Below are 288,358 nucleotides of genomic sequence, written 5' to 3'. Positions count from 1 at the left end.
GTAAGCTAGGGATTAATACTGCTTTTGTAAAAGGGTATTAAGGTTGAAAGGCAACTGTGTTCATCTTTATTTTCTGTTTCTTTTTTAACAACCTACTTCCCTATTATAAGAACATGGTTTCCACTGCACAATATCTATTTTTTGCACTGCATGAAAGATGTCTTGGTGCATATTAGAATGAACCTTGCACAGTGCCAGTAGCTTATAGAAGGCAGAAGTGCCTGTGAGCAGGTCAGTCTGGAGGTCCCACGCTCCCACCTGGAACTACTGTGCATATTTACATACCACTTTTCAACCAAAGTTTTCAAAGCGTTTTTACACAGAAAAACAAACAAAAAGAGGGTTCTTCTGTGTCCCAAAGGATTCAGAGTAAAAAATCTCATGGTATGGACAACAGAATAATAGTACGGCATGAGATGGGCAGATCAGATGAGAAGTTCCAGAGTGTTCAGAGACAAGCTGCCATATTTACCCAAATCTAAGATGAGTTTTCCTCCCAACCAGTTCTGTTAAATATTTGGTGGGGGTATATTTGATTCAGATTCCTCTTTCTTTTGGTAATTACAGGTATAACCTGTATTTAGCCTCTGTCTTTTAAAGCATCACCTTGCGTTCAGAGTCATCTTCTATTCAAGTAAATATGATAACTCACTAGGATTTGGAAGATCAGGTGCCCCAAAAGAGCAACAAATCCCAGATTTACCAACTTCAGGTATAACTGGGTCTTGCTGCTCCTTTGGGGCACCTGATCTTCCAAACCTCTGAGAGTTCACTTGTCTTATTTCCTTCTCCGACCTGCTTTTATCAAGAACCTAGTGAGATCTGATGGATAGGGAGTTGGCCATAGGGTCAAGTTCCGGTTCTGTCCTAAACTCAGTGCGTGGAATTAGATGACAGACCCCACCACTTATTAAGATCATCTGAAGAAGTCTGTCTACAGTTGCCACCAGCTGAGCTGACGGTTACTCAGAACAGTAGCCATTCTTGAGCTTTGGAATGCAAAGCTCTAGAATGCCAAGTTGAGGAGATTGACTATTTTGTCCACCTCCAGAAGAACCCTGAAGACAGAGGTGTGTATCCAGGCATTTGATTGCATTTAATTGTTCAGTGTTAATTTGGTTTTAAAGTTGTTAATTTAAAAAACTTTTAAACTTTAATTTTACTGTGATTGTTTGTTATCTTCTGTACCACCTACAGACTAAATATTTAGGTGGTATAGAAATGTCTTACTAATAATAAATAAAAGTAAGGGAAATTGCAGCAGTGTCTCCTAAGCTTTACCGTGCAATGTGAGGAGATACGTTATCTCTAGTGTCTGGATGCACAGAGGTGGAGCTATGGTGTCCCAGAGTGTTCAAGGAGCACAGAGCGATGGGGTCCACCGGAGTGCCATTGCCAGGCACACACACACACCCATGGTGCTGCTGTGCTCCTTCCACCTGCATGCTATCATACATCTGCTGCCCGCTGCCACACTCCTGCTGTCAATGCCACTCCGCCATGTTCCTGCCACTCAGGCTCTGACACAGAGCTGGCTGGAAATGGAAGGCACATGTGGAAAATGACGGTGGGCAGCATGAGTGAGGTACTGCTAAGGATGGGGATGGAGAGTGTAGCGCATGGGACACCACCAAGGATCAACCTCAAACTGAACCAGGCCCAGTTTGGCTTGAGGTCAAGCCTTCAAGCCAAGCTGGTTTCGAGCTAGCTCGCACAGAACCCATGAGTTCGGAAGGAATTCAAATGTGAAATTGCTGATCTCCTAGCAAAAATGTCCCTTCAATCAAGCTCTGTACCAGAGAACTGGAAAGCAGCCAATGTAACTCCAATTGTCAAAAGGGATCCAGGGGGGATCTGGGGAATTACAAGCCTAATTCTGTTCTAAATAGCAGTCACAGCTAGAGGTTTCTCCATTGTGGGAAGCAATTATATCTCCATCTCTATCTCCCCCCACCCCTTACAGGTTTGAAAACTATGATCAGGAAGAAGTTAGAGAAGAAGCATGTGTGCCTAGAGTGTGTGGGGATATGCTGTAATAAATCCCAACTTGTGGTACATCAGAGAATCCACAGAGGAGAGAAGCCTTATGAGTGCCCTGACTGTAGCAGAGGATTCTGCCAGAACTCTAACCTTATCTCACATTGGAGAATCCATGCAGTGAAGAACCCTACAGTTGCTTTGAGAATGGGAAAAGAAACACCAAGAGGCACTTCACATGATTGGTGTGAAGCGCCTGAGAGGGTTCTGTGGGGAGAGCGGGCTTAGTACACTCTCTCTGCAGATGAGCAGCCGCTCGTAGCTGGGTGGCCAGATCGGCCAGATCGGCTGCCCACATGACTGCCAGCTCTGTCACACATCCTGGAGAGACCTCCGAACCTGGGAGGCTGCTTGTGGTGGCATACAGTCAGGAAACCTGGGTTAGCGGAGTGCTTGCTCTGCTAACCTAGGCTAAGGGAAGGGCTACTTTGGCGGGCTAGCTGCCAAGGAACCACTGGGCTTGCCCGCCCTTCAAGCTGCCCTAGCCAAATTGTTCTGGCTGGGGGCAAGCGGGAACTTTAAAAAGAGGAAGGCAAGCTTCCTCTTGTTGCCAGCCTGAGCCCAGCCTGCCATGGCTACTGCATGCCAGCCTTGGAATGGATTTATCGGCTGCATTGCTTTTTGCTCCAGGAGATTTTACTTCACCCCCTTGAGAGAATCACTGCCTGCCTGTGCCTGCTGTGTCTGTCTCTGCCAGCCACCAGTCCCAGCCCCTGTGGCCACTGGCCAGTGGCCACCAGGCCAGCCACCCCCTTTCCCCACCAGATTTTCAGGGCTTTTGCCTCAGCCCCAACAAACCTGAAGCCTAAGAAGAAGATTGAAGAAGAGTAGACTCAGAGACCAGACCACAGACAACTGGACACACCTAGACTGAGTGAGTGTACCCCATTTACACACACACACAAACACACACACACACCTCCCTCTGGAATTCTGTATTCTTGGGGTTTTTTCCTGTTTGGGGGGAAGTTTGGGGTTGCAAGTGAATTTAAAAAGTTGTGTATTTTGTTTAGTTTAGAAGAGGTTTAAACAGGGGTTCTGTGTGGGATGGATCCTCATACTAGTAGGTGGTTACGTGTAGGGTAGCCTTGTGGTTTTAAAAAAAAAAACAATTTTGTCTTTTTTTCCCATTCCAAAGATTGGGGGGGGGCACTTTTTAAAAAAAAACAACAGAAGCCTGCCCTCTGCCCCATAACTGATATTCTCTGCTCAGCAGCCTATTGTATGATCTTCCCTAGTCACTATTGTATTAGTTAATTGTATCTATTCTGGGAACTTGTTATATTGTTTGTATCTGCTTGTGTCTCTGTTCCCTTACTGCTCCCTTTCTGTTCCCTTGTATCTGTTTTCTAGTTACAATGTATATATATTATGCAATACAAATGCCTTGGAAATGCCTTGTTGTGCTGTATTTTGGGGACCTCATGGATGGGCATCCTAGTTCGTTCTCTCTCTCTCTCTCTCTCTCTCTCTCTCTCCCCCCCCCTTTGCAATGAAGATTGGGTCATATTGTGATTACTAGCATCATCATCATTTTTATTCAAATTAGATTGCTTGCATAGGTTGTGTGGTGCTACAGGCTCCAATTTGTTGCAGAAATGTCAAAAAATGTGCCATTATTCCCTATGGGGAAAATCTTAAATTTCAAAAATTCACAAAAAAATCAACCCTTTGCCCAATTCCTCTGAAATTTGGGTGGTAGCTTCCACCCATTGGGCACTACCAGCCATTGGGCACTACCAGCCAAAACTACTAGTTTTGCCCCAGGGGAATTTTTTTTAAATCCAAAATGTTTTGGATTCATATTTTACAATTTCGAACAAAGAACAAAATTGTGGTGTTTTGGATTGGCTAATTTTGAATAAAGAAGAAAATGAGGGTGTTTCGGATTCAGGCCAAAAACAAAACTGGGGGGGAAATGCAACCCTATTCCGTACCACTGGAACTGACAGTTCCATCAACCTGCCTATAAATTCCATACATCTCAGAATCTAACTCCTGGGCTAATCAGGTTTTCTGCTAATCAGGTCTCCACCCGCAATGAATTCCCTTCCCAACAATTGCAATAGGAAGACCCCATCCAACCCAACCCTTATACCTGCTTGACTGTTCCACATGATACTGAGCTCCAGAAAGACAGTCCTTCTTGACAGTTTCTTTTAATTTAAGGAACACATTTCCTCAAGATGTGATCATGGTAACGGGCTTGGACAGCCTTTTAAAAAGAGATTAGACAAGGTAATGGAGGATATATCTGTCAACAGTGATGAGTGTTGGTAACTAAATAGAACCTCCAGATTCAGAGGCAGTGTACCTCTGAATGTCAGTTGCCGAGGAACAACAATGGAAGAGGACCAGTGTTCCCTCTAAGGCATGCACATGTGCACACACTCACACATTTTTTTATGTCTACTCAGTTAATTTTAGATCCTGCTCAGGTTTAACCAGGAAGATCCCACTCTAAATGCATTTGCGCTCACACTGCCTTGATACTGCCACCCAGAATAAAACTCATTCCGCACACAGATGAAAAAAAATAGAAAGAACACTGAAGAAGACTATTGCCTTCATGCCAGGCTGTGCAGTTTCTGAAAGCATCTGGATTACCACAGAAAAAGGTTGTTGAATGAGAGGGACCTTTGCTCTAATCCAGGGTGGCTCATCTTATGACCAATGGGGATGCAGTGATTATGGGACCACATGTGTGAGTCTATTGGAAGAAGAATTTGAAATCTGTGAGTATGGTTGAACAGTGCAAAAAGGATTACTTTAAGACATGCACAGTTGCTGCAATAACGTTTTAACCAAACAAGAAACTTCTCCATTGATTCCAGCTGAGGGAAACTGATGACAACAGTTGAGAATCTACATAATTGCATCAGGCTTGCCATTTTAAGCACCTCAAGGACCTCAAAAACTGTTAGGCCCTGTTCTGAAAAAGAACTTTACTTCCTCAATTTGTATAAAGCTCTTTGTTGTTTTGTCTTGCTGGTCACCAACTGTAATAAAGATTGTCTTGACTTGATTTGAAGAAAGAACCATGGAAGATGAAGATGGATATATGACCATAGACCCAGCAACAAGAGTGCCTTCAAAGCAGATGAAAGGTAAGGATGTAAAACTTTGCATGGCAGAGTAGTTGAGTAACTTAAAAGAAGGAACAGGGGTTTAAATAAATAAATAGAATTATAGTTAGGATCTAGGACTTAGAGGTGTGCACAAATTGTTTTTTGCTATTTGATTTGAGGTCAAATCGAATCACCCAGATTTGATTCGACCTTGGATCTTGCTCCCTCGAATCAGCCTAGATTTGATTCAAATTAGATTTGATTAGATTCAAATTCAAATTGATTCATGGAAAATTTTAAGGACCAGGAGTACACCAGAGTGAGTAGGGTAGTAGTTCCCAATGGGTGGCAACTACCATCAAACTCCAAAGGAATCAAGCAAAGGGGTGGGGTTTTCTTTTAGGAATTTTTAATTTGGAGTGGGGGTTTTAATTTTATTTTTGCCAAAAGGAATAATGGGGATTTAAAGTACCCCAATTAATCCCCATGGGTAGCACCAAGATGATCCAAAGTGGGCTTGGGGTGTAGGGCACATTGGGTGCCATCCCACAAGCCAGTGAGATACTCAGGGTTTTGTTTAGTTTTAAAGGAATTTTTGAAGTGTTTAGACCCTTTGGTGTGTTATCACTTTTTTTTAGCATAACGAATCCCTATGAAGATTGATTAAACACCAAAGAGTCTAAAAACTCAAAAATTCCTTTTAAAAAATAAACTCAGTACCCCCACTGGCTTCTGGGTTGTGAGGGGATTAGTGGCACCCCTGTGCCAACAACTTTGCTTCTTTTGGTCCAGTGGAATTTGGTCATGATGAACTATATCTTAACTTGGGAAAATTTCTTTTACTTTAAATGTTGCAGCCAGGGCAGGAAAAGTTTTCACCAGTGAGACTTCCTATAATTCAGTCCCCTAGTCTCTCTTCAGTGCAACTCTTTACTTTTAATGAACTGTGTATAGGAATGCTGTTGGATCTATAGGTTTTAGAAAGAAAAAATGTTGATTCTGGCAAATCAATGCACAACCTTAACACTGATATTTAATGAATAGTTTTATTTTTATAAAAAAAAAAAAAATTAAACAGTTATGAAAATTTCAGAGTTCAGTTTCTTTTAATTGTCCCTAAATCTTTTTTTTTTAATCAAGATGTTGGTTTTTAATCTTTTTGAAAGCTTCATTTGGTGTTGAATTTTGCATTATTTTGTTCCAGTCCTACTCAACTGGAAAAAATGGTTGGGAAATGCTTTGGATTATAAAGAAGGCTGAAATCTATAGAAGGACTGGGTCCAGCCAGACACATGTAGTGGGTGAGCTCCAGCATCTCAGTTGCCTCTTGCCACTCAGAAGTGTGAAGGCTCATCCTTCAGGAGCCTTGAGGAAGACATCAGATGCCTGATCATAGCACATGTTAGCCCTGAGCCTGGGGTCGGGGATCCTCTTGAGTACAATAGGATGCCTCCTCAAGGCTCCTTCAGCATATCGTACAGATAAACAACATTCAGCTTGGGTATGGAACAATAATAGGGCAGATGGGTTCAAAGAACTGGGACACCCAGCTCCTGAGAGCCGCCTAACTGATGGCCAAAGTCGTGGAAGGGCCATACAAGCCCTTCAGCGCTCATTCCAGCAGGCGTTTGCCTGCTGGGTGTGTGTTTTGATGGTTCTCTCTCCAAATGTTGCCTGGAATGGTCCTTCCAGGGCTCTAGCCATGCCCCTTACATATGATGTCATGTGCAAGGGGGCATGATCAGAGCTCCAGAGAGCCCACAAAATCCCTCCAGGTCTAATTCCCAGCCAGCGTTTGTTGGCTGGGTGCATGAATTTCCCTGTCTCTCCCTCAAGCGCGGGAGAGAAAGGGAAGTTCATCCACCAAGCCAGCAAACATTGGGTGGGAATGAGCTCTAGAGAGCTTGCACGGGGCCTCAGGAGCTCTGGCCATGTCCCTTGTGTCTGACATCATGCTCAAGAGGCATCCCTTGCATATGCACTCTGTGCACTCAGCAGAGCTGCCAGGGATGGCAGTAAATCTGGGGCCCGTTCCCCTCACTCCACCACTGATTCAACTGAAGGTGGTATCAGGATGATGTGGTAGCAGCAGTTTGAAATGTCAGGCTGTGCTCAAAAGATTGTCGCCCCAACTGTGTTGCACAACCATGATTGAGGGGGATAAGATGCTTTCTAAGAACACTTATTCACAACATTGAGTCATAGAATACTAGAGTTGGAAGGGATCTAAATAATCTTATTTATTATTTATTTAAAATATTTATATCCTGCTCCTCTGGTACACTAATGCTCGGGGAGGCTCACAACATTAATAAAATAGATCCAATATAAAATAAAATAATATAATATTAATAATCTATATATTTGATTATCCAAGATGTGCCGCTTGGGAATGCGTGGGGATGTGTGAAAGAACTCTCGCGAGAGTGGCAGCATCACTCTCGAGAGGCTTTGGGCGGGCAGTGGAGCCTGGGCACAGAGGAGGCGGCCGGCCGGTGGGCAAAGGTCCCTTTGGATTTAGAAGGTTTTGTTGATGTTTGAGCCTCTGGAACACAAACAGGGAGTCAGTGCAGTTTAGACTGCCACTTATGGTTAAGTGTCCAGACACCTTTCACTACTTCAGATATTAACACAATTTTATGTATTTAAGAGCTCGCCTTCTTTGTCATTTACCCTGCTGCCTATTAAGATCATCTGGGGAGATCCAGTTATGGTTGCCACTGGCTCGTCTGGAGGTTACTCGAGGCTGGGCCTTCTCTGTGGCTGCCCCAGGCCTTTGGAATGCACTCCCTGTCAAAATAAGAGCTTCTCCATCTTTGATTGCTTTTTAAATGATTCTCAAGTCACACCTGTTTTCCCAGGCTTTTAATAAAAATCAATTTTAAATTGTTTCATCACTTTATCCTGTGAAATTATTTTTATTGTTTCACCCTGTGAATTGTGTTTAATTGTTTTTATTCTGTGAAACTTTTTTTAAAATATATATTGTAATTTAGTGTATATACACTACCTAGAGATGTATATATCAGGTAGGTAGATAGATAGATAGATAGATAGATAGATAGATAGATAGATAGATAGATGGATGTAGGAGTCTTCCACACTGATGTCAGCTGAAAGCATGGAAATCTACTTCCCTAATCCCACTAGCTGGATTAGGTTGGGACATGTGTATTGAACAGAGTACTGAACAGATTTGGGGCCTATATAGGGTCGTAGATGCATTTTGCAGTGAAATCAACAACATTGGCACACATCTGGCTGAGAGCTACTGCTGAATTTCACTGTCACATTCCACAGATCCTCCTCCGAATCTCCTCTGGTGGAAAATAAGTCTGGGCATTTTGGTGGCAGCAGTTGTTTTGACACTAGTTGTGATCTTTTTCAGTCTATCAAGTAAGTCCTTCACTCTGCTCTTTCTTGTTGGCAAGAGCTTCCCCCCATACAACTGTGGGTTTTTTATACAATTAATGCAGTTCACTTGCCAAACAGGACCCAAGCCTTTCCCCCATTGCTTCTGCTGCACGACTACTGTATTTTTCCAGGATAAGTCTATCATTGCTGTTAACTATGACAACTGAATAGAGCCACCATGTTCAGAGGCAACATACTGCTGAATATTCGACTTTGGGGAATATTCAGTAGAGTGGGACTGTAATCTTCATGCCCTCTTTGTTACCTTCCCAGGAGCATTTGGCTGGCTTCTGTTTGAGACAGTGTCTGACTATCAGTGTGCTTGTGAAAGAAAATGCTAACTGAGCAAAGAGGTACCTTTTAAAAGTGGTGATTCTCTTTATTTAGAAGGGGGAGAGCAACTGGCCCTATGCATCCCCAGCACAGCTCCCTCCAGTGGCTGTTGCTGGGGTCTATCATGTTTCCTTTTTAGATTGTGAGCCCCTTGAGGATAGGGAGCCATCTATCTATATATTTCTCTAAGGCGTACCCATTGCTAATCCCATGTGTGGCAGCTCTCGCGAGAGTTCTCAAACGAGCTGCTGGTAGTGGGAGTTGAAAGTCACTGGTGACTGAAGTAGCAATAGTGGCTGAATTATATTTTGCAGAACAAAATAATGCCAATGTTGACATTGGCATGTGATTGCAGTTTCCTAAACTACCCACCACCACTTCACCAAGTGATATTGCTACAAAGTTTCACTATTGTAGTGCTGATTTCCTCCATAGTCTATAAACATCGCTAGTCCCATTCATGTGACTATTGCAGCAATGGTGCAGTGGGTAAATGACTTGATTAGCAAGTCAGAGGTTGCCAGCTCAAATCCCCACTGGTATGTTTCCCAGACTATGGGAAACACCTATATTGGGCAGCAGTGATATAGGAAGATGCTGAAAGGCATCATCTCATACTGCATGGGAGAAAGCAATGGTAAACCGCATGCCAGACATGGTGGGGTGGGAGTTGGGAAACAAGACCTTTCAAAGAATTTGAAGGATGTTGCTGCAGCTTCTCTGGATGATGCGGTTATGCATTGTGGAATGTGGGAGGAACATCGAAGACATTTAGAGGCCGTTTGCGGGGGAATACAGGTTTCAGGGCGTGATTTAACTCAATCCAGATAGGTTTTCTTGGGCAAGAGCTGTAGTTTGTTAACTTGGATATGTTCTGGGAAGAGGCTAAAGAAAATTCAGACTGGAAACATTAAGGATATACTACAATGCCTAAGACTAGAAATGACAAACAACGTATCATTTTGCTTGGGTGCAGTAAGCGGAAATTGATGTTCCATCCCTCATATTTCTAAAACAGCGGAACCCCTCCTAAAACTGATTAAGAAGGATATTGAAGTAGTATGAACAGAATGTGAAAAAGCTTTTAAGGTGTATAAAAATTATACCCATGTCAGCATTCGATTTATAAAGTGAATCTATCATCTATCTATCTATCTATCTATCTATCTATCTATCTATCTATCTATCTATCTATCATATTTTTATATCACCTGATATGTAAATCTCTATGAATGCATCTGGGGTGATTCTTGGGACAGTCCTATTGCACCATGAGGTCATTCACACAACCACTTCAAGTGGGACTGCGGAGGGCAGGAGGGAAGACAGGATCGTTCCTACCATCCCCCACACAACATTTGGTTCCCTGGAAGCCATGCCACTCGGTGCCCACATGATCAATGCTGCAGCAAGTGGCCTGGCTATCTGGAGGCTGGGGGAATGAAGCCCAGTCTCCAGAAAATTCAACTGGAATTATAGAAATATCTCAGCCAGGTCACTCCTCCTGCCGGCCTCTATGGTTGTAATGGCTGCTAGCAGCCCAAGCGGAAAACAAACGGGGTGCACGTGAAGGAAACGAAACAACCAAAAAATGATGTGCATGCTGGTAATGATGAGAAAAGGAAACTGGAAAAAAAAGCTAAAATACCATAGGTTAAACTGCAGCCTGAGACCCTATATGGTCAATGTGTGGAAAAAATTGAAGGCCCAAAAGACCAACAAATGGCCACACACCAGGACTCGAACGGGAGCCACTACTCCCCCAGCACCCCAGCACCTGCCAAGAAAAACAGTGTATCAGTACCAGTACACACACCCCATTCAGTGCACATAGCGCCTGACTACTGTGGATTTCCATCGCCCTATCCTCTGGACAACATCCTCTCGCAATCCCATGTGAGTAGCAGTGGTGGCAGCCCCGATCCGAAATGAATGCAAGGTAAGTCCCTCCACCGGGACCCTGGCTGCAATCAAGGCCTTCCGAATGACGGCCAGAAATTGATATTGGATAAGTGGGCCCCGGTCCTCATGCACAAACAGACCCCTGGGAAGGGCCCTAAATCCAGGTAATGCCGTAAGGCAGTCACCGGACAAAGTGAAGAGTTGCTGGCAGCCGCCAGGCAGACGACCTGTCCCTTACCCTTTGGGTCAGTTTTAGAACGGCGTAAAAGCAAACGCGCCTCTCCGTCCAAAAAGGACAGATCTGAAAACCGCAGGCAACCATCCCTAGGGGAACCCTTGCTTTTTGGCAATAACTCGCCAGGCCGGAAGGCGCCAAAAAAGGCAACCAGTATTGCTGCTCACAAAAGCAGGACTTCCCAGGGTGCCCTGCAGTAGCCTGGCAACTGCCCAAGCAGGACAGCTATCAAATCCAAGGTTAATGGGCGTCTAGTGTCAACACCAGCCGGACTCTCTCTAGACCAACCCTCCAACATACGTCTAACCCAGGGGTCACCAGAGTAATCCTCAACCCCCCTAGCTTGGGCCTCAAATGCAAAAGCAGACAAATAACCACCTAAGGTAGACACAGCACGCCCAGCCCTATGGAGGAGCATCAGGAACTGCTGTAAGTGACTAACCGGTACCGGCCAAACCTCTGCCAGGCTTTCCGCCCTCTGAAAAAGGGAAAAGGCCTCATTCTTGGACGTATAACTCACCCTGGTGCTGGGCGCCAGTGAAGCCGCTATGGCAAGCTGGGCTTCTACCTGCCAAGATGCCACAGAAAGGCAGGCATAGGCTCCGGGTGCAGTGCTGATTCGGGTGCTAACTCCCTGAACCTGTTCACCTGAAAATGAGACAGGGCGTCAGCAATATCGTTCCGAATCCCAGGAACGTGGCGAGACTGAAACAAGATGTTGGCCCAAAGGCATTGCAGCACGAAGACCCTAACGAGCCCCATAACCCTCCGGGAGTGAGAAGTCTGAGTATTAATAACTTGAACCACAGCCTGGTTATCGCACCAAAACCGGACTGACGAGTTAGAAAACTCGTTGGCCCAGAGATGCACTGCTACCACTATGGGAAACAATTCCAGGAATGTCAAGTCCCTGGTTATCCCCAGCTGTGCCCAATCTACTGGCCAACGGGCAGCGCACCAGCGGCCCCTAAAATAGACCCTGAAGCCGATCCCCCCAGCAGCATCTGAGTGGACCTGTAAGTCAGCCTCGAGGATCTGCTCGCTCCTCCAAAAAGAAACACCATTGAAGTCCAACAAAAAGGACTCCCACACCGCCATATCAGCCCTTACTCCCTCGGTAATCCTAACCCTGTGATGAGGGGCCCGAAGCCCAGCCATCAGGTCACAGAGACGCCGCAAAAAGGCCTGCCCCGGGGCCACCACTCTGCATGCAAAGTTAAGGTGCCCTGCTACTACCTGAAGCTCCCTTAATGTAGCCTTATGGGCACGCCCCAAAGCCCAAGGTTCAAGAGGACCCCCAGGACCCCAAGGTCCAAGAGGACCCCCAGCTTCGCTTGTGGCAGCCTTGAGCAACCCACCACCGTGTCCAACTCAATCCCTAAAAATGAAAGCCGCGTGACTGGCCCTTCTGTCTTTTCTTTGGCCAGAGGAACGCCCAGTTCTTCTGCCAGCCCCATAAAGGAGCGTAGCAAATGCAAGCATTCCCCTGAATTACTCCTGCCTACAAAAAGAAAATCATCTAAAAAATGAGCGGTAAATACCAAGCCAGCCCTACGTCTCACTGCCCACTCCAGAAACATGCTGAAAGCTTCAAAGGCTGCACAGGAGATGGAACAGCCCATTGGCAGGGCTCGATCAAAGTAGAATTTCCCTGCAAAAGCAAAACCCAGGAGGTCAAAGTCCTCAGAGTGCACAGGAAGCAAGCGGAAGGCTGACTCGATATCACACTTGGCCAATAGCGCACCTATTCCCCGGCCCCTCACAATCTGAACTGCATCGTCAAAGGACGTATAATGCACAGAACAAAGAACTTCCGGAATTCCGTCATTGACAGATGACCCTCTGGGGTGTGAAAGATGGTGAATCAATCGAAATTCACCTGGGGCTTTCTTGGGGACCACCCCTAAGGGAGATACCTGTAGACAGGGAAGGGGGGGCTGTCAAAGGGGCCCAAGACCCTACTGGCTGAAACCTCCTTGTTAATTTTCTTCAACACCACCGCCTCTTTACCCACTATGGACTTAAGATTACGGGACATCCTAGGCTCCCTACGGGATAGAGAGGGAATCCTAAACCCCTTTTGGAAACCGGAAAACAAATAGGCGGTGGCAGACCTATTAGGGTAGGTCCTCAGTAAGTGCCCAATCACCTCAAGCCTGATGGGGCTGGGACCCTTTACCCACAGGGGGTGGAGGGGGGCCTTCTTTCTTGTTGCTAGCAGGCCTAAGCTTTGAGCCGGGACTCCCGACCACGGCCCTGGGACATGTGGAGCTCGGGTGCTTGGCACCGCAAAGCCTACATGCATGCCTGAATCGGCACGACACCCTCGAACACCAACCACCGTTGTTATATTCCCAGCAGACCATGTGGGGTTGAACCCACTGTTGGTCTGCCACTGAGACTGGTGAGATCCTGTCCGGCCTGGAGAGCAAATGCCCACTATCCGACCGATCCCCTTCCACGGGGCGAGCCGAAGACATAATCACCAGCCAGAGCTCCTGTAGGGGAGTATCCCACGGTAAGGTGGGGTCCAAGGCAGCCTGCATGCGGAAACTTTCATCGTAGCAGATCCAGGAGGAGCCCGCAAAGTCAGAAACTGCCCTGTGAATGATGTCCATGTATTTTAAAAGCGCTGGGCCCCTAGCCGGTTGTGCCTGCACTATTACTCCCATGTAAATAGTGAAGCCTGAAAACCAATTGTTCCATGTCTTCTCGACTGGTTTGTGCTTAGTTGCCTCATGTTCCTTACACGATTCACCCTCCTTATGCTTGAACTCTGGCTCCTGAAATAAAAGACTAAATATGTCAACATATTCACCTTTTAAAATCTTTTCCTGGGTAGCCAGGAGTAAATGGTCGCCCAAAGGCAGCCCCATGTCACCATAGGGGACATGTTGTAGAGAGGGTAAGATTCCCATAGAGTAAAAACCTGCCTGACCCCCCAAACTAGTGGGTGCCGGTGGCATTGCACCCGCCGGCCCCACCAAGGAACCAAGAGCGGGCCTATTGCCCAGCCAGACCTGCTCAGCTGCTCCTTGAAGAACTGCTGTGACCCCTGGAAAGCCCATTGGATGACCCAACCCCATGGTTGTGTGTAAGGGGACGAAAACAGGGCTGGTCCCCAGACACCCGTGGCAGGCCACTGGCTGGTGCCGCCGGGAGGTGTTGGTGCTGCAGGCTCACCCGGCGCCATCGGGACAGTTGGGTCCAAAGAAGGCTGATCTACTGGCAATGGAGGCAGAGGAACAGCAGGCGAAGGCAGCACTGGAACCGAATCAATTGGCACTGGAGGGAGAGGAACCGCAGGTGAAGGCCGCGCTGGAACAAGACCACTAGGCATAGGCATTCCTGAATCCAAAGGCTCTGTGGGAGGAACTGGGCCCACAGGGCCCCCACTTTTCTCAAGCGCTTCCAGCCTGTTGGAAAGAGACTTCAGTAACTGAGTTCTGGCAGTAACGCGCGTGTGATGAGGAACCTTGGTGGGCACAACCACCCCAGAAGGGCCAGCACCCTTGTCAGAAGGGACAGCCTTTGCCTTCTCGAGAGCTTCCATCCTATTAATCAGGCCTCTGATGAGAACCATCTCTTCATCATCATCCTCAGAGGAAGAAGGCGGAGGTGCAGGCCGCTTGGGCCATCTAATCGGCCGCCCCCCTTTTTCCTTTGCCTTTCTGGGCATTTTAAACCACTCCTGCCCTTAAAGATAAGGTTAAACTAGAATAGGCTGTAGAAATAAGAAAAATTCCTACTCCTGCCCCCGTGAGCAGTGACAACCGTCAGGGCCCTATCCAACGGAAGAGAGACCTGCTGGCCAGCAAATGGTAGCCCTAAAGGACCAGCAACAGAGTAATGACCGCAATCCCTCTTGGAAAGCCAAACCACCCAGCTATGGCCAACACCCCGAAAGCCAGATCCCAACCCCGAGTGGAAACAACCACCCAGCTGTGGCACCACCCAAACAGGCACCCGCCCCAGCAGAGGACGCTTATCCCGCCCAGCTATGGCCACCACCCCCCCAGGCCCACAACCACAGGGAGAGGGCCCAAACAAACCAGAGGGCTAAAGCCCTCATAAAGGCCAACCGTGCCTGTTGCATGGCCCGCCGGCCGGACGCCAAAGTCCTTGTGCTCCGGGGAAGCCACCAATGCTCCCTCCGCCGCTCGCCCAATGCTCCTTCTGCTACCCATGACGGGCCGAAAGGCCCCGCCAAATAGGCTGCTCACCCACTGTCGGGCGTCCCCGCCCAACAAACCGAAGCCCGATCTTGGAAGGAGCTTGCGTATGAGCTCCTTCCTCAGCGAACGCTTGGCCCAGACTGAGGAGGCTGGGGCAGGGATCGGCCAACCACAGCCGAAACCCCGCCCCCGTACACAGAGAGCCAATAGGCTCACTTCTTGGGCCTCGTGCAGAGCAGGGCTGGGACAAACTCCCTCCCCTCTGCACGAGGCCAAGGGGAGGGGGATTCACTAGAATAGGTTTAGGTTGTACTGTCGAGTCGGTGTCAACTCCTGGTGACCACAGAGCCATGTGGTTTTCTTGGTAAAATACAGGAGGGGTTTACCATTGCCTTCTCCCATACAGTATGAGATGATGCCTTTCAGTACCTTCCTATATCGCTGCTGCCTGATATAGGAGTTCCCATATTTTGGGAAACACACCAGCGGGGATTTGAACCAACAGCCTCCTGCTCTCTAGATAGGTTGCTTCTCCACTGTGCCATTAGGTGGCTAGAATAGGTTTAGGCAACCATATTTTCATTTTGGCACAGTAAAAAATGAGGGCTAAATTGAAATGTCCCTTCATCTCCACCACATTTTGTTGCTCCATTTATGAATGGTGAAATAGGAGAGGTTGCAGTGATTTTGGGGAAAGCAGAGTCAGTGGCAAACTCACCACCATCAGCAAACTGCTCTTCACCAAAGCTGCTATTTTTATCATTGGTGGATGTTATATTTATTTAATACATTTATATACTGCCCCAAACCGAAATCTCGGGTCAGTTCACAATCATAAAACAATACAAATAAATAAAAACATTAAAATCAATTGAAACTCCAAAAAGCTGCCTAAAACCAAAACAATTTACAATATTTAAAATTACAAAAGCTAAAAGGCCTGGTTAAAAAAATGAGTCTTCAAAGATCTTTTAAAAACTGCTAGAGATGGAGAGAGTCTTATGTCAGCGGAAATCATATTCTAAAGTCTTGCAGCGACAACTGAGAAGGCCCATCCCTGAGTGGCCACCAAACTACTTGAAGGTAGCCACAAATGGACCTCCCCTGATGAACGTAGTGAACGATGGGGATCGGGCAGAAGAAGACGCTCTCTTAAATACTGTGGGCCTAAGCTGTTTAGTGCTTTATAGGTTATAACCAGCACTTTGTATTTTGCCCGGAAACCTATTGGCAGCCATTGTAACTCCTGTAATATAGGAGTAATATGGTATCTTCGAGATGACCCGGAGACCAAACTGGCTGACGCGTTCTGTACTAATTGTAGTTTCCGGACTACGTACAAAGGCAGCCCCACATAGAGCGCATTGCAGTAATCAAGTCTGGAGGTTACCAGCAAATGTACTACTGTTCTGAGGTCATGAATCTCAAGAAATGGACGCAGCTGATGTATGAACTGAAGTTGATAAAAAGCACTTCTGGGCACTGCCTCAACCTGAGAAACCAGGGAGAGGTGTGAATCCAGAAGCACTCCCAAACTGCATACCTGTTCCTTCTGAGGAAGTGTGATCCCATCTAGAACAGGCAAGTCAAAATTGTTTCCCGAGTAACGACCCCTCACAACAAGCACTTCCGTCTTGTCTGGATTCAGTCTCAGTTTGTTATCCCTCATCCAGCCCATTACCACCTTCAGGCAGGCATTCAGGGAGGATATGCCTTCTCCTGATGAAGTTGACATGGAGAAATAGATTTGGGTGTCATCAGCATACTGAAAGCACCCAGCTCCAAATCCCCTGATCTCTCCCAGCGGTTTCATGTAGATGTTAAAAAGCATTGGAGACAATATGGAGCCCTGAGAGACCCCATATAAAAGCTCAAGTTTTGAACAGCAACAGTTTCCAAGTGACACCATCTGGAATCTGCCTGAGAGATAGGAGCAGAACCACCGCAAAGCAGTGCCTACTAAACCCAACTCCCTCAGACGTTCCAAAAGGATACTATGGTCGATAGTATCGAAAGCTGCCGAGAGATCCAAAAGGACCAACAAAGTCACACTTCCTCTGTCAAGTCCTAATTGGAGATCATCCATCAGGCCGACCAAGGCAGTCTCCACCCCGTAGCCCGCCTGAAAACCAGTTTGAAATGGGTCTAGATAGTCAGTTTCTTCCAAGACCACCAGGAGCTGGGAGGCCACCGCCTTCTCAATCAACTTACCCAACCATGGGAGGTTGGAGACAGGCCTGTAGTTATTAAACTCTGAGGGATCCAAGATAGGCTTCTTAAGAATAGGTCTAATAATTGCCTCCATTAAACAAGGGGGCATCCTGCCCTCCCTCAGAGAGGCATTAATAATTGCCACCAGGCCCTCCACAACAACCTCCCTGCCAGATAGTGTAAGCCACGTTGGGCAAGGAACAAGCAGACAGGTGGTAGGACGCACTGTTCCAAGCAGCTTGTCCACATCCTCAGGAGTCACAAATTGAAACTGATCCAGTTTAACCACACAAGAGGAGTTGCTGGATACCTCTGCATCTGATACTGCACTAACTGTGGAGTCGAGGTCTAAATCCGCTCGAATACGAGAGATTTTGTCCATGAAAAACTCATTTGAAGCGACATAGTGGGCAACTGATGGATCCAAATTTTGATTCAAGGGAGCAGGGGGTCCTACTAGTCCACTCACAACCCTAAAAAGCTCCTCTGGACGTGAGTTTGCAGAAGCAACATGGGCAGAAAAGAAGCGCTTCTTTGCTGCGCATATAGCCAGAGCATAGATCTTTAAGTGTGCTCTATGTCGCAATCTGTCGGATTCGAATTGAATTCCTCCGCTTGCATTCCTCCTTTTCCTCCACTTGCTTTCCAGTTGTCTACCTTGCTGCTTCGGCTCCCGCAGATCTTCCGTATACCAAGGAGCCATTTTTGAAGCAGGTCGGAGAGGACGCTTAGGAGTGATCAGCACATCTACTGCCCTGGTAAGTTGACTATTCCAATTTCCCACCAGGGCATCAACCGGATCGTTGGCTGAGCCAACATTGAATACAACCAAGGCTTCTTGGAATCATATTGGATCCAATAACCTTCTTGGATGGGCCATTGTAATAGGCCCCTCACCCCTGCATAGATGGGACGTAACTGTAATTCCAGCCTTAACCAGATGGTGGTCCGTCCATGACAATGGGGAAATCATAGGAGTCCCCACCCATGGAACACCACCTTGATCAGAATGGAAGACCATATCAAGCATGTGACCAGCAGTACGTGTCGGCCTGGAGACCACTTGGGATAGGCCCATAGTTGTCATGGCCGCTATGAACTCCTGAGCTGCTCCAGACAACCCAGTCCCGAAGTGGACGTTGAAGTCCTCCAGCACCGCAAGCCTGGGGCACTCCAACACCAAATCCGAGACCAGGTCCACAAGCTCAGTTAGGGACTCTGTTGGGCAGCAGGGTGATCGGTACACCAACAGAAGTCCCAATCTATCTCTGGTCCCTAAGCGTAAGTACACACACTCTATATGATCAGACATTCCAACAGGGATTCTGGTAAAGGAGATATTATCCTTAAAGACCACAGCCACTCCACATCCCCGCCCACATTCCCTCACCTGCCCCTCAACAGAGTATCCTGGAGGAAGAAGCTGGGCCAAAACTGGGCCACCAGCCTCCCACAACTAAGTCTCTGTAATACACACCAGGTCAGCCCCTTCATCCATGATCAAATCATGGATTACTTCAGATTTATTTTGGACTGACCTGGCGTTAAAGAGGATCAAGGCAGGCTCTGCAGGTAGTTGGCACTGCTCCCCAAGGTCAAAGAGCTGACAGGGCAGCCAGAAAGGGAAACAGCTATTAAGTTTCTGATTTCCCTTCCCCATTGTCATGAACGGCCTGCTGACTTGCCAACATAACTTCTTCTATTCCCCATCACCACTGGAATAGTGGCCCCGAGACCAGTGGACATGCCCCTACGTCTCCCCATCTCCAGACAGACTCAACATGATGAAAATAATCCTAACCAGGCCAGACTCACTCCCCCCCACCGAGCCCAAGGATGCTGAGCTGGGCGGGGGGTGGCCCTCGCCCTCGTTGCTCACCAAAGGGGCAGCCCCCTTCGGTGTCGCCCCTTCGGTGGCAGCCTGCCACCACTGGCAGCCTTCTTAAATAGCCCAAGGGTGGGCAGGTGGAGCCAAAACTGCTCAGTCATGCAGCCCAAGGGCCCCAGTCCTGCCAACACTCATACAGCCAGCAGAGGTGGCAGGCAGAAATCCCTTAGGCAGTTGGTGGCAACAATAGCAGCAGAGGAGCAGCAACCAGTAGTCAGACACAGTCTCCTGTTATATGATGATATAGCATTGCTCACAGGGACATTCTAGGGGTGGTGGGGGAAGTAGTGTCCATTAGGAGGTGGCTGCTGGAAGGAGCATTGCCACCATCACCACAAAACAGACTGCAGCAGGGATGTGCACAAAATGATTTGTGCATATCCCGGAGGTGGTGATGGATATCTTTAAAAGGAGGCAGGCAGGTCCTACCTGCTCTCTGGTGAGTCACCACCACCCCACCCCATCATGGTGCTGGCACACTAATGGCATGCCAACGCCATTTGTATGGTCAGCAACATGAACCAAATTGGGTACAATATGAACCAAACTGGGTACAGTTGTAGGGACACCTCAATGGCATAGTTTGTGATGATGCCATCTACCCTGATCCAAGATGGCAGACGCATGAACATTTGAGGTGCAAGTGGGCTAACTTGTGGATTGTCTTACCAATTTGAACCAAATGAGGTACAGTTGTAGTAAGCGACACAAAGAGACACCTCAACGGCAAAGTCTGTGATGATGTCATCTACTCTAATTCAAGTAGGGGTATGCAATTCAGATTTTCAGTGCTGATTCTGATCCGAATCTTTGGTAGCAAATGAGAGTGGATGCATGGTTTGTATGGAAAATCTCATTTGCTACCAAAGAATTTACACTCAGAACACCTCAGAAACAACAGAACACTGTACCCCGTGGGTTAGAAACCCATGGGGGTGGTTGGGGGTGATTGGCACCCTATGTTCACTACACCACCACTCCATTATATGGATTATATTAATGGAAACCTCAGTTATACCTTATGAGGAAAAACCTTAAAGATGCATAAACTTCAACAAATCACCAAAAATCAGCCCTCTGCCCAAATCCTTTGAAAAAATTCTGGTAGCTTCCTTGCCCCCCTTGGGCACTACCACCAACCCCACACTGCTCTAGGCCACCCCTTTCCCACCTGATGTGAAGTGATACACCTTCATAATACCTTATGGGGGGAAACCTCAAAGATGCATAAATTTCAACAATTCACCAAAAATCAGCCCTTTGCCCAATCCCTCTGCAATCTGGGTGGTAGCCTCCACCCATTAGGCACTACCACACCACACCAATCATTTGGCCCTGGGACCCTGAAATTCAAGTAGACGTCAGATCGGACCTTTTTGCATTGAAATCAATGGGAGGCAAAAAGGCGGGAAATTCAAATAGACGTCAGAACTCAGAGAGAAAGGAGAAAGAAGAAGCACTTTATTGGCCACAAAATGGAGGGCTGAAACTACAAATAATTCGGAGCCGAAACGGGGGTGATTTGTTTCAGGACCAAAACATTTCAGGAGGGCAAAAGGGTGATTCATTCCGAGAACGAATCACCCGAAACGGGCAGTTTCAGGTACAGATCGTTCTGTACCCGAAGCATTTTGCGCATCCCTAAATTCAAGCTGATGAACATTTGAGGTGCAAGAGATCTAACTTGTGGACCTTGATTTGAACCAAATTTAGTCCAGTTGTAGAGATACTGAAAGGAAAGTAGGCAGATTAGTTCTTACTAGAACTTGATCCTATATTGAAACCTTACCCACAAAGACCCTTAGATTTTTATGTACTTTTAAACTAGGAGATAGAGTAGCCTTATGTAACAGAAAAAGCAATTTAACATTAGGATGTATGTACTGTAATTACTCTGACTCAACTGTATATCTTTTTATGTATGTTTCTGTACATTTGTAAGATCTGTGTAACAGTCTGTTGACTAAACACATAAGAATAAACTTGAACTTAAACTATCTTAGGTACCATCTATAAGAACACAAGAGCTGCCCAGCTAAGAGACCAAACATCTATCAAGGGGCTATGTGGGGAATGGGGTCATAGTTCAGTGTTAGTGCATCTGCCCCAGGTTCGATTCCTGATATCTCCAGGAAGGGTTGAGAAATACCCTCTGAAACCATGGAGAGCCATGGCCAGTCAATGTAGACAATACTGAGCTAGATGGACCAATAGTCTGACTTGATCTCTGACTTTCTATGTTGCATACATTCATTAGTCATATTCACATATTATTGTCAACACACGCATAATTTGTGTACAATGTGGTCATCTATGTGTGCAATCTGCAATAAATTGAAGCATTTTAATCAACACAATTATTCGTAACTCTAATCTCATTAATATTCCCAGTCAATCTGTGAGGCAAGTCATTCTCATTACCATTTTCCAGGAGCTGGAATGAGGCTAAAAGTTCGGGATTTCCCCACAGCAATGCAACAATTTCATGGCTGAACTAAACCAGTTCCCCCAGGTCAGTTTCAACAGTTGTACGATCATCTCTGTCAGAGTGGCTTCCTTTATTTCAAAACATATCTGACTGTGAAATTAGCCTATTCATTATGGGAAGGAAAGAAATGAGGTTGAAAGGGTTCTACAATCCATCCCATTGTCCATATGGCCCCTTGAAGCATGAAGCCAAACTGGCCACATGGTATATGTCAAAAAGAAAGGCAGTGCCTTGCATCTCAAAGGAAAATACATGACTCATAGCAAAATGTACTTATTTCAAAGAAGGCAACGAATTCAGACCACCTGTGTCCATATGAATCTACACAGGGCCTCCAATCCTCACAGGCCCTGTTCTCTATCTTGACACTTATTCTGGTTTGGTTGGCAGTGACCAGAGAAAATATCTTTTCCCATCTAGAATGGCCCCCTCCACACACACAAACACAAGTCTATAAAGATTTTCCAGGTGCCATCACTTGCAAGCTTCAAGAGATCTGTCAAAACTTCCTATTTCATGAGACTTTTGATGAATTGCTTTAAACTGGTCCCCTCTAGTAAGCTGTCTGGTATTTTGTTCCTCTGAAATTTTTATCTGCTACTGCTTTTTAGCCAACTTTCCTTAAGGAAAGCAGTTAGCTTTACTCCATAAGCAGCTCCCCCTGCTAATGGAGTAAAAAGGAACCTTTTAAAGTGGAGAGTCTCTTCTATTTATCATGGGGAGAGCAAGTGGCCCTATCCGACCCCAGGCAGCTTCCTTCAGTGGCTGATGCTGCTGTTACCTTGCATTTCTTTTTAGATTGTGAGCCCTTTGGGGACAGGAGAGCATCTTATTATTTATTTTTCTTTATAAGCCAGTGTGAAACCTTCTGCTGAACAGTTATATATAAATGTGTGTAGTCATAGAGAACAGCAAGTGAGTGGGAGACTGTGCATGCCCCTCTTCACCAACATTCAAAGAGCAGCTAGCTGGCTGCCCTACCTCAAGCCAAGAGGTGATGTTGCTGGCCTGGCTGGGGAGAGCAGGCTTGGAGACCTATGGAGGAAGAGGACAGAGGACTGAGTGTGTGGTAAACCTAACCAGGTGATGAATTCACAGTTAAGAAGCAGAGGCCTTGAGAACTCTGCACCTAGACAGCAGACTCAGCAGTCATCAGCTACACCGTGGTGAGCTATATTTAGTCTTAAATTATCCATTTTTAAATCAAAATGTGCACATATAATACCAATAAACATATGCAGATTTTATACAAAGTGAAGACATTTTGGAGACTTCTTTTTTGTGAAAAGCGCCCTCTATTTCCACTTTTTGGTGATGGATATTGACTGGCAACCCAAGAGAGAGGTTTTGGTATATGTTATTCGGTGGAGGGGGGGGGGAGTTGTTTGTTTATTGGTTGGTTTTATAAGCCACCTTGCGAGGTCTTCAGATTGCAAGGTAGGGTAGAAATCCTTTGAATGAATGAATGAATGAATGAATGAATGAATGAAGTTCATAAAAGGGGGGATTATCTAGACCCTTTTCAAGCTGGCGTCTGCCCTGGGTTCAGTACTGAAACTGCCTTGGTCACCCTGGTGGATGACCTACCCCAGGGACTAGATGGGGTTGGGGCTGAAAAGTTCAATAAGGCCATTCAGCCCTAGCCCACTGCCCATGATGTCATCAGACGCATGGTGGGGCCTACGGAGCTCAGCAGTTGCCACATCCATTCCAGTGCAGACTGAACCCTCCCTGCACCTTTGGTTGACTGCATGGTTAGCAGGGAAGGAAGACTTAATGGAAGATGTGGAAAGTGGCTTGACAAATACAGAAAAAAATGCTGTCCAGGCTCAGTCAGAGGAATGAAAAGCAGAATATAAAAAGATATGGAAGAATTGTCTTGTTGACTCAGACTAAGTTTTAGTACAGTTTGTTAAGGCCTACTGATGGATCCATTTTCCATGAATTTATTTAATACCTTCAAAGCAATCTAAACCAGGGATAGGCAGAAGGTAGACTGGAATAGAAAAGAATTCCTCTGCTTGGCAACATTTACAAAAGAATTCATGGTTCTGGATCCTGACTGCTCCCTAGCAGATCAGATTGTATCTGATCCAGTCATGGCTACAGATTCTATGTGTTCTGTACATTCCTGGAAAAAATAAATATTTGAATGCATACTTTGAAATGTATTATCACACTAGCTGTTTCAGTAGGAAATAAAAAAAAACTACTTGAAAATACAGTTTCCTCCTCTCCCCCGCCCCCCGTGATGGGGGGAGGGGAATTTGGTTGTTTGGAATGGGAGAAAGTGAAATGGAAATCAAAGGAAATAAGACAGAGAGTTGACAGAATGGAAACAGATAGGTTTGTCCATCCCTATGGGATCTACTGGTAGATTTCCGAGTGATTTACAGTAGATCACTAAGAGTTTCTGGTTCCCAGGAATTTAACAATAAACAAGTTTCAAAACTGGAAAAAAAAATTGGCTAACATCCTGTCTAAAACTGGCCATATTTGCACATAACAGCAAACCGCAGGTAGAGGAACCCAATGTTAATATTTGTAACTGTGAATCAGATTGCAGACATTCATCCAACTGTAGCCCAGCAACCACCAGTTTGAGAGTAGGGGAGCCCCTACCTCTTCCTGATCTGCCGAGTCCACATCCGGACAAGTTCCATAGTATTTGCATTGCCAGACTGTGGGCAAAGTGTCAGAACACCTGCATAGTGTCTGCCACAGTCTTCAAGGGAGTGTGCTGAGTGCATTCCTTCCTTTTTGGAATAGACTGCCCACCACCAGGAAGGAAAGGGCATTTAAATTCCTTTAAATGACATGCCATGCAAGCCATTCCTCTGACAGTGATTGCACTGCCACCCTCGTAAGAGCCCCAAAACAAAACTGTCTCTCACAAGCACAATTTCAGGGGGTGGGGGGCCTTTGGGGGCACTATGTTCCTGTTTCTCAGGAAAGGGAAGGGAACACAATGACTTCCTAGGAGGAGATATGTCTATGAGGGAGAACAAAGGATCCTGCAGTCTGTCCCGCTGTGACCAGAGATGCTCTTGCGAGGGCTGACCCTGGCAAAGCAATCCATGGAGACCAAACCACACTTCTGCCCCCTTGACAGCTTGCTCAATTTGCTCAGAAACAGCATCCATTAGTATCACATATATTGAATCACTCCTTTCACTGGGGCAATGCTGATCCTGTTGCCTGACCCCTCATGAGTAAGCCTAGGGAACTGCACACATTCCCCCAAGGGGGAGGGGATGAGCCCGCCTTCCCCAACATAGCGATCATGGAATAAAGGGACAGGTTCATGTGTGGATCGTTAACTGGTTGAAGGACAGGAAACAGAGGGTAGGAATAAATGGAAGTTTTCACAATGGAGGGAGGTAGGAAGTGGGGTCGCCTAGGAATCGGTACTGGGACCAGTGCTCTTTAACTTGTCCATAAACGATCTAGAAGTTGGGGTGAGCAGCGAAGTGGCCAAATTTGCAGATGACACTAAACTATTGAGGGTAGTGAAATCCACAAAAGATTGTGAGGAACTCCAAAAAGATCTCTCTGAACTGGGGGAGTGGGCGACAAAATGGCAAATGTGGTCCAATGTAAGCAAGTGTAAAGTGATGCACATTGGGGCAAAAAACACCAACTTCACATATACACTGATGAGATCTGAGCTGTCAGTGACTGACCAGGAGAGGGATCTTGTGGTCGTGGTGGACAGCTCATTGAAAGTGTCAACAATGTGTGGCAGCTGTGGAAAAGGCCAATTCCATGCTAGGAAGGCAATTGAAAATAAAACTGCTGATATTATAATGCCCTGATACAAAACTATGGTGCGACCACATCTGGAGTACTGCGTACAGCTTTGGTCACCATATCTTAAGAAGGATATTGTAGTACTGGGAAAGGTGCAGAAGAGAGCAACCATAATGATCAGGGGCCTGGAGCACCTTCCCTATGAGGCTAGGCTACAGCATCTGGGGCTCTTTACCTTGCACCTTGACCCTATGTGTCCCTACAGCTGTAGCAAATTAGGTTCAAATTGGTTAGACTGTCCACAAGTTAGCTCACTTGCACTTCAAAGGTTTATGCTTCCGCCATCTTGAATCAGGGTGGACAACATCATCACAAACTACACCACTGAGGTGTCCCTGTGTGTCACTCACTAGAACTGTATGTGATTTGGTTCAAATTAGTTAGACAGTCCACAAGTTAGCCCACTTGCACCTCAAACATTCACGCATCCACCAACTTGGATTGGGAACAGATTACATCATCACAAACGATGCCATTGATGTGTCCCTACATCTGTAGTAAATTTGGTTCAAATCGGTTAAGCGGTTCACAAGTTAGCCCACTTGTGCCTCAAAAGTTTACATGTCCGCCATCTTGAATTGGTGTGGATGACATTATTACAAGCTATGCCACTGAGGTGTCCGTGTGTGTCACTCACTGCAATTGTACCCAATTTGGTTCAAATAGGTTAGGCAGTCCACAAATTAGCCCGCTTGCACCTCAGATGTTCATGTGGCCGCCATCTTGAATTGGAGTGGATGACATCATCACACACCACACCATTTTGGCATCCCCATGTGTCTTTACAGCTGTAGCAAATTTGGTTCAAATTGGTTAGGTGGTTCACAAGTTAGCCCACCTGCCCCTCTAAAGTTTACGCATCTGCCATCGTGGATTGGGGTGGATAACATCATTGCAAACTACGCCGTTGATGTGTCCCTACAACTGTACCCAATTTGTTTCATATTGGTCCAGGCATTGCGAAGTTGATGGGGGGGACACACGGACGGACACACGTACACACACACAGAACGCCGGGTTATCTTATAAGCGTACTGGAAAGTAGGCTAAAAGCAGATAATATGCAGATGATATCTGTTTCCACTGCTGTTATAAGTATAGATCGGGGTTTTTAAATAACAAAACAAGTTGTTCTAGTAAGAACTAATCTGCCTATTTTCCTTTCACTTTCCCTACAACTAGACTAAATTTGTTGCAAATCAGTTAGGCAGTTCACAAGTAAGCACACTTCAACTTCAAATGTTCATGCATCCACCATCTTGAATTGGGGTGGATGACAACTTCACAAACTATGTGTTTGAGATGTCCCTATGCATACCTATAACTGTACCCAATTTGGTCCAAATCGGTTCCCATGTGCACCTCAAACCTTCATATCTCTGTCATCTATCTTGAATTAGGATGGATGGCATCATTACAACCTACTCCCTTGAACCACCCCTCACCTGTAGCAAATTTGGTTAAAATTGGTGAGGCAGTTCACAAATTAGCCCAATTGCACCTCAAATGTTCACATGCCCGCCATCTTGAATTGGGGTGGATGACACCATCTCAGACTAGGGGTGTGCATGGAACCGGCTGTCCCGGTTCAGTTCGAGTCCAGACCGGACTCGAACCTGACCGGGCCAATTCGGTCCGGCACCCCTCGAACCCCTTCCAGTTCGGTCCAGCCCGGCGGGGGGGGGGGGGGGTTCGCGAATTTATTTATCTATTTTTTTAATTTAAAAACTTTTTTTTAACCTTCTCCCCTATGGGGGGTGTTCCCTTGGGGCGGCGGCGGGGGTGGTGGTGCGCGGAGGTTCCACTTCATTGTCAGTGCCAGTGGCCCATTCAGGCTTTCAAACTTCGGCGCGGCAACCATTTTGGGCACCACCGCGCCTGCGCAATTCGCCTCTCTGACTCTAGTCTGAGAGGCATGGCATGAAACAGTAGTACTACAGTACTTATCCAAATAGCGCCGCTGCTCTGTGGAAGACGGAGTTTAGAGAACCAGTCCTTAGTAGTAAACTCGCTCCTTACCGGGCCTTGTCCCGGTAGGAGCTTGCAGCCTTGAGGTGGGGGGGGGGGAAGGAGCACTTGACTTGAATGAAAGTGACAGGTCCGATTACTCTGCATCTGGTTGGGGAAGCAAGATGTCAAACGGCAGAGAGGGGATCCCCAGACCACTCCCTCCCCCCTTTCCCGCAGATTTTGCAAACCAACAAATTCTCCTTTTTAGATGGCACAGGAAGGTTGTCCCTTTTTAGTCCGAGAATCTTCTGGGGCTGATCAGCTTGCTAAGTTGCTATCATCTCTTTCTCATCCCCCACTCTCAAGCCCGTAATGACCTCCTTCTGCCTTGGTCAGTGTGATGCCCGTCGCCGCCTCCATTGCCCATCGCTGCCTTGTTCTTCCCATCCTTTCTCCGTTGCTCTGCTCTACCCCCTCCCAGCCCCCATGCCTATCACAACAGCCCCAGTTCATTCTCCATCCTTTCGCCCATTCTCCTCTGCTTTCTCCCACCCCCCACCCCCGTCGCCTGCCTCCTTCTGCCTTGGTCAGCCTAACGCCCGTCACCGCCTCTTACTTCCCATCTCATCCCCCACTATCAAGCCCGCAAGACCTCTGAGATCAGTGGAGTCTTCCTCCTGGTCAACATTGCTAAGTTGTTTCCTTGGGGCACACGGTTTTGAGAAAAGTGGTTTAAGGATCGCAGGCTCCCCCCCCCCTCCATCTGACACCTATTGAAATATAGTTCAGTGAAATGAAAGAGCCTGCCTGCCTTAAAATAAAATAAAAACAAGCAAACAACTAGGGCTGTTCACCACACTGAACTGATATTAGGATCCTTACTGGAACATTTTTCTCTGGACATAGTTCTGGGGGAAAATTCCTCCAATATTGGTAGGGATGTGCACGGAAAGGAATGTGTGTTCCATTCCAAGCTTGGAATGGATTGCAAATCCCTGGAACATTCCATTGGAATGTTTCGAATGTTTGGAGCATTCTGAGCACCATTTTGGAGGCATGTTTTTCCTTTACTGACTGGTTTTTGCACTGCCTTCTGATTGGCTTGCTATCTCATTTCTTCTTGGTTGGCTTGTTATTATACAAATCAACTTTGTATAACAAGCCAACCAAGAAGCATGGAGATCAGAGGCCAGAACCATGCTGCCACTGTGCAGGCTGGCCAGTTTAAAGAGCGATCTGGCTGGTGATTCCGCTGTACTGGGGGGCGGTGAGCGGTGGCAAGCAGGTAAGAACTTTGAACAACTTTTCTCACCATTCCCCTGCCCCTTTACTTGTAAAGGGGAATCCTCAGCGGATTCTTCTTTACAAGTATTGCTACCCAAGCTGCTGAACTGGTTCGACTGAACAGACCAGATGGGCAGGTCAGTTCAACTGAACCAGTTCAGTGGAGCACAGTTCTGTTCAAATTCAATTCAAATTTGATCTGCACCACATTTTTTTGGTTCATGCACACCCCTAACTGTAAGTGGAGCTGTGACAGTCTGGGCCATGACATGACAGCACTGCACCATGGTCCCACTGAAAACCAGACCCCTGAAGCAACAGCAACTAAACAGTCATATTTGGAAAAAAAGTATCCTAAATGGACTCCTAGACTGGGTTGGTTCTGGTTCATATGCTTTGAAAACATGAAGAGATTCTTATGAGCACCAACTCCTCTGAGCTTATGGGCATAGGAACATAAGAACATATACGGAGTCAGACTATAGGTCCATCTCACTCTGTATTGTCTACACAGACTGGCAGCGGCTTCTCCAAGGTTGCAGGCAGGAATCTCTCTCAGCTCTATCTTGGAGATGCCAGAGAGGGAACTTGAAACCTTCTGTTCTTCACCAAGTGACTCCATCCCCTGAGGGGAATATCTTACAGTGCTCACACTTCTAGTCTCCCTTTCAGATGAAACCAGGGTGGACTGTGCTTAGCTAAGGGGACAAGTCATGCTTGCTACCACAAGACCAGCTCCCTTCTCCTTGGCCTCTCAGTCATTTGAGCTATTCTGATCATGGGTCATGGGAATCTTGTCCATTCGTTTACTGTTCCCCAGATAGCTGGCTTATTACGTTTATTTTAAAATGTATTATACCATCTCTGAGAGGATGGAGGCCTTTCATGATGTGGTTTCTTTCACCAAGTGGCTGAGGTTCAAGCCTTCTGGCAAGCAGGCTGGTGATGGGTATAACCGAGGTACATTTGCACTGAACACAGAGGTTGTCCTTGTAGCTTTCTGCTCTTGACTAGTTGCCACTATTCCACTTGTATGTATTCATGTAGTCATTAACATCTCAGAATATTCTGTAGCACTAAGATCAAGAAGATTGTCTGAAGAAGTGCTCTCTCTCTCTTTTACTAAAAAAGAGAATCTCTACTCTTTTACGCCTGGATTCGTCACTGTCGCTGGAGGCCCAGGTGGCAGCGGTTGCCAGGAGTGCCTATTTTCAACTTAGGCTTGTCTGCCAGCTACAGCCCTTTTGGGATAGAGATAGCCTGGCCACATTGATCCATGCTCTGGTAACTTCCAGACTGGACTATTGTAATGCGCTCTATGTGGAGCTGCCCCTGAAGATGGTTCGGAGGCTTCAACTAATGTGGAATGCAGCAGCAAGACTTCTGAAGGGCACTTCTAGCCGAATGCACATCATGCCAGTCTTAAAGGAACTGCACTGGTTGCCAATTTGCCACTGAGCCCGATCCAAGGTTTTAACACTGACTTATAAAGCCCTGAACAACCTGGGCCCCAAATACCTGAAGGAATACCTTCTCCCATATAGACCTGTCCGTCAGTTAAGATCTGTAGGAGAGCCCCTCCTGGTAGTCCCACCATTGTCCGCAGTTAAAGGGGTAGGGGCATGTGAGAGGGCTTTCTCTGTGGTGGCCCCGAGGCTGTGGAATGCCTTCCCCTCTGAGGTGCGCCAAGCTCCGACATTGTGTACATTCAGGAGAATGGTGAAGAATGACCTCTTTACCCTGGCCTTTGACAAGAGATGTAGTGGTTCTTCCCCTCTCAGGCACTGTGTTTTTGATTTTATGATGCTGAATTTTAATTATGTTTTATATTGGTTTTATTGTAACCTGCTCTGATACCTTTGGGTATAGGGCAGGCTAGAAATGTAAATAAATAAATAAATAAATAAATAAATAAATAAACTTCCTTTGTTTGGATTGATCATCTTTGAATGTTTGGAGTGGTGGTGTTGGTTTTTAAAGAAAAAATGGATTTTCCTACTTAATGTTTTCCTACTTAAAGTCCCACACTCCTTAAGGTTTTAGAAACATCTACAATGCACATACAAATTTGCAGATGGGGCTGTAGCTCAGTGGAAGAACATTTGCTTTGCATGCAGAAGGTCCCAGTTTCAGTCCCTAGCATTTCCAGGTTAGGACTGGGAAAGACCCCTGTTTGAAACCCCAGAGAGCCACTGCCAGAGTAGATAATATTCAGCTAAATGGACCAATGGTCTGACTCGGTATAAGTTGACTCGCTGTTGTCTACCAAGTCAGACCATTCCTCCATCTAGATCAGTTTTGTCCACTCTGACTGGCAGAAGCTCTCTAAGGCCTTCAAAGCCATGTATTAGTAATTTCAGTGCAGAGCTGTAGTTGCTGGTAGTGACAGCTTGGAATGGGAAAACAGTGGGCTTGGGCCAGCATAGCATAGTGGTTAGAGTGTTGGATTAGGACCGGGAAGACTCAAGTTTGAATCCCTATTCAACTATGAAACTCACTGGGTTACTCTGGGCCAGTCATGTATCTCTCAGCTTAACCTACCTCTCAGCCTAACCTACCTGTTGTGAGGATAAAAATAAGCATGTATTGTATACCACTCTGAGCTCCTCGGAGAAAGAGCAGGATATAAATGTAATAAACAAACAAACAAACAAACAATGGACAGTCAGTCTGTCCACTGTAGCAGTCCTTAGTAGTTCTACAGACTTTCCGAAGTGACATGGCTATTATGTGCAAAATGATCTAAACAGGATGTGCCATCAATTTTCATACAGTCGCATGGTGGCATGTGTGATGAATTTGTAATGTTTATAAGTCAGGCTCCCACAATTAACTAAAAGTTATGTCAACATCATTAGATTTCAATATTCCTTTTCTCCCCTTGACTTAGGTATATATGCTGTATATATGTTCCTTTACCAAAAGAACCAGAGCCCTAATGTTGCTCATTCTTAAAGACATAAGGAGCTGCTTTATACTGAATCAAAGCAATGGTCCATCTAGTACAGTGATTCTCAAACTTGGGTCCTCAGGTGTTATTGGACTTCAACTCCCATAATCCTCAAGCAAAGGCCACTGAGGCTGGGGATTATGGGAGTTGAAGTCCAATAACACCTGAGGACCCAAGTTTGAGAATCACTGATCTAGTAGGAACAGTGATTAGCGTCTTCACCAGACCTGCACAGATTGCAGCCCCACAGGCTTGTATGGCAGCTTGCCAGATGCCTGGCAACCTCCACATTTTTTAATCCCAGGCAGAGACTGAAAGCAGGTGGATCAAACCCTTAGTTGCTTGGCAGCCATAGATGGCTGGTGGGCTGCTTCAAGCTTAGCAAGCCTGATCTGTACTGACTGACAATTGCCCTCTCTGGTCTAAGTCAGAAACTTTTCTCAGCAGCACTGCTACCGGAAGTCCCTTTAAACTACAGATTTCAGGGTCTGGATCTTCCAACTGGAACCCATGGAGCTTTCCCCTGTATAATTTATAAGAGCACTAGAACTGCTCTGTTGAAGAGGACCAAAGGTCTTTCAAGTTTAACATTTTGTTTCCGTCACTATCCAGCCAGATGCCTCTGAAATACTCTCAAGCAGGGCAGTAAGCTAACAGCCTTACTATGACTTCTGGGGGAAAAAACTGCCCTACTGACTCTGGATCTGGAGGTTCCATATAGCCATCATGACTAATAACCACTGATTTTTCTTATCTTCCCCCTCCCCGCCCCCGAAGCCATCTAGCCTAGTGGCCATCACCAAATAGATAATGCAGCTGATGGTTTCTGTCACATATCAAAGGAAAGATAGAGGGTAGCAAATAGAGTTGCCATCATTTTTGTTTTTCCCCATGCAGTTTTTTTTAAACCCATCTATACCTTTTAAAACAGAGCTGTCTGCATACAGCAATGAAACAGCTAAAGCTTTCCCCACCACTGGAACTGAAAGGCTGCATCCATCAACCTGGCTATAAATTCCATACATCTCAGAATCTAACTCCCAGGCTAATCAGGTTTTCTGCTAATCAGGTCTCCACTTGCCATGAATTCCCTTCCCAGCAGTTGCAGTGGGAAGTCCACACCCATCCCTACTCTTAGACCTGCTTGACTGGTCCAGATGTGGCCCCATTAGGCAGAGGTGTGCTGAGAGTGCACTTGCCTTTCCTCCAGAAAGACAGTCCTTCCTGACACTTCCTTTTAATTTCAGGAATTCATTTCCTCAAAATGTGATCATGGTAACTGGCTTGGACATCCTTTAAAAAAGAGATTAGACAAGGTAATGGAGAATATATCTGTCAACAATCATAAGTGTTGGTAACTAAATAGAACCTCCATATTCAGAGGCAGTGTTGCTGCTAAGGAACAACAGTGGAAGAGGACTATTGCCTTCACGCCAGGCTCTGCAGTTTCTGGAAGCATCTGTATGGCCACAGAAAAGAGGTTGTCGAATGAAAGGGACCTTTTCTCTGATCCAAGGTGACTCTTCTTGTGACCAATGCAGATACAGTGATTATGGGACCACATGTGTGAGTCTATTGGAAGCAGAATTTGAAATCTGTGAGTAGGGTTGCTTGAAACAGTGCTAAAAGGAAGATTTGCACAGTTGCTGTAATAAGGTTTTAACCAATAAAGAGACTTTCCCATTGATTCAAGCTAAGGAAAACTGACTACACCAGTTGGGAATCCATTTCCCAGTTGGGACTCTACATAATTGCATCAGGCTTGTGGTATTAAGAACTTCAAGGAGCTGCTAGTTCCTCTTCTAAAGAACAACTTTAGCTGCTCATACTTGCAAGTAAACTTGAAGAAAGAACCATGGAAGATGAAGATGGATATATGAGCATTGACCCAGCGAAAAGAATGCCTTCCAAGCAGATGAACGGTAAGAAATGTAAAATTTTGTATGGCAGAGTAGCTGAATAACTTACAAGAAGGAACAGCGGTATGTATGTATATATGTATTGATGAATAATAGGATTTAGGAGTCTCTTTACTTTACTTCTTTACTTTGTAATGAATCTTGTCCATGGGACTTTAAGCAGAAATATAGATATAAATCAGAAAGTGCTATGCATTTTGTATGGCTGTTTGCAATGTGTGTGTGTGTGTGTGTGTGTGTATGCGTGCGCACTTTAATTTTAATGAACTGTGTGTAGGAATGCTGTTGAATCCATAGGTTTTAGAAAGAAAAGATGTTGATTCTGGCAAGTCAATACACAACCATAACACTGACTTTTAATGACCAGTTTTAATTTTAAAAAAATAAATTTAAACAATTATTAAAATTTCAGAGTTAGGTTTTGTTTAACTGCCCCTCAATCATTTTTGAAAAAATCAAGATGGTGCTTTTGAACCTTTCTGAAAGTTTCATTTAGTGTTGAAAATCTGCAATATTTTGTTCCACCCCTATTCCAGCCTCATATTTCTCTCTCTCTCTCTCTCTCTCTCTCTCTCTCTCTCTCTCTCTCTCTCACACACACACACACACACACACACACTTTTCAAGGGAACTTGTATCCATTAATCTCTGCTGAGATTCATGCTCTTTCTTTTGCCTGACTTACATAATCCTGAGAAAAGACCTCAGCTACCCTCCTTATGATTAGGGATATGCACAAATCGATTTTTTAGATTCATTTTGTACCCAAATCAAATCACCCCTGATTTGTTTTGGGTTCGAATCTGGCCAGCTAGCACAGGGACAATTTGTTTTGTCCACAAATCTCTTGAAACAGCTAGATTGGGGAACAAATTGTTTTGTACCCAAATCGATTCACACAGACAGCAGGTGCAGGCAGTTATTCTCTCATAGGGATGTGCACAGAACCACAGAAGCGTGGTCCGGCACTGGGGGGAGTGTCTCTTTAAGGGGGGTAGTACTTAACCCCCCCCCGCTGCCGCTCTTCCCCCTCCGGCGCTGGTGCTTTTAAGAATCTTCTTGGGGCAGCAGAGTTCCTCCCTGCCGCCCCTGCCCCCGTCGTTGTCCTTCTAAGCCTTAAACGAGGAAAAGCTGGTGGCGCGCATGCTCCCCCCACCCCTTGTCCCTTCTTTGACCTTTCCCTAGCCAATGTGGGGTCAGTCACCTCTGGCAACACAAGATTTGAATGTGGTTCAATCTGGAACCGGAAGGGAATCGCCAGCCAATCGTTGCACACTGTAAGTCACCAGAGTGACGCTTAGGAGGGTGGGATTTTTTTAAAAAAAATTCCTGCCACAAAATGGAGACAGCAAGAGAGGTCACCACAAAATAGAGGTCTGAATCTAGGTGATTTGTTTTGGACCCAAATCTGGCCAGCTAGCACAGGGGTGATTTGTTTTGTCCACAAATATCCCAAAACAGGTAGATTTGGGTACAAATCGTTTTGTACCCGAATCGATTCGCACATTCGACTTATGATATTTCCCATTATCTGTGCTTTATTTGTGGTTGTGCAGTTTTACTGTTCATAATTAATTCTTTTTTGGCCTGTTTCCTCTACTATTTGGTCTGTAGGTTACCCTCCCCAAGACAAATTTGCTGTGGAGTAACAGCAGGAGAGAGGGCATGCCCTCAACTCCTGCCTGTGGCTTCCAGTGGCATCTGGTGGGCCACTGTGTGAAACAGGATGCTGGACTAGATGGGCCTTGGGCCCGATCCAGAAGGCCTGTTCTTATGTTCTTAAATCTCTGTCTACAGATATCCCTGTATTGTGTGTTGTTAGATTTTCTCTACCTGCTCCTGGAATCTTACGTAGGCTTGACATCTCCCCTACATTAGCACTGTAGCATGGCCATGGCCATTGGAGTAAACTGTAATCCTTTGCCCACTTGAAATATCCTATGCCCACCCCATTGAAATAAGTGCGAGTTGCAAGCAAGCAGAGTTAGGATCACACTGCACAAATATTAGAAGTGTGGGATTTTGATTACATGTTTCCTACTTGATAGCAGTGTAGCAACTGAAATGAGGGAAGACACCTAATTTACACCTCATAACTTTGTTCCTAATCATAGCACATGATCTGTTTTTTAATCTGTTAGACCATTTCCTCGTAACCTAGGTATTTGCAGGGATGGGGTGTCAGACTTTATGATGGTCTTAGACCAGAACCAATGCACCTAAAACAGTTGTGTACTTTTATACACAGACATACTAGTTACATTGCAATGCATTCATTTGGCCCATTAGCCAACAGAATGCTATGGGCTTGTATTGCAGAGCAACAGAATTTTTCAGCTAGGCATATGATTGATGGATCCTTGTCTATTAACAAATATTTTCCATAAAATTCATCCAACCATCCCGGAATTTATTTAAAAACAGGTTTGATTAGCCTTTGCCTGAGGTCCATATAAGAGACATGCCAGAAAAGCACATAGGCAACTGATTCTATCTCTTCTGAATTACAGGGGCAATATCTCTGCTCAGTCAGAGTTTTGCTATACCTAACAGCTAACAATTCAGAAGTGAGGGCATTCATCCAAACCCTCGAGAAAGCCCATCTATATGTGGGAAAGGTAAGAAGGGTTAAGCAATCTGCTGGATGAGTTCTCAACGCTCCACTAAGCAGTCAAAATGCCTCGGATATCCCCGTTGGATCATTCTGAAACTCAGTATCCCAAATCCTTTGTTTGATTACTTCTTTGGCCCTATCCAGTCCTAGAGAGAGGATTGCATCAGGCAAGAGATCATAGCTGTGGAGTTTCTTTAAGCAGTTCTCCCACCAGCTAGAACAGTGGCTGTCAGATAATAGTAAGAGTAGATGTCTGGTAGGCATTAAATTGATTCTTACCCAGGTTATTAGTTTTAAGTACTAGGCTCTGGCCTTGATATTAATAACATAATGGTTTGGGCCCGGGATACCTGAGGGACCGCCTGCTCCCAAGGGTTGCTGCCCGCTTGACGAGGTAATCTGAGGGGGCTCTGCTCCGGGTGCCGACAATGAGGGAGGCTCAGTTGTCGTGCACGCGGGACAGGGCCTTCTCTGTTGCTGCCCCCAGACTCTGGAATGCTTTCCTGGTGGCTATTCACTCCTTGGTCTCCATCAGAGCTTTTAGAAAGTGTAAAATCTTGGCTTTTTGCCCAGGCTTTTATTTTATTGTCTCTGCTGCTGCTCTTTGTACTCTGTATTACTTTTTTGTTTTATTTTTAAAATTTTAATCAGATTTGTTTTATATGTTTAGCTTAATATTTTAATTCTGTCTTTTTTACAATCTTGTTTTTAAATTTTGCTGTAAACCGCCTTGGGATTGTTTTGCTGAAAGGCAGTATATAAATTTAATAATAAACAAACAAACAAACAAACAAACAAGCGTTTCCAATCTCAAAGTAACATTGGAAATACCTTTGGGAGCAAAAAACGGAGCTCTTAAGAACTTGGCATGGGCCTGCTCCAAGGATGTATAATAACATTTAACATTTATAAAAATAACAAACAACATTTGGGCAATCAATTTTTCCTTAAATAAATTAATGGCGCTGGAATAAACATCTCTCCTTGACATCTGTGGAGCTTGAGAATAGCTGACGCGCTTCTCCACATCTGAGCTGCTGTATATTTAATTTGAGCAGTCTTCCTCCCAGATTCTTGAAAGCATTTGACCGGTTCTATGTCATAATTGTCAATGTTCCATTTATATTTTCCCCCATTGGGAAATCTATATATTTAATTCTCTTAAATGTACCTGTCGCTAATCCCATGTGTGGCAGCTCTCGCGAGAGTTCGCAAGCAGCTGCCAGACTAACAATGGGGATGAGGGAGAAAATAGGGATGCCAGGATCAGGCGGCGGCGGGCTGGCCCAGCCCACGGGAACAGCAGGCGGCGGCGGGCTACCTGCCCGCCAGGAGCAGGCAATGGTGGTGGGCCGGCCCAGCCACCAGGCAATTGGTGGGCAATCTCTCAATGGGCAGGCGGGACATGGTGGACTGGCTCTCTGGCCAGCCCGCCAGCCACAAAGTGCCAGGAGGGGGGGAGAAGAAGTGGGCCAGTTGGCCCACCAGCCAAAAGCCACAGGTGGAGGGGGAGAAGCGGGCCAGCCAGGCAGTGGAGGTGCAGATGCTCTGTGCCCAGCCCAGCTAGTATAAATTATTATCTTCCTGTTATCTTCTACCAGGCCACATTTCAGTCTCCATACCATTTGTTTTCATTAATGCAAATCCATACAAAATATAATGATACATTTCATCTATCACTATAGGGTGTGTGTGTGTGTGTGTGTGTGTGTGTGCGTGTGCGTGTGCGTGTGCGTGTGTGTGTGTGTGTGTGTGTGTGTGTGTGTGTGTGTCCACTTTATATGTTGAAGGAACATGGGAAGCTGCCTTTTACCAAGTCAGGCTATTGGTCCATCTAGCTCAGTATTGTCTACACTGACTGGCAGCAACTCTCCAGGGTTTCAGGAAGGAGACTGAACCTGAGACCTCCTGGATGCAAAGCAGATGCTCTATCACTGTGCTATGGCCCCATCCCCTAAGGGAAATATATTACAGCAGACAACGCTCACACATAGTCACCCATCCACATACAAATCAGGATGGAACCTGCTTAGCAAAGGGAACAACTGATGCTAGCTACTACAAGACCTGCTCTCATACTGTGCTGGCACTTTCTTAGTCAAAATGTGAGCCACTGAATTCAAACATGTTGGTTGGTTGGTTGGTTGGTTGGTTGGTTGATTAAGTGCCATCAAGTTGGTGTCGACTCTTAGCGGCCACAAAGATAGATTCTTTCCAGGACACTCTGTCTTCATCTTGGCCTTTAAGGTCTCTCAGTGGTGCATTCATTGTTGTCGTAATCAAGTCCATCCACTTTGCTGCTGGTCGTCCTTTTCTTCTCTTTCCTTCAACTTTCCCCAGCATTATGGGCTTCTCATGGGAGCTGGGTTTCCGCATACATTGAAATAAATCAATAAAGTGTGTGTTTTCAGAAGAGAAAATCAACAGCAGCTATTGGCAGAAAAAATAACAACCCAAAACCAAGTATGCTTGTTAGGTCATAAATCACTAGAGGCCTCCACCCTTGGAGAGAGAGAGAGAAACAACCTTCCTAAAATGCTTTCTAAAAGGGGGCAGAGACACAATTGAAGCCTACAATTAGTGGGTGGATATCCTGATTAATGAAGCAATAGGAGGGACTGAAGGGATCTGATCATTCTCTAAGATCAGAAATGCATTGCGGACCCTCAGTGATGTGTTTCCAGTCCTACTGCTTGTGAGCAACGCTCAGAAGTATTACCCCCCCCCCTTGTGCAACAGCGCATATGCAGGAGAGCTGGGAGGCTGATGTGTCAGCCAGTCCAGCATTCATCGTGTCAGCCAATACAGTGATCATCTGCCCTTTGTTCATGTGCACAAATGTTCTGGCCCATGGTCCGGTAGAGCTGTCTCTACCATTGGCTCAGTCTGATGTTCCAAGTAACTCTTGCATTAAATTTTCATGCAGGCCTCCTATCACAAATTAGGTATGCCCACCTGTTGCCCATTGCAGGTACATTTTGATTTAGAAGGTTCTGTTGATATTTGAGCCTCTGGGACACAAACAGGGAGCCAGTGCCGTTTAGACTGCTACTTATGATTAAGTGTTCAGGTACCTTTCACTGCTTCGGATATTGACAAATTTTATGTAACAATCTTCCATACTGATGTCAGCTGAAAGCATGGAAGTCTGTTTCCCTATGTAGATCTCACTGGTTGGATTAGGTTGGGACATTTGTATTGAACAGAGTACTTAAGACTTTGGACCTATCTAGGGCCGTAGATACATTTTCCAGTGAAACCAACTTCTGTGCACCTTCAGCTGAGGAGCTCCTGAATTTGTTTGTCACGTTCCACAGATCCTCCCAAACCACCTCCAAATCTCCTCTGCTGGAAAATCAGTCTGGGCATTTCGCTGGCAGGAGTTGTTGGTTTGACACTGGTTGTGATCTTTCTCAGTCTTCCAAGTAAGTCCTTCACTCTTTCCTTTCTATTTGGCAAGAGCTTCCCCCTGGTTAAGTGTGGTTGCTAGGAAAATGGATCACTTCCCATTAACCAGAGAGCATGCATTTTGTGTTTTTAGCGTGTTCCATTTCTACTTGTTTTCCTTTGCATCATGTCTCTCAAGTTTTCCAGAGCTCCTCTAAAAGGATGGAGATGGTTTTGCAACATCCTGTCCTTTCCCCAGCATATTTATGTGGCTCAAAAGACAGCGGTGTCCTGCAAAATATCGGCGTCCTGAGTAAGCAGGATCGTTTAGCCTCGGCTAAACGCCGGGTTGAAAAGTCGGTCTAGTGGGGGTGGAAGTACCAGGATTGGGAGTGATCCCCAGCGCTCCACATGAGCAGCCCAACCCAGGCTGGGGTGCCCAAGCTTGAGTTGGGCTGCTTGTGTGAATAGCCTTATTGGGTAGAGTGGTGAGGCAACTAAGTGTGGGAAATACAGACAGACATGAGTGTTTGATCAAAATAGTGAAAATGTTACTAAAAACAAAAATATTCCAATTCAATCAACAGGCTTTTGGTAAAAACCTAAATATGAAAAATAGTAACGTGTCACAACCTTGGTCTCTCCATGGCCATTCTCTTGTTTTACTTCTCCCTCTCACCTCCCCCAGGCAGGGCCTCAGAGTTGTTGAGGGGAGGGGGTTTCTTTCACCTGGATCCTCCTCCTCCAGGCTCCTTGGGGTTACTGTGGCAGTCTCTCCCCGGAGGCCCCCACCACTCGCCCTCCAACTGCCCCTCATCACTGGCTGAGCCTGCCTTAAATCTCTCCTTACAACTGATGCATCCCCCGCCCCCACTGATTGGACCTCCGCCCTGCCATATCAGGCTGCTCTCACCCATATCCCCCTCAGCTGTGCCTCTGTCTGCTACTGCCTACTCACTCCCTCACTCCCGCCCTTCCTCCGGTCCCTCTAGCTCGGCTCCTTCGTCTTGCAGCGTCTCAGCTGGCCACTTGCCAGGCTGCTCCGCCTGGCCGCCTGCCCCACTCTGGCCTTGGCTGCCGAGGGTACTGCACCATCCTGTGCCATAAACAGAGTTCTCACCTGAAGCTCTTGCAGTCAGCTCTTTCTCTGCTTGCTTTGCACTCTTTTGATTCTCTCTCTCTCTCTCTCTCTCTCTCTCTCTCTCTGCCCAGCCCTGGTAGAGTCAAGTGCAGTCTGTACTCTCAGCTGCTCCGAGTGATGCAGCTCTTGCTGAGTGATTTCAAAGCTCTTAGATCTAAGCTCTCAGCTTCTTTAGTGGTGTAGTGGTTAGAGTGCTGGTCTAGGACCGGGGAGACCCGCGTTCAAATCCACATTCAGCCATAAAAAAACTAGCTGGGTGACTCTGGGCCAGTCACTTTTCTCTCAGCCTAACCTACTTCACAGGGTTGTTGTGAAAGAGAAACTCAAGTATGTAGTACACCGCTCTGGGCTCCTTGGAGGAACAGCGGGCTATAAATGTAAAAAATATATATATATATATATTTTTTAAAGTCTTAAAGCGGCTGCCCATGCTGGGATAGGGCAACTGAGCTGCGCTGGCTAGGTAATAGGAAAATGGGAGGGGCGGCAGTGCAGGGGAAGTGCAGGTGGCCAACAGTCCCCAGGCATTGGTGGCCCATGTGCGGCCACGCCACCTGTCCTATCTGTAGCTATATGCCTGCATGGATAGGCAGCAATCCTAATCGGTGGTCAATCTGTTTTCTAAGCTTCTCAGGTCTCTACTGGTGAAAGAATTGCAAAAAACCAGATCCAGAGTTGTGTGAGAAAATGTACTCCTTGCTGGTCAGCTACAGACAGTAATACAGGTAACCTCAGTTTATCATTGAACAGCAGACTTGCCTCTCTCTAACGTTATGATTTCAAATGCATCCAAAACGTGGGAGGAAAGCTAAACTCCAAGTGGTGGTGGAATAAGTCAGGAGGTCAGAAAGTTAAGAAGAAACCTAGGATTTTCAAGTTTTCTACAGGCCTGGCTCCTAGACTATGAACTTTTGATCATTCTCTAAGATCAGAAATGCATAGACTATGAACTATAAAAGCTATGAAGTTTTGACCTTGCCAGCTTTTCTCTAACACAGGGACTTTGCAAGCATTTTATAATCACAATCTATTTACAATAATGATAAGGTTTTAAGAATACCAATGAAATAATAATACAATTCATTTACAAGGGCTTATATACAAAAACCCAAGAGGTCTAGGCCTCATTCCTGCACAGTGACTAACCAAGAAAAAGAATTGGGGGTCATAATGGAGTGCACCAGTTGGGGAAAAGGCAAATTCCATTCTAGGGATCATTAAGGGGAAAGGGGGCAAATGTAAAACCAGTCATGCTCTACATAACTTTGCCAGTACTTACTTTCCATAGGGTTTAATGGGGCAGGAAAACCTTAATAATTTTTCAGCCGCTGCTCAAAACTTAACCAAACCATTAAAAGGCCTAGACAAGCCTGAACAGAGTTAGGGTTGCCATATTCAAGCTTCCCAAATCCAGGTGGCCTAATTTGCATATTATGCACATGCATGTTATTTGCATATTATGTAGCCGGGCCATGAGTAAGATGTTGTGTCATGTTGTATATTTGAATAAATATGTGGATTTTAGCACTAGCATCCTCGTGTTAATTGAATATGCTGTAAAGTGTAAAAAGTGTTTTGCTTTATGTGTGTTTTCATAAAAGAAACATCCATTCCAGAATTCATAAAAGCAAACTATATAAGGCGTCTACAATGAGAAAAAAACAGCAGTGTTTTTTAATCCTTGCATTGTTTTGTTACATAAACTGAATATGCTGTAAAGTGTAAATAGCATTTTGCTTTATGTATGTTTTCAATTAAAAAAAACAAAAAACATCCAGTGAAGAACATACTTCCTACACATTCAGTTTTCAAGGGATCATAAAAGCAAACTATATAAGTGGTCACAATGAGAAAAACCAGCAATTTAAAAATATTGTTGCATTTGTTTGAATTTGTTATGATGTGCTTAGATATTAAAATGACGCTCATACAAGTAGGGTTTAGGCTTTCTATAGCCCACTTAAGTGCTGAACATTCTCCCCTTTTCATTATATATTTTGTCTGTCCAGAAAATTAGTTGCTTGACAAATACAGGAACCTGATGCTGAAGAACACCCATAGAGATCATTCTTACGACTTGTATATTATGCAAATTATGTGGCAACTAATTTGCATTTATTTATTTGACATATTTGTATATTTTCTCCTCTTTCTCTGCCCTCCCATGTGATTGGATCCAGAGTAAAATCTGGGCAATTTGAGTAGTGCATTTGAAATCCATGTAAAACCGAGTGGGATTTAGCAGATGGGTTGAGCCAAAATCCAGGGGCTACCCTAAATTCCGGGGGACATGGCAACCCTAAGCAGAGTACACATGTCGTCTTCATCAAATTTGATGCAAGTGGATAAAGTTTGGGCAAAAGGAGACCAATTTTCAAATTTAAGCATTTTTTAGCCTACTTTCTTGTAGGCTTATGAGATCACCCGGCATTAAGTGTGTGTGTCCGTGTGTTCGTCCCCCTGCCTATCAACTTCTCAATGCCTGGACCAATATGGACCAAACTGGATACAGCTGTAGGGACACATAGGGACACCTCAGTGGCATAATTTGTGATGATGTCATTCACCACGATTCAAGATGGCGGATGCATGAATGTTTGCGGTGCAAGTGGGCTAACTTGTGGACTGCCTATCATGGAACAAATTTATTCCAGTTGTAGGGATAGTGAAAGGAAAGAAGACAGATTAGTTCAGCGATGATCCTGGTGCTTCTCACGAGCAACCGAACCCCAGTAGGACTACACAAACCCAGGTAGGGCTGCTTATATGAACAGCCTCCTTGTCTAGTAGATCATACACACCAAGCTTGAAGATATTAGCTCAACAAAAGTAATACCTATAAGCAATAGAATTTTGAGGCATATAATGGTAGAACCTTTTTTGTGTGTGTGCTTGCCTTAACTAAATAGCACTCCCATGCTCCTTTTGAATTGTTTCTTAAGTTCTTAACAAAAGCTAGCTGTTGTTGCAATAGATTCTGATCTTCTCTCTGTCTCTTTTCCATACAGCAAATCTGACTCTGGATCCCAGAACAAATTATCCCCAGCTCTACCTCTCTGACAATTTGAAAAATGTGAGGTGGAAAGGCATGAAGCAACATTTGAGTAGTGATTCTCTGAGATACGATGTCATGGCCAGTGTTCTGAGCCGTGAGGGCTTCACCTCGGGGAGAATTTGCTGGGAAGTAGAAGTGGTGAAGGGGGGAACGTGGTGGGGTGTGGGAATTGTCAGAGGGTCTGCTAACAGAAATGGGCAAATTGTCCTTGAACCCAGTGGGGGGTATTGGGGCATCCAGCTTATCCATGGACAGTACCAAGCAATAACTGGACCCAGGACTAATCTGACCTTATGTCACCAGCCCACTAGAATACGGGTTTCTCTGGACTATTCAGAGGGGCAGATAGCATTTTTTGATGGTGACACTGGGGCTGAGCTATTCCGTTTTCCAAAAGCACACTTTTCTGGAGAAAGGCTCCATGCTTGGTTGTTGATCGATGGGTGGAATGGTGAACTGACACTCCATCCCTGAGACAAGGCATACATCCTCCCCCTCTAGGATTTCAAATCTGTCTCTATGGGCAGAGGCCCCTGGTAAGAGCCCAGCCCGTATACTGCAATATTCTTCATGTGCCTGCCTCTCGACCACAGGGACATAGATACAGTTGATAATCTAAGAAGGACTACCTTATTATCTTGTGTAGCTGGCCATGAGTAAGATGTTGTGTCATATTGTATACTTAAATAAATATGTGGATTTTAGCACTAGCATCCTCATGTTAATTGAATATGCTGTAAAGTGTAAATAGCATTTTGCTTTATGTATGTTTTCAATAAACAAAAAACAAAAAATATCCAGTCCAGAACGTACTTCCTACACATACAGTTTTCAAGGGATCATAAAAGCAAACTATATAAGTGGTCACAATGAGAAAAACCAGCAATTTAAAAATATTGTTGCATTCTTTTGAATTCATTATGATGTGCTTAGATATTGAAATGATGCTCATACAAGTAGGGTTTAGGCTTTCTATAGCCCACTTAAGTGCTGAACATTCTCCCCTTTTCATTATATATTTTGTCTGTCCAGAAAATTAGTTGCTTGACAAATACAGGAACCTGATGCTGAAGAACACCCATAGAAGTCATTCTTGCGACCAGCTCTACCCAGCCTCAGGGATTTCCATAATTCTAGTGGAATTCCTGGAGACTGGGCTTCATTCCTCCAGCCTCCAGATAACCATGCCACTCGCTGCAGCATTGATCATGTGGGTGCCAAGTGGCACGGCTTCCAGGGAACCAAATTTTGTATGACGGAAGATAGGAATGACCTTGCCTTCCTTCCCGCCCTCCCCAGCCCTACTCAAAGCAGAATTATGATGTAATAGGAATGTCCCAAGACTCATCCCAGATCAGATACATTCACTCTTAGAATTGAATGCTGACATCAGTATAATTTTTATACACCTTAAAAGCTTTTTCACATTCTGTTCATACTACCTCGGTATCATTCTTAGTCAGTTTTATGAGAGGTTCTGCTCATTTTGAAAAACAAGAGATGGAAAATCAATCTCAGCCTACCACACCCAAGAAAGTTTATACGTTTATTTGTTGTTTCAAGTCTTAGGCATTGTTGTATGGCCTTTATGTTTCCAGTCTGAATTTTATTAAGCCTCTTCCCAAAAAGTATCCAAGACAACAAATTGCAGCTCTTGCCCAAGAACACTTACCTGGATTGAGAGATAAACCAGTTTTCTGGATCTTCCCCAAAACTGTCTCTAAATGTCTTAGATGTTCCTCCCACATTCCACAATGCATAACCACATCATCCAAAGAAGCTGCAGCAACATCTTTCAAATCTTTTGAAAAGCCTTGCCTCCACCCCACCCCCCGCACCCCCAAGTCTGGCATTTTAATTTCATAATTAACATCTCTTCATGGCACCTTGCTCACCACTTCCATTGACTACTTGGTAAACATTTTCAGAACCACTTTTGGCTCAAATTTGAGGGGGCAGGAGAAGTTCAGTCCCCTAAAACAGGGCTTGTCTTGGAGGGGTTGACCCCTGTGGGGGTTACTTCCCCCACCCCCCAAAAAGCTCCTCTGCATAATGCTACATCACATAATTTCTAGGGCTTTCTGGGAAAGGGAAATTGTGGCAACAAGTTGTGTGTGGTAAGCACTTCTGTTGCCACTGCCCCTTTGAGACAAGAAGAGACTACAAATCTGTGACTACCGCCAACACCCCAGTAATCTTTTGGAATTGTTTGTCATGTTGTACCAAGCCCATAGAAATTCCCCAGCCCCCCTAACTGCTGATTCCCAGTGAATGTGGTAGCAAAATCAGTGGGACATTTCACCACTGTCCCAGTGTCAATAAAGACTTAGTCAAAGAGGAAATGTGCAACCCTTTGCAAACAATAGACAGACTGGAGCCTGGTAGCTTATATGGATTCAAGGAGTTGGAACTGTATTGTCGTGAATAAAAGGCAGGTTCAATGTGAGTTATGAATACCCCAAGAAAAGCAGTGATATGAGTTAGGGAAGAGAGAGAGGTTTAAGGAGCCCAAGAGTGGTTAGTGATTAATTAATTCATGGATTTAAAAATCAAGCCCCTTTAAGAATTAAGTTAGTTAGAGACTGCACATTTTATTCCCTTTGTGGTATGCAAAGTCAGTAATTTCTGTAGTACTGAAATCTGTAACATTCACTGGGACAGGTTTAGACACAATAAAAAATGAGGGCTGAACTGAAATGTCTCCCCACCCGCACCGCATTTTGTGGTTCCATTCATGGATGGTGAAATGGGAGACGTTTCAGTGATTTTGGGAGAGCAGAGTAACTAGCAAACTCACCACTATCAGCAAACTGCTCTTCACTAAAGTTGCTATTTTTATCATTGGCCGATGCTATATGATGATATAGCTTTGCTCACAGGGACATTCTGGGGGGAAATGTAGTGTCCACTAAGTGGTGGCTGCTGGCAGGACCACTGCCACCATCACCACAAAACAGACTGCAGTGTTCTTCAGTTTGCCCTATTGACTGGGTGTCTGATAGGAACTCCTTTGATGAAACATTGATGCCATTATGGGTCTGGATAAATTGAAAACTTAATTCAAGTATATTTTTGGTGAAATTCTTACCATGATTTAAGTGATAAGAAAACTTCCTTTTCCTGTATTGAAACCTTACCCAGGAAGACCCTTAGATATTTATATACTTTTTAATTAGCAGATAGTAGGTCTTATGTAACAGAAAAAGCACATTCTGCTGTTAATTTTTGTAGTGTATAACTCAACTATATCATTTTATGTATGTAGTGTTGTTTGGTTGGTTTCTGTAAACTTGTAAGATCTGTGTAACAGTCTGTTGACTACACGCAAAAGAATAAACTTGAACTATCTTGGATACTATCTATAAGAACAGAAGAGCTGACCAGCTAAGAGACCAAACATCTATCAAGGGGCTATATGGACAATGAGCCATAGTTCAGTGGTACTGTATCTGCAGAAGCACCCAGGTTCAATCCCTGGTATCTCCAGGAAGGGTTGGGAAAAACCATCTGAAACCAGCGAGAGCCATGGCCAGTCAGTATAGACCAAAGATTCTCAATGTTGCATCCCCAGATGTTATTGGACTTCAACTCCCATAATCCCCAGCCCCACTGCCCTTTGGTTGGGGATTATGGGAGTTGAAGTCCAACAAGCTCTGTGGACCCAACATTAAGAATCCTTGGTATAGATAATACTGAGCCAGATGGACCAGTGGTCTGACTGAGTTGATATAAAGCGGTTTTCTATGTTGCATACATTCATTAGTTATATTCAAACATTATTGTTAACATACACATAATTTTATTTATTCATTCGATTTCTATACCGCCCTTCCAAAAATGGTTCAGGGCAGTACACAGAGAGAAATAATAAATAAATAAGGATGGATCCTTGCCCCCAAAGGATCCTCACAATCTAAAAAAAAATTGTGTATAATGTACACATATACAAAACTACATGTATGGGCAGATATTTCCACATTATATTCAGCACACGTACATTTACTATCTGTACGCCTGCCTTTGAAGAGGCCTGTACCCAGGTTCACTTGTAAAGTGAATGCATGTACAGTCATTCACACAAATATTATACACACACACACACACACACACACACAGATGTCTGTATGCACATGCACCATAATAAGGCTGTTTACACAACCAGAGATTCCTGGGTAGGAGAGGGTTAAGCCAGATACCTGGTCATCTGGGAAACTGGGAGCACTCCCAACCCAGCTGCACCAAACTTGGGTAGCCCAAATTTGTTACCTAGATTAAAAGTGAGGTGGGGGACAATCAAGACCTTTCTATCTTCTTTTTTGGTCATCTGTATGCACAATCTGCAATAAATGCTGCTCAGGCTGCCAGTGGCCATATATATCTTAGAATTCTGAGCTTGCAGGGCCAGGCAGAGCTGAGCTGCTGCAGTTTTAAATGGCTGCCTCTCTGCTGCTCACTTGATGCATTGGGGGATGGTGGAGGACTCAGCTCGAGTTTTTTTCTCTTGTGGAGCATGCAGAAGCCCAGTTGTCTGGGGGCTGGATACGTTAACCCAAACAGGGGTTTGAATTGTCTGGGAAGCATGAGGCAGGCTGTGGTGCTCTTTGGACTGGACATCTGGGCAGAGGTCCAGTCCCCTGCAGGCCTGGGGGGGTGCTCCAAATGCTGAGCTGCCCTTTAATTTAGGTTGCAGGATTGTCCATGCAAAATGTGGTATCTCTCTGCAGGTCTGTGGGAAGTATCTTATTCAGAATCTCTTTTGAAAGCAATAATAATAAAAGGTTTCCAGATTTTCCTGAGCACGTTCTGGTGTTTAAAAAAAGAAGTGCATTGCAGCTTATCTAGCGGCAGCAATAGAGGTGGGGGGGGGGGGATAAGGACTTTACATCCATAAAAGGACTTTATGTCTTGCATGAAGTGTTTTCTCTTCTGCATCTTGAATCTATTGACCACCAATTTCATAGAAGGACCCCAAATTCTAATATTATGACAGAGGGAAAGAAATTTGTTTCTGTCTACTGTCTCCACACCATACATCCATATACTAATAGTGAAAGGTGGTGGTTGAGTGCCTGTCAAGACTGGAAGCAAAACAGGGTCATCCCAAAATAAGGTATGGGTTTCTACATACTCAACAGGCTCCCTAGGCAGTATTAAATAAGCTTCTAAGTTGAAAAGACATATACATAAACTGGGGGGGGGGGGGGGAGAACCAGCCTAACAAGGACTGAGCATGCTCAGTGGCTCCCAAGACCCTTAGAATGTTTCCAATGTGTCAGTTGGGGGAAAAATTCTAGCAGAACAGTGGGAGCAGGGGAGGCAAGGGGGCAGAACTGGCCTGGTTGAGCCTCTAACCATTGATAGCATCTTGGAAGTGGGCATCAGGGTTGGGGAGATGCAACATGTTGGTTCTAGTCCCCACATTTGTAATTCTATAAGCCTCTATCATGTCCCCCTAGTTGTCTTTTTCACCTTAAAAATGTATGTTATGTGTATGCTCAACAGCATTTTAATCAACATAGTTATTTGTAATTCTAATCTCATTAATATTCCCAGTCAATCAGTGAGGCAAATCATTCACATTACCATTTTCCCGGAGCTAGAATGAGACTAAGAGATGGGATTTCCCCACGGCTATGCAACAATTTCATGGGTGAACTAAACCAGTTCTCCCAGGTCGGTTTCAACAGTTGTATGATCACCTCAGTCAGAGTGGCTTCCTTTATTTCAAAACATATCTGACTGTGAAATTAGGCTCAGGCTTCTCCCTAATTCATCATAGGAAGAAAAGAAATAAAGAAAATAAATGAAGTTGAAAGGGTTCTACAGTCCATCTCATTGTCCATTGGGCATATGACCCCTTCGAGCATGAAACCAAACTGGACACATGATATATGTCAAAAAGAAAGACAGTGCCTTGCATCTCAAAGGAAAATAGATGACTCATAGCAAAATGTACTTATTTCAAAGTAGGCAATGAATTCAGACCACCTATGTCCATATGAACCTATAGAGAGAGCCTGAGGTCCTCACAGGCCCTGTTCTCTAGCTTGCCACTGATTCTGGTCTGGTTGGCAGTGACTAGAGAAAAGATCTTTTCTCTTCTCAAATACCCTCCCCACACAAGTCCATCTATAAAAATTCATCAGGTGCCAGATGAAAGAGAGAGAGTGTGGGAAGCCATCCAAATTTTGGTGGCATCAAACTCCATGTCCCCTGACAGTCTCTCCCTGCTTTTTTATGTTGAACAGAATGGGGGCAAGGGTACAGATGGAAGTAAAGTTCGTGGAGCAACTCCTTAATTTTTTTTGGAGGGAGGAGAAAGGTACTTTGGTGGGGGGGATATATGGGTTGTTAGGTTTGGTGGGAGGAGTTCAATGCAATGCTTAGGGCAGGCCTGCTCAACTTAGGCCCCCCAGCTGTTTTTGGACTACAAATCCCATAAGCCCCAGCCACAGGGGTCAATAGCCAGGGATTATGGGAGTTGTAGGCCAACATCTGCAGGAGGGCCGAAGCTGAGCAGGCCTGGCTTAGGGGGATCTGCACCCTTGAATGGGGGACAGGGTAGGACCCTGTGGGACTCTATAGGCTAATGACCAAATGGCCAAACAGTCATCCCCTAGCATCACCCTTTGAAACTAACCCCCCCAAAGGCAAGATTGGAACCAGCCCACATTTGCTTCGCAGTCCCAACCCATTCTGGAAAGATTTCTGCATGGTTGATGTTGTTGAAAATGGCTTTGAGGTCTAGCAGAATCAACAGAAATGCCCTTCCAATAATTCTGCTCCTGGCATAGATCATATACCAACACAGTTTCAGTCCCAAAGCTAGACTGGAAACCAAGCTGAAATGCATCCAGATAACTGGTGTCATCAAGATCACCTGGATATATAGGCAACCTTTTGAGATCAGCACTGTGCTGCCTTTCCACACAAAGGGCTCCTGGTTAGTTCCATGTTCCCCTTCACCAAGCTTGCCAATGAGACAGAGAACTCAGTGTGACAGATTTTTACAGTAGTCCTGGCTGCTCTCTCTGCTCCCTTTCCACCCATATCAGCCCATTCCTCATACCCAAGGCACCAGCAACAGCTTATCTATTACTGATAATGGTCTTCCTTGTGCAGCAACAACCACTGCAACCCCCTTCTTCTGGACCACTTCTGGGATATATAGCATTTTAGTTCTACCCCATGTTCTCAATCAACTCTTCACTAGTCCCCCATAAGTCATGCCTTACATGCACTTGCATAGGCACTGCTCCTGATGGCCCTTTGAATCTATTTCAACTTTGGTTATAGAACACCACACTAGGGATGTGCAAACCAGTTAGAATTCAAACCGGTTTGGTTCGAAGATTCAAACTAGGACCAAACAGGACCAAACATTGGCAATGCCGGTCTGAGTTTGAACCGAACGAGCCAGGTTTGTTTCGATCCTGTTCAAACCAGTTTGAAGGTTCTAGAGGCCATTTTAGATGTTGTCCTCCATTTTGTGTGACGTGTTCCTTCGTGTCATTAGCTGAGCTCTTGCTTCCCTTATTGGCCAGATGATTCTGGCTCTCTGGTAGGCTCAAACCAAGGAGAAGGGGGCATCCACGGTTTCACAAAGGAGAGAGACAAACCCAACCCATGAACAGAATGATGACCACTCGAAATAAACAAAGTAATGTAACATTGGACTAAATACTAAACATAATGTGGAATTTAATCAGATAATATGCTAAACACTAGTAATTAAGCCCGTTCCATTAACGGGCGTGAGAAGAGTTGTGTGCTCCTTGGGGCCGGTTGCAAGAACAGTCTACTCTCTCTTTCCCCCCCTCATGCCCCACTCCCTATTGCCCCCTCCCTGCTGCCCCACTCTCTCTTGCCCTCCTCCCCTCCCTCCTCCCCCACTCCCCCCGCCCCACTCTCTCTTGCCTTCCCTCTCCTTCCGTTCCTCTCCTCCCTGCCCCGCACCCCCACCCGCACTGAGCAACTTCCGGGCTGACCTCACCGCTGCCACAGCTAGGTCCTCCTTACCTGGCGGTGAAGGGCCGAAAAGGGCCCCACCACTGCCGTTCCTCCTCCCAGGCGGCAAACTGCAAAGCCCCACCGCCCGTTTCCCTCCTGCCCGAGGCTCTCCCACTCGATTCCCCACCCCCTTGCCCTCTTGCCGGCGCCTTCTCTCTCCTCGCCTGGGCGTCCTGCCACTATGCTCTGGGGCTGCTGCGGCGACGGCGGGGATACTCAGCCTTCCTTCGGTGAGAGGCAGTGGCTGCAGCTGCGGCGGCTGCAGCAGCCGCGGCCCGTCCCCACTCCCAGCCCCCCCCGGAGAATGTGTCTGCCACCAGACTCCTCCCCTTGCTCATTGGTGGCTGTGGGAGGGGCCGGGGGACGCCGGCAGCTGCTGTGGCGGCTCTTCCTCCTGGGTCCCCGGCTGCTCGAACGCCCCCGGCATCAGAGCAGCTGGCGGAGGAAACCCCAGCGGCAACTCCCCCTCCTGGCCCTGTCAGCCCTCGCCACTCACCCCGCCTCTGTACAGCAGACCCCCACCTCCCACCGCGCGTGGGATCACAGCCAATCGGCAAGAAGTTTGGAAGCACTCTATGGACCAATCAACACCTGACAGCACACTCTGTTGTGTCTGCTGGTTGAGACCGATGATTATAAATGCACATAGTTCTATTCAAGGCCTCAGGAGCAGAGAAAAATAAAACAATACATGCTGTTGTGTCTGCTGGATGAAAACTTGAAGAGACTTGGAAAGGCACTACAGTTGCCCCGGGATAGATAGCCATTTCACTGGATGCTTCCTCAGAAGCACATTCCATCAGTCTCCATTACCATATTAACAATAATTTCAACCAAAGAAGCAAAATAAGCAATATTTCTATGGATAAAGCAAATACCTGGTCAGTGTCAAAAATGACTATGAGAATACTCACTTATGCAGGCTAAAAACATAGTAACACCCAATGATGTTCTTCCAAACAAGTTGAAGCCTAAAAACACTGCTAGCTCTCCAAAGAGCTCCACAGCTTATAAACAGAAAGACTAATTGGCAAAAAGGCCTCTGCAGCTGTACCCAAAGATAATAGCAACCATTTAAACAAGCCAGATAACCAATCATTAATTTAAAGAGGCTGCCAAAGACACTCCTTAACAGTGCCGTGAGGCCTATAAAAACTACACCAGAGAAGCACCTGCTAATGACACCACAGCCTTTTCCCCTACCAGCCTTTTTATTTATTTTCTATGTTTCTACTTTTAATTTGTTTTTTGGTGGGTGAAATAGCTGGAAAGCTTTTCATTCAGCCCAACCCCCACACCAGCTGTGCCTGCCCACCCATGCTGTGCCAGCCTCCCACTGGTCTGCGATTCATTCTTTTTTCCCCTGACCAGTGTGCGAGGCAGAAGATCTCCAGGGCAACAAGGGGGTAAGTGATTAATTTTTGTTTTTCTCCTTTCATGTTCCTTAAATAGGGTCTCCTTTTGTGTTTGGGTGTGGGGAGGGATATTTTCTGTGTGTTTTTTCTTTACAAGTTTTTCACAGATTTTTTCTTATTTTTACAGGTTCCCCCATTGTGTAGTTTATTCATTGCATTGTTTTTAATAGTATTGTATTGTTGTGGGTGGAGTGGGTGGGTAGGCTTGTTTTAAAGGGAGTTTTCTTTTAAATAACAAAAGGTTTTTCCCCAATAGATCGTTTAAAAAAAATTCCCCTTTTATAGGCTTTTTAAAAAAGGGTTTTTTTCCCCAAATAGGTTTTTTAATCTCTCCTCCATTTTTTTTTATTTTTTTTTTGGTTTACATTTTTCTTTTCTTTTTTTACTAAAGCCCCAGGGTCTTCAGGAATGTCTGAGCACCATGTTGCAAGCAGCGTGGCAGGCAGAGTTGTTAGGGGTCCAGAAGCTGATGCAGGAGGCCGGGGTTGGGGGGCAGAGAAGACACCATTCTGGGGCCCCATCAGCTAATTCATTGGCCCAGCTGAGGAGGTGGTGTGAAGGCTCTCCTATCCGGGGAGCCTGCTGCCACTGAACCATTGACCAGTGGCGAGTCCATCAGGTGGTGCACCACCAGGGCTGGTACCCGGTGCAGAGTCTGGCAGTACGGGGGGCTCTCCTGTCAGGGAAGCTCCTTCTGTGGTAGGTGCAGAGGGCAGGGACTTGAGGGCTGGCAGTACAGCCAGATTTTCCCTCCCTCTTTTGCCCCTTCCAACGCTCCTCTCACCACTCAGTGGGGGCCCCTCTGATGATGCCCATGGCAGAGTGCAGTTCTGGGTCCTCTCAGTCTGGCTCTGAGGGGGAAGGGTCTGCTGCTGAGGTGGAGGGGTGGTCCCTTCTCCAGTGAAGCCTGGCTCTTCTTCTTCCACGCAGGGTGGAAGGGGGTGGGTGATGGCAGTGGGAAAGCACCAGCAGCCCCCCTATGTCCGCGGTCACCCAAGAGGTCCAAGACTGAGCCCAGGGCATCTGAGGCCATCAGAGCAGTGATGTTTGGTGGCATTTTGAGGGCCCTCAAGATGCCCTAACCACTTCTCACTGTGTCCAATGCAGGGCACTGGTCAGTCGGAGCAAGGATGCAAAGCATCTGGGGATGTCCTCTATGTGGTGACACATGCAACAGCATCACCTGGATTTCCTTGACTCTGCTGGCAGCGCTAGTGCGCCTCGTGTGCCTGCAACTAGCACTGACAAGGGCAGTGCACCAGCTTCCATGAAGCAGTGCATGCTGCCAGTCGAGAGATGGATGCAGTTGTCAGGCAAGAAGTGGCCTGGTCACGTGAACCCACATCTCTTCACCTGCCTGATAGGGGAGATGATGGTCACTGACAATCAACCTTTTCAGGTGGTCGAGAACTTTGGCTTCCACCGGATACTCCAGCTGCTAGAGCCCAACTACACCTTCTCCTCAAGGACCACTTCAGCTAGAATGTGGTTATCTCCCTGTACAGGCAGTGCAGGGAGCTCATGTCAGCCATGCTGCGTGCAGCACTGGTTGGCACCAGTGTGCATTTCACCACTGATCTGTGGAACAGTGACTCTACTGCTGAGGTCTGAAGAGAGAGGGGACCTCCGGTGCTGCCTCTGGCTCCAGTGTGTGTCTCACCACATTTCAGCACAGATGGGCCATCTTGCACGTGGAGACCTTGGATGTCAAGCACACCAAGGAGGAGGTGGCAGCTGTACTCGGCCGCCAAATCAAGGAGTGGATTGGCGGGTTTTCACATTTCTCCCAGGGCTTCATTGTCACAGACAATGGGTCCAACGTCACTGCAACAGTAGAGTCAGTGTTGGAGTGTGTGAACATCCGCTGCATGGTACACATGCTCTACCTGACTCTCAGGGACGCCCTTGGTCTCAAGGAGGTGAAGGTGTCCAGGGAACATGGCCACCCCATGGTAGGTGCTGTTGCTGCCGCGGCTGCACTTGTAGAGAAGTCTTGCAAGATTGCAGCCCACTATCACCAGAGTGAGAAGTCCAGGTGCCTGCTTCGCAAGCAGCAGCGTGTCCATGGGCTTCCACAACATCTCATCCCCACATATGTAGATATCCAGTGGAACTCCACCTTCCTTTTGTTCCAGCTCCTGCTGGAGCAGGAGGTGGCCCTCGACGACATGGCAAGGAACGGGTCCTTGGGCATGTGCGACCTATTCAATGCGGAGCGGAAGTGCATGTCCTATATGGTGTCATCACTCCAGCCCTTCCTGTTTGCCACAAAGAGATTGTGTGGTGACACCACTCCTCTGATCCAGGCCCTGCCTGTGGCTCTCCTCTGATGGGTGAACTCCAGACTTCACTGACCATGCCAGAGGGGCTGCTCTGGCTGGAAGGCTGAGGGCCGGGGTTGTCGACAGCCTGGTCGATGAGTTGGATGTCCTGGCTTGTCACTGTGACCTGACCATCAAGGGCAATGTCATTTGCACAAATTAATTGCCCAAGTGGAGGGACCTCCTGGTCAATAGAGTTAGGGAAGAGGAGGTCACTAGGACCTGCAGAGACCAGGAGGGTGGTAATGGTGCACCCCCCCCCACCAAGCGTGCACAACCCACACCCAGTAGCAGCAGTGTGGGCAACCCTTCAGCTCCCACCCCTTCTTCTTCCAAATCCAGCAGCATGGCACCCCAGCACCCCAGGCAGCAGTGCCAATGCAGCAGGCAGCTCCTCCCGCTAAATCAGCCCAGTGGTTTAAGCGGGTATGCCTTGGTGCCTTGCCCGGTTTGCAGGAGGCTCAGCCTACCAGGCCCACCAATGCTGTGCAATGCATTGCCCAGTACTTGGAGGAGCCTGTGAAGGAAGACCCCGAGATGGACCGTGTGCAGTTTGGGGCAACCCACCACCAAGTCTAGCCGGACCTGGTCATGGTTGCTGTGTGGCTCCTCTCCTGCCTGCCAACCCATGTCCAGAGTGCTTTTCACGTGCTGGTGATGTGGTAACACGCACTTGATCCTGGTTGGACCCTGGTGTGGTCAAGCAGCTGGTTTTCCTCAAGGTTAACCTCCCCCTGCTGGGCTACCCCGAGCTGGAGGTTAAGCTGGGCGAATGATTGGCCCATGGTGCCAGTCACCTGCCAGGCAGCAGCTTTCGCTCATCCCTACCCTCCCCCCTTCCTCCTTCAGCCCTGCCAAGTCGCAGCATGACTGCTAGTAATGTGACTTGCCAACTGGATACACAACCCCATTGGTGAAACCGAATGCTGAACTAGCCCCTGGTTCCACCTGACCACAACAGTCAGGGGGCAGGGGGCACACACAGAGAGACACTAGGTGGTTTGTGCCAGTGTGGCATTGTGTAGATGTGTAAATAAGTTGATGTGTTAATATATAGATTTGTAAAAATGTACATTTCTGTAAATAAGTGACTTGGGGGGAGGCAGTGGGCGTCGGGTGGGCCAGGGACTGTAAAAATGTGGATTGGTTAGTATGTAAATTTTTAAGTGTGTTGTGTTGCTTGTGGGGAGGGCAGCGGGACTACAAAAATGTGTATTTGTAAATATTTCCATGTGTGCATATGTGTTTGTGAGTTTGTGCGTACATAGAGGTTTCGCGCGCGCGCGTGTGTGTGTGTGTGTTGTCAGTAGTAGTAGTAGAGGTTTTTTCTTTCCTTTCTGTAGATAGTGTGTTAGGTCCGGTTTGTGTATAGATAGTTGTTGATGGTGTAAATATTACTGTATAGCTGCTGTATAGGTGGATTTGTATATATACTTATGTAAAGTGTACTGTATATATGTATTTGTGAATTGTTTTTATTAAGTGTGCCCCCCCTTCCCTCTTGTTTGGTTCTGCTGACACGCACACACACCAGATACACATGCACCAGCCATGATGAGTAAGTGGTCTCCCACCACACCACATCATGTGTGGCTTTCACTGATCCACCTCTGAGCTGGACTTTCCTATCTCTTTAATTTTTTCAGAGCCTACACCCTCTTTCTCCTCTTCTAGCTAGCAGCACACACACACACCTAACACAAACACACATGCACGCCGTTGGTGTCACCATGTGCCTGGGGCACTGTGTGGCCTCCAGCAATGATGTGGTGGACCAGACACAGTCTGAGGAGTTCCTTTCCCCACAGGCAAAATGCATGCATTATACACGAAGAGAAGAGCAGAAGAACCAGGTGCGTGTTACTTTAAGTTCTCCCTCAGTGTGTTAGTGTGTGTTTGCCTTGCCCATCTTTCTTTGCAGTTTGCGTGCCAGGTTGGTTTTACTGCCGTGCACCATCTAGTTAGGTCTTTGGTTTGTGGCTGTCGTTGTGTAGTCTGTGCTGTTGTTTGGTTTGGTCCCCTTGGCTTTGCAGTTGTGTGGGCACAGCAGCAGGTCTGTTTCTGTGGTGGCTTTTTGAGTTCCAGTTGGTTGTCTTCTTAGTTGAGTCACTGTGTGTTGGTAAGGTGACCTGCTAGGGGCACAAAACTGGGGTGGGTGTTGGGCACCCAGGGGTGCCAAGCACCCACTGAACCCCGAAGCAATTGGACACTTCTGTGATTTTAGATTTTTCCAATTTTTGTATTCCTCCCATAGGGAATAATGGGGATTTGAGGCAGCCCAGCCGGCCCATTCTCCTCTCTGGGGGGTGCCAGGGCACCCCAAAGTGGGTCTGGGGGTACGGCAGGTCTGGTCTCAACTCCCCCCCAGGCAGCCTCGAGTTTGTAGGATTTATTGTTTTTTTAAAAAATTCTTTAAAAGATTTTCCCCCCTTTCATTGCAATGTATAGGAGTATCTCCCTATTCATAAGTAGAACTGTGTGTGACCTTAATTGCTGTGAACTAGGGATGTGCGAAATGTTTCGGATACAAAATGTTTTGTACCCCAAAACAGCCTTCAAATCAAGGGGAAAGGGATGACCCAGAGCAGAGTGTGGTGGGTGGTAGTGCCCAATGGGGGCAAGGAAACTTCCAGAATTATTTCAAATGAATTGGGCAAAGGGCTGATCTTTTGTGGTTTGTTGAAGTTTACGTGTCTTTAAGATGTGTAAACTTTTAAAAAGTTCACCAAAAAAATCATCCCTTTGCCTAATTCCTTTGAAATTTGGGTGGTAGCTTCCACCCATTGGACACTACCACCACCACCCACTCTTTTTGCCCTGGGACCCTTTTTAAAAATCCAAATCGATTCAGATTCGGAAAATTTGGGTACAAAACAAAACGGGGATGTTTCGATTCGGATACAAATCGAAACAAGAAAATTCCAAAATGCACACCCCTACTGTGAACTCTTGGAGGTCACGCACACTTCCTTAACACATAAAACTCTCGGTCATCAGCCAGCCTGAAGGTCCTGCATCTCTTAGAGACATCATTTCAGGAGGCACAGTGAGTTGCAGAGGGAAGGGAGTGGGTGGGCAAAAAATATCCCTCCCCTGTGGCATGTGTGAAATATTTTTCCACAGATGTAACATTCGTCTGAATATCAGTCTATGATTCTATATATCTAGCTGTCAGAAGATGGGCTGCTTAACACAATCAAAGGTAATATCCAAAATCTGGGATTCCTGGCAAGCTCATGCTCCCATGGAGCTTGTCAGGTTGGAAGCAAAATCACTTCCTGCTCTCAGGTTGGCTGCACAACAACCAACATGGCCATCTAATGGCTCAGCAGGGAAATGCTTGGCTATTAAGCAAGAGGTTGCTGGTTCGAATCCCCGCTGGTATAACTATATCAGGGAGCAGCAATATAGGAAGATGCTGAAAGGCATCATCTCATACTACAGTGGAGATGGCAATGGTAAACCCTCCTGTATTCTACCAAAGGGCTCTGTGGTTGCCAGGAGTAGAACTGATTCGATGGCACACTTTATATTTGGAGAGAAGAGCTGGTCTTGCGGTAGCAAGCATGACTTGTCCCCTTAGCTAAGCAGGGTCCACCCTGGTTGCATATGAATGGGAGACTACAAGTGTGAGCACTGTAAGATATTCCCCCTCAGGGAATGGAGCTGCTCTGGGAAGAGCAGAAGGTTCCAAGTAGGGATGTGCGAAACGTTTCGGGTACAGAACGATCTGTACCCGAAACAGCCAATTTCGGGTGATTCGGATCCGAACCGAATCACCCCCGACTATTTCTGAAAAATTTCGGATCCAAAACGAATCACCCCTGTTTCAGATCCGAAATATTCGGATGTTTTGGACCTCCATTTTGTGGCCTTCTTACCCCCCCTCCATTTTGAGCAATGAAGTCTATTTGAATTTCCCGCCTTTTTGCCTCCCATTGACTTCAATGCAAAAAAGTCTGATGTGACGTCTGCTCGAATTTTGGGTCCCAGGGGAAAAATAGTGGTGTGGGGTGGTAGAGCCTAATGGGTGGAGGCTACCACCCCAATTGCAGAGGGATTGGGCAGAGGGATGATTTTTGGTGGATTGTTGAGGTTTACGCGTCTTTAAGGTTTTCCCCCATTAGGTATAATGGAGGGTGTATCACTTCACGTCAGGGGGAAAGGGGTGGCCTAGAGCGGTGTGAGGTTGGTGGTAGTGCCGGGTAGGGGCAAGGAAGCTACCTGAATTTTTTCAAAGGATTTGTGCAGAGGGCTGATTTTTGGTGAATTGTTGAAATTTACGCGTCTTTAAGGTTTTTCCTCATAAGGTGGTATAATGGAGCTTTCAGCAGCCCCATAAGTGCACTTATGCTTTCAGCACCCCAGAGCGAGTGGTGGTGTAGTGCACATAGGGTGCCAACCACCCCCATGGGTTGCTAACCCAAGGGGTACTTGGTTCTGTTGTTTCTGAGGTATTCTGAGTGTGGATTCTATGATAGCAAATTAGAGTGGATTCATGGTGTGTCATTGAAAATCTCATTTGCTATCATAGAATCTACACTCAGAATACCTCAGAAACAAGAGAAACCTGTACCCCATGGGTTAGAAACCCATGGGGGTGGTTGGCACCCTATGTGCACTACACCACCACTCGCTCTGGGCCACCCCAGCACCCCCCAAGTACACTTATGGGGCTGCTGAAAGTTCCATTATACCACCTTATGAGGAAAAACCTTAAAGATGCGTAAACTTCAACAATTCACCAAAAATCAGCCCTCTGCCCAAATCCTTTGAAAAAATTCAGGTAGCTTCCTTGCCCCTACCCGGCACTACCACCAACCCCACACCACTCTAGGCCACCCCTTTCCCCCTGACGTGAAGCAATACACCCTCCATTATACCTAATGGGGGGAAACCTTAAAGACGCGTAAACTTCAACAATTCACCAAAAATCAGCCCTCTTCCCAATCCCTCTGCAATTGGGGTGGTAGCCTCCAACCATTGGACACTACCACCCCACCCCACTCTTTTGGCCCCAAGACCCGTTTTTTAAAATCTGAATCTATTCGGATTAATTCAGATCCGAATCGAATCAGGGGTGATTCGGATGGGCAATATTCAGATACAAAACAGAACAGGGGCGTTTCGGTTCGGATCCAAATCAAAACACCAAAAATCCGAGTTGCACACCCCTAGTTCCAAGTTCCCTTCCTGGCATCTCCAAGATAGGGCTGAGAGAAATTCCTGCCTGCATCCTTGGAGAAGCTGCTGCCAGTCTGTGAAGACAATACTGATCTGCATGGACCTATGGTCTGACTCAGTATATGGCAGCTTCCTATGTCCTATGTTGCTAACACTTAACTGGCATCAACAGTCCAAGTTCAAATCCTAGATTACTGATGTCTTTTAAGTGCTGGGTAGGCATGCTGTCAATCCGAGATCAGGAGGTTTATTAGTCACCACATATTGTGCAGAAAATTCCACAAGTTGATTATCTGTTATGTGAAAAAGTACCTCCATTTTTTGGTACTAAGTTTCCTGGCAATCAATTTTGTGGGATGACACTGATTCTAGTATTTTGTGAGAGGATGAAGAATTTCTCTGTGTCCACTTTCTCCGCACCATGCATGATTTTATAGACCTCTATCATGTCTCCCCGCTGTCATCTATCTTCTAAACTAAATAGCCCCAGGTGTTGTAGCCTTGCCCCATAAGAAAGGTGTTCTAGGCCCCTGATAATCTTGGTTGCCCTCTTCTGTACCTTTACTAGTTCTACAATGTCCTTTTTTAGATGTGGTGACCAGAATTGTACACAATACTCAAGGTGTGGCCGCACAATTGTTTTGTATAAGGGCATTATAATATATGTTTTATTTTCAATCCCCTTCCTAATGATCCCTAGCATGGAATTGGCCTTTTTCACAGCTGCTACACATTGAGTCGATACTTTCAACGAACTATCCACCATCACCCCTGGTCAGTCACTGACAGCTCAGATCCCATCAGCGTATACTTGAAGTTGGGGTTTTTCATCCCAATGTGCATCACTTTACACTTGCCAACACTGAACCACTCACCCAATTTGGAGAGATCCTTTTGGAGTTCCTCACAATCCATTTTCGATTTCACTACCCTAAAGAGTTTGGTATCATCTGCAAATTTGGCCACCTTGCTGTGTACTCCTACTTCTAGATCATTTATGAATAAATTAAAAAGCACCGGCCCCAGAACAGATCTCTGGGGGACCTCACTTCTTATTTCCCTTCATTGTGAAAACTCTCCCCTCTGTTTCCTACCTCATACCTACCCTCTGTTTCCTGTCCTTCAACCAGTTAGCAATCCATACATGTACTTGTCCCCTTATCCCATGACTGTTAAGTTTTCTCAGGAGTCTTTGATGAGGAACTTTGTCAAAAGCTTTTTGGAAGTCCAGGTATACTATGTCAACTACAGGTGAAACTCGGAAAATTAGAATATTGTGCAAAAGACTTTTGCACGATATTCTAATTTTCCAAGTTTCACCTGTAGATCACCTTGATCCACACACTTGTTGACATTCTCATAGAACTCCAAAAGGTTGGTTAGGCAAAATTTACCTTTGCAGAAGCTGTGCTGGTTCTCTCCCAGCAGGGCCTGTTCTTCTATGTGCTTTACAATTTTATCCTTGAGGATACTTTCCACCAATTTACCTGGAATGGACATTAAGCTAATTGGCCTTTAATTTCCCAGATTGTCTCTGGATCCCTTTTTGAAAATCAGTGTTACATTTGCTTCTTTCAATGTCCTCTGGTACAGAGCCTGATTGCAGGGATAAGTTATATATTTTAGCAAGGAAGTCGGCAATTTAACATTTGAGTTCTTTGAGGACTCTAGGATGTATGCCATCTGGCCCTGGAGATTTGCTAGTTTTCCGTTTTTCCAGACAGTTTAGAACATCATCTATTGTCACTTCTATCTGACTCAGTTCTTTAGCCTTCATCCCCCAAAAGCCTGGTTCAAGAACAGGTATATGCTCAGTATCCTCTGCCGCGAAGACAGATACAAAGAACTCATTTAGCTTCTCTACAAGCTCCATATCCTCCTTAATAATCCCTTTAACTCCCTCATTGTTTAACGGTCCAACCACCTCCCTGGCAGGTTTCCTGCATCTGATGTATTTAAATAAGTTTTTGTTATTCCCCTTGATGCTTCTAGCTAAATGTTCTGCAAACTCTTTTTGCCTCCCTTATTCATTATTATTTCACCTTGCATTTCTTTTGCCATAGTTTGTGTTCCTTTCTGTTCTCTTCATTTGGGCAGGTCTTCCAATTTCAGAGGGAAGTCTTCTTCCCTTTTATGGCTTCCTTGACTTTACCTGTTATCCATGCTGGCATCCTCCTGAACTTAGTGGTACCTTTCCTCCTTTTGGATATACAATCTAACTGGGCTTCTAGTATTGTGGTTTTGAGTAAACTCCATGCATTCTGGTACAAAGTGACTTAGCTTTCTTTTCACCATTTTGGAGAAGTTTCTTCTTCTGAAATTCCAAGTGTCTGTGTTAGACTTGATGCTCTCCAGTATCAGCTGGTCTAAAACACACTATTAAATTTGCAGCCCTTTCCTCTGGCAACAAAAAGAAATTATTGCAGTGGGGAGACTTGTGATAAAGAGCAATATTTTACCTTTGGAGAATCACCTGCATTGTTTGGATGGTGGGATGGGAAGCTGATGCAGTAGCAACATATACTCTCCCCTTCCTCCCCTACTCAACATGCATTCCAGGCAAGCCCCCATCCTGTTCCTCATTGCCCATCTAGCCTGAGAGCAATAAGATACCGGAAACATTACCTTCACCCTGAACTACTTTAGGCATACCTGGGCAGAGCCAAGCTTCTGATTGATCCAAGCTGCAGAGAAGTAATCTAGATGATGGGCGGAGTCAAGGAGGAGTTTGGGAGTGATGTCATCATGCTCCCTTGTTTACAACGCATTAACCATTGCCAAACTCATAGTCTGGAAAACCCTGCTGTGGGCAACTGACTTCAGGAGTTTTGTAACTGGTTTTGTGAAGTGGTTTAAATAATTGCATCAGCCTTGCTGTTTCAAGAACTTGAACGATCAGTTCCTCTTCCAAAGACTGTCTTGTAACTTCCATTTGAAAAGATCACTGAAAGATGGAGGATGCAGAGGGATATATGACCATAGAGCCAGCAAGAAGGGGAGGATTGTACTCAGATGCAGTGTCATCTCCCAAAGGTATAGAACTTTAATTTTTGTAAATAAGTTTGCAGTAACCTATAGGGAGATAGACTGGGGATAGACACATTCCTGGAGTATAGGTTGATGAATGGCAACTAGTCTCTCTTGATAGCTGTATGCTACCTCCAGTTTCAGACCATCTTGTTTATTATTTATTTATTTTTCCATGTTTCTTTGCAAACTTTTGTTGAAAAGCAGTATATAAGTAGAAGTAGTAGTAGTAATGGGAGCAAAATGCCTCTGGGTCCCAGTTGCAGGGGAGCAGCAGCAGGGTGGTTTCCAGACAACAATCTTTACACCACAAAAAGTGGTGTAAACTGCAACATTTTATGGTGCCGATTTAAAACCGCAGTTGAAATCTGTTGCCTTCTACAACGGGCAAATAGTACAGCTACTTTTTTTTTTTTTTTTTTTTGGCAATGCAGAAGCAATGTTATAGAGCTGTAATGCAGCAATAAAACATGAAGGACGGCATCAGAAATGTGAACAGCACCTTGCTGACAGTGCAGGGGCTGCGATGTCAAGACACAGGCAGTACAGAAGGACACTTAAGGGATACATCATGACACTGTGGTAGTGTGTAATCTGGAAAGCACCCTGGAGAGAGGGCATTCCAAGAGGCATCAGCTTGGCCACTGTGCCAGATTTGGCTTATTTTAAGTCAAACTTTGGGTTACGGCCCATTTGACTCACGAGTATACCCCTCAGGTTCTGGTGTGGCTGGTGGGAAGCAGGATGCTGGACTAAGTGTACATTTGATCTGATCCAGGAGGGCTGTTCTAATTTCTTTTGTTAAAAAAATAAGAATCATAAAATACTGTAGACTGATTTGATTAATCTAGTCTGTAGGGCTCCTTTTTCTGTTAAATAAATCAGAAAGGGGTGTGTGTGTGTGTGTGTGTGTGCACGTGCTGTGGATGTGGGTGGAGATACTAGCATCAATGCTGCTGAAGTGAACCATGATTAAGTTCCATCCATTGAATTTTATGGAACTAATTTTATTGCAACCAACTTGTTTAATTGGTTTCAACGAGACTGAGCTGTGATGAACTTAAAAGTTCTGAATCTGGAAGATTAACTTTAACTAACCACAGTACTTACTTGTAACCCTTAATATTTTTCTAGAGTTAGGGTGTGTGTGTGTGTGTGTGTGTGTGTGTGTGTTTGTGTGTTCTTTTAAGGGACCCTCAAACTCAAATTTTATGATCAAGATTTTGATTGTGAGCCTTGCTGAAAGTTCATATCATGATGACTCGTGCAACATTGCGTTTTAGTCTGGGGTGGGTGGGCAGGTAATCATATTTCAAGGACTGCACGCAGAAAAAGACTGGGAAATTCTTGATATCAAAAAGATTGTAATTTTGTAGACAAGCCAACAGGTGCTCCCATATCAGAGCTTGCTCCTGACTCGGGAGGCACCTGGACGTAGTGAAAGGGTTGCCAGCCCTCTAAGACTGACCTGGAGACTCCAGGAACCGGCATCAGTCTCCAAGCAAGAATTCAGTCTCTCAAGCAAGAAGTCCTGGAGATTTGAATGGCTAGATATATTGTGAAAAATAATTGGGGGTGGGGGAGGTTTACTGGAAAGCATTGCCAGAAATAGCTTCGGTCAGAGTTGGCAACCCTATACAGTGAAGACCCTGGTGGCAGATACAGTACTGTTGTTCATGAGGAAGTGCTCAGCCACCTTTCAATATTTTACATATCTCACACCTGAACAAAAGCAGCCAATGCGTGTCACCTCTAGAGATGTGAAACCTTGCCATTGGTGAGGTGAACAGGATAAATCAGGGGGAAATGCTGACAGCAGAGGAGGGGGAGTGTTCTGCTCCCAAATTCTGGTTTTTCCCCCAAGCCTTCACATCTCTCTTGCCTCATATCAGACACTCATGGGGAGGTGTATGGTTTCCTAATCCCTACTTTCTTCCCACTCAAGAGGCTTGTGTGAGTCAGTGAAGGAAACAGAACAAGCAGTTTCTAGCAGGTACAAACAGAGAGAGGATTTTAAGAGCCTGGAAGAGACAAGATATTTTTGGTGGAATGGAAGTGGCTGGATGGGAACTGCAGCATCTAAAGATGCAAGGACCACTCTCTGGGAAACTGATACAATCTGTTGCTGGCTTCTGCTATCTTCCCTAGATCCATGTAAGACTCAGCTTGTAAATTTATGTAAGATTGTATTTTCACAAACAGAATGATCACAGTTATATAGTTATCCATGCACACCCACAGAGGGTGTCACGAGGACCCTCAATTTCCCAGTTAAATACTGGTTACCTGCAGCAATTTAACTGGGATTGCCCTGAAATTCTGGGTTTTCATGGCATACTCCACGGGAGTGCATGGGGCTCACCATTAGTGGTTAATTCTTTAGCCATGACCATTCTGATCATGAGAATACAGCTTAAATAAACCAAATAGTTCAAAGACACCAAGTACCATAGAGAGATTATAGGCATGTGTTCGCATAGGCAGCCTGCTCCCCAACAGTGGTGGCATGCTTGTTTCCTGCCTTGGTCATTTCTGGGGTCTACTCACTCACCCATTCTCCTCCCTGGGGTGCCTGCTGCTCACTTTGCCACTGCAAGCACTCAGAAGACCCCCTCCACTGTGGCAGTGGCAGGCTCCCTGATGACCCAGCAGCCCATGGGGATATTGCCATGCCTATGCCACTCAGCTGGCCTCTGTGCATGCGTGGTGGCCATTTGAGTGGTCAGCACGGCTCTTGGCTGTCGTGCCGATTGCTCAAATGGCTACCACACGTGCAGAGGACAGCTGAGCAGTGGGGGTAGGGCAGCCTCCCTGTAGGCCACTGGGTCAGGGAGCCCACAGCCACTGTGGAGGGGTCAACCATGTGCTTGTGGCGGTGAGGTGAGCAGCAGCCAGCAGCTGTGTGGAGGACAAGGTGCAAGCAAGGTGGCCCCACTAGTGATGGAGGAGGCCCCAGAGGTAGCTCATCATGGGTTCTTGGAACCTGTGAGCACTATTATAGTTCCACTCCTGGGCAATTTCCAGATTAACCCTTACCACAATGTCACTATGGATCTCCTAAGTGTGCTTCCATACATCCTGTTTTGTGACACCGTATTCCCTGAGCTGACAGCAAGATGCCGTCCACATTTCTGATGCCTTATTTCAGATTTCATCTTTGTGATTTAGTGCTATAACATTGCAGAAAAATAGCTGTATTTTCCCATTGTAGGAGTTTAAGGTTCTGGGGATTGTTTTCAATACGATCCTGCCAAACCGAAGCATTTTGCTGCTGTTCTAGGGTGTAATCTGGAAAGTGTCCTGAAGTTTGCAGTGATTTTCCTTCCAGGGGAAGGAGCATCCAAAGTATGCTGCTAACCCCAGAACATCCCACTGCTTGGAGAAGTGAGACAACCAAGACAACATAACATTATGAATACACTCTATTGAATTAGCTGTCTCCAGTTCAAGGAAGGTAGGATGCCTCTAAATACTGACTTCAGAGGAGTAGTAACTCCTGGGAAACTAAAGGAATGGCTTCATCTCTTGCTTGTGGGCTTCCCAGAGTCATCTTACTGGTCACTGTGGGAAACAGGATGCTGGACTGGATACACCTTGGACTAATCCACCAAGACTCCTATCCAAAGACTCGTTAGAGCATGTCCTGACTCAAACTGGGGCTTGTGCCATGCTCTCCACTGACTTGGGGAAAGGAGGCAACCGGCAACAGAAGGCTCCCACATTTTCCTCTTGTGGTCTTGTGTGGCTTTGTGGGTAGAGGTCTTCCAGTAGACCTCTGGCTGTCTGAACCATGATTTGCAGCCAGGACTTGCAGAACTTGTAGTTGAGCCCTGCAACCTCTAGCTGCAAAAGAAAATGACTCATACCAAACAGAAACCTCCTGCCCAATGGTACAGCAGGACTTTACCATCCTTTTCAATTCTGCAGATCTTCCCACAAATCTTCGCTGGTGGAAAATTGGTCTTGGCATTTCACTGCTGGGGGTCGTTGTCCTATCCTTGGTTGTGATTCTTCTCAGTCTTACAGGTAAGCAATTTCTGATCCTTCTACTTTGTAAGGGCTTTTCCCCATAGAGGTTCTCTTGTGCAGTAAATTATTGTTCATTTGTTGAGCAGAAAGCCAAATATTTTTCCTTGCATCTGCTACAGGACTGTTGTTCTGTCCTGCAGGCTATTACCGCCAGTGTGGTATAGTGGCTAGCATGTCAGACTAGAAGCACTGAGACCTAATACCCAATTAGCCATGAAGCTCACTGGGTGACCCTGGCCCTGTCATTCTTTCTCAGGCTAGCTGATTGCACAGGGTGGTTGTGAGACTAAAAGTGGGGACAAAGAACCATGTGTGTCTGAGCTCCATGAAGGAAGGGTAGGATATAAATGTCATAAACATTTATAAATATTTATATTCAGGGACAACATGAAGGGGCCACATAACACCGATTATAAAAGTATTTCACTGGCTGCCAATATGTTTCTGAATGAAATACAAAGTACTTATTATTAACTATAAAGCCCTTAAAGGCTTAGGTCCAGGGTACTTAAGAAAGCACCTTCTCTGCCATGAATCCTGTCGCCTATTACGATCATCTGGAGAGGTCCGGTTATGGTTGCCGCCAACTTGTTTGGTGGCAACTTGGGACCGGGCCTTCTCTGTGGCTGCCCCATCACTTTGGAACTCACTCCCTGCTGAAATAAGAGCATCTCCTTCTCTCTTTGCTTTTTGGAGGACCTATTTTCCCAGGTCTTCAATGTATAACATTTTTATTTTATTTTAATGTGTTTTTATCTGTTATGGTTTTTATCTTTTTATGTATTTTAAATGCTTTATATGTTGTTGTATTATATTTTAATTCTGTAAACCACCTAGAGATTTCAATATTAGGTGGTATATACATTCAATAAATAAACAAACAAACAAACAAATATTCAACCATAGTTTGTTGCGGGGGAAATTCAGTTCTTCCCATTACTTAAGTAGCATGCATATTGTTATCAATATCATGATGCCCTTATTTGCTGCAAGTTTTCTAACCTCTTATGTCTCCCAAGCTTACCAGGGCTCTTCTGAAAGGATGGGGGATGTATCTCCTCATCCTGTACTTTTCCCAGCACATTTATGTGGCTCAAAAGACAGCAACATGCTGGAACATCTCGATAAACTCCCCAAATCCAATTCATGTATCGCAAGCGATGGTGTCTCATGTTTAAGTAAGTACAGTTCTTTGGCATGCACACTGGGGAGGATATCTTGGACCATGGAGAATGTTTCTTTAGGCTGCTTTGATCATCCCTAACTGATGAGATGAGCCGGCACATTCAGAGTACCACTGAATGGTGGCAAATTGTCAATTATTTCATTTTACTGTTGTACTTCTTACCCAAACTGCAGGAAGCTTTTCACACAGGGCTTTTGAAGCCCTTTAACTCGCATCTCCTCTGGAATGGAGGGGGTGAGTTCACATATCGGCTAGATTTACCCCAAAATCCCTGTGAGTTATCAGGGAGCAGTTCACACACAATTCGGATTTTTCATTGTGCATTAGAGTGTAACTCGATTTATATCCAGGGTAAAAAAAATCCACTATTTGTGGCAGTTTGGAGGGACAACTTCAAGTTCTCAGTAAAGCCTCCCTGTAAACTTGCAGTAAAACCTGCCATGCATAAAAGCCCCAGGTGGCATTTGAGTTTCCTACCCACAGCACCAAAATGTAATGAATTGTTTCTGTTCACTGGTGCCTGTGGTAGCAAGCATGACTTGTCGTCTTTGCTAAGCAGGATCCACCCTGGTTGCATATGAATGGGAGACATGTGTGAGCAGTGAGCACTGTAAGATCCTTAGAGGATGGAGCTGCTCTGGGAAAAGCATCTGCATGCAGAAGGTTCCAAGTTTCCTCCCTGACATCTCCAGACAGGGCTGAGAGAGACTACTGCCTGCAACCTTGGTAAATCCACAGCCAGTCTGTATAGATAATACTGAGCTAGATGGACCAATGGTCTGACTTGGTATACAGCAGTTTCCTATTTTCCTATGTCCCTATGTATTCTGAGATAACATGGATGTCTTCAAGAATCACCTCTCCAAGACCATATGGAACAAAATAAGTGCCTTGGTGGATCAAATAAAAGCCAAACAAGTCTAGCATTCTGTTTCCAACATAAGCTAGTCAGAGGCCACTATGATCTCACCAGCAGGGCAGAAAGATGATGAAACTCTTGCATCCTTATCTCTCAACACAATGGCAGCATTCAGATATCCCAGATTAAGGATGCAATCCGATCCACATTTAACTGGGACTCAAGCACCAGTGTTCCCTCTAAGTCAGGCACATGTGCGTGTACCAGGGGTGTGCACAAACAGTTTGCTGCTGAACCAGTTTACAGGTTTGATCGAGGACTGAACCAGGGGCACTTTGGTTCACAATCGAACTGAACGAGGCCCAGTTTGGGCACACCAGTTCGGCAGTGAACCGGCAGCCATGAGAGGTGGCAAGAGAAGTAGTAAGATGCTTATCCTGCTGGTGTGGCTGCTGGTGCTCACCCTCCCTAGCGCAGTCCCAAGTGCATGCACTGCCTTGTTTAGGAAGCCACCTGCATGGCAGCAGAGAATTTCTGACCTTCATGCATCCGTGGAGGCCATTGGTGTGGAGCTGCACATGCATGGATGCCATTTGCGTGGCCATGCAAATGTTGTCCACACATGCACAGACACCATGCAAATGGCCTCTGCACTGGGGCTGGAACTGCTCCGCCACCTCACAGGCGACTTCCTAACCAAAGCAGCACACACACTTGGGGCCACGCTAGGGAGGGGGAGCAGCAGAAAGTGGCTGCACTGGCAGCCCCTCTGGCCGAGTCAGCATCTTACTATTTCTCTTGCCGCCCCTGCTTGACTGCCCCTTAACATTACCAGGGTCCACCACACCTGTGTTTGTAAAGGGGAATCCTCACCAGATTCCCCTTTACAAGTATTAGCTCCCAAACCGCCAAACCGGTTTGGATAAACAGACTGGAACAGCCCGTGAGTTTGACTCAACCTCTTCAGCAGCATGCAGTTTGGCTCAAATTTGATTCAAATTCGAGTCAAACTGTGATGTTCGGTTCGTGCACATTCCTAGTGTGCACACACAAGTGTTTTTATATCTGCTCAGTTGGTTTTGGATCCTGCTCAGGTTTAATCAGGAAGGCCCCATTCTGAATGCACGTGTGCACACAATGCCTTGATAATGCTGCCCAGAACAAAATTCATTCCACTTACAGATTGAGGCAGGAGGGAATTAGATGGAACATTGCTCAGCACCACTGAACACAGGGTTCTTCCAGTCAGCAATAAACTTGCGTGGCCTATGAAGTTGCAAGTGTGAGCTTTCTTATCCTCCACATACTAGCACTGGCTTCTGGTTTCATTCCCAGTGGGACCTTATCCTCTGGCCACACAGAGAGCAAGGACCTTGTGCCATTTTTACAATGCTACTTGCTGGTCAGTTCTTGCTTTCTGAGAAAAACTGATTACTACTTTCCTGATGTATGTGGTGAGGAGGGCTGGTTCATCTTGGAAAGCAAAACCTGGACAGCAGGCAGAGCTACCAAAATCACACAAGAACCCTGCCTCATATTTGGCCAGAGGATAAGATTCCGCTGGCAAGGAAGATGGAAGCCAGAGCTAGTGTGTGGAGGGTGAGTACACTTGTGCTTGCAATTTGCGGCTAAGCCTGCAGTTGGTTGCCATCTGAAAGAGCCCATAGATGAGCCATTTCTGAGGAAATGCGTATTACACTAGTATTTCATACTCCCATCTGGCAAGGATCTGTCTAATCCTTTTAAAAAGTAGAGATGTCATTGACTATCTGTACTTCCTTGGCTCAGAATACTAACCTCAACAATTCATAATGCTTACTTACCTGAAATATGAGACTAGCATTGGAACACCCAAGCTCTTCTCTGGCTTGGATTTTAACCCAAATTGGAAAAGAGCTCCACTCTACTCTTAACTTTCTCCCTTCTGTTACTCCTCCCCAGCACCCACTTATTTGGCTGCTGGGGTATCACAGGGACAGTGTGTGGGGGCATAGCTCAGTGACATCTTTGCATGCAGAACATTCCAGGTTCAATCTCTGGCTTCTCCAGGTAGGACTGAGAAAGATTCCTCTAGAAGTGCTAGAGAGCCACTGCCAATCAGATCAGAAAATACTGAACTAAATAGACCAATGGTTTGACTCCAGTATACTAGGGATGTGCGAAACGTTTCGGATACAAAACGTTTTGTACCCAAAACAGCCTGTTTCAGGTGTTTTGTAGACAAAACAAAACACCCATTTTCCAGATCCAAAAGTTTTGTATACAAAACAAAATGTCCCTGTTTCGGCTACAAAACGTTTTGTTGTTTCGAACCTCCATTTTGTGGTGATCTCTGAGTCGGTCTCCATTTGGTGTTTGACATCTCTTTGAATTTCCCACCCTTCCAGCCTTCTGATCGGTGACCTAAATCATGGGCTGACCTGCTGACAATTCCCTCCTTGTTCTGCATTGGCTCTTTTGCTTCTTGCCACTCTTTACTGACCCCACATTGGCCAGGGGAAAGATTGCTAACCCATGAGGTGCTGGGTTCTGTTGATTCTGTGGTGTTCTGAGTGTAGATTTTCTGGTAGCATATGAGAGTGGATTCTTGTTTTTCACTGAAAATCTTATATGCTACCAGAGAATCTACAATGAACATCTCAGAAACAACAAAACCCAGTACCCCACGGGCTTATGGGTATGGGGGTGGTTGGCACCCTATGTGCACTACACAACCCCTCACTCTGGGCAACCCCAGTGCCCCCCAAGTGGAATTATGGGGCTTCTGAAACCTAAACCTCCATTATTCCCTATGGGAGAAATCTTAGACACGGAAACTTCATCAAATCACAAAAGATCAGCCCTTTGCCCAATTTCTTTGAAATAATTCTGGAAGTTTCCTTGCCCCCATTGGGCACTACCACCCACCGCACTCTGCTCTGGGTCATCCCTTTCCCCTTGATTTGAAGTGATACATTTGCTGGAAATGATACATTTGCTCCATTATTCCCTATGGGAAAATTCTTAAAGATGTGTAAACTTAAAAAATTCACCAAAAAATCAGCCCTTTGCCTAATTCCTTTGAAATTTGGCTGCTAGCTTCCACCCATTGGACACTACCACCACCACCCACTCTTTTTGCCCTGAGACCCTTTTTAAAAATCCAGATAGATTCGGATTCAGAAAATTTGGCTACAAAACAAAACAGGGCTGATTCGGATTCAGAAAACTTGGGTACAAAACAAAACAGGGGTGTTTCGATTCAGATACAAATTGAAACAAGAAAATTCCAAAATGCACACGCCTACAGTATACGGTAGTTTCCTGTGTAGATGTTGGATGCCATTGTGCTTTTGTTGATATAATCAGGGACATGATTGCGTCTGGTCTCGGAATAGACTGACTTATCCGTGTGTGTGTGTGTGTGTGTGTGTGTGTGTAATAGCTCTGTTGGCTGAGCCCAATTATTCAGTTGGTGGGAAAGGGGTGGATTACCCATCACCCCCCAGAACTTTGTGCAAAATACTTAATATATGTCAGTACTTAATATGATAGCTTTCAGCATGTCTTCATATTTAGGGCTTTGGGGTGGATAACTTTCTTTCAAGGATAATTTTTAAAATTAACATTTGGAAGTTCAGATGTTGAGAGTTTACCCTATTTTGAATTGATACATAGTGTAACACAATCTTGTTCTTTTTTTTTTCTTTCACACATAGATGATCCTTCCAAAATCTGCATAAGAATGCCCAAGAGCCCCATCCCTGCAGTAGTTAACCAAACAATCATTATTCCTGTTGACATTGAAGTCCAAACGTCTGACTGGGACTTTGTTGAGGTCCTGTGGCACCACACCAGAGGCACATCAAATGACTTAATTTTGAAACTTGACCTGAGGAAATGCAGTCTGAGCAGTAAGCCGCAGAGGTGGTGGGAACGTCACTGCAATGTTTTCTTAGAGGTCACGCTGACACATCGGTGGAGAGTCTCGGTCATGATGAACGCTTGGCTGGTCATCTGGAGTGCACGGATGGAGGATGCTGGGAGATACCAAGTCTTAGTGACCTCCAACAACATCAAGAGTGCATGTAGTTCTACTCAAGTTGCAGTCACCAAAGGTAAGAGTGGGTGGATCGGGAGCTGTGTGGAAGGTTTGTACAATTACAGTCAGGTACGCATTCTGTGGAAGCAAGTGGTAAAGAATTTTCTGGACTGTACCACTTCAGGCTGAAGAGTGAAGGTTGGATGTTTGAATGCTCCATCTGGGTGTGGGAGGGAATTCTTTCTGGACAGCCAACGAGCTCTTCAGTGAGACTGAAACTGTGCCCCATCCTCCTGGATTTACTATTTTTCTATATACAAAGAGACTGACATATTGCACAACTTTATGTTCACATTGTACCATTGCCTTTGTGCAATTGCAAAAATTGCATAACCAGAGTTGTGCAATGATGTGGCCACTGGGAATAATGGCTGTATCATCACACAACTCTGGTCACACATTTTTTGCAATTGCACAAATTGCATTCTTGTGCAACTGCATAAGTGCAGTATTACAAGGTAGATATGAAGTACCAGACAGAGCTTACAGAGGGGGCATTCCAATGGGCAAAATCTCACCTGCAGGCTGATGTGGGGCAGTCCTGAATGCATAAACTGACCGTTATAGATGGGGGGGGGGTGATCATAGTGCCAGAAACTTAGTAGAGAACACAAGCACAACAGTACATGTGAAATATTGGATAGATCTGTTTTAACCAGGCCTACTCAGTTCAAGTGATATACTGCACCACGACGGAGTATACAATCTAAGGCACTCAGGGCGTGTAGCCTTGAAGCAGGATTTGGGAGATGTAACCATGTGCATAACAAGACTAACTTGCTCTTTGATGTGTTATGGGGAGATCAGTTCAAATTCCCCCTGCAGGGGAAATGGCCCTTCGTGGGCCCCTCTCCTACTTGAGTGGTTCTTACCCTGGTGGGTTCCTGGTGGTTCTTACCTTAGCAGGCAGGATGGGAAAGAGGAGGCAATGGCAAGGTAAGAACCACCAGGAAGAGTATCTGGGCTGAATCATCCCTTGGCTGAGTCATCCCATTGCTGCTTCCTCCAGGCACCCTCCATCTGTAAATGGGAGATTTCCCCCACGAGGACCCTGTATCATCACAGAGGACTGTGAGGGAAAATCCCATTTTCAAATGGATGAGGATGAGGAAGCAACAATGGAGTGACTTCATCCCTGCATGGAAACTATAGGCACAGAGGTGGTCCCAGAGAATGGCAGGGGGCCTTCTGAGGGTCCTGGGCTCCCAGCAGCTGCACCATGATGCTGACCCCTGACACTGGTCCTAGTTACTCTGTCCTGCTCTGTCCCTGTGTCCCCATCTTCTCAGTGATGCAGTCTGTTCCCCTCTCTCTCTTTCATACATAATAGGAGCAGGTACAGAAAGCAGAAATTTATCTTCAGCACTGAAGACTGTTGGGACCACATAATTTCTCTAAGGTGGCTGGCAGGAGAGGTGAGTGCCTATTGCTGGGGAAGCTTGGGAATTTTATATCTTGTCTGTTTCCTCACCTTTTATATACCACACGTATAATGTATTTGGAATATTCCAATCCTCAAACTAAGACTAAAAAAACAAAAAACAACCCACAGTTGAAACTCAAGCTATTTAGTCTACAATGCCATTTAAGTTTAAGCCATTTCAGGTTTCTTTTCATTAACACAGCACTGGATTGGGGTTTTCTTGGTGTTTTTTTTAACTTAACCACATTGTGCACCAGGCTTTACAGTGAAATCACCTGAAGACTGGAAAAGGGTAGTTTATATAACAGCAAGCCAGAACAAGCAAAATCTCCTTTGGTATTCTCCTAGCAGAAGCTACTGCACCCAAAGAGGCAAACTTTTGTCCCATTTAATTAATCATTTATTTACTTAACATATTTGTATACTACCCAAAATGCAAGTCTCTGGGCAGTTTACAACAAAACAATAAAAACAACAAGGAAATGGGTAAAACCTTACAACAATTTTTAAAAAAAATTAAAACAATGATACAACTATTAAAAAACCATCAAACTATTAAAGCAGTATCTAATTAAAAGCCTGAGTGAACAAATGTGTCTTGACTACCTTTTTAAAAGTTGTAAGAGATGGGGAGGCTCTTATTTCAGCAGGGAGTGTGTTCCAAAGCCTCGGGGCAGCAATGGAGAAGGTCGTCCGTCCCCAAGTAGCCACTAGACAAACCGGTGGCAACTGCAGACAAACATCTCCTGATGATCTCAATGGGCAGTGTGGTTCATAGCGAAGAAGAAGTTCTCTTAAATACCCAGGTCCAAGCTGCTTAGGGCTTTATAGGTTATAACCAATTTGTTTGTTATAATGGCTTTCCTTTTCAAGAGTGGAAACTAGCAGCTGTAGATGGCACTTCCAAGAAAGCTCTAGAGGAGCCCATTGTCTCTGTACACTCACATCCGTCACTTCTTTGGAGCATGGCCTTCAGCTGAGACCACCTAAAAGCCTCATCCGTACAATGGGTGTAGTTCTTTTATTTGCATGGAAATGGCTTCTTTAGGCTGTAGCTAGTTTCTTCCCTGCATCTATTGGCTGGAGTCACCCTGTACTGGAAATCAAATTGAACTATTCTAAGGCATTGAACCTATGACAGATTTCACAGCCAATACTGACATTAGACAGCCCCCCACCCTGTCTATCAAGTGCCAGCTCTGCATATCCTGTGAGAACCCCTTCATATGAGCTGGGTCCTCTGGACTTGATCCCATTCATTTTGGGTTGTGGTGGGAAACACTGCTTATCTGGATCCACTCTAAAAGCTGGGAAAGTAATACTGTCTAGCACAAGGGGTCCCAATCCTGGCTCCCCAGATGTTTGACTAGTCCCACCAACCCCATCTGTAATGGCAGTCATTGTGGCCAGAGATTATGGGAGTTACAGCAGCAACATCTGGGAACCAAGGTTGGGAATCCCTGACATAGCAAAAAACTCATAACACTTTTCATGCATGTCATACTGTTAGGAGACCTGGTCTTGTCATAGCAAGCATGAATTCTCCCCTTTGCTAAGCAGGGTCTACCCTGGTTGCATTTGAATGGGAGACTACATGTGAGCACTGTAAGACATTCCCCTTAGGAGATTGAGCCACTCTGGGAAGAGCACCTGCATGCTGCAGGTTTCCAGTTCCCTTCCTGGCATCTCCAAGATAGGGCTGAGAGAGACTCCAGCCTGCAACCTTGGAGAAGCCGCTGCCAGTCTGTGTAGACAATACTGGGCAAGATGGACCAATGCTTTGACTTGATGGAAGGCAGCTTCCTATGTACTCTTTCCTGGAAGGAAGGCTAAACTTCAAAACGCAAACATATATACAGAAACGTCCGTGTGCATCCTATATAATAAAAGGCTTCAGCGTGATCCCATGCACCCGTGTCTTTTTCGGCAGTTCTGAGCGTGCGCAGAGCGCACGCTCAGAACTGCTGAAAAAGTTGTGGCCGCCCAGACATGGGCGGCCATGTTGTCCAAGATTAGGGGAGGGAAGAAACGGCAGCGGCGGAAGAGCCCTGCCTTTAAAATTAATGTCGGGGGGGCGGGAGGGAAGAAACGGCAGCAGAGGAAGAGCCCTGCCTTTAAAGTTAATGTCGGAGGACGGAAGGATGAGAAGAGGGGAACGGGGAGGGAAGACACAGCAGCGGCGGAAGAGCCTTTAAAATTAATGTCGGAGCCGCCCGGGAGGGAAGAAACGGCAGCGGTGGAAAAGCCCTGCCTTTAAAAGTTAATGTCTAAGACCCAAGTATGCACTAATCACAATCCCCGCCCGCCCGCCCGCCCAAACACCCGTTAGCCAACACACACAAAAAGAAAACAAGTGCAAACACACTACACTCCCCCCCCCCGCCAAAACAAAAACAAAAAAACCAGGAAAAAGTCCCCTCCCCCCACCAGTCAAGGGTGGGGAGGAAAGAAACGTTAATTACGTATGCGTAAAAAACAAAAAAACCTAGTGCCCATTATTATAACGGGCTGAAAAATACTAGTTTCTATATAAAATAGCAGCACCAAGAGCTTTTTCAGATGGTGACTTTACCAGGATTTTACTTTGGGAAGGTGGATTTGTGTTCACATATGGGCCAGATTTACCTGGAAGTCCGTGCGATATTTCAGAGAGAACTTCACACACGATTTGGGTTTTTCCCTCCATATTGGAACCCAGCCCTATTTATGCCCAGGGTAAAAAAAATCCTCTTTTTGTGTCAGAGTATCCGTTATGCCCCAAACTTGTAGTAAAGCCTCACGGTAAACCCACAGTAAAGCCTGCTGTCTGAAAAGCCTCCAAATGGCCATGGCATGGTATTAATACTCTACACCTATTGAATACTTTCATTCTTACAGGATATTCTGTGCTTTCCTCCCTGCCAAGCCGCAAAGAGAGCTCAGATGGACACCAGAACCAGGTGAGAATCTGTCACAAGTCAAGGCTGAAGTAACAATATGAAGGCATGAATTCTTCTCTCCTCACTGGTAGCATCTTGCTCACAGTATGTGGCCACAGCTGAATATCTTTGTGATGCAAAGATGGAAGCAATAAGAGCTATTATGGCACTGGCAACCTGTGAGCATGAAGACTGGAGCTCAAGATCCACCTCAACCATATGATACTTCTGTGGCTAGGTCTGCATCCCTCCATTCCAATTTCTTACTAAAATAGGAGCAATAGGAACCAGTCCCATGGTGTCACTAAGTTATGAGGAAAAAGCACAACTAACACTGTAAAGCACTTTGGCTATTAATTGAAGAAAGACCAAAACTAAAGACAGAATGGCTTATTTTTCTGAAGGAGCCCCTTGAAAATACAATCTCTATATATAATTCTCCTGAACATACCCATTGCTAATCCCATGAGTGGCAGCTCTCGCGAGAGTTTGCAAGCAGCTGCCTGGGGGATAGCGACAGGGATGGGGAGACAATGGCGGTGGCAGCCGGTTGGCTGGAGGAGGTGGTGATGGGCCGGCCTAGCCGGCGGGAGCAGGAAGCAGCAACGGGCAGCCTGGCTACTGGGAGGAGGAGGTGGATAAACCTGGCCTGGCCACTGGGAGGAGGAGGCCACTACCGGGAGTGGGCGGGCGAAGGTGGGAGGAGGGAGGAGGGAGAAGCAGGTGGGGGGGAAGCGGCCAGTCAGCCAGAAAGCCGGGCATGCCAGCAGGAGGCGGAGAAACAGTGACAGTGGGTGAGCTGGTTGGAGGTGCAGATGCTCTGTGCCCGGCCCAGCTAGTTGATTCTAATGCACATCTTAAGATACTGTTTTGTGACCCCCCTTTGCTATCTCTAGGGGGTTTCATGTCTGTAATAGTCTGGATCTGGTTGAGCAAGCATTATGAGGTCACTTCAGCACCTTCAAATTCCAAACACTGCTACTCCCCCAAAGCCTTGCAGCTGCTTTATTAGATCATTCAAAATTGGTTTGGGAACTCATCTTGGAAGTAGTGTGTGGTTCAAGGTCCTTTTCTGCTTGGAATATCACTGCATGGTGTGTACCTACATAAGAACCCTGCTGGATCAGGCCCAAGGCATATCTAGTCCAGCATCCTCTTTCACACAGTGGCCCCCCAGATGCCTCCAGAAACCCACATACGGGCTGAGGGCTTGCCCCCTCTCCTACAGTTGTCTCCCTGCAACTGGTATTTAGTGGCATATTGCCTCAGGCTGGAAGTGGCCTGTAGCCACCAGACTAATAGCCATTGATAGACCTGTCCTTCATGGATTTGTTTAAGCCCCTTTTAAAACCATCCAAGCTAGTGGCCATCACCACATCCCATGGCAGATAATTACATATATTAATTATGCACTGAGTAAAAAAGTACTTCCTTTTGTCAGTCCAAAATTTCTTGACCATCATTTTCATGGGATTACCACTGGTTCCAGTGTTGTGAGAAAGGAAGAAAAATGTCTCTCTCTCCACTCTCTCTACTCCATGCATAATTTTATATACCTCTATCATGTCTCCCCTGTAGTCATCTCGATTCCAAACTAAAAAGCCCCAGATGCTGTAGCCTTGACTCATAAGGAAGGCGTTCCAGGCCCCGATAATCTTGGTTGCCCTCTTCTTCACCTTTTCCAGTTCTACAGTGTCCTTCTTAAGATACAATGATCAGAACTGTACACTGTACTCCAAATGTGGTTGCGTCATAGATTTGTGTAAGGGCATAATAATATTAGTATTCTTATTTTCATTCCCCTTCCTAATGATCCCTAGCATGGAATTGGCCTTTTCCATAGCTGTGGTGCACTGAGCTGACACTTTCAATGAGCTGTCCACCATGACCCAACAATCCCTCTCCTGCTCAGTCACTGACTGCTCAGACCTCATCAGTGTATATGTGAAGTTGGGGTTTTTTGCCCCAATGTGCATCATTTAACACTTGCTTACATTGAACCTCATTGGCCATTTTGTTGCCCACTCACCCAGTTTGGAGAGATCCTTTTGGAGCTCCTCCCAATCTGTTGTGGATTTCACTACCCTAAATAGTTTAGTGTCATCTTCAAATTTGGCAACTTTGATGCTTACTCCAACTTCTAGATCATTTATGAATAGGTTAAAGAGCAATGATCCCCAGTACACATCCCTGAGGGACCCCACTTCTTATTTCCCTCCATTGTGAAAACTGTCCATTTATTCCTACCTTCTGTTTCCTGCCCTTCAACCAGTTACCAATCCAACATGAACTTGTCCCCTTAACCCAACCAGGCTGTAGTTTCCGGATCCCCACACATCCCTTTTCAAAAATCAGAGTTACATTAGTTACTTTCCAGTCATCTGGTACAGAGCCTGATTGAAGAAATTACATATTTTTAGTAGAAGATCAGCAATTTCACATTTGATTTCCTTCAGAACCTTTGGGTTGATGACATCCGGTAATTTGTTAATTTTTAATTTTTCAAGACAGTTTAGAACATCCTCTCTCATAACCTCAAACTGGCCCAGTTCTTCAGCCTCCAAGCCTGTGAAGCTCATAGGAACATAGGAAACTGCCATATACTGAGTCAGACCATTGGTCTATCTAGCTCAGTATTGTCTTCACAGACTGGCAGCGGCTTCTCCAAGGTTGCAGGCAGGAATCTTTCTCAGCCCTATCTTGGAGAAGCCAGGGAAGGAACTTGAAACCTTCTGTTCTTCCCAGAGCTGCTTCATCCCTTGAGGGGAATATCTTGCAGTGCTCACACATCAAGTCTCCCGTTCATATGTAACTAGGGCAGACCCTGCTTAGCTATGGGGACAAGTCATGCTTGCTACCACAAGACCAGCTCTGCTCTCCAGCTCAGTTGTGGAGCGGATATATGGTCAGTATCCTCCGCTGTGAAGCAAAGAACTCATTCCACTTCTCTGCATCCTCCATATCCTCCTTAATAATCCCTTTCACACCCTCATTGTCTAAGGGTCCAACAGACTCCCTGGCAGGTTTTCTGCTTCTGATATATTTAAAGAAGTTTTTGTTATTCCTCTTGATACTTCTAGCTATATGTTATATGCTCCCCCAACTCTCTTTTTGCACCCATTTATTGTCTCCTTGCTTTTCATTTGCCATAGTTTATGCTCCTTTCTTTTCTCTTCATTTGGATAGGGCTACCATTTCTGCAGGAGGTCTTCCCTTTTATAGCTTCCCTGACTCTCCTTGTTAGCCATGCTTGTGTCCTGCTGAATTTGGTGATACCATAAGCTTCTGTTCCTCCTTATCCCCATCACTGACCAGGCCATGACTAGAGATGTGAAGGCCTGGGGGGAAACTGGCTGAAAGCTTTTAACAACCAGGTGTTTTTTTCTGGGGAGAAATGGTTTTTATCCAGGCCTTCACATCTCTAGCCATGACTAAGCCATACAGGGAAATCCACCTTGCAAACAGGCATCATGCCCCATGGAAACTATACATGAACATTTATTAAAGGAATTTCTCCCATTTAAACATTTTTCATATTAGCCTTATTCAGAGTGCATGTCGTACATTCATATAGGTATCTGCACCCATGAACATGTTTGTCTGTGAATGACTCTACGTGCATTCATTTTATAAGCCAGTCTTAGTATAGGCCCATCCAAATGTAAGGGACAGATAGGAAACGTACCACCGTATGAGCACTGAACATAACGTGTACATTTCTGTTTGTGTGTACAGATCTGTATGTGGGTGTACTGTATACACATTGTCCATGCATTGAATCTAGTGAGTGAATAGGGCTTACATGTGAATAACTGTACACCCATACAGATCTATATGTGCATATACTGTACATATAGAGCTGTACAGATTATATGTTGCATTGAACAACATTCAGATAGGGCAACTGTTTTTGTATATAAGGGAGATGCCACTGACATTTGCTTTAGACTCAGTAAGTATTAGGTCAGGATAGGTCACTGTGGCATACTGCTTATTAATATCGAGATGAGAGTTCGGGAGTTGTGGCCCTGGGTAGAAGAAATGAAATTTCTTGGTACCAGAAATTCCTGGTACAGTTAATCTAAAAGTTGGAAGCATTATGACTGTATCTATTAGTGATAAACTGGCGGGGGTGGGGGCTAAAAGGAGCTGTCACCATACTTTCCCTTGGGACCCTTGCATGCATTCCTTTGCACATGAATTGCTGTTTCAAAATGCCAAGTTGTGAAATGTGGAAGTTACAAAGGTCACAATCCCAAAGCATTGTTCCTATTTCTATTGAAAGAAGTCTTTGTGGGGCGGAGTGGTGGTGGAGATTTCTCATCAGTGTTGCCCACTAATACTTTGGTATACCATAGTGACTAAGCATGCGGCATCACCATGCTTAGTGTTTTCTTGTCCTTGTTCCATTTCATTCGTTGCTGCTTGCAGGGGCTGTGATCAGCAGGGAAGCAGAGTGCAGTAAGGTCACATGATATTTCTATTTTAAGAAAGCATTAGCAGCAGCTGTGGATTAGTCATCTGACCATCTGTTTAAGAGAATGTGTCATTTGGCCTAGGTAATATAACATAGCAATCAGTGGCATAGTGAGGCTCCCAGCAGCCCGGGGACAAAGTGGTTTTGGAGAACCAAAGCCATGCCCCCTACTTCCAAGCCATGCCCCGCTGTGCTTCCCCCAGGCGGTGGCTGGCGGGTGGGCTGGCGGGCAGGCTGGCTTCTCGGCAGGCAGGCTGGCTTCTCCCTGGCCGGCACGTGGGCCTCCCCATTTTCTGACTGGCACACTGGCTTCTCTTGTGCCTGCGCAGTTTGAGTAGGGAGAGCATCGCGTGCCATGACATCACAGCACACAACTCTCTCCCTACTCAAACTGCGCAGGTATGAGAGAAGCCAGCGAACTGGCCAGAGAATGGGGAGGCCTGCGCACCAGCCAGGGAGGTGGGAGAAGCCCGCCCACCACCGCCACCACAGGTAACTAGATGGGAAATGGTGGTGGTGCCCTTGTGGGCCCCTTGACCCTCTAGACCCGGGGACATTTGCACCCCTTCATCCAATGGACACTATGACCATGACAGCAATGAATCCCTTTATGGTCATTTAATGAGAGTGCTCAGTTTGTTAAATTTTTGGGCAAATTAATCAGTTTGCTCTTTATCAGGGATGTGCAGAAATCAAATTTTGCAAATTGATTCAAATCTGCCCAATTTGAATGAGAATCGAATTGGTTTGAAACAGGGTCGATTCGATTTGAATTTGAATCTATTCGATTCTGAATCAATTTGACCCTATTTTGGCACCTTTTTTAACTATTCAGAGTGCCTGGATGGTTTTGAAAAGGTGCCAATACAGTTGTAGATTCAATTTGAATTTGAATCAAATCATCCTTTTAATGATGATTTTGGGGTGATTCAATTCAGATTCGAATAGCTTGAATCACCTAGATTTGAGATGATTGATTCAAATTCGAATCAATTTTCACATCGCTTATTTTTATGTTTTGTTTTGTTTTTATTTTCTTAATAAGGATGTATTGTGGCATTTCTGCCTTGATTTGATATGTTGTTGACATGTCCCTTACATTATGAAGTGAAAAAATATTACAACATATGAAGTCTGTGTATATATTCAAACAATAAAATGACTTTATAAAAATGTTCAATTGCATGTGCTTAACTCTCCCGTTGAACTGTCAAACTTAGCTGAATTGTTTTTCAAGTTTCTTTCCAGTCTCTGTAGGCTTATACATGAGTTCCTGAAAAATAACATGAGGAAAACACATGTAATTGTTTTTCATCCTGGAGAGTTACTTTGCTGCAGGACACAGTCTCAAACTAAACCTTCCAAATAGACAGAGGCTGGCATGATTAGGAAAATTACTCAAAGCAGTCCCAATGAAATTAAAAGGACAAATTAGGCATGTGCATAATTTTTCCTCATGTCAGCCAGAGTTGCTCGTATGTACATGGCATGATGTGTTTTTCTTTCATGAAGCTGTCTCTCCCTCCCATTCTCTCTCAGGGGAGCTGCCCTGCCCACAGATATGGATGTAGCTGCATATTAAGTTTCCTTTTCCAGAAAGCTAATTTCTTTGTAAGGGTTGTTGTCTAGCTCAGGGATTCTCAATATTGAGTCCCTCGCTCTTATTGGACTTCAGCTCCCATAATCCCCAGCCCCAGTGGCCTTTGGTTGGGGATTATGGGAGTTGAAGTCCAATAACATCTGGGGACCCAACGTTGAGAATCCCTGGTCTAGCTCTTTCCTACTCATAGCAATGGGACTTGGAACATTAATACGAAGTGCTCTTTAGCTGCACAGAGCTAGCAGTAAAGCTTAGACATGTCAGGGCTAATTCCTTGTAATGCTTCAGGGAGCCACTATTCAGCTGCTTACTCTAACAAGCACAGCTGCTCATTCTCCATAAGGGAGTATTCCCTGCTTCTCCCTTGCAGTGGCTTGCTAGTAATTATTAGACAGCTGCCAGAGGGCAAATGCTTAGAATTCTACACATGACCCTGCAAAATATCCCCATCTATGTTGTTCTCCATAATGCTCCCTAAGAAATCTCATACCTCCCATGGAATTAGAACAGGGGGAGGGCAGACGTCCTTGCTAGGAAATTGCCATCCTGGTGAAGAAGTCTTACTTTATAAAATTGTTTTGAATCCTGTAGACAATTTTGACTTGTACCATCAAGAGTACAATGCTGTCTCAAACGGCCTCCCTCAATTTTGCCACCCAGTCACTGTTGGATTTTTTGGGAGGCATAACTGGGGCTGTGAAATGTGTCGCCAGTGGCAACACTCCGCCTAGCAGCCATAGGTTTAGGGCGGCCATTTTATCTCCCAAAGGCAGCTGCTTTGTAAAGTCATTCTCAGGAGCTTCTGGGAGAGAAAATATGGTAGTTTGCAAACTGTAGACACTGTGAAAAATACTACTGCCATGAAAAAGGCAGCAATGGTGAAAAAAGGATAGGGGCATTTATGCACCCCACTTTCGCTGCAAAAGCAAAGGGGAACCTTTTCAAGTGGCAATTCTCTTACATTTCAGAAGGGGAGAGTAACTGGCCATTTCCAACCCCAGAACAACATCCCTACAGTGACCACTGATGATGTCTACCTTATATTTCTTTTTAGATTGTGAGCCCTTTGGGGACAGAGAACCACATACATACATGCATACATACATCTATGTAAACTGCTTTGAGAACTTTGGTTTCTCAAAATTCCACAAGTTGATTATGCATTGTGTGAAAAAGTACCTCGGTTTCTTGGTACTAAATTTCCTGGCAATCAATTTCATGGGATGACCCCTTGTTCTAGTGTTTTGTGAGAGGGAGAAGAATTTCTCTCTCTCCACTTTCTCCACACCATGCATGATTTTATAGACCTCTATCATGTCTCCCCGCATTCGTCTTTTTTATAAACTAAAAAGCCCCAGGTGTTGTAGCCTTGCCTCATAAGAAAGGTGCTCTAGTCCCCTGATCATCTTGGTTGCCCTCTTCTGCACCTTTTCCAGTTTTACAATGTCCTTTTTTTAGATGTGGTGACCAGAATTGTGGGATCCCACTTCTTACTTCCCTCCACTGTGAAAACTCTCCATTTATCCCTAACCTCTGTTTCCTGTCCTTCAACCAGTTAGCAATCCACACATATACCTTTCCCCTTATCTCATGACTGCTAAGTTTCCTCAGGAGTTTTTGATGAGTAACTTTGTCGAAAGCTTTTTGGAAGTCCATGTATACTATGTCAACTGGATCACCTTGATCCACACACTTGTTGACACTCTCAAAGAACTCCCAAAGGTTTTTGAGGCAAGATTTACCTTTGTAGAAGCCATGCTGGTTCTATCCCAGCAGGGTCTGTTGTTCTATGTGCTTTACAATTTTATCCTTGAGAATCTACTCAGAACATCTCAGAAACAAAACCCAGTGCCCCATGGGCTTGTGGTTTTGGGAGTGGTAGGCATCCTATGAGCGCTACACCAACACTTGCTCTGGGCCCCCCTGATGCCCCCCTGGGGGAGTTATAACTAAGGCTTCTGAAATCCCCATTATTCCCTATGGGAAAAAGCTTAAAGACATGCCAACTTCAAAAATCATTTAAAAATCACCCCTTTTCCCAATTTCTTTGCCCACGACCACCCAACCCACTTTGGCTACAAAATGGAGGTCCAAATCTCTGAATTTTTTGGGTCCAAATCTGGAGTGATTTGTTTTGTACGTGCATCTGGGTAACTGAGGACAGGGGTGATTTGTTTGGTCTACAAATCGGCCAGATTCAGGTACAAATTGTTCTGTACCTGAATCATTTTGCACATCGCTAACCACGGGTCTCTTTGGTTGCCAAGACTTGACAATGACTTGATGGCCCACCTTTACCTTTATCTTTACCAGACAGAAACTGCGGCTAGCGTGCTGCCTTCAGCATGCTGGCACTATTGTCAGTGATCATGAAGCCTCAACAAAGGTTTGACTGATTGGACAGTCATTCCTCCACCTGGTGCCCAATTACCACCAGCAGCTCATCTACTGTGTAGTCTGTGTCCAGCGGCTCCACATGCAGCACAGCCCACCTGGGCTTCGCTGCATGGGAGGGACTGTTCACACCACCACCAGCAGATTATGTCTCTCCTTCCTGCCCCCATCAGTGTGATGTGAGGGACAGGAAAGCAGCCAGCATCCACTACAGCTGGTCCACACATCTGTAGTGAAGTGCAGACTGGTGTCAGACCCTGCTGACTCGAGCAGCTGCAACACTACCTCCCTGCATGCCAGGTAGAGGGAGGCCACCACCTGCCTACTGAAGGCGGGGTATGAGGGGATCTGGTAGTCGGGGGCAAGCAGCTGGAGCTGGCTGACTAGCAGAAGTCAGCATTTCCACCATCTGGAATGGCTGGTTGTTTAGAGCCATCACATCTCTAATGGCCCAGGAAACAAGGAGTGCCTCCAGGTGATGAGAGTGCTTGCCTACTGACATTGTAGAACTGGAAAAGGTGCAGAAGAGGGCAACCAAGATGATTGGGGCCTAGAGCACCTTTCTTATGAGGCAAGGCTACAACACCTGGGGCTTTTTAGTTTAGAAAAAAGACGACTGCGGGGGGACCTGATAGAGGTCTATAAAATCATGCATGGTGTGTAGAAAGTGGATAGAGAGAAATTCTTCTCCCTCTCCCATAACACTAGAACCAGGGGTCGTCCCATGAAATTGATTGCCAGGAAATTTAGGGCCAAGCAATGGAAGTATTTTTTCACACAACACATAATCAACTTGTGGAATTCCCTGCCACAAGATGTGGTGACAGCCAACAACCTGGATGGCTTTAAGAGGAGAACCTTTGGAGAACTTCATGGAGGAGAGGTCTATCAATGGCTACTAGTCGGAGGATTACAGGCCACCTCCAGCCTCAAAGGCAGGATGCCTCTGAGTACCAGTTGCAGGGGAGTAACAGCAGGAGAGAGGGCATGCCCTCAACTCCTGCCTGTGGCTTCCAGCGGCATCTTGTGGGCCACTGTGCGAAACAGGATGCTGGACTAGATGGGCTTTGGGCCTGATCCAGCAGGGCTATTCTTATGTAGATTATCTGGTAGGAAACGAGAGTAGATTCAATGTTTGTCACATCCCAAAATAAATCGGGGCGATTTGATTCAGGTACAAATTGAAATGAAAAAATCATTTCGTACACATCCCTACCTGTGGTTGTCTTTGGTAGAATACCAAAGGAGGGCTTTACCATTGCCTCCTCCCACGCAGTATGAGATGATGCCCTTCAGCATCTTCCTTTATCACTGCTGCTCAATATAGGTGTTTCCCATAGACTGGGAAACGTAACAGCAGGGATTAGAAATGGCAACCTCTGGCTTGCTAGGCAAGTAACTTCCCTGCTGCGCCATTAGGTGGCCATACACTGTATTTATCTATTTATTTACTTATTGTTCAATTTATTGAACAATCAAGAAATGTCAAGGCGGTTTACAAAAGTTAAAATACAATAAAATTCCATAAAAGTTATTTTAAACCTTAAAATCGATTAAACATTAAAACCATGAAACTCCAAAAACATTGAAAAAGAAACAGAAGCAAGAAAGCTGAGAAACCTGGCAGCCTCTAAGAGGTAAATACTTGAATATATAAAAAGGACTTGAGTTTTTTAAAAGCAGCCACAGCTTTTGCAGAGCGAGCACTCACTGGGAGAGCATTCCAGAGTCTGAGGGCAACAACAGAGAAGGCCCTGTCCCATATGCATGGCAATCATGCCTCTCTCAACATTGGCAAATAGAACAAAGGCCTCCCTGATGATCTTGTTGGGTGGGCAGGAACCCTTGGAAGCAGGCCGTCCTTCAGATATGCAGGCCCAAACTGTTAAGGGCTTTAAATGTAATAACCAGCACCTTGAATTTGATCTGGAAACAAATTGGCAGCCAGTGCAGCTCTTTCAGAATAGGTGTAATATGCTCTGAGTTCCAGAGAGAACCCTCACAGCTGCATTCTGCAGCAACTGAAGTTTCAGAATATTCTTCAAGGGCAGCCCCACAAAGAGCGCATTGCTGTAATCCATCTGCACCTGCTTGTGATGGATGCGTTTGGCATCAAGGAGTCTAAGGCGAGGGAATGTAGATGCCTCCCCTCTGGAGGGCCTGCTGCCGCCATGGCTGCTCTTGTGGAGAAGTGCCACAAGATGGCAACCTATCTGAATCGCAGTGAGAAGGGTAGGTGGATGTTCAGAGAGAGGCAGTGTGAGCTCAGCCTACCTGGACACATCATCCCTAGAGATGTTGAGATGCAGTGGAGCTCCACCTGTCTCTTGCTCCAGCACCTGCAGGAACAAGAGGTGGTCATCCACATCCTAGCGAGGAACTGTAGCTTGGGAGTGTTCAACCTGTCCAGCGTGGACTGGAAGCTCATTTCTGAGCTGGTCTTGACACTCGAGCCATTCCTTCTTGTGATCAGCAGCTTGTGTGCCAAGGCAACAGCACTGAGGCAGGCTTTGCCCTCTGCTCTTCTCCTGGAGAAGACAATGGGTGAACTCCAGTTCTAATACAAACTTGTAAGAAAAACCCTCTCCATCCCAACAGTACACCTTCTTGTGAGGAAATTAGTCAGTTCCAAAGTATTAACAACTTTACAATGCTGTAACAAAATGGATCTGTTTTTGTTTTTGTTCCTGAAGATACTAAACTCCTTATAGCTCTAATCTGGTCTGTGTGGGGGGGTTTCTCTCTACACACACACACACACACACACACACACACACACGGGTAGCAAGGTTGGAGTGGGCCCAGAGACAAGATTTTAAAATGGGCCCCCACTCACTGAAGCTCAGCTCATGAAGTAAAGAAATCTTAAATGAGGCTGAATAGTGGTAACAAAAAGCATAGTAAAATATCTATCTATCTATCTATCACCTATGTGCCACAATGGAACATCATCCTAAATTATTCTTTAAAAGGTTTTGCAAATTGTGAACAATGCAAGTCATTTAATGGTACTACAGAAAGACCTGCTGTTCTGGTAGCTCCAGGTCTTAACACCCACATCAGTTTTGGAGGATGAATACCACTGAAGGAAGCCAGGGCAGGTGCGTGGCTGGGGGATTCAGTCATGTGACCTGCCTCTGGGGGGCCTCCCAAGGCAGTAGGCCCCAAGACAACTGACTCCCCTTACCCTATTATAGTTATGCCCCTGCACACACACACACACCCATTAAATATATATGCTGCTTTTTTAGCAACAAAGTTCTTAAAATGGCTTAAATAGCAAAATATGATAAAATGGTTCTTTCTCGACATGTTTCCCCTTATAATCATTATTATTTTGTTTTGCTTTGTGCTTGTAACAGTAGCTAATATATAAATAACTTACATATTGTCTTTGTAATAAGCTTGTAAGTTGTAATGGACTAAAATACCCCAACATTTTGAAAGTAGCTTCACAAATTGCTAAAATGAACATCAAGCCGCCACCTCCACCAAAAGTCTATTTTTATACACTTGTTTCAAAATAAGGCTTTGCAAATCAGATCACAAGAAACTTGTTGTAAAAACTCTCTTGCCAATGAAATACTTGGTTGTCTTTAAATTCTAAGAAATTGGGGTAACCATATATAACAGTCTGCTGTCCTGTTTGAAATCAAATTGGGGCTTTTCCTTCTGGAGTGTATAGACATACAGTATAGTTTATGCTCTTAAACAAATGCAAACTAGGCTGCTTGCTACTGTGATAGGTGTAAAAGAAACTGTTTGAGTTTGCTTCTGAGTTTACATGTTGCGGACTGGAGTTCATGTGGCTAAAAGTCAATATAAATATGTATATATTATAGAGACATATATTTTATTATGACACATATCCTGTTCTTCCTCCAAAGAGTTCAGGGTAGTGTACATGATTTTGCTCCCCACTTTTATCCTCACAACAATCTTGTGAGGTAGGTTTGGAGGAGAGAGAGAAAGAGTCTCACCTAACGTCCTGCAGCAGGTTTCATGACTGGTTGGGGAATGCCAAGTCCCCCAGTTCTAGTCTTAACACTCTAATCACCACACCACACTGGTTCTAAACAGTGTGTGGGTATTGATCGCAGGAGAAACCTGATGCAGGAGATAAAGGAGATTAATTTTTAGCAGTAAAGAAAACTAGTGGAGAAGAGAATGTCGGATACCTTTAGAGAGCATGAAAGGGTTTAATTATCAAAATGTGGGGAGGCTGTGGGCCCCAGGCAGGCTCTGTTGGCCCAAGCCTTAGATCTTTTAAGTACCTAGCAACACCTCTGCAAGGGAGAGAGGAAGAGGAAAGAGGGGCAAGATCGTGCGTGCACAATCTGGTATCGGCAGGTATGTAGTTCAGAATTTCTTCTAAAAAATTTTTTTTAAAAAATTCAATCTTCCTCTGAGTGTGTTTTGGTGTAAAGAGTAGTGCATTCATCAGCTAATTTAAATGTCAGGGCAAGGGGTGGGGGAGAAAGGGAATGAGAGAAGTGGGGGAAGAGGAAGACAGAAAGTGGTGCGAGGTGACAGCAGGTGGCGTAAGACTATGTGCAGTTCCCCAGGGGTTCATCAGAATCCAATCCGGCCCTCCACAAGATTTGAGTTTGACACCCCTGGCATAGTGCATTTGCAAGAGAGAGAAAATCCAAGCCCCAATATTTTTATATGGTGGGTATTCCTGTTGCACCCCCTGTAATTTCATCCTGGATTTGTCTCTGTTATTGCTCATTACTCATTCAATAGGCATTGCAAGGTGCACGACTCTTAAAATGTGGCTGAACTAGAAGTTGCTCTCTAGTGGTCTGCTCTGTCTGCAATCTGCACTGCAAGGTGCACTCAGTCAAAAAAAATGTGGCTGAAGCTGAAGAGGTTGTTCTAATTGAGCTCAGCTTGTGGCTATGCTTGCAGTGCAAAGGGTGCTGCTGCTGTCTGAGTCATAAGTGTGTCTGTGTGACAGTTTGGGAGAGAGCAACTTGTGCCAATGATGTAGCACGATGAGCGCCTGGCACTGCGAGTGGCAGAGTCTGGAACAGTGATTCTTTTTCTTTTAACTGTGTTTTGAGGGCTGTGTGGTATACTGTGCTGGGAGAGTCCCTTTTTGTATTGTATTTCATCAGGTTGGCTTGGGCCCAGAAACAAGGTTTTAAATTGCCCCCCCCCACCGCCCATCACCACCTTCCTCTCCTCCTGGCCCAGTGTGGACTCTGCTAACTATCCCAACTAGTTAAAAGGTGTAAATAACAGCACAGCAGAACCAACTACAGGTACGCACACACATACACACCCTCATGTCCAAGACAAACTCCTTCATCACAGCCTTTTTTGTTTGTCTGTTTGTAAATGCCACCAATACTATCTTTACAGCAGGGAGTTCCACAGGTTAAAGACAATATGAAGAATTGAGGCAGCGTTTGGGAGAGCTGTTGCAATCACTAGCCCTAATTATAACTATATGGGCAAGGTCCAGGGACTAAGCCCTATCGACATTAGTGATGAATTAATTCCAACTGATTAATGTATTAATTAGCCACGATTCACGTGCCTCATACACTTCCATGAGGCTTAGACTGGATGCCGCCCTCTCTCTTCCTATGCCTTCCAAGCATCTCCTTCTCCTAACCAGGCTTGAGTGATCCCATTGCCAAGCGGCAGCCTGCACAGGCGGAGGGGGGCGGATTTAAGCGCCGGGCCATCATGCCCAGCCTGGCCAGCCAAGGAGAAGCAGCATGTGGCAGCTGCCTGCAGGCGGGCAGGGAGTTGGGGAGAAAAGCGGGCCGCCAGCGCCATGCGCAGCTGAGCAGCAACTTGCGGGCACGCAGGTAGAAAAGTGGGCCTCCATGCGGGCGGGGAGGGGGGAGAGAAGCGGGCCATGATCATGCAGCTCGGGCTGCTGCCCAATGCAGTGTGCCCAGCCATGCAGGCGGGGACGGGGAGAGCAGCGGCTGCTGCAGTGAACGCTCAGCTAACCTCTTCCGAGTCCTGCTGCTGTAACCCCATGTTGCCTGTCTCCACAGTCATGTGATTTTCTGGCTCATGTGGGGCACTGCAGCCGATGGATGGGGGAGGAGGAAGAGCTGGAGCCCACGTGACAAGGCAAGAGTGTGGAGAGGGAGAAAGGAGGGAGGGAGAACTACGGCACGCTTCTGTCCCGATTTCGACAAGGATTTTGTTAAAAAATAAAATAAAATAAATGATACACGAAGAAGCTGGGGCGGCGGGCACTGGGGGGAGACACATGACATGTCTCGGGGGGGCCCAGAGGTGGGGGGCCTGAGACAACGGCCTCCCCTTGCCTAATTATAGTTACGCCCCTGTATTTCATTTTGTATTGTATTTATTGTATAGGGAATAATGGGGACACAAACCAGCCCATTATTCCCCATGGGTAGCACCTAGGGAGACCAAAGCGGGTTGGATGGCAAACTATAACCTGCAAAGCAATTGGATAACTTTTAATGATCTTTTTTTAAAAAAAAATTCTGGGTCAGTAGGTCAACCTTAATTTAGGGATGACCTACTGACCCAGGGGAAAAAAATGAAAATGAAAATCATTAAAAATTGATTGCCCAGGTGTTTTGTGGATTGGGTGGTAGGCAGCACCCATCATGCCCTACCACCCAACTCACTTTGGTCTCCCTAGGCGCTACCCATGGGGAATAATGGGCTGGCTCGAGTCCGCATTATTCTCTATGATCGAACCGGTTCGAACCAGTTCAGACTTTGACTCAAAAGAACAGTGGTTGACTCAACAGAACAGATTTCTCGAAGCCATGGTCTGGCTAGACTTCACACCGAACCGCAGAAAATATGGCGTCTTGACTCAGTTCCACGCACACCCCTACTACTGGCCTAGCCAGTGACAGCAGAAGCAATAGGAGACAATCTTAATAGATGGGCAGGCTCATCTAGAAGCAGGCAGTCCTTTAGATGTCTGGCTTCCACATTGTATAGGGCTTTTTAAGTCAAAACCAGCATTTTGAATTGTGCTCAGAAATGGACAGGAAGCCAGTGAAGCTATTTTAAATCTGATTGGAATGACACCTTTTTCTTACCACTTCCATACTCTGCCTTTCAGTGGCAGCTATTCTTTTTTATTGTTGTTTTAAATGCATTTTTTTGAGAGCTTTTGGAAAGTGACTCATGATAAAACAGCAAAACGCTAGTGAAAGCAAACAAAATCAGACTTCAAAAATGTAGGATAAAACCAGCAATAAAAATAACCTCCCAACAAAAACAAAGCCAACAACATCTACCAGAATCGACTTCAGTACATGAACAGTTAAATATTTATGTGGCGTCTTGACTCAGTGCCTAAAGGGACATTGAGTGGAGAATAGGCAAGACTCCAGTGGGAGGAGATTCCAAAGTGTCAGGGGCACCACTAAAAAGGCCATGCTCCCTTTGTGTGGTGTGCAGATATCAGCAGGTGATAATGTTTATCTCCATGTCCTGAAAAGCTTAACTTTGATTCCAGAATTCCAAACTACTGTTAAGGAAACCGTTGCAAATCAGGACTTCCACCACCACCACCACCACCTGTCTAGTTAGCAAACAAACTCTCAACACTGAACAGGGCTTTGGTGTTGTTTTTTAAGTATTCTTTTCAAACAACAACTTTGCAAACAATATAGCATATGGCAAAAATCAAACATACTTCTGGGCATGCCTGAAGCAGGGGCGTATCTAGGGTAGGGCAGGCAGGGCACGTGCCCCGGGCACCACTTGAAGGGGGGTGCCATTTTGTAAAATTAAAAAATGGCTGCCAAAAACAAAATGGCCACCGTGCAGGCTGAAATGGTCTCTGTGAGGCCCTAGGTCATGCCAAGCATTGCAGAGGCCATTTGAGCATGCGCGGTGGCCATTTTGTTTTCAGTGGCCTTTTAAAAAAAAAAAGATTATTTTTTAAAATGGCCACCGCACATGCTCAAATGGTACCTGTGAGGCCCTAGAGGCCAGTGGTGGGAGGGGGAACCTTTGCAACCGCCCCCCACAGCCTTTAGGAAGCCCCACCAAAGGGACTACAGGTAAAATATTTTAAAAATTAATATACTATTAGACACTGTACACATATTCAGATTGGCACTATTTACAGAGAATCAGGGCTTGTGAATACTGAGCTGAAGCTTCTGAGCTAGGATTGTATTCATTTGCCCTTACTTTGCTTCTTGTGATAAGTGAGTTAAATGTGATTTCTTGCTAATATGGCTATTAATGGTGAGTTTGTCTTTGAATCAGTGTGAAATCCTTAATATTAAGGCCCAGTGGGAGTTTCTTGCTCTCTTTCTCTCATTTTAACTGTCTTTCTGAAATACTAGAATATATTCCAAGCAGTGACACAGTTTACTCTGCATATCCATTAATTATTTACAGAGTATCTGGGAAAAGTCAAATTCTCCACTGATTTTTAAAACTTATGTAATGGTGATGCTACAATGCATAGCAGAGAATTAGACAGACACTTCTGTTTAGTTTTCCAAGTAGACCTCCACATAATATTTGGGTATTTCATGAGCCCCAGCATACTGAAATTTGTAGTTTTCCAGCATTTTTTGGTCTGGCTAAGTCCACTGCTAAATAGTTTTTGAAATATTAAAAGATTAACGAGCCTGACTTGTATTTTTCAGCTGATATTATGGTAAAGTTAACTGAAAGATGGGTGTCAGATGCTTGGACAGGGGGGCACAATTTCAGTGCTTGCCCTAGGCGCTATTTTCCCTAGATACGCCTCTGGCCTGAAGTATGTATCTGGATTATGACCATATTATTATTTCTATAATGCCTTAATGTCCATAGTAATTTACAGATTATAGTAAGACAGGCCCTGACCTAAGGATCTTACCATCAAAAATTCAATAATGGGAAGACCAGAGTGTAAGGAAAAAGATGGAGGCTGGCCTAGTAGGAAAAATTTATTTGTTTGTTTGTTTAATACCGCCTAATATATACATCTCTGTGGTACACACAATCCAAGTTACAATATAAAATAAGAAAATAAAACAATTGCACATAATTAACACAATTAAAACAATTTCACAGACTAAGACAACCAAACAGTTTAAAATCAGCTTTAACTAAAAGCCTGAGAAAACAGTTGTATCTTAAGAGTCTCCCTAAAAGCAAACAGAGATGGAGAAGCTCTTATTTTAACAGCGAGTGCATTCCAAAGCCCTGGGGCAACCACAAAGAAGGCCCAAACCCAAGTCACCACAAGACGAGCCCTGGGAACCAGAGGTGCACCTAGGTAATTTTGGAGCCTGGACCTAAAGGCCTTTGAGTCGCACCCCGCCCACCCCCGCAGTAAGTTAAGCATCATACACACACTGTGACACACACAGTATTTTTAACACGTGGGTTCTTGAGGCCACAAACAGCAACTGAACTCATAAGAATGTAAGAATATAAAACAGGTATATTTCTGCAAATATGCATTGCCAGAAACATTTCAACACACAACTTAGCATATTCCCATCCCACATGTTTCTTTCCCTACTCCCCACTCTGTCTCTAAAGCACCTGGCACAGGTCACAATCACACATAGCCGCCTGGCACAGTGCAGGCCAGTGGCAACCACAACACCCAGGACAGACTAAGGAGGATTTGGGGGCCCCCAGGGGGTGTGGAGGCTCTGGACTTCGGCCCTGAAGTCCAGTGGATAAGAGCACCACTGCTGGGAACTGTAAGCAGACTGCCCCAGATGAACTTAATAGGCAGCAGGGTTCATGAAAAAGGAGGCACTCTCTTAAGTAGCCTGGACCTATGCCATATATTTGTTTGTTTGTTTGTTTAATAAATTTGTATACCACCCACTACTGAAGTCTCTAGGCAGTTTATAGCATAAAACAAACCAAGAATTTAACAGTTAAAACATATAAAAATCAGATTAAAACATCCATTAATACACACCAACTAAATAAAAAGCTTGGCTGAAGAGAGGTGTCTTCATTCATTCATTCATATTTATATTTTCAGTTTATATATTGCCCTTCCAAAAATGGCTCAGGGTGATTTACATAAAAATAAAATTAGATTTTCAATTTATATATTGCCTTTCTAGAAATGGCTCGGGGCGATTTACATAAAAACAAAAACAATTAAAATCAATTAACAGTGAAAAACAAAAACTATAAAAACAACGTATTAGCTGGTATATTGGCGATGCAATATGCATGAAAAGATGACTCACAACCTCTCCTTAAGGACCTTCATTTATTGTGTAATAAAGAAAAGCAGATACAAAGAAACAAATGTTTTGCCGTCAAATACATCAGCTTCACTGTTTTTCCAACTTTCTGTAGATCACAATTTTATATTGTTCTAGCTTCCACTCTAATTATACACAACCAGGTAGCAATTTCTTAATCAACAAATAAGGCAGAGGGAAAGACGAAAGTGTTGGGGGGAGGAAAGTAAAATGCGAGCCAAGGACATGCAGCGGTGTTATCTTCATTCCGTTACACACCCTTTAATAACTCCCCACACTATTAGCATGTTATTTTATGCACTACTTTCAGTTTACAACTCCCCTCCTCTACTTCACATACTGGGCAATCTGTCCTTTCACATTTCCTATCATATAGCCTTGGTGTAGGCCTGAACCAGACCGAAGCCATGTTACCTTTGATATATTCTGTCTGTGTAAGGGGGGCCTAGGGGATTCCATATAAGGAGTTGCTTTTCTGTACCGAGGAGGGCCAGGAGAGACTAGATAAGGGGTGATGAGGTATTCACCTAAAAGAGTACATGCGCAGAAGTTAGCTGGAAATTTACTGAAAGTCCAGACAAAGGAAAGGGGCAGTATCTCCTAGGTTATAAATATGTCATGCTTGTAAATGAACGGGGTCTTGGACTTGAGCGAGAGCTATCCATGACCGTTGCTACTATAGAGCAAATAAAGCCTTTTACATCCTTCTCGGCTGGTGAAGTGTTTGGCTACTGACCCAGAAAAGAACCTCCCTTTGTTGGGGTACAACAGCCTCATTCTCACAAGTTGTTGTTTCAGTGTCTGAGCTGAATGAGCTACTACATTAGCTTTGATGTCATATTTGTGTAAGGTTCTCTGACATTATCTAATAAAGTTATCAGATATAAATGGAATGCTCAAGACAGGAATACCAGAATCCCTCTCTTAATCTACAAATTAATCAACTCCCCAAGAGTGTGGGGAGTTTTATATAGGAGAAACAGGAAGAGAGTTAGTCATTAGATTCAAAGAACCCTCGGCAGACACACAAAGGTGCACCTAGGTAATTTTAGAGCCTGGACCTAAAGGCCTTTGGAGGCCTCCTTCCCCTGCAGTTTAAGCATTATCATGGTTAGCTGGGCGACCACACCACCTGGGACAGACTAAAGAGGATTTGGGGGCCTCCAGGAGCTGTGGAGGCCCTGGACTTCTGCCCCAAAGTCCAGGGGTAAGAGCACCACTGCAGGTACTAAATATATTAATAGAGGCAGGCCGTGGTCAGTGCACATGGCAAAAGAACATGATGGAATAACAATGCCTATTAAAGTGAATGTGTTGGAGGTATAACAATGCCTGGTGGGAAGAAAAATCAGGGAGGCAATACAAATAGATAAATTAAAACCCAGTGAAAATGCAAAGGAAGAGTTAAGAGAGATGGTTACGTAAGTTCTTAAAGGGTGTGTAATAGAATGAAGATAACACAGCTGCATGTCCTTGGCTCACATTTTACTTTCCTCTCCCCCGCCCTTCCCTTCATCTTCCCCTGTGCCTTATTTGTTGATTAAGAAATTGTTAACTGGTTGTGTATAATTAGAGTGGAAGCTGGAACAATATAAAATTGTGATCCACAGAAAGAGCTGGGAAAACAAAGAAGCTGACTTCTTTGATGTTGAAATGTTTGTTTTTATCTGCTTTTCTTTTCTTTTTTACTCAATAAACGAAGGTGCTTAAGGAGAAATTATAAAAACAACATAAAACCACTTAACAATTAAATCATTTTAAACAGTTAAAAATCTTGGAGGACCAGGCCAAACATTTACAACAATTAAAAACCCTGGAAGGCCAGCCAAACAGATAGGTTTGAGGGCTCTACTGAAAACCAATAATGAATTCAAATTACGGATTTCTGCCAGAAGTGCATTCCACAGCCAAGGAGCATCTACAGCAGGCATCTCCAAACTGCGGCCCTCCAGATGTTGCTGAACTACAACTCCCAGCATCCCTAGACACAATTTTTTGTGGCTGGGTATGCTGGAAGTTGTAGTTCAGCAACATCTGGAGGGCTGCAGTTTGGGGATGCCTGATCTACAGAGAAGACCCGCCTCTGAGTCACCACCAGACATGCTGGTGATAACTGAAGATGGACCTCCTCAGGTGACCTTAACATGTGGTGGGGATCATGCAGAAGAAGGCACTCTCTAAGTTGTTTCCAAAAAACCAACAGGGATGGAGCAGCTCTAATCTCAGCAGGAAGTGCATTCCACAGTCCCAGGGCAACTACAGAGAAGGCATGCCTTTGAGTCACCACCAGAGAAGCTGACGACACCCTTAGACCTGAATATCTTAATAGGCGGCAGGGTTCATAACGAAGAAGGCGTTCTCTTAAATACCCTGAGCCCAAGCCATTAAGAGCTATATAGATAATAACCAGCGCCTTATATTTTGCCCAGAAGCCTATTGGTAGCTCGTGTAGATCTTTTAGAACCAGAGTAATAGGGATGTGCGGTTCGGTTCGGATCCGGACCGGTTCGTCCGAACCAGTCCGGATCCGGCGGCTCGATCCTGGACCGAATCGGGCCGTTCCGGGGACCGAGCCGGACCGAATTCGAGCCGGTTCGGTACCGAACTGGCTCGGGTTTCCCGAACCGGTTCGGGAACGAAATTGAGTCTCTGGAGTGTCTCTTTAAAGTTCCAAGTGTGTCCTCCATTTTGTGTCTCCTTCCCGAAACTTTTGCTCCTCCTTGCATCCATTTTGTGATGCTATTTCCAGGCATTGTATTGGCTGCGCTATTGATCCTTGATTGGCCAGAATGAGTCCTTTGGTCTGGTAGGCTGCTTGGCTGTTGCACTGTTGAGAGCTGGCACCCTGTTGGCCATGGGGGGAGTGCAAAGGTGGGGGCTCCCAAAGGAGGGAATTTCAAACCTATATAAACCCAAGCCTCTTCTCTGGAAACTTCTCTTGGCTGCAGTTGTGGGATCATCTCTGAGACCTGCTTGCCCTTTGCTGGCTGCTCTGGTGTCTCTGTGAGTCCTGACTGTGTCCTGTGTCTCTCTGTGTGTGCTCTGTCTAATCCTTTGTCCACCTGCCCTTTGTGACTCTCTGTGTGTCTCCTCTCTCTGTCTGTCTCTTGTCTGTATACTGTGTGTTACTTCACTTTACTTTCTTCTTAATTTCCCCCAATTTTCCCTGTTCCTTGTCTGTCTGCTTTTCTCCCCCCCTCCCCCCCTTTCCCTTCTCATCCTTTGGGCCTACCCTCCCCCTCCCCCACTCCCACCCACTGCATCCTCATTGCTTTAAATCTTCTTCCATTAATTATTGCTCTTTGTCCTGCCTTGTTTTTGTCCAACTTTTTGATTTTCACATTGCATTCCATTGGTTTCATTTATATATTGCTTGCTGGTTTTGCTTAAATTGTACCATTTTGTTTGTTTCTGCTGACTGCTGCTGCCCTGCGAGTTGGTTCCCTGAATCCCTCCCCCCCCACCCCCAGAGGATTCTGTTGTTGTTTCTTGTTGTCCCATATAATCAGTTTTGGTTCCTTGCTCCAAACTTGCCCCTCCAAGTCCAACCACACCCCACCCCAACCCCACCCCATCCAGCCTTCTCCCAAGTTTGCTGCTGCCAAACAGAGTCCAGTTTTCTTTGCTTGGTTCCACTTATTCATTTGCTATTATTAATTTGCAGCAATTGTGGTTTCATTGTCTCTGTTCACTTAGTGGCCCCCCTCAGAGTCTGTGTTTGGTTCCCCCTCCCCACACCCCCACCCCCAAGTTTTTTCTGCTGGTTATAGTCTTTCTTTTAATTTTTTTTTTAAACTTCTGGCTTGTGTTCTCTTGATATATATTGCTTTATATATTTTGCTACCCTCCTCCTCCTCCTCCCCCCCTGCCTGCCCCCCCACTCTCCCTCCTCCCAGACCCTAGCCCAGGCCCAGCTCCTCCCCCAACCACCCCATCCAGCCTAATCGCTGCTGCTGCCCGAGTTGTTCCAGTTTCTCCTTTGCTGTTTGTTGTTGCCCCCTCCCCATCCCCCCAACACCCCTCTGCCACACACTAGCCCCCAACCACACACACCCTCTCTGCTCCCCCCACCCCACCTCTTTTCCTCCTTGCCCCTGACTCTCTCCACTTACCCCAGGCCCCCTGCCACACACTAGCCCCAACCACACACACCCTCTCTGCTCCCCCCACCCCACCTCTTTTTCTCCTTGCCCCCGACTCTCTCCACTTACCCCAGGCCCCCTGCCACACACTAGCCCCAACCACACACACCCTCTCTGCTCCCCCCACCCCACCTCTTTTTCTCCTTGCCCCCGACTCTCTCCACTTACCCCAGGCCCCCTGCCACACACTAGCCCCAACCACACACACCCTCTCTGCTCCCCCCACCCCACCTCTTTTCCTCCTTGCCCCTGACTCTCTCCACTTACCCCAGGCCCCCTACCACACACTAGCCCCAACCACACACACCCTCTCTGCTCCCCCCACCCCACCTCTTTTCCTCCTTGCCCCCGACTCTCTCCACTTACCCCAGGCCCCCTGCCACACACTAGCCCCCAACCACACACACCCTCTCTGCTCCCCCCACCTCTTTGGACCGCTGCTACTGCTGTGTCCTCCCCCCACACCTGAATCCCCCCTCCCTGCTGCGCTGCGCTTCTCCTCTCTCCTCTTTCTCTCTATCATCTCTCTTTCTCCTCTCTCTCTCTTTCTTTTCTCTCTCTCTCCTCTCTTTCTCTTTGTCCCTGCCCCCCCTCTCTTTTCTCTCTCTCTTAGTCTTTTCTCTCTCTGCTCCCCTTCACTTTCCACCTCCTCTCCCACAGCTGCAGCCGCACACAGTAGCCTACCCACCTGGCGGCTGCCATCGGTTTTTTTTTCTTTTTATAGTTTTTGGTTGATTTTGTCTCTGCTTGGGGGTGAGTTGAGCGACACAAATAGTGTTGTCTCCTCACTTCTGCCCCTCCATCGTTGTTGAACTACCCCGGTTGCCTGTGTGCCTCGTGCGGCCGCCCTGCTGTGTCTCAGCCCAGGGTGGCTGGCTGGCGGCGGCGAATCCGTGACCAGCAGTGAGCGGCAGGAGAAGGACCGGAAGAAGAGGGGTTAGTGCGTGTGCGATTGTGCACCTTTTGTTGCCCCTTTCTCTCCCTAGCTGGCGGTTTTAAATAGGGACACCCCTATTCTGAAATGCATTTGGGTGTGGGGAGGAGGGAGGGAACCTTGGAGAGGAGATGTACTGTTGTAAAACTTGTGTCTTCATGCCCATGCCCAGTAAAGAAATTGCTGCTGTGTGTTGCGTTGCATTGCATGCGTCTTGCAGGTGGTTTTTGAACAGGTGCCTTCCAGAGTGCTTCCTTGCCTCTGGGGCAGTCTGAGTGGGGTCCAGGGTTCTGATGCGATGCTGCCACTACATGCTGGGCCCATGCCATGCCAGAGTGCTTCCTTGCCTCTGGGGCAGTCTGAGTGGGGTCCTGGCTGGGCTCTGATGCTGCCACTACATGCTGGGCCAATACACACGTATGATGATGATCATGATGTTCAATCCATGAGGCTGCCATCAAGTGTTTGCTGCTGCTTGCTTGCCATGGCATTGGGCGGGCAGAGTCACAGAGTGGGTGGGTTCAACCTCTGTGTTGGTGTGACTGGGTTCTGGTTTTGGTTGTGTGCAATTCAGAGTCACTAAATAGGCTGCATTGAGTTTGATGCTCTCCCCACAGGAGCATTACTTGAGAACCACCCCCCAGAACCCACACTTTGTGTTCCAGTTCACTAAATAAGGGTTTCCTCCTTTGATCTGCAGGTTCCCAAGCGTTGACTGCATCCCTCCCCCACCCCCGGTAGGTGCTGTGCCCTCCCCCCATCCACTCCCCCCCCAAAAAAGCTAAAAACTTGCCACCCACACCACAACTACTCCACCCAACTGCCCGTGCCACCCTCCCACACCGGGGTTCCACCCTTTAACCCCCTATTTTTCTTAAAAAAAACCCTCCCAGACCCATCTCCCCAATTGGCTTGGTGGTTGACTCCCAAATTCAAAAAGGACACCCTCCCCCTCACTTCGATTGGCTTCCCCCCCATATCAAAAAGTCTTCCTTTCCCCCCAATTGGCTTCCTTTTTTGAAAACAAACTTCCCCCCCGCCGCCTCCAAATCAGCTGCCTTTTTTTTGGCCCCTAAGCCCCTCCAAATTATTTTTCTGACCCTCTCTGGCCTTCCTCCTAAAGTCTCCCTCCTTCTGACCTAGCAGCATGTCTGAGCGCCGTGTGGCGGGCAGGGCTCGCTCAAGGCTGGCAGGCAGAGGTGGGAGAGGCCAGGTGTGGGGTGCGCCTGCGGCACGGGGAGGGAGAGGACGCGGGGAGCCTGAGGACACCCCAGTTCTCCCCATTGGAGAATTCTTTGCTCCGGCCCCATCTTTGGTGCGCAGGATTCAGTTCCCCACGCCTGCTGTCGCCAATCGCGGCAGAGGCAGAGGCACCGTTAGGGCTGTGGCGGGTCCCTCCTCGCCGGCGGCACCAGGTGCTGCTGAGCTACCGCCAGTTGTTGAGGTGGAGGAGACTGTGGAGTTGGAAGAGCAGGTAGAGGGCGGTGAGGACCGTGCGGCTGGCAGCGATGCAGCCAGGTTCTCCCTCCCTCTGGGGCCCCTTCCCCCTATCCTTTCGCCGCTCAGTGGGGCCCCCCCTCGTGAAGCCCGACACTCTGGTGGGGAGCGGTCTGGCGAGGTGGTGGAGGAGAGGCCTGCCTCTCCGATGCCAGTTGAGCCGGGCCCTTCCTCCGCTGTGGAGGGCGGAAGGGGCGGGTTGGGTGGCAGCAGTGGGCAGGCAGCGGCGGCCGCCCCCCCCCAGGACTGCAGCCACCCTGCGAGAAACGGCCTAGGACGGCGCCCAGGGCGCAGGAGGCCAAGGGCAGTGGTGTATGGGTGCATTTTGAGGTCCCTCAAGATGACCCATTCCACGCCCGCTGTGTCCACTGCAGGATGCTTGTCAGCCGTGGAAGGGACCCTGCGCACCTGGGTACGACGCCTATGTGGAGACACCTAGAGCGTCACCACCCAGGTCTCAGGGGACAGGCTGGCAGCGCTAGTGCGCCTTGTGCATCTGCCACTAGGGCGGGCAGCGGCAGTGTGCCAGCCAGCAGGCAGGCTACACTGCCCGTCCAGCGGTGGACGCAGTCCTCGGGCAGCCAGCGTATTGTTCGCGTGGACCATCATCACCTCACCCGCCTCATAGGGGAGATGATTTCCACCGATGACCAGCCGTTTCAGGTGGTCGAGAACAACGGCTTCCGCCGTATTCTCCAATACCTGGCTCCCGAATACGTCATCCCCTCAAGGACGACGTTCAGCCGGAACGTGGTCCCCTCCCTGTACCGCCGGTGCAGGGAGCTCGTGTCGGCCGAGCTGCGTGCAGCTCCGGCCGGGACAAGCGTGCATTTCACGACTGACCTCTGGACCAGTGTCAGTGGGATGCACGCTTCTTTCCTGGCCCTCACTGCCCACTGGTGGGGACCGGAGAGTGAGGGGACCTCCGCGGGCGATGCTTCCGGGTCCGGCGCGGCTCCCGCTGCACTACGGCACAGGTGGGCCGTCCTGCACGTGGAGACGATGGACACGAGGCACACCGCGGAGGAGGTGGCGGCCGTACTCGACCGCCAGATAGAGGAGTGGATTGGCGGGTGTCCACACCTCTCCCGCGGCTTCATTGTCACCGACAATAGAGCCAACGTTACCGCCGCTGTCGAGACAGTCATGGACTGTGTGAACATATGGTGTATGGCACACACGCTCCATCTGACCGTCAGGGACGCCCTTGGCCTTAAGGAGCTGAAGGCGTCCCAGGAGAAGGGGGCCCGCCCCATCGCAGCTGCTGTTGCTGCCACGGCCACGCTTGTGGATAAGTCCCGCAAGCTGGCCGCCCACTTCCACCGCAGCGAGAAGTCCAGGAGACTGCTTCGCCAGAAGCAGGATGACCTTGGCCTTCCTCGCCATCTCATCCCTACGGATGTGGAGACGCGGTGGAACTCCACCTTCCTCCTGTTCCAGCGCCTGTTGGAGCAGGAGAGAGCCCTTGTCGCCCTGGCGAGGGACGAGTCCTTGGATGTCTGCGACTTCTTGAACGCAGAGTGGAAGCAGATGTCCGAGGCGGTGTCGGCACTCGAGCCCTTCCAGCTTGCCACGAAGGGCTTGTGTGGCGACACCACTCCCTTGAGCCAGGCGCTGCCCACAGCTGTTGGTCTCGAGAAGCTGATGGGTGGACTCCATATCTCTCTGACCACGCCAGAGGGTCGTGCTCTGGCTGGGAGGCTGAGGTCTGGGGTTGACAAGCGGCTCGTTGATGTGCTGGGAGACAGGGAGGAGTATGTCCTCGCTTGTCTCTGTCACCCAGCCCTCAAGGGCAATGCCGTGAGTGCCGACGACTTGCCCAGGTGGAAGGGCATCCTGGTCGAGAAGGTTAGGGAGGAGGAGGCCGCTAGGGCCCGCAGAGACCAGGGTGTTGGTGGTGGTGCGGGGGCAGCCCTCGCGGCCCAACCCGCACCCAGCAGCAGCATGGGCGGCCAGCCGGCGTCAGCTTCCCCTTCCCCTCCCTCTTCCCAGTCCAGCAGCGCGGCATCCCAGGCGGCGCCATCGCAGCAGCCATTTGCTACCAACTCGAGATCCGCCCAGTGGTTTCAGCGGTTCTGCTATGGCGCCATGCCTGGTATGCGGGAGGCTCGACCTGCCAGGCCCCCCTCCAGTGCTGAGCAATGCGTTGCGCAGTACTTGGAGGAGCCTGTGGAGGGAGACGGCGTGGACTGCGCACAGTTCTGGGCGAGCCGCCGCCAAGTCTGGCCGGACCTGGCGGTGGTGGCTGTGCGCCTCCTCTCCTGCCCCCCAACCAGTGTCCAGAGCGAGCGGGTGTTTTCACGTGCCGGGGACGTGGTGACACCCTCTCGCTCCCGCTTGGACCCTGGTCTGGTGGAGCAGCTGGTCTTCCTTAAGGTGAACCTCCCCCTGTTGGGCTACCCCAAGCTGCAGTTTGAGACGGGCGAGTGATTACCGTGGGTTGCCCCATGGTTGGTCACCTGCCTGGCTCGACCTCTGCTTATCCCTACCCTCCCCCCTTCCACCTCTAGCTGAGCTGACGTGACAGATGCTGAGCCGTGCCAGCCAGTCGCAGCGTGTAGTGTGCCCACACAGAGATGCAGTTGTAGTAGTAGTTGTAGTGCTGCGACTGGCCAGATGTTTACAATGCCCACGCCCACCTAAAAAGAAACGCAATGCTGACCAGCACAGGCCCTTTATCTATCCACCTGTCAGCATTTGGGGACCTGGCGTGGGCACGGCACACCCCCCCAAAGTAGCACAGCCCACGGAGTACTAGACTTAGCGGCAGCGGCGGGTATACGTTCAAAAATGCAGTGTAGATATGTAAATACTAGTAAATAAACATGTAAATAATTTTTTCTTTAAAAACCCCATGTCAAAATCAAGCCTCAAAATTATGCAAAAGAAAGAAAAAAAGGTGACAAAGGGAGAACAAAATGATGAATGCCAAATGAATTGATTTTATTGAAAATGTCACCAGAAATCACGTGTGGGGGGCTTGGTTTACATGGAGAAAATGATTGGTTGATTTTTTGAAATGAAACGAATGAATTATTATCATCTTATGTTCATCTTGATTGTGGTCACTGTTGATGTTGGCTGATGGCAAAAAACCCAAAACCATCAGAATAGCAATGAACTGGCTGCCAACACAACATATTGATTGATAACTGTGCAGGGGGGGAATCGGGTCTGTGTGTGTGTGTGTGGTGCAGGCTCAGTCTGTCTCTTCCTGTTGTGTGTCTGTCTGTCTGTCTGTCTGTCTGTGTGAATGGATGCCTAGCACTGTCTCTGTGTGTGGATGCTTTCTGGTGTGTGTCTGTCTACATGTTTTTTTTCCTCCCCCCCATGCCTCCCTCCATCCTTCCCCTCTCATCCTCTCCCCTTCCTCTTCACCACCTTCCATCCTCCCTCCCTTCCAGCCCACCACCGCCTCACCTGCCCCCAACCCCGGTCTGGCAGATGATGAGAGTCTGGTCTCTCCCACCGAAGCACACACGTGAGCACGTGTGTGCACAAATATGTGGCTGACCAACTCTGAGCCGGACCCTCCCCCCTTCAATCCCCTCTACATCCCTCTCCCCCTCCCCTTTCCTCCCCCCTGCCTCCCTGCCTCCCTCCCTGCCTCCCTCCCCCCTCCTAGCTAGCAGCGCACACATACACACACAAAACACCTGTGGTGGCAAACACCACCAGCACACATGCACTCACACTGGTGCCACCACCACCTCTGCCTTGGGCCTCTGTGTCCTTGAGCAGCTATGTGGTGGTGGACCAGAGAAGCATTTCTTTCCAGCAAGGCAAAAGGCATGCACTCACTGCACACACACACACACACACACACGAAGAGGTGAAGACGAGAAGAGGCAACTTCTAGGACCAGCAGCAGCAGGTGAGTGTCGTGTAATTGTGTTGCTTCCCAAGGCCACTGCCCATGCTCAATGCTCAGTCTGCTGAAACTGAAGAACTAGCTACAATCACCCTTCCTCACACGCAGCTCAGCTCAGCTCAGCTCAGCTGCACAGCACACTGACTAACTAGACACTACAGCTGGTGGTAGAAAAAACAGAAGTCTAGATTCTAGAAGATGTCCTGGTGGATTCTAAACTTTCAAATCTGTGCTAGGATTGCCTTGCCTCCTCCTCCTCCTCCTGCCTGTAATTGTGCCCTCTCCCCTTGCAGTTGCGCCGTCGTGATGGGTTGGTGATGTGCGTGCGCCGTCTACTTGTTAGCTCTCTCCTCCTCATGTTGGCTGGGCTTGCCAGGCACTGGCTGGCAGCAGCTGTTGGCTGTGTGCTAGGCTCAGGCTGTGGCGCACGTGACTGGACTGGGAATGTTATTGTAGCGGCAACACTGGTTGTGGTGGTAGCAGTAGTAGCTGTTGTTGTTTCTGGGCTGGTGGCTGCTGGCCTGTGCTGACTCTGCGCACTTGGTCTGGTCTGGTCTGGTCATTGGGATGCAGATGTAGGGTGTGTGTGCATCATCCATGGGGAGCATCAGAGCAGAGCAGGTTGGCTGGCTTCTGTCTGTCGGGCCTAGTCAGTGGCAGGCACTGAGTGAGGCGGTGGTTTCTTTGGGCATCACGTCACCCATCATGCAGAGCGGCAGGTCTGCTGCTCTGCTGCTCCGCCTCCTGCTTCTTCTCTGTGTGTGCTGCTCTTGTGCTTAGTGTGCTGCTCCGCTGCTGCTGCTGTGCTGGCAGGCAGCACAGCAGTGGCCTTTTTGTTAGATCAGAGAGTGGGTGTTGTCTCTCTGAGTGTCCTCCTCTTACTTGCTTGGATAGGAGTGGTGGTAGTAGGTAGGCATTAAGATGGACTGACTAGGTGTTACGTGTTAGGGCGCCCAGAGAGAGGGGCCAAAAAGATGGGGTGGCAATTGTTGGGTTGCTCCTAGTATTATTGGTGAATTTCTGAAGAAATTTTTTTTCCCATTGGCTAGAATGGGGGTTCGGGGCTGCCCCAGACCCGCCTCTGTGGGGTGGCAGCACCGCCAAAGTGGGTCCGGGGCCATGGCAAAAATGCCCTCAGTCCCTCCCAGCAATCCCCGTAGAGATAGGAGTGATGGTTCTGTTGTTTTTCTGAGGTGTTCTGAGTGAGTGTGGATTCTGTGATAGCAAATGAGAGTGGATTCATGGTGTCTCATTGGAAATCTCATTAGCTATCATAGAATCTACACTCAGAACACCTCAGAAAAACAACAGAACCATCACTCCTATCTCTACGGGGATTGCAGGGAGGGACTGAGGGCATTTTTGCCATGGCCCCGGACCCACTTTGGGGGTGCTGCCACCCCACAGAGGCGGGTCTGGGGCAGCCCCAAACCCCCATTCTAGGCAATGGAAAAAAATTTTCTTCAAAAATTCACCAATAATACTAGGAGCAACCAATTGCCTTGGGATTTTTGGGGTGGAGGACACCCATGGGTGGCTACCACCCACCCCAGCTTTTTTGCCCCTAAGGGCTCCACATTGCGAGTTATGGGCAAGAATTAATTTTTTTAAAAAAATTGTAAAAAATCAGAGGAAGGTCCAATCGACTTGAAATTTGGGTGGCAGGTAGAACACAATGTCCCCTTCAAAACCAGCCACTTTTTGTGATCCGAACCGGACCGGGGGGGTGGTCCGGCAAAACCAGAACCGAACCTCCCCGGTCCGGTCCGGACCCGGTCCGGACCCGAACCGAACCGGGAGAACCGGTTTTATGCACATCCCTACAGAGTAATATGGTCTCTATGGGCCGTCCCGGAGACCAGTCAGGCAACAGCATTCTGCACCAATTGCAGCTTCTGGACTACGTATAGAGGCAGCTCCACATAGAGTGCATTGCATTAGTCAAGCCTGGAGGTTACCAGCATGTGCACCACAGTCTTAAGGTCACTTAAGCCAAAGCTGGTAGAAAATACTCCAGGCCATGGCCTGCACCTGAGGTATCAGAGAGAAGTTGGGGTCCAGAAGTACTCCCAAACTGCGAACCTTTTCCTTCTGGGGGAGTATAACCACAAATAGAACAGACAGATCTATCCCATTTCCCAAATTGTGTCCCATTTCCCAAAATTTCCATTTTGTTTGGATTCAGTATCCGTTTGTTATCCATCATCCAGCCCATTACTGCCTCAAGGCCAGCATTTAGGGTAGTTATGACATGGAGAAGTAGATTTGGGTGTCATCAACATACTGATAACACCCTGCAGTGCACCAAATCCCCTGATGATCTCTCCCAGCAGTTTCATGTTGATGTTAAAAACCACTGGAGACAAAATGGAGCCCTGAGAGACACCATACAAAAGCTCTCGCTTTGTAGAGCAGCAGTCTCCATGTAACAACTTCTGAAATCTGCCCGAGAGCTATGAGAGGAACCACTGCAAAGCAGTGCCTCTTACACCCAGTTCCCACAGACGATCCAGAAGGATACCATTGCCGATGGTATTGAAAGCTGCCAAGAGATCCAAAAGGACCAACAGAGTCACACTTCCTCTGTCAATTCCCCTTTGGAGATCATCCATCCGGCCGACCAAAGCAGTCTACGCCCCATAACCTGCCCGAAAGCCAGTTTGAAATGAGTCTAGATAATCTGTTTCATCCAAGACTGCCTGGAGTTGAGAGGCCACCACCCTCTCAATCACCTTGGCCAACCACGGGAGAATGGAGTCAGGCTTATAATTGCCTAACTCTGAGGGTTCAAATGTAGGCTTCTTTAAAAGGGGTCTAATAATTGCCTCCTTAAGACAAGGAGGCATCCTACCTTTCCTCAGAGATGGGCTTTATAGGTAATAACCAACACTTTATATTTCACTAGGAAACATATCAGCAGCCAGTGTCATACGGTCCCTTCGGGTTGGCTCAGAGCTCAACCTGGCTGCTGCATTCTGTACCAATTGCAGTTTCAGGATGACATACAAATGTAGAACACACTGCAGTAGTCAAGTCTGGATGTTATCAGCATATGCACCACTGTTTTAAGGTCATTTACCTCCAGAAATGGGCGCAACTGACATATGAGCTGAAGCTGATTTAAAAAAAACAAAAAATAAAAAGCTCCTGGCCACTGCCTCAGCCTGAGAAACCAGAGAGAGTTTTAGATCCAGGAGCACTCCCAAGCTACGTACCTGATCATTCAGGGGAGTGTAACCCCATCCAGAACAGGCTGATCTAAACCATCTCTTGGGTCTTGATCCCCCACAATCAATACACAACAACAACAACAACAACAACAACAACGTTTGTTATCCCTCATCCAGCCCATGACTGCCTCCTGGCAGGCATTTAAGGGAATTATGCCATTTCCTGATGAGGTTGATAGGGGAAAATAGATTTGGGTGTCAGCAGCATATTGATAACATCCTGCACCAAACCTCCCGATGACCTCTCCCAGCAGTGTGATTCCAAGTCTGCACCAGCGCATCAAGAATATCATCATCAGAGCCAACACAAAACACTTCCAAGGCTTCTTGGAATCCTACTGGATCCAATAACCTTCTCAGGCGGACCAATCTAATGGGTCCTTCATCCTTGAAGAGGTGGGCTGTGGTTGCAAGTTCTACCTTAACAAGATGGTGGTCCATCCATGACAAAGGGGAAATAGCAGGAGTCCCCACTCACAGAACACCACCCTGATCAGAGTAAAAAGGCCCAACTAAGTGTGTGACCAGCTACGTGCATTGGTCCAGTGACTACTTGAGATAGACCCATAGTCGTCATGGTCACTATGAACTCCTGACAACCTGGTCCCGTAATGAACTACCACCAACAGTCTGGGCAACTCCAAAGCCAACCCTGCAATCAGGTCCATCAGCTCAGTTGGGGACTCCATTGAACAATGGAGTTATCTGTACACCAACAATAGTCCCAGTCTATCCTTGGTCCCCAGGTTTTGGTACAGACACTCGACATGAGCCAATTACCTGATAGAGATCCTGGTAAGGGAGACAGTGTTCTTGTAGACCACAGCCACACCACTTCCTCACTCACATCCTCTCACCTGCTCCACCACAGATTATCCTGCTTGGAGAAGCTGAGACCAGACTGGATCAGTGTAGCCTCTAACTGGGATTCTCAGATATTATTCACTACAACTCCCAGCATCCCCAGCTACAATGGCCTTTAGCTGGGGATTATGGGAGTTGTAATCTGGGAGTCCCTGTTAGAGGGAACACTGGACTGGACCACTAGCCTACCTCGACCAGGTCTCCGTAATGCATAGCAGGTCAGCTCCTTCATCCAAAAGCAAATCATGGATTATCTCCAGTTTGTTTTAGACTGACCTGGCATTACAAATTAGCATGTTGAAGCTCTGTTGGAGATTGGCACTGTTCCCCATGTTCAAAGAGCTGGTAGGCCAGCTAGAAGGGGAAACAGCTATTAAGTTTCTGATTCCTGCCGACCTACCAATGCAATTTCCTCGACTCTCCACCACCACTGGAATGGCCATCCCAGCATCACACACTCCCATCTCTGAACAACCCAAGACACATACCTGTACCAGTCACAACCAATAATAAGGCAACAAAACACCACTGTCAGGAGGTCTTGCCCCAGCCCTCAGTACCATCACTGAACTCCACCAAAGGCCAGCCCCTTTCTAACACACTCCACAATTAAACACACTCCCCAATGCCTTGAATGGTGAAAGGTTCCGGGGCAATGCTACTTGGAATTGCTTCCTTTAGAGCAGAGATCACTGAAGGCTTATGATGACTTTGTTTTATTTACAAATTTGCAAGCTAATCATCAGATGGAAGCAGGCAGCATATATACTCCTCTAAGGGAGCAGGTCTGCTACCCACATATTGGATCTCCACAGGGAGACAATATACCCCACAAGGTTCTTCAGCTCTCTGCTCTCTGTCTCCCCAGCATAAGAACAGAAGAAAATCTCTGTTGTAGCAGGCCAAAGGCCCATCTGTTCCAGCATCCTACTTCACACAGTGGCTGACCAGATACATCTGGGAAGCCCACAAGAGGCAGGGGAGAGGGCAACCAGCCCCTCTCATTGGTATCCGCTAGCACCTGTTGTTTAGGGCCATGCCCCACCACTGATCCTGATGGAAATATACAGCTATCAAGGCTAATTGCCATTGACAACCCAATCTAATTCCTACTTAAAATCATCTAGATTGTGGCCATCACCACATCTAGCATCAGTAAATTCCATAGTTTAATTACACATTGTGTAAAGAACATACTGAATCTCCTAGCATTTAGCTTCAGTGGATGACCCCAGGCTCTAATGTTATGAGAAAGGGAGAAAAACTTCTCTCTATCCATTGGATGCACACCATGCACAGTTTTGTACACTTCTATCATGGACAATCTTACTTGCCCAAACATTGTAACATCACTTCAGCCCTCTGATCATTTTGATTGCCCTTTTCTGCACCTTTTTAAGGTCCCTTTTAAGGTGTGGTGACCAGAACTGTGCACAGTATTCAGCTCTGGACAATCACAGTAATTACAAGGCTGTAACTTGTAAGTACCAGGGCAGGGCAGGAGCAGCATCAAGCAGGCCAAAGTCTTACCAGTACAATGAATATTTATATACCAACTTAACCCGCACAGAGCATATGCACGCTAGTACTTGTTTGCTCCCCTCACCCCCTGCCACAGCACCCCTCACCTCAGAGATCTCTCCAACCTCACCTGAGCTGCACTCCTGCTCCTCCAACTGGTTGCTTCCATACCCCTCACCCCTCTTGGTCACTCCTCCATCCCTTTACTCCATCCCCCTCACCCCTCTTGGTCGCAGTTACAAAGTTGCTGGTGCCTATTGGCCAAGCTGCAGCCCCCTATCTCCAGAGACCTCCCCACCCTCACCCAAGCCCTGCTCCTGCTCCTCCCCACAGGAGCAGGAGCAGCAGCAGTTGACTGGACCCTTCCTCACTGCCACCACCGCCATCGCTGCTTGTTCCCCTCAAGCCACTGACAGGCCCGGGCCTGTCTCTTGCCTGCCTGCCTCCCTCCATCAACGGCCCCGGTAGGCCCAAACAGCAGCAGTGGTCTCCTCAGGCCACTGACAGGTTTGGACCCATCCCTTCTTTCTTTCTTCCCCTCCCTTCTTTTTCTCTCTTTCTCTCTCCACCACTCGCTCTTCCCCTCTTTCTTCTCCTCCCTTCTTTATCTCTCTCTCTCTCCCTTCCTGAGTTAACAGATCTTTTTCATCTTTTTTCCACATCTAATTCACACAATGGCATCCTCCTTCTCCTGAAGTGGCTCTTTCCTCCCTCCCTTTCCTCCCTCCTTGATATGAAATATCAAGAACCAACATCTCTGGTTCTTAAGCAGGAAGGAGAGGTCTTGCAAAAACCTTTTACTTTTATTTTAAAACAAAATAAAAACAAAAGGCAGAGAATAGAACAAGCAATACCCACTGTAACCTCCTCAGTCAGGGTCCCCTGTTATTGTTGGAGTACATCTCCCATCACCCCAGCCTTCAGCCATTGTGGCTGGGGATGATGGTAGTCCAATAACATCTGGGGACCCAAGGTCGCAAACACTAACCTAAATAAACTAACCAAGAATAAACTAAAATCCATAATTTTGTAGTAATGTGTTAGGACAAACCAGCTTCCTCCCCTGTCCCACTTGACCTTGCTTCTGCCTTGACTACTGTACCTGCATGACTACTGTTTTGACCTTGCCTGCAAGTATTAAGGAAAGAGCTGTTTTCACCACACAGACAGAGCCTCTTTCTAACCCACCAGGATAAAAGAGGCTGAGAAGGAAGGGGGTGCTCCCCCTTAAGTCTACCCCATCACCACCACCCTGGTCCCCTTGGGCCTCTTACTATTTCCCTGCCTGCAAATGGGACTCCCACTTCCTCTCCTCCTCATTTTCCTAAGCCCAACTACTGGACTCTCTCTCCACCCAGCTCTCTCTCTTCCCCAGCACCATGGCTTCAGCAGGAGAGTAAAAAAGAAAAGAAAACAAACACATGGAGAAAAGGCAGCTGAAAAACCAAGTGTTTATACAGCCCACAATGGCTCTGGATGAAATAAAGTGAATTAATCCACCTATCCAGGATTTGCAACAAACCCTCTCATTTAGAAATGCTCCAGGTTTAGGATGCATTCCAGGCCACTGGAACAAAGAAGCAATAATTTATTTATTTGTATTTATTTTATTTATCAAATTTGTACACCACCCCAAACTTACGTCTCTGGGCAGTTAACAATAGCATAAAACCAGTTAAAAACATATACAAAAAACTTAAAACAATTTAAAAATTTTAAAATAAACCAGAGATTAAAAAACCCCAAAATTTAAGAAGCTGAAAAAGCTTGGGCGAAAAGATGGGTTTTCAGGTGTTTTTTGAAAATTGCCAGAGATGGGGAGGATCGTATCTCAGCAGGGAGCGCATTCCACAATCTCGGGGCAGCGACCGAGAAGGCCTGTGACTTCCTAATCTCTCTCTCTCTCTCTCTCTCTCTCTCTGGCGTACCCATTGCTAATCCCATGCGTGGCAGCTCTCGCAAGATTTTGTGAGCAAGGGGACGGGGAGAGGAAGGCGTGCGGTCAGAGAGAGAAAGCAGTGGCCAGGCAGGTCAGCCACCAGGTGGTGAGAGGAGGCGGTGGCCTGACCGGCCGTTCCGAACTGGAGCTGAAGGGAGGTGGGGAGAATGGCTGAAGGGATAGGAGGGAGACAGGGAGAACTAGGGGCACAGATGCTCTGTGCCAGATCAGCTAGTTTTTTTATTAATTGTGATTGTGAACTACTCAGAGACATTTTTGTATAGGACGGTATAGAAATGTACTAAATAAAATAAAATAAAATAAATTTTAAAAATCTATTAATTACTTGATTCTGTGACTACAAACTCGGACATCTGGAATGTATCGATTCTGAAAAAGCTGACATAGAAAAATAACTTCTGTTTTTCTTTGTGAAGGCTGAAAAGTACGAGAATAAAAGACTTTTCAGCCTTCAGAAAGAAAAACAAAAGATCTTTACAAGAAGCATCCTGTAACAGTTGAGGTTGCTTCTGTCACATCTCATTCTTCGCCTTTGTCCCCAGGCCCTTTCACAAGTCAACACCAACCAGTATCCCTGAGCGCCACTTGACAAGCTACTTGTGAAGCTCAGCCAAGTTGCAAATGTGGTTTCCAGTGCAGCTCTTGCAAAGACCCACGTACAGTGGGTATTGGAAAGAATCACCCCCTTTGATAGACCTTAAATTCTGGTTCCCTTACATTCTGAAATGAAAACACAAAGAAAATTCCCTTCACCAGCTGTACTTATCCAATGCAACCTATAACATCCAACTGAAAAACATCACAATTACAGTCCAGAAAAAGTGTCAGAAACAAAAAACAAGAATTACTGTGATTGAAAAAGGATCACCCCCCCAATGTCAATATTTTGTTGAACCACCTTTTGCTTTAATAACAGCCTTGAGTCTGTTGGGATACTTCTCTATCAACCTTGCACATCTAGACGGAACAATATTTGCCCACTCCTCCATACAGAACTGTTCAAGTTTGGTCACATTGGATGGTAGGTGTTGGTGGACTGCTATCCTCCCTGGATCCGGTCGGCCCTCCAAACTGGATGGAAGAGCAAGGAGGAAACTGGTAAGAGAGGTTACCAAGAGGCCAATGGCCACTCTGAAGGAGTTAAAGGACTTCATGGCAAAGAGTGGTTGTTCTGTGCATGTGACAACAATTTCATGAGCACTCCACAGATGTGGCTTGTTCGGGAGGGTCGCAAGGAGAAAGCCACTTCTCAAGAAAGGCCACATTAAAGCTTGTTTGAGCTTTGCCAGAAGGCACCTTGAAGATTCTGATGCCAAATGGAAAAAGGTCTTATGCTCAGATGAGACAAAGATTGAACTATTTGGCCTCAACACCAAACAGTACACCTGGCATAAATCCAACGCAGCTCACCATCCACAACACACCATACCTACAGTGAAGCATGGAGGTGGCAGCATCCTGTTGTGCGGGTGTTTCTCTGCCTCAGGGACTGGGGCTCTCGTTAGGGTAGAAGGAAAAATGGATGGGCCAAAATACTGTCAGATTCTGGAAGAAAACCTGCTACCCTCTGCCAGACAGTTGAGGATGGGCAGAAGATTCACCTTTCAACATGACAACAATCCGAAGCACACAGCAAAATTGACCACACAGTGGCTGAAGGAGAAAAAAGTGAACGTCCTCATGTGGCCCAGTCAGAGCCCAGACCTAAATCCCATTGAAAATCTGTGGAGAGATTTGAAGATAGCAGTCCACCAACACCTACCATCCAATGTGACCGAACTTGAACAGTTCTGTATGGAGGAGTGGGCAAATATTGCTCCGTCTAGATGTGCAAGGTTGATAGAGAAGTATCCCAACAGACTCAAGGCTGTTATTAAAGCAAAAGGTGGTTCAACAAAATATTGACATTGGGGGAGTGATCCTTTTTCAATCTCAGTAATTCTTGTTTTTTATTTCTGACACTTTTTCTGGACTGTAATTGTGATGTTTTTCAGTTGGATGTTATAGGTTGCATTGGATAAGAACAGCTGGTGAAGGGAATTTTCTTTGCGTTTTCATTTCAGGATGTAAGGGAACCAGAATTTAAGGTCTATCAAAGGGGTTGATTCTTTCCAGTACCCACTGTATATACTTTTCAGGATCCATACAAATGAGAAATCAGGAAAACAGCAAGTTGAAAAAAAGTAGATGCCATTCTGCGTATGTGGCCTTGCTTATGTGGAGGACCTTTTCTTTCAAGATGTTGAGAGCAATGCTTGAATTGGTGTGGAGGGTGGGGGGAGGTAGGGAACCCTTTTATTTTATTTTATTTTTAATTTATTTCCATTTATGTATTTTATATATTTTTATTTATTTAATGTCTGTTTATCCTGCCATTTAAAATATTTTTTCACAAGGCAGCTTGCAAATAAAAGCATGAATAATACAATAAAAAGTTTAAACATGGTCAACATACAATAAAAGCACAACTACAACCACAACAATAAGAGCCAATGCAGGACAAAATCAGCTAATAAATTAATAAACACTTAGAATAAATGTGTCTTCAGATTCTTTTTCAAAACAGACAAGGAGGCATTTATTATTATTATTATTATTATTATTATTATTATTATTAAGGAGCTTCCAAACTAGTTAGTCATAACTAAGCACCACTGAAATCAATTAGTAATGATAACAAAACATAATTAAAAATACAAGCTACCTGTAGCCAAAAATTGGTGGGACCATACAACTGAAAAAGTGGTAGAAAATGAAGATGCAAAAATTTTATGGGACTTCCGACTACAAACAGACATACATCTGCCACACAATACACCAGACATAACTGTAGTCGAGAAGAAAGAAAAACAAGTCACAATAATCGACATAGCAATACCAGAGGATAGCAGAATAGAAGAAAAAGAAATAGAAAAAATCACCAAATACAAAGATCTACAAATTGAAATTGAAAGGCTGTGGCAGAAGAAGACCAAAATAATCCCAGTGGTAATTGGCGCCCTGGGTGCAGTTCCAAAAGACCTTGAAGAGCACCTCAACACCATAGGGGCCACAGAAATCACCATCAGCCAATTACAAAAAGCAGCTTTACTGGGAACAGCCTATATTCTGCGACGATATCTAAAACAACAGCAACAACATTGATAATAAAATTCAGCCATCCCAGGTCCTTGGGAAGGACTCGGTGTCTGGATAAAACAAATCAGTCAATAACACTTGTCTGACTGTGTAAACATAATAATAATAAAATAATTAAGGAGCTTCCAAACTAGTTAGTCATAACTAAGCACCACTGAAATCAATGAGACCAGTTAGTAATGATTAACTTGTCCCATTGATTTAAATGGGACTTTGTCCTGACCAACTTTGTCTGCATTTGCCCATTAGCATTATTATTATTACTATTACTAATATTTTATACTGCTTTTCAACATGGGAAAAGTTCTCAAAGAGATCTACATGGCAAAAAGAAAGAGAAGGTGATCCTCTAAAAAGGAACACATGGTAGACGCGAGTGACCGAGAGTGGAAATGATGCTGGGATGAATAGGGACAATTACTCTTCCTCTGCAGGGGCATAACAAAGGGAGAGGGAGCCTGTGTTCACATACGGGTGGCTTCCCCACTCACAGCAATGTTCCCTGTGCGGCACATGCACTCACGTGCAAGCACACCCCCATTCACCAGGCTCTGCCCATTCTCCTTCCATCAGCTGGGCTCCCAATAGAAGACAGCACATACACAGCCCATCAGGAGCACATGAGCACTCTCCTTCAATTGGTTGGAAACCTAGCCAATGGAAGGGGGATGAGTGGGGGGCAAGTGGCTGAAGGATGCAGCTAGTGGCACGTGCCCCCACTCACCCGGCTCTGCCTATCCTCCTTCCATCAGCTGGGCTCCTGGCTGATGGAAGGAGGGCATGCATGCAGCCCATTGGAAGCATGTGCACATCCTCCTTCCCTTGACCAGAAGCCCGGCTGATGGAAGGAGGATGTGCAGAGCTGGGTGAGCCATCGAAAGTGGTGGATGGTGGTGGCAGCTACAGGTAGCCAGAGGTCTGGAGCCCTGGCCAGGGGAAGTGGGGAGCTCAGCGGATCCCCCTGAAGATTTGGTGGCTCCCAGACTCAGAACCCATTGTGTCCTGAGTCTGGAAGCTTCAAGGGAGCTTAGAGGGCAGAGGGAGCCCTCTGACTAAGCTGCTGTTCAGCACACAGCCACTGCCAGCGCCTCCAACATTACTGCTTCCCTCAGGCATGATCACAAAAGGGGAGCACAAACAGCTCCCAAACTAGGGTAGAACACTTGTCGTGTCCAAATTGTGATTGTCTGAACTGCCTTCATGTCACTGGTTCTCAACAGCCAAATATAATTTAATAATGGGCCAGAGAGCAGAGCCTCTGACGTAGACCTTAAAGCTTGGTTAGACTTGCACAGGCAGTGGCAGTCCTCCGGCTAACTTTAATGAAATCCTCAAGCTCCACCACTGATGTTTCCCAACTTTAGTCACATCACTCACTCTTCCCCAGTAGCGAAGGGGGCTGGGCCTGCTCAAGTACCAGCAGAGAGGCCAGGAGGCCAAATGCTCATTCCTTCCCTTCTTCTCTTCTCAGCTTCAGTGGTCAAAGTTGATTAGACACAAAGTCTAAGGCCTGGTACAATTGCTTCCACTGCCTCCCCTCCCAAAGGGACCTGCCTATGTACAGGTCCCATGTGGCTATGCTAATACTATGGCCATAATCTAGAAAGCATGTTTCATTTTTGTTCTGGAGTGCCATGCCTAATGAAAAAAGCATGAAACGTGCTATTTGGGAACTTGCAAGAACATCCTCTCCACCCCTTAAAATGAATTCTACACTGGTGTTTAAACTGCTGGCTGTGATCCAAATGTACATCAAGGAAAGGAAAGCTACAGTTTATCTTGATCTTTTCTTTCTATCTCAATAGCATCCCCCCTCCCCCACCCATTTGTATTGCCATCTGCAAAACACACCAACTGACTTGCTGGATTTTGCAGCTATATTCTCCTCTATCTATAATTGGTTTTCCCTTCTTTGATCACACTTAACTGTAACCACAACTGTGCTCAGGGCATGAGAAATGTCATTTCAGCAACATTTGCACAAAGCTGAAGTGATAAATCTCAAAGATATGGTGATCAGCAAAGTTTCCATATGTCAGATGTGGGCGTAGAGAAAGTTTCTCACTTATATGTAGTCCCCCTCCTCCATGTGGCTTTGCCTTTGCCATGGATGCAGCTGTTGTCTATGCAGACATAAAATTGCTGGAAGGTTCTTCATCCAGAAGAAATTTGGATGCAGTGCAGCAATCAGGTGAGTTAGTTTATTTCTGGGCAATCTCTCATAATGTGAGTATATGGGAGGACTGACTGAGGGGGGAGGGGTGCTCAGTTGACATATGCTGCCTATTTCAGCTCCACTGAGATCAAGAGATAAAAAAGCAATGAGAGTCAATGCAAAGTCCACTTAATTATTGTTGTTCTTACTGGGCAATATCCACACTAGTTAATCATGTCTAAGCACCATTGAAATCAGTGAGACAAATAAGTCATGACTAACTTAAGTCCCATTAATTTCCATGGGACTTAGTAATGACTAACTTAGTCTGGATGTTGCCATCCATTTTTAGCCCGCTTTTCTCCTCAGCAGAAGGACTAAAGAGAATCATAATTAAAAAAATTAAAATGGGCAATAAAAATACAATCAAGCGCCTTACATATCTTACTGTGTTTTGGAAATAAGATCTACTGGATACGTTTTCTGTGGGAAGTTTGCAAGGTAACAAGAACACATGCATTTCTCCACCTTTTTCTTTTAGTGTTATACCAGAAGTGTGGTAAGAGGGCTTACTGTTTCAGAAGAGAAGAGTGATGGGAAGCCAAATCTGGCTTTACTAAATGTTAATTTAATAATTCAAACTGATGAGAGGGGTTTTTTTATTTTTATGTATGTATTTTTTTTAAAAAAAATAATTAGATCTGTTTTTATATTTTAGGATATTTTAATTGTGTAATTTTTATAGTCTTGTTTTAACTTTTTCTATGTGAACTGCCTTGTGATTATTTTAATGAAAGGCAATATATAAATTTAACAATAAAAAATAAAATAAATAAATGAGAGTGAAGATACTTTCAGTTCTCATTCATTTCTCATTCTAAAACACATGGAAATTACAAGTTAAAATGTCCATCTCCAACTTCCGTGCTATATAAGCTGTAAAAATTACTTTGTATGGTTTTGTATATTAAACTGATTTTAGAAATGAGGCTCCATGTACCCACACTTTGCTTGATCTTTCAGCCGGACATTGGGCTACAGAGTGCTACATCCAGACAAAAATTCAACAAATGCAGCTTCCCCAGTCACTTGCTAAAGATGCCCCTGATGAATTCTACATGATGCATCTCTATAAGGCATAATGCTTCCCCAAAAGGCCACCTATATAGTAAATGTCTAGAAATAAATTAACAGTTCCTGATGCTTTGTCATGCACCCAAATACAGATATATTCAAACGTGTTCATAATTGTACATATGTTCCTGTGAACTTCCTGCTGAGGGAAAATAGATGTGAACAGAACCACAAAAAGTTCTCTGTCTTCCTCTGTTTTTTTCTGTAACAATTTAAGGTTCTGAGTATTACCTAAAAAAATCTTCCATAGCCTGGACCAAAGTATCTTTGGCAATGTTTTCACCTATACAAATTCACCCCCATTCCTTAAAATTCATGGGGGAAGCTTGACTCTGAGTCCTGTCCAGTCAGCTTAGGATGTTAGGCTGATCAGGATGGAGGCTATAGCTTAGCTTTGGCACCTACCCTCTGAGACTCTATTCCAGAAGGAATCCCCCTCAGTCCGTCTCTGCCTGCCATTAGAAGGCATCTGAAAATGTTTATCTTTAGGCCAGCATGAGAGCTGAGAGCTGGGTTGTACTCCTCTGCTGAATAGTTCTGCTGAACTTCTTTTTGATGCTGTGTTTGTATTGAAGTTGATTTTGTGTATTTTGTTGAATATAGTCTCAGGAAAGGCAGCTTCCTTACTCTTACCTGATGCTAATTGCATTCTAGAAGTCCCATGAGGAAGTTGGATTGTTCCAGCCTTTAGATTAGTATCTGGAAAGTAAAGTGAAGGCCCTAAATACAGAAGTACTTTTATTCATTTTCACATGTATTTCTCCACATTCTTCTGTCGAACCAGGCAGCATGGGGTTCCCAAACAATCTCCCATCCAGGTACTAACCAGACCCAGGCCTACTTAGCTAAAATAAATTCTTGATGTGACATGTGCCCTCAGGACATCATGGCTACTCCTTCTGGGAAACACCCAGTGCTGCCCAGGAGGTTGCATGGGAACCATCAATGTCTCCTATGCAAGACCTCCCAGAGATTACTGGGACCTTTGAACAAGCAAAACCATGTGCCTTTTCTGACACTTTTATGTAGACTAGGAAAGCATCAAAGGACTGTTCAGCCCAACTTCTGGTGGCAACATCTATCCATGCAGATCCATGCAGCAAAACATGCTGTGAACCGTTCTGCATTTACTGGTCAAATTATTTTAAATCTTCCCCCAGTGGGGAATTTGATCTCTACCCCTTTATTTGGTGAAGAGGAAGTATCCACAGTGTTCCATAGATCAGTGGTGGGCAATATTTATGGCAAGTATTTTCAAGCCGTTTACATACAAGAAATACAAGATAGTGTCCTATGCAGCTTCTACCCTTTGCCTCGTGGTTTTGCTTCATTTTCTTGAGTTAGTGAGAAGGCAGCTATGCAGGATGAGTGAGGCAAGCAGGAATATAGGTCTGAATCTACCACAGAAAGGCGCAGGAACCTCCTACTCCCCACGTAGCTCTCATTGCTCTCTATAACACGGTACATGTGGTGCAGAACAATCACTTCTGACTTTGATTATCTCTCCCACACAGTTGTTCCATAGCAAGGCTCCCAATCTGGCTGGGGCCTTATAAATCTGAGTACCTATCAGAAAGTTTAACCCAGGCCTGTCTTTCTTGAAACATCATACCCAGTCTTTTCATCTGTGTTTTTGCAGATCACCAACCATGCCCACGCTGGCACTGGATTGCACTGTGGGTTGGATGGGCTGGAAACATCGTCTTGGTGGTGGCAGTGATCGTGATGGGAGTTTGGGGTGAGTGTCTTAATGGGAGATATGTGCATGAGACTGTAAATAAATCACATATTCCATCAAGGGGAGAGGAGAACCATTAATGAATATTTATTTATTTATTATTTCTCTGTGTAAACCTCCCTGAGCCATTTTTGGAAGGGCGGTATAGAAATTGAATGAACGAATGAATGAATGAGAATGAATGAGAACCCAGAAATGAAAAGGACTTTTTATGGAACCAGTTAGGAGTCAAGCCATGTATTATAGAAAGTTGTTTGTAAATTTCCCTCAGTTTTTCATTAAATGGAAGCTAACTGCAGGAGGCTGCAATTTTTACATAAAAACCTAAAAACAGCCCTGCTGGATCAGGCCCAAAGCCCATCTTTTGTGTGTGTGTGTGTGTTTGCATTTTAAAATTTTATTGGCTTTTACAATAGCTTTACAATCCAGCTACATTCATTTATTTGATTAAATAAATATTGACTTCCCGCTTACCTATCTGCGCGGTTCACGTTAACTATACATATAAAGCATTGCTATAATAATTCAAAACATGCATACCCCACACTACTACTCGATTTTACCCAACCCATACTGCTGTTATTACTGTTTCAAACCCTGCTGAAAAATCCATATTAGAAAAATAGTTCTTTAAGTAAAGTGAAAATGGTTCCCAATCTTCTTTGAGACATTCCAAATTTTCATCCCTTATAAGTGCTGTAAGTTTTGCCATCTCAGCATATTCCAAAATGTTTATCAACCAGTCTTCTTTTGAGGGCATTTTATTGTCTTTCCATTTCTACGCATATACTATTCTAGCCACCGTGGTTGCATACATTAAAAATGTTAAATTTCTTCTGGAGAACGCTCCTTGAGTTATTCCCAGCAGGAAGGATTCTGGCCTCTTAGGAAATGTCATCATTTAAAAATTTTAGGCCCATCTAGTCCAGCATCCTGTTTCACACAGTGGCCCACCAGATGCCGCTGGGAAGCCCACAAGCAGGAGTTGAGGGCATGCCCTCTCTCTTACTGTTACTCCCCTGCAACTGCTATTGAGAGGCATTGTGCCTCTGAGGCTGGAGGTGGCCTATAGCCCTCAGACTAGTAGCTGTTGATAGACCTCTCCTCCATGAATCCAAAGCCCACTTATCCAAAGCCCACTTATCCAAAGCCCACTTAAAGCCATCCAGGTTGTTGGCTGTCACCACATCTTGTGTCAGAGAATTCCACAAGTTGATTATGCATTGTGTGAAAAGGTACTTCCATTTCTTGGCCCTAAACTTCTTGGCAATCAATTTCATGGGATGACCCCTGGATCTAGTGTTCTGTGAGAGTGAGAAAAAATTCTATCAACTTTCTCTACACCATGCATGATTTTATAGACCTCTATCATGTCTCCCCACAGTCATCTTTTTTCTCAACCAAAAAGCCCCAGCCTTGTCTCATAAGAAAGGTGCTCTAAGCCCCTGATCATCTTGGTTGCCCTCTTCTGCACCTTTTCCAGTTCTACAATGTCCTTCTTTAGGTATGGTGACCAGAATTGTACGCAGTGCTCCAAGTGTGGCTGCACCATATAGTTTTATATAAGGGCATTATAATATTAGCAGTTTTATTTTCAAGCCCCTTCCTAATGATCCCTAGCATGGAATTGGCCTTTTTCACAGCTGTCACACATTGAGTTGATGCTTTCAACGAGCTGTCCACCACGACCCCAAGATCCCTCTCCTGGTCAGTCACGGACAGCTCAGATCCCATCAGTGTATATGTGAAGCTGGGGTTTTTTGCTCCAATATGCATCACTTTACTGTTAACACTGAACCACATTTGCCATCTTGTTGCCCATTCCCCCAGTTTTGAGAGCTCCTTTTGGAGCTCCTCACAATATGCTTTGGATTTTATTACCCTAAATAGTTTGGTGTCATCTGCAAATTTGGCCACCTCACTGCTTACCCCAACTTCTAGATCAGTGATTCTCAAACTTGGGTCCTCAGGTGTTATTGGACTTCAACTCCCATAATCCCCAACCAAAGGCCACTGAGGCTGGGGATTATGGGAGTTGAAGTCCAATAACACCTGAGGACCCAAGTTTGAGAATCCCTGTTCTAGATCATTTATTATCTGTGGGAAGAGGTGCTCTTACCCCCAGTCCGTGGCCTACAAGGTCCGTGGCTCTAAAGGCCCGGGGGGGGGGCTCCTGCTGCCACTCCACTCTGCTGGTGCTATGCAGTACTGAACCACGGAGTGGAAAACTTCAATAATTCTGGGCACGCCTTGTGCACGGCTGAGGTGTGGGGTGTATGGTGGTGAGCCGAGCAGGCCTCCCTCATCCCCATGGTGGTGGCATTGGCGGGCAGAGCAGGAGCAACCGCTGGGCCCGACCGTTCAGCGCAGCAGCCCTTGAGAACTGAGAGGAAGCTCCACCGGGTCACGAACGGTCAAGCCCAGCGCCCGCCCCCGCTTTGCCCACCGATGCCACCACAGGAGTGGGGGAGACCTGCTCAGCTCACCCACACACCCCAGCTGCACACACGGCACAGCTGGAATTCTTGAAGTTTCTGGTGCCATGGTTCAGCCCCGCGGGGCAGCGGCAGCATCGGATGGTGGAAGGACCCCCCATCCTTTCAGCGCCACAGTAATATGCAGGTTTGACTTTTTTTTAAAAAAGTTGACTTTTTAATTCTTACTCGCTGGGGGTACAGGCCCTGAAGCCCTTCAGGTTCGGGCACCAAAATTACCTAGGTGCGCCCCTGTCTGTGGGGTAGGAGGGGCAGCTCAACCTTTTTTCCTAACACAAGGGTTAGTCTTTTCTGTACATTTTCTACAGAACATAGGTGGGAGTGCCAGCCCCACAACCAGAGAACAAAATTATTTGGGCCAGTTTTGAAGACAGCTTACTGACCCACACAATGAGAAAGGGGATGTGTCGTGAATGTGCTCATTGTGACTTCTTCTGTGGATGTCTTGTTCTCCTGGCACTTTGCTTTATTGCATGGGAAGGAGCCAATTATCAGAATGGCTGTTCTACACACAAATACTTGTTTAAACAAGTATTTGAGTATGTGCAGACCTGCTGTTTGGATGAACAGCCCCTGCATGTGATAAAGGGACATGCCAGGAGGACATTTGGATGTCCACAGAAGAGTCGTGATGGGCATGCTGTCAGCACATATAGGAGAGTTTGTCTCCTGTTTTGTTAAATAATTCCTTTTAGCCTTGCTGCCCAAGGCTTAGCTGTCAGGTCCTTGTCCAGTTATTGCCCACAGTTCAAAAGATGAAAGACAAACTCAAGAAATAAGGTTTAAACTTTAAACTTTAGAAGTTTATTTAGTAGCTCACCACTCCAAGATCTGCCAATCAGAATTTAAGGAACAACAACAAGGCTGAAATAGTACATGAGCCGGCAGGGGGTAAAATGCTCATTGTGATTTTTAATCAATCTACTCCCCTAGACATGAAAAATAGGTGATATCACTGCAGTACTTCCAGCTTTCAGTGTGTTGTCACGCTTTTATTTATTTATTTTAGTTTTGCAGTGGCCAAATTTGAAAAGATGTTTTAAAAGTTCTAAAATTTTCTATTTTTAATACATACGATATAATAAATACAAGAATTATTTATATTCTGCTTTTCAACAAAAAAATTCCAAAACAGTTTACATAGACATAAATAAATAAATAATATGGCTCCCTGTCCCCAAATGGTTCACAATCTTAAAAAAAAAAAAGAAACAGCCGCTGGATGGATGCTGTGCTGGAGATGGATAGGACCAGTTGCTCTTCCCTTGATAAATAAAAAGAACCACCACTCTTAAAAGGTGCCTCTTTGGTCAGTTAGCAGGGCCACATACATGACTATAAATTTTTATTGATGTTGTCAGAGAACATTTGGAAATGAACATTAGTAGGAATGTTCTCCAAAGATTACTCCATGGAGATTGTACAACAATTTGTTCATTGTCATCCTAACCCTTACCTTAACCCTATCTTTGCTCTGTGAAAAAGTGATTGCAATTTTATCCTAATCATTTGGGAGTAGGGATAAACAAGGGGTGATAACACACACAAAGCTGTAAGTGCAATAATGCTATCACCTATTTTCCACTTCTAAAGTGGGTAGACATTGCAAAAAATCACTGTGGGCATTCATCCCATGAGACAGTACTGATAGCCAAAATTTGTCTTCTGACTTATGTAATTATTTAACAAAATGGGAGACAAATTCCTAAAGCCTCCACTTTCTCATCAAATGGACCAATAAGTTATCATCCAAATAGGGCCATAGATTGTAGATATATGCCAAAACCAAACAGGGTATTTTGTTTGTTAATTTATCAGTATATGCAATCATGGTTTTAAATTGTTCCAAGTTTTTTATTTTTGCCTTAATTTGTTTTCTGTTGTTGTTAACTGCCCAGAGATGGAAGTTTGTAGACCACCCCAAACCTCCATCTCTGGGCAGTTTACAAAAAATAAAACAAATTAAGACAAAAATAAAAAAACCTTGATACACTTTAAACCCACAATCACGTTAAAAAGCTTGGGTGAAAAAAATAAGTATTTAAGGACTCTTTAAAAGTTGTCAGAGTTGGGGAGGCTCTTATTTCTTCAGGGAGCACATTCTGGAGTCTCTGGGCAGCAACAGAGAAAGCCTGCTTATAATCCTGATTGTTGAAACCAGAGGTAGTCTAGTTCAAAGAAATGGGCTTTAGTTTTCTTATAGCTTATGCTTAAGATATTTTATGACAGGAAATGTTATAAATTATTATGCTAATAATGGAAACTGTAGCAATCTATGTGTCCACCACCTGGGAATGAAATAAGGGGATCATGCTGTCAGTGCTGGATAGCTTTCTCTCACTGACCAAAACTGAAAAGTCGTAATTTTTAAATTCAGGCCTCTCTTTTTTATTCATCATTTTTGAAAATATTGAAAAGAGAAAGCATGAGTATGGATTTATTTGTTTTTGCTACCTGCAGCAATACAGTTAGCCAACAGTCTAGTACTAGAACATTTAACTATCAACTTGTTATTTGACCATAGCAGTCTTATCAAAATGAAGAAATAGCAGTCGGTGTTACAATTTATCCCCAAACTTGAATCTAATTATGGATTCAGAGGCAACTTTAAAGATAATGGAATATGTGAGCAGCTTTATTTAAAAAGTTAAATATTAATTAAATGAGCAAACCCAAAATATTTATGTATTTATTTATTCAATTTCTATACCGCCCTTCCAAAAATGGCTCAGGGGGGTTTACATTAAAACAAAACAATTAAAATCAATTAACAGTTAAAAACAGAGACTATAACACACCATAAAACAATTAATGAGGGAAATTGACCTTCTCTATTGTGGCATCAAATACTTGGAACTCCCTACCTCAGAAGTATACCCCTATAGCTTTTCTCTCACATCCTGAAGACATCTTTTTAAAAATTCAGTAAACCTTTTACCCATCGACTGTGTTTTCTTTCTCCCCCAGAAATATGGCTTTTTATTTGGTTGTTGATTGTTATTTTAAGCTGTCCCTTTGGGTTTTTTTCCTTCCCAGTTTATGTTGTGCCTTTGTAGGGAGCAGCACTGGAAGACCTCTCCCTGGCAGTTGACACTATTTAGGTTCTCCACCCACCCATGGAAACCCTCTCCAAATAATAATGTCTCTTGTTTGTCCCTCCTTGAACTCTCAAAGTTTGTCAAAATGGCTTCTAAAAACCATTCAGATCCTAACATGGTCAAAACTGAGTCTCAAAATATGGCAGGAGTTCATGCCATGAAGAATTTCTTAGGCCCCCTAGAGGCTTTACCGCTGCGTGGCGGGGGAGGGTGGATTAGGGTTGCCAGGTCCAGGTGGTGAAAATAGTCCAAATCTGTCACCAAAAGAGTGAAAATAGTTGGTGCTGTTCAGTGTTCCCTGTAACAGGGATTTCCAGATGTTCTTGACTACGGCTCCCAGAATAGCCAGCTGCAATGGCCGTTGGCCATGGATTCTGGGAACTGTAGTCAACAACATATGGGAATGCCTGTTACAGGGAACACTGGTGCTGTTCACCAAAAAAAAAAATCTCTAAAAAGTCTCCACTTTGCATTCAAAAATTGCATAAGATCTACATATGCTAACTGGTATAATATATGCATGCTTTGCTAAAAACAGGATGATTTGAGAATAAATGCAACTCACACACCCCTTTTCCACACAGTTCAAATACCGGCCTTCCTCTGACTGGATCTCAGAATACTATAGAACAAATGGTGCATTTTCTTTTCATTTTCAAGGGGGAGGGAAACCACCACAGAACCCTTTTCACACCCTTTTCAGAACAACAGGCCCTGCTGGGAGTGAACCAGCATGGCTTCCACAAAGATAAATCTTGCCTGACCAACCTTTTGGAGTTCTTTGAGAGTGTCAACAAGTATGTGGATAAAGGTGATCCAGTTGACATAGTCTACCTGGACTTCCAAAAAGCTTTTGACAAAGTTCCTCATCAAAGACTCCTGAGGAAACTTAGCAGTCATGGGGTAAGGGGACAAGTCCATGTGTGGATTGCTAACTGGCTGAAAGACAGGAAACAGAGGGTAGGTATAAATGGAGAGTTTTCACAATAAAGGAAAGTAAGAAGTGGGGTCCCCAAGGGATCTGTACTGGGACCAGTGCTTTTTAAATTATTCATAAATTATCTAGAAGAAGGGGTAAGCAGCAAGGTGGCCCAATTTGCAGATGATACCAAACTCTTCCGGGTGGTGAAATCCAAAACGGATTGTGAGCAGCTCCAAAAGGATCTCTCCAAACTGGGGGAGTGGGCGACAAAGTGGCAAATGTGGTTTAGTGTTAGCAAGTGTAAGGTGATGAACATTGGGATGAAAAACCCCAACTTCAAGTATATGCTGATGGGATCTGAGCTGTTGGTGACTGACCAGGAGAGGGATCTTGGGGTCGTGGTGGCCAGCTCATTGAAAGTGTCGACTCAATGTGCGGCAGCTGTGAAAAAGGCCAATTCCATGCTAGGGATCATTAGGAAGGGGATTGAAAATAAAATGGCGAATATTCTAATGCCCTTATACAAAACTATGGTGTGACCACACTTACACAGCTTGCTGGCTGTGCACTGGAGCTGTAGAGCAGCAGAGACACAGGACACAGTCAGAGGTCTCTCCTTGGGGCCACTTACAGTGAGTCGCTGAAAAAACGAGGAGGCAGGCTACTGCAAAAAACACTTGGCTGGGGAATTGGAATGGGAATTGCCAGTACAGCATCAGTATTTTTTAATTTAACATATTTTCATACCACCAAAAGCATACGTCTCTGGATAGTTTACAACAAAGTAAAGACAGAAAAAGTAAAACATTAGTTTAAACAAAAGAACAAAAAAAGTTAAAATGTTACAACGATTAAAAAAAATTCAAAACAGTATTAAAACCATTAAAACAATATTTAATTAAAAGCCTGGATGAACAGGTGCATCTTTAAAGACTTTTTAAAAGCTGTCAGAGATGGGGAGGCTCTTATTTCACTAGGGAGCACATCCCAAAGCCTCAGGGCAGCAATGGAGAAGGCCCATCCCCGAGTAGCCACTAGACATGCCGGTGGCAGCTGCAGATAGACCTCTCCTAATTAGCTCAGTGGGCAGTGGAGTTCATGATGAAGAAGATGTTCTCTTAAATACCCAGGGCCTAAGCTGTTTAGAGCTTTATAGGTTATAACCAGCTCCTTTTATTCTGCCCAGAAACTTATCGGCAGCCAATGTTGCTCTTTTAATACGGGAGCTATATGGTCTCTCTGAAATGACCCAGAAACTAACCTGGCTGCCACATGTTGTATCCAAGATGCACAAGAGATAGAGTCTACAAAGTCCTTTATTGTAAACAGTCTCTTAAGATAATACAGCCATCAGAAGCTGAGCAAGCAGTCAGTCAAGTCAAAGCAAGGCTGCTCTCTCATTGCTCTCTGCTCTCTTTTATACATTAGATACACTGATCCCTTTCAGCTGGTTCTCATACTCAACCCCTTAAAGAAACAGCAATTTAAAATCACATCACCACACTGCATTCTGGACCAGCTGTAGTTTCCGGACTACATACAAGGGCAGCCCCACATAGAGCGCATTGCAGTAATCCAGTCTGGAGGTTACCAGCAGATGTACCACTGTCCTTAGGTTATTTATCTCAAGAAACGGATGCAGCTGGCATATCAACCGTAGCTGATAGAAGGCACTTCTTGCCACCGCCTCAACCTGGGAGACCAGGGAGAGGCTTGGATCCAGAAGCACCCCCAGACTGCATACCTGTTCCTCCCGAGGAAGTGTAACCCCATCCAGAACAGTCAGATCAAACCCATCTCCCGGGTTTTGACCCTGCATAATGAGTACCTCCGTCTTATCTATACAAATGAGTTCCTCTTGCCATGACACAGCAAATGTTACACATGAGTAAACCCATTGTTTCCAGTGGGCCTACCCATGGGCAATAGCCACCGAGTAATTTGAGCCACTCAGCACTTGCAGCAGGATCGCTGGAACTCCCGAAACCCCCTCCAGCACAGAAATAGTTGCAGGGGGCTTAAAATAGTTGCAAATCTGGGGTAAAAGTCCACATCTGGGAACCCTAGGGGGCATGCTCAGGGTCTGCCAAGCAGCTGTATGAATTATTAAAGCTGTCCTTGCTGTCCCCTATATGGTGTGTGATGTTTCATGGTTTTCAATGTGTAACATACGAATTCTACTTCTGCATCTTTCTTATATGGGGCTGACCTGTTTTTTTCCTTCCAAGTTGTGAAAAAAAATCCACATAATTTTGATTCACATCGATACAACCTCACTGGATCTGAAGGGGGGAAAGCTCAAGAGGATTTCAGGTCTGTGCTCCGGGAACAAATGTGTGAGGCTGGATTAACAGGTAACTTCATCTGTCTCTAGCCCTCCTGGGTGCTTTCCAGATTAGACTCTACAATGGGGTCATGGCATATCTGCTAAGTGTGCTTCTGTACTTCCTGTGTTGTGACACTGCAATCCCTAGCCTGTCAGCAGGGTGCCATTCACATTTCAGACGCCTTGTTTCAGATTTAATTGCTGTGATATAGTGCCATAACGTTGTATGTGTGTTGCAAAAAGGTTGCTGTATTTTCCCGTAGTAGGGTTTTTTAATTCTGGAGATAATTGTGAATACAATCCTGCCAAGCCGAAGCATTTTACCGCAGTTGTAGCGGGTAATCTGGAAAGCACCCTGAACAAACTTATTCCTGTTTCCTTTGCTTATGTCCCTTAAGGATTTCTGCTGCCCTTTTGTGACATCTAGTGCCCAGATTCAGGATCTGCAAGCCTGAAAGCAGTTTTCAATTGAACTGTTGTTTTCTATTATTCCTACCAATCTCCCCCTTTGTCTGTTTAAATGCACAACCAAGACATTTTTATTCCAGCATGCTTTTAATTTAGATTTGTAATCAGTCACTTGAATTCTGTTTCATGGATGCAATCAGAGACCCTGCATCATAGGTCTTTTGCAGATCCCCTAATTGTGCAAACAGAGCCTACACATCTACAGTTTATTCACAGACTGGTTCAGAAGCTAGGCCAAATGCACATAGGGGTGATCCTAAGAGACAACCTAATCTTTATTGTGGCCAGAGGCCAGCAAGAAGGAACACAGTTAATAATAGTAGATGATACATCCAAATCAAAGGAGGATACATCAGAACTAAACAAAACTAATCATATTGGTTTCAGAGACCCCTGCAATCTAGAGGCTAAAAAGCAAATTTTAGCAACATTATAAGTGGCTTGATACCTTTGGTCTGCTAAAAGCAATGTTACATTAAAAAAACATCAGGGTGGCCCAGATATTCCGGTAAAAAGGGCAAAATCAAATTATGTCGTATATCGGAATAAAATCTACAGTATAAAGTGCATGTGTTATTGATTTAACTTCTTCCATGCCACAAGGACACAGACATACAGTAGGAATTTTACTATACCTGCTCTCAAGAAGTGTCGAGGGAAGAGTATTAAATCTTGCGCTTGAGAAAGCCCAATGATATTTTGGGTATGTCATAGTATAAAGGTAGGGTTCCAGAGCTCTTCCATCAATCTCAGTTAGAGTCCTGCAAAAGGTAGGAATGTGACTCAAATTAAATTGCTGTTCTAGATCTAAAAAAACTCTGTACAATAAATTTGTTGGCCTTCTCCCTGTTTAACGTACATAGATTATCCGGAAATAGGCCACACAGGTAAGTAGTTTATGGAAAATGCATTTCCACCAATTAGAAAGGAAATTATCACTCAGAGTAAGAGGGGCCAGCCCCAATGGCATTACTGTTCAACCCAAGCCAGTAATTAACTGGTGTTGTCCATAATCTGGTCTCTACTTTCACTGGCTGCAGCTGTTGCATGTCCCAACACAGCCAATCTTCACAATATTGAAACACAAGAGACACAGAGGCTATTCACATGGTGGGAGAAAATTGGGCTAGCCTTTTCTCCCATCGTGAGAACCACTGGGCTTGGCTTCAAGCCCGGTGGTTCTTCAGCGGGTCACCCGCTTAAGCAGCCTGGTGCTTAAACCGGTTTTGCAGAGTGAGTGCTCCGCAAACCCAGTTTTTCTAATCATGTGTTGCTGTGGCGCAGATCCACACCGTGGCAACTCACGAGTAGACCCCCAACCAGGAGTCTGAAAAGTCTCTCCAGCATGCCCTGCGCACTTGCTCTCCCAGCAAACCCTCTCCAGGCGGCTCCTACTGATTGTGGGAACCGCCTCATAATCTCATTCAGGCCTGCAGAATGCAATAGGAATCCACATTAAAATAATTGCTTTCTTTCTTAGAGAATAGAAGGTGCAACCTGTGCCCTGTGACGTGGCTGCTGCATCAGGATACATGTTACTGGTTTTCTGAATTAATTCAACCCTGGAAGAAGAGCAAGGATGACTGTATGGAGAAGAAATCTCGACTAGCAGTAATCTATAGTCAGGAACAGATGGTAAAAGCATCATTTTCTATCAAAATGATTTGCAGCAACATCACTCAGAAACTGCATGGAAGGCAGTTGGGCTAAAACTGTGACTGTTAACAGCAATAAGATTAATAGCAGTGGCCAACATGCCATGCGGTATACTGCAGGAGGTTTTGCAGGCATCTAAAACAACACCAGCACCATTGCAAAGCTGTGCTCTTGTGCTAATAAATAAAACTGTGCAATCATGCTTGTGCAACATTACAACCCCTGGAAATAATGACTGTAGCACTGCACAGATACAACTGTGTAGTTTTACATATTAGTGGAAGAGTGCTCCTGTGCAACAGTGCCTGCGTTGTTTTATACACCTGCACCAGTGTGGGTGGTACAGAAACACCCACAGTACACTTTGTGGCATGTCAGCCAACAGTAAGAGAGTACCTGAAATTTCTAGATACCATTGTGGGGGGAAAGTGAGAGAATAAAAGAGAGAGAATTGTCCTCAGGCTTTGATTGATTGATTGATTAAGTGCCATCAAGTCGGTGTCGTCTCTTAGCGACCACATAGATAAATTCTCTCCAGGATGATCTGTCTTCAACTTGGCCTTTAACGTCTCTCAGTTGTGCATTCATTGCTGTCGTAATCAAGTCCATCCACCATGCTGCTGGTTGTCCTCTTCTTCTCTTGCTTTCAACATTTCCCAGCATTATGGACTTCTCAAGGCAAGGGAGCTGGGTCTTCGCATAATGTGTCCAAAGTATGATAGTTTCAGCCTGATCATTTGTGCCTCGAGTGAAAATTCTGGATTGATTTTTTCTATGATCCATTTGTTTGTTTTCATGGCTGGCCATGGTATCCTCAAAAGTCTTCTCCAGCACCAAAATTCAAAAGCGTAAATACTTTTTCTATCCTGCTTCTTCAAAGTCCAGCTTCCGTATCCATAGAGTGTCATGGGGGAAAACATTGTCCAAACTATTCTAATCTTTGTAGGTATAGACACCTACAAAGGCTTACAACCTGAAAAAGCCATGGGACATTAGAAAGAAAGGAAAAAGATAGCTGTAAAATTATCATTATAAAAATAATTTTACATTGTGATTTGAAGAGCATTGATGTGTATCTAGGAAAGTACCATACTGATATCCATATGTTCCTCCATCTTCATGTCATACCTTGCTGATCTACATAAAAGGTAATAGTGGTGGAGGATGGTGATGATATATTCTGGGTGTACAGGAACCCCAATAAGTGTACACTCAAACAACCACGATTTCCCCTTGTTTCAAAAGCTTTATTTTACTTCCAAGGTATGCAGATCACTTACACTGGGAGGCTGGGCTTGCAAGAAGTTTATTGTTCAGAATGGAGATCAGAGTACCAGGAAATAAATTACTAAGGTTAAAAGTGTGGAAGGATGGTTGTTAGGTGAAAAGATATATGGCTCTTATCTAACTAAGGAAATGTGCTCCAGAGAGCATCTGCCATGACAGGGACAGAGAGAGACCAGTGGTGGTCCGGGTTCAGCACGCTGCTGTGGCCCTAGCCCCACCCCCTGCATCAGAAGCGTCTGATGTCAGATGCAGGGTTTGTGGTTAAGCCATGCCCCCTGCATCTGACATCAGACACAAGGGACATAGCTCAGCTCACAAACAGAGCTGTGCAGCCCTGTTTGCAAGCGAAATAACAGCCCTGCATCTGATGTCAGACACAGGGGCATGGCTGAGGTGCGTCCCACAGACCCTGAGGGGCAGCAGCTTGGGTTCTTCGAACCCGTTCACGTAATGGTGGCTCTGCCCCTACGCCCTGAAGCAGTAAGCCCAGGAATCCAAACTAAGAGTGAGCAGAACTCCTTTCACATGATTGGTTGGCTGAAGTACAAGGCACACATCCAATCAATCTATGATGACACGCGGATTGTTATTTTAGACTTGACTAGAAGATTTCTATATAGCAGCACTAATTCATAGGAATTTTGGGAATTGTACTTCTATGCATTGTGCAAAACCTCCCTGCAAAACATATGTGCACCTTGCTGCATAAGTGCAAACATCTTTGTGCTAGCACAACACTAGCTTCAGGCTTAGCACAACTAGCTAGCCCAACAGCTTTGAATAAGCACAGCATTAGTCAGGATGTTGACCACAATATTCACAGTGCTCCTGACTATATGCAGATGCTGGCAGAGTGAGAACTCCTGTGGTGGTTAAAGAGCAGATCTTGAGGCAATTCTCATGATCGCCAAAAAGCAGGCTAAGGGAGCCTGGCCCACTTTCTGGCTACCGTGAGAACCAAGGTAGCTCTAAAGCGAGTCACCCGCTTAAGTACCCCTCCCCTAAGCCCAGGAAAGTGGAGCAAGCACTTCCCTAACCCGGGCTTTACGCTCATGTGTTGCCGCGGCGCGCTCCGCACAGCGGCAACTCACAAGTAGACCTCCAACCGGGAGGCTTAAAAGCAGCCTCCCAGCTCGGAGGTTTCTCCAACATGCCCTGCGCGCTCACACGGGGCATGCTGGAGCTTCCAGAGGCCACACGGCCCCCGATCTCCCCCAACCCCTGCTGGCTCCGTAACAAAGCCGGCAGTCGTGTGGGCGACCACTTCGGCCGCCCGGAGCAGAATGGCTGGTCGTCTGCGGGGAGAGCTGGCTAAGCCCACTCTCCCTGCTAACTCTCTGGAGGTGGATTTTGTTGATCATGAGACCCGCCTCCTTGTGTCTTGGATGAATGCTAATGTTTAGAGTGGCCTAATTGTCATCTATGAAAATAGAAGACAGTGGTGTGGCATTTAATAATGCATCCTTCTCTCCTTTCTAGGAACATAAGAACATAGAAAGCTGCCATATACTGAGTCAGACCATTGGTCTATCTAGCTCAATATTGTCTTCACAGACTGGCAGCAGCTTCTCCAAGGTTGCAGGCAGGAATCTCTCTCAGCCCTCTCTTGGAGAAGCCTCGGAGGGATCTTGGAGCCTAAATGCTCTTCCCAGAGCAGCTCCATCCACCCCCTGAGGGGAATATCTTGCAGTGCTCACACATCAAGTCTCCCATTCATATGCAACGAGGGCGGACCCTGCTTAGCTAAGGGGACAAGGCATGCTTGCTACCACAAGACCAGCTCGCCTCTCGAATTCTTTGTGTAGTCTCTTCTTTTCTATTCTGCTCTTTGTGTAGTCTGTCTGCCAACTACGAGTACCTCAATTTCCATTTCCTCTGAACTGAAGCTCACAGACGTTGCCTCAACCAGTCCTGCAAACTGGTTGAATGAAGTCCATGAAAACTTATGCTGCAAGAAATATGTTAATCTTTAGGTGCTTTGTTATTTGGGGCAGTAAAGAAGCCAAAGAAAAAACTTCCTGACTTCCCTTTTGTAGGAATTCCTCCAGCAAAAGATACAGAAAGAGACATGGATTGGGTTTCTTGCTGATGTACGAGTGAAGAAGTGGGTCTGGATAAATGGTTCCCTGTTAAATCAAACCCTGTGAGTACTGTATTCAAACTCATATGGAGGGAGAGTTATGTAAAGCTCTGCTTGCAGCAGGACCCCCCCCCCCCGCAACATGATTTTGCAAACAACAATTTTGCTTTATCTTGACTAACAAGCAGAAGGTTGCTGGTTCGAATCCCTGCAGGTACTATACCGGGCAGCAGCGATATAGGAAGATGCTCAACGGCATCATCTCATACTGCACGGGAGGAGGCAATGGTAAACCCCTCCTGTACAGGTGAAACTCGGAAAATTAGAATATCGTGCAAAAGTCCATTAATTTCAGTAATGCAAATTAAAAGGTGAAACTGATATATGAGACAGACGCATTACATGCAAAGCGAGATAAGTCAAGCCTTAATTTGTTATAATTGTGATGATCATGGCGTACAGCTCATGAAAATCCCAAATCCACAATCCCAGAAAATTAGAATATTACATGGAACCAAGAAGACAAGGATTGTAGAATAGAACAATATCGGACCTCTGAAAAGTATAAGCATGCATATGTATTCAGTACTTGGTTTGGGCCCCTTTTGCAGCAATTACTGCCTCAATGCGGTGTGGCATGGATGCTATCAGCCTGTGGCGCTGATGAGGTGTTATGGAAGCCCAGGATGCTTCATTAGCAGCCTTCAGCTCTTCTGCATTGTTTGGTCTCATGTCGCTCATCCTTCTCTTGGCAATGCCCCATAGATTCTCTATTGGGTCAGGTCAGGCGAGTTTGCTGGCCAGTCAAGCACAGTACACTGTATACTTTTCAGAGGTCCGATATTGTTCTATTCTACAATCCTTGTCTTTTTGGTTCCATGTAATATTCTAATTTTCTGGGATTGTGGATTTGGGGTTTTCATGAGCTGTACGCCATGATCATCACAATTATAACAAATTAAGGCTTGACTTATCTCGCTTTGCATGTAATGCGTCTGTCTCATATATCAGTTTCACCTTTTAATTTGCATTACTGAAATTAATGGACTTTTGCACGATATTCTAATTTTCCGAGTTTCACCTGTATTCTACCAAAGACAACCACAGGACTTTGTGGGCGCCAGGAGTCAAAATCAACTTGACAGCAAACTTTACCTTTAGTTTAGCTAGTATACTGTTCTAGTATAATCTTTTCACTCACCTATGGATTAAATTGGTGTAGCCCAGAAACAAGTTTCCCACCTTGTCTGCTCTTTCCTATCTCCTAGTCCGCATTCAGCATTGTGTTTGGAAATGCTCCCAGTAAAGGGAAGATTGATAGCAGTTGTCCATTTCTTAAATGAGTAGTAAGAGAGAGGGGTCCTAGTGGACATGACTCATAGACATAGCCATAACAACTACGTAACAGGCAGGAGTCAGCTTGGTGACTCCTTCCCCATCTTTGCATCTCTATGTGGGAAGCAAGAGTGAAGCCACCATTGCGGGCTAGGGTTCAAAGAAACCAGCCCACCAATTAAAAGAGCTGCCAGTGCCAGGGACATACTGCTAATGAGGCAAAGGAAGACAAATGTCTCCTGGCCCACAGCCTCTGAGCCCCCCCACCACCACCACCCAAGACCAGTCTTTGCCCTCTCAGTTCTGCCATGCAGCATGCCTGAAAGGGAGAGCAAAGGCAGCTGCCTGCCTGCCATATCTCTCCCTGCTTCCCCGCCCATGCAGCATGCTTGCGAGAGAGAGCTGCTGGGAGCCCAAGGCGATGGAAGGAGGGAGAGAAGCAAACAGCCCCTCAGCGAAGCTTCCTCTGCCCCGGCAGGCTGAGGTAGCTGAGAATAATTGTTTAGATCGCTGCTGAGCTCTGTCCTGCTGTTGGGGGATGGGGACGTTTCTATCTGCCTTCTATTGCCCAGGCTGGACCTGGAGGTGGAAGAGGGCAGTAGACTGCAAAGGAGACAGGAAAAGTAAGCCCCCACCCCAGCCCATCTTTCTTTCTTTCTTTCTTTCTTTTTGCCAATTGTGGAGCTTGGACTTCAGTTTGCAAACTGCCTCTCTTCAAAGGGGAAAGGGGAAGAGTTGGGGGGGGTGCATGGAGAATGGAGCACCACCTTTGTGGAGATCAGGTCTGTCTTGTGTGTTTCATTTTTTGTACATGTCTTCTCTCTGTGCTTTCAAAACTCCTGAACTCTGCACAAGGAAGACAACTAAAAGTAAGCCCCCGCTTCCTGTTTTTGTTTTTTGCAAATTGTGGAGTTTGGACTTTAGTTTGCAAACTGTTTCTCTTCAAAGAGGGAAGGGGAAGCGTTTCATGGGGGGGGGCGTGGAGAATGGAGCACCCTCGTGGAGATCGGGTATGTCTTGTGTATTTTTCACTTTTTGTACCAGAGTCTGCTCTCTGTGCTCGCAAAACTCCTGAACTCTGCAAATGTCCTGAAGAAGCAGAAGCAGCAGGAGGGAAGTTGGGGGGGGGGGTGCCTTCCTTCCAAACACTCCATTCAGCTATGACTAGGGAAAGAGTGGAAGCCAGGAGAGAGAGGCATGAGGGAGCAGTGAATCAGCTCCTGCTTTTCTGAATGGTGGGTCTCTTTCCCACCCAGGCCCCAAGTTGCATTAAAAAACAACAAAAATTCCAAGGTCTCCCCCATCCTCCCTCAAAAAAACCTCATTACCTTGTTTTTTTTTACATCTTTATATGCTTGGAAATTCCATTGTTTAAATATTGGATCCTTTAGAGACAGAGAGGGGAGTGGATAAAGAATTAGGCAGGATGTGGGAATATGTTAAGTTATGTGTTGAAATGTTTCTGCTAATGCATATTTACATGAATATACTTGTTTTATATTATTACATTCTTGTGAGTTCAGTTGCTGTTTGTGCCCTCAAGAACCCACGTGTGCCATGTTGTGTGTGTGTATGGAGGGGGGAAAGATGCCTGACTTCCCAGTCAGTGTACACAGGATTGCAGTTTTATTATAAAAGTATATCAGCACAAAGTCTCAGGTGATGTGGTTGTGTTTTGAAATAAGGGTCAAGGCTTTCAAACTGATTCACTTGGTGACAACCCTAGATTGGAAAAACTCTGAAAGAACCACATCCAAGTACTGGTTTGCAGGATTGTTTGCATGTTTTAATTGTAAAAACCCCTGAGCAATTTTGGAAGGGCAGTATAAAAAGTGACTTAATAAATAATAAATAAAAATGTTAAATTAATTTGCCTTGCTCTTTAAGACATGTTATTTTACCATGGAAAACCTCTACTGTGAAAAGCCAATATATTTAAAAACAGCATGTAATTTCTACAAGTTGCCTTTCCCATATTTTGCAATTTTTTTTTGTTGGGTTTGAGAACAACCCCTCATCATTTGGTCCACATATCTTGGAGTGCATTCAGATGACAGTTCATGTTGTCTGTTAATCTGCTGCACTATATTACATGAGTCCTTAATGTTCTTCTGCAGCAAAGACATGGGACCAGGAGAAGGATTCTTGTGTCTATGTGTTTTTATGCTTGTATTTTATAGTTTTTAAATTAGATTTGTTTTATATGTTTAGCTTAATATTTTAATTGTATGTTTTTAACTTTTGTAAACCGCCTAGGGGTTGTTTTTAATGAAAGGCGGTATAAAAATTCAACAATAAATAAATAAATAAATATAAAAGGAGAGGAAGGCAGCAAGCAGGAGTGTATCTAGGGAAAATAGCACCTAGGGCAAGCACTGAAATTGTGCCCCTGTCCAAACATCTGACACCCATCTTTCAGATAACCTCCTTACCATAATATTGGCTCAAAAATACAAGTACAGACAATTTCAGGAGAAACAGGTTGTAAGCAACACACACATGCATACACACATACAGCCACACATGTGGCACATATGTGCCATTCGCCTTCCCAAGGAAACGCACATCCATGTGCTGGGCATGCCTCCATAAAACTAAGCAGTGAAAGCTCTCTTTAGCAAATGCTCTGCCACCTCAGCACACCTGACTCCAATAGGCTTGGATCCAACAGCCTGATTAGGAAGGAGGTGGAAGAATTGGATGGAGGACACCAGCCCACCTTCATAGCATTTGAATCAGAAAAATGGTGTGTGTGTGTGTGTGTGTGAGTGAGAGAGAGAGAGAGAATTTATAACTAGTGTCATGCCTCAGACTTCAGACTCAGAGGAGTCTGGGCAGGAATGGGAAGAGTTGCCTGCTGGTGAGGGCTCAGAGGCACAGCAACAGGAGCTGAAGATTTGCAACAGCTGCCAGACATGAATTCTGATGGGGAGGAGCCTGGGATTTCACCTGTCTTGAAAAGACAGCTCAAGAGGGAGGCTCAGTGGAAGTCACGCAGGCGTAGGAGATTGCTAGAGAGGAAGCCGAAGTGCTGACTCAGGGGAGCCTGATTGGCTGCTGGTTCTCTTGAGCCCTGTATATTTGGTACTCTCTCAATCACTCAGGGCTATTTGCAACATCTCGCTGGCTGCAGATAGTGTGCTAATTGAATTCCTAAACTTTGTCCAAGTTCCAGTTTGCCTTGTTTATGTTTTCCTGCTTGTTCTGTTAATTCCTTGCTTCTGTCATCCTTCGCTATTTTGATTCCTTGATCTGTGTTTTCTTTTCACTTACTACTCATTTATTGTTAGAGGGGGTATCTAGATCAGTTCAGGGGGACTTAATTCATTTACTATTTTCTTTGTGAGCCTTTTATTTTTCACTTGTGCAGTTCCGCTGCCGCTTTCTGTTATCTCACCGGGGAGTGCTAAAGGGGGTTGTAAATCCTGTTGGGTTAGCTGAGTTAACAGATTTACGACAACTAGACATAACATTTACTGTCCAGTCTGCCTGTTGCCTGCCTCTGTATTGAACAAGGGAGGGGGCGTATCTAGGGTAAGGCAGGTAGGGCACGTGCCCCGGGCGCCACTCAAAGGGGGTGCCATTTTTAAAAATTTAAAAAAAAATTAAAATGGCCACCGAAAACAAAATAGCCACTGTGCATGCTCAAATGGCCTCTGTGAGGCCCCAGGCCATGCCAGGCCTTGTAGAGGCCATTTGAGCATGTGCAGTGGCCATTTTATTTTTAGTGGCCATTTTTTGAAAATATATTATTTTTAAAAATGGCCACCACACATTCTCAATGGTCCCTGTGAGGCCCTAGAGGCCAGTAATAGTGTATTATAGTTATTATTACATAAGTAACTTATGTAATACTGATGTAATAGTACAATGCATAGTAGAGAATTAGACAGACACTTCTGTTTAGTTTTCCAAGTACACCTCCACATAGTATTTGGGTATTTCATGAGCCCCAGCATACTGAAATTTGTAGTTTTCCAGCATTTTTTGGTCTGGCTATGTCCACTGCTAAATAGTTTTTGAAATATTGAAAGATTAATGTGCTTGACTTGTATTTTTGAGCTGATATTATGGTAAAGTTATCTGAAAGATGGGTGCCAGATGTTTGGACAGGGGGTGCAATTTCAGTGCTTGCCCTAGGTGCTATTTGCTCTAGATACGCCTCTGCAAGGGAGGTGTAACTTATTCAAGGCACTATATTTGTGTGCCTTCTTGGTTCATTTATGGCAGAGCTCACTTTTGAAAGGGTTGTAATGCTATGAAGGTGGGCTGGTGTACTCCATCCAATACACACTATCACAGGCCATATGCTCTTACTACTTTAGTATGTCACAGTGACAGATAGGAAATGGAATATATGTGCAATAGAATTGGGTTTTTTGTTTTGTTTTTACCTTTAGACCCTGGAACTCGAGGGGATGGGGCAGGGGCAACCTTTTACCACACCTTTGCAGTGTGGCTTAGACAGAAAATTGTTAGATTATTGTTATAAATTCTTTCTCTCGCACACACACACACACCATTTTTCTGATTCGAATATCACACTGTTTTGCTGTTCTGTGGCTAGTTGCAACTTCCACCTTCTTCCTGATCAGGCTGCTGGATCCAAGCCTATTGTAAGCTGCTGGATAATTTCAGATTGTTTGGGGCCCCTAGGATTTCTCATTGCAACTATCTCCCTTTAAGGCAGGGATTCTCAACGTGTGGGTCCCCAGATGTAATTGGACTTCAACTCCCATAATTCCCAACCAAAGGCCACTGGGGCTGGGGATTATGGGAGTTGAAGTCCAATAACATCTGGGGACCCACACGTTAAGAAACTCTGCTTTAAGGCAAAGGCTGTTTGGACAGGAAAAAACCCATCCCTTAATTTCTTGGAGGCAGCAACCTGTAGGTGTGCTGAGGTGGCAGAGCATTTGCTAAAGAGAGCTTTCACTCCTTAGCTCTGTGGAGGCATGCCCAGCGCATGGATGTGCTGCGTTTCCTTGGGAAGGCGACTGGCACATATGTGCCACATGTGTGGCTGTATGTGTGTGTGCTTACAACCTGTTTCTCCTGAAAGTGTCTGAACTTGTATTTTTGAGCTGATATTATGGTAAGGTTATCTGAAAGATGGGTGTCAGATGTTTGGACAGGGGCACAATTTCAGTGCTTGCCCTAGGCGCTATTTTCCTTAGATACGCCCCTGGACAGTTCACACGATCCTTAAGGAGGAAGGACAAGCATCCTACCCACTTTTAGAGCTGTGTACCCTCCCAGCTTTTTGCCATGTGCTGGTGAAAACCTAGGTAGGAGGAGAGAGGAGTAATTGTCGGTGAGACAGGAGCCAGGCAAGACGGCCATCCAACCCAGCTCCCATCTCACAGTCACAGATGATCACTCCTCCCTCCTTCTACCTAGGTTTTTGCCAGTACACAACCAAAAATCAGGAGCACATACAGCCTCCAAAGTTGGGTAAGAAGCTTGTCCTACCCCATTAATGATTATGTGCCTGTTTTTCTATGCAATTCTTAAAGCTACAGCATCCTGCCCTACTGTCGACCCCCAAACACCCCATTTATCAGGACATTTTCACATACTGACGTTGGTTTATTCTTCACTCTACAGACTTCCAAGAATGCATCAACAACACAGCAGCAGCTGTGGTGCCTTAACAAAATCAGGACTCTCATCTGATATGTGTTCCACAGATCTTCACTGGATCTGTCAGAAAGCATCTACAATCATTTGAGCACCTTTGTGTATGTCCACAGGATCTAAAACTATACAAAAATGTTGTTCAGTTTTGGTATGACAGTGGCCACCAACAGCAAATGAAGGGTGCTTTCACTTCCTTTCCATCTGTGTTAGCCACTACTGGAACTTACGGACAAGCATTCCATACTATGAATACTATACGATACGATGAATATTTATATACCACTTTTCAACAAAATTTCCCAAAGTGGTTTACATAGATATAAATAAATAAATGGCTCCCTGTCCCGAAAGGGACAATCTAAAAAAAATCTTTAAAAGAAACATAAGCGAGACACCAGCAACAGCCACTGGAGGGATGCTGTGCTGGGGTTGGATAGGGCCAGTTGCTCTCCCCCTGCTAAATAAAGAGAATCGCCACTTTAAAAGGTGCCTCTTTTGTTCAGTTGTTCATTTCATTACATGATAAAAGCCCTATTCAGGCATTACATTGTATGTGCATACAAGTGTCTGAGCACATGCATATGTTTTTGTGTGAATGACTGTACCTGTTTTCCTTTTAAATCTGGACCTGCGTACAGGCCCTCCCAAATGCATTGCACAGAAAGGAAGTGTACTACTGTATATGTGCTGAACACAATGTGTGAATATGGCTGTTGTGCTTATATACAGGTATCTGCCCACATATACATGTTTTTGTGTGAATGACTGTACATACTTTCATTTTAAAATGTGAACCTAGGTACAGGCCCCCTCAAATGCACTGTACTGAAAAGAAATGCATGCCTTCTCCCTTGCTGTTCCTCCCCTGCAACTGGTATCCACTGCTAACTGAGCAAATAGGCACCTTTTAAAAGTGGTGATTCTCTTTACTTAGCAAGGGGAGAGCAACTGGCCCTATCCATCCTCAGCACAGCATTACTCCAGTGGCTGTTGCTGGTGTCTATCTTACATTTCATTTATGGGCTGTGAGCCCTTTGGGGACAGGGAATCATTTATTTTATTTTATTTATATCTCTGTGGACCACTTCGGGAACTTTTGTTGAAAAGCGGTATATAAATATCTGTCGTATTTGTATTTAGAGGCATCTTGCCTCTGAGGCTGGAGGTGGTTTATAGCCCTCAGACTAGTAGCCATTGATAGATCTGTCCTCCATGAATTGAGCATGAGTTGAGCATGTGTGAATACCTGCATGTGTATACAAATCTGTACATGTGTACACTCTACACAGATTGTCTGTGTGTTGAACATATAATGTGTGAATAGGGCTAAAGTGATGGATAAACCGCACCTGCTAAATATTCCACTCAGCATCCCTAAAGGGATAGATGACTTGTCTTCTTTGAATCAAGCTGCCATGTCCCCTGAAATTCCAGGTTTCACCCAAATTTTAAGCATCTCACACAGCTTGCTTAGCCCACCCAGATTCTCCCAGATTTCAGATTCCTTTTTTTTTAAAGCTAAGATCAAGCCCTTTTAGAAACGGAGTCATGGAGCAAAATGTGCCGTCACTATTCTGCACAGAAATTATTTTCCAGCCAATTTACATAATATGCATATTAGGCACCCGGATCTGGAAAGCCAGAATATGGCAACTCTATGTCTGAACAATAATTTCCTGTGCAAACTACCCTGCAGTTATCTTTTTGACTCAGAAACAGGAATAATCATTTTAACTTATTTTCACACTGACTCATAACTTGGGCTAATTGCCATCACATTCCATTTCAAAGGAAATCCTCTCTCAGAAAGGGAACAGCTGGACACCTTCCCAGGGGGCTTTTTCAAACCCTCATGCAGCAACATACTATCAGAGAAACAAGCAGTTCAGGTAAGAACTAATCTGCTGCTTTCTGTGTGGCCTCCATCTTGGATTGGGGTGCATGATGTCATCGCAAAATATGCCGTTCAGGTGTCCCTATGTGGCACAACCTCTGTACAAAATATGGTGCAAATCGGTGTAGGCATTGCAAAGTTCTTGGGGGAGGATACACACACACACACACACACACACACACACACAGGGTCAGCAAGGCAATCTCATAAGGGTACTTTCCATGCAGAAAGTAGACTAAAAATAAAAAGGAGGTGGTTTCCAAATGGCAGCAGACTTTGTTAGGCCAGAATTCTGTCTGAGCATGAATTCAGGGCAAAAGCAGAGTAGCACATAAGAGGAAAATTACCTGGGGGTGGGGGACCACATACACACAGTATAAATCCATGACCAGAAAAAACATAAAATAGCATTTTAAATGCTGGCAGCTCAAAATGATGAATACTAACATTCAGGGTAAAACACCTGGCAGTCTAACTAGGATATGCAGAAAAGTTGGTCTTCCCCTTTAAAGCTCTGTCTTGCTACAGACAGTACTTGTCCACATAAAATTAAGACAGACAGCACTCTAATGGAGTGGGCCTTTATTTAAAACTGTTGTAGGGAAGGAATTTCAATGACCCCACTTATAGCAAAACAAGTGTGTGTGAGAAGTAGGGATATGCACGAACCGGTTCGGAGGCCATGTTGGAGGCCTCCGAACCGGTTCGGAACCGGACCGGTCCGGCACTGAGGGGGGGTCTACCTTTAAGGGCGGGGGGGTAGAACTTACCCCTCCCGCCGCTCTTCCCCCTCCGGCGCTGCAGTTTAAATCGAAGTTTTTGGGGCGGCAGCGTTCCTCCCTGCCGCTCCTGCCCCCGTTGTTGCAGGAAGTCTCAGTAACAGGAGCACGCATGCGCGTGCCATGGCACGTGCGCGCCGCCTATGTCACACGCACAGTGTGTGTGATGTAGGTGGCGCGCGCGCGCACAGCAGCGATGGGTATGCGCGCACCGCGACGTGCACATGCGTGCTCCTGTTACTGAGACTTCCTGGCAACGACGGGGGCAGAGGCGGCAGGGAGGAACGCTGCCGCCCCAAAAACTTCGATTTAAACTGCAGCGCCGGAGGGGGAAAAGCGGTGGGAGGGGTAAGTTCTACCCCCCCACACCCTTAAAGGTAGACCCCCCCCCTCAGTGCTGGACCGTGCCGCGCAGTTCCGTGCACATCCCTAGTGAGAAGAACCAAGCCTATTATACGAGTGTCTCAAGACAGACATTTAAGGTCCAAAAGCTTTTAAAGGTTTATTAAGGAAGTTACATGCTTGGATAGAAAGCCTGTGTCCCTGAGCCTTATGTCTTCATAGTGCGAGAGCAGAACAAGGAAGGAGGAAAGGGTAAAAATGCAGCAAGCATATAAAAAGAGGAGAGAGAAATCTGAAAATATCATTTTCCCAATATCAAGCCTGGAGGTGGCTTATAGTTAGCCCTCAAGCCATTGATAGACCTGTCCTCCCTGAACTTATCTAATACCTTCTTAAAGCCATCCAGGCTATCACATGATTAACAGGACATGCTGAAAGTGTCCTCCTGGTGCTTTCCTTTATCATGGGGAGAGATGCTGTAATTCATCTGAACTGTTGCTCTACACATGACTCACATTAGTAGGGTTTCCAGCTGTCCATTATGCAGGATGTCCCTCATTTCAGGGATGAAATGTTGGTCCCTATAGGGACAGCATTTGTCCCTCACTTATTCAATAGCATATAATTCAATTACATATACGTCAATGATACTCAAGCTCTTGATTACCATTGCATACACCTCCCAGTGCCCCCCTCCAGCCAGCCCCCACAAACTTGTGTCCCTCATTCTGGCAATGAAATGTTGGCAACCCTACACATTAGCCTCCGTAGAAAGAAGAATCTTCACAATTACCAACACAGAGGGGGACTTACTCTTGAGTAAAGATGCCTAAGACTTCACTGCAAGCCTGCTGTGGTATCTGAATAATGTCCCTACAAGGCAGGGCTGCAGAACTTTGGTCCTCTTGCAGATGTTGGACTACTGCTCCCAACATACCTGAACATTGGCCATTGTGGCTGGAGCTTATGGGAGATGTAGTCCAAAAACAGCAGAAGGGGTGAAGCTGTCTAGCCCTGCCTTAAGGTGGCAATGATGAAACTGCCTCATTTCCCTTTTGCTACTCTAGTCGGCTTCAGACATTATGCTACACAAGGGTACAGATGTTTGTACACTCGTACATGTGTTTGTGTCAGTGGTGTAGCTACAGGATAGGGTGCCTGTGTTCACTCCTCCCTGCCGGCAGTACCTTGGAGTGAGGTAGATAACTTCTCTCTCAGCCTAACCTACTTCACAGGGTTGTTGTGAAAGAGAAACTCAAGTATTTAGTACAGCGCTCTGGGCTCCTTGGAGGAAGAGCAGAATATAAATGCTATTATTATTATTATTATTATTATTATTATTATTATTATTATTATTATAGAATTGCACCAAATAATTGCACCAAATAAAGAAGAAACAGTGCAATTCTGGGGGAAATTATGGGACAATCCAATAGATTATAATTAAAAAGCAGGCTGGATGAAAGAGGTCAAAAAATGTAACCAACAAATGCAAGATCTAATAATAACACCAGAATTAATAAGTGAAAGAGCAAAGAAAATTAAAAATTGGACTGCGCCAGGTGACGATGAACTGCATGGCTTTTGGCTTAAACACCTAACAAGCCTTCATAAACAACTATCAAAACAGTTCAATCACATTATGAAAGGCGGTGATATTGAACAATGGCTAACAACTGGGAAAACTCATCTCATCATGAAAGACCCAGCAAAAGGTGCAGTTCCAAGTAATTATAGACCGATAACTTGCCTGCCAACCATGTTCAAATTATTAACTGGAATAATAGCAGATGAAGTGATGCAACACTTATTAACTAACAAACAGCTTCCAGTTGAACAGAAAGGAAATTGCCCGAACACCAGAGGCACCAAAGACCAACTGCTGATTGACAAAATGATTTTAGAAAATTGCAAGAGAAGAAAAACCAATCTAAGTGTTGCATGGATTGACTACAAGAAAGCCTTTGATTCATTGCCTCACACATGGATACTCAAAAGTTTAGAAACAACTGGTGTCAGCAAAAACATTAAGATATTTATTTAAAAAAGCAATGAGCATGTGGAGTACACAGTTAACAATCAATGGCGAGGCACTTGGACAGGTTAGCATTAGAAGAGGCATTTTCCAAGGGGACTCACTATCCCCTCTGTTGTTTGTAATCGCCATGACCCCACTTTCACAAATACTAAACAAAACAGGCCTTGGATACCAAACATCTAAAACATCAAGTAAAATCAACCATCTGCTGTACATGGACGATCTGAAGTTGTATGGAAAGTCCCAGTCAGAAATCGAATCACTGCTAAACACTGTCTGTATATTCAGTAGCGATATAGCAATGGAGTTGGGACTAGACAAGTGTGCTGTATTAATAATGAACAGAGGGGAAATAAGAAAAACAGAAGGAATAGAACTGCCCAATGGAAGCAAGATCAAGAACCTGGAAGAGAAAGAACATTACAAATACTTGGGCATTCTCCAGGCTGATAACATTGCACACACTGAAGTTAAAAGAAAAATTGGAAGTGAATACATCAGGAGAGTTAGAAAAATCCTCAAGTCCAAACTCAATGGCGGGAACACCATACAAGCCATAAACACCTGGGCTATACCTGTTATCAGATACACTGCAGGAATAATATACTGGACCCAGGCAGAGCTAGAGACGCTAGATCATAAGACCAGGAAAATCATGACCATCAATCATGCTCTGCACCCCCGCAGTGATGTAGATATGCTCTACCTCCCTCGCAGCTCAGGTGGAAGAGGAATGCTGCATGTCCATCAAACAGTAGAGGAGGAGAAAAGAGGCCTTGAAGAATACATAAAGGGCAGTGAAGAGGATGCACTTAAAATGGTCAATAACAAAAAACTATTAAACACCAATGAAACAAAGCAGGCCTACAAGAAAGAACAAGTCAAGAACTGAGCAGAAAAATGGAGAAATAAGCCCCTGCATGGTCAATATTTACACAATATAAGTGGAAAATCAGACATCAGCAAGACCTGGCAATGGCTTAAGAATGGCAACTTGAAGAAAGAAACAGAGGGTTTAATACTGGCTGCACAAGAACAGGCACTAAGAACAAATGCAATAAGAGCAAAAGTAGAAAAATCCACAACAAACAGCAAGTGCCGCCTTTGTAAAGAAGCAGATGAAACAGTGGACCACCTGATCAGCTGTTGTAAGAAGATTGCACAGACTGACTACAAACAAAGGCATGACAAGGTAGCAGGGATGATACACTGGAACATCTGCAAAAAATACAAGCTACCTGTAGCCAAGAATTGGGACCATACAATTGAAAAAGTTGTAGAAAATGAAGATGCAAAAATTTTATGGGACTTCCGACTACAAACAGACAAACATCTGCCACACAATACACCAGACATAACTGTAGTCGAGAAGAAAGAAAAACAAGTCAAAATAATTGACATAGCAATACCAGGGGATAGCAGAATAGAAGAAAAAGAAATAGAAAAAATCACCAAATACAAAGATCTACAAATGGAAATGGAAAGGCTGTGGCAGAAAAAGACCAAAATCATCCCAGTGGTAATTGGCGTCCTGGGTGCAGTTCCAAAAGACCTTGAAGAGCACCTCAACACCATAGGGGCCACAGAAATCACCATCAGCCAATTACAAAAAGCAGCTTTACTGGGAACACCCTATATTCTGTGACGATATCTATAACAATTGACAATAAAATTCAGCCATCCCAGGTCCTTGGGAAGGACTCGATGTCTGGATAAAACAAACCAGTCAATAACACCTGTCTGACTGTGTAAACAAGAAATAATAAAGGCAACAGGGAGGAGTGGAGCTGGGAGGCCCTCAGGGGATGGAGGGGCCAGGTTCTTTGAACCCATCTGCTTAATTATAGCTACGCCCCTGGTTTGTGTGAATGACAGTGTTCTGTAAAAGTGAACCTGGAAACAGGCCCTTCAAATGCGTGGTACAGATAGCAAGTGTACTTCTGTACCTGTGTTCAATATAATAGGCAACTGACTGTACCTGTGTAACAGATCTGTACCTGTGTAAGTAGTGGCTGGTGGGCATTGGAGAAAGGGGGGCAGGAGAGAACCTGGTCACCGAGGCAGAAGCCTATCGCTCGTCTCCCCACCCCCGCCCGCCCAGCACTTTCCTCCATACCAGCGGGATTTACCCAAGCCTGCCAGCATTGAGGAAACAGAGAGAGAGAGAGAGGCAAAAAAAAGCAGGGACAAAAGTTGAAAACAGAAATGTTTTGTGGGGTGGGGGAAGAAGGCAGAAAGCAAAAAAGCCAGGGGAAAAAGCAGGGATAGGCAGAAAGGAAGGACAAAAGGCAGAAAGAGGGGCAGAAGGGAGAAAGCAGGGATTGCGTCCCCCTTCCCACCAAACAAACAAGCTGTGTACACTCATTGTACGAGCACTGAACATAACGTGTGACTGGGCCTTAGGTGGGCATGTTTTTTGTCTAGTCTGCCTCTTTGTCTCGGTATCTGCAAGCTAGTTACGTGTTGCTGAGTCTAGTTCCAATAAAAGAAAGCTGTTTCATCACCCATCTTTTCTGTGCTGATGCTGACCTGGACAGCAGAGCCTAAGGGGCATGCAAAAGCCGAGTGAGTAGACAACCCTGGGACCTACTGGGAAGACGTGCATCTGCAATGCCTCTCCCAACGCGCTTTTGCTTGTGAGTTGTGTTCCTATGGCTGTTGATTTCAGAGCAGATTTGTCGTCTCGGTTTTTGGTTTTATGGTTGAGATGGTTTTTGTTGTAAACCACTTTGAAAGCATGAAAGAGTATACAACTCTTGTAAATACATGATTAAACAAAGAAAAATGAATACATGATTAAACAAAGAAAAATGAAATGCCAAAGTAATGTAAAAACAAATGTGCTGTTTGTTCTTTAGGTTAAGAATACATTAGAAAGAAATTCTTGTTCTAAACAATCTATGTTTTAAATGTTCAAAATAAACTTCTGCAACATTCCTGGAATGGCAGCCTGCTTGTACCTTTGTTGTGCATAACTTTGTTACATCCAGAAAAGGATCAGTAATTAGTGTAGTTGTTTAAGGAGGAGAGCTAGTCTTGTGGTAGCAAGCAGACTTGTCCCCTTAGCTAAGCAGGGTCTGCCCTGGTTGCATATGAATGGGAGACAGAAATGTGAGCACTGCAAGATATTCCCCTCAGGGGATGGAGCTGCTCTGGGAAGAGCAGAAGGTTCCAAGTTCCCTCCCTGGCATCTCCAAGATAGGGCTGAGAGAGATTCCTGCCTGCAACCTTGGAGAACCCACTGCCAGTCTGTGAAGACAATACTGAGCTAGATAGACCAATGCTTATACTCAGTATACTTATACTCAGTATAAGGCAGCTCCCTATGTTCCTATGTTAAGGACTAGAGAGTTATGCTCCTTATAGCTGGTTCTAGTTAGTGGCTTTGCAGCTAAATTTGGCTTCTGATAGGTGTTAAAGATGTCCCCATCTACAACACACTGACGCATGAATGAATTCAGCTAGGATATCTCTGTCCAAAAGCTGTTGCAGCTGCCACATCAACCTTTGTTGGTGAAAGGTGCCATGGAAGCCACTTGGGTCTCCAGTGATTGTACTGGATTTATCAGCATTCTGATTTGTGAACTTGATTTTGGGAGAGTACAAGACCATCTAGAACAGAGTGGTCAGACAACCCACACACTAACAGGACACCCATCTTGTTTTGACAAGAACCCAGGCTTGACTGGAATAGAACCTCAGTCCCAAGGCTGAGGCACATGATACAACCATATTGCTGAAGCAAGCTAAGCTGATCCAGGTCTGGTCTGCTGAGTTCCACTTTTGAGTTCCATGAAATATCACACACACACACACACACACACACTTATACACTTGTTTGCAAAAAAAGAGAGAGAGAGAGAGAGAGAGAGATCCAGGAGCATTCCCAGAGAGCGGGCTTAAATGCAGGAGAGGAGCAAATCTCTTCTCCAAAAAAGAAAAGAAAAGTGGCTCTTTTTTTACCCCAAACATAAATTGGACTAAGCGCCAATGCTCAATGAAAAGCCCGAATTGTGTCTGGAGTGCTCTCTGATAGCTCTCAGTGACTTCAGTGTAAATCTGGACTATATGTAAATACACACCTGCCCTTCCATGGGGAAGGACAGTAAAATCGCTGTCTAGGAATGCTCCAGGGGTCAGGATGATGAGGCACCACACTTATCCATAAACAGATCCACTTGGGTAAATTCCCCACCTGACATTTCAGATTACACAAGTGCAGGGAAAGTGGGGTGGGGGGGCTATTTAACTATTCTATCCATTTAAGCCTCTTCCTTTCCATATATGAGAAGAAACAATTGGGCCATCCAGTGGAACTTTCTACCTGGTTGGAAAAGAAGCGCAGAATTTACCCTAGGAAAAATGCTCTTGAAAAGGCAATGAAGAATTATAAAGATATTGGGGGCAGCTCAGGGAGGGGGATGGACACAGAATTCTGAGAGGGATCCACGTCTGGACTGGTTGTAGGGGAAGTCATATCTTTTTTCCAAGAGGAATTGATTTTCCCTGCAAAGATCCTTGAGATTTTTGGACAGAATCCTGAGGACCAATAACCCAAACGGAGTAGCTGCAGATAAAAGAAGAAACTGGCACTGCACTGCACTGCATGTGGAAAAACTCATTTATGCCCTCGGTCCCTCCCCACGCAACGTCAGCATTCAGAGAGGAGGGGGAGAGGAGGAGGAGGAACTTTTTTCTATTGCGTCGTTGCCGGGAGCCGTGGATGAGTGTTAACTTCTGCACGTCAGCGCCGCGGTATGTGACAGTTAAACTTTTGTAGAGGGGTTTATTTGCTCTTTAGTGATTGGGTGGCCAGGCAGGATACCAGATAAGTTTTAATTACGTGCTTATTTTGCTAGGGATTCTGCACGTGAGGCAAGCCCGGCCCACTGGTTTGCATTCTTCTAATGGTGGGGTAGAAACAGGAAAGAGACTTGGAGAAGTAAGGGGAAGGGAGAAATAGAAATCATATGATCTTTGTGTATTATCGCAATGAATGCATCACTGAGAGTCCTTAAAGGCCAAGTTGAAGACATCATCCTGGAGAGAATCTGTGTGGTCGCTAAGAGTTGACAGCACTTAATCATCAATCAATCAATTATCGCAGCAGTACCCCAGTAAAATTGTGGTTGGGGATGGTGGGAGTTGTACAGTATTTAAAGATACAGGGCAAAAGCCAATAAAAACAAAATGTTAGGAAACCTGTGAGACAACTTAAAAAATAATTTAAAGATTTATGTACAGCAGGGCTGCTCAACTTAGGCCCTCCTGCAGGTGTTGGCCTACAACTCCCATAATCCACTGTGGCTGGGGATTATGGGAGTTGTAGTCCAAAAACTGGGGGGGAGGGCAAAAGTGAGCAGGCCTGATGTACAACCTTTCAATCATGTAACTATCCAGGGTGGCTCACATAATCGAGCATTTAATACAATTAAAACCAAGCTATAGCATAACAAAACCAATCCAAAACGCAGCAGGCTTAAACAAATCAGATGCCAGCAGGCATAGATTGGGAATTAAAGAATACTAACAGTTTTGCAAATAGCAGTTTTCACCTATTGACTAAAAGAAAGTATAGACAGTACCAGGTGAATATGATCATGGAGCGTGTTCCATAAACATAGGGCCACCACCTAGAAGGCCCTGTCCATTGCAGCCAACCACCTTCTTAAATTAGGAGCACCTGAAGCAAAACTGCTATAGATTATCTCAGGGAAAGGTTACAGTCGTGCAAGAGAAAAAGTCCTTCAGCTATCCTGTTCTATGAGCATTGAGTGAATTCTGGAACAAAGATCCAACTAGCATAGAGACTTGCTCTCTAAAAAGGACAGGAGACTTGAGGGGTAATTATTGCAAAGTGCCAAAATGAGATAGAATAAAACAGGGATCTATATATTTAATTCTCCTAGGTGTGCCTTTCGAACGTGCGTCCCGGCAGCCCAGCTGATTGGCTGGGCTGCGGGGGTGCCTGATTGGTCCTGGCGCACCCAGGAGAATTAACTGGCTGGGCAGACAAGGCAGCGGTGGTGGCCATGCAAGGCGGCGGCTGGTGGGCCCAGCTCGGCTGCGGATGTTAAGGCGACACTCGACCCGCCGGCGGCGGGGGCACTCAGCCCACTGGCACAGGCCGCAGCGGGGGCACTCGGCCCGCTGGCGGTGGCAGCGGGGGCACTCGGCCCGCTGGCAGCGGCGGTGGCCGCAGCAGGGGGGGGGATGGAGAGAGAGAGAGGTAGCCGGCCCCAAAGAGAGCACAGATGCTCTGTGCGGGGTCGGCTTGTTAATAATTAATCCTAGGAAAAGGGGAACTCCCATGCAATGAATATCTGCTTGAGTAAGCCCAGTAGAGGTAGGAGAGCTATGCATTTGAAAATGTACTCCAATCTTTGCTGTTCGCTTGAGCGAAAACTAAGTGCACTTGAATGAAAAACGAAAGAAAGGCGTAGTTAGAAGTAGAGCTCTGTGTGAGGAAACATGATAAGGAATTGGAGAGCCTGTGTGAGGAAACATGATAAGGAATTGGAGAGCCCAGATATGCAGTCAAAAAACAAGAAGGTGGGCTGTCATGTAAATACCTGCTCTTCATGAAAACATCTGGAAACATTTTTTTGAACCCTTGGGCTGGGGACAGGGGTGGGGGATTACACAGTGATGGACCAATCAGCACACACTTATATGTTACCTCGGGGCACTGTTGGGCATGGATCTGGCATGGGGTGTCCTTAGGGTAGGGCAACTGCCCCGGGCCCTGCTCTTTAAAACAACAACAACAAAATAACCCAGATATTCTGAGGATTCCATGCAAGACAATGGTAAAAGACATATGTTTTGCCAAGTATTTGCAGCCCTGAAAGACCCCTAGTTCTAAAGGCAGTTTCACTGATGTGAACAAATAAAGACCTTTTTATTTGTTCAGGCTTTTACCTCTTAGAAGGGTAAAACGTTTTTCAGCTTTCTTTTTTCTGTTTATCTTTTTATAGGGTGTGTGTGTGTGTGTGTGTGTGTGTGTGTGTGTGTGTGTGTGTGTTTTATGATTTTTACTGTATAACTGATTTTAAGGGTTTATGAAATTTTATTATATTTTAACTTTTGGAAACCACCTTGGCATGCCCTTTGAAATAAAAATAAAATAAATGAAGGGGATAGCCAAAACAATCAGGAGAAGCCACTTGGGGAATCGGTCAGTTTGAGCTCATGATATGAGGGTGAGGCTTCTTGAATATTATTTCCATTCAGCTGACCAATCATGAGACATTTTTTGACTATCTAGTTCATATTGTGCTTTTTTAAAAAAAAAACTTGCCTTGGGTGAATAGTGAAAGTGGTTTTTTTAAGACGGATCTTGATTTATTGTTAGCTACATGTCAAATGTTACTGTGCAGATAAATGATTATCTATTTCTGTGTTGCTATCTGCCTCACTAAAGCTTTCTCCCTGTCACATGCAGATTCATCACTATCAAGAATCTTGTGCTGGGAGGTCCCAAATGGTTAGGAATCATTGCAGAACAGCCAGAGCATAAATACAAGTAGCCTATCTCTGAAGTTATTCAGTTAGGACAGGGATAGGCAACGTGTGATTCTCCAGGTGTTGCTGAACTCCGACTCTTAACATCAGCAGTCAGGAAATGTTGGCTCATTTCACCAGGAGCTTCTCAGACAGCAGGCTTTACCACGGGTTTACTGCAAGGCTTTATTGCAAGTTCAGGGCATATCGGATACTTCAACACAACAAGTGGATTTTTTTTTACCCCAGACATAAATTGGGTTGGGCTCCAATATTTGTTTGTTTGTTTGTTTGTTTGTTTGTTTGTTTGTTTGTTTGTTTGTTTGACTTCTATACCACCCTTCCAAAATTTACATAGAGAAATAATAAATAAATAAGATGGCTCCCTGTCCCCAGAGGGCTCACAATCTAAAAAGAAACGTAAGATAGACACCAGCAACAGTCACTGGAGGTACTGTGCTGGGGTGGATAGGGCCAATTACTCTCCCCCTGCTAAATAAAGAGAATCACCACTTTTAAAAGGTGCCTCTTTGCTTAGTTAGCAGGGGAATATGCAGGGGGAAACCCGGATCGTGTATGGAATGCCCTCTGATATGTCGCACAGACTTCAGGGTAAAGTTTGTTATCTGGCTGATATGTGAATGCACACCCTCCATTCTGGTGGAAATGCAAGCTAAAAGCCCCATCTGGGAATGCTACATATATGTTGTCAGGAAGAAGCAACACCAGCATGCCACATTGTATAAACACAAGCAAAATGTCCGAATAGGGCTCCTTGTTGCTAGTTTGACAGGATTCACATGACAGGCTCTAATATCACAGGTGCAGATTCTTCACCCCCACCCCATCACAGTATTTTCTGCAGGGGAGAAACTTCCATCTCTTAAGCATGTGCCAAGATGCAATACCACAGATGCAGCTTCGCCCACATCCACCCCTAAAAGAGCATCTTCCATCAGTCACCTCAACTCTCCCTCACTTCAGCTTGACATTTGCCCTTCCCTTCTCCTTTTACTCAGCATCCACCTGCACACAGCATCCAGTGAGAGCAGGGACCGCCTGTAACTGATCAGAGGTGTCACACTGTTCATCTTGCTCAAGTTCTACATTTGCCACTCTTTAAGGTTCAGAATCCAGCCCACCCCACCCCCCAAGTCTACAAAAAAGAATCTGTGATTGAGTGAAGCAGTTCCTCATGGAGGTGCCAGAAGGAACTAAGGGATCCCTAATTTTCTGTGCGTGCTGCCTCCTTGGACACTTCCCAACCTCTCACCTGTTACACCCCAGAAGCACAGTAAATTTGATATGTGTGTGCAAGTGTCACACGGCATGAACTTGAAGCTGGTAATCTAGGAGTGGGTTTAGTTAGTTACTTCAGGAAGATTGAGTGGGCGGGGGGGGGAGGTGGACCTGGAAGTGACTCCTGCTACAGACAATCTGATGCCTGTACTCCCCATTAATTTGATATTTTAGCTCTTGTTCCATACTCAATAACACTGGCTTTATTTGTTTGTTTAAAATATTTATATCCTGGCCCTCTGGTACAATACTGTTGGAGATGGAGTTCCAGTGCATCGACGTTTTGCACTGTAGCAGAAATACTACACTCTAGGTTCTTTCTAGGTAAAGGCCAACACCCTTTCCGTCAGATTCAAAGCATTTTATTATGTAATGAGAATCACGGCCGGGACTTCACCTAATACACACAGGTGATGGGTGAAGCACCCCACAAAATGGTGGTGATATCTTATAAAGATAAGAATGAGTATATAAGATATCACCACCATTTTGTGGGGTGCTTCACAAAATATCAGGTTATACATAGTTAATATCTGGTTAGACATGGTTAATATCTGGTTATACATAGGCTCTTGTAAACTGAGCATCCTCCCCCACTAGAAGGACCAATCATGGTTTTTCTAGACAAGATACATTATGGCCCCAACTACACATGTCCAATCTTCAGAGTACTGTAATCCCATTTTTCACTGTTCCCCCAAGCCCCTCTTTATCACACATTCCAAAACTCATCAGTTCATCCTAAACATTAACTTTGGTTCACTTTCTCATCAGGGATTTTAGGCCTGGTAGCCCAGATTTCTGCTACAGCACCAACTATCCCAATGACCACTAGGAGCACTGGGAGTAGAGGCAGTTAGTGAGTGTCTCCCTTACCTGTCCCTGCTTTGCCTCTACTCTGTGACCCCTGCCTTGACTCCTTAGGTACTTCCTGTAGTGAGTCAGTCCTCTTCCTTTCCTTCCTAGAGAGAAGATGGAAACTCCTCTTTCCCTCCCTCCCTATTCATTATGTAGCTGATAGATAGGATAGATCTTTTCTGTCCCAAATGTATTTCACTAATAAACCTATTTAGTTGAGACTCTGCAGTGATTTCCATGTGTGCTACTGAAATAGCTTCAACTAAACTCTGCACTCCGTAACTGGAGTGGCCGCTTCCTTGGTGCTTTGCTAAATAATCACAAACCCCAACAAATACAGCTCAAAATGGCTCACAACAATAGAAGTAATATTAAAATCCAAACAATAAAACAGAGTGTAGAATAAAATAGATTAAAACAAATCCAATTAAAAATAAATACCAAAACCCATCAGACTATAGTTAAAAGACTTTTAAAGCCTCTCAAAACACGTGGGTTTAAAGATCTTAAAAATAAAAATAAAAACCCTAAGGGAGAGAGCATGGGAATTTCTGATCACACAGTCAATTCCCATCCATTAAATGTTCTGAAAATGTAGGGGGAGAGTACCCATTTACCACTCCTTCTCGGGAGGATCTGAACCCAGAAAAAAGGTGGAGAAGTTTTTGCAAGACCTCTCCTTCCTGCTCAGAGATGTTGGTTCTTGATATTTCAAATTTTCTGGAATGTGAGGAGAGGGCGGGGGTCTGCAAAAAGAGGGGTTGTGAGGGAGGAAAGAGCCCCTTCATGAAAAGGAGGCTGCCGTTGTGTGAATTAGATGGGTGGGGGGGGGAGATGAACAAGATCTGTTAACTCAGGAAGGGAGAGAGAGAAAGAGAGCGAGAGAGAGAAGAAGGGAGGGGAAGAGAGACAGAGTGTGGAAGAACAATATGGAGGAGAGAGAAAGAGAGAAAAAGAAGGGAGGGCGAGGGATGGGCCCGAGCCTGTCAGTGACCTGAGGGGAACAAACAGCCATGGCGGTGCCTATTGGCAGCAAGGAAGGGCCCAGTCTCTTGATAGAAGGTAGTGTCCTATAGACAGTGGATTCGTTTTGGGAGTGGGGCCATAGCTCAGAGGTATAGCATCTGCTTGGCATGCAGAAGGTCCCAGGCTCAATCCCTAGCCTCTCTAGGTGGAACTGGAAAGGACTCCTGCTTGAAGCCTTGGAGAGCTGCGGCCAGTTACCGTAGACAGTACTGAGCTCTAAGTATAAGGCTGCTTCCTGTGTTCCTTGGCCAAAACACACCAGACATAACAAAGATGTACTGGTGATTAATGCCTGCAGAAAACAGAAGAGAGCATTTCTTTCCTTTTAGAGATCATGAAAAGGTTTAATAATCAAAATGCAGGGGCAAGGAGAGGGTGCTGTGGGTGTGAGGTAGGGCCTGTGGGCTCAGACCACAGATCTTTTAAGTATCTAGCAACACCCCTGGTCTGTTGCATGAACAAACTTTCTGTCTCTGTGTGTGTGTGTGTGTGTGTGTGTAGAAACAGTTGTTCACATAATCAGTTGAAGGTGTGTGGCGTGGTAGAATCTGCTGCTGCAATCTACTCTACACTCACACAACATTCTGAGTGTGGACGGAGTAGGAGTTTGTTTTCATCTGGCTCCCCCCCCCCCATCCTTCCTCCCCACTTCCTGGATTGGGAGGGGGACCTTGGCTGCAATTTCTGTAAACTTCCCCCTTGGGCTGGCTGCTATCTGTTTGCTGTATCATCTACAGCTGGGCTGGTTCTGCCTGATAAGAACAGCCCTGCTGGATCAGGCCCAAGGCCTATCTAGACCAGCATCCTGTTTCACAATAGTGGCCCACCAGATGTCACTGGGCAGCCCACAGGCAAGAGGCGGGGGCATGCCATCTCTCCTGCTGTTGCTCCCCTGCAACTGGTATTGAGCGGCACCTTGCCTGTGAGGCTGGAGGTGGCCTATAGTCTTAGGACTACTAGCCATTGATAGACTTGTCTTCCATTCTAGGATTGGTGAGAGCTATGCCTGTTGGGATTTTAAGCTCTTGGCCCTTATAAAGGGAGGCAGCACCAGGGGCCAGTTCAGAAGGTGACTGGAAGAGATGCTGTGGGGTAAGAGTTTGTTTTAATCTGGCTTCCCATGTGACCTGGATCTGCCTAATAGGGCATGAGAGAGCCACACCTGTTGGGCTTTTGAGTTCTTTTGATGGGTGGGCTGCCTGCAGGCAGTCACTGACTCCAGCCACCAAACAGAGCTGGTCTGGCAACAGTCTTCAGGGGTGGGACTTATGGCTGGGGCCACCCTCTTGTTTGGGACTCCTAAAAGGAAGACTCCACTACACGATTATTGTTGCCTAGTAATTGGCTGGACCTGATACAAGTATGTGTCTTTGATTGTACAGAAATGGGGTAGTGGGGGTCACTCTGGGGAAGCTATTCCAGTAGTGGTGGGGAATCACTGATATGGCCCTGGTAGGTCAGTGGGCCATTACACTATTCAGAAATTTAATTGCTGGTTTCCCCTTTGAGCAACGCATCAAGGGGGAATCTAAATATTATTATTGTTGTTTACACAGTCAGGCAGGTGTTATTGACTGATTTGTTTTATTGAGACATCGAGTCCTTCCCAAGGACCTGGGATGGCAGAATTTTATTGTCAATGTTGTTGCTGTTATTGTTATAGATATTGTCGCAGAATATAGGCTGTTCCTAGTAAAGCTGCTTTTTGTAATTGGCTGATAGTGATTTCTGTGGCCCCTATGGTGTTGAGGTGCTCTTCAAGACGTTTTGGAATTGCACCTAGGGTGCCAGTTACTACTGGGATTATTTTGGTCCTCTTTTGCCACAGTCTTTCAATTTCAATTTGTAGATCTTTGTATTTTGTTATTTTTTTTCTATTTCTTTTTGTTCTATTCTGCTATCCCCTGGTATTACTATGTCGATTATTTTAACTTGTTTTTCTTTCTTCTTGACTACAGTTCTAGCTGGTGTATTGTGTGGCAGATGTTTGTCTGTTTATGTTGTAGTTGGAAGTCCCATAATATTTTTGCATCTTCATTTTCTACCACTTTTTCAGTTTTATGGTGCCACCAATTTTTGGCTACAGAGGGATTGTATTTTTTGCAGATGTTCCAGTGTATCATCCCTGCTACCTTGTCATGCCTTTGTTTGTAGTCAGTCTGTGCGATCTTTTTACAACAGCTGATTAGGTGGTCCACTGTTTAATCTGCTTCTTTACAAAGGCAGCACTGTGCGAAACAGGATGCTGGACTAGATGGGCCTTGAGCCTGATCCAGCAGGGCTGTTCTTATGTTCTTATGCTGTTTGTTGTTGATTTTTCTACTTTTGCTCTTATTGTATTTGTTCTTAGTGTCTGTTCTTGTGCAGCCAGTATTAAACCCTCTGTTTCTTTCTTCAAGTTGCCATTCTTAAGCTATTAACAGGTCTTGGTGATGTTTGATTTTCCAGTTATATTGTGCAAATATTGACCATGCAGTGGCTTATTTCTCCATTTTTCTGCTCAGTTCTTGACTTGTTCTTTCTTGTAGGCTTGCTTTGTTTGATTAGTGTTTAATAGTTTCTTGTTATTGACCATTTTAAGTGCATCTTCTTCACTGTCCTTGATATATTCTTCAAGGCCTCTTTTCTCCTCCTCTACTGTTTGATGGACTTGCAGCATTCCTCTTCCACCTGAGCTGCAAGGGAGGTATAGCCTATCTACATCACGGCGGGAGTGCAGAGCATGATTGATGGTTGTTATTTTCCTGGTCTTATGATCTAGCATCTCTAGCTCTGCCTGGGTCCAGTCTGTTATCCCTGCAGATAATAACAGGTATAATCAGATGATAACAGGTATAGCCCAGGTGTTTATTGAGTTTGGACTTTAGGATTTTTCTATTATTATTATTATTATTATTATTATTATTATTATTATTATTACATTTATATCCCACGCTTCCTCCAAGGAGCCCAGAGCGGTGTACTACATACTTGAGTTTCTCCTCATAACAACCCTGTGAAGTAGGTTAGGCTGAGAGAGAAATATTGTATACTTATAGCTTTATATATAAAATTATCTTAAACATACCTGTCACTAATCCCATGCATGACAGCTCTTGTGAGAGCTGGGAGGAGAGCCTGACCCGGCCGCCAAGAGGAGGTAGCGGTGTGCCGGCCCAGCCACCGGGAGCAGGAGGCAGCAGCAGTTGCCAGGAGGTGACAGACCGACAGGAGGAGGTGGCAGGCCAGCTTTCTGGCCGGTCCACCAGCCAGAAAGTGCCATGGGGGGCCAGCTGGCCCGCTTCTTCTCTCCCCCTTCTTGCCTGCCCCCCCACAAGAAGGGGGAGAGAAGAAGCGGGCCAGCCGGCCTGCCAGACAGAAAGTGCAGGTGGGGGAGGAGAAGCAGGCATGGGGAGAATTAGGCCAGAAAGCCAGGCATGCCAGCGGGGGGAGGAGAAAAAGGCAGCGGCAGTGGGTGGGTGCTCTGCGGGTGGGTGCTCTGCGGGTGGGTGCTCTGTGGGTGGGCTGGCCGGAGGCGCAGATGCTCTGCGCCCAGCCCAGCTAATTGTAATATAATAGTCATAAAACCATGTATTTGAAAAACGGTCTAACTGTATTAAATAAATCTAAATCCATTGGAAAATATATATCTATATATGAAAATATATATCTATAAATTTGTAAAATTTTATTTTTTTATTTTTTATTTTTACACTTATATCCTGCTTTTTCCTCCGAGTTGCTCAGAGTGGTGTACGTGGTAATATTTATCCTCACAACAACCCTGTGAGGTAGGTTAGAAAAAGGTAAATCATTGAAATAGTCTCTGAGTATCCAACTAGAAGAATAAAATCCAGTAGTTCATTTGAAAAATGTTGGGTTGCCTATAAGATGGGAGAAGTGTGTAGATTAGTGTTCTAGTAATGGCTTCTCCACTACTAGTTTAACCTTCATATTGGGTGGAGACTACTAGAAGCAAGAATTTTTATCAAGTATCTAGATGGTTTCCAGGAGAATTTATATTTTGAGAGAGTCATAGATTACTATATTACCACTGAACAAGACTCGACATAATTGAAATGTGTCTGGCAAAAGCATAAGACAGATCAACCGATGTTGGCAAAGTTTTGATAGAATATTTCATCGTTCAATTAAAACTGGAGAAAGTGGATAGAGAGAAATTCTTCTCCCTCTCACATAACTCTAGAACCAGGGGTCATCCCATGAAATTGATTGCCGGGACATTTAGGACCAGTATACTGAAGTATTTTTCACACAATGCATAATCAACTTGTGGAATTCTCTGCCACAAGATGTGGTGACAGCCAACAACCTGGAGGGCTTTAAGAGGGGTTTGGATAACTTCATGGAGAAGAGGTCTATCAACGGCTACTAATCGGAGGGCTATAGGCCACCTCCAACCTCAAAGGTAGGATGCCTCTGAGTACCAGTTGCAGGGGAGTAACAGTAGGATAGAGGGCAGGCCCTCAACTCCTGCCTGTAGGCTTCCAGCAGCATCTGATGGGCCACTGTGTGAAACAGGATGCTGGCCTAGATGGGCCTTGGGCCTGATCCAGCTGGGCTGTTCTTATGTTCTTAAGACCAGATCTCCTTTCATGACCAGCCTAGCATGTGCAACATCCCACTCTCTCCACATATAATTAATTGAAGAGTCCATTGACTCTCCTACATTTTACCCTTCTGTCAGGAAGGGCTCTCACTGACTCTCGCATACCTCCAGAGGGGATGTGGGACAGTAGAAGTAAGTAATATCTTCCTATGAGCCTCTGCCATGACATGGGAGAATGTGGTACTTGCAAGATTCTTAGTGTTGCTTTCAGATAAGACAGCTGATAGTAACAGAGGAACTTCCTCTGAGCCATCAGGCGATGGTTAACAACCAGAAAAGTACCATCCAGCCAACAACCTGCCTTTTTGTAACGCTATAGCCCACCACTGCCAAGTGTGGGCTATCGTCAGCAGCTGTTGTATGCTGCAGCAGACTCTCTTCTGTGTGGGCTGGAAGATATTTCTGTACACATTTATTCTGGCATGCTTGTCATGTTTTATGGGCATCCTACTTAAATGCAAATCAAGTGGCCTAATATGAAAGGAAATAGGCATTCTGGAAGTTCAGATCTTCTGCCTACTCATTTGCAAGTAAAGGTCTTCCCTGCCTACGTTCACCGGCTCCTGCTGGTACAAAAGTCTTTTGGGGAGATTTCTCAGTTTCAGCCTCATCAGCACCATTTTCTGCCACCACATAAAAGAAGCCTGTTCACCCAGTTGTGGGTGGGATATCACACCTTCAGTGCTACAGCCTCAGCTGTAGTGGAGGAGGGATCAGAGTGTTCACTCTAGAGAGACATTTTTTTAAAAAATCAGTGCTCACTGTAGAAATTTGTTTTTCTTTCCAAAAGACATTAAAATATAATATAAAATATTAAAAATATGTAATATTGATATATATTTACTAGGCACAGTCTCAGAAGCACACCAGTGGAGATTCCAACTAACAGCCTCTTGCTCCCTAGGCAAGCTGCTTCACCGCTGCACCAGAGTAGACAATACTAGATTTGATGGACCAGAGCAGCTTCATATGACCAGTTGTGCCCTCTCCTGGACAAAGGAGTGCCTTTGAAGACTGCTCGGAAACTTCAGATGGTGCTAACCTGCCTAGACATTAGGATCACCTTCAGAGGTCTTTCTTTGGATTCCTCTATCTTTGGAAATGAGGTGAGTGGTGACTGGCATTAGAGACTTTTCAGTTCTGCAGTCTGTGCACCCTGAGTGTGACATTTCCTTCCAAGAGAGAAACACATGGTGCTGAGTGTGATGTATTTTGGGGTCCAGGCAAAGATCTTTTTTATTTGCCCAGGTCTTTTTAGATTTTTAGACTGATCTGCCATTGATATTCTATGTCAGTGCACTAATTTTATTGCAGTTTTAATTGCTTTCAGATTTCTCATAGTAGCCACTCGGACAGCTCTTTGGCTGAAGAGCAGGGTAGGAAATGTTCAAATAAAATAATTATTATCAGTCATGGTCTGTTATGGTCTAAGGAAATACCCCGATGCCAATAACGAATTTTTGCATGCAGAAATGAGTAATATGGATGGATCTCTTTGGCTTTCAAATAGACTCTCAGCAGAAGAAACTCAGGACATGGAAGAAGTAACCACAGGTGAGGCAATTTAAAGTTATTCGTGTCCTTTAATGAGGAACAAAATATTTTGTCAAAGGGAGGTTTTTCTCATTAAGGAGATCAGGCATCCTGGGGAAAATGCTGTTTGTCATTTTCCAAGGAGGTGTCCATATGCTTTTTAGCCTAGTAACCTTCAAATGATTTGGGGCCCGCTCACCAAATTATAGTAAATGCCATGTCAAAGAAGATAAGTTACAATTATGGTGCCTTTCGCTTTGATTCTTAAATTGTCTATATTTCTCTGTGTTTACCAATAAAATGCCTATATCTCTCTGTGTTTACCAATAAAAATAACTGTTTTGGTTTAAGTATTGCAGACTGATGTTAATTAGTCAGTGGGGATGTGTAGATCGTTTCGAGCCCAAAATGTTCCGACTCAAAATGGACCATTGTGAGCGTTTCAAGCTTGAAACAGAATGCCCTTCAAATGAAGAGCCTGTTTCAAGCTTGGAGTGGAATGGCCCCATTCCGAGTTGGAAGGTTCTGAGTGCTCTGAGCACCATTTTGGAGGCTGGTTTTGGCACTGGCTTCCAATTGGCTTGCCATCTCCTTGCTTCTTGGTTGGCTTGATAAACTTGATTTGTATGATGATAAGCCTCCCAAATGGTGCCCAGAACACTTGAAACATTCCGAGCTCATTCCGATGGAACAAACGGCTTGACCAGTTGTTCCGACAGAACATTCCGGACATTTGCGTTCCATTCCAAGCTCGGAATGGAACACAAATCCCGTTCCGTACACATCCCTAATAGTGATCTCCCACATGTCTAGATGTGCTGAAGGGACTAGGTACTGATGAGGTTGAGAAGACGCTTTATAAATAAAGATTGGAGGTTGGTGTCATCCTTTGGGGAGGGTGAATTGGGGCCATCACCCCCACCCCCATGCTCATCCCTAGCCCCATGTCAGTGGTGTGGAAATTCTAGCCTGGAATCCCCCTGTCTTATCACCAGCCCTGAGCATGGCTCCTGCTGAGCAGCTGCACTGAGTTCTGACCCATCCAGAGCCGTGATGTTCTCTGCTGGGCTGCACACAAGTCCTGGCTCTGTCTAGGCTGCTCTCCTCTCTGGTTTGCGCAGAACCAGAGCTGCCACTGTGTGCAACCAAGCAGAGTGTGCTGTGGGGCCCAGCTGGGTCAGGAGCTGCTTAGTGGGAGCTGCAATTCAAGGGCTGCCAGCAGTGGGGACAGTTGAGGAAACTCCAGGCAAGAGTCTCTACACTGCCACTTTTCTGGAGCCCTGCATCTCCATGTTGCCACCACTGCTTCATTTCACTTTAATTCACCTGGCCCCTATTCATCATAGGCTCCACACCCCTCAATGGACAGCCCTGGTGGGGGCTGGAACCACTCCCCCCCCCCGGTGGGGGTCAAAAACCTGCATCTAGTATTCAGTGGCTAACATCCTCACTATCTACATCAGACCTGCACAACATATGGCCTGCGAGGCCTTTTTTCTTGGCCCACGGGGCCATTTCCCCTTCCTCCCCCTGCTGCGAACCTCAGTGTTTTAAAAAAAATATTATTACTATTCCAGCCACCAGGCAGCCAAGGAAATGGCTGCAGGGGTGCGTGTGTGTCCTTCTACCCCCTACGCCCCCACCCCATCCCCGGCCGCAGCAGTGGTGGTAGATATCAGAGCAATGTTGAGACCTACTGTATGGCCCAACATCTCTTCCCAACTGTGAGGCATGCCTGCGCAGTTAAGTCTCTTAACTGTGCAGGCGCGCCTAACAGTTAGGAAGAAATGTCAGGCCAAGCAGTAGGTCCCAGTGTCGCTCTGATATCTACCACCGCCACCAGGTGCGGGGGGCGGGTAGAAGGACTACTGGTATCTGATATCTGCCGCCGCCAGGTGGGTAGTGAGTAGGACAACACACACACACGTGGCAGCTAGAATTGGAATAATTAAAAAAACAACTTCCCCATTCATTCTCTCTCTCTCTCTCTCTCAAGCCAACTGCCCCATTTTGGCAGAGGTGGAAAGGAAGAGCAATGCATTTTATGATTATGTATTTTATATAGATTGTATTGTATTTATTTTATTAGAATTTTTAAATTCATTTTGTTTTATTTTAATTTAAATTAATCTTGGCCTCCCAGAACTTCAAAAGTTAAATTTTGATTAAATTCATTTTAATTAATTTCACTTTAATTTGATTTAATTAATTGATTGATATTAAGTGTTACTTTAATAATCAGCACCCTAAAAATTGACTTCGGCCCCCATGAGCCATGTCACGGTCAGTTTCGGCCTACCAAGTCATTTTAGTTGTACACGCCTGATCTACATGCTGGCAAAGTGCACCCATGTTGCAGAGAGCTTTATTAGGAGTGTGTGTGTATGAGAGAGTGTGTGTGTGTGAGTGCCCCCACGCATGCCCGCACAGAGGTGCACCTAGTTAATTTTGGAGCTTGGACGTAAAGGCCTTTGGAGGCATCCCCTCCCTTGAAATTTAAGCATCATCATGCTCCACTGGGTAACCACACCACCCAGGACAGAAAAAAGTTGATTTGGGGGCCCCCAGGGACTGTGGAGGTCCTGGACTTCAGGCCCAAAGTCTAGAGGTAAGAGCACCTCTGTGGGTGTGGGCGTTCTCTTATCTCTCCTTCCTCCAGAAATGCCCCGTGCCACCTGAGTATATGTCCCTGAGGGTGGCACAAGGCATTACCAGAGGAAACAGACCCCCCACACACACACACTCTGTGCTGTAGTATTCTGGAAGCCTTCCTCAGCGTGGGCGTGTCTTCCCAGTACATGGGCGCTTCTTTAATTTGGATGTTAGCCATTGTCTTTGTATGCTCTCTAAAGAAGATCCCTACTGAAATAGTCCATAGGGACTATGCAGTAAGGCGTAGAGAAGAAGAAATTGCATCAACTGACAAAACCCTATAGCAAAGAGTTGGTTAGGCTCCCACAGGTGACCAGGTTTGTAACGCCATTCTGCTATGGTTACATCTGAAGTGGGTTGTGGAATATGGAGGGGAACTCACAATCCACGCTAGACATGCTCAAAGAGATATGCAGCAGCTAGGTCTCTCTGCACATGTCTGATGACCTTCAGCTTGGTTAGAGGCTCAAGAAAGCTCTCAGCCTTCCCCACTTCTGAGTTGTCTGCATATTCACTGAGCAGAACCAAAACTTCTGCCGTGCTTCAAATCTGGTTCCATTCTGAACAGGCTTCCACCCCAGCTGACACCTGAGTGGCAGATGGGGGGTGTAGTCAACAATGTCCCTAATAGTTTCCAGATGGGTCAGGAAGATTTTATACATGGAGCCTTCAAAGTTAATATACTATGTATTGACATAATGGTCATTGTTGGCCCCTTTTGACAGAAAGAGAGAGAGACTCTCCAGGCTCTGAACCAATGATTCAACAACCTGAGACAGCTGGTGCCAGAGAACCAGAAAATGCTGGTAATGATCATTATTGACTTACTAGCCGGAGGCCCATCAAAAAGAACAGGGAACAATTTTTGATTTATGTGTCACACTCTTTGCTTATGTCTCCCACCTTTCTCTCTATCGTTCTTTGTGCCTGGAGAAATCCGCCTCCTACCCCAGCCCCCTTTCACACACACTCTTTCTTTCTCCAGCCCTGTTTCATCCACAGTTTCCTTACAATTCGTTCTTTATTTCCTTCTTTCCTTTCTTTCTCAGCCCTTCTTCCTTGCATGCCTCTTTGCCTAGTCCTCCATCGCAGAATGCCCCTTTTCAATCTCCCCATCCACCCTCTCATCCTTCACTCCCTTCCCTGCTCCAGGTGCTTTCCCTGCTGCTCAAACACCATACAAAAATTCCAAGAGCTGTTGCTTCGCTGAAAACAATGGCAGCTAATTTGTGGGTGATTAAAGGGAATTAAATGTCTGAGGTACTGATTTTCTATTTCAGGGTAGCGTTTACATCAGGTCTGAATTTTTAAAACCCTTAAATATTCCGGAAGGTAAGGGAAAGTAAGTAGAACATGAGCAACGAATCTACAGTATATGCTTTGTTAGATTGCCCTAGATCAGTGCTCTTGCTCGAAAGAGGTCAGACCTGCTTCACTTCGGCAGTATAACAATGTACATCCTGTACTGTCCAGGTACAAGGAAAAGCTCTGGACCATTTTTAGCCACATAATTTTTAGAGCTATGCCGCTTTATTTTGTAGCAAGGCTCCTGTGCATGTAACAACTGTGTGAGACACAGGAATACACCCAGTGATGCATTCTCATCACACATCTCCATGCTAGAACAGGATCATCAGTTGAATGTTTTGCCCATTGTGCATGCAACAGTTATAAGCATGGGGACTCTTCCTGAAAACAAGTTGACTGCTTCTCATTTCAGTGGATCATGAACCCCATGGAAATGTGGGTTTTTCTTCTCTCTTGTATTTTAATTATAGATGAAGAAATTCCGTTAGTTTTGGATGTAACTGAATAAGATAAAAATCAGACTATTGAATGTTATTCCTGAATCCATACTTATTTTAGAGAGAGTTCATAGCTCAGCAGTAAAGCATATATTTTGTATGCATAAAATATGATCCATCTTATTTATTTGTTATTTCTCTGCAAATCGCCCTGAGCCATTTTTGGAAGGGCGGTATAGAAATCGAATAAATAAACTTCCGAGATTTAGTGCCTGGATTCTCAAAAGCAGTACTGGAAAATATCTCTGCCAGAGACATTGGAGAGTTTCTGCCCCGTGGAGTATACTGCCTTGGCCTTGTGTGTTCCTTAAGCATGTTTGCATCTTGTATCTACTCACAACTGGGGGGCAAGCTATAGCAGCTGTTTGAAATATGTTGCGAGAGATCTTTTATGAAAAGCAGCTGGTGCAGGCATCCCCTAATAGAGTCCTTTGGGGTTAAACATGCAGTGTTATGCCTTGAGTAACAAATTTAAAAGACAGTCATAATAATAGGGGCTGGCATGTTTCTTTCTATGTCCGCCATTTTCTCAGGCTCATGTACTGTCCTGTCTTTCAGCTCTCATTCCAAAGTGCATTACAGACAAAAAATATCCCTTAGCAGCTGCCTTCATCATCACAATTTTGCTCATTATCATCATTGCATTGGCTGGTGAGTGGGAATACCTTATGTTTTAATGTTGTCATATGTGTGTTGTTTTAACTAAAACATACAGATAAACATGCATAACAAGATGCACAACACACTCAAAAGATGAAAGTCTAAAGCATGGAAATATCCTGAAAGAAATACAGTAGGATTGGATGGATGGGCAAATGTATGGATGAAGAAAAGGAGAAAGCATGATATAGGCAAAGTTAAATAAATGTGTTTAATCCCATGAACTGGAGAGAGCGGCTGACATACTGGGGGAAATTACTGAAAGTAGTCCTACTGAAACTACAAGGGCACTTTAAGAAATTCTTAACTGTTCCTTTTAATTTCAATGCTACTCCTTGGAGTAATTTTCCTCTGTATGCTGACCATGAATTCTAAGCACATTCTTATGTCACTCTCAGTGAAATCAAGGGGACTTAAAACTACTTACCTTAATAGCTGGATCAACCATTGTTCTGAGATGACTGCACTGTTTAAGAGACTATTCATGTGTAAACTGAGTGCCAAACATTGGTGCCATCAGATGAGTCTACAATCAAATCTTTTTGAAACACTACCACTACTGTGAATATTTATATAGCGCTCTTCAACCAAAGTTCACATAGCAGTTTACAAAGAAAAAGAAATAATACATAAATAAGATGGTCCCCTGTCCCCAAAAGGCTCACAATCTAAAAGAAACATAAGGCAGATACCAGCAGCAGTCACTGGAGGGATGCTGTGCTGGGGTTGGATAGGGCCAGTTCCTCTCCCCCTGCTAAATATAAGAGAATCACCACTTTAAAAGGTGTGTCTTTGCTCAGTTAATAGGAGTAACTCACACACACTTGCACTAGGCAAGGTGAGCTGCAGTAGTACAGAATATCAAATCCTAGGACCTGTCTCTGCCCTACAAACTGGCAAGATTTCTCCTGAAGTATCTTGGGACCACCAGTTTAGACATTTCACCCACTGCCCCTCACATACACACTAATGTGTGTGCTAGGCGCTTCCACATCCTTTCTCCCACTTCCAGTCCACCAGGGAACCTTTCCCTAATTGCTGTACAGGGGGTGGGGGATAGAGAGTGGCTTATTGGAAATGCTTTTCTACATGTGTCCCAAATACTGGCTGCCGTGCTGAGGAAAATTACTTAAAGCAGTCCCACTTGAAATTAAAAGGTGAAGTTAAGAAATCTGTAACTTGTCCTTGTAATTCCAGTGGCACTACTTTGAGTAATTTTGCTTAGTATGTCAGCCACTAGTATTGGGGCTGTGTGTAAGGGAATGGTTCAAATGAACTCGCCCCACCCCTGATTATGGAAGGGCTCCTGGAAATTGTCGTGCTGAACATTCTCTTAGACATCTCCAGCTCCCTTAATGGAGCTATAGTTCCCAGAGTTCCATGGGATGAGTTTAAGTCTGTAGTACAGATAGGTCCTTCTCATCAGAGGTTATATTTATGCTCTCTTAACTTTAGGCAACCTGCTTTCTTTCCAGCCAGAAAGCCACAACCCTGTCCATCTTGTCCTTCTATTGGTGCCGCCTGTCCAGACCGTTGGGTTGGGTATCAAGGAAAATGCTACAATGCATCTGAAGACAAAAGGAATTGGACTGAAAGTGAAAATAGATGTTCCTCATTTGGTGCTTCCTTGGCTGTGATTGATACCATAGTAGATCTGGTAAGGAACAAGTATGTGTCATGACAAATGGGCTAACCATCCCAAACAAGCAAATCAAAAATTCTGCAATAACATTTATTTTGGGTTTTTTAAAATCAGTTGTTGATGATGATTGGCTTCCATCCTAATTTAACCTTGCATTCATAGAGCCTCCTATGAATGAAAGGAGCATTGTGGTTGTATAAGGACTCCTCTTGTGAGGGGATCAGTCCTTTCCAAGAAAGAGGCTCTGCGAACATGGATACATTGGGATCCAAGCCATGATTATTCCCCCATTGGTGTATGGGGTGACTGACAAAACATAAGCAAGAGTGGCAGGTCCCTGTTGAAGGAGCTTACTACATTCTTCTTTCCCCCCAATTTAAAGAATAATTTCTAAATCCCAGCAGTGAGAGAGACAAAAATAGAGAGAGGGAAGGGGAAGGATGAGAAAGAATGATGTCTTGAACAGTTCCCATTTTTTCCCCTCATCACTAACCTCCTTAACAATGTGGCCCAAATGCATTGGTTTGCTTGTCCTGCAGTGTAAAACAGGTGCTAAAAAACCACCCGTGCCACTGCAGGGCTCTAACACATGCAGCAACAGTGCTACAAAATAAAGCAGTACTGGAACGACTGACCACTTGTGGGATCACACGCTGAGGCGATTCACACACATGGAGGAAACCAGGCTAAGGGAGCCCAACCCGGTTTCCCCCGCACGTGTGAACCTCTGAGAGCCATGCAGCTTCCAGTGGTTAGCCCGATTAGCGAGCGCTCCGCCAACCCCGTCTTGGCGATTGTGAGTCACTGCCGCACAGCTCTGCGTGGCAGCAACTCACAAGTAGACACACACACGCCGGACCGGGAGGCTATAGCAAGCCTCCTAGCCTTGGGGGTCTCCCCAGAATGCCCTGCGCATCCTGGGGCTTAGTAGCCCCCGATTCCCACCGCCTCTAATGGCTCCGTAACAGAGCCGGTAGTCGTGTGGGCGGTCGATCCGGCCACCCAGGGCTAGCCTGAGGATCGTCTGCGGGGAGAGCGGACTTGACCTGCTCTCCCTGCAGAACCCCTTAAGAGAACCCCTCTGATCATGTGTAGAGCCTCATTGTGTGTGACCTCCATTGGGGATAATTGACTTCTTGCACAATCGCACATAATACTGCTGTCTTGCTTGGCACCCCATTATCGCACGTGTTAGAGCACCACAGTGGCATGGGCAGTGCTGCAGTGCCCATGTTATGCTGCAGGATATTTTTATTTATTCATTCATTCATTCAGTTTCTATACCACCCTTCCAAAAATGGCTCAGGGCGGTTTACACAGAGAAAAATAATAAATAAATAAATAAATAAATAAATAAGATGGCTCCCTGTCCCCAAAGGGCTCACAATCTAAAAAGCAACATAAGGCAGATACCAGCAACAGTCACTGGAGAGATTCTGTGCTGGGGGTGGATAGGGCCAGTTTCTCTCCCCCTGATAAATAAAAGAGAATCACCACATTAAAAGGTGCCTCTTTGCCCAGTTAGCAGGGAGCAAGCCACGGGAGTTAACTTTTAAGTGTTCAGGATTGTTGTGTAAGTCAAGAAAGAATTACTCAACCCTTCACAGCTGCAAAAGAGACGAAACTGAGATATTGTTTGCTTCTCAATCATGGCACCTGTCCTTGATGTCTGTGCAAGTGGAGCAACCGGGAAATGGGGCAGAGTTTCCAACTTTCCCCCATCCTGCATAAAGGGCAACTAACTGTCTGGTTTTATGGCCTTTGAACCAGTTGCCAGAATTTTTGTGTAAAGAAGTATAAGTCAGATCTTCCTGTGCTGGATGGGGTTACATTCCCCCAGAAGGAACAGGTATACAGCTTGAGAGTGCTCTTGAATCCATGCCTCACCCTGGTTTCTCAGGTGGAGGCTATTGCCAGGAGTGCTTTCCATCAGTTTTGGTTGCCTCCATTCCTTGAAGAGAATGATCTCAAAATAATGGTGCTGCATCTGCTGGTAACCTCTAGACCTGACTATTGCAATGAGCTTTATGTGGGGCTGCCTTTGTACATAGTTTGGAAACTTCAGTTTGTCCAAAATGTGGGAGCCAGATTGGTCTCTCGGGTAACCTGGAGAAACCATATTATGCCTGTACTTAAACAGTTACACTGGCTGTCAGTACATTTCCAGGCAAAATACAAAGTGCTGGTTATTACCTTTAAAGCCCTAAACAGCTTAGGTCCAGGTTACCTTAGAGAGCACTTTCTTCTGTATGATCCCCACTACATGCTGAGGTCATCTGGAGAGGTCTGTCTCCAGTTACCACAGGGGCGGATTACCACAGAGGCAACAGAGGCAATTGCCTATGGTGGCAAATCTTGGGGAGTGGCAAATGGCAGAGGAAAGTTAAATTTATTTTTTAACTTTCAAAACTGCCGCTGCACCGCAGTAGCGCGGCAGCAAGAGCTCCTTGTGGGCCTGCCTGCCTCCCAAATTATGACAGGTCGGGACGGGCGTGGGATGGTGGCGGAGAGGGCGGCAAGAGAGCCCCTCACACAGCCTGCCTTCTGCGCATGCGTGCGCAGAGGCCTGAAATTGGCCCGATTTCTGCCATTTGGGAGGAAGGCGCTCTGTGTGAGGAGCTCTCCTACCATCCTTTCCGCCATGGATGGCGGAGAGGGCAGCGATACCTCCTTCCTCCACGTGGAAGAAAAGCCAGAAACAGTCTGCAGAAATGGGCTACAGTTGGAAGGAGGGAATGTAGAAGGTAGGAGCTCCGAGCTCACCGCCCCACATCCCACCGGGCTTTTTAGAGGCACTCTCCCCTCCTCGCCCCCCCCTGCAGCCAGCCACCATTACGCTCCATCCCTTCCCACCGCCGGCAGCGGTGATCATTAGGGGACAAAAGGGGGGACATCCTTCCTCCAAGCTCCCCACAGCTACTGCCACCGCATAGCAGCTGCTTTTCTTTTCTTTTCTTTTTTTAGGGCGGCAAAAGCCTTTTTGCCTATGGGCAGCAAAAAGGTTAATCCACCCCTGGTTACCACTGGTACATCTGGTGGCAGCTCGGAACTGGGCCTTGTTCCCTGGAACTGTTCCCTTGAACAGCTAGCTGGCCCTCAGTTGCCCTCCATCCCACGGCAGAATAGGGTTAGGATTGCAGCATGTTGTCAGAGGAGCAAAGGGAGGGCATGCCATGTCCTAGGGCTTGATAGAGGTATCTAAGTCTTTCTTTGATTTCCCTTCTCCTAGGAATTTTTAACAGGCTTTACTCGCCCTCATCATTACTGGATTGGCCTCTCGAGAGAAGAAGGCAAGGCCTGGAGATGGCCCAATGGCACAGAGTTTAACAACCTGTAAGTGATTTGTCCCATTGTTCCCTCCATTTGCTTATTAATATTTTCCTCTTCTGGGTTTAGATCAGGGCTGCACAACATCGGCCCTCCAGCTGATGCTAGACTACAGCTCCCATCATCCTAAACCAATAGTGGCCAATAGTCAGGGAAGATGGGAGTTGTAATCCAACAACCGCTGGAGGGCTGAAGTTGTGCAGCTCTGGGTTAGATTCTAGGCATATACTAGTTTCCAAAGTTTGAGTACATTACTGACCATTCCCCCTGTGGATGTGTAACTGGGCAGACATACATTCTAAAATGTATGCCCAGTCAAAAGACGGTGACCCACACACCGCAGAGTGAAACGCATGTGTGTAAACACCGCCAGCAGTGTTGTGGAACAGGAGGGTTCCACTCTGACGTAACATTGTGCAAATGCAGTTGTGTGATGTGACACCTGTTGGACATAATTGGCATTGCATTGTGCAAGTGCATTTGTGCAACTTTATGTCACAGCAGAACCGCCTCGTTCTGCAGCACCACTTGTGGGGTTTACACACACAGAGCAGCAAGGGCAGATTCTGAAGTGGCCACATTTTGCTGCATGGTATGTGGGCCACTTTATCCATGAGACTGCTAACCCCGTTATGTTTCATGATCAGTGCTTTAAGACATATATTAGGAAGCACCCCAAAGAGGACTGAAAAGCTCACTAATAAATTGCCCAAAGCATGTTCCTTTTAAACCTGAAATAAACATTCACAAATACTTTAAATTTGCTGAAGCTTCTAGTCGTATAATGTTGTTTTAAATATGAAATTGCAGATTGGCACATTTTGAAGATTTTACCTCAGAATTCGCATTCCAGGGTTCAGATGCCAAGTGGTGGATTAAAAGGCCTTGTGGGCTGTGGCCCCAACTCACCATGGCACCTGACCTCTGTCCCCAATCCTTCTACTGCTTGCGAGCAGCTCAACAGCAGCTGGTGGTGATGTCACCTTAGAGCACTGCTGAGCCACAGGGCAGGCTAAGGTGATGGAAGGAGCAGCAATACCCCTGGTGTTTGCCCTTAAAAGGTTATTACCTATAAAGCCCTGAATGGCTTGGGCCAGGGTATTTAAGAGAGTGCCTTTTTCATGAACCCCGCCACCTATTAAGATCATTGGAGGAGGTCCATTTGCAGTTACCACCAGCTCACTTGGTGGTGACCCAAAACCAGACCATCCCTAGGTTTGCCCCAGGGCTTTGGTATGTGCTCCCAAGTGAAATCAGAACCTCCCCGTCTCTGATTGTTTTTGAACGACTTTTGAAAACACACCTGTTTTTATCAGGCTTTTAAAGTTTTATTGGTTGTGGTTTTAATTTGTTTTATGATTATAGGTTTTGATGATTGTTGGGTTTTGATTGTAAACCACCCTGAGATTTTATATAAGGCACTATATAAATACAATAAATAAATATCAGTGGGGAAGGGGAGGAGGAGAAAGGGCATCCCAGCAGCAAACTAGGACACTGTTTTTAACCTCCTGCAGGAAGAAGCCTAGACCTTGAGGGTTTGAGGCAGGACAGCCCAGGTGGGCTTCCAGGGGGATGAACTTCCGTCTAAGGCCCCTAGGAGAAGAGTGCAGGGCAATGCTGAGGAGGAAAGACTGGCTACAGGTTAGGATTTGAGATGTATCCACCCTTCTGAATATGTCCCACAATATAATGAAATGTGTCCCACAGTATAATGAATAGTTGTGCCTAGCATGCAAGAGGAATTTTACATTTCTGTACAGCTGGGGATGTGACCACTATGCCCATGTCATGGTTTGAGTGAGCCCCACCATGTTCTGACTGACAGACACAATGATTTGCTCCATCCACTGTGTTAGAGAGCACCTAGAGCCACCTAATGGCGCAGCGGGGAAGCAACCTGCCTAGAGAGCAGGAGGCTGTTGGTTCGAATACCCTCTGGTATATTTCCCAGACTTTGGGAAACACCTATATCGGGCAGCAGCAATATAGGAAGGTGCTGAAAAGACATCATCTCATACTGTGCGGGAAGAGGCAATGATAAACCCCTCCTGTATTCTACCAAGAAAACCACATGGCTCTGTGGTCGCCAGGAGTCGACACCAGCATGATCTTTCCTTTCCTAGGTAACTTAACCCATCCCTAATTAGTTGGGGCTATCCTTGGAAGAGCTTTTACTGTAATGTTCACTCTAGGCCTGCAGATGTCACTGTAGTGCAGACAATAATATATATCAAATGCTGATACCTATTTCAGGTTTACAATACGGGGAGAAGGCCAGTGTGCATACCTAAATGACCTTGGGATCAGTAGTACGAGATGTTTCTTGGAGAAAAACCTCCTCTGCAGCCAGCCAGATGCTAACACCAAGAGGAGAAAACCAAACCTCGCCAAAAGAGGCACAAATTCTACATCCACATAAATGAAGGTAATGCCAAGTCTTCAGTGATGTAGCAGTCAGTGGAGGATCCAATCTCTTTCCATGGCAGCCTCTTTCAAATATTACAGCACTCAGGCTCACTGTTACATTTGGTTGTCTTTCCTAAGAATTTGGTAGCTCTCTGCCCATGACAGACAGGAGCAAGAAAAAGCTGGTACAGTGTAGTGGCAAAGAGACTGAATCTGACCTTTCCTGAGGTTAGAGAACCTCTTTCCATCTGACTGTTCCATTCATGATATCTTGTTTACTGCTTGTCTCCTGGTTTATGGTTTGTCTACCTGGCTTGACCCCTGGCTTCTAATTTGTTTGCCAGCCTGACTTTGGACTCTGTTCTTGACCTCCAGCTTACTGGTTTGTCCACCTGACCAGCCTTCTTTCTAACAGGGATTCCCAGGTGTTGTTGACTACAACTCCCAGAATCCCCAGCAGCAATGGCTTTTGCTTGGGCATTATGGGAGTCGTAGTCCACAACACCTGGGAATCCCTGTTAGAGGGAACACTGCACCTGACCTGACCCTTGACTCCACCCCCAACTTACAGCTCACTCCATGATCCTGGCCATTCCATCCAATTACCAGCTCCTGGCTTGATTCTTCACTTGCCTTCTCTCCTGCCCCTCAATTCTTGATTGCCTAGCAGATCCTTTTGGTCCTCCTGACCTCAGGCCTCCTGCCACTTTGAGGAAGCTGCCCATAGGAAGCCACCCTACTTGCTTGACAGCCAGTAAGTAGAACTCTAGTCTGCAATAGCCATGCCACTGATGAAGCTCATTTCCTTATCAAATGCCTCTGGGTGACCAAGGCTAGTGCTTGACAGTATAATCTATTACACATACCCCATACTGCTGGGTGCACCTCACACTGTTTATTTCAGTGGATCTTAAGCTAGTTCACCCTGAATGTCCTGAACAATTTCTATTTTGTCTTTATAATTTGTAAGTTTCAAAAAGGTGGACTAAAAATTAGGGATGTGCAAAACGTTTCGGGCACAGAACGATCTGTGCCCGAAACGACCAATTTCGGGTGATTCGGAGCCGAACTGAATCACCCATGATGAGACCTGATAATTCTCGGACCCGAAACAAATCACCCCTGTTTCGGGTCCGAATTTTTCGGGTGTTTTGGGTCTCCTTTTTGTGCCCTAGAAAAGTGCCAGCCTTGTCTTCTTCTTCCCCCTCCGTTTTCAGTTTGACGTCTCTTTGAATTTCCCGCCTTTTTGCCTCCATTGATTACAATGCAGAAATTGCTTTCCTTTTACTTTAATTGAAAAGGTCCTTCGGCCAAAAGAGTGGGGTGGGGTGGTATTGCCTAATGGGTGGAGGTTACCACCCCAATTGCAGAGGGATTGGGCAAAGGGCTGATTTTTGGTGAATTTCTGAAGTTTACGCGTCTTTAAGGTTTCCCCCCATTAGGTAAAATGGAGGGTGTATCGCTTCACGTCGGGGGGAAAGGGGTGGTCTAGAGCGGTATAGGGTTGGTGGTAGTGCCGGGTAGGGGCAAGGAAGCTACCTGAATTTTTTCAAAGGATTTGGGCAGAGGGCTGATTTTTGGTTAATTGTTGAAGTTTACGTGTCTTTAAGGTTTTTCCTCATAAGTTATAATAGAATGGAGCTTTCAGCAGCCCCATAAATGTACTTGGGGGGTGCTGGGGTGGCCCAGAGCGAGTGGTGGTGTAGTGCACATAGGGTGCCAACCACCCCCATGGATTTCTAACCCATGGGGTACTTGGTTCTGTTGTTTCTGAGGTATTCTGAGTGTGGATTCTATGATAGCAAATGAGATTTTCAATGACACACCATGAATCCACTCTAATTTGCTATCATAGAATCTAAACCTTAAAGACATGAACTTCAACAATTAGCCAAAAATCAGCCCTCTGCCCAAATCCTTTGAAAAAATTCAGGTAGCTTCCTTGCCCCTACCCATCACTACCACCAACCCCACACCGCTCTAGGCCACCCCTTTCCCCCTGACGTGAAGCGATACACCCCCCATTCTACCTAATGGGGGGAAACCTTAAAAACGCGTAAACTTCAGAAATTCACCAAAAATCATCCCTCTGCCCAATCACTCTGCAATTGGGGTGGTAGCCTCCACCCATTAGGCACTACCACCCCACCCCACTCTTTTGGCCCACATCCCACTTTCTGCCCCCGATATGCCCCAAAGACACTAAAACTTCAAAAAATCACCAAAAATCAGCCCTTTGCCCAATCCCCCTGAAATTTGGATGGTAGCCTCCACCCATTGGGAAGTACCACCCCACCCCACTCTTTTGGCCCCAGGACCCGTTTTTCTTACCCAAATTGATTCGGATTCGGGTAAATCCGAATCGGGGGTGATTCGGGTGAGCAAAATTCGGGCACAGAACAGAACAGGGGTGTTTCGGTTCGGGTCCGAACCGAGACACCGAAAATACCGAATTGCACACCCCTACTAAAAATAATTTGACTTAACCACCTTAAAGCCTTTCAATATTCTTTTAAATGCAGTGCCTTCTGAGAATTCTTTTTGACTCTTTTATGATTTTTATTTGTATGGTTGGCTTGCCACCTGAAGAGCTCCAAAATAAGAAACACATTGGAGGAGCTTAATAAAATGAGATGTTACATGTGTCCGAACATTTACAGTACTTTATTAGATTATAGTGTAATGTATTGCAATTATTTATTGAATATTTATATGCTGAATTTCTCAGTTTCACATCACACATTCAAGTGTGGTGTGGCACATTCCAATTGAGAAGTCTCTGTTACATACACTGCAATGAGCTTTCAAAGTATTATAATATACATACTGCAAACAGAACTCCTTTTCCCATTTTTCATATTACTGCATTTGCTTCCTTTTCTTTTTTCTTTTTTCTTTTCTCAGGAGACTGAGTGGAGGAAGGTGCCATGATGATGGTATGCAGCCCAAAGCTGTTCTAAACCAGAAAGAGAGAGGCCTGCACAACACAGTCTCAGTTGACTATTTGGCCCAGGGGGCTGAAGGCTGTTTCCTAGAGGCCTGCAGTATGAAGCCACCTTCTTGTCACTGTGTGAGCTGTCCATTGCATTCCATGGCCCTGACCGCCCCCCCCCCCCGCCGACAAAAAAGAAGAAGAAAAGAACAAACTGCATTCCTTATTAACTTGAAATGGAACACTACCTTATTTTTTTTAATCCTAAATAAGGAACAGTTCTTTGAAATAGAGAACAGATGGCAAGCCTTTATTTTTTTATAATGAGCAAATTCCCATTGTGACTTTGAGCACTTCTAGACAGGAGCCAACATGATATGCAACATTATGGAGCCACAGGCTCGGACTGGCCCACAGGGCAACAGGGCATATTCCCGGTGCGCCCCACGTGCACCCTGACTCCCACCCTTCATTACCCCTTCTGCTCAAAACCCGGAGCCCTCCCCACATACATTCCACCGCCCTCTCAGTGCCCCCTGTCCGACCCTGTGGAGCCGTAATGTTGTGCCTCAGGGCTGCTGTTACTCAGAAGATAACTTAAGAACCGGTGGTTGCACAAGCTGTGCTACCGCAATTTCCCCCATTTGTAACAGGGAGAACTGTGGTAGCTACTGCCCATTCTTAACAGCGTGGGCAGCCTTCTGAGTCCACAATAGCCCTGGGGGGCAACATTTATGTCAGCTAGGGTGCTTAGTCTGGGATTGTCACACCTTGCTGAGTCACTCTTTACAGGGGGTTCACATAATTTTTTTTTAAATTTATTTGATTTCTATATCACCTTTCCAAAAATGGCTCAAGGCACAGAGAAATTATAAATAAATAGCCATCCGTCTGTAGTCAGCCTGAACTTTCCAGATGCTTGCATTCCTTAATGCAGAAAGTCTGACTTTTTTTCTGAACAAAGGAACAGCTATGCACTCTCTCCCAAGTATAATGGATCATAATGCAGCTATTTGTGGAGGTATTTGTGAAAAGAGCATTCTCTGCATTGATCTAGGCATTTCCTCTCTCTGTGCCCTTCTCTAGCAACTGGGACTCTCACCCTTCCCTTTCTAAATGGCATTGCCTTTGGTCTCTGTTTTTGCTTGCTTGCTTTCTAGATTGCAGCCATGCAGAAGGGAGAATCAGGGCTGAAACTGGTGATGGGGCAGGGAGTGTAGAATCTTTTAAATGTCTGGTCCTGGTTGAAAATACGCACACAGAGCTGGTGAAGTGGGGACTGTACACCCAGCAGAATGTGTGGAAGCAGAGTTCCTATTCCATTCCTTTTGCATTTTGAAGCAGAAGGGCGATGATCAAGCTGTTAAAATGCTTACGTCTGAAAGTAGCCTTTGACCTCCTAGCTCTCTGTACCAAATACTGAATCAGCAGCTGAGAGATTAATAGGTCTTGAGAGGAAAGAGAGTAAGGATAGAGTTGAGAAGGGTTTGGTGGCCTGCTGAAGAGATTTTCTGAGGAAAGGGGGGCAAGAAAATAGTCTCTCATACAAAGAGAGGCCAGAACATATAATTTTTTTGTTTATTTAGCACCTTTCTATACCACCCCATATAAAATCTTCGGTGGTCTGCAGTTTAAAACACAACTTATTTTTTTAAAAAATAACATAATTAAAACAGTGTTAAAGATACATAAAAATTCTAAAACTTTAAACTTTAGAACTATGGATTAAAAGCCTGATTAAACAGGTATGTCTTCAGGTTTTTCTTTAAAACATTCAGAGAAGGGGAGGCTCTAATTTTGGTAGGGAGTGCATTCCAAAGTCCTGGGACAACCCTAGAAAAGGCCTGGTTTTGAGTCGCCACCAATTGAGCTGACCAGACCTCCCCTGATGATCTTAATAGGCAGTGGGGTTCATGAAGAAGGCATTCTCAGATACCTTGGACACAACCCGTTCAGGACTTTCTTGATAATAACCAGCACTTTCTATTTCAGCTGGAAACTTAGCCAGTGTTAAAAAGTTTCTTCTAACAGATGCTCCAGGGCTTGCGTGATCACACAGCTGGCTTGTGAAGACAGCTACTGCTCAGAAAGAAAGCTACTGTTGTTAGCTGTTTGAGTAATCTAGCCCCTAAATTAATCAAGTCTCAAAAAACTGATACTTAAAGTGCTGACCATTTAAGTTGCAAAGCGTAAAAATTGTAACTTAAAGTGATTACTTTAACCTTTGTGACAAAGAAGCGCTTAAGACTTTGTACGTTCTTGTTTATTATGCTGGTTTTACAAATTAGGCTTTATGCATCTGCACTTTCTGCCTGCATGCATCTCTACTACAGTAAATTTCCAGGTAGAAATGTTGAATTTCCAGGTAGAAATTCAACAGGTCAGCAACTCTAACACACTACAGTAAATGTCCAGGTAGAAATTCAACAGGTCCACAATCCTAATACTAGTCAGAATATGTGATTTGCACCATTAGTGATTACCCTGCTATTTAGGGGACTTCAGATGGTAGTAACCTGAAAAATATTTGACAGACCTTTTTCAAACAAGCAAAAGACAGTACAGGTGGCCCTCTTTAACAGTGGTCCCAACACCCGCAGTTTTGCGTATCTGTGATTGGGCAATGGAAAAGCAACCTCAGTATACACACTTCAGTAGATAGTATGAACTGTCTGCAGTTCCTAGCTGGCCGAAAATTACCTCTGAGGTAATTTCTGGCCACCATTTTGCTGAATGGGACCAAGCCAAAATGGAGCCAAAAGGATCTCTCCGTCTCAGACCCAAGCAAATAACTGTGCCCCTCGCACAACACCTGTAGTTGAATTTTGATCTGAGTTTTTTGATAATTGTAAATGGACAAAAGGGGGAAAGACATTTCCATTATGCCTTTTGAGATTTCAATCTGAAACCCCATTGAAATTTCCACATTTCTGTATCCTGTTTAGATCAAGGAATTAGATGCTACCTGAAATGTGTTTGATCTTATGCTAATCTTATATGAGGTGTTAGAGAATTCTGGCCCTTTATTCAGGCTTTATCACCAGTGAAGGCTTTTAAACAATAGCTAAGTTTACCAAACAAAGGAGTAAATATATGGACATCAACTGGACTTTATAGATCTTAGAACAGAATCCTTCTTGTAGTAATGTCACTTTTAAAAACTGACTGTTGGCTGACATGAAGAAAATTACTCAAAGCAGTCCCATTGACATTAATACGAATACGACGATGACAAATATTTATATACCGCTTTTCAACAAACGTTCCGAAAGTGGTTTACAAAGATATAAATAATTGAAGGGAGAAGTTAGTGTAGTATAGTGGTAAATGTGTTGGCCTAGCTCCAGGGAGACCTGAGTTGAAGTCTCCGTTCAGCCATTAAACACACTGGGTGGCTCTGGGCCAGTTGCATCTCTCTCCACCTAAGGTTGTTGTGAGGATAAAAGGTATACCACTCTGGGCTCTTTGGAGGAAGATCAGAATATAAAGGCAAAAATAAGTAAATAAATTTTCCTCATGTCAGCTGTGTATTTATTTAATGAAATTGTATTATATTCTTAAACTAAATTCTTTTTTTTAAAATTTGTATAAGCATTAACCAAAGATTGTATTGTATTTTGTGCCTGGAAACATATGCCTATCATACAAAGCTGTTGTTATATAATATGCGTTAATTGTGAATGCGGAGGGAGGCCGGTGGTGGCCTAGGTGCTGCCTCTGCTGCCTCCCTCCCCACCCCGCCCCCTGCATCTGATTTTATGTATTTATTTATTATTACACTTGTATACCGCCCCAAACTTGTGTTCACAATGATAAAAACACAAAAGGAATTAAAAACTAACAATTTAAAAATCAATCACAGAATTAACCTTTACTTTATCAAGAAGCTAAAAAAGCCTGAGTAAAAAGATGGGTTTTTAAATGTTTTTTAAAAATTGTCAGAGATGGGGAGGATCATATCTCAATAGGGAGTGCATTCCATAGTCCCGGGGCAGCAACCGAGAAGGCTCATCTCTGTGTGGCCACCAGACGAACTGGCAGCAACTGGAGACGGACCTCCACAGACGACCGCAATGGACGGTGGGGCTCAGAAGAAGACGTTCTCTCAAATACCCAGGGCCTAAACCATTTAGGGCTGTATAAGTTATAACTAGCACTTTTTATTTTGCCCAGAAACCTATAGCAGAGGTGTAATGTGGTCTCTCCAAGATAACCCAGAGACCAGCCTGGCTGCCACATTCTGAACCAACTGAAGTTTCCGGACTACGTACAAAGGCAGCCCCACATAGAGCGCATTACAAAAGTCAAGTCTGGCAATTACCAACAAATGTACCACTGTTTTGAGGTCATTGATCTCGATACACAGGCGCAGCTGGCGTATCAGACAAAGCTGATAGACAGCACCCCTGGCCTCAGCCTGAGAAACCAGGGAGAGGTGTGAATCCAGAAGTACTCCCAGACTGCGAACCTTTTGGGGAAGACTGACCCCATCTAGAACAGATAGATCAAAATTGTCTCTGGAGTTCTGACCCCGCACAATAAGTACCTCCGTCTTATCTGGATTCAGCTTCACTTTATTCTCCCTCATCCAGTCATGTCAGACGCAGGGAGCATTTAGCCATGCCCCTGCATCTGATGTCAGAAGCAGGGGCATGGTTTCGCTCCCATATGGGGCAGTGCAGCCCCATTTAGGAGTTCAGCCAGGCAGCGCTGCATTCGCAGAGCAGCCGAAGTGACTCTCCTTGCCTTTAAGGCAGGGAGAGTCACTCCAGCCATGCTGCGAACACAGTGCTGGCTGATTTCACTTCCAAACAGGGCCCCGTTTGGGAGCAAAACCGTGCCCCCACGTCTTATGTCAGATGCGGGTACGGGTGTCTGGGGCCATGAGGCGCGGCCCCTGATTGGCAGCAGCCCAGGTTACTTGAACCCGTTCGCCCAATGGTGGCTCTGCCCCTGATCTCTTTGCCTTTTGAATACTCATATTTAATTTTCATTACATCAACCATATGCAATAGAGAGAAGAGTGCTCTAATAACACAGAGAAAAGGGACTTTCCACAGAGGAACCTTCCCAAGGTAGGTCTTCACTGGCTTGGGAACTTCATATTTCCCCTTTGGACACTTTAAGATAATCCACACATAAAATAAGAATGAGGTGGGAGAATGCTGAGGAGGTAGACTGGACTGCACCACTTCACACTGAAGGGTAGATGGAATTATACTTTTAAACAAAAAACCAAAAAAAAAAAAAAAAACCCTTGCAAATACAAAATAAACATGACATGAGTTATTTTCTTGAAGATTTCAGAGAGTCTGGGCTCCATGTCTCCTATTTTCTTAATTATTAGAGATGGGTGAGCTGGAGGCAGCCCAGCCCAGAAAATGAATAGGCCTCTTTCAGCAGTATGCAAATATCACAGTATCACAAAATTTCAGAGGAGTACCATGCAGCATTTCAGGAGCTGAAAATGAAGATCTATGGGAAGCGGAGAAGCAGGCCTGAGCAGATAGCAAACTACTCTTTTTAAAAAACCAACTCTTTTTCTTCAAATAAACTCGAAGAGGGAGAGATTTTGAGGGGCTGATATTCTCTTCAGAGGAGAAGTCTGTGTGCGTGTGTGTTGCCAGGGCTTGTTTTGACAGCTGTGTGGCTTTCAGTTTTAGTTTCTCTTTTGCCTGGAGAAAGACAGTGGGAGGAGGCAGCTAGGTAAGTCACACCTGGAGATTAGTGACCATAACTTAGTGAGCAGGAATTAGCAAACAGGTATCAGGGGTTCTTCATGGAGTTCAGCGGGGAAGCATGTGGGAGAGCTTGAAAGGAGCCCCTCTTGATCACAGAGGCCAGCAGGAAGAAAAGGTAAGTAGTACTCCCACTTTTATATTATTGGGGAAGAAAGTTTAAACTGTTGAATAGCTGAAAACTTCAGCTAAGACCTAACTTTCAAACAAACAATACCCAAATACACTAATCGGCCAACAAACTCAACCATGAATTCTGTTAAAGGATCCTTAGCCCTCAATATGTATTTTTATTTTATTGTTGCATTTATATACCACCTTTCATTAAAAACAACCCCAAGGCTGTTTTACTGCAGGAAGGTTACTAGGACACCAGGATGTTTAGGGGCCTGAAGACTCAAAATGTAGCTAGTGAAGAATTTAGAATTTAGCCCTTTTCAGACATTGTGCTGTATGTGTGTTCAGGTATTTGTACACGTGAATAGGTTTATGTGTGAGTGACTGTACATGCATTCATTTTAAAAGTGAACCTCGGTACAGGTCCCTCAAATGCATGGTGCAGATAGGAACTGCACTGCTGTGTGTATATTCAGCATAATGTGTGAATACCTATACCTGCATACAAATCTGTACAGCTATACACTGTACACAAATTGTACATATGTTCAACACAGCATGTGAATAAGGCTTTGGGAGGCTCTAATATGAGGATGCAGAACTGTCAGCACTGTCCTTTGGAGCTGCATTGGCTGTTCCCAAGTACAGAGCTAGAAAAGCGCCCCTAGGGCGAAGACTGAAGAGGAGGAGGAAGCTGGTATTGGTACTGCTCTGTTGGTCAAGCAAGTACAAAGGCTATGCTCCCAGTATGTAAATACTGGGCTTGTATAGATTTGGCCATTCCTGTGGCTTAATGCAATGCCACTCACAGGGACTGCTATGCACACCCCTGTTCCCTTCAGTCGTTGAGGACGGCTCTGAGAACGGAGTCCCTGTTGTCTATTTTGCACAGCAGGCTAGGCTTCAACCACAGACCAAGAGGCATCCAGCTCAAGCTAAGGAGACCCACACATTTTGCTTGGCAGAGGAAATGGAACATTTAGAGTCACCTTTATTTATTATAAAACAATGAATATTTCTGTCTTTCCTGGAACCATTTATCACAGCAAGCTGAGTCTTGTGATAGGAACATAGGACACTGCCTTATACTGAGTCAGATCATTGGTTCATCTAGTTCCATATTCTAATTCGGGCTGACTCGGACTCCACCACTTTTGCAGAGTCTATGAAGGAGGTGTCCAGCAATCCCTCTTGCATTATTAGATTGGATCAGTTTCAATCCTTGACTCCTGAGGATGTGAACAAGCTGCTTGGGGCGATGCAGCCTACCACTTGTTCTCTGGATCCTTGCCTGACTTGGCTGCTTCTGTCTAGCAGGGAGATTGTTGGAGGTGGCCTAGTTAATATAAATGCATTGCTGAGGGTAGGTAGGGTCCTTCCTTGTTTGTAGGAGGCAAGGGTTAGACCACTTCTTAAGAAGCCTTCCCTGGACCCCTTAGCGATGGATAGTTATACACCAGTCTTCAATCACCCTTGGTTAAGCAAGGTAATTGAGAGGGTGGTGGCCAACCAGCTCCAGGCGGTTTTGGAGGAAACTGATTATGTAGACCCATTTCAAACTGGCTCTAGAGCTAGCTAAGAGGTTGAGACAGCCTTGGCCTGATGGATGACCTTTCCTGGTCGACAGAGGGAGTGTGACTCTGCTGGTTCTTTTGGATCTCTCGGCAGTGTTCAATACCATCGACCATGGTATCTTTCTGGATCACCTGGGGGAGTTGGGGATAGGGGGCACGGCTTTGCAATGGTTCCACTCCTATCTCTCGGGTAGATTCCAGACGGTGGAGCTTGGTGACAGTTGCTCCTCAAAACAGGAGCTGTTATATGGAGTCCCTCAGGGCTCCATTCTTTCACCAATGCTTTTTAAAATCTACATGAAACTGCTGGGTGAGGTCATCAGGAGGTTTGGTGCTGGGTGTTATCAGTATGCTGATGACACCAAAATCTACTTCTCATTTTCGTCTTCATCATCAGGAAATTGTGTTCATTCCTTAAATGCCTGCCTACAGGCAGTAATGGGCTGGATTAGGGATAACAAATTGAAACTGAATCCAAGCAAGACAGAGGTATTCATTGCAGGGGCTCAGAATTTGAGGATTGAGTTAGATCTTCCTGCGCTGGATGGGGCTGTACTCCCCCAGAAGAAGCATGTATGCAGCTTGGGAGTACTCCTGGACCCAGTCCTCACCCTGGTATCTCAGGTGGAGGCCATGGCCAGGAGTGCTTTCTATCAGCTTCATCTGATTCGACAGCTGCATCCATTCCTTGAAGAGGATGACCTCAAAATAGTGGTGCATCAGCTGGTAACCTCCAGTCTTGACTATTGCAATGCACTCTACATGTGGCTGCCTTAGTACGTAGTTTGGAAACTTCAGTTAATTCAAAATGCGGCAGCCAGATTGGTCTCTGGAGCAACCCAGAGAGACCATATTATGCCTGTTTTGAAGCAGTTGCACTGGCTGACGCTATGTTTCTGGGCAAAATACAAAGTGCTGGTTATTACCTTTAAAGCCCTGAACAGCTTAGGTCTGAGTTACCACAGAGAGCGCCTTCTTCTGCACAATCCCCATGTTAAGGTCATCTGAGGAGGTCCATCTTCAGTTAACACTGGCACATCTGGTGGTGACTCATAGGCGGGCCTTCTCTGTAGCTGCTCCTGGTCTGTGGAATGCACTCCTGGCAGAAATCCGTAGTCTGAATTCATTGTTGGCCTTCAGGAACCTCCTTAAGACCTATCTGTTTGGCCTGGCCTTCCTGGGTCTTTACACTGTTTTTAAACAATAAAGGTTTGGCCTGGTTTTCAAGGGTTTTAAAAACTGTTTTATAAATGTTTTAATAATGGTTTTATGTTTTTATAGTTTTTGATTTTAATAGTTAATTGATTTTTGTTTATTTTAATGGAAACCACCCTAAGCCATTTTTGGAAGGGCAGTATAGAAATCAATCAATCCATCCATCCATCAATCAAATGAATGAATAAATTAAATTAAATATTACCTACACTGACTGTCAGTGACTCTGCAAGGTTCCAGGCAGGAGTCTCTTTCAGCCCCACCTGGAGATACCCCATCTGGAGGAATCCTGGGACCTTCTGAATTCCCCATCACCCAAGGGGAATATCTCTGAATATCTCAAAGGGGAATATCTCAGAGCACATTTGAAGGCTTTCGGGGGTGGGGGTGACCGAGGGTTGGGGCTGATTTGTTAACTTGAATGGCTGGAAGGAAGGCTCCTGCTCAACTCATTGTTAACTATTATTTAGTTAGGCCTGGCACAGGTATGTGTTTTGGGCTGAACAGAGATGGGGAGGTGGGGAATGACCCTGGGGCAGCTATACCAGTGGTGGGGAATCAATGAAGATATGGCGTTGGTAGGCCACCAGGCCGTTATAGGGAAAGGGAATTCAGAAATTTAATTGCTGTTTCCTCTTCCAACAGGTCTACCACCTCTTTGATTCTGGAAAGCAATGCCACCCACCCACAGAATCTCACCTTATTACTCTGTAATGCCAGGTCAGTTCAAAATAAATCTGGGGTAGTCCATTACTTGATTATGGATGAAGAAGCTGACCTGGTATGTATTATGGAGACCTGGTCAGGAGAAGCTAGTGGTCCAATTTGGTCCCAGCTTCTCCCAGAGGGTTACTCCATGGTAGAGCAGGTGAGAGGATGTGGCCAGGGAGGTGGGGTGGCTGTGGTCTATAAGAATACCATCACCCTTGCCAGGATCCCTGTCAGGGATTTGGCCTATACTGAATGTGTGTACCTAAGCCTAGGGAACAGGAATAGACTGGGACTTCTGCTGGTGTACCAATCACCCTGCTGCCCAGTGGAGTCCCTAATTGAGCTGACGGACCTGGTTGCTGGGTTGGCATTGGCATCGCCCAGGTTGTTGTTGTTGGGGGTGTTGTTGGGGGACTTTAATGTTGATTTGGGGACTGGGTTGTTGGGGGTGGCTCAAGAGTTCATAGCGACCATGGCGACTGTGGGCCTATCCCAATTGGTCTCTGATCCGACACATGATGCTGATCACACGCTCGATTTGGTCTTTTGCTCTGATCAGGGATGTGTTCCGTGGGTGGGGACTCATGTCATCTCCCCATTGTCATGGATGGATCACCATCTGGTTAAGGTAGAACTTACAGCCATGACCCACCTCTGCAGGGGTGAAGGACCTATTAGATTGGTCCGCCTGAGGTGGTTATTGGATCCAATAGGATTCCAAGAAGCCTTGGAAGGGTTTAGGGTTGGTTCTGCTAATGATTCTGTCAATGCTCTGGTACAAACATGGAATAATAAACTCACTAGAGCAGTAGACACAATATCTCTTAAGTGTCCTCTCCAACTTGCTTTAAAGATAGCCTTTGGTATTCAGATGAGGTACAGGAGCTGAAGCAGCGAGGTGGATGATTAGAGAGCAAATGGAGGAAGACTCAGTGTGAGTCTGTTTGGGCACAATGCAGAGCACATTTGAAGACCTGTGCTCTGGCAGTACGGGCAGCAAAGAAGCAGTTCTTTTCTGCCTGCATTGCTTCCGCAAATTCACGTCCAGCTGAGTTGTCTAGGGTTGTGAGGGAGCTTGTATGTACCTCCACCCCCTTAAATTTAAACTTGGAATCATCAGTCACTCGCTGTGACGTCTTTAACAACTTTTTTGCAGATAAAATCTCTCAGATTCAGGCCGAACTTGATTCCACAGTTACTGCAGGGTCTACTGTGGAGGTGTCCAGCAACTCCTTTTGTGGGATTAGATTGGATCATTTTCAGTTTGTGACTCCTGAGGAAGTGGACAAACTGCTACAGACTGTGCGTCCTACAACCTGTTCTCTTGACCCTTGCCCAACTTGGCTTATCACATCTGATAATCATATTAATTAATATTAATATCAGATGTGATAATATTACATTTGTTTAATATTATAAATGCTTCTCTGAGGGAGGGCAGGATGCTTTTTAGCCTCCCAGTTGGGGGTCTCCTTGTGAGTTGCCACACTGCAAAGCCATGCCGCGGCAACAGAGGCGTAACTAGGGAAAACGGCGCCCGGGGCAAGCACTGAAATTGCGCCCCCCCCCCCCCGCCGCCGCCCCCCCAGCATACATCTGACTGACACACATGTGTTTTTTCCTCACAACAACCCTGTGAAGTTGGCTTGAATCTCAAACAACAGAATTATGATGCAATGATGATACACACTACATTATACTTAGGTTTTTCCTCACAAGCAACAACCCTGTGGAGCTGGCCTGTATCTCAAACAACAGAATTATGATGCAATGATTGATGATACACACCACATTATACTTAGGTTTTTCCTCACAAGCAAGAGACAATCTCCAAAGGTCCTGGCATATAACCCCCTCCCCCATTTTTCTTGCCAAACTTTGTGTCTTTAGCAGGATACCACAGGCACTTGTTAAAGCTAACACTGCAGGTTTTTCTGAGATGGAGCTGTTATAGGAGCACTTCAGCGTAAACTTAGATCACAAGGCAAGCTTTCACAGTGCAAAAACGAGCATGCCAGCAAGCAGAACTCATGGTAAAACTCTCTTGAAACACCTTGTAACAATGCACAGGCAGCTATGTTACACTGCTTGAGTCAACTCACACTGCTGTACTAACCAGGCTGTGGGAATTGACTCTCAGTTCCATATACATGCATGCATTTAAGATTGAGTGCCAAAGAATCTTTATGATTGTTTTTCTTTCTTTTGGGGCGGAGAGAGGAGTGTATATTGCAAACATTAACACCTGTTAGGCATCTGAGAACCATAGTTGGGCAGCTAAATAAAAGCCTGATTCTTTAATATGTTTTTCCCCCACATGTGGCTTCTGTAGTTTTTGCAACTCATTCAATTTCTCACCCTGACACTTGGTCTGCTGCTTCCACCCACCCACCACCGAATCCTTTCTTCCGTGCAGGTGTCCGTGTGTGTCCTCGTCGTCGTGCCTGCGCCTGCTGCAGTGCAGCCCCAGCCCCAGCAACCACGCTTTCCTCCGCGATGGCGACCGTGCCACCACATGCAGGCGAACAGAGGAAGACGGACGCACCGCACGCATGTGCAGCGCAACTCGGCATGCCAGACGAGACACGCATGTGTGCGTCACTGACTAGAGACCCTCTGGCTGGCAAGCCACTAGAGGGCCTCTTTCTGGTTGTTCCAGACTAAGCGAGCGACGGAGTGAGCGAGCCTCAGCCAAGGGCAGGCGCAGTGAGCAGCATGAAAGGTGCCCACCGCCAAGCCAGGCCACTGACTGGCCACCAGCAAAGCAATGGGGGGGGGCGTGGGCGATGCAGAAGGGACCGCTCGTGGGGGAGGGGGCGCCGATGCGCTCCCTTGACTGCTGCAGTGCTGCTGCACTGAGCAGGAGAAATTTGTATTAAAATAATAATTTTTTTTAAAAAATGGTCATGGCGGCACCCCCCATGTGACCCAAAAAGATGGAGCCCGGGGCACATGCCCCCCCTGCCCCCCCTATAGTTACGCCTCTGCGCGGCAACACACGATCCGAAAGCCCAGGTTAGCAGAGCACTTAGGGGAGGGTAACGTTAGTGGGTTACTCGCTGGTAAACCACCAGGCTCACCTGCGAGCCCGTTCATTCATATGCAACCATGGTGGACTCTGCTTAGCTAAAGAAACAAGTCATGCTTCTTACCACAAGATCAGCTCTCCTCCTCTTTTCTGGGTAGGAAAAGCTACCCAGGTTTCCCTCCTACCTTCCTTCTACACAGTCATTTCTACCCAGGTTTCCCTCCTACTTGCACACAACCAAGAATTGGGGACACACACCACTGCCAACCCCGGATAGAACACAGTTTTTGATTGTGTGAATGACCTCACTGTATGCATGAACCATTGCATGCAGTGAACCATTGCATGCAGCTGGAACTTTGTTTACTATTGTTGCCAGTATGTTAGCCCAAAAAGCATAGCCAAAGCATCTGGCTGCCAGTGCTTTTGTGCAGTTCTGAAATAGAACACTATTTCTTCTGCAGGATTTCACACGTCCCCAAACCATGCGTACATATCACTCCTTTAGATCTTGCCCATAGAGTTTAAGCTACCATCGAAAGCTGTCAACATCCTCCTCTCCCTCACCCTACACCCACATCCTTTTCCAATAAGGTCATTGTGCGGCAGAAACCATTTCTGTATAAATATAGAGCTTGTCTATCAACACCTTCTAACCACTGTGGCCTAGTGCCTTTCTAGCTGCCCAGCAGAAATATATGATTCATTTGTTCCATAGCAAAGAAGGACAATGTTGTTCATCTTAAGCAAAGAAGGACAATGTTGTTCATCCTAATTACTTATATAGTAATTTATTATTTAGTTGATATACTGGCAACGTAATATGCATAATGGATCCACACCAAATTCTTCTTTCCAGACCTTTTTAACTGAGTAAATTAAAAGAATATTAAAAATTGCAAATAAGGTACAGATGTTTTGACGTACAGACGCCAGCCTCAGTGTTCCATGGAAGTGTGAGACATGGAACACTGAGGCTGACGTCTGTACGTTGAAACATCTGTTTCTTATTTGCAGTTTTTAATTTTCTTTTAATTTATGCAATTAAAAAGGTCTGGAGAGAAGAGTTTATTATTTGATGGTGGGGGGAGAGCACGATGATGGGGGAAGTAAATGAGTGAAATAAAAAGTTCCCTTAGGGCTGCACCTAAACTACATGGTAGAACTTCTTCAGCTTCAAACAGGTGAATTGGGAAGGGGAACATTTTCACAAAATTACCCCCACTTATTTATTGCTGTTGCCATATGGTTCTGATGACAGTGGTGACCTCACTCGCTGCTGCTAGGTACCATTTTTATTGAGTGCTTCCTGTCCATAACATACTTTCATTCCAATTTGGCTACAGACATGTCATCAGCAATGTGACATTGTTATGGACAGCGTTCAGTTTATTGCAGGTGTTTGATCCAGAAGGGACAGTGGGGCCTGTGTAGAGCCATTTCATGCAGCCTTGGCATGTTATTCTGTTTGAAGAATAACATGAAGCCAGATTAGCAATAGCCCTAGCAATAGCACTTACATTTATATACCGCTCTATAGCTGGAAGCTCTCTAAGCGGTTTACAATGATTTAGCATATTGCCCCCAACATTCTGGGTACTCAATTTACCGACCTCGGAAGGATGGAAGGCTGAGTCAACCTTGAGCCCCTGGTCAGGATCGATCTTATAACCTTCTGGTTACAGGGTGGCAGTTTTACCACTGCGCCACCAGGGGCTCTTGCCTCACCCTCAGATTAGGGTGAGGCAAGAGGATACAAGAGGAAAAGGGGGTCACTGCAAGAAGACTGGGCTCCTAAACTGATGCTGCCAGCTTTGAAAACTGTTGGAAATGAAGGACTATGCGCTGTCTCTTGTCTCAATGAGGACAGACTAGTGAGTCAGAGGGCTAGAGGGTCAAGACATTGGTCATCCCTTCTCTACTACTCTGACACTATCCCTTTGATATGTAGATTGCTAATCTCAGGGACTTCCTGCCTGCCACTTCCTCTTCCCTTCTTCTTCCCTTCCTTCTCCCTTGCAACATGCAAGCTCCTCTCTCCCTGGTCCTGCACACCCCATGTGTGCAGAGATGCAGAATCCATCTGCATCCAGCTAGACAGATAGATTAGAGATCCTATCTCTTCACTTTCCTATCTAGAATGGAGTTCTCTAATAAATACTCCTTATATTGATTTGAAACTATGAACTGGCTCCAAGTTATTTTACTCTCAACATACACACATGCCTAACCAAATTCCACTGTGTTGTGTCTCTGTGCACTCTGCTATAATGAAAAAGGGTTTCTCTTACCAGAGAGAATTCCCAATAAAAACAGCCATATTTTTGTGTGTGGAAAGAAATCTGAACCTATCCTCCCTGAACAGGTGATAAACATTGTGAAAGCTGAACACAGCAGACATCTGACTGCTGAGATCATAAGCATGTATGCACACGTGAGGTAAAGAGAGACAAAGAGAGTTTGATGAAGTTTAGAGAGTTTGACAAAGGTGCCAATTAGGGTAGAGCAGTGTTTCTCAACCACCGGTCCGTGGACCGGGATCGGTCCGCGAGGCGTTGGGTACTGGTCCATGAGGCATCACTAATAAAAATCACCCCCTAAAAAAATTTCGGGCCTGCAGGGACTCTCAGGAGCTCATTTCCTCAAAACGAACATATTCCAGCAGTGAAGGATGCCTGGAAATGATCTCCAGAGAGCTGCCTGAAATTGTTTTTTGGGGGGTGCTTGGGGATGGCGGCAAGGGGGGCGGCCCCCTTATTAACTGCTGGTCTGGGAAACTGCGCACAAATAATGTACCGAGGTATGGTGACCAGAACTACAGGTAGTACTCCAAATGTGGCCACACCATAGTTTTGTATAAGGGCAATATAATATTAGCAGCTTTATTTTCAACCTTAATTATTCCAAGCAAGGTATTGGCCTTTTTCACTGCTGACATTGACATTCTAGTCAACTCTTTCAATGAGCTGTCCACCATGACCCCAAGAACCCCCTCCTGGTCAGACAGGTCACACCCCATCAGTGTATATGTGAAGGGGGGGCAATGTGCATCTCTTTACACTTGCTAACACTGAATCACATTTTGCCATTTTGTCACCCACTCCCCCAGTTTGGAGACAGACTTTCGGAGCTCTTCACAATCTTTTCTGGATTAGAATCTCGTGAGAATGTTGGTGGGAGGGCTCAAAAAAACTGACTTGGATGGATTTGCATGACATGGCCATTGGGAGCATGTTCTCCCAGTTCTGGATATCTCCCCCATATTTCCCCACCTTTCTTACTTGCCGGCCGTTGTGTGAAGCCACTCACTAACACCCGAAACATTATTATATGGATCTAAAAAGAAAACTTTGAAAGCATTTTACATTCCAATTACATAACATCTGAATTCTAGAATCTTGCCAAATATCAAATTTGTGTGGGATTTTACACTTTGATCTTGATGCCGTTTGCATCCCACCTGTCAATTGAGAAGCTGAGAACAGCTTCTCTAATAGAAGTTATAATCATAGAAGTTGTTCTCTAAAGCAGATTTCTCAGCTCTCTTCCATTGGGGGATACATCAAAACAGTATAAATTTATCTTTTTGAAGCTGGTTTAAATTGGGCATTTGAGTGTACATTTTGACTTATTGTTTCTATATGGAGGCTAGGTAGATTAGAAATGTGACTAGATAAGTAATTAAAGCCCGACACACAGCTAGGGAGATTGATGTAGGTGGGAGTACTAGCATTTCCTTCCTATGGATTGCGTTGGTCACCTAGGTTCACACACAGCTCACTAACAGTAGCAGATTTCCCCTTATTGCAAAGAGTCTAGTGAACCTATCTGCTGCTTCCAGAATGGCTGGGGAAATAGTTTATGCAGACCTCATCATCCCTTCTGAACCTCACTCCTCAAGGCTGATCCATCCACCTCAGCAGCTCAGTAAGTGAGCTTTAGCATTTTTTTTTCCAGAACAGTTTTTATTTTCTTTTTTAGAAATAGTTCCTATTATATGAGCATGTGGCCAAAAGGCAAAAATATGTCGCCCCCATTAATATGACCTGTTAAGATTCTTTCAGATTCAGTGTCTCTGTGCCAGTTGTTCTACTGGGAGAATTAAATATATCTGAGGAAATGCTCTAGCAAGCATAAAATCTTCTACCCTAGATCTTAATTTGAGGCTCATCCAGCAGAAATTTATATTCCATATCTATTGGGCACTTGTACACTGTAAAAGCTCTCTTTTGGCAAGACATGACTGACTGCATCAACCTAGTTTTGAATTCCAGTTTTAAATTTCATGACAGAACAATCCTTCTTGGTTATTTAGCACATGGCTGGAATTGGAACCTCTCCTGGGGTAGCAGATCATGGCTCTCTTGTGCACTACTTGACACCAAACATATTATTTTACAGTATTGGAAAGATCGTTTCAGCCCCGCAGTTTATGGGTAGAAGACCCCTCTAAACTGGCAACTTTTGAACTGACAACTTACCATCACATGCTGAAAGGGGAATCCCATACCAGGATCTGGAAGGACTGTTTAGACTTATTTGCATAACTTCCTCTGTTTATTTCAAATCAATAACTGTGTGTTAACCCCTTCATCCTCCATTCCCCCCCCCTTTTTGTTTGTTTCTGTGTGTGTTTTTCTCCTATCCCCACCTTTTTTTTTGGTAATTATAACATGGTGGGGGGAGATTGTCATAACATTGTTATAACATGGTGGGGGGAGAATAAAGCTATTAATTAGATATATATAGATATTTGGGGAAAATATTCTGTATACAGACATTGAATGATATGTAAGCTGTGCAATCTCATAGTTGTGTGTTACTTTCAAGGGATAGAAGGAAGGATCAGTGCTAGGATGGGGTGTCTATGGGTGCAGTTGTGTAAACATTAATTTGATGGTTAGGTCACAGGGATGGGGAATGGGCGAAATGAGTGAAAGTCCAGTTATTGCACTAGAGTGACCCAACTTGTAACGGGACCAAATTATTCCAGTAGGCTCTGTACCAAATTTGAGTACTTTCTTACTGAGACATCTGCAGTTCTATATTCAATGATAAAAATTCAGTCTGATTCTGTGGATATTCCTCTAGCATGATTTTGATTTACAGAAATCCAAATGTTGATGTCAAAACCTAGAGAGTAAGCAAACAGCAACTGTGTGGCTCAGTAATTAACCACTAGGCTTTAAAAATGTTAATGCATTGCCTGAGTCTGCTTTAAATCCACTGAGGATCAAGTGGTGGGTGGGTTTTGGTGACTATTTGGTGTACATGTACAAGTGAATGTCTGGTGCTGGTAATGTAATATAGAAAACTCTCTTGGTTTCCCCAAAATTCTAATCACTTCAGTGTTCCATAGCCTGAAATCACTTGTAGGGAGGCAGACGCTAAGCTTTTCTTACACACATCTTTCAATTTCATATCAATTATTATGACTTGTATATAAATGATCACTCTTCACAGATGCTTCCCAGTGTCCCTCTTGGCACCGGATCACTCTATGGGCGGGATGTATTGGGATTGTCATTCTGGTGGCAGCAGTAATAGCCATGGGTGAGTAATAGAGGATTCTATATTTTTAAGCACTTTTAAAATATGGTTCCATGAAATGAAGTCCTGATTTGTTTGCTGGGTTGTTGTTTTTTTCTTTTGTAACGTTTTATTAAACCCATCCTCAAGCAAATTGTTTTAATTACAAAATGAAAACTATTCTTCTTGTGACTATTGTTTTAAAACATTCATTAACTTTTTTTTGGTTTTTATTCTATGTTTCAATATAACACTTTTTTAAAAAGCTTTCTGATTATCAATGTGCATTTTTGTGTCTTTTTTTTTGTAGTTGTTTGGTTTGCATAAATATATTTTAACATGAAAAGTGGAGTATATTGTAATATAGAGGGCTGGAAAGATCCAGAGGAACCTGAATCATATAGGCTGATTCTTAACATGAAAGATATTTGCTACATAAATAGATAATTCACTGAATGGAATTTTGGGAGATTATATACACAATATGGAATTTGTTAAAGGAAGAGAGTGTTTATAGACTATTAGAAAGCAAATCTCTTCAATCTCTCTGGGAAATAAGAATATAAGAACATAAGAACAACCCTGCTGGATCCTCCCTTGGCACTATCTAATCCAGCCTCCTGTATCACACAGTGGCCCACCAAATTCCTCTGGGAAGTCCACAGGCAAGAGCTGAGGGTATGCCCACTCTCCTACTGTTGCTCCCCTGAAACTGGTATTTAGAATCATCTTGTCTCTTAGGCTGGAGGTGGCCTATAGCCCTCAAACTAGTAGCCATTGATAGAGTTGTCCTCCATGAATTTATCTAAGTCCTTCTTAAAGCCACCAAAGCTGGTCGCTGTCACTAGGGATGTGCGAAACGTTTCGGATACAAAACGTTATGTACCCAAAACAGCCTGTTTCAGGTGTTTTGTAGACAAAACAAAACACCCATTTTCCAGATCCAAAAGTTTTGTATACAAAACAAAACGTCCCTGTTTTGGCTACAAAACGTTATGTTGTTTCGGACCTCCATTTTGTGGTGATCTCTGAGTCAGTCTCCATTTTGTGTTTGACATCTCTTTGAATTTCCCACCCTTCCAGCCTTCTGATCGGTGACCTAAATCATGGGCTGACCTGCTGACAATTCCCTCCTTGTTCCTCATTGGCTCTTTTGCTTCTTGCCACTCTTTACTGACCCCACATTGGCCAGGGGAAGGATTGCTAACCCATGGGGTGCTGGGTTCTGTTGATTCTGTGGTGTTCTGAGTGTAGATTTTCTGGTAGCATATGAGAGTGGATTCTTGTTTTTCACTGAAAATCTCATATGCTACCAGAGAATCTACAATGAACACCTCAGAAACAACAAAACCCAGTACCCCACAGGCTTGTGGGTATGGGGGTGGTTGGCACCCTATGTGCACTACACAACCCCTCACTCTGGGCAACCCCAGTGCCCCCCAAGTGGAATTATGGGGCTGCTGAAACCTAAACCTCCATTATTCCCTATGGGAGAAATCTTAGACACGGAAACTTCATCAAATCACAAAAGATCAGCCCTTTGCCCAATTTCTTTGAAATAATTCTGGAAGTTTCCTTGCCCCCATTGGGCACTACCACCCACCGCACTCTGCTCTGGGTCATCCCTTTCCCCTTGATTTGAAGTGATACATTTGCTGGAAGTGATACATTTGCTCCATTATTCCCTATGGGAAAATTCTTAAAGATGTGTAAACTTAAAAAATTCACAAAAAATCAGCCCTTTGCCTAATTCCTTTGAAATTTGGCTGCTAGCTTCCACCCATTGGACACTACCACCACCACCCACTCTTTTTGCCCTGAGACCCTTTTTTAAAAATCCAGATAGATTCAGATTCAGAAAATTTGGCTACAAAACAAAACAGGGCTGATTCGGATTCAGAAAATTTGGGTACAAAACAAAACAGGGGTGTTTCGATTCGGATACAAATTGAAACAAGAAAATTCCAAAATGCACACCCCTAGCTGTCACCATATCTTGTAGCAGAGAATTCCATAGGTTAATTATGTGTTGTGTGAAAAAGTACTTCCTTTTGTCAGTCCTCAGTTGCTTGGCAATCAGTTTCATGGGATGATCTATAATTCTAGTGTTGTGAGCGAGGGAGAAAAATTTCTCTCTATCAACTTTCTCCACACCATGCATGATTTATTGACCTCTATCATGTCTCCACTCAGTCGTCTTTTTCTAAACTAAAAAGTCCCAGATGCTGTAGCCTTGCCTCATAAGGAAGGTGCTCTAGGCCCCTTGTCATCTTGGTTTATTTGCTTATATTTCTTGGCAATCAGTTTCATGGGATGACCTCTAGTTCTAGTATTCTGTGAGAGGGAGAAAAATTTCTATGTGTTGACTCTCTCCACACCATGCATAATTTTATAGACCTCTATCATTCTATGATAGGCTTCTATCATTTCTCAGTAGTCTTTTTTAGGGGTGTGCACGGAACCACCAAACTGCGGTCCGGCACTGGGGTGGGGGGTTGCTTTAAGAGCGGGGGGAGGGTTTACTTACCCCTCCCGCCGCTTTCCCACTCTGGCGCCCATAATTTTAGTAGTAATTGGGGCGGCAGGATACCTCCCTGCCACCCCTTCCCCGCTTTCACTATGAAAAGCTCCCACACTGTGCGCGCGCTTCACATCTCTGTGACATGCACGCGGGTGTAGAGGACTCCTGGGAGCTTTTCATAGCGAAAGCGGGGAAAGGGTGGCAGGGAGGTAACCTGTGTTGTGAACTATACCTGGTTTCGCACTCTGTACATGCTCAGAGGGAAAGAGGGAAAGTCACATCATACACAAACTGAATTGGTTCTTGGAGATGGTGACCATGTAGGATCTGGGTGTGCATACAGAGATAGAGAGAGACACACTCAGAAAGTTCAATGGGCTTTATTATAAAAAGTTGCTCATCAGGATAAAATAATCCACATTAAAAACATGTTTCCGATTCAAGGTGTAGTGTAATGTGTCTAACTAACATATGTGTGTGCAATCAGTAATTACAGATATCTAATAATCTAACAAATCCTAAATAAAACATTTAGAGAGAAGCAGAGAAAGAAGGAGGAGGAAGGTGGGGGTGGGCTCAGGAAGGGTGTAACAGTGATTAGTAAGGAGGAGGAAAGTAGGGATCCAAGGCTTGTGGGGTGGCATATTACCAGGATCAGAGGCTTGAGAACGGTGGAGCTTTCAGCTGAAGGAGAGTAGCTTTTGGCTAGAGACAGGAGCTTTTAGATCAAGCATGGAGTTTGCTGAGAGCACAGCTGAGAGTCAGAGCACCATGTCTGGGGAAGTCTTGACTTCTCACTTCGCAGCAGAAGTCACAAATAAGTCCCTTCTCCCATGGAAAGAGTTCCTGCCTCTAGCCCCTCGGCTTGGGTGGCAAACCCTTGGATTACTCATGAGCAAGTCTTGCTTGTAGGCACAAGATTGCTTGTAGGCCCCCCGCCTGCCATGTCCAGAGACTCCTTCTTATAGTGGTTCCATCCTTTGATGTTCATTTGAGTCTTCTGGATCACAAAAGGCGTCTATTCCTGCTATCCTCTGAATATTGTCTTTTAATTACCAAAATTAGCTCAGGATATTTGGTCAGTCCAGGATAAACAGAGGTCTCTCCGGTTAACAGAGTATTGTTGTATTGTCATTCCCCAAAACAAATCTACATCTTCTCCTGCCTTGTCCCAAGAATGTTAAAAGTCAGGAGTTAGTGAAAGAATTAGTTCTATTTGTGTGAGACAGCAATTAAATTACTTCTTGTGTACCTCTATCTAGTGTGTAATTATAACAAAAGAATATATAAAGTAACATCAAAAGGGGTACATGTGTGAGGCAAGTTAATAAGCACATTTGACTAAGGCAGAAGCATCCTGTCAGTGAGGTAAGGGGATTACTGGACAGCAGGTTAATTTCAGCAGTGTGAGACTGGTAATTAAGCCTGACCCATTGTGTCTCTTGTGAGCTCCACAAACACTGATAAACAATGCTAGATTACCCCTGCCTCTACAATTCATTTATCAGGCACTACCCAGGCAGATCTGGGTGTCAATTCACCCTCAAGTTCAGGCATTTAATTGAGCTCTTAATATAAAATGAAATCAGACACAGGCCTGGATTCCATATACTTCTGGGTTGGTACCTCTGGGTTGGATGTTGGGGTCAAAGGGGGGGTCCCCAACATCTGCTGCCCCAATTACTACTAAAATTACGGGTGCCAGCGCAGGAGAGCGGCGGGAGGGGTAAGTAAACCCTCCCCCGCTCTTAAAGCAACCCCCCCACCCGAACCGAACCACCCAGGTCCGGACCGGTCTGGACCAGTCCGGAGGCCTTTAGAATGGTCTCCGGACCAGTCCGGGCTCATCCCTAGTCTTTTTTTATAAACTAAAAAACCTCAGGTGCTGCAGCCTTATTGTAGGGATTTTCCCTTAGACATTGTATCTGTTGTTTTTATAGGGCATACTTCTTTAATTTGAATGTTCAGTTCAGTTTATTACAATCTTTGATCAGATAATGTGACTGTGTCTGGGCTCGGGGGCGGAGTCACTGTATTTGTCTCCTCCTTACTTGCTGTCCTGAATCCAAACTGAGAGGTCCTAATTCCTCTGCATAAGAGACTGTTAATCTGTTTATTGTTTTCTTAGACTATGAGGCAAGTCTTATGTGCAGAGAGACCCGCTGGACGGGGTTCTGCAGGGAGACCGGGCTTAGCCCGCTCTCCCTGCAGACAATCAAGGCAGCAGCCCGGGCAGCCAAATTGGCCACCCACATGACTGCCGGCCTGGCTCTGTCACAGAGCCGGAGGGGCTGCAGGGATTGGGGGCTGCGCAACCCCCAGAATTTCCAGGATGCCCCGCGCAAGTGCTCAGGGCATCCTGGAGAGACACCTGAGCCCAGGAGGCTGTTTGCAGCCTCCTGGCCGGGGGTCTCCTCATATATTGCCACGGAGCGGAGCTGTGCCACAACAATACATGATCAGGAAGCCCAGGTTAGTGGAGCGCTCACTCTGCTAACCTGGGCTAAGGGGAGGGATACCTTGGCGGGCTAGCCGCCAGGGAACCACTAGGCTCACCTGCAAGCATGCTGGTTCTCACGATGACTGGAAAGCGGGCTAGACTCCCTTAGCCAGATTTCCAGTAGTGGTGTGCACGAACCGGTCCACAGGCCATGTTGGAGGCCTGAGAACCGGTTCACATATTCCCCAGCGGTCTGACGCCAGGGGGGTGTCGCTTTAAGGGCGGGGGGGTTGTACTTACCCCTCCCACTGCTTTTCCCCCTCCGGCACTCCATTTTAAAGTAAAATCTTCGGGGCTGCAGCAGTCCTCCCTGCTGCCCCTGCCCCCTGGTTGCCTGCCAAACGCAAAAGTAATGTCCGCTCATGTGCGCGCCGTGCAGCATGTGTGACGTCAGTGGCACGCACGCGTGAGCGGCACACACATGTGCGGACGTTATTTCCACGTTTGGCAGGCAACAAGGGGGCAGGGGCGGCAGGGAGGAATGCTGCTGCCCTGAAGATTTTACTTAAAAATGGGGCGCTGGGGTGGGAGCGGTGGGAGGGGTAAATACAAACCCACCACCCTTAAAGCAACACCCACCCACCCCGCCGTCAGACCATGCCTCCGCGGTCCGTGCACATCCATACTTTCCAGTGATCGTGAGAATACCTTCAATGTTTGGTTAGTAATAAAATCAAACTCTTGTTTCTCAGTTAAACCTGCTTACATAGGAAGCTGACTTATACTGAGTCAGACCATAAGACCATCTAGCTGAGTATTGTCTTCACAGACTGGCAGCAGCTTCTCCAAGGTTACAGGCAGGAGTCTCTCTCAGCCCTATCTTGGAGATGCCAGGGAGTGAAGCTGGGACCTTCTGCATGCAAGCATGCAGGTGCTCTTCCCAGAGCAGCCCCATCCCCTGAGAGGAATATCTCACAGGGCTCACATGTAGTTGCCCATTCAAATGCAAACCAGAGTGAACCCTGCTTAGCAAGGAGACAATTCATGCTCACTACCACAAGACCAGCTTCATGTACAATTACTTATAGAGGATAAGTAATTTATCTGCAACGCTTACCTAGGGGTGTGCACAAAACTGGCTCGGACTCAATTGATCCTGGCCCAGTTCTGCAATTGAGCCAGCTCGATAGCTATACAGTGGTCCCTCGACTTACGAACTACTCGACATCCGAAGTTTTCAACTTACGAACAACAAAAATGGCTGCACGCTTACGAATTTTTCGACATCCGAACGGAAACCGTTGGCGGTTTAGATGCGGTTTCCTCGACTTACGAATTTTTAGATGCGGTTTCCTCGACTTACGAATTTTTAGATGCGGTTTCCTCGACTTACGAATTTTTCCAGACCTCCGTGGGTGCGCTTTTCGACTTACGAAATTTTCGACCTACGAACGTGCATTCGGAATGGATTAACTTCGTAAGTCGAGGGACCACTGTATTTGTAAACAAGGATTCCCCTTTACAAGTAAAGTGCTATATGCAGGGCAGGAGGGGGGAAAGGTCTCCATCTGTTCTTTTAAAACTCAAGCCGCTGTGTGGCAGGATGGCAGTAGTGGTCGCGGGGACCACAGCGCAGGTGGGAAATCCTTCCACCCTCCCACCAGCCTCCCAAATGACAGCCTGGGCTGGCTGAGAGCTGGAGAGAGGACCGAAATGGCTGCAGCCAGCCCAGGCTGTCATTTAGGAGGCCAGTGGGAGGTGAAAGGAGCCTGCCCCGCCACCTCTTCCGCTGTGACCACCCCCATGGCCACTGCCATCCCCCCCCCCACACACACAACTGCTTGATTTTTAAGGGTAAAAGAACAGATGGAGACCTTTTCCCTCCCCCACCCCCGACGTCCACCCTGCCTATAGCCCTTTACTTGTAAATGGGAATGTTTGCTGGGTTCCCCTTTACAAGTATACCGTTGAGACAGCTTGTGAGGCAGAGGCTTGGCTTGACTCACCCTCGGCCCGCTCCCCCCACTTCCCGCAGTTTGATGGCAAGCCGCCGAACTGGCTCGAGTGTGAGCCGGCTCGATTCTGAGCCAGCTTGTGCATCCCTATATTTACCCTTGTAAGGAAAGTGCTCTAGGCCCTGATCATCTTGGTTTCTCTCTTCTGCATTTTCTCCAGCTCTATTATGCCCTTTTTGAGATATGGTGAGCAGAACTGTACACAGTATTCCAAATATGGCTGCACCAAAGATTTGTATCAAGGCATTATGATATTAGCAGTTTTATTTTCAATCCCCTTTGTAATTATTCTGAGCATGGAAATATGGGCCTTTTCCACAGCTGCCACACATTTTGTCAACACTTTCAGTGAGCTGTCTACTACGACCCCAAAATCTTTCTCCTGGTCAGTCACCAACAGCGTAGACCCCATCAGTGTATATGTGAAGCTGGGGTTTTTTTTTTTGCCCCAATATGCATCTCTTTACACTTGCTAACATTGAACCACATCTGCCACTTTGTTGCCCACTCCCTCAATTTGGAGAGATCCCTTTAGAGCTCCTTGCAATCTGTTATGAATTTCACTACCCTATATAGTTTGGTGTCATCTGCAAATCTGGCCAGCTTGCTTCTTACCTCAACTTCAAGATCATTTATGAATAAAAGGAAAGGCACTGGTCCCAGTCAGGCCTGTAGCCAGCCTAAAGGTTTTGGTGGGAAATCACAGAAGTAAGGGTGGGCCACATTATATGGCCTTTTAAAAATAATTTGCAGCCTGGGGCAATTATACTCAAGCATAACTATATATTTAAGTATATTGGATGGCCTTTAGTAGCCATCCAGCTCATGCATGCCGTAACTGCTTCCAAAACCCATCACTTCCCACATTAATTTCCCCAACCTCAGAGATACAGAAGCAAGAAGCAATATGTAAGATGCATAGGAGTATATACAGTTAGTCTCTTGAACTCTAGCCTGTGGGATAAAGTCAACTATGGAGCTTATACGTGATGTACCAGTAGGGTTGCCAACTGTGTGGGACGTCCCGAATTTCAGTGGTGAAATGCTAATCTCATTCAGAATGAGCTTCCTCCTGCCTTAAAAAAACCAAACTTTTTTTAAAAAAAACTTTTAAAGCCGCTGCTCTGCGGTGGCAGAGCAGCGACAGCAGCAAGGGCTCCTTCTGCCTCTAAACTAGGTGAAGTTTAGTACTAGGCACTGGACAGGGCAGGCACACACGCAGCAGGCTGCTGCTCCGAGCAGGCACATTCAGAGCGCTGAAGGCCAGGCACTGCAGGCGGGGCTTGGGAGAAGGTGGCGAAGAGTCCCTACCCGGCCCACCTTCCTCCCCCAAATGAGGCGATCCGAGCTAAATGCGCCTGCCCAGAGCAGCAGCCTGCTGTGTACCTGCCTGCCTAGTGCTGAACCTTCACTTAGTTGGGAGGTGGGAGGAGCTCTCACTGCTGTCCCTGCTCCACCACCGCACAACAGCAGGAGCAGCCAGCCACCACTCTGAACCTGGTGGTGGTGACCACCACCAGGTAAGTGCACCCAGCGGCTGCCACCTGGGGGTGGGGGGCAGTGAATGCAAGTCTGCTCCAGGTGCCCTCCACCCCTGCCCCCCCTGCCCCCCTTCGGTGTCCCGATATGGCCAACACAATGTTGGCAACCCTAGCTTAGCATATCTGGTACAAGCTAAACACATCACCATGGGCATTTGAAAAAACAATACTAACAACTTGCTTTTTACTCTGTTACCTTCAAGATCTGTACACTCCACTCCACCACCACCCCCATTTCGATTTCTATCTTTTTCTATACCACCCTTCCAAAAATGACTCGGGGTGGTTTACACAGAGAAATAATAAATAAGATGGATCCCTGTCCCCAAAGAGCTCACAATCTAAAAAGAAACATAAGAGAGCCACAAGAGAATCACCACATTAAAAGGTGCCTCTTTGCCAGGTTAGCAGGGGCTTTCCTTTCCGTGCACAGAATTGTGAGCTATTCTGGGGGCAGGAAACCATATTCTTAAATGTTTTGCTGCTATGTAACTCTTTTAGAGCAGTATATAAATATAGTTTAAACAACAAGGCAAAGACAGAAGAAGAAGAGAAATACCACAGACGGGATTAAAGCCAGCAAACAATTTAGCACCCACCACCCCCACAATCAGTCACCTCACGGCAATTCAGAATCAGAAAGAAAAATACAAAAAGATTTTCTCTTTAGCAAAATTGAAAAGCTTTAAGACTAACTCAAGCCTGGGGGCAGGGGAGGAAAGGAGAGAGAGAAACAGCATGGCAAAAGTTCTGCTGGGCTGGCAGGTAAGAATGGATATTGTGGATATAGAAGCCCTATTCAAATATTACGTTCAGAACTCTATAATCTCTGTACAGTGTCCATGGGTACAATTATTCACATGTTATATTGAATGCACATTCAGCAGTACACTTCCCATCTGTATCTTGCATTTCAGCGGGCCTGTACCCAGATTTACTTTTAAAATTAACACAGGCACAGTTATTCACACAAAAACATGCCCAAATGTGCAGACAACTGTACACAGGTACAATATAATGTCTGAATAGGGCTAAGGTTTTTCTTTTTCTTTTGGAAGACTTAAAAAAATAAATTGTGGACTCCGAGTGGGTGGAATCAGGGAGACAAAAAAGAAGAGCCAAGAGGAATACTCAACTAGCATTTGGGAGAACCACCCCTGATTCTAATGTGTGTGCCACAAGTGGAAGATATATCTGACTGGGGAATTCATCCCCCAGGACTTTTACACACAGCAGGCTTTACAGTGAGTTTACTGGGAGGCTTTACTGCAACTTGGTTGTCCCAAAAAATCAATGTGAATAGTGGATTTTTTAAAACTCCGGATAAAAATTGTGCTACACTCGAACACGCAGTGAAAAACCTGAATTGTGTGTGAACTGCCCCCCGATAACTCAGAGGGGCTTTGGGGTAAGTCTGGGTCAATATATGAACGCACTCCCTTCATTCCAGAGGACATGCAGGTTAAAGGGTTTTTAAAGCCCCATGTGAAAAACATCCCACTGTTTCTACACCTGGTCTCAATGGGCAGAACCTGGCTGAGATGCTGCCCCTCCATCTACTAAGGCAGCAGCAGGAAGAACTGAGGAGGCTGACCAAAGGAGAGGAGAACTGGTCTTGTGGTAGCAAGCATGACTTAGCTAAACAGGGTCTGCCCTGGTTGCATCTGAATGGGAGACTTGATGTGTGAGCACTGTAAGATATTCCCTTGAGGGGATGGAGCCGCTCTGGGAAGAGCAGAAGGTTTCAAGTTCCCTCTCTGGCTTCTCCAAGATAGGGCTGAGAGAGATTCCTGCCTGCAGCCTTGGTGAAACTGCTGCCAGTCTGTGTAGACAATACTGAGCCAGATGGACCTATGATCTGACTCAGTATATGGCAGCTTCCTATGTTCCTAAGAGGAAGAAAGGGAGGAGGAAGAGAAGTGACTACTTCTGTCAGCATGCCATTGTCTGAGAGGTGGCACATAAGACAACCAGATGGGTCAGCAGGACTGCCAGCACTCCGTGTAAGACTGCAGAAGAAACAGACTGCCCAGCAATTGAGAGTCACAGTGACAGAACTAGTGACCCCATCACACTGATGAGGTGGCTGAAAGAGGGTGTGGGTTATCTGCAGGCTTGCCCCAGTGCAAGTGAAGCATGGAGTGGCACCCATACCACCAATGTATAAGCAATAAACCTTCTTGCTAGAGCATACTCTGCATGTGCCCCATTTGCTGCTGCATGAATACTTACCATCCTCCTGAGCTTTTTGATGTGGAACTACATCCAGAGAGGTAGACCCCAAAACTTCTTTATATCTTCAAAATCCATAAGAAGGTGACCAGATATAAAGTAGAACGGGGCCCCTGTAGCTTTACAATTTGTGTGCAAGAAGGGAATCTGGGCTGGTGCAGCTTCTCTCATCTCTGCATGACAAACTGCACCTTTGTCAAATTTCTACCTTTTTATCAAAAATAAAGGACTCACACCCTCTTTTTCCATTCCTGTGGAACTGGACCTTAACCTTTTGATGTAAGTGGCTTGATTTTTCATTACTCTCCATCTCTTGTCTTTTGGAAGGTTTGCTGTTGAAAGCTGAAACAGAAAAATCCAGGACTGATGCTGATGTTCTCTCTCTTCTACGAAGCGTACTCTGCAACCAAACCCTGGGAAACGCCTCAGGTAACATACATGCATTGTAGCTTTATTCTGCTGACTTCTTATAAACAGTTATTGGCATGGACAATGTAGCAAGTTATGCATGGGAGAGAGCTTCTCACACTGAATGCACATCTGTGCTGTTCTGAGGCACCCAATCTTCATGTGTTTGCACCTATGCATTCAAACACCAGCAGTGTATTGAAGCAGTAACTTCAGTAGCCAAGCACTTCATATTGTACTGCCCACACCGAGAACATTTTTGTGAAATCTGTAGTTTGTGTTGCATGTGTTCCATTCCAAGCCTCCAGGGGGCTCCAGTTCTCTCTCTCTCTCTCTGCTTGTTGAAACCAAGCCAGTAGGCAAGCAAAAAATGTGTCTACTTAATAAAAGCCTGGTTTCCATAGTATAGTGTTTTGAAGAACATAAGATCATAAGAACAGCCCTGCTGGATCAGGCCCAAGGCCCATCTAGTTCAGCATCCTGTTTCACACAGTGGCCCACAGTTCACTCCAGTAGTAAATCATCATCATTTCACTTATTTCACTTAACGTGCCCTGCCTACACTCTCACTATTTACTCAGTGGGGACTAAACAGAATGCAACCAATAAAGAAGTGAACTTTACTGCTGAAATGCTGTGCTTCTCTCTCTTCCAAGAAGCAAATTCTGCAAACAAAGCTCTAGGACAGGGCTGGGCAAACATTTGGCTTTCCATATACTTGCAAGAATTTGAATGGTGGGCCACCAACGCCACCTGTCACTGTCCTCTGGCAATCACAATGCCTCTGTTGTGATTACTGGCCCTATCCACCCCCAACACAGTACTTCCAGTTACTGTTGCTGGTGTCTATCTTATGTTTCTTTTTAGATTGTGAGCCCTTTTGGGGACAGGGAGCCATCTTATTTTATTTATTTATTATTTCTCTATGTAAACCACTTTGGAAACTTTTGTTAGAACGTGGTATATAAATATTTGTTGTTGTTGTTGTTGTTGCCTGGTGGTGATGGTAGCCACCACCCACTGCTGCCACTGCCGTCTCTTCTGTCACTGCTACATTTTGGCTGTGTGGCTGCTTCTGCAGCAGCCAGCTAGGGCTACTGTGATGTGTTTTAATGATGCCACCAGGCAGGCAGTTAGATGCCTAGCCACACAGGCAAATGGCAGTGGCAGCAAATGAAGAAGAGGCAGTAGCAGCGAGACAACAAGGGTGGGCGGTGATGGCCAGGTGATGTGGGCTAGGGATGTGCACAAAACCGGTTTGTCCAGTTCGGTTCGAGACAGAACTGGACTCAAACTGGACCGGGCATGTTCGGGTTTGTCACCCCAAATGAAGGGCCTGGCTCAGCTCAAATTTGAACTGGTTTGGTCCCGGTTTGGGGGTGCTATTGACGTTAATTTTTTGGATGGGGAAAGATGCTTGTGCCACCTCTGTGGGCTTCCACAGCCTCAAAAAACCTTCCGCAGGGGGTGCTGCTGCAGCCACGGGTGGTCTCCAGCAATCCCCCACCAACCTCCCTCTAGTCCATTTTGGGCCTCTCTGAGCACACAGTGGCCATTTTGGAAGCTGCCACACATGGGCCATTTGCGTGCCTGGAGTCACAAATCAGCCCTGGGGGTTCAGCTCTACCTCAAGCTGAACCGGGCCCGGTTCGGCTCAAGACTGAGCCCTCGAACCGAGCTAATTTAATGGTGAACGGTTTGAAGTTGAGCTGGTTCACACATCCCTAATGTGGGCTGGATGGCAGCCAGGCAATGCGGACCAGAGGAATAGTGCCCAAGGGTGGTAGTTTGCCCATCTCTGCCCTACCTGCTCCTCAGGTAACATCAATACATTTTAGCTGTATTCTGCCCATATAAACAGTTAGTGACAAAGAAAATGTTAACAGTCGTAAGTGTGTAAGAACTTGTTTTTGCTCCTTTACTGCATGTTTGCAGTGTGTGAGGTGTCTGACTGGGACTAGGCAAACACTACCCTGTCTGCCTCAAAAACGTTTTGGGCTTTGTAAACCTTCCCCTGCAAGTACTCAAAAAACCTCAAGAGGTTTCACAAGGAAGGTTGCAGATCCCAGATGATGGACCACACCGGATTTCTGCTGCGTATCGCTGACCTGTACATCAGGGGTTGTGATCTTGCAAGCCCCATGATCTCCAGCTGCAAATGGTGGAGGCAGGGTGGGGACTTTGACTGGAGGGAAGCTTCCAGGGAGCTGTGGCGAATTGGGGGGAGGTTTCCTGCCCTGGACCTCCCCCAAGTTCACTAAAATTCCTCCAGTAGAGCTTCTGCCAGTCTCCTATGAGACAAAAGTAACTTTAAAATCTTCCCTGCTTTGGGTGAAATCAAAACATAGCAAAAGCCTTAAAGCCTCTTAAAGAGTGTGTAAGCCAGAGCGTAGGGAACATAGGGAGGCAGAACAGAGCAAGTTCCCAGCCCAGATCAAGTTTAAAACGAACAAAATCTAGTTTCGTTAAGTAGATATAAGAAGCAGGACAATTTACAGGAAAACAAGGCAAAGGGGTTAAGATACACAAGTGAGACAGGGACCTTTCTTCCCGTCTGGTGTTAGACAGAAGGCTCAGCAGATCTTAGGTCTTAAGTTGAAGTTCAGAAAACAAAAGCTTGAATCACTGTGAATTCTGCATGCTCCTAGGAACCATGCAGCATGGTCTCAGCCAACAATGCTAAACTAACACAAAAGTAACATTCTGGAAAGAACAACCTCAAGAGCCCCTCCACAATCAACTAACTTGCAAATGTCGACTGTTTCTTTTATAGGGAAGAAGTTTGCAAATTTAGCATCTAGCAGAAGAGGGCATAGCTAGGTAGAAATTAAATTCCTTCTTCTCGGAGATGGATAAAGAACCTAGGATCTGATTAAACAATTATTTCTTATTTCAAAAGCTTAATGTCTGCCCCTCACAGTAGCATGTCCTCAAACAATAAGTACAACAATTTGTATAATGTTTGGGTATTTAATACTTTTCTGGCATGGTATTTAAATAAATCCCACTTTAAGTGGTGCAGCAGGGAAATGCTTGACTAACAAGCAGAAGGTTACCGGTTCGAATCCCCACTGGTACTATATCAGGCAGCAGCGATGTAAGAAGATGCTGAAAGGCATCATCTCATACTCTAAGGGAGGAGGCAGTGGTAAACCCCTCCTGTATTCTACCAAAAGAAAACCACAGGGCTCTGTGGGTGCCAGGAGTCGACACCGACTTGATGGCACACTTTACTTTATTTGAATAAATATAGAAACAAACAGGGGTCACCTGATTCTCCATAGGCTGGTAGGAGACAAGAAATAAACAGAGAAAGACATAGAGCCAGGCCTCATGATCAGTGAGACCCGGTTTCAGGAGCTGAGCGGGGAGAGCGGGCTAAGGAGGACGATCGGGGAGCACGATTGGGGAGGGAGCTCCGGGCAGCCGGATTGGCCGCCCACATGATTGCTGGCTCTGTGATGGAGCCAGCGGGGGCTGGGAAGCTTGGGGGCCGCGCAGCCCCCGGAAGCTCTAGTATGCCCTGTGCGAGTGCGCAGGGCATACTGGGGAGACCCCCAGAGCCAGGAGGTGCCTTTTCGCCTCCCCTCTGGGGGTCTACTCGTGAGTAGCCATGGCACGGAACCGCACCACAGCTACTTACGATTGGGAAGCCCAGGGTTGCAGAGCGCTCGCTCTGCAAACCTGAGCTTTGGGGAGTGCTACTAAAGTGGGCTAGCCGCTGGTAAACCACTGGGCTCACCTGTGAGCCCGGTGGTTTACACAATCAGGCAAAATCGGGCTAGGCTCCCCTAGCCCGATTTTGCCTGATTGTGAGAATAGCCCCATAGTTAACTCAAAGTGGCTTCTAGAATTGAGGTAAGTCCTTAAAAATGATTCTGTAGGCTGAACCAAGGCCCATTTCATGATAGGACTGTGCTTGCCTCAAATTGGAGACACTCTGATCCCAGCAGACGTGCTCAGAATTTCACACAGACACACACAGACACACACTTTGCATAATCTCCCTATCTGATCTTCTATGAACAAAGCTGCTTCAGGTTCAGAGTGAAGGTTCAGAGTGGAGCCTGGCAAGGGAAACCATGGGTCACTTTCCTCCCACCCCACACTCACACACTGCATTTCCCCAGTTCGTACCAGGGGCAGAGCCACCATTGTGCAAAAGTGTTCAAAGAACCTGGGCTGCCAATGAAATGAGCTGCCAAAACCTGCAGGGGGGCATGGCTTGGGCTCCAGAGGAGCCCCTAAAGAACTCCACATGCTTAGGCTCTGGAGAGCCCCAAGAGAGCTCTTCCCTTTCCTTTTCAGGCAGCATTTGCTGTCTGACAGCCTTTATTTCCCTTTCTCTCCCTCGCTGGAGGGAGAGAAAGGGAAATACATGCTGTCAGGCAGCAAATGCTGCCTGAAATGACAGGGAGGAAGCTCACTTGGGCTCTCTCTCTCTCTTGGGCTCCATGTGCACGGGACATTGCTAGAGAGGCCGCCGGGCAGGGCCAGACCCAGACCCAGGCCATTGTTCAGCTGGCTCCGCACCTGGTATGTACATTCAAGTTTGGATACCAGAGGTGAAGGGACCAGCAGTTTCCTGTTGCATATGACCTGGGCCACTGAGAGTGTGGTCACACTTTTATCATCAAACATGATTTGTTTTGTACTGTTCACACTGTCAAGTCACAGACGTGATATATAATCAGTGTTGGGTTTGTTGTATGCCAGTCCTCCATAAGGTCACAGCTTGTCTTTCTGTGTGCCAAATTAAACCAAAGAAACAGGCAGGTAGGCAACAAACAACATATCTGCACAATTGACTTCCAGTTACCTTCAGAATCCATAAAATGGAACTAGCAGACTCAACCGTTGACTCTGGTAGTAATGTACGCCAGCACTGCACTGTCTTCCCACAGTAGGAATGGGGCCCTGAACATTAACAACATGTTGGACTCTGCCTTCCCAGTGAGTTCTGCTTGCAAAATCTGTCCTCCACACTGGCACCACTACAGGGGAAAGTGCTACTGGCCATCAACGCAGCATAAATCCTGGAAGGAGAGTCGAGATCACTGCTCAGGAAGGAATTCTCAGCTGCTGGTGATCCAAGACAAGGAGGAGATGGTAAAGCAAACAATCCTATAGTTTATATAGTATAGTCCTAAGGAGATGTAATAGAGTACAATGGAGCATAATTACCTGAATTGCTGTCTTCTCCCACATGCACCGACCCATCTGTTGAGGTAATCTTCAGAGGCCTTCTCCATGTGCTCCTCCCTAAGAATGAAAAGATACCAAACAATGGGCCTTTTCCGTGGTGCCACACAAATCACCAAATTATGGAGCTGTATTCACTAGTTACCTTCTTTGCAAATTTGTATCTGCCAGGGGGATTCAGATAAGTACATTCAGAACTTAAATGGTAATAAGGACCCACTTGTTCTATGTTATTTTAACTGATTTTAGCAACCATTTACTCATTTTTATTATCAGTTTTTTGTTTTATTGTTCTGCTTCTTTTAATGATGTTGGCTGTTACAGGTTGAGTATCCCTTATCCAGACTGCTTGAGACCAGAAGTGTTCTGGATTTTGCCAGATTTTTGAATATTTGCTCCCTCTTGCAAGGCAGGGATAGAGGAGCCCCCTTTGCTACCTCCTGCCAGGGGAAGGCCAGTTTAAGGGCTAACATGAGGGATTCCAGGTTTTTAGAGAGGCGACTGGGAAGACACATTCGGCATGGGCACCTTCCCTTCCGGCCCCTCCCCCAAGAAAGGAGCCTTTGTGTCTTTTCCTGCCCGGGGGATCTGCAGCTCCTCCCTTGAAGAAGAGAACTCGGTGGTTACCAATGTAGGTGGGGTGCGTCGGGATCCCAGAGTCTCAAGGGGAGGTGATGCAAGAGAGGAAAGCAAGGAGTGGGGTTGGGACGATGGAACCAGGGGAGAAATTTCAAGGTTGGGCAATGAGGGGGATGAGATGTATGCAGCCTTCTGAAATAAGTAAGTTAATGAGTTTTGACTGCATGTTTAAAAGCAGCAAAATTGGGAATCTACGAGCGAGTGAGCTGATGTGTTTTGTTTTTGTTATGGCGTGGTGCCTGGATTTTGGAGCATTCCGGATTTCGGATGTCCAGATAAGGGATACTCAACCTGTACTTTATTTTTAGCCTACTTTCCTTAAGGAAAGTAAGCTTATGAGATCACCTGGCATTCTGAGTGCGTGTGTGTCCCCGTGTGTGTCCATATGTAAATGTAAAATAATAATATCAACTTCACTATGCCTGGACCAATATGAACCAAATTGGGTACAGTTGTAGGGACACATCGGGATACCTCAACAGTGTAGTTTGTAATGATATCATCCACTCTGATTCAAGATGGTGGACATGTAAATATTTATTTATTTACTTACTTATGATATTTCTATACCACCCAAAACTTGGGTGGTTTACAATTTGAAGTGCAGATGGGCTAACTTGTGAACCACCTAACCAATTTGAACCAAGTTTGCTACAGCTGTAGGGACACATTGGGACACCTCAATGGCATAGTTTGTGATGGTGACATCCACCCCAATTCAAGATGGCGGACACATGAACATTTGAGACGCAAGAGGGCTAACTTGTTAACCACCTAACCGATTTGAACCAAATTTTGTACACTTGTAGTTAATGACACATAGGGATACCTCAACAGAGTGGTTTGTGATTATGTCATTGATCCCAATTCAAAACGGCAAACGCGGCACTGTTTGATGCACTAGTGGGCTAACTTGTGAACTGCCTAACCGATTTGGACCAAATTTATTCCATTTGTAAGGATAATGAAAGGAAAGTAGGCATATTAGTTCTTACTAGGACAACTTAATTTTTAAGATTTTATTCATGTTTTATCATTTGAAATTAATGTCTTTGAAAGCCACATGCCATTTAGGGAATGCTGGGGATGGCCTGCTGCAATAAAAATGTGTTTAGTCTCTGTGTTAGAATCAGTGGGGAGGGTGCCAGGTGGAGACCAATCAGCAGGAAATTCCGAAGAGTGGGAGTCACTACAGAGAAGGCCATGAAGAGGAGAAAGGTGGTCTCTTCACCCCAAGTGCTGGCTGTTTTTTGGGATGCAACTATGTAGGGAGTAAGGCTTAAGGGTAGGACTAGGCCTCACTAGAGCAACCACTGGGAGGGAGGGCCTTCCCTAATAAGGTAAAAAGCCTGGGAAGTTCAAATCCAAGGGTCCAATCCAGAGGACTGGGCAGGGTGTTCTGGAGAAGAGAGAGCCTTGCTCGGCTGGTTCAGTCTTTCCCAGGAGGGCCCCAAGGAAGCAGTAGGCTTTGCCTACTGCTGGAATTTGGGAAGGCCACAGCCTGTGAGTTGTGAGGATCAGATTTCCCTTTACAAGCATGATGAGCTGAATCAAAAAGATTCCAAACTGGTTCACCTAGTTCAACCCTCAGACCGAACCAAGGGCCAGTTCGAATTTGTCTTGAATTTGAACCGAACCACCAGAATAAGTTCCATGCACACCCCTATCCCAAACGTGAGTCACTCTGCTTGGCCTGGATATTCCGTTTTAACTAGACTAACAGGGAAGTATTATTATTATGGGTGAGCATGAATGTCACAGACAGGGAGATTGTCGCTCTAGTGCTCAGAGTCTTTGGGATTTCCTGAAGCAGGCAGGAAAACAAATAACACAATAAAAAAAACAGTACTTTGTCATCACCCCAAATAACCACTCTTTTTATGAAACAGGAATTCATACCAGAGATTATAGAGGATAAAAGCATGTACTGGATTGGACTTGCCAGAGAAGAAATACCAGATAAGAAATGGTTGTGGATTTCAGGCTCCGAGTTTGACCAGACTCTGTGAGTTTCTTTTTCAAAGTACCTTTGCTTTTGCTTTTTTAAATCTAAGCAGAAGAAGAGCATAGAGTTTCTAGAGCTGAGATGATCTTAATTGGCAATGGAGGCATTCAGTTTTGCACAAGTTCCTATTAAGTTGCCATCATCCTCATCAAAGAAGGGAATGTTAGGACACAGGTTCAGAGACGGAAAGAGGAGGGCAAACTCGGAACTTGGGATGGGAGGACAGAGAGAAAGAGAGGAGCTGATAACTGGGCAAAGAGGCACCTTTTACCGTGGTGACTCTCTTTATTTAGCAGGGGGAGAGTAACTGGCCCTCTCCACCCCAGCACAGTACTTTCAGTGACTGTTGCTGGTGTCTATCTTATGTTTCTTTTTAGAATGTGAGCCCTTTGGGGACAGGGAGCCATCTCATTTGTTTGTTATTTCTCTATGTAAACCGCCCTGAGCCATTTTTGGAAGGGCGGTATAGAAATTGAATTAATAATAATATAATAATAATAATCTTATTGGAAGAGGAAAGAGTTCTGCTCTGCAGCCCCGAAACCTGATATGTAAATGTCCCCTCCTTTCCTTTGTAGATTCCAAGAACCAAGCCGTACTGGGAGAAATAACTGTGGAGCAATAAAGAACAGAAAAATTGTATCTGACAACTGCAATGCAGAACTGAGTGGGATTTGCCAAAGAGACTCCATCTCAATATGATCTTATTTTTGCATAATATAATTAGTTCATGGTTGTAGCTGCTATTTATTGTCATTCATTGTAATGACTCAGGTCGCTCTTGGGCTCTATCTCACTCTGGCTTTCTGGCATGCCTCAGTTGCAGTGGGAAGGCTTTGACTCACGCATTCCTACTACTACCAGATGGCCTTGCCCCATAGGATCTGGACTCTCACAAGAGAAGAGCACATGCAGGACACTCCTCTGGGGCCCCACCCTTTTGTTCTGCCCCCCCCCCCCCCATTTATTGGTCCTTCCATCGTGCCCTTCCCTTCCCTTCCCCTCCCCCGTTTGTGCACTCTTTCTCCCTACTGCCATTTGCCTCTTTCTGTGTCCAAACCCCTCCCCTCATGTTCATCAGCAATCCAGCCCCATCTGCATCCTGTGGTCAATTGTTGTCATCTGGCTGTGCCGGGTGTTTTTCTTTTCCTGCTTTCTGAGGCTGGTGCAGGTGTTGTTGTTTGCTTTCCTGGCTCACATCCCTTGCCTTGTCACCTAGCAGATCTTCATTTGGTCTTGTGGTAGCAAGCATGACTTGTCCCCATATCTAAGCAGGGTCTGCCCTGGTTGCATATGAATGGGAGACTTGATGTGTGAGCACTGCAAGATATTCCCCTCAGGGGATGAAGCCGCTCTGGGAAGAGCAGAAGGTTTCAAGTTCCCTCCCTGGCTTCTCCAAGATAGGGCTGATGAGAGAGATTCCTGCCTGCAACCTTGGAGAAGCCGCAGCCAGTCTGTGAAGACAATACTGCGCTAGATAGACCAATGGTCTGACTCAGTATATGGCAAGAAAGGGTTCTTGATTGATTGTGCTGGGGTCTTGTGCTCCTCCCCCACCCTTGCTCTTACCAGCATTTTGGACGTCGGAGTTGCTGGGATGTGGCAAAAGTTGGCTGTTCGGTTTGTCTCCCCGCAAGAAAGTAAAGCCAGTTTCTCTTCAGAAGTTGAGTGTGTGTGTGTGTGTGTGTGTGTGTGTGTAAGTGTAAGAGAGAGAGAGAGAGAGCTTTACACAAAAATATGTGGTTTGCTTGAATGTGTGTTTTACTGGAGTGCTGGTCGCTATTGTAAAGTAGCTTCTGTCCTGAAGTAGCCTTTTTTCAAAAAGTAGGAAAAAGTCCCCTTTGCAGACTTTCCTAATATTTCTTGTATTCTGAACTTAATAGAAGAGAATTTGCCCCATTTCATTTCCCTATGGTTCAACCACCTGAAAAGGCTGGTCGTCAGTAGCCATCATCTCCCCTATGAGGCAGGTGAGGAGACATGGGTTCACGTGACCAGGGTGCTTCTTGCCCGACTGTGTGCACCGCTTGACTGGCAGCGTGCTCTGCTTCATGGAAGCTGGTGGACTGCCCTTGTCAGCGCTAGTCACATGCACACGAGTCGCACTAGCGCTGCCAGAGGAGTTAAGGAGATCTGGGTGATGCTGTCTCATGTGTCGCCACATGGAGGTCATCCTCAGATGCTTCACATCCTTGCCCCGACTGACCTGTGCCCTGCAGTGGACACAGTGAGCAGCGGTTGGGGCATCTTGAGGGAACTTAAAATGCCACCAAATATCACTGCTCTGGGTGGCTTCTGATGCCCTGGTCTGGTCACCATCTTTGGCCTCATGGGTGATGGCAGACCTAGGGGGCTGCTGATGCTCACCCACTGCCATCACCCACCCACTCTGTGTGGAAGAAGAAGGGCCTGGCTTTACTGGAGGAGGGGGCGCACCCTCCACCTCAGCAGTAGACCCTTCCCCCTTGGAGCCAGACTGGGAGGACCCAGCATTGGACTCCGCCACAACCTAAGCATGATCAGGGGGCCCCCACTGAGTGGCAAGAGGAGCATTGGAAAGGCTGCAAGAGGGAGGAAAAATCTGGCTGCTCTGCCAGCCGTCAATCCCCTGCCCTCCACCCCAACCATGGAAGAAGCTTCCAGGGCAGGAGAGCCCCCCACACTACCAGGCTCTGATGCACCAGCCCCGGCGGTGCATCACCTGATGGACCTGCCACTGGTCCAGGACCTGGCTCGGCGACAGCAGACTCCTCCAGATATTATTATTTATTTTATTTATTTATTACATTTTATATCCCACTCTTTCTCAAAGGAGCCCAGAGAGGTGTACTACGTACTTAAGTTTCTCCTCACAACAACCCTGTGAAGTAGGTTAGGCTGAGAGAGAAGTGACGGGCCCAGAGTCACCCAGCTAGTCTCATGGCTGATTGGGGATTTGAACTCGGGTCTCCCCAGAAGAGATACAAGATCCTTCATGCCACTGCCTCACCTGGGCCAAAGAATTCACCGATGGGGACCTGTGGGACCCCAGGATGGTGTCTTCTCTGCCCCCCACCCCGGCTCCTGCACCAGCTTGGGAACCCCTCCCACCTCTGCCTGCCAAGCTGCTGTGAGCTTTGTTCGCCACACAGCACTCAGACATTTCTGAAGACCCTGTGGGCTTTAAAAAAAAAATGGGGAAATGTTTTTTTTAAAAATGGAAGGGGTGTTATTTCTTTTTTAAAAAAACAACACCTATGTGGGGGGACCTTTAAAAAAAAGCTTATTGGGGGGAAACCTTTTAAAAAAAGAAACCCTATTTAAAGAAAACCCTTTTAAAAGCAAGCCTACCCACCCACTCCACCCACAACAATACAATACAATAAAAAACAATGCATTAAAGTATTCAGTGGAGGGGGCAACTAAGGGGGAACCTGTAAAAACAAGAAACAACCTGTGAAAAAAAGAAACAACTTCCCACAATATATTTCCCCACACCCAAACATGAAAGGAGGCCCTATTTAAGGAACAGTAGATGGAAGAAAGGGGACAAAAAAGGTAATCACTTATCCCCTCGTTGTCCTGGAGATCTTCTGCCCCACACAATGGTCAGGAGAGAAAAAGAAGGAATTCCAGACCAATGGCAGGCTGGCACAACGCAGGTGGGCAGGCACAGCCGGGGCAGGGGGAGGGCAGAATGAAAAGATTTCCAGCTATTTCACCCTCCACCCCTAAAAAAAAAAAATTAAGAGTAAAAACACTGAGTAAATAAATAAAAAGGCTGGTGGGGGAAAAGGCTGTGGGGATGGGAAAGTGCGGGGGGGGAGGGAAGGAAAGGGGAGGGCAGAGGTGCTCGACTCTGGAGCAGGTTGTGTGCTAAGTACAATAAGAAAAGTATTAACAAAGAAAAGCACCTGCTCCACAGAAAACAATGGAGGGGAAAACCTCCAAATAACCCAGAATAAAATTAAAACAACTGGCAGTGGCTGCTGAGCTGAGGAGGATTCTCTCTATCTATCTCAACTCAGCCAACAGATTTAAAAGCAGCAGCCACCAAAAGCAGAAAAGGTGGGGGGAATGTGGACTGGGTTAGGGAAATGGGCCAGAGAGAGGCCTCAGGCCAAAGGGCCTGGGGGCCCCTGGCCCAGAGAAGAGGGTGGAGAGAGAGAGAGAGAGAGAGAGAGAGAGACTCACTCACTGGGGGAGCGGGGATAAAAGCAGCAGAACAAGCATACACACAGTCACACGGCGGGGGGGGGGGGGAGGTTTAAAGCTGGTGAGAGAAGAGGGAGGGGCAGAGAAAGAGGCAGAAGGGAATAGAGGACTGGGAACAAAAATACAGCCAGGTCTGCCAGGCAGACTCTCACCACACCAGCAGCACCAGCAACAGCAGGAAAGAAGCCAAGCAGTAACTGCAGTCAGAGTAATTTTGCTAGGCCAGAGGCTTACAACCAAGCAAAAAAAAAAGAGGAAATAACCCACCCGTGACTAAGACGGAGATATATAAAAGTCATATATTCCAAAAGACAATTAGGAATCTGTATTGATAATCAGTAGAGAAACAGTAAGATAATTTCTTATTTCTTACAGTTGTAAGAAAAGTAATAATTGAACCAAACATAACAATTCAAATTGCAACATAAATAATAACATATATAATAATGATGATGGTCAAGACCTCTGGAGGAGATATTCCTGAAACAAGGCAAAAGGGGCTTGCTCAAGACCTAGATGAAGTAGGTAGGACTTTCAGCTGGCACAGGAAGATGATGTCTGAAACATGGCTGCCAAAAGAAATCATGGATGATGTGATCTTAATGCAGTCCGTGCAGAAGTTGAAAGGTTTCAGTTTCCAAAAATAGGTCCAGCCGAGTGTAGCCTCAGTGTAGCCACATTAGAATGTAGGTATAATCAGTCACAGGCTACGCCCCCCACATGCCATAATAGATGAATGCAAAGTTTATATATCAAAACTTCACATGTCGTATGGCTCTTCCGGATATAAGCCGTTTCACAGAGATAGCTTCATCAGCCTCCTCTACCAACAATAATACCAGTACCTCACTCCTCAGGCTGGATAGAGCCTCTCAGTATTGTCCGGCATTGAAGGCTTACCTGCTTTGAAGGCTTGCATCAACTCCAAAAGATGGAACAAAAATGTGCAAATTAATTAGTCTACAAGTTGAGGCCCTTATTTCACACTCTGACTTTGGCAAGCAGCTAGTTTGGTTAATCTAAGGCATGTGTTAGCTCCAACCTCCAGGATATTTGGAAGGAAATGGGAAGCCTACTGTGACTGATTATCTAAATATAGGGACAACTAACTCTCAGGCAATCAATATTTTACAGGATCAGAGCAAGAAAGCAAGGATTAATTCAAATTTAAATAAACAAAACTTAGACAACAGGGAGTTATTTATTTTTTCTTATTATTATTTTATTTTTATAGGCCACTTCTAACCACCAACGGAAAATATAATTGATTAAGGGCCTAGAGCACCTCTCTTATGAGGCAAGGCTACAACACCTGGGGCTTTTTTGTTTTGAAAAAAGACGACTGCGGAGAGACATGATAGAGGTCTATAAAATCATGCATGGTGTGGAGAAAGTGAATAGAGAGAAATTCTTCTCCCTCTCACATAATACTTGAACCAGGAGTCATCCCATGAAACTGATTGCCAGGAAATCTAGGACCAACAAACGGAAGTACTTTTTCACACAACACATAATCAACTTGTGGAATTATCTGCCACAAGATGTGGTAACAGCTCAAAACCTGGATGGCTTTAAGAGGGGTTTAGATAACTTCATGGAGGAGAGGTCTATCAATGGCTAGTAGTTGGAGGGCTATAGGCCACGTCCAAGCCTCAAAGGGAGGATGCCTCTGAGTACCAGTTGCAGGGGAGTAACAGCAGGAGAGAGGGCATGCCCTCAACTCCTGCCTGTCGGCATCTGGTGGGCTACTGTGAGAAACAGGATGCTGGACTAGATGGGCCTTGGGCCTGATCCAACAGGGCTGTTCTTATGTTCTTATGATTCAGAATCAGAACAAGTGAAAGACTGTATGATTAAATGGATGCAGAATCTGAACAAAACAATAGACATACAACAATGGGAATTTCAGCGGAAAGTTAATATTAAATTTACAGCAAATAATATTCTAAGAGAAAATTGGTATAAAATGTTTTTTTCTCTGTTGTTATATTACTCTAATGATGATTTCAAAGATAGATAATCAGTATCCTGCTAACTCTTAGAAATGTACAACTCAGCCGGGAACCTTTTACCCTATGTGGTGGACATGTCCTAAAGCTCAGAAAGTATGGAAGTTAAGATGCAGCAAATGTTAAAAAAAATTTTTTTTGCTTTGCACCAGAGATTTTTTTGTTAAATATTACTAAGCCATATATATCTGCAGAATATACAGAGTTATCTTTATATATGATAGCTGCTGCGAGAATTCTATATGCTGCCTATTGGAAAAACCAAAGTTTACCGACACTAGAGGAATGGTATCTTAAACTCCGGGATTAAGCTTCAATGGCTAGGATTACTTCATGTATAAAAAACAAATTGGAGGATAAATTTCATGTTACTTGGGAACCTTTTATACATTATAACGTGTTACAGGGGTGGATTCCTCGCCCGCGATTCAGATTTTCTTTGCTAATGAATCCATGAAGTGGTATTTTTCAATATTAGGATGGTTTAATCATGATAATAATTCATTTAACTGGAGGTTTTACTCAGATACTTTTAAATGGTGGTTTTAATTAAATGTGGTGGTTTAGATAGATGCTGATGTGGCAGAGAGTTGAGTCCTGGGTTGATGTATGAAATATGAGATGTTACATACTGCATTTGTTAACTCTTTTCCTTTTCTCTTTTTTCTCTTTCTTTCTTTTTTGTATTTTTTCTTTTTTTATACTCATTTAATAAAAACTTATTTAAAATTTTTTTTGCATCCATGCAAAAGTGTAGAGTGCCAAAATGTGTGTGTGTGTGTTTTACATATGATGTATATTAGACTGAAAAGTTAAGGAGACCCTGCACATGCTGATTTGCCCCCAGGCCTGCACCCCACTAGGGAAAGCCCTGGCCCCCAAGGCGAGTCCTTGCCTCTCTCCAGTCCCGTAGCCAGGAGTGTGAGCTGCAGTCCCCCCAAGCAGCAGGGGGGTTATTGGTTGGTTAGTGGTAGTTGTTGAAAATATATTCACTTGTTTTTCAACCAAACAAGTTCTCAAAAAAATGTTCCTTGCTCCCAGAATGGCTCACAATACTTGAGGGTTGGGGAAGAGTGGAGCTAGCCAAGCATCCTGGATTGTTTGCTTATTTTAAAATTGTGGTTTGCCTCGATAGCCCTTCACCTGCCTTTTCCAAATGAAAAATATTGGGGTTTTTTAAAAAAAATATCCTGCCCTGCTACCTCCCTGACAATAATTGTTAATCTCGGAACAGAAGCTTCCTTTGGAACCCACCGAAGGGGAGGAGAGCTGGTCTTGTGGTAGCAAGCATGCATTGCCCCCTTGTTAATACTACAAAGCTGATACCGTTGTATTATTTGGTTCTGCTGTTGCTTACACCTTGTAATTGTAGTCTCTCGTCCTCTGTTAATCTGCTACACTATATTTCATGTGTCCAAATTTCCAAAATGTTCTTCTGCCGCAGAGACATGGGGCCAGGAGAAGGAGAGGAAGGCAGCTAGGGCCCCATCTTATTTGTTTGTTATTTCTTTGTGTAAACTGTCCTGAGCCATTTTTGGAAGAGCAGTATAGAAATCGAAATCATCATCATCATCATCATCATCGGCCCAGAGATGAGATTTTAAAATAATAATAATTATTATTATTATTTTACACGGTCAGACAGGTGTTATTGACTGGTTTGTTTTATCCAGACATCTAGTCCTTCCCAAGGACCTGGGATGCCAGAATTTTATTGTCAATGTTGTTGCTGTTGTTATAGATATCGTCGCAGAATATAGGCTGTTCCCAGTAAAGCTGCTTTGTGTAATTGGCTGATGGTGATTTCTGTGGCCCCTATGGTGTTGAGGTGCTCTTCAAGGTCTTTTGGAACTGCACCCAGGGCGCCGATTACCACTGGGATGATTTTGGTCTTTTTCTGCCACAGCCTTTCAATTTCAATTTGTAGATCTTTGTTATTTGTTAATAATAATAATAATAATTATTATTATTATTATTATTATTTTAAAATCTCATCTCTGGGCCAACTCCAACCTTGGTAGGCCTCTGATCAAGTTGTATCATTTTGTCAGACAATTTTTTTATCACGTGCATCCAATGAAGAACTGCCCCAAAGAGCCTCTATTTTGTAGGGTCCAATTATCAGCCCAACAAACTTATCCTTTTAGATTCATTTTTAGCAACTAGCAGAAATGATTCCAAATGTTTTGAAAATCAGTGCACTTGCCAAGGACAGTAGCCTTCTTCACACATGCTTTTTAAAAGGATGGTGTTCTTGTGCACATTACTGAAAGCGGGAACAGAAGTCCTGCCTGCCAGTGCATCCATTGTTCCCCCTCACTCCCCCTCCCTCGGTGCTCATACTTACAGCCTTTGTCTAAAGTGACGAAGGCTGTAAGTATGATGGTGGGCACTTCTGTAATCAGGAAGCTCAGGCACCCAATCATGGAAGCACCTGCCATCATGCTTACAGCCTACGCTACTTCTGATAAAGGCTGTAAGCATAACCACCATGGGAGGGGGAGTGATCGATGAGCTGGGAGGTGGAAATTTCATTCCCACTTTGAATGGTGTATGTGAGTCCCTAAGGCTCTACATGCAATCAGTGGGCATTGCCAATAGGGGTTCTGTGGGGAGATCAGGCTTGACCCACTCTCCCCACAGACAATCACTCACCCCTCCTCAGGCAGGTGGATTGCCCTCCCAGATGAGCAGTGGCTTGATTCTGGCACTCCCGCGCCTGGCTGCAGCTAACCCAACAGCTCTGGGGGTCGGACAAAGGGAAGCACCACTACACAGCACGCTGCCCCTGGAGCCCCAGTAATGCACTGCATTCCTGGGATCCCCTCTTCCCCCCTCCCTGAGTGTGCCCACCATGACTGCAAGCAGCCGCAGCTGACACGTGATTGCAGAAATGAGGTTAATGGATCATTCACTCCATTAACCTCATTTAAGGGGGAGGGTATTTAGGCAAGCTTGCCACCATGGAGCCACCGGGCTTGCCTGAGAGCCCGGTGGTTCTCACAAGCATGCAAAACCAGCCTGGGTTTGCTCACTCATGAGAATAGCTTCCCCTTTTCTTGTCTGTAGATCATTTGTATAAATCCTCACAAAACTGAACCTAAGCAAAATTAAAGAGAACAAAATTTACTGTCAGCCCCACTTTTTTTGCTAAACAATTCCAGAATCACATGGCTAAGAAAGTTCATTCAGGTACTGGAACGTACCTCCTAGTACTAACTCATTTCTGCACTACCCAAGAGACAGTAGTGGCACATTTTAAAAATACAGTATCTCCATTAGGCTTAATCTACAAATTGTGTAATTTAGAAAAAATATTAGTTTTTTTCTGAACTTGGCTTGTGCTGGGAGTATCAGATCCATAACTTTGCTCAGGGACATCTATTTTTTTCCAAGATGTTCATCACCTGCATCTAAATTGGAATGTCTGAGGTCACTGCGAACATGAGGCTTTATTTTTTCAGTTTCTAATGTTTGAAGATGTAGGGTTACATCATATTGTTCAATATCACCTTCACCTGCTGCAGACAAATCTGGTACAAATAATAGCACAGCCCTAGTTATTATGCAGTTTGTGATAAGGGGACCCTGCTGGCAATAAGACTGAGCACAGGTGCTTTTTCCATGAAGGCTGTGGAACATCCCAGGACTTTCCCACTACTCCCACTTAAAAATCCCCTTTGGGGGATGTTTGCATAGTTATGTTTGAACTGAGATCACTGTCTAGAACCTGAATTAAAAATAAACTGATACCGAAAATACATTATCTGCATGAGCAAGTTTGGTTTTACATTCTGAACTGTGGAAAAACTTCAGAGTAAAATGTCAACTCTAAAACACCCACACACTATATCCTGTGCAAATCTGTTTTCCAAATCAAACAATTATAAAGTGCTATAACATCACCAGTAGGCTATAACATCCCATAATACAGGAAAATGACCCACATGCACCAGTGAAGACTATGGCACTCACAACTACTCTGCTCCACGAATGCCACTGTAGATCAAATACTATTGGTATACTTTTCTTTACAGGACACATGGGATAAAACAAACAGATACGGCAGAGTTGCACAACAACTTTTTACTCTGGATGGGGCCTATTCAGCTTTGGTCATATCAGGGGCGTACCATTAATGAGGCAAAGGGAGACAAATGTCTCCTGGCCCACAGCCTCTTGAGGGGCCCCCAAGGCCAGTCCTTGCCCTCTCTCCTGCCATGCAGCATGCCTGCAAGAGAGAGCAAAGGCAGCTGCCTGCCTGCCAAATCTCTCCCTGCTTCCCTGCCCATGCAGCGTGCTTGCCAGAGCTCAAGGAAGCTGCTGGGAGCCTGAGGCGATGGAAAGAGGGAGAGAAGCAAACTTCTCCTCAGTGAAGCTTCCTCCTCCCAAGCAGGCTGAGAATGATTGTGTTTAGATCGCTGCTGAGCTCTGTCCCGCTCTTGGGGGAGGGGGGCAGTTCTATCTGCCTTCTATTGCCCAGGCTGGACCTGTAGGTGGTTGTACTTGTAGGTGGAAGGGGGTGGGAGACACTACCCCTGCTAACTGAGCAAAGAGACATCTTTTAAAGTGGTGATTCTCTGATATTTAGCAGTAGGAGAGCAACTGGCCCTATCCATCACCAGCACAGCATCCCTTCAATGGCTGTTGCTGGTATCTGCTTTATGTTGCTTTTTAGATTGTGAGCCCTTTGGGGACAGGGAACCATTTTATTTATGTATTATCAATTTTTCTATGGAAACCACTTAATTTTATTGAAGAATTTTGTTGAAGAACGGTATATAAATATTTGTAGTAGTAGTAGCAGTAGTACAAGGAAGACAAGACAAAGTAAGACCCCCCCCGCCCAATTTTTTTTGTTTTTTCCCAAATTGTGGAGCTTGGGCTTCAGTTTGCAAACTGTCTCTCTACAAAGGGGGAAGGGGAAGAGTTTCATGTGTGAGAGAGCATGGAAAATGGAGCACCCTCATGGAGATCGGGTCTATCTTGTGTATTTTTCATTTTTTGTACCAGTGTCTGCTCTCTGCTTGCAAAACTCCTGAACTCTGCAAATATCCTGAAAAAGAAAAAAACATCAGGAGGGAAGCTGGGAGGGGGGAGAATGCCTTCCCTCCAAACACTCCACTCAGCTATGCCAAGGGAAAGAAATGCAAGCCAGAAGAGAGAGGCGTGAGGGAGCAGCTAAACAGCTCCAACTTCTTGCCTGCTTTTCTGAATGGTGGGTCTTTCCCACCCAGCCCCAAGTTGTATTAAAAAACAACAAAAATTCCAAGATCTCCCCGACCCCCCCCCAAAACCCATTACCTTTATTAATTATTATTATTATTATTATTATTATTATTATTATTATTATTTTACATCTTGCAAATTCAGTTGTTTAAACTTTGGATGCTTTAGAGATAGAGAGGGGAGTGGATAAAGAATTATGCAGGATGAGGGAATATATTAAGTTGTGTATTGAAATGTTTCTGCTGCTAATGCATATTTGCATGAACATACTTGTTTTATATTATTATATTCTTGTGAGTTCAGTTACTGTTTGTGCCCTCAAGAACCCATGTGTGCCATGTTGTGTGTGTATGTGTGGAGTGGGGAATGATGCTTGACTTCCCAGTCAGTGTACTTAGGATTGCAGTTTTATTATAAAAGTATATTGGCACAAAGTCAGGTGGTATGGTTGTGTTTTGAAATAAGGGTCAAGGCTTTCAAACTGAGTCACTTGGCGACAACCCTAGATTGGAAAAACTCTGAACGAATCACATCCAAGCACTGGTTTGCAAGATTGTTTGGATTGTTAAATTAATTTGCATTGCTATTTAAGACATGTTATGTTACCATGGGAAACCTCTACTGTGAAAAGCCAATCTACTAAAAATGCAGCATGTAATGTCTACAAGTTGCCTTTCCCATATTTTGCAAATTGTTTTGTTGGATTTGAGAACAACCCCCCACCATTTGGTCCATATATCTTGGAGTGGATTCAGATGACAATTTGGGTTGTCTGTTAATTTGCTACACTATATTGCATGTGTCCTTAATGTTCTTCTGCAGTAGAGACATGGGGCCAGGAGAAGTAGAGGAAAGCAGAGAGGGGCCCATTTTAAAATCTTGTCTCCGGGCCCACTCCAACCTTGGTATACCCCTGAAGCACCATCAGGCAGCTGCTCCTGGGAAGTGTAGTGTTTTCTGAGGCTGACACCATTGCTGCTTTTCATTTAAAGAGATAAACTGTAACTCGTCTGGTCCTATCAGTGAGGACCAGGCCACACATTTTTGGGGTGGTAGACTAGTATTGCCTTCATTATAGAACAATAACTCCTTTTGGATGAAAAGGTCAATGAAACACATTCAATTTTATGGGAGAAAGTAAAGGGGACATGGAGGGACATCACTGTGACAAGGATTAAATATGCTAATAATAACAAAAAGCGAGGAAGCAAACCTAAAAGCTGCCAAAGCAAGTCATACTGTTTACAAAATATGTCCCATTGATTATTGTTGTTGTTGTTGTTATGCCTAACACATTTCAGGTATGACAATTCTTTGTCTGAAGTTGCGGGGCAGGGGGGATTCAGGAAGAATAATTCAAATAATATATCACAACCACATCACACTATTAAAATGTCTTGGAATAAAAAGGATGTAAGAGAATGGAGGTTCTCTCTGGCACCTCTGGTCCCTATCTTCTGGCACCCACTGCCTTTAGCCTCTCCTGGGCTTTTCAAGCTGGAGCTGGATCTGAAAGGGTGGTCCTTGGGCTTGCCTGCCCTCCACTCCTCATCACTGGCTGCCTTTTTAAATGTTCGGCTACAAACCTGACAAACCTCTGAGAGGGTGAGCTCCTGCTCCACACAAATTCAAGCTTTTGCAAGAACTTCAAAAAACCCTTGGTGCTTTCCTAACCCTGCCTGCCCAGCTCCTCACCAGATCTGCCCTGCCCCACCAACCCAGTTTCCTGCAGGATCAGTGTCTTCTGTGTTTGGGCCCAATTGCTGATCAGCCATGGCACCACTGATTCCCCTCGGGAACATCCACCTTCACTCTTCTTCAAAGTCCACAATCCTGGAAAAACAGAGTTCCAGGCATGCTCTCCTTGCATCTTCTAACTGCTGCATCTGCATCAGTGGAAGGCTCTGCTGGTCGCCCATTTCATCTAAGAAAGAAAGAAAGAAAGATCAGAAAGAAAGAACAACCTGGACTGAGCAGGCTATTTTCCCAAGTATATTTATGGCAGTACCACTCCCAGGTCGGCCGGGCTTTAGATATCCCATTCCAGATTTCTCATTCTCAAGAGGGCTACTTGGTATGGTTAGCCTCAGGGTGGGTTTTGTAAATCATGCATATGCTATATAAACCCCTGCTAACTTGGCAAAGAGGCACCTTTTAACATGGTGATTCTCTTTATTTAGCAGGGGGAGAGTAACTGGCCCCACCCACCCCCAGCACAGTACCTCCAGTGACTGCTGCTGGTGTCTCTCTTATGTTTCCTTTTTAGATTGTGAGCCCTCTGGGGACAGGGATCCATCTTATTTATTTATTATTTCTCGGTGTAAACCGCCCTGAGCCATTTTTGGAAGGGCGGTATAGAAATCGAATAAATAAATAAATATAAATAAATATAGGAGAGAAACCCTACAGACTGTGGTACTTTTCAGTCTGGCAGCTAGAGCGGGGGAAATGGTGCTACAGCTATTGTAGAGGCATTCCTTTGCCAAGCGGGTTCCTTGTTAATGACCCAGAATGTTAGATTGATGTTTCCTCAATGGGAACACAGCTAGGCAGATACCAGTCCCTCCACCCCACCCCCACTCTGTATTGTGGGCTGCAAGGACCAGAACATTATGAATACCTCTATTGTCACTGTGTACTGCAGAGTTTAGACGCTCATGCAGTATGAATCTGATGCCCTTTATCAGCTCCCAGCTAGTTTGCTGCAGATCCAGGGTTCTTCTCTTGTGCAGCTGGAACTTGCTATAGTTTTATGGTTCATGTAAGCACATTCTCCTCCTCCTCGGATTTCAAACCTGGAGAGCAATGAAAGAGTCATTCAAAATATTTGCAGAAATAGTAACCCTATTGACTAGCTTTAAGCTACATAGCACATGTTGAATCCCAAATATCTATGTGGTGAAAAAACCTGGAGATTGCTTTTCATCTGAAAAAACTGCAGAAGGCTTCTCGAGTTTCATCATCCCATGGAAGGGGCCAGGATCGCCCAGTTTCTCCCTGACTGCTGAACACCACAGAAGCACTTCTGGTTTCTAGGCTTTGACATTTACTGCTTGAAGCAGAGAAAAGAGTCTTACCAATTATTAAAAGAGGTACCATTGATCCATTTCCAGGGTTCTCCTTCTAGATCTCTTTGGAGACCCACCCAGTGGTCAGCAACACCTTTGTAGCGTCTCATGAAGTCCTTAATAAAGAAAATAAGTATGTACAATGGTAAACCCATCTTGTATTCTACCAAAGACAACCACAGGGCTCTGTGGTTTCCAGGAGTTGACACTGAGTTGACAACTCACTTTACCTTTTACCTTATTATAAGATTATTTGGAAACTCCATATTCAGAGGCCGTATACCCCCAAATAAGAGTTGTGGTTGGGTGGGGCAATTGTAGGTGAGAAACCACCCAGAAACTGCCCAGAGTTTGGGGCTATCTACAAATTTGAATAAATAAATAAACTATTGCCTTCAGACCCTGTTTGTGGGCTTCCTGAGGCATCTGGACAAAATGCTGGACTTTATAGGCTTTGAGTCTGATCTAGAAGGGCTCTTTTTTTCTGTTCACATCACCAGTTCCAGTCCAGGAAAGCCCCATTTGATTCTGAGTGACTATACAAGAAACTAGATAAGGCAATTCAAAATTATCTGAAGCCACACTCCATAACTAGTGCTTATCAATATGGATGCAAAAGACATAGCTACAGAACAACAGCTGTTTGGAATATACAAATGGACAGGATTCATATGAGGAATTGTCAAGATCTCCATATCTGAAAGCATGAGGAAACTGGGTGAGGGGAAATTGGATTTTTTAAAAAGAGCAATTTGGTCAATACAATAAGTATTGGTATATAAATGCATGTATATAGATCAGAAACTAAAAAAAGGAGAAAGAGACACACATGAGGTTTGTTCACATGACCACAAATAAGGTAGGAGAGGCCTCCTTTAAAACAGAGCAGACGGAATTAAGGCATTAAGCAATCTACCACTGACAGGTGGTTTCTGTTTCCAAGTGGACAGCCTAGGCCGCCATTTATATCACTGTACTCACCATCTCTTCTTGGGAGTCAATCACAGACAGAGAGGCATTAAAAGAAGAACAGTTTGTCTTGCTAGCCATCCAGTCTCCTTCTGTCACTGAAAAATAGTAGCACTTTCCTTGGTATCCAATCCAGCCATTTGGACAGCAGGCTACTGGAGACCTAAGGAGTGTTGGAAAGATGGCGTAGGAAAGTTCTGCTGAAGTAGGAGCAGCTGGGCATAGTTCTGGTGATTTCCGGCGATCTCTTACTAACATATGAAGGGTTTGAGAAGGAGAGAGGGGTTATTATCTATAGAGGTCATTCTCATGACTGGCCAAAACTGGGTAGGAGCAGGAAAACCTGGGTACAGAGGCTTGTGTGGAGCCACAGGACTCGCTCCTACCCAGTGCCTGCCAAACCAGGTAGCCCAGCTTTGGAGCCCAGGCTTTATCACGGCAGGACAGAACCCTCCCCTTGTTCTACCTCGGCAGGCAATCATGCAAGTAATCACTCTGGGCTCTGGAGATACCAGCTGCCCAGCTGCCATTTTTACCCATGAGTCAATTCCGGAAGCAGCCTCTCCACTGCTTGTGCCTTGTACTGTGGGATGTGGGAAGACTTTGTTCTCTTGATCCCACTTTGGGGCTCTGCTGCTGTACTGATCATGTGGGCACGCAACTGGCAGAGCCCCAAAGAGGCTGCGATCATATCGGGGAAGGCAGGGTAGGCTCCTACCTCTCCTTCCTCCCCCCCAGCCCTCCCTAGCCCCAGCTATTTTGGTCATGAGAATGACCTCATATCCTATTAATGACTTTCTCCTCTACCTCTATGTGGACAGCCTTGCCAAAGATAGGGTGCTGAGATAGCACATGCATCATTACACATGCATCATTACACTGAGTTATGCTGTGGGTAGATAGTTTACAGGATTGTTTGGGGAACTCCAGTTGGGTAGACTGGAGTAAAAACTATAAGTGGGTGGCCTGCTACTCCCTCCCACAACCCCTTCCAACCTTGGAAGCTGCAAGCACAGGGAACAGCAGCTTCTATTATCTCTTCTAGTCTGTAATGCCCAGGCTAATCAGGCTCCCTTCATCCGTTCTACTTAATAAACTAAAAGGCTAAAGTGATCAGTCCATAAATTACAAAGCTAGGCTATAATTATTTTAAACTAGCTGAACTGGTGCAGTTCATCTGCACCCCTCGTTTCCCCCATCTCCCCCCCTCGTTTCAGCCCCATTTCGTTCCACCCACCCCATTTCGTCCCCACCCCACCCCCACCCCAGTTCGTTCTCCCTCTGTGGCCAGGCTTCTCCTCCTTGGCAGCCACGCTTCTCCTCCCCACCCAGTGGCCACCCAACCTGGCCTCTAGTTTGCCCTCCACCACCACCACCACCATCACCAACTTCTTCCTCGCCTGCTTCAGCTGCCATTTCCCTGTGCCCACCATTTCCCCCACCCACCACTGCCGCCACTTTCTGCTCACCCACTCTCCCTCCCTTTCGCTCTCTTCCCCCCACCTGCCAGCCAGCCAGCTGCCTCCATCATTTTGTTTCCCACCAGCCAGCTGGCCGGCTGCCGCTGCCACCCATACCAATGGCTATCCAGCTGCTCTCCAATCTCTCGCGAGAGCTGCCACACATGGGATTAGCCAAGGGGATTAGCCTTAGAGAATTAAATATATAGATTGCCTCATTGAAATTAGGTTATTAGAATGGTAACATTACCTAATCATAATAATATAAGTTCTCTAGAAAGCTCAGAATCTGCAGAATGCTAGATGATTGCTTAAAGAGTTACCATTACTATTAAGAATGAACAAAGTAAATGGCCCTTCTAAATGGACAGAGGCATCTTTCAATGCGATGATTCCCTTCTATTTAACAGGGAAAGAGCAATTGGCCCAATTCAACCCCAGCACAACATTGTTCAGTGGCTATTGCTATTCTCTGCTGTGTGTGAGAGAGTTAAGATTATGAGCCCTTTGGCAACAAGGGATGCTCTTTTTTCTCCCATTTAAAACATGTTGAAAAGTGGTAAGTGATATTATTAGCAGTAATATGATTGGTAAGTGATATTAGTATTAGTCTAGCATGCTTCTAGGAGGATGCTCCACATCCCCAGGTCTAACAGCGTCAAAGGTATCCATAATGATATAACCAGACAGGGCTCCAGCTGCATCCCGTTCTGACTCTGCTACAGCTGTGACATCCAAGGTGGAGCAAGCAGTTTGTCTGCAAAATGTTTAGCAAGTACATGACAGTGGGCCACCAAGTGTACCCCTAAATATCTTAACCTGCCTGCAAGAGACTTCTTACCACTCAGTAAAGCTCTACTGGATATCATGCAGATACAGAAGCAGAGAAGTCATCTCTCTTTGCCGCCATCACTGCCACATAAGAAGTCTTAAAATGGGCTCTAGTCTATGTGCGGTTAGATTCACTGTGGGTTTGCTAACATCTGAGTTCTAACTTTTCATCACCCTCAGCTCTTCGGTATACCACGGAGCTGTCAAGGCTCTACATACTGGGCAAGAGCATTAAACAGCAGCAGTATTGATTAGGGCGGCCATCTCATTCTGCAACAGAATCAAGGCATCGGTGGCAGGACTACCAGACCTAGCAACAGAAAATGTGTCAAGAGATACTAAGATGTCCCAATTTGGATGTCCCAGGCAGTGTTCCCTGTCACAAGGATTTCCAGATGTTGTTGACTACAATCCTCATAATTCCCAGCCAAAGGCCATCGTAGCTGGGGATGCTGGGAGTTGTAGTCAACAAAACCTGGAAATCCCTGTGACAGGGAACACTGCTCCCTGGTTTCCAAAGAGAGTAATAGAATCCAGCCCTTGAGTCTGACTCAAAGCTTACAAATAGTTCCTAGGGGATGCAATAGGAGTGGGGAGGCTGAACAGAAAGAGGAAATGTAACCTTGATGCTCAACTTGCTTGGAAGGTTGTGGTGGTAACAGTTTTGATCACAATTTCTATAGAATATGGTCTATTATCTTAAGCAAATCTAAGTGTCCTAATCAAATCAGTAGGACAATTCTGAAAAAACAAGATCAAGGTGGCAGAGCCTCTCCTTACTAGACACCTGCTAGTGCTCACATCTGAACCCATCACTCTTCTATTGCTGGGACAATCCTTTTAAAACTGGGTTAGTGGGGTCACTTCTGCAATGTACTTTAACTTCAACCAGTTAGGCCTACCCAGGGGTGGGGAACCTTGGCACTCCAGCTGTTGTTGAACTACAATTCCCATCATCCCCAGCCACAATGATTGTGGCTGGGGATTGTGGGAGTTGTAGTTCAAAAACAGCTGGAGTGCCAAGGTTCCCCACCCCTGGCCTAGACCATTCAAGGAGGTACAGAGACTTACTGCAATGCTATGCAAGGGCTGCACTGGTTGGACTGCGGACACCCATCCCTAAAGTCTTCTCTCAGGCTGGCTCAGAGAACACCAATAAAACCAGCAAGTGGAAGAGAATAAGATGTTTGTGGGAGTAGACAGGCCTGTATTTCAACTGTCAGAAGACACAGTACAATGGGACTGATGCTGTTCTTCACTCACCTGATATAATGGTGATACTGAGCAGAATGACATTAAGTATCACACTTAAAGTTGTTACATAAAATGTTGCTCTGTGTCTGACTCTGACATCATGATGCAAACCTACAAAGGGAAATAAAGTGTTAAATGATTCCTGGGTTTTTTAGTAGTTCCAAGTAGCCTTTAAATTAACGGAGAGTGCATAGTGTTGTATTCAAGATGAATCTATCAATGTTTTGTGGAAGATTTGTAATGAGGTAGTGCAAAAAGCTTACGAAAGGGAAACACAAGTGCAAAACTCAGGATACCAGCCTTTTTACTAGCCTTGCTCCTGTGCCTCATACAGAATTCTGCTTCCAAAAGTGGCCAATCGGGTGCCCTTGTATGTGTGCTTTCCAGATTAGACCCTGCAATGGGGTCAGGACTTATCTCTGAAGTGTGCTTCCACTTCCTGTGTTTTGACACCACAGTCCCTACGCTGACAGCAGGATGCTGTTCATATTTCAGATGCCTTGTTTTAAATTTAATCACTGAGATTTAGCACTATGATGTCATTTATCCGGCATAAAAACTGTGGGGGGGTTGGGGTTGTTAGTTTCGCGAGACTGCTCTCCCTGCAGGTTTTATGTTGTTGTTGTTGTTATTATTACATTTATATCCCACTCTTCCTCCAAGAAGCCCAGAGCTTGAGTTTCTCTTTCACAACAACCCTGTGAAGTAGGTTAGGCTGAGAGAGAAGTGACTGGCCCAGAGTCACCCAGCTAGTTTCATGGCTGAATGGGGATTTGAACTCGGGTCTCCCCGGTCCTAGTCCAGCACTCTAACCACTACACCACGCTGGCTCTCTTATGAATGCGATTTGCCTGAACGAGGCATTTTGCTGCTTTTGAGTGGCTAATCTGGAAAACGCCATGGAAGACATGAAAGTAACAACCCTACACTATGTGGTTGGTCCTTGCATCTGCTATTCAGAGCCATCCTGATCACATAATGGCACTCAGTTCCAAAGAGCCAGGCCCTCTCAAAGGTCCAGAGAGGTGTGGGCCACTTCCAGCTTTTGGGGCCTTTAGCCATAATGAAAGGAAAACGATGACACATCAAAATAAAATAAGGCACGAAGAAGAGAGAGAGAGAAATGTTTTTCTAGCCTTTTTTCCTGTGCAAATGCACTAAATATTGAGAGGAAAATCTAACTTTCATGCAATGTCACAGTTGATATTCAGCATGGTGAGCCCATTCAAATGCTCTTGTCCCACAGCTGAACAGTAAATAGTTCTTTACCTCATGTTTTTCCAGCATACCATCCATGTAGCCATTATGTTTATTGCATTGCTATCAGGGGCGTAGCTACTACTGAGCAAGCAGGGACAAATGTCCCCATGTCCCCAGTGTTTGGGAGCCCCCTCATCTTCCTAGATTGGGGGTCTTTGCAGACTCTGCATCGGAAACCCTTTTCATTGTTGCCTAATCTGTTTTACTCCCAGCACAGCCCCTAGCTTCTGTTCTCTTCCTTATTATGATTATTATGACCACACCCCTCCCAGGCTTCTATCCAATCACAGCAGTAGGATTCACCTATCCACTCTTGAACATGTTTCAAGGAGGGACTGGAGCAGCGTTTTGAGCCTTTCTATGGAAAAGCCAAGCAGTGCCTGCTATGTCTTTGCCCCTTGGGAACGGCTTTGCTGAGAGCCCCCTGTTCCTCTCCCAGAGCCTCCTCCTAGCAGGTTTCAGAACAGGGAGGACTGCTTCTGATGAATTGTTTTTGCTTCTGATGGGGGGGAGGATGCAGGAGGGCTGTGAGTCACTCTGCGGAAGCAGGGGAGGGGAGAGTCAGAGCCTTCCTTGAGCAGATTAAAAGTGGGGCTGGGAATGCAAAATGCTGTTTTAGAAACATTTCAGTTCATGGTTCTGTAAAGTTTTCCCCTCAATACACTTCTCCCCTCCCCGTTTTCCTCTGAGTTAACTCACAGACTCCTTCCCTTCCAGCTTCCTGTTTCTATTCAGAGGTGAAAAAAATGGCCAGTTCTGCAACTCCACTCACTTCCCCATTCTGTAACTAGCCTGGGTACTTTCCAGATTAACCCCTACAACAGTGTCCGAAAGTATCTGCTAAGTGTGCTTCTGTACTTCCTGTGTTGTGACACCGCAGTCCCTACACTGTCAGTAGGGTGCCATTCACATTTCTGATGCCTTGCTTGTTTCAGATTTTATCGCTGTGATTTAGTGCTATAATTTTGTATGTCTGTTGTTTAAAAAAGTAGCTGTATTTTCCCTTGTAGATTCTGGGGATCATTTTCAATTCGATCCTGCCAAGCCGAAGAATTTTACCACAGTTGTAGTGGGTAATCTGGAAAGCGTCCAGGAGAGGGATGAGAGCTTAATAGCAATTTGCAGCTCTGGGAGAAGAACTAGGAACTTGATATGTCTTGGAGGGGTATTTGGGGAAGGAGGATCACTTTGGAGAAGACCCCAGAACTCTATCTGGCTGTTTTTAATCTTTGCTTTCCCCCCCCCACACTCTTTCCCACCCCTTCGTTTCTCAATTTTCCTGTGATCCCCCCCCCCACCTTCATACTTATCTCCTGTGTTGGTATAACCCCTACTCTTTAAGGGTTAAAACATCAGGGAATATATATCCAGTAGGGGGCTGCAAGTTGAATAGGGACTACCATTGATTGATTGATTAAGTGCCATCAAGTCGGTGTCAACTCTTAACAACCACATACATAGATTCCCTACAGGATGATCTGTCTTCAACTTGGCCTTTAAGGTCTCTCAGTGGTGCAATCATTGCTGTCATAATCGAGTCCATCCACCTTGCTGCTGGTCGACCTCTTCTTCTCTTGCCTTCAACTTTTCCCAGCATTATGGACTTCTCCAGAGAGCTGGGTTTTTGCATAATGTGTCCAAAGTATGATCGTTTGAGCCTGGTCATATGTGCCTCAAGTGAAAATTCTGGATTGATTTGTTCTATGATGCATTTGTTTGTTTTCCTGGCTGTCCATGGTATCCTCAAAAGTCTTCTCCAGCAACAAAGTTCAAAAGCATCAATACTTTTTCTGTCTTGCTTTTCAAAGTCCAGCTTTCGCACCCATCAAGTGTCACAGGAAAAACCACTGTCCGAACGATTCTAATCTTTGTAGAGGCATCTAAATATCCTTTCCAAGGCCTTCATTGCAGCTTTACCAAGTGCTAGTCTGTGGCATATTTCTTGACTGCTGGATCCTTTACTGTTGATGGGCAATCCTAAAAGGAAGAAGCTTTCTACCACTTAAATGTCTTCATTACCGATTCTGAGGTTGGTTGCTGTAACCGTTGTCATTAGTTTAGTCTTTACATTTAGTCCTAGTCCCATTTTTTTACTGTGCTCCTTGACTTTGATTACTAGAGCTTGCAGCTCATTCACATTCTCAGCTAGCAGAGTGGTGTCATGTCATCAGTTCCTTCTTGAGGGCGTTCTCTTTCCTGACTTTGGCTTCTCTCCTCTTCTTGGCAATTTCCACCGTCTGTTCTGACATCCATTTTGCTTTCTTCTGTTTCTTGGTCTTTGACAGTCTCTTTTCACATCCGTCCTTAACAACTCCTTTGATTTCATTCCACAGTTCCTCTGGTTCCCTAACAATGAGGTTCAGAACTTCAAAGCAGTTCCTGATGCTCTCCTTGAAAATGGTGGGTACATTCTCAAGATCATATCGTGGAAACTGGATATGGGACTACCATATATGGGAAAGAAAGAAAGAAAGAAAGAAAGAAAGAAAGAAAGAAAGAAAGAAAGAAAGAAAGAAAGGAAGGCCCAATCCTCCTCAGAGGATCCAGAGGCCTGCTGAAGAAGGTCCCTGCATAGAGAGCTCCTGTGGGCTGGTTATTTTTTAAGCCAATGAGGTGATTCTCATCATCGCCCAAAAGTGGGCTAGGGTAGCCTAGCCCACTTTTGGGTGATCGTGTGCTGCAACGGGAGCCGTGGGGCTCCCGGAAGCTAACCGCCCTAAATACCCCTCCCCTAAGATGAGGTTAATGGCACGAGCACTCCATTTACCTCCTCTTTTTGCTCGTGTGTTGACATGGTGCATGGCAACATACGAGTAGACCCCCCCCCCACGACTGGGAGGCTGCAAGCAAGTAAAAACGGGCTCGGGAGTCTCTCCAGAATGCCCCACACACTCACGCGGGGCATCCTGGAACTTCTGGGGGCTGTGCAGCCCCTGATCCCCACAGCCCCTGCTGGCTCCATGACGGAGCCAGCAGTTGTGTGGGCAGCCAATCCAGCCACCCAGGGCTGCCGGCTTGATCGTCTAAGCTAAGCCCACTCTCCCCGCAAACCTCCTTCCGGTGAGTCTCACTGATCGTGAGACTCGCCTCTGTATTTATTACTTTCAGGTATGAGGGGTTTTCACTTGGTTGTTGTTTAAGTATACATTTAATAATTTTGTGTAATTAATAACTGTGTAATAACTGGTATATGACAAACTGCAAGAGGCCCCCTGAAGAGGAAGGTTCCTGCATAGAGTTCTCCTGTGGGCTGGTTATTTGTTAAACCGACGTTTATTACTTTCAGGCTTTCAAGAAGGGGAGACAGAAAGAGACTGTATCTTAATGCCACAGCAAAGAAATAACTCTAAACAAGCCAACAACACCAAAAAGGAAAATCCTCAGTTTGGACACATGAGTCTGAGCAAGTCTCTGTAGCCCTTTTAAAAAATATTTTGCAAATTATGTTGTTAGTGTTGAGAAATAAACTTTAAAGTGCAAAGTTATCGTTTAATTGTTGTTATTATTGTGTTTCGTTTATATGGAAAGTTGAAGGAATCTCACAAGGCAGGATTACAGTGCCAATTGTAAAATAACCCATATGTCGTGTGAAGAAAGTGTTATATTGGGGCACTAAGGGGAGAAGGAAGCTGGGCTGTTGCTTTGCTGCGGCACTTTTTGCTTTGCTTTGGCTTCGTTTTGACATTTCTCTTTCTTTCCTCTTGCTCTCATACCTCTCTCTCAGTTAAACAAATCAATTAATAATAATAATAATAATAATAATAATAATAATAATAATAATAATAATAATAGCAGCAGCAACAACAGAAGGCCACACTACTTGGGACAGCACGAATACTACGGCGATATCTTTAATTTTTCTTTAATTATCCTAGACCCTTGGAAAGGACACGATAATTAAAGTGCCAAATCCAGTCAATAACATCTGGCAGAGTGTGTGTAAATAGCATAACAACAACAATAATAACAATAACAATAATCGGCATAGCAATACTAGGGGATAGCAGAATAGATGAAAAAGAAATAGAAAAAATCACCAAATACAAAGATCTACAAATTGAAATTGAAAGGCTGTGGCAGAAAAAGACCAAAATCATCCCAGTGGTCATTGGTGCCCTGGGTGCAGTTCCAAAAGACCTTGAAGAGCACCTCAACACCATAGGGGCCACAGAAATCACCATCAGCCAATTACAAAAAGCAGCTTTACTGGGAACAGCCTATATTCTGCGACGATATCTATAACAACAGCAAACATTGACAATAAAATTCTGGCATCCCAGGTCCTTGGGAAGGACTCGATGTCTGGATAAAGCAAACCAGTCAATAACACCTGTCTGACTGTGTAAACAAGGAATAATAAATATAATAATATAATCTTTATTGTTAGTTTCCCCATCACAAATTGTTTTTTATTTGGAAAGTTATTTGGAAAAGCAAAGATGAGAGGCTTTTGTTTTAGAAACAGCAAAGGTATTTGGGACTGGGAACACAGTTTTGAGGCAAAAAGAGGATGTTTGTCAGTACTTCATTGTGGTGGTCTTTGCTGAAGGAGAAAAATAATCAAATTATCTTTCCTTCCCTCCTGGATGCTGTGCAGTGAATTAGTTAATGAAGTTACATTTTATGCATATGTTGATCTGCTGCTTGGTGTGATTACTCAGAGGTCTTGCTTAAGTTAAGCTTGCAGGGAAATTAAAATGCCCTTTTCTGGGGTGAGGGTTTACTATTGAGTTCTATTTGCAACCCAGAGAGATCTTCATACACTAATAAATTCAAAATCTATGATTATTCCCCAAGCAGGCAACAATCTGTTTTTTTATTTTGTTATATCACTTCACCAGTAGTGTGCATCACAATGACTTTTTAAAAATACTTGGGTCTTCCACCCCCTTTCTGTGTATGCCCATGGCACGGGCAAACACTTGGAAAGCAGGACAGAAGAAGGAACCAGCCACAATGTTTCATCCCCAATGAGGATAGAAAATACTGCTACAGAGGTGTTTTCCTCCCTCTCAACTAGGTGTGAAACTTCAGTTAGCATTCCACATAGGGTCCCAATACAGGAAGAAACACACAGAAAGTAGATGGAAACAATCCCATCTGGAAGTCACAGGGGACTATGCTGAGAGTGTAAGGGTGTCTCTCTGGGGATCCAATGGGAGGTATCAGAACTGGCTCATAGGAGTGCATATGCAGCTTGCCTCCCTCTGACACCCTACTTGTATAATTTTTAAACAAAGCAAATATTATATAAAGACCACAAGTCCCTCCTTGATCTCTCTTCCAAAGGAAAGATCCAAGCCCAGTAGTGCTGCACCTGGAATTTTCCACTGTTTATGGAAGTAAGAGCATGTCACAATGTGCACCTCAAGTAACAATCCCTTTCAAATTATCTTCAACTGTTTCAGGGAAGGAATACTAGGCATTGGTAGACTTTTGTCTCAGCTTTTCTTTTGCTTTTCAGCCACAAAGAAACAGTGTGGGTGCTCCTTACAGTGGTTAATGACTACTATTTCCCCCAGAAGCCCCATGGAATGGCATGATATCATAATGTAGTCCCAGGGATATTCTGGGAGCCTGTTGCCTCTTTAGTAGACAAGAAAACAACAGACTAAATGTTCACTAGTACTGCCCCAGTAAGCACCCTCCAAAAACAATTTGGCAAACTTGGTTGTCCCCCAAATTGCCCCCAATTCTCTCTGCCGGTCAATGGGGCAAAATAAATTGGGGGGTCTTTTCACCTCAGTCCTGGGGGGGGGGACTTCAAAGGCTGCCAATCCCAGAAATAGGCCTGCCCCTCCTCCTCATGTCATCCCAATTCATAACTTTTCTGACAGTAAGTGGAGACAAAACTCCTGCCTATGTTGTCACTACTCACTAAACAGAAAACAGAAGCGGTTTCAAAGTAGTTGCTCTCTCTGCACTCACCTTTGATGCTTCCATTAGTTTGTCCATTCTCTATTGCATGTGAAATCATTTGCGGATAGATTGTCTTCTCCATTTCATATGCAGCCATCTCTTCACTTTCACCCAAAATACACAGACTTAAACGGCCTCTCCAGAGACTGACACTATTCACAGGGTTGAATTTATTCTAACTGTAGGGGCTTCTGTTCATGCAAGATTTTTGAATACAGCTCATTTGCAGTATAAAACACACTTTGGCTATGTGATGTGATCACAAAAAACTTGTTTTAAATACCATTTAATGGTGTACTTTATTTCGACCCAATGTCCAGCCAGACTGGGTTTTATCTGGGTTTTAAAATACTGAGCTGTTTTAAAATGATCTCTACAGCTGCTCGTATAGCCAACGTAAGAATAACTGCTGCAGAGGCTGAAGAATCAGCCTCTAGTTTTGGTGCAATATTTTCAGTATGAGGTCAGTATTCTCAGATTTACCTGTGGAGAGAAATTAACAGTAGATAGGATTTCTGCTTTCCAAAATGCTTTAATAATGATGTACCAAAAATGACAAGAGTCACCACCAGGCAAACATGGATTTTATTTTGCATGGTTTTTAAATATAGACATACATACACTCTGCTAACGGCAAACCAGTCAATTATTACCATACTGTGCATTTGGAGGTAGGGCTTAGCTAATATTCTAGCTTAAGGTGGGGGGCTGAGGCCCATTTAGATAACCAGACAAATGTCCGGTAGCTGGCAGGAATAAGCAACTAGTAGGCAATTCAATAATGAATGCCTTTTCTTTACATTAAATGCAAGTTAGGTTGCCCATATCTGGGCAACTAGAATCTGCAACCCTCTTGTCCACCTTAAGTGTACTTCCAAATATGTTTAGCAAGTGCCCCACCAAGTAAATAATTACATTCTCCTTAATTAGCATATGTAGCATGCAATTATGTCAGCAAATCTCTAAACTGTCAGGACAAGTTTAACTACATCGTGCCTCCTCTGCAGCGTTTTCGAAACAACAGCTAAGGGGGATATTATAAAGGTGGGGGTGTTCTCTCTCCTCCTTAAAAATCAATAACTGATCCTCCAACCTTTGGTGTTCTTAATATTAAGCAAGACACAGCCCCCCCTTCTTAACCTTGTTTCGGTTTACCTGCCCAGTGAAGAGATCCAGCTGCTCAAAAAACAATTCCCAGAATATCTCTGTGGCACTGGGCAAAAAAAGGAAAGAAAATGACTTCTTCTTTTAGAGAATCATTGCCTAGCAGGCCAAGTCAAACTTCTCTAATTAAAGTTGTCTATAGAGTCCAGCAACACACAAAAACTTCTACAGTGCTCCAATTGCTGGATTTCAAAGCTCCCTCACACACTCTTCTTATAGGCAGCGAGCTGAAGTGGTTTCAGATTTGAAGAACCACCCACAGAAGCCGAAGTACCAACACCTACTGCTTTAGGGAAGGAATAGAGATGAGAGCAAGCTTTCCTTTCCTGTTCAGTCAGAACAAACATGCTCAAGAAACGAAACAGAATTGTGTATATTTTAAAAGCACCAAAATTTGTTACCCATTCTACAACAGAACAGATTCCCAGGAGGTTTCATTCTCTTGCCCTTCCTTTCAGTATTGCTGGTTTGAAAAGTACAAAGATGATTAAAATATTCTGTTCAACAAAATGCAACTTTTTGTTTTCAATGCAGAAGTTCAGGCCAAAAATTTATGGGTGTAGTATCAGGACTGATATTGCGTCAATGCACTTCTCACTCTGTTCTGGTTCTGAGAAACTCTGGTTTCTGTGTCCTCTTGTGGCCATTTTCACCTGGAGGCTTTTCACACAGGGCTTTTATTGTGAATCCACTCCTGATTGCAGTGTGCCAGAATTTGCTGGATTTTAGGGGTGTGCATTTTGGAATTTTCTTGTTTCGATTTGTATCCAAATCAAAACATCCCCATTTTGTTTTGTACCCAAATTTTCTGAATCTGAATCAGCCCTGTTTTGTTTTGTAGCCAAATTTTATGAATCCAAATCCGAATCGATTTGGATTTTTAAAAAGGGTCCCAGGGCAAAAAGAGTGGGTGGTGGTGGTAGTGTCCAATGGGTGGAAGCTACCACCCAATTTCAAAGGAATTAGGCAAAGGGCTGATTTTTTTGTGATTTTTTTTAAAGTTTACACATCTTTAAGAATTTTCCCATAGGGAATAACGGGGATTCCAGCAAATGTATCGCTTCAAATCAAGGGGAAAGGGATGACCCAGAGCAAAGTGTGGTGGGTGGTAGTGCCCAATGGGGGCAAGGAAACTTCCAGAATAATTTCAAAGGAATTGGGCAAAGGGCTGATCTTTTGTGATTTGTTGAAGTTTACGTGTCTTTAAGATTTCTCCCATGGGGAATAATGGAGGTTTCAGCAGCCCCATAATTCCACTTGGGGGGCGCTGGGGTTGCCCAGAGCGAGGGGTTGTGTAGTGCACATGTGCCAACCACCCCCACACCCACAAACCTGTGGGGTAATGGGTTTTGTTGTTTCTGAGGTGTTCATTGTAGATTCTCTGGTAGCATATGAGATTTTCAGTGAAAAACAAGAATCCACTCTCATATGCTACCAGAGAATCTACACTCAGAACACCACAGAAACAACAGAACCCAGCACCCCATGGGTTAGCAACCCTTCCCCTGGCCAATGTGGGGTCAGGAAAGAGTGGCAAGAAGCAAAAGAGCCAATGCGGAACAAGGAGGGAATTGTCAGCAGGTCAGCCCATGATTTAGGTCACCGATCAGAAGGCTGGAAGGGTGGGAAATTCAAAGAGATGTCAAACACCAAATGGAGACTGACTCAGAGATCACTACAAAATGGATGTCCGAAACAACAAAACGTTTTGTAGCCGAAACAGGGACGTTTTGTTTTGTATACAAAACTTTTGGATCTGGAAAATGGGTGTTTTGTTTTGTCTACAAAACACCCGAAACAGGCTCTTTTGGGTACAAAACATTTTGTATCCGAACGTTTTGCACATCCCTAGATTTAACCCGACCTCCCTGCAGTCTATCAGGCACCAGGACAGACAGGACTTTGATTTTTCCTGAATAGAGGGCGAGGCTGCGAATTCTGGCTTAGCCCGAAGTATCTCCAGTTTTAAAACATCCTCTATTTGCACAGCTTTAGGGGGGGAAACTCCGAGGCTTCAAGCATGCCCCGGCGCTTTTCTGTGATGCTTAGAGGGGCCATTGCAGATAATTCGGCTTGACCGATCTAAAAGGGCTGCCTCCCTAGCAGGACCCATTCCCCACCCCTGCTTTTCCTAATGGCGCCTCACCCCCTCCACCTCTCCCCACTGGCAGCAGCTCTTCTGAAGGAGGAAATTCTCTCCCTCAGCAGCACCTCCGCCTCTCCTGCCAACTGCAGTGCACAGATTCTTCTGGAGGAAATCATCTCCCGACTCCCGAGTCCTTCCTAGGGTCCCCTTCACTGCTCCTAGTCCCACATGGGATCAGCAGCAGAAAACAACTCTGGAGAGGAGAGGCGCCTGGGCTCAGTGGCAGCAAACAGAGGGAGACATACATTCCTTCCTTCAGAAGAGATCGCAAAAGAGATCACCCGAGAGGCGGAGGGGGTGGGGACAGATGGAGCCGGGAGAGCCCAGCCAGCCCAAGCAAGAAAAGTCTGAGGCAGCAATGGGGAATTAGGGGGGAGCAGCAGCCAAGGGGAATGTAAACTAGAGTGTGTGTCAGGCAATGGGGAAAGGGGCGGGGGCGCAATACCAAGTCTAGAAACAATTGGAAGAGCAACTCCCCCGAGTCCGTTCCCAATCCCAAACACAACTCAAAATAATCTTCAACCTTTAAAGCCCTTACTCATCTATGTAGCCCTGTATCTGATTTGTGTAGTGAAAATTGCTCCTATCCCAAACAAATTATAGTTGAATGGTTCTGCCTCGCTCACCAAAAATAGGGTGCTGATACAGCAACTGTGGCATGACACCACAATTTGCTACTCATTAGGGAAGACAGATGTATCAAACTGTAAGTGTCCATATAAATTACAAATTCCATAAACACGACTCAATGCACTCTATAATCTTGATTGTGGTATCTATGGTTCTACCCAGACATGCTTTTAATCAGATTAAGTATCACTCCAGTAACTGTTTGTTGAAGTATTGCCTTGTTTATAATCCCCTCCAGTGGCTGTTGCTGGTGTCTATCTTATGTTTCTTTTTTAGATTGTGAGCCCTTTGGGGACAGGGATCCATCTTTATTTATATCTATGTAAACCACTTTGGGAACTTTTGTTGAAAAGCAGTATATAAATATTTGCTGTACTTGTCATAAAAGCAATAAATAAATTCCAAACAAATCAATAATGAAAGTAGCTTATACTGTATATCTAACTTGCTAAGGCTGGAGTGGAGGAGAGGGGATCCAATCTAATGGATGGTGATGTTTTATAGGCAGATGAGATTGGACCAGGTGAGCATCATCTTTTTCTCATTATCACCATCTCTGTATAATAGCAGTTCTGGAGCTTAATTTATGGATTGACAAATATCAGTTGAGAAACAAAGATGCTGTGTCACTCAGCTGAGTAACAATTGACTACCTAGCTAATCTTTTACCCAGAACTATTAACTGAAAGCCTAAAGAGCAAGAAAGCTAAATTTATGGACTGTCAAATATCAGTTGCCACACTGAGTAAATATTGACTACCCTGGTTAATTTGTTACCCAGAACTCTAACTGAGAGTCTGAAAAACTGAGAGCAAAAAAGCTAAAGGGTTCTTCTTCAGACTTGGGATCTGCTATAATTACATTCCAAGAAAGAGCCTTTCAACCAGCAGTTTACATAACATCTCTTTGGCCCACATGATTAAATGGAGACGAATAGAGATTAAATGGGAAGAGCATCTAGGTTCCAAGTTCCCTCTCTGGTGGCATCTCCAAGATAGGGCTGTGAGAGATCCCTGCCTGAAACCTTGGAGAAGCCGCTGCCAGTCTGTGTAGACAATACTGAGCTAGATGGACCAATGGTCTGACTTGGTATATGGCAGCTTCCTATGCTCCTATGTTCCTATGAGACATGCCAAGAGTGTACCAGTCGTGACTGTCTTCCATGACATCTTGATGCCTTCTTGGCATTTCTCATTATCACATGAGTGGGCGTGTGCTCTGGTATTCAGAGCGTATGTAGAGCAGCCATTTGGACTAACTGCCTCTCCCATGCAATAAAGATTATTATTATTATTTATTTATTTTACATTTATATCCCGCTCTTCCTCCAAGGAGCCCAGAGCGGTGTACTACATGCTTGAATTTCTCTTTCACAACAACCCTGTGAAGTAGGTTAGGCTGAGAGAGAAGTGACTGGCCCAGAGTCACCCAGCTAGTTTTATGGCTGAATGGGGATTTGAACTCGGGTCTCCCCGGTCCTAGTCCAGCACTCTAACCACTACACCACGCTGGCTCTGAGATGTACTGAGAGTATACTGAGAGTGTGTCCATTACCAAAAAATGTTGACAGACATGATCTCAGTGTGTCCCTTTATAATCATATGAGCCTATGATAATCACATGGACCTTTTAATCAGATGGTACCATCTGAATCATCCCACAGTGTATAATAATAATGTGTGTGTGTGAAAATTTTGTTTATTCTGCTTTCCATCCTTGTCAAAGGTGAACCATTGTGTAAATGTGACTATTTGTCATTCTTCCATTCAGGAACTAGAAATGGCAGATAGTAGCCATGTAATCAGAGGAATATTTATGATTTGGAGTCTCATGATTCCTTCATGTATTTGAATCATCATGAGCCATTGACATATTATCGGTTGACACGATATTCCCCAGAAGTCATAGAAAACAAAATTCTCATTGTGTTATTTTTATGTAAAGTGTCCAAAGCACAAGGTAGAAATTGTGTGTGTGGGTGTATCCCAAGAAGTCAAACTTTCACTATGTCGGCATAGTTCCACGCACAAAGAGGGCCGCATAGGGCTCGCTGGACCCCTATTCTTTCCTTCTCCTAAGCAAGCCCCTGGCATGAGCATTCATGTTTGGCAACAAATTAGCCATTACAGAGAACAAAGCACCCATGTGAAGCCCTGATGCACTCCTATATGAGTGCTAGGAGCAAGGAGAACCAGGTTAAAATTCACATTCAGCAATGATACTCAGATGATATTGGGCTAATTGCTCTCTCATCCTAACCTATCCCATGGGTATTTCTTGTGAAGAAAATAAGGGGGAGACCTTGGATCCTCCCTTGAAGGAAAGGTGCACTGCTTTGCCACCATGTGTGGAGGATCTGCCCTGCTGCTAACATGAGACAAAGATCTCCCTGACAAGTTACCTGTTTAACTGCTGCCACCAAGGAGACATTTGTGCTTTAGGCTGAGTCTACCACAACAGCCTTTCAAACTTGTGTGGCAAAAACAAACTTGGTAAGGCCTATAGGTGTGGGCGGGGTGGAGTAAACAGATGCTACAATTTGTCTTTGAAATATAAACAAGTAATTTTACTTTGCAAATAGTTCAATTTTAAAGCAAATATTGCTTCACAAGTTTAATATTTTTTAAAACCCTTAACCAAAATAGCATGGTTCTGCTATTGGTTGGTTCCTCAGCCTTGTGGTTGGGTACCCCTGATTTGCAGCAAGGCCGCACAACTTTGACCCTACTGCAGGTGTTGGACTACAACTCCCATCATCCTTAGTCACAGGGGTTCCGTTTATTTATTTTTATTTAACGTATTTGTATCCCACCCAAAACTTAAAGTGTGCTGTCGAGTCGGGGTCAAGTCCTGGTGACCCCAGAGCCCTGTGGTTGTCTTTGGTAGAATACAGCCCCCAATGGTTTACCATTGCCATCTCCTGTGCAGTATAAGATGATGCCTTTCAGCATCTTCCTCTATCACTGCTGCCCAATACAGGTGTTTCCCATAGTCTGGGAAATATACTAGCGGGGATTCGGATGGGACAACCTCTGGCTTGCTAATCAAGACATTTCCCCACTGCACCATTAGGTGGTACCCAAAACTTACTTCAGTTAGTTCTCATCCTCTTGCAGACTTAACTTACAGCAAAATAGACTCTTGACCTGACTGCGAAGTGCCTGATTCAGTGATATATATTTTTATTAATTTGACTTTTTATTAACATTGAAAAGTGAAATTAAACCCAATATTGTGAAATGTAAAATACCATATTTTCTGTGCTGTTTTTGTTGTGTCCACCACAGGACAGTTGGAGTGGGACCAGACCAGGGAAGCCTTCAAAATCCCCATTCAGTCAGGACGCCTTTCAGGGTAGTTGTGAGAATAAAAATAATAACCATCTATGTCTCTCTAGGCATCTTGGGCTCCAAAGGCCATTGCAGTGGGGGATGATGGAAGACTCCACATCTGCTGCTGGACTCAGCTCCCGTCATCCCTGATACTTTTCCCCTGTGGCTGTCGATGATGGGAGTTGTAGTCCAATGCCTGCAGAAGAGCCAAAGTTCTGCAGCTTTTCTGCAGATCGGGGGCTCTGCATCTGCTGCTGGACTCTAACGGTGGTCCATCCATTTAACAAGCCAGTCATGAAGCAGCCCCTTTTATGCTGGTTGGGGAAGTCCTCCGGTCTCAGCTCAATGTATAGCAGACACTGCATCATGAAAGCAGCAAATTGGTCGGGATCTCCCTTGTGCTTTTTGGGAAGGTTCACAAGGCATTTGCAGAGAGACATCAGAGCAGGTGGAGTAGCAGGCCTTGAAGCAGGGGTTTCAGCCTGGAGATGGCTGTCCTGCCTTCTGCTCCAGACTCCTCCAAGTGGGTGAAATCCCTTTACCTATCCTGTCCCTAGGATACAGCAGGAGGAAGTGTCAGTGCCCTCTTCATCAACCTTGTAGCCCAATCTGAAGCACCTAGCTGCTTTTAACTCTAAAAAATGAAAACACATTTAGGTGATCTAGATCACAGATCTCCTGTGTCATGACTTGTTTGACCCTTAGTTGGTTAAAGGCTGGTCTCTATCCTCCCATGAGTTTAGACCCATAATTCAGAGGGTGTTTTCTTTTCAGTTCCAGGCAGTCTTGAAAGAAACAGATTATCTAGACCCACTTCAAATTGGCTTTTGGGCAGGCTATGGAATGGAGCCTGCCTGAATCCCCCTGATGAGTGGTGAAATCTAGGAATAGACAGAGGGAGTGTAACGGTTGGGGTTTTTTGGAACTTTTAGTGGCTTTCAATACTATTGACCATGGTGTCCTTCTAGATCATCTGGGAGAGCTGTAAGTGGGAGAAACAGCTCTTAGGCAGATTCCAGATAGTGTCATTTGGAGACTGATGCTCCTCAGAATAGGAATTACTGTATAGAGCCCCTCGTATTTCAGTTCTTTCTCCATGATTTTTAAGATATATGTGAAGCCACTAGGGAGATCATCAGGAGATTTGATGCCGGATGTTACCAGTATTTTGACAACACGTGATTTGGGTGTTTCTGTTTCTTTCCATTTCTCCATGGCATCTTCATCAGGAAATGGCATATTCTCCTTAAATGCCTGCCTTCAGGTGGTAATGGGTTGGATGAGGGATAACAAATTTAAACTAAATCCAAACAAGATGGAGGTACTCATTGTGAGGGGTTGTAATTCAGGAGATGTGTTAGATCAGCCTGTTCTGGATAGGGATATACATCCTTAGAAGGACAGGTACAAAGTTTGGGAATACTTCGGAACCCATACCTCTGTTTGGTATCTCAGACTGAGGCAGTGGCCAGAAGTGCTTTTTATCAGCTTTAACTCATACGTCAGCCACATCAATTTCTGGAAGAAGACAGCTTTCAGATAGTACTACATATGCTATTAAGTTAGTAACCATTAGGCTTCGTAGGCAATGAGTTGTAGGGCAATGTTTAAATGTAGCCCAGACACTATGCATTTCCCAGTGCAAAATTCGGGAGCCAGGTTGGTCTCCAGGATAACTTGAAGAGACTGTATCATTCCTGTATTAAAAACAATACATATCTGGCTGAAATACACAGTTCCCATAAATATCTAAATGTCTTAGGCCTGGAGTACCTAAGAGAATGCTGCCTTATGCATGATCCCCACTGCTTATTAAGATCATCTGGGGAGGCCTGCCTGCAGTTGCCACTGGGTCATATGGCAGAAATGATGGATCAGATCTTTGTAGCTGCCCCTGAACTTTAGAATGTCCTCCCTGCTGAAATATGAGGTCTAACATATCTGCGGGTCTTTAAGAAAACATTAAAAACAGAAGGTTTTGAAATTTTATGATTTAGAAGTATGGAAATATAATAAATTAACACAAAGTAGTTCATGGGATAGTATTTTCCATTAGCCCACAGGCAGGTTCAGTTATGCTAGTAATAGTTAACCAGTACATTATGCTTTAATGGAAACAATAAAGTAAATACACCACCAGATGGTTGATGTATTGATTGATACAATGAATGTCTTTTGTGTGCATTGTGCTGTCATGGATACTATTGCCCTGGAGACTATTCTTGCTTAGGGCTCCCACAGGAGGCAACCCACAGCTTCCTCTTGCAGTTTCCTCTTGCAGCTTCCTTGTTGGATTGTTCATCTAAGCCAGGGCTGCCCAACTTAGGCCCTCCTACAGATATTTATTTTTTTAATTTATTTGATTTATATTGGCCTACAATTCCCATAATCCCTGGCTACTGGCCACTGTGGCTGAAGATTATGGGAGTTGTAGTTCAAAAACTGCTGGGGGACCCAAGTTAAGCAGACCTGACTAAGCAACTGGACACACATTGTTGCTTCACAGTATCTTGGAGTCAAATGGCACATGTAAACAAATGGTCTAAAGGTGTGCTTCCATCCAGAGCACCTTTTCTATTTCAATGTGTGGCCTCAGAACAACTGCTGGGCTGGGAGAAAGAACCAGGCAAGGAGAAGATCAGTGCAGGAGTCCTTTCTCAGCTGCTGCTAAAAGCACAGAGCAGAGCCAAGGGTAAAGTTGACAACCCTCCAGGCTTGACCTAGAGCAGGGTTTCTCAACGTGTGGGTCCCCAGATGTTATTGGACTTCAACTCCCATAATCCCCAGTCCCAGTGGCCTTTGGTTGGGAATTATGGGACTTGAAGTCCAGTTACATCTGGGGACCCACACGTTGAGAATCCCTGACCTAGAGTATCCAGGAGTCAGCATCATTCTCAAGGAAACAGCTGAAAGCAATCCTGGAGGTTTTAATAGCCTGATATTGTGAAAAGCAACTACATGCCTGCAACAAAATGTTGCAGTATTTTCTCAATATACCTCTCAATAAGGCATTAACTGTCCGCTGGACCCAGCTGAAGATCCCCTCCCTACTAGATTTCAAAAGCCATGAAGGGCAAGGGTCAAATGTGTACATGGTCAGCTGAACTGCACTAAGCACCTTGTTCACATCCTTGGGAGCCAATAACTGAAATCCATCCAACAAAACTAGACCAGGTGCTATTCCAGAAACCTGCACCAATGATTCTATATTAACAGAGTCCAAATAATTATGAAAGCCAGGGACTTTACCCTCAAAAGTGTTGTATAAGTATATCACAGTGTTCTACTACATTTTGCCCCAAGCCAAAAGCCCTACACTACCCAGAAATGCTACACTGGACAACATTGTAAAGATGCAATGATGGGGAAAGTGTGTGTTCTCCTCCGTCACTGACACAGAGTAGTCTCTATGATGAGCTCTAACCTGTGTTGCAGTGGACTTGTGTTCCAGCCATCTTCCTATTTGCTTCATTGTCCTCAAGTGTATACAAAATGCTGCACAGGCTCTGCTTTGTGGAAGAGGGTACTTGGGAGTAGGGAGAGAGGAGAGCTGGCCTTGTGATAGCAAGCATAACTTGACCCCTTAGCTAAGCAGGGTCTGCCCTGGTTGCATATGAATGGGAGACTTGATGTGTGAGCACAGTAAGATATTCCCTTGAGGGGATGGAGCTGCTCTGGGAAGAGCAGAAGGTTCCAAGTTCCCTCCCTGGCATCTCCAACTAAGATAGGGCTGAGAGAGATTCCAGCCTGCAACCTTGGAGAAGCTGCTGCCAGTCTGTATAGACAATACTGAGCTAGATGGACCAATGGTCTGACTCAGTATATTACAGCTTCCTATGTTCCTATGGATTTGCAGAACATTCCAAAGGAGGAATGTTCCAGCTTGAAATGGGCCATTCATGGTGTTCCAAGCCTGGAACAGAACACCCTTGCTTGCTGGCACAGGCTCTCCTTACTTGCTAGCACAGGGTCCCTTAAGGGAGCATTTGATTGATTTCCTTGGGAAGCATTTGATTGATTATATCGGGGAGCATTTAATTGATTACATTGGCCCCCACTCAGCAGGTGGCACAACTCACAAGCTCAGAGCTTTGGCAGCTTGGGTTTGGGGTGGGTCACACGCTCAGCGGGGTGAAGCCTCACAGTTAGAGGAGGTCAGGACATGGTGCCTGAATGAATCAGTACCTGGCCCTTTACCCTGGTGTGGGATGGCCCTCACTAGGAGGTGGCCACCACACGGGAGGAGTACCCACACTCTGATTAGGTAGGGACCTCATTGCTAGTGTGTTATCCACTGTACATTAATAAAGTGGCCCTTATTTTCTCCAACCTGTCTTCATTGGGGCCTGGGGGTGCAATGCTTCTGATTGAGTAAATCCTTCTTCTTGCACCTTGAGATCCCGTCCAGCTCTGTGATCCTATTTCTTCAACCAGCCTCACATTTCCATAGCTTCTTTTGAACAATATCAACAAAATATGCAGCAAGAAACACAGTGAAAACATGGCAAGAGCTGGTGGAAGCAGAGTGTCGTAAATCTGTTAGCTCGGCTCACTCAACAGAATTTACAACCCCCTTCAGCACTCCCCCTGTGAGTTAACAGAAAGCAGCAGCGAAGCTACACGAAGGAAAATAAAAGGCTCACAAAGAAAATAGTAAATGAATTAAGTCCCCCTGAACTGAACAAGGTACCCCACTCTAACAATAACTGAGTAATAACTGATAAGAAATTACAGAGCAAAGAATGAAAGAGCGAAGGACACCAGAAACAAGGAATTAACTGAACAAAGCAGGAAAGCATAAACAAGGGCAAACTGGAATTCGGAAAAGTTAGGAATTCAGAATAGCACACGGACTGCAGTTAGCGACATTGCTAACAGCATCTGAGCAATTGACAGACTGCTAAATATATATGGTTCAAGAGAACCAGCAGCCAATCAGGCTTCCTTGAGTCAGCACTTCTGCTTCCTCTCTTGTTATCTCCTGCGCCCTCATGACTCCCACTGAGCTTGCCTCTTGAGAAGTTTTCTCAAGACAGGTGAAATCCCAGGCTCCTCCTCATCAGAAATCATGTTTGGAAGCTGTTCCGAATCCTCAGCTCCAGAGTCTGGTCTCCCTGCCAAATCCTGTTGCTGTGCCTCTGAGCCCTCACTAGCAGGCGAATCCTCCTGCTCTGACTCTTCTGAGTCAGAAGTCTGAGCCATGACACAGAGTGGGAATTGGCACAGTGGAAAGCGGAAGTATTGTCCAATTTCTGGGAAATGGCCTGTTTTAGCTGGCGAAAACAAGCCTTTGTTCATTGTAAGGCTTTCAGCAAACAAGATTTGTTATCAAATTAGCAGAATATGTCATCCTGTTCCTTTTTATTCTTTGCCTGGAGCCAAATAAACAATTGGAGGTTTATTTTGTCCCATTTCCAGATGTGCACCTAGGTAATTTTGCAGCCTGGCACTGAAGGCCTTTGGAGCTGGTTAGGTGTTTTAACATGTGAGTTCTTGAGGGCACAAACAGCAACTGAACTCAAAAAACTGTAAGAATATAAAACATATATTTATGCAAATATGCATTAGCAGAAACATTTCAACATGCAGCTTAACATATTCCCATCCCACATACTTCTTTCCCCACTCCCCCCTTCATCTCTAAAGCTAATAAAAAGCACTTCTGGCCACTGCCTCAACATGAGAAACCAGGGAGAGCTTTGGGTCCAGGAGCACTCCCACGCTACAAACTTGATCTTTCATGGGGAGTGTAACCCCTTCCAGAATAGGCAGATCGAAACCATGTCTCAGGTCCCAATCCCTCACAGTCGCTACCTCCGTCTTTTTTTGATTCAACTTCAGTTTGTTATCCCTCATCCAGCCCTTTACTGCCTACAGGCAGGCATTCAGGGAAGACATGCCATTTCCTGATGAGGTCGGCATGGAGAAGTAGATCTGGGTGTCATCAGCATATTGATAACACCCTGCACCAAACCTCCTGATGTTCTCTCCCAGCGGTTTCAATGTAGATATTAAAGAGCATTGGAGACAGTATGGAGCCTTGTGGAACTCCACACTTCTGTTCTCACTTAGCAGAACAACAGTTTCCAGGTGACACCATTTGGAATTTGCCAGAGAGATAGGAGTGGAAACACTGTAAAACAGTGCCACCCAATCCCATCTCCCTCAGGCAGTCCAGAAGGATACCATGGTCAATGGTATCGAAAGCCACAGAGAGATCCAAAAGGATGAGCAGAGTCATACTCCCTCTGTCAATAGCCAGTTGGAGATCATCCATCAGGCCGACCACAGCAGTCTCAACCCCATAGCCCACACAAAAGCCAGTTTGAAATGGGTCTAGATAATCTGCATCATCCAAATCTGCCTGGAGCTGAGAATCTACCACCTGCTCAATCACCTTGCCCAGCCATGTAAGATTAAAAACAGGTCTGTAATTAGCTAACTTTGAGGGATCCAGTGTAGTTTATGTATATGCATAGAAGGGAAAGAAAGGGCATGCTAAGAATCTTTTGTTTTCATCATGTCCTTACAGGTTTTCTGCAACAAAAGTATGGGGGAGGTGGAAAACAAAGAAGATGGGAACTAGGGGGCCCATCTTTGCTTTTTGCCCCTAGGACCACTCCAACCTTTCTATACCCTTGGACCAGACCTTATGCATATGAAATATGCATGAAACAACTAAACAGCAATATGGTGGTGGTGGTGGTGGTGGTGTGTGTGTGTGTGTGTGTGTGTGTGTGTGTGTGTGTGTGTGAGTGAGTGACACAAACACCAATATATGTGCATGGGTGTGTGTGTGTGAGAGAGAGAGAGAGAGAGAGATTATATATAATAAATACAAAGATAGATAGACAGACAGATAGATACACACACCACTTTTTAATGAAAGTTCCCAAAGCAGTTTACATATAAATAAGTAAGTAAATAAGATGGCTCCCTGTCCCCAAAGGGCTCACAATCTGAAAAAGAAACATGACAGACACCAGCAACAGCCCCTGGAGGGATGCTGTGCTGGGAATGGATAGGGCTAGCCTAGTTGCTCTCCCCTTGCTCAATAAAGAGAATCACCACTTTAAAATGGTGGCTGTTTTATCCAGAGGCATAACATCTTGTATGTTGACTATAATATTCATGAAAATTTCTTATTTTCTCACGAACAGTGTAGAACTATGCAATCTAATCACTTCAGATATTAGAACATTCTAGTGGCTTCTGTTTTTCTTGGCTCTATACTATATTTTATGGGTTTTTTAAAAGCAGCCAGTCATTGTCTTATCTGATATAGATCCACAAAAAACAAGTGCCTCCTAATTTGTTCATATACGTAAGGCCTGCTTTTTGAAGTATGTAAGGTTTATTCCTCTAAAAGGTATTGGTAACTATTAGCTCACAGACTGCCAGCTTGCTCCCAGCCTGATGTTACTATGCCAGCTCAGGATTGGGTTGACAAAGCATAGTAGTACCACCAGCAAGAAGTCAGAAACCATGACAGCTCATTAGCAGAACACCCTGCAGTGCTAGGGACATAGGAAGAAATACTGGCAAGATGTTTGGCATTAGTTGCCTGGCTCGCACATGTAAGCTGACTGCTTATTTATTCAGTATACAGAATTAGAGAAAACTTAGATTCGGTTAACATGGATACAGAACTGTAGTAGCTATTCCTGCAACTATAGTGCTACTTTTCAGCAACTATGTTCATGAAACTCCAGAGAGTTAGTGTGGTGTAGTGGCTAGAGTGTCAGACTAGGACTCGGGAGACCCCAGTTTAAATTCCCTTAGCCTCACTGGGGCTATTGCTGCCCCTTGACTTAACTTACCTCACAGGATTGTTGTGTAAATACAATGGGGGAGAGTACATCACAAAGGCCTAAAGAGGCATAAAGAGGCATAAAAGGTATAAAAAGGATAAAAGGAATAAAAAGCATGATTGCCTAAAAGCCTAATTAAACCATGTACACCACCCTAAGTTCCTTGGAAGAAGGGCAGAGTATAAATATAATACATTCATAAATTCAATGGCTGCTGTGTGTTGTGTCAAGGATCAACCTGCTTTGCATTGAGGGATGTCAAAAGAGCCAGCATGGCATAGTGGTTAGAGTGGTGGACTAGAACCAGGAAGACCTGAGTTCAAATCCTCATTCAGCCATGAAGCTCACTGGGTGACTCTGGGCCAGCCACTTAACTCCCAGCCCAATCAAGGGTTGTTGTAAGGATAAACATAACCATGTACACCACTCTGGCCTCCTTGGAGGAAGAGTGGGATATACATGTAAACAAACAAACAAACAACCCCTTCCACTGTGTATAGCATTACATGGTAAACTAAGTGGCCAGTTTGCATGTGTGAGTATGAGATACCTTCACAGCCCAATCCTGTCTACTTAAAAGCAAACTTCATTGCAATAAGTGGGATTTACTCCTCTTAAGAGTGTGTTTAGGACTGCAGCCTGATGGAAATCTAGCTTTAATGGAGTATAGATTTCAGCCTAACACCTTATTCTCAATAAATTACACACCAGTGTTTTGTAATTTTACTGAAATTTATTTTAGTGTAGCTAGCTTTTTGGGATTACTATTCAAGTATACATTCATTCTGGCTATTATGTATCCATCCCATGGGTACTGTGCCAGGTAACACCTGAAAAGGACTCACGCATTGATGTAAACTATTAAGACATTTAACCTTCTCATAACACCGTCTTCATATATGTCCAAGACATGCATACATACATACATACATACATACATGAGGTATCATTTTCATAGTTTGCCAGTATGATACTTGTTTGAATTTAGTGCCTTAATATAATGTCATGCAGCAGTGTTAAAATAGCTTAGTGAAAAAGATTAACATGGTGTTTCAAAATGTTAGACATTAAGTACACAAAAAGCAGAGTACTCTTTTGTTGAGCCTTTGAAAAGTAATTTGACTTGGCATAGGAATTTATCTTTTTGTTATGGTTTTAAGAAAATGGTAGCAAACAGAGAATATAACTTATTGAGACCAGAAAGTGGGTGGCAATGGCTGTGGGCCCACACGTTCTTTCTTCTGCCTTGTTATACAGACATCTCACTGAAATCTTAATCAGCTAGAGTGAATAACTTAAACAAAATATCTTGTTGTTGTTAAACTATTGAGATTTGGAAGACTTTGCCAATCATCCAGCTATCTATCTGTAATTTCCAGCCTATGTTCAGCCGGGAGATTCAAGTTCAAATCCTTGTTCAGCCATTAAACTCACTGGGGCTGCATTCAGATGTCATGGCAAATCAGAGTTAAATGTGACCGAGGTTCCAAGTATGCTGGGGGGAGTGTGTTCCACCATAACCAGAGGAGATGTTGCAAGAGGTAACCCCGGCATAGCAGTCCTTGCAGAACTAACCGATATCCACTGTCTGTCAGCTTGCTGCCAGACGGGCTAGTCCTCTCATGACAGGGCCATTCTACTGGGGAAAAGCTACCTAATGTAAGGGCTTTGTCCAACCCACAGTCTGCAAGCTCATGAACTGAGCTAGCCCACCCAACCACCAATGCACCCAAGGGGGCCCCACTTGAGTGGGGACTCCAATTCTCTATGTTAAAAACTAATTTAAAACCCTAAACCTCCTTCCCCTTACCCTCACTCCCTGTGGAGACTTTTGCACACCCAAAAGACGTCTAGACACTCCAGGTGTCATTGACCAAACACATGCATGGAGGGGAGGGGGGAGACACTGGGACGGACTTTTAAACCCATTCACAATTCAAGGTCCCAGTCTCAATCAATCATCTTTACTACAGTCATAGACCAGCATAAGATACAGGAGATGATTACAATGAAAAGTGTAATGCAGAGTGATGCCTAGTGATACATTAAAAGACATATGGAGATAGTAAAAGGTATTTAGGCACAAAATTGGACATCAAAACAACATTAAAAGGCCTAAATGGGCATAAAAGGTATAAAAAGGAATAAAAAGAATGATTGCCTAAAAGCCTAATTAATAAACTACTAAATAATAAATACTACAAGATTATGTAACTAAAAGAGCAATTACAAAGTGGGAGAACCCTAAGTCATTTGGTTAGTTTGCTGTGCTGGATGAGTGTATTGTATCACGCAGAAGCCAGCAGGAGATCATACTGTGGGGAATTGCAGGAGAGTGGAGCCCCTATGCTCCAGCCACCCCTGGGCAGCGGGGCAGTCATTCCAGGGTGCTGGCAAGGGCACACATGCATACATGGGTGGGCGCTCTGGTGGGGGGGCGGTTACTCATTTACAGTCCCCAAGACAAGGAAAGCAGGGTACCCCTCCCCACGGCTCCACCATATAAAGCAACCTCGCTCTATTTAGAGCCCCCACGGCATTACACTTGCATGAGTGAGTTGTTAGTGGAAGAAGGAGATGTTTTGCCATCTTGCATCAGCTCTGATTTCTCCAGGTAATTCTCTCCCCTCCCTTCTGATGGTCCTCCTCATAAGTTGTTGGGGGTATGTGTGTGTCTCCCTATGGCCTTTCCCTCTCATGCCTGGCCAGTGCCCCCCAGGTCAGGTGGCCAAATCCTTGAAAGGGTGTTTTCAGCTTACTCATATTGAACCTGCTAACTGACTGGGCCCCCCTTCCCCAACCTTTCTGTGAAAGAGGCAGTTCTAGAATTGCTGCTTGTGGCAGTCCCTCAGACCTGGACAGGAGCACACCCAAAAAATATTTGCTCCACAGCCAGAGAGGGGGGTGCTCTGCTCATGCTGGCTATTGCTGCAATGAAGGGACCTTTCCTGGGGCATACCCACTAGGGGTGTGCATGGTCCGTAGTCCTCCCCGGTCCAGCACGGGGGGGACTGTAACTTTAAGCGGGGGAGTGGTAGTACTTACCCCCCCCCGCCACCGCTCTTCCTCCTCTGGCGCTGTTCCTTTGAAGAATCTTCTTAGGGTGGCAGAGTTCCTCCCTGCTGCCCCTGCCCCCGTCGTCATTCCTTAAAGTCCAAAAGAGACGAGCGCTAGTGGCGTGCATGCGCCCTGCACGGCGCGCGTGCTCATCTCTGACGCTGCCACGTGCGCGCTGTGACGTATGTGGCTTGCGCGGCAGCGTCAGAGATGAGCGCGCACCGCGCAGGGCACATGCACACCGCTAGCGCTCGTCTCTTTTGGACTTTAAGGAACGACGATGGGGGCAGGGGCAGCAGGGAGGAACTCTGCCGCCCCAAGAAGATTCTTCAAAGGAACAGCGCCGGAGGGGGAAGAGCGGCAGCGGTGGGGGGGGGGTAAGTACTACCACCACCACCCCGCTTAAAGTTACAGTCCCCCACCCATCCGGGCCACCAGACCTCCGGACCGGTCCGGCGGTCTTTTCTATTGTGCCAGACCAAAACCGTGCACACTCCTAATACCCACATGCATGGATAATATAGACACGGGGGTTGGGCACGGACCTTTTAACCCATCCAAACTTCCCCAGCTTGGTCCGGCGTGACGCCATATGCAGATCTCCCAGTGTGTGGATTCCCGGGAGAGGAGAACCCATGTTCCCAGCTGGCTCTGGACATTCAGCTCGCCCTTCGTGGCTGTGGAGATGGGTGCACATCCCAACATGGATGTGCGGGCTGGCAGGGTGCAGGGTTTGACAACAGCTTGGTGGCAAGTACATTCAAGTACCCGTTCCCATGGCTTATTTCTCTAAAGCCCCACCCAATTCTTTTCATGGGGGATTAGTTCAATTAATAAGGAAGTATTCATGGCAATTTCTTACTTAGTGTTGTACATAAAACCACAACTTATTTCAAGGTAACTTAATCCAGAATAACCACCTTATTTTCCTCTTCTAAGCATATATAAACAGTCTCTGATTAGGAAGTCTGAAATTATATTAGAATTGTATTGTCTTGAGAGACTACTGCAAAATCCCTATTCAGCCATGATACTTGCTGGGTGACTCTGGGCCAGTCACTTCTCTCTCAGCCTAGCCTACTTCACAGGGTTGTTGTGAGGAGAAACTTAAGTATGTAGTTTCTCTGAACTCTGGGCTCCTTGGAGGAAGAGCGGGATATCAAATGTAAATAATAATAATAATAATAATAATAATAATAATAATATGTGAGCCCAAATATACAATCTAGATCAATTACAAATCAATCCAGATCAAATACAAATGTATATATGTATATATACATGTGGAATCTATTACATAAAAATTGAGATAAAATAGTATAGGGTAAAACAAAATTTAAAAGAAAGAAAAAGGTGTGTGGGGGGGGGAGAGATTAAAATTGACCATTTCTGATGGACCACATGCAGATCTTAATCACAGCCGTAAAAAAATTGGCTACCATGTGCGAGGCATCAGTGTATTTATCAGAAATAAATAAGTTTATATAAAATTCATCCAAATTATAAGGGTATCTAAGAATGAGAGGAGCAATATATTTGGAACACAGCTCATGACAGAATGAACAATACAAAAGCACATGGCCAATTATCTCAATATCTCCATTTCCACAAGGACACAGTCTCTCCAAATAAGGAACCCTCCTAAACCTACCCTCTAGTACCACAGAGGGTAGCACATCCAGCCAAGCCAATGTCAGGGCTCTTCTGTGTGCTGGATTTATCAGATCATACAAGTATTTGGTTAGTTTTTGTAAGGGCTTGTAGCTCCCCAAGTCTCTCAAAGCTTAGTGCCTGGCTTAAATCTGTCCAGTGTTCCATATCAATAATATAAGGCTTAAGGATCACCTTAGTGTTATCATAGCCCAGAAAGAGAAGATATTCAATTGACAACCCATATGATTTAGCTTTTTAGGTCCATCCAATGAGGGATATTCATCCTTAAAAATTAGGGGAGCTAAACCAAAAGGGAAATAAATCAATTTCAACCAAAAATTGAAAATATAGGTCCAGGCACAGGACTCCCAAGCTTAACAAGCATGCTTCCAAATGCAGCTTAGCATTTAACACACAGCAGGGGATTGAAAAGACAGCCTTAAGGAATTTAGACTAGACCCTCTCAAGTGGACAGAAATCACTATATATACAGATCTGAGAGCCATAAAGAAACTGTGGAATAACCTTGGTTTGAAAAACCTTAATGACAACTGGAACATATCTACCCACAGAAGAGAAAAAGAATCTCAAAATCACAGTAGTTTATCTCTGAGCATTTGTAACAGTGTCATTAGTTTGCTCTTTCCAGCTACCTGAAGCCAGAAAAATGATCCCCAAATATTTATATTTTGTTGTCCAGGCTACACTAACCCCATTAATTTGCCATTAATGCATGATGGGTTTTCTGGTGAACATTACTACCATTTTCTTCTGATAGTTGATGGAAAGCAAGTTTTCATGACAATAATCAGCCAGAGCTCTCAACATTTTCCTCATCCTCACCAGATACCATGACAGGAGCATGGCATGGCACCATCTAGATAAAGGAGGATAGCTAAATGTCTACTTCCCAATTTTAGTGGATGAAATTCCAGATTAGAGAGTCTATCCCACTGCCGGGGGGTGGGGCAGAAACAAGCACAGTACCTTGCTGTCCAGCTTTCCAGCAATTCCCCCCAATTTCCCAAATCCTCTGTTTTGTTCTTTTTTGAGGTTTTTCCCCCTCACGAAAAGAGGCACAAAATGGCAGCAGGAAATGATGTCAGAAGACATTTCCTGTCACTCAAGAACCTCAGACAGGCAAAAATAACTCTATTTTCACCCTGCAAATAAAGAAACCGGGTCCCTATTAGCAGACCACAGATATGTGAATCCATGAATGGAGAACCCATGAATAATGATGGTTTCCTGTACTGGAAAGATGGAGATAGTTCTTTACTAACTGAATGGGATCGTTGAGTGTTGGAATATTATTCTACCTTAGCAGTTTGTGTGATATTAGCAGTTAGAATATTATTCTGCCTTAGCTCAAGTTTGGGTGATATTAGCAAAATCTGTCTTTCTGCAACAGGATGCAGTGTACAGTAGTTGTACACAGTTGACACGGGCCGGGGTAAGGAGGACTCGGCAGTTGGGAGGGCAGGCGGGCGGCGGCGGCATTTACATGGGCCGATTTGGCCCTTAATCATGTGGGGGGGCCGCAGAGGAGAACTTGGGCAGCTGGGAGGGCGGGAGGGCATTTTGGCCCTTAATCAAGTGGGGGGTAAAAAAACCTAGCGCCCCTTATTACAACGGGCTGAAAAATACTAGTAATAAATAATAGTGTTGATCTCTTTATTATGAAAACATCTACTTTCCTTTGAGGCATAGTCTTTGATGCTGCCATGAATCAAACAAAGTTATACACTGAAGTCATCAATGCTGCAGGTGTGATTACAAAGAGAACAGTACTGGAAAATAATGTGGAGCAAGAAGGACATGCTGCGAGGTAACCTTCGGCCATATTAAAGCTGGAACAATGAAAGGATTTCCATGATGTTTTCCCACTGAAAACTGATCCTCTCAATCAGCTGTTTGAAGTGCCATTTACTGCAATGACACTTTTAGAGTTAAGTGGCAGGTGGAGTGGGGCACATGTTCAGAAGCTTCTGAAGCACGCATACTTGGGTGTGGTGATTTTCACCAGTCTCCACGTCTGACATTCAAGGACATATTTGCACATCACATGCAGCGTTTCTGGGGGAAAGGAGGACAGTCAAATCCACCCACCCACCTGCACTTGAACACACATGCTTTAGATCTGGGCACACAGCCACTTCATGCATGCTTTGCATATGCAGCATTGGCATGGATGTTGACCATTAATGTTAAAGTGTTTTACAGATTATTCAGTTATCAACTGAACCAGTCTTTATGGGTGGAGAAAGATTAAATGAAGAACATCCTGTAACTAGAGAAGAGTTTATGTCTAGAGACACAGCATTATCTTCTTGAGTTGCCCAGATTTTTTTTTTAATCGAATGCATTTAAGATAGAAACGTTATTTTCTTCTTAATCTGTCATTTTATCTGTCCTACATCAAGCAAGTAATTCTGAGCATATGAAGGGGCATTACAGTCTTGGACTACATTGAGAAGCTTAGTGTCCAGATCATGAGAAATGATCCACTCTGATCTGAACTAGTCAGAAGAAATACCATGTCCTGTTCCAGGCAGCACATTTTAAGAAGGACATTGCTAAACTGGAACCTTTCAAAGGAGAGCAACAAAGATGATGAGGGTCTGAAACCACATCCTGTGAGGAACAGTTGAAGGAGCTGAGTATGTTTAGCCTGCAGCAGAGAAGTTGAAAGAGATATAAGAGCCCTCTTCTAATATCTGAAGGGCTGTCAAAAGGGAAAATGAGCAAACCTGTTCCCTGCTACTTCTGCGGAGAGGACTAGAACCAATGGGTAGGGATGTGCATGAATCAGTTTTTTCAATTCGATTTGTACCTTAATCGAATCACCCCCGATTTGTTTTGGGTCCAAATCTGGCCAGCTAGCACAGGGGCGATTTGTTTTGTCCACAAATCTTCTGGAACAGGTAGATTCGGGTACAAATTGTTTTGTACCCAAATCAATTTGCACAGATAGCAGGCACAGGCAGTGATTCTCTCAGCAGCAGGAAGCGGGAGGAAAAAAATTCTCTTCTTTTCCTCAATCAGGAAAGCATAAACAGAAAGCAGAGAATCCACTCTAGTCAGCAGGCAGGCAGACAGGCAAGGAAGGAAAAGCAGCCAGTCGTTGCACACTGTAAGTCACCAATCTGAAGCTTGGGAGAGTGGGATTGTCAAAATTATTTCCTGACACAAAATGGAGACAACAAGAGAGATCTCCACAAAATGGAGGTCTGAATCTACACATTTTTCAGGTCTGAAATCTGGGTGATTTGTCTTGGACCCAAATCTGGCCAGCTAGCACAGGGATGATCTGTTTTGTCCACAAATCGCCAAAAACAGATAGATTTGGGTACAAATCGTTTTGTACTTGAATCGATTCACACATCCCTGCCAATGGGTTGAAATTATAAGGAAGCAGATTCAGATTAAACATTAGGAGGAAAATCCTAACTGTAAGAGGTTTCCGGACAAAATAGGTTTCTGGACAAAATACAAAGTGCTAGTTATAACTTACAAAGCCCTAAATGGCTTAGGCACTGGATATTTAAGAGAGCGTCTTCTTCATTACAACCATCGCCTATTGAGGTCATCTGAGGAGGTCCGTCTCCAGTTACCGCCAACCCGTTTGGTGGCTACACAGAGACAGGCCTTCTCAGTCGCTGCCCCGAGATTGTGGAATGCGCTCCCTGCTGAGATACGATCCTTTTCAAAAAACACCTGAAAACCCATCTTTTCACCCAAGCTTACTCAGCTTCCTAATATTTTTGGGTTTTAATCTCTGGTTTATTTTTAAATTGTTAAATTGTTTTTAAGTTTTTGTATATGTTTTTAACTGGTTTTATGTTATTGTAAATCGCCCAGAGAAGAAAGTTTGGGGCGGTCTACAAATTTGATAAATAAATAAAAATAAATAAAATAAGAGCTGTTTGACTGTTGAACAGTCTGCCATGAATGGTGGTCGGCTCACTTTCACTGGAAATTTTCAAGCAGGTTGAAGGGCCATCTGTTCAGGGATGCTGTTGGAGTTTGCGTCTCTGAACAGGAGGTTGGACTAGAAGGCCCCTTCCAACTCTAAAATTCTGTGATTCTATTATTGTCCTAAGGATAAATGAATCAATTAGATCTGCTTATACTTGCATATGAAGGGTGTGTGTTTTCTGAACCAAAAATTATACCAGCAGCTTTCTTGAAAAGGGAGCCAACCCTGGAAACTGTTGGGGTTTGTGATTATTTAGGAAAGCACCAAGGAAGTTACCACTTCAGTTACAGAGTACATAGTTTAGTTGTTGCAGCTATTTAAGGAACACACATGGAAATCACTGTAGAGTTTAAACTAAATTGATTTATTGGTAAAATATTTGAGATAGGAAAGACCTATCCTATTTATCAGCTACATAATGGGAGAGAGAGATGTTTCTATATTCTCTCTAAGAGGAAAGGAAGAGGACTGACTTACTACAGAAAGTACCTGAGGGGTCAAAGTAAGAGTCATAGAGCAGAGGCAAGTAGGGACTGGTAAAGGAGACCCTCACAAGCTACCACTGCTCCCAATGCCCCTACTGGTCATTAGGATAGTTGGTGCAAAAGGTCAATGCACTGGAACTCCATCTCCAACAGAAACCTCCCCATGTTGCCAAATTCATTCATTCATTCATTCATTTTTAAATTTATATCCTGCTCTTCCTCCAAAGAGCTCAGAGTAGTGTACATAGTTATGTTTATCCCCACAACAACCCTGTGAGGTAGGTTAGGCGGAAAGATAAGTGATTGGCCCAGAGTCTCCATGAGTTTTATGGCTGAATGAGAATATTAACTTGGGTCTCCCCAGTCCTAGTCCAACACTCTAACCACTATATCTCAGTTGCTTTAGAGACTGAAGCTTCTAAAAAGAGGGGGGGTCAGATTGGCCAACAATTCGGAAAACCAGCTGGGAAGGGAGGTTCCTACCAGGACCATCCATTTGGAGTGTGAAAGTTGGAGGAGCTAGAAGGAAAGCAGGCAGAAGTGCTGCTGTCCTGCCTGCTCTATTGGCTTGGGTTATTGTCATTATAAATGCTTTGGGTCAGAGACTGGGCTTTACCAAGTGGCCATCATTTCCATATGCCACATTGATGAAAAGGATGTGGAAGCATTGAAGTAGGAAGTTCCATAGAGTTTTCTTGGTGGGTCTCTTCTGGAGTAAGTGTCATTAAGGGGCAGTGGCCCCTTGTTACTCCTAGCCTGGCTCTGCCCCACTTCCCTACCCTGGGGACTGGCACCAAAAGCCAAAGGGAAGGTCAGGAAGGAAGAAGTGCTGGGAGGGAGGGAGGGAGGGAAAGGAAACCAATATAAATGAAGTGGTGGGAGCAGGGAGTGAAATAAAACCAATAACTATTTCCTGTCATTCTGAACAGCATTTTTGATGGATCTTTGGCTAATGGCTTTCAAAGGGTTGCACTTCGACATAATGATTTCCCAGAGTTGTTTGTTGTTTTTAAAGAAAGGTAGCTATGGAAGGCCATTGTTTTAATTAAAAGTGGCAGTTAACCCTTTCATCACCTGTTTCTTTTCTGTTCCAAATTGCCTCCTCAAACTGCTTTGCTCTTGTAGAGGCTATTCCCACGATCCCTGGAAAGCGGGCTAAGGGAGCTTAGCCTGCTTTCCAAGGATCGTGGGAACCACCGATTCTGGTGCTACCAAGGTGGCTAGCCTGCCTAATTCCCCCTCCACTTATATGAGGTTAACGAAGCAAGTGCTCCATTAACCTCATTTCTTTGCTCGTTTTTCGCCGCAGTGCGTGGCAACACACAAGTAGACTCCCAACCAGGAGGCGGCAAGCAGCCTCCCGGGCTCGGGGGTCTCTCCAGGATGCCCTGTGCACTTCCAGGGGCTGCGCAGCCCCTAATCCCCGCAGCCCCACCGGCTCCCTGATCGAGCCCACAGTCGTGTGGGTGGCTTTTTGATTGTCTGCGGGGAGAACGGGCTAAGCCCACTCTCCCCACAGACCCAGAAGAAGCTCTTCTCACCGATTGTGAGAAGAGCTTCGTAGAGTTCCCATTGCATGATTGTGAGGGTAAATATGCCTCTGTAACTCTACGGAGAAGAGGAAGCAGCATAACCGAAGGCATCATACTTGCCATACTTGCCATGCTTCAGTTCTTGCTATACTTGATATATCTTGGGTTTGCTTTTTAATCTGCAAAAAAATGTGCTGTTATCTGCAATAACCTCAGCATCCACCCACATCTTGTATTTATTTACTTTTTAATCTGCAAAAAAAATGTGCTGTTATCTGCAATAACCTCAGCATCCACCCACATCTTGTATATAGTTACTTTTTAATCTGCAAAAAAAATGTGCTGTTATCTGCAATAACCTCAGCATCCAACCACGTCTTGTGGTTAGCACAGGACTTACAGTATAGCAGCACATTTCAGTAGCAGTTGGTGGGGGATGGGTGGGAAGAAATGAACCACAGGTTCAGTACACTCGCTTCTCTCTCACCTTGTTCCGGGCCCAGCCAGAGTGCTTGGTTGTTGCTAATTGAAACATTGATATAGTGAGCATATCAGAAATCTGATGGGCTCCAGTGTGTGGTGGAGCTAGATGGACCAATGGTCTGACTCAGTAAAAGTCTGGGCATTTTCTTGCTATATTTTATTTCCCCACAGGATGCTTGGTTATGCCACCTCCGATTTCTGCTCCTCTGTTCCTCTCGTCCCCTCTGATCAGCCTTAACCTTCATCGGATGTCATGAAAATGAAAATGATGTTATGGAGTAACTCTGTACCTGCCCCCCAAATGGAATTTTTGTGGTCATGGAGTAATTATGTATCCCTCCCACTTATAGTGACAGTATTAATTCTAAACTTTTGTCCATTTAAGATATTGTCAGTGATACCCCAGTAAACAAAACCTGCAAAGAGGAGGTCATTACCATAAATGGTTTTGCCTCCATGATTTAAAAATCCTGCTGGGGTACAATCATGCCCCATTTGGGGTACAATTGTACCCCTATGTTAGTTGACTTGCAAATACACCCACTATCTTGGCAAAATATTTAATTTATTTATTTATTCATCATATTTTTATACTGCCTGATATGTACATCTCTAGGCGGTGTACAAAAGTTAAAATAATATTTAAAATCAGCATAGATTAAAATACACAAAACAATTAAAACAGTGGCATAAAATAGAAATAAAAACAGTAACATATAACAATTATTAAAACAAATTATTAAATCAATTCTGATTAAAAGCCTGTGAGAACAGGTGTGTCTTGAGGGTCTTCCTGAAAACAAACAGAGAAGGAGATGCTCTTATTTCAGCAGGGAGCATATTCCAAAGCCCCGGGGCACCCACAGAGAAAGCCCAGTCCCAGGTTGCCACCAGACAAGCCAGTGGCAGCTGTAACTGGACCTCTCCAAAAGATTGTAACAGGTGGCAGGGTTCATGACAAAGAAGACGCTCTCTTAAAAACTCTGGGCCTAAGTGGTTAAGGGCTTTATAACCAACACTTTGTATTCTGCATGGAAACATATCGACAGCCAGTGCAATTCTTTTAAAATCTGTGTTATGTGGTCCCTTCTTGTTGTCCTGGAGACCAATCTGGCTGCCGCATTCTGTACCAATTGGAGTTTCCGGACTACATACAAAGGCAGCCCCACGAAGAGCACATTACAGTAGTCAAGCCTGGAGGCTACCAGCATATGTACCACTGTTTTAAGGCCATGATCACTTCACAGGAGATGTCAGTAGGCGGGTTGTATGCATTCCATCTGTTTCTCTCCCCCTTTTCCCTGTTTGGGGTGGTCAGGCCAGCTCTAGGCTCAGCCAAGGGCTGCCTCTCCACCCCCCTGGTTGCTTGTACTCCTCATCTGCTCTAACACCAAGCAGCTGGCCAACCCTGCCCATTGCTGTGTGAGAGATAGCTGATTGGGCTTTTCCAACTCCTTGGCCCTTAAAAGAAGGAAGCCTCTGCTGGAAGTTGCTGTGGGCACTTTGCAGGAGATGTTGGGGTGGTGCGCGCGCATGCATGCTTTCCTTCCATCTGTTTATCTTCCCTGTTTAGGGTAGTCAGGCCAGCTCTAGGCTCAGCCAAAGGCTGTCTCTCCACCCCCTGGTTGCTTGTCCTCCTTATCTGCTCTAACACTGAGCAGCTGGCCAACCCTGCCCATTGCTGTGTGAGAGACAACTGATTGGGGTTTTCCAACTCTTTGGCCCTTAAAAGCAGGATGCTTCTGCTAAAGGTGCAGCCTCTGACACAGGTTGCCAGTGGTTGGGTTGCCTGCAGGTGGCTGCTGAAGATGGCTGCCAAAGAGGGCCTTCCTGTTATATTGTTGTTGCCCTGTGATTAGCTGAGCCTGGTGCATGTATGTGCTGGGTCATCCAGAGAGGAGGAAGTGGGGGGTGTCTCTGGGGCAGCTATTCCAGTGGTGGTTAGGAATTGACCAAGATTTGGTGCTGGCAGATCAGCAGGTCATAATAGGGGAAGGGAATTTAGTAATTTAATCATGGTCTCCCCCTCAATCAGGTCTACTCCCTCTTTGACCTTGGAGAGCAGTGCCTACAACCCACAGAACCTCACCTTATTGCTTTGTAATGCCAGGTTGGTCCAAAATAAGCCTGAGATCATCCATGATTTGACCTTGGATGAAGATGCTGACCTGGTGTGCATTATGGAGACCTGGTTGGGAGAGGCTAGTGGCCCAGTTTGGTCCCAGCTCCTCCCAATGGGTTACTCCATGGTGGAGCAGGTGAGAGGATGTGGGTGGGGAGGTGGGGTGGCTGTGGTCTATAAGAATACTATCTCCCTTATCAGAATCCCTGTCAGGGAGTTGGCCTTTATTGAATGTGTGTTCCTAAGTCTAGGGACCAAAGATAGGTTGGGACTTCTGTTGGTATACTGATTACCCCACTTTTCAACAGTCCCTAACTGAGCTGACAGACCTGGTTGCTGAGTTGGCATTGGAGTGGACCAGGCTGTTGGTGGTGGGGGACTTCAATGTCCATTTCAGGACTGGGCTGTCAGGGCTGGCTCAGGAGTTCATAGCGGCCATGACGACTATGGGCCTATCCCAAGTTGTCTCTGAACCGATGCATGATGCAGGTCACATGCTTGACTTGGTCTTTTGCTCTGATCAGGGTGGTGTCCCGTGGGTTGGGACCCCTATTATCTCCCCAGTCCCCACTGTCATGGACGGATCACCATCTGGTTAAGGTAAGACTTGCAGCCACAACCCACCTCTGTAGGGGTGAAGGGCCCATTAGGTTGGTCTGCCTGAGAAGGTTATTGGATCCAATAGGGTTTCAAGCTGGTTCTGCTAGTGATTCTGTCAGTGCTCTGATGCAAATATGGAATAATGAACTTACTAGAGAGGTAGACACAATCGCTCCTAAGCATCCTCTCTGACCTGCTTAAAGTCAGCCATGTGGTATTCAGATAAACTGTGGGAGTTGAAGCGGCGAGGTAGACTAGACGCAAGTGGAGGAATGCTCAGCATGAATCCGATAATTTGCAACACAGAGCTCACTTGAGGATCTATGCTCTGACAGTGCAGATGGGCAAAGAAGTAGTCCTTTTCTGCCCACATTGCTTCTGCAAATTACCATCCAGCTGAGTTGTCTAGGGTTGTGAGGGGGCTAGTTCATGCCCCCTCTGCCTTGAATTTGAACTTGGAACCATTTGTCCAAGAACCATTTGTCTGAGAATAAACTCAGCCGTCATTCACACCCAAGCCTGCAAAGTGTTAATGACGGCTGAGTTTATTCTCAGCACTGAACTGAGTGTCTGTGAGGGGAGCCGGAGAGGAATGTGGAGCCGCTTTCAAGCCAAGTTCTCAGTCAAGCATAGAATTGCAGCAGCAGAGGGGATAAGGTGCTTGGATTAGGTCCAGTTACTATAAGTAGAAAACAATGTCATGCGAGCAGGAGCTGATTATTAGATCTCTAGAGTTTCATGAGCTCAGCAACTTTTCCTGTGTCATGAGCTAAGAGTTCCTATCTCTGCAATTTACCTGATGAGTCTAAACCCAGAGGCTTAAGCAATGTTGGCCTGACTTAACAGTATAGTCCAGGAGTTAGTAACTGGTAGATATTAGCTTCATTAATGCCAACACGTACATAGATACAAATATATAAATAGGTCTTGTGTCAAAACATATTTTACTTGTTAATGTTAAGATTGATCAGCATCACGGAGGTGATTAGTTCCCAGCCTTTTCTCCTGCCCCCAGCCTTCCACAAAGCCAACTTCTAGCAATATGAATTAAGAGCACAGTAAGATATTCCCCTCACGGGATGGAGCCGCTCTGGGAAGAACAGAAGGTTCCAAGCTCCCTCCCTGGCATCTCCAAAATAGGGCAGAGAGAGATTCCTGACTGCAACCTTGGAGAAGCCACTGCCAGTCTGTGTAGACAATACTGTGTAGACAATACTGTGTAGACAATACTGAGCTAGATGGACCTATGGTCTGACTCAGTATATGGCAGCTTCTTATGTTCCTCTTTGTCACTCGCTGTGATGTTTTTAACAACTTTTTTGCAGATAAAATGTCTTGTATTTGTGCTGAACTAGACTCCACGGTTACTGTAGAGTCTATGGCAGAGGTGCCCAGCAACCCCTCTTGTGGGACTGAATTGGATCATTTTCAGTTTGTTACTTCTGAAGATGTGGACAAACTGCTTCAGACTGTTTGTCCCACCACCTGCTCTCTCGACCCTTGCCCAACTTGGCTGTTTTCACCTGCAGTCATATTATCAGAGAGGGTCTGGTAAATATCATAAATGCTTCTCTGAGGGAGGGCAGGATGTCTCCATGTCTTAATAAGGCTATTATTAGACCTTATTTGAAGGAACCTGCATTGGATCACTTCGTTAGCTAATTACAGATATGTCTCTAATCTTCCTTGGTTGGGCAAGGTGATGAGCGATAGTGGTGTGCATGGAACCGTCTGGCCCGGTTTGGTTCGAGGCCGGAGCAGCCTCGAACAGAACCAGGCCAGTTCGGTCCAGCCCCCATCGAACCCCGCCTGGTCTGGGGGGTGGGGGGTCTATGAATTTTTTAAAAAAAATTAAATTAGTTCTAAATTCCTGTAGCCCCTTCGGGGGGCTTGCTGTAGGCCACGGGCGGGGGGGTCCATGAGGGTTCCCCCTCCCCCCGCCGGCCTCCCTCATCACCACCGTGGCCGGGTAAATGTAGTATTTTTGGCCCTTTTGGGCCTCCGTAAAGGCTAGCGGTGGCCATTTTGGCTGCCGCCGCACATGCACAAATGGCCTCTGCAAAGCCGTAGGCCATGCCAGGCAGAGTGCATTTGCGCATGCATCCTCCATCACTGAGCCTCCATATTCCCCTGGCCCCCTCATGAACATGTAATGGAAAATGGAAGATATTGAGCACAGCACCTTCTCCTCACAGCACCTCTTCCACCTTCTCTCACTTCCCATTCCTTTGAATGCAAAAGGGAGGGGAAGGCAGTTACTCTGGGGAGGGACTCTTTCAGCATGCAAGGTCTTTGGCCTTGTGCCCAACAGCAACACAGCTGCTGGGCTCAGTGCAAGGAGAGGTGGGCAGCTATTATGCCCAGCAGCAACATAGCTGTCAAGCTCAATGGAGGGGGCAGCTGGAAGCCTTCACACCTATCAGCAACCCAACTGCCAGACTCAATAGAGGGGTGGCAGGCAGCCATTTTGCCCAGCAGCAACACAGCTGCCAGGTTTAATGGAGGGGCCAGCTAGCAGTAACACAGCTGAGAAGCTCAATGGAGGGAACAATGGGCAGCCCTCACACCCAGCTGCCAAACTGAATGAGGGTGGGAGACAGCCTTTGTGCCCAGCAGCAAATCAGTTTAATGGGTGGTTGGGATAGCCCAATGGGTAACCTTTCCCAAAAATCCCCCTCCAACACTTAGTTTTAAAAAATTATACAGCAGCAAAGCCATCACCACACACAAAAAGTTGTTCTAGTGAGAACCAATCTGCCTACATTCTTTTCACTATCCCGACAACTGGACTTAATTTGGTCCAAATTGGTTAGGCAGTTCACAAGTTAGCCTACTTGTGCCTCAAACATTCATGCATCTGCCATCTTGAATCAGGTGAATGAATAATCACAAGCTTCACCATTGAGGCATCCCTATGTGTCCCTACAGCTATAGCAAATTTGGTTCAAATTGGTTAAGTGGTTCACAAATTAGCCCACTCTGCTTCAAACATTTATGCTCCTGCCATCTTGAATTGAGATGAATGACATCATCACAAACTACGCTGTTGAGGTGTTCCTTTGTGTCTCTACAATTGTACCAATTTGGTTCATATTGGTCTAGGCTTTGCACACACACACACACACACACACACACACACACACAGCGCGAAGGAGAGAAAGCGAAATAAATGGTGTTCAGGCAGCAAACGCATTCTGAAATGAGGGGGAAGAACTCGGGCTCTCTGGAACTGAGCAGTGAGTGATCCAGGTTACACCCCTTCGCAAGGGACATATGATACTTGGAGGGAAGGGGCAACCAGCGGGAGAAATCATGGATGGGCAGCACATTAAAAGGTAAAAAGGGGGTGGAACTCTTCTCTCCTCACCCCACTCCACACCCCCTGCAGTCAGCCACCGACACTGCGCCCCATCACCACACCAGCAGTGATTTTTATAGACAAAAAGGGGGGTTCCCCCTCATGCCACCCCTCACCGCAGCTACCACAGCCCCCAGAGAGGCACTGCAAAATTTTAGGAGCAGCAACTTGTCACCGTAGGCAGAAGACTCCTCTGCCTATGCTTTAATCCGTCATTGCCTAGCAGTGCCCCAATTTTACATCTCTTGACATGGTTCTGTTTGTAGAGAAGAAAAAAACCAGCTCCTGGATCTGTCAACAGAGGACAGTTGTTGGCACCTGGCCAGTGCAGCAGCCTGTGTGCCACATAAGTAACAAGAGGAAGCACTGAAATAAAAACAAGCAGGTGAGCCTCAAAACCACATATTGACAGTCTATTGTAAGCTGAACTGAAACCTTTGAGATAAGGCAGAATAAAAAAATTTAAAAAACTGAAAAGAACATAAATAAATATATAGTTAGGGTGACCCTTTAATGGGGCGAGGTGAGGCAGTCACCTCTTGCAGTAGATCACTGGTTCTTAACATGGGGTCCACCAGATGTTGCTGAACTACATCTCCCAGTATGCCCAGTCACAATTTATGGTGGTTGGGGATGCTGAGAATTAGTGATAAGAACATAAGAACAGCCCTGCTGAATCAGGTCCAAGGCCCATCTAGTCCAGCAACCTGTTTCGCACAGTGGCCCACCAGATACCGCCGGAAGCATACAGGCAGGGCATGCCCTCTCTCCTGCTGTTACTCCCCTGCAACTGGTACTAAGAGGCCTCCTGCCTTTGAGGCTGGAGGTGGCCTATAGCCCTCCAACTATCTATATATATAATTCTCCTGGGTGTGCCCAGGAAAAATGCGTCCCAGCAGCCCAGCTGAGGGCGGGGGCCTGACCCAGGACGACGGTGGCGAAGGTGAGCTGGGCCCAACTAGAGGCACAGATGCTCTGTGCCTGGGCCCACTAGTTATTATTATTTCTTGTTTACACAGTCAGAGAGGTGTTATTGACTGGTTTGTTTTATCTAGACATCGAGTCCTTCCCAAGGACCTGGGATGGCTGAATTTTATCATCAATACTGTTGGTTATTATAGATATCATTGCAGAATATAGGCTGTTCCCAGTAAAGTTGCTTTTTGTAATTGGCTGATGGTGATTTCTGTGGCCCCTATGGTGTTGAGGTGCTCTTCAAGGTCTTTTCGAACTGCACCCAGGGCTCCAATTACCACTGGGATTATTTTGGTCTTTTTCTGCCACAGCCTTTCAATTTCCATTTGTAGATCTTTGTATTTGGTGATTTTTTTTCTATTTTTTTTTCTTCTATTCTGCTATCCCCTGGTATTGCTATGTCAATTATTTTGACTTGTTTTTCTTTCTTCTCGACTACAGTGATATCTGGTGTATTGTGTGGCAGATGTTTGTCTGTTTGTAGTCGGAAGTCCCATAATATTTTAACATCTTCATTTTCTTCAACTTTTTCAATTTTATGGTCCCACCAATGTTTGGCTACAGGTAGCTTGTATTTTTTGCAGATGTTCCAGTGTATCATCCCTGCTACTTTGTCATGCCTTTGTTTGTAGTCAGTCTGTGCGATCTTTTTACAACAGCTGATTAGGTGGTCCATGGTTTCATCTGCTTCTTTACAAAGGCGGCACTTGCTGTTTGTGGTTGATTTTTCGACTTTTGCTCTTATTGCATTTGTTCTTAGTGCCTGTTCTTGTGCAGCCAGTATTAAACCCTCAGTTTCTTTCTTCAAGTTGCCATTCTTAAGCCATTGCCAGGTCTTGGTGATGTCTGATTTTCCACTTATATAGTGCAAATATTGAGCATGCAGTGGCTTATTTCTCCATTTTTCTGCTCGGTTCTTGACTTGTTCTTTCTTGTAGGCCTGCTTTCTTTCATTGTTGTTGAATAGTTTCGCATTATTGACCATTTGAAGTGCATCTTCTTCACTGTCCTTGATATATTCTTCAAGGCCTCTTTTCTCCTCCTCTACTGTTTGATGGACTTGCAGCATTCCTCTTCCACCTGAGCTGCAATGGAGGTATAGCCTATCGACATCACTGCAGGGGTGCAGAGCATGATAGATGGTCATGATTTTCCTGGTCTTACGATCTAGCGTCTCTAGCTCTGCCTGGGTCCAGTCTATTATTCCTGCAGTGTATCTGATAACAGGTATAGCCCAGGTGTTTATGGCTTGTATGGTGTTCCCGCCATTGAGTTTGGACTTGAGGATTTTTCTAACTCTCCTGATGTATTCACTTCCAATTTTCCTTTTAACTTCAGTGTGTACGATGTTATCAGCCTAGAGAATGCCCAAGTATTTGTATGGTTCTTTCTCTTCCAGGTTCTTGAGCTTGCTTCCATTGGGCAGTTCTATTCCTTCTGTGTTTGCAGAGGCGTAATGATAGGGGGGGCAGGGGGGGGGCACGTGCCCCGGGTGCCATCTTTGGGGGTCACGTGGGGGGCGCCGCCATGACCCCCGCTGATCCCCCCCATTTAAAAAAAAATTAATTTGAATTTCTCTCTGGCTCTGCCTCTGCCGCAGCAGCAGTCAAGGGAGCGCATCGGCGCCCCCTCCCCCACGAGCGGTCCGGCTCCAGTCCCTTCCATGGCCGCCCCCCCCCCCCATTGCTTTGCTGCTGGCCTGCCTGGATCAGGAAGTTCTTGGCGGCGGGCGCCACGGCGGGCGCCTTTCTGGCTAGGTGAGGGTAGGGTAGTCGCACGCACGCGCGACTCGGCTGGCATGCCGAGTCGTGCTGCACATGCGTGCATCTCTGGAATCCTCCTCTCCCAGCTTGGTAACTTTGCAGCCGGCTCAGGCTGCATGTGGCGGTGGCACGGAGCGGAGGAGCAGAGCCGCGCCGTCGGGTCATTGGGCTGGGGCTGCAGCAGGCAGCAGAGGACACCCCGGCCAGCACATTTGGCAGCTGAGCCTCCTGTGTCAATAGTGGCTAAAAAGCTGCTGCACCTTTCTGGCTTGTTTAAGGAAGTCTCCTTTGTAGGGCTGGGCAGCTGCCGAGGTAAGGCTTTTTGCTTTCTCTTTCGCTCTCAGTCTGTCGGCACACAAAGACTCTCTGGGGAGGGAGAGTAAACATGCTTTTTGAGTTGGCAATTGCTTAAGACTGTTTAAGGAAGTATCTCCTTTGTAGGGCTGGGCAGCTGCCGAGGTAAGGCTTTTGTCTTTCTCTTTCGCTCTCAGTCTGAGTCGGCACACAAAGAATCTCTCGGGGAGGGAGAGAAATCACGCGTTTTTGAGTTGGCAGTAGCATAAGACAACAATGGCATAAGACAAGTGTGTGTGGAGGAATATCTCTCTCTCTCTCTCTCTAACACACACACACACACACACACACACACACACACACACACACACACTTCCTTCCTTTAACTTAGTTCTGGTTTTCCGTTCGAGATTTTATGCACTAAGCTAGTATGCTTGCTCTGGGCGGGGGAGAGTGGGATTGTTGGAAATAAACGGAATAAATTGCAGATTGTATTTTAAGAGAGGGTGTTTTGGAGATCTGTTTAAAAGACCACCATTTGTTTTCTAATTACAACGTTATTTATCGCTGAAAACATCCTGGGATTATCCATGTATTGTGAGTGAATCTGTGATTTCTAATACTGCAAACTAGAAGAGGAGTATTAAGTCTTTACATATGATTAGCACTTCACAAATTCCTCAGTACAAATGGTGTTAAAAAAGTAAACAAAAATTCCCCTACTGGGTCAGTGTAAAGGTCCTTCCATTCCTTCCATTCCAGCATTCTGATTCCCACAGCAGCCAGACAGATGTCTCTGGGCATTCACAAGCAGGACAAGAAGGTGACCTTCCCTTGCTTTTTACCAGTATTTAGTTTTCAGAGTTATACTGCATTTGAACTTGGAGGTTCTGTTTTGCTTGTGTGGCTAATAGCTGCTGTTAGGTGCATGAGTTTATCCTCTTTAAAGAAGCCATCTAAGCTACTGGAAATCATCTTGTGGCAGTGAATTACATAAGCTAATTAAGCATTGTTTGAAAGAGCTGTTTTTGCCATTTCTGAATCTACATAAGCCAACTTCACAGGGTTGTTGTGAGGAAAAACCTAAGTGTAATGTAGGCTATATCATCATTCATTGCATCATAATTCTGATGTTAGAGATACAAGCCAACTTCACAGGGTTGTTGTGAGGAAAAAACACATGTGTGTCAGTCAGATGTATGTTGGGGGGGTGGCGGGGGGGCGCAATTTCAGTGCTTGCCCCGGGCGCCGTTTTCCCTAGTTACACCTCTGTGTGTTTGTTATTTTCCCTCTGTTCATTATTAATGCAGCACACTTGTCTAGTCCAAACTCCATTGCTATATTGCTACTGAATATACAGACAGTGTTTAGCAGTGATTCGATTTCTGACTGGGACTTTCCATACAACTTCAGATCGTCCATGTACAGCAGATGGTTGATTTACTGGATGTTTTAGATGTTTGGTATCCGAGGCCTGTTCCGTTTAGTATTTGTGAAAGTGGGGTCATGGTGATTACAAACAACAGAGGGTATAGTGAGTCCCCTTGGAAAATGCCTCTTCTAATGCTAACCTGTCCAAGTGTCTCGCCATTGATTGTTAACTGTACTCCACATGCTCATTGCTTTTTTAATAAATATCTGAATGTTTTTGCTGACACCAGTTGTTTCTAAACATTGTAGTATCCATGTGTGAGGCAATGAATTGAAGGCTTTCTTGTAGTCAATCCATGCAACACTTAGATTGGTTTTTCTTCTCTTGCAATTTTCTAAAATCATTTTGTCAATCAGCAGCTGGTCTTTTGTGCCTCTGGTGTTCGGGCAATTTCCTTTCTGTTCAACTGGAAGCTGTTTGTTAGTTAATAAGTGTTGCATCACTTCATCTGCTATTATTCCAGTTAATAATTTGAACATGGTTGGCAGACAGGTGATTGGTCTATAATTACTTGGAACTGCACCTTTTGCTGGGTCTTTCATGATGAGATGAGTTTTCCCAGTTGTTAGCCATTGTTCAATATCACCTCCTTGCAAAATGTGATTGAACTGTTTTGATAGTTGTTTATGAAGGCTTGTTAGGTGTTTAAGCCAAAAGCCATGCAGTTCATCGTCGCCTGGAGCAGTCCAATTTTTAATTTTCTTTGCTCTTTCACTTATTAATTCTGGTGTTATTATTAGATCTTGCATTTGTTGGTTACATTTTTTGACCTCTTTCATCCAGCCTGCTTTTTTATTATAATCTATTGGATTGTCCCATAGTTTTCCCCAGAATTGCACTGTTTCTTCTTTATTTGGTGTTTCTATGTTTCTTGCAGTTTCTCCTTCTATGCTTTGGTAGAAACGTCTATTATTATTATTATTATTATTATTATTATTATTATTATTGATTATCATCATTATCCTCTCTTGTTTCCACAGTCAAACAGGTGTTACTGACTGCTTTGTTTTATCCCAACATCAAGTCCTTACCAAGGACCTGGGATGCCAGAATTTTTTTATCAATATTGTTGTTATTGGTATCGCCACAAAATGTAGGCTGTTCCCAGTAAAGTTATTTTTTAGTTGGCTGATGGTGATTTCTGTGGCCCCTATGGTGTTGAGGTGCTCTTCAAGGTCTTTTGGAATTGCACCTAGGGTGCCAATTACTACTGGGATCATTTTAGTCTTCTCCTGCCACAGCCTTTCAATTTCGATTTGTAGATCTTTGTATTTGGTTATTTTTTCTGTTTCTTTTTCTTCTATTCTGCTGTCACCTGCATATTGCTATGTCAATTATTTTGCTTGTTTTTCTTTCTTCTCAACTATAGTTATATCTGGTGTATTGTGTGGCAGATGTTTTTCTGTTTGTAGTCGCAAGTCCCATAATATTTTTACATTTTCATTTTCTACAACTTCTTGAATTGTGTGGTCCCACCAATTTTTGGCTGCAGGTAGCTTGTATTTTTTGCAGATGTTCCAGTGTATTATTGCTGCTACCTTGTCATGCCTTTATTTGTAGTCAATCTGTGCGATCTTTTTACAACAGCTGATTAAATGGTCCACTGTTTCATGTGCTACAGAGGTGGCACTTGCTATTTGTTGCTGATTTTTCAACTTTTGCTCTTATTTCATTTGTTCTTAGTACCTGTTCTTATGCAGCCAGTATTAAACCCTCTGTTTCTTTCTTCAAGTTTTCTGTCTTGAGCCACTGCCAGGTCTTGGTGATGTTTGATTTTTCCAGTTATATTGTGCAAATATTGACCATGCAGTGGCTTGTTTTTCCATTTTTCTGTTCGGTTCTTTACTTGTTCATTATTATCATTTATTTACACAGTCAGACAGGTGTTATTGACTGGTTTGTTTTATCCAGACATCGAGTCCTTCCCAAAGACCTGGGATGGCTGAATTTTATTATCAGTGTTGTTGCTTTTATTATTATTATTATTCAATTTCTATACTGCCCTTCCAAAAATGGCTCAGGGCAGTTTACACAGAGAAAGAATAAATAAATAAGATGGCTCCCTGTCCCCAAAGGGCTCACAGTCTAAAAGGAAACATAAGATAGACACCCACAAAAGTCACTAGAGATACTGTGTTGGGGGTGGATAAGGCCAGTTACTCTCCCACTGATAAATAAAGATAATCTCCACATTAAAAGGTGCCTCTTTGTCAAGTTAGCAGGGACTAGTAGCCAATGATGGCCCTGTCTTCCATGAAATTATCCAAAACCCTCTTAAAGCCATCGAGGTTGTTGGCTGTCACCACATCTTGTGGCAGAGAATTCCACAAGTTGATTAGGCGTTGTGTGAAAAATTACTTCCATGTGCTTGCCCTAAATTTGCTGGCAATCAATTTCATGGGATGACCCCTGGTTCTAGTGTTATGTGAGTGGGAGAAGAATTTCTCTCTGTCCACTTTCTCCATACCATGATTTTATAGACCACTGTCATGTCTCCCCGCAGTCGTCTTTTTTCTAAACTAAAAAGCCCCAGGTGTTGTAGCTTTGCCTCATAAGGAAGGTGCTCTAGGCCCCTTATCATCATGGCTGCCCTCTTCTGTACCTTTCCCAGTTCTACAATGTCCTTTTTTAGAATTGTATGCAGTACTCCAGATGTGGCCGCACCATAGTTTTGTATAAGGGCATTATGATATTAGCATTTTTATTTCCAAAGCCCTTCCTTATAATTCCAATCATGGAATTGGCCTTCTTCACACTGCCACACATTTAGTTGACACTTTCAATGAGCTGTCCACCATGACCAAGATCTCTCTCTTGGTCAGTCACCGACAGTTCAGATTCCATCAACATATACTTGAAGTTGGGTTTTTTTGTTCCAATGTGCATCACTTTACGCTTGCCAACATTGAAGTTCATTTGACATTTTGTCGCCCAGGTCTCTGTCTCATTGGCAGGTTGGGTGAAGGGGAACATGGAACTAACCAGGACTTCCCTTTGTGTGGAAAGGCACAGTGCAGATCTCAAAAGGTTGCCTATATATCCAGGTGATCTTGATGACCCCAGTTATCTGGATCCACTTCAGTTTGGTTTCCAGTCTAGCTTTGGGACTGAAACTGTGTTGGTATATGATCTATGCCAGGAGCAGGATTATTGGAAGGGCGTTTCTGTTGATTGTGCTAGACCTCAAAGCCATTTTTGACAGTATCAGACAGGCAGGAATCCTTCCAGAATGGGTTTGGACTGGGAAGCAAATGTGGGCTGGTTCCAATCTTGCCTTTGGGGGTTAGTTTCAAAGGGTGATGCTAGGGGGTGACTATTTGGCCCTTTGACCATTAGCCTATAGAGCCCCACAGGATTCTACCCTGTCCCCCATTCAAGGGTGCAGATCCCCCTAAGCATTACACTGAACTCCTCCCACCAAACCTAACAACCCATATATCCCCCCCCCAAAGTATCTTTCTCCTCCCTCCAAAAAAATTAAGGAGTTGCTCCATGACCTTTACTTCCATCTGTACCCTTGCCCCCATTCTGTTCAACATAAAAAAGCAGGGAGAGACTGTCAGGGGATGTGGAGTTTGGTGCCACCAAAATTTGGATGGCTTCCCACACTATCTCTCTTTCATCTGGCACATGATGAATTTTTATAGATGGACTTGTGTGGGGAGGGTATTTGAGAAGAGAAAAGATCTTTTCTCTAGTCACCGCCAACCAAACCAGAATCAGTGACAAGCTAGAGAACAGGGCCTGTGAGGACCTCAGGCTCTCTCTAGGTTCATATGGACACAGGTGGTCTGAATTCATTGCCTACTTTGAAATAAGTACATTTTGCTATGAGTCATCTATTTTCCTTTGAGATGCAAGGCACTGTCTTTCTTTTTGACATATATCATGTGTCCAGTTTAGTTTCATGCTCGAAGGGGCCATTTGCGCAGTGGACAATGGGATGGACTGTAGAACCCTTTCAACTTCATTTCTTTTCTTTATTTCTATTCTTCCTATGATGAATTAAAGAGAAGCCTGAGCCAACTTCATAGTCAGATATGTTTTGAAATAAAGGAAGCACTCTGACTGAGATGATCATACAACTGTTGAAACTGGCCTGGAAGAACTGGTTTAGTTCAACCATGAAATTGTTGCATAGCCGTGGGGAAATCCCGTCTCTTAGCCTCATTCCAGCTCTGGGAAAATGGTAATGTGAATGATTTGCCTCACTGATTGACTGGGAATATTAATGAGATTAGAGTTACAAATAACTATGTTGCTTAAAATGCAGTTGAGCATATACCTAACATACATTTTTAAGTTGAAAAAGACAAGTAGGGGAAAAGGAGACATGATAGAGGCTTATAGAATTACAAGTGTGGGAACTAGAAACAACATGTTGCATCTCCCCAACCCTGATGACCACTTCCAAGATACTATCAATGGTTAGAGGCTCAACCAGGCCAGTTCTGCCCTCTTGCCTCCCCTCCTCCCACTGTTCTGCTAGGATTTTTTTCCCAATTGACACATTGGAAACATCAGGGGTATATTTAGGGTAGGGCAGGCAGGGCACGTGCCCTGGGCACCACTTGAAGGGGGGGCGCCATTTCTTAAAATTAATTTTTTTTAAAAAAAAAATGGCCACCAAAAACAAAATGGCCACCGCGCATGCACCCTGCCAGGCTTCACAGAGGCCATTTGAGCATGTATGGTGGCCATTTTGTTTTCAGTGGCCATTTAAAAGAAATATTTTTTTAAATGGCCACTGCACATGCTCAAATGGTCCCTGCGAGGCCCTAGATGGCAGCGGGGAGGGGGTACCTTTGCAGACCCCCCCATGACCTTTAGGAAACCCCCCAAAGGTGATCCCCCAAAGGAAACCCCCCAAAGGTGTAGCCCCCAAAGGGGCTACAGGTAATTTTTTTAAAAAAATAATAATATGTCACTGTACACATATTCAGATTGGCACTATGTACAGAGAATGAGGGCTTGTGAATACTGAGCTGAAACTTATGAGCTAGGATTGTATTCATTTGCTCTTACTTTGCTTCTTGTGATAAGTGAGTTAAATGTGAGGTCTTAATAATATGGCTATTAATGGTGAGCTTGTCTTTGAATCAGTGTGAAATCCTTAGTATTAAGGCCAACTGGGAGTTTCTTGCTCTCTTTCTCTCATTTTAATTGTCTTTCTGAAATACTAGAATATATTCCAAGCAGTGACAGAGTTTACTCTGCGTATCCTTTAATTATTTTCAGAGTATCTGGGGAAAGTCAAATTCTCCATTTATTCTTAAAACTTATGTACTAGTGATGCTACAATGCATAGTAGAGAATTAGACAGGCAATTCTGTTCAGTTTTCCAAGTACACCTCCACATAGTATTTGGGTATTTCATGCTCCCCAGCATACTGAAATTTGTAGTTTTCCAGCATTTTTTGGTCTGGCTATGTCCACTGCTAAATAGTTTTTGAAATATTAAAAGATTAACAAGCTTGACTTGTATTTTTCAGCTGATATTACGCTAAAGTTATCTGAAAGATGGGTGTCAGATGTTTGGACAGGGGGCGCAATTTCAGTGCTTGCCCTAGGCGCTATTTCCCCTAGATATGCCTCTGTCGCCCACTCCCTATGTTTGGAGAGATCCTTATGGAGCTCCTCACAATCTTTGGATTTCACTACCAGAAAGAGTTTAGTATCATCTGCAAATTTGGCCACCTCACTGCTTACCCCTGCTTCTAGATCATTTATGAATAAATTAAAAAGCACCGGTCCCAGTACAGATCCCTGGGGGACCTGACTTCTTACTTCCCTCCATTGTGAAAACTCTCCATTTATACCTACCCTCTGTTTCCTGTCCTTCAACCAATTAGCAATCCACACATATACTTATCCCCTTATCCCATGACTGCTAAATTTCCTCAGGAGTCTTTGAGGAGGAACTTTGTCGAAAGCTTTTTGGAAGTCCAGGTATACTATGTCAACTGGAGCACCTTGATCCACACACTTGTTGACACTCTCAAAGAATTCCAAAAGGTTCGTGAGGCAAGATTTACCTTTGCAGAAGCCATGCTGGTTCTCTCCCAGTAAGGCCTGTTCTCCTATGTGCTTTTTATCCTTGAGGGTGCTTTCCATCAATTTGCCTGGAACAGACATTAAACTAACCGACCTGTAGTTTCCCGGACTGCCCCAGGATCCCTTTTTGATAATCAATGTTACATATACTACTTTCCAGTCCTCCGGTACAGAGCCTGATTGCAGGGATAAGTTATATATTTTGGCAAGGAAGTTGGCAATTTCACATTTGAGTTCTTTGAGGACTCTTGGATGGATGCCATCCAGCCCTGGTGATTTGCTAGTTTTCAGTTTTTCCAGACAGTTTAGAACATCATCTCTTGTCACTGCTATCTGACTCAGTTCTTTAGCCTCCATCCACGAAAAGCCTCGTCCAGGATCAGGTATATGCTCAGTATCCTCTGCCATGAAGACGGACGCAAAGAACTCATTTAGCTTCTCTGCAACCTCAATTTCCTCCTCAATAATGACCTTTCACTCCCTCATTGTCTAATGGTCCAACCATCTCCCTGGCAGGTTTCCTGCATCTGATGTATTTAAAGAAGTTTTTGTTTTTCCCCTTGATGCTTTTAGCTTGATTTTCCTCAAACT

General features: G+C 45.2%; 4 protein-coding genes and 2 long non-coding RNA genes across 19 annotated transcripts in view; 4 read left to right on the top strand and 2 right to left on the bottom strand.

The window, feature by feature from the left end:
- Positions 1-83,932: 83,932 nt before the first annotated feature.
- Positions 83,933-113,296, bottom strand: LOC128341889 (uncharacterized). Its single transcript, XR_008314634.1, has 3 exons — positions 113,180-113,296; positions 89,060-89,313; positions 83,933-84,064 (listed from the first exon to the last, which is right to left on the bottom strand). It is a non-coding gene; the product is annotated as an uncharacterized LOC128341889 (long non-coding RNA).
- A 6,945-nt stretch (positions 113,297-120,241) lies between these two features.
- LOC128341867 (killer cell lectin-like receptor subfamily B member 1B allele A) lies at positions 120,242-144,687 on the top strand. The gene is made up of 6 exons (XM_053288484.1): positions 120,242-120,338; positions 123,076-123,174; positions 131,918-132,043; positions 133,964-134,118; positions 137,463-137,569; positions 144,449-144,687. The coding sequence occupies exons 1-6, from the start codon at positions 120,254-120,256 to the stop codon at positions 144,570-144,572; spliced, it is 696 nt and encodes a 231-aa protein (XP_053144459.1). The 5' UTR covers positions 120,242-120,253; the 3' UTR covers positions 144,573-144,687.
- Positions 144,688-154,213: 9,526 nt separating this feature from the next.
- Positions 154,214-185,645, top strand: LOC128347159 (C-type lectin domain family 2 member D-like). 14 transcript variants are annotated; one of them, XM_053301367.1, is made up of 10 exons: positions 154,253-154,289; positions 161,209-161,312; positions 165,734-165,935; positions 166,300-166,383; positions 169,740-169,820; positions 171,378-171,470; positions 172,955-173,136; positions 176,351-176,454; positions 178,705-178,876; positions 181,762-185,645. In XM_053301367.1, the coding sequence occupies exons 4-9, from the start codon at positions 166,302-166,304 to the stop codon at positions 178,868-178,870; spliced, it is 708 nt and encodes a 235-aa protein (XP_053157342.1). In that variant the 5' UTR covers positions 154,253-154,289; positions 161,209-161,312; positions 165,734-165,935; positions 166,300-166,301; the 3' UTR covers positions 178,871-178,876; positions 181,762-185,645. The 14 variants fall into 14 exon arrangements, 13 of the variants coding, with proteins under 13 accessions (XP_053157341.1, XP_053157342.1, XP_053157343.1 ...); XM_053301368.1 differs by lacking the exon at positions 154,253-154,289 and adding an exon at positions 159,830-159,847; XM_053301366.1 differs by lacking the exon at positions 161,209-161,312 and having other exon boundaries at positions 154,214-154,289.
- A 12,350-nt stretch (positions 185,646-197,995) lies between these two features.
- On the top strand, positions 197,996-219,406 carry LOC128347160 (killer cell lectin-like receptor subfamily B member 1B allele C). The gene is made up of 6 exons (XM_053301379.1): positions 197,996-198,099; positions 199,636-199,725; positions 210,778-210,879; positions 215,813-215,967; positions 218,589-218,704; positions 219,283-219,406. Exons 1-6 carry the CDS (start codon positions 198,015-198,017, stop codon positions 219,404-219,406), a joined length of 672 nt encoding a protein of 223 aa, XP_053157354.1. The 5' UTR covers positions 197,996-198,014.
- An 11,835-nt stretch (positions 219,407-231,241) lies between these two features.
- On the bottom strand, positions 231,242-246,289 carry LOC128346243 (C-type lectin domain family 2 member B-like). The gene is made up of 7 exons (XM_053299296.1): positions 246,053-246,289; positions 244,907-245,380; positions 237,728-237,829; positions 234,186-234,424; positions 233,214-233,320; positions 232,757-232,931; positions 231,242-232,060 (listed from the first exon to the last, which is right to left on the bottom strand). The coding sequence occupies exons 2-6, from the start codon at positions 244,992-244,994 to the stop codon at positions 232,820-232,822; spliced, it is 648 nt and encodes a 215-aa protein (XP_053155271.1). The 5' UTR covers positions 244,995-245,380; positions 246,053-246,289; the 3' UTR covers positions 231,242-232,060; positions 232,757-232,819.
- A 34,083-nt stretch (positions 246,290-280,372) lies between these two features.
- Positions 280,373-288,358, top strand: part of LOC128346778 (uncharacterized) — a 22,565-nt gene continuing 14,579 nt past the window's right edge. The window contains exons 1-2 of the long non-coding RNA XR_008317187.1: positions 280,373-280,446; positions 281,044-281,104. This is a non-coding gene — a long non-coding RNA (uncharacterized LOC128346778). The remainder of the gene's footprint in view (positions 280,447-281,043; positions 281,105-288,358) is intronic.

This window comes from Hemicordylus capensis, chromosome 2 (genome assembly GCF_027244095.1).
Source record: "Hemicordylus capensis ecotype Gifberg chromosome 2, rHemCap1.1.pri, whole genome shotgun sequence".
NCBI lineage: Eukaryota > Metazoa > Chordata > Lepidosauria > Squamata > Cordylidae > Hemicordylus > Hemicordylus capensis.
The sequence above is the reverse complement of the archived record's forward strand: the minus strand, read 5'-3'. Positions and strand labels throughout refer to the sequence as shown.

Bases quoted from the DNA above. Each gene is read 5' to 3' on its own strand.
- LOC128341867 (XM_053288484.1), top strand. From the start codon at position 120,254: ATGGATGCAGCTGTTGTCTATGCAGACATAAAATTGCTGGAAGGTTCT. The intron at 120,339-123,075 runs GTGAGTTAGTTT...GTGTTTTTGCAG, and splicing joins GGATGCAGTGCAGCAATCAG to ATCACCAACCATGCCCACGC. The intron at 123,175-131,917 runs GTGAGTGTCTTA...TTTCCTTCCAAG, and splicing joins GATCGTGATGGGAGTTTGGG to TTGTGAAAAAAAATCCACAT.
- LOC128347159 (XM_053301366.1), top strand. From the start codon at position 166,302: ATGAGTAATATGGATGGATCTCTTTGGCTTTCAAATAGACTCTCAGCA. The intron at 166,384-169,739 runs GTGAGGCAATTT...CCCTTTTGACAG, and splicing joins CATGGAAGAAGTAACCACAG to AAAGAGAGAGAGACTCTCCA. The intron at 176,455-178,704 runs GTAAGTGATTTG...TACCTATTTCAG, and splicing joins GGCACAGAGTTTAACAACCT to GTTTACAATACGGGGAGAAG.
- LOC128347160 (XM_053301379.1), top strand. From the start codon at position 198,015: ATGGCTGGGGAAATAGTTTATGCAGACCTCATCATCCCTTCTGAACCT. The intron at 198,100-199,635 runs GTAAGTGAGCTT...CACTCTTCACAG, and splicing joins CCATCCACCTCAGCAGCTCA to ATGCTTCCCAGTGTCCCTCT. The intron at 215,968-218,588 runs GTAAAGCAAACA...TTTATGAAACAG, and splicing joins TCCAAGACAAGGAGGAGATG to GAATTCATACCAGAGATTAT.
- LOC128346243 (XM_053299296.1), bottom strand. From the start codon at position 244,994: ATGGCTGCATATGAAATGGAGAAGACAATCTATCCGCAAATGATTTCA. The intron at 237,830-244,906 runs GTGAGTGCAGAG...TTCCCTTTGTAG, and splicing joins AACTAATGGAAGCATCAAAG to GTTTGCATCATGATGTCAGA. The intron at 232,932-233,213 runs GTAAGACTCTTT...ATTGCTCTCCAG, and splicing joins GGTACCTCTTTTAATAATTG to GTTTGAAATCCGAGGAGGAG.